The sequence below is a fragment of the Stenella coeruleoalba genome (genome assembly GCF_951394435.1).
Source record: "Stenella coeruleoalba genome assembly, chromosome: 18".
Taxonomy (NCBI): domain Eukaryota; kingdom Metazoa; phylum Chordata; class Mammalia; order Artiodactyla; family Delphinidae; genus Stenella; species Stenella coeruleoalba.
In genome coordinates, this window is record NC_137164.1 from 13,574,965 (window position 1) to 13,818,757 (window position 243,793).

The window sequence follows — 243,793 nt, forward strand, 5'->3', positions numbered from 1 at the left end:
CAGACAACTCTTAGCAACTATCACAATGTTTCCCATCTTTTCTTCTTTCTCCATAAAGGAGAAAGGAAAGCCCTTGAGAGGAGAGCACTGAAGTTACTGAGAAAGTAAGTGGGAAAAAAATGGTTTTAAATTGAAAGAGATGGATTTAATTTAAGTGACTAGATATAGTCTTTTCTGTCATTGGTACACTGGTTGAGAATGTTACATTTCTGCATACATGAGTTGCAAATGTGTAAATTTTAAGTCATCTTCTTATTTATGGCATTTCTTTATAAGGACCAACGTCAAAAAGAGTGTCTAAATATCCCTAAGTATTGCCAATGCTCAAACTAATATTTTATGATCAAATTATACATTGGGAGTATTCACTTTTTACTAGAACTTGAACATTATGTGTTTTTTTGAATGAAATTCTATTTAGTATTTCTATTTAGAAGCAAGAAAGTGTTCTTTATTTCCTTAGCTTGCTTGATCAAATTATCCAAAGTTAAAACTAGTATCTCTAAACACACTGCCATTTATAGGGGAAAAAAGTGTAATGGCTAAGAATCTAGAACCAATTTATTGTGTTCAAATCCCAGCTCCATCATTTACAAGCTATGTGATTTTTGATCAAGCTGCATAACTACTCTGTTTCAGTTTCCTCATCTGTAAAATAAGTGTGAAAACAGTACCTACCTTATAAAGTTCTTAAGAGGATTAACTAAATTAATATTGTAAAATTCTTGCAATAGTGCCTGGCATATAGTAAGCACTGCATAAGTCTTATCTATGGTTAATATATATATTTTTAATGTTCTAATCCTGAAGGTCTTTTTAAAACAGAAGCAGACTGGGGTCTTAAATGCCAGGCATAATCACCGATGATCAGTACTACCCACCTAAATCAGCTCTATAGAACAACAGTGGGCTGACAGTGATATCTAATTTATGTCTCTAAATATGATTTACTATTCTTCTGTATTTTTTATTTTGTTGTTTTTCCTATGACTAAAATTGTTTAGATGTCTTTCTTGTCTTATACTGACATTTACAAAATCCCCAATAAGGAATGTACTAGTAAGTTGACCCATCTTTAAATATATCATTTTTATGCCTAATATCTGCAGTAAAGATTTGCTTTTTGAGTTGTCACCTTACAAATCTTCTAAATAAGAATGTAATTGGATATTAAGACATCATTAAGAATAAAGATCCAGGGCTTCCCTGGTGGCGCAGTGGTTGAGAGCACCTGCCGATGCAGGGCACACGGGTTCGTGCCCCGGTCCGGGAAGATCCCACATGCCGCGGAGCGGCTGGGCCCGTGAGCCATGGCCGCTGAGCCTGCGCGTCCAGAGCCTGTGCTCCGCAACGGGAGAGGCCGCAACAGTCAAAAAAAAAAAAGTGAAAATGAAAGTACAAAAGAGTTCATAAGGATTTTAAGTACAGCAACCTCTGTGTCAATTTCTGCTAAAATAAGTGGGGAGGCTGCCCACGTATCTGCAGTAGAAAGAACATGTATTTTTCTTGACCAAGAGGTCTCCCCTGGACACCTCTACACCCAGAGAAGCCCCTCTGCTGGTCACCATAAATGACCAGTCAATTACAAGTTAAGGACTTGGAAAATTATTGGTTAATCTTATCCTCAGGTTCACACTCCCCTTCCATTTCTCAGTCACAATTAAATTTCATTATAGCCTTTTTTAACTACTCGATATTCTCAAAACCACAAACACTCTGGATATTTCCCCCCCTCTACCCACAATGCCGTCCTCTCTTCACTACCCACCAACACATACTCATCTGACTCAACCTTATGAGTCATAAACTTATCTGATTCACATCCTTAAATTTTTGCTTCAAATTTCACCTCCTCCAGGATGACTTCCTTGATTTCCTCAGGTGAAATTAAGAATTTTCTCTCTTTAATGCTATGTACATAACTCAAATCTATTTCTTCTTGAATTTTAACTTGTTCCTGCATGTATTTATTCCTCCAACAGAATATAAACTTGGGGATCAGAGATTATTGCCTATTCATTTTTGTCTTTTATATACTTATCACAGTGTTTAGAACATGGTAGACACATTAAATTTTTGCAAAATATAAGTCAAGATGAAGAGAAGATTCTAAGATGTGAGCTCAGAAAGGTCTTCTCTCATTTCTGACATGAAAATATTTCCTGTAAACAAACGGTCTTAAATTCAGCAGAAATTGTTGGGTCCATAGTTTTTTAAATTTTTATCTATTTTGAAGCAAGTGATTTACTTCATCAACATTATTAAAGTTGAATGTCTTCGGATATGCATTTCAATATTTTTAAAAGCCTAAATGGAGAAATACAAATGATATCAAATACCTGATTATTTTTCCTCCCTGTGAGGTTTCAAAGATATATAACTCCAAATTTTTTTCCTCCGTATAAAATAAATATAACAAAGCATAAAAGTATAAGTGATTCAGTGACATTTTAAGAAATGGAAGCTTTTTTTCCATTTTAAGAAGCGGAAGGTTTTCCTGGAACATCCCATGTGCAGAGGCTTGCTATCAATGACGAGTCCAACTGTAAAGTAAACCCCCTTCCCCTGCTGTTGGAAGGCAGCGTATGTAGCAACCTCACACTTTCCAGACATTATTCGTCATCTTCAAACATGGTCCTCTTAAGCGAGTCCAGCCGCAGAGACTGCGCTCTTCACAGAAGCACAGCAAGGCTTAAAGTATCACTCAACAGAAAGATAATGATGCTTTGGCAAGGTTGTGTCATTTGATCTTTAGTTCTTTCATAAATGCCACTAAGTACCTCTTTGGCCGAGCAACAGGTTTAGCAAACAATGTGAATTCAAATCTCCAATGAGATTGGGCAGGAATGTGCACTGACTGATCGGGTAGTGGTGGAATGAGAAAGCAGAGCCCTTCGGATTGGGGTTGGGTTCCACCTCTTTATTGGTACCACCGGCCTCGCGAGGCTGATGGGGGCTGCTGCTGCTGTATACGCAGCGTCCGAAAACAGGAAGTCACCCTCCTCAGGTTGCTCTACCTGATGCCATAATTATCAATGGTCTTTCCTAACAGAAAATTGATCCAGTTTAACAAAAATCAAAACATGGTTAAAAAATAGCAGCTTCCTAGTTGTCAATGAAAAGTTAGTAGACTTTCAACGAACGTAAAACGTTCCTAGAGAAGTGTATATACGTCAATCCCAGTCTCCCAATTTATCCCTCCCCCCGCTTACCCCCTGCTAACCATAAGTTTGTTTTCTACATCTATAACTCTACTCCTGTTCTGTAGATAAGTTCATTTGTACCTTTTTTTAAGATTCCGCATATAAGCGATATCATATGATGTTTGTCTTTCTCTGTCTGACTTACTTCACTCAGTATGACAATCTCTAGGTCCATCCATGTTGCTGCAAATTGACATATACACACTACTATATATAAAATAGATAACTAATAAGGACTTACTTTATAGCACAGGGAACTCTACTCAATACTCTGTAATGACATATATGGGAAAGTAATCTAAAAAATAGTGGATATATGTATATGCATAACTGATTCACTTTGTTGTACACCCAAAACTAACACAACATTGTAAATCAACTATACTCCAATAAAAATTTTTAAAAAAAACCAAAAAGCATTCCTAGACTGGAGAAAACCCCTCATGGGTACCTCCAACCTGTCAGGCTTGTGGTGGGGCCTTTACCTAAAGGCACTTGCTTTTATCTTCACCATCACCCTATTCCTTTGGCGTTATTATGCCCACTTCACAGATTGAGGAAACTGAGGCCCAGAGAAAAGTTATATAACTTTTTTAAGTTCTCATGGGTGGGAAGTATCACAGCTAAGATCTGAATTCAGGAATCTAATTTCCTTCCCACTACAGCAAATACATTTCTATTTCACTCCTGGCCTCAATATTTCTAGGTCTTATAAATCCCCCTTTCCCTACCCTAACCAGTCTTTATTCTTTTCCTCTCCTTCTCCCTTACACTTTCTATGGATAAAACCTTAAGAAAATGCACCAACTTCATCGCATGCTTCCCAAGATTTTGTTCGTAACCTTCACAAATTTCAACCAGGTATAGGTGACTTCTAGATTCTTATTGTTTGGTAAGTGCACACTTTCTCGTGGTAGGAACCACTTCCAAACATAAGGAAATCAACCATGTTTCAGAGTGGACTCAGAAACAGGTAAAAGAGAAAGCACAGGCTCTTTAAACAGTTGCTTCTTTGGAGAGACGTTCTCACCATCAGCAACGGGTGCAAATGTATCTTCATTATACTTCGCTTATATTAATGTGTGATGCCCTAAAACTTCACCTTGTCTCCAAATAAAGCCACTTCACCCTGGCTTTTTGCAGAAAACAAATATTTCACTCGACTTTCAGAGGCTGTTTTTTCCTAATTCTAATTTTTCAGATCAATGAGCAATAGCAGCTAGAGAACAAATTTGTGAAAAGGACTTAAAAGGCTAATTGTATGCCAGTTATATGTGACTATTTATTTTCTGATATGTACCAAGATTTGAATGTTTAGACTTTTGGATTTTAAAGATCAACTACAAATGTTCATAATTCGCAGGATGATTTCCATCAGCTGATCAGTCTCCCAACTGCCACCTCACCCTCTCCATATACAGCCTGCATCAAAGACTTCAGTACCTGCTGCATTGTGTGTCTTTCCACCCATGTTCTGTCGTCGTCCTGGCCAATAACATCATCACTGACAGCACATATGATATCCCAGAAAACCAGCTCCTTGATCTCCAAGGATATTCACCTCCATTCTCCATTCAGCTACAGATACCCCCAGACCATGGTTCCAAACTAGCTAATGTTACCTCCCAGAATGGCAGATGCTTGCAAAACCCCAAGCCCAAGGTTGCTGGGAGCAGCTGAAAAACAATCACACAACCTTCTCTCAGATGAGTTTGTCTGCTGACTCATGGGGGACCTATCTTAACTGGGCTTTCAGTTACCATCCTCTCCTGTCCCAGGAAATTCCCCTTTTCTCCAAAGCTGTTCTTTCATAACCTTGTGTAACTTTGCTAGAATTTACTATCCAACCATCAGCCTCTGTCCCACATTTAAGTTTTTACTTACTTATTTCTTCATAATGAAATATTTATTGAACACCTACTGTTTGCCAGACCCTAAACTCAGGGTCTCAACTCCTACTTCGCAAAGAAAATGGGATCCATTAGAGAGGTAAGACTTCAGTTTCTTTTCATGCCATCTACAAACTACCTGGCATCCCTACCCATCCTTTCCAGCTTTTCTGTATCAGAAGGGGTTCCCACCTTCATCCTGCTGAAGATGCTCCCATCCTTCTATGCTTGGTTTTTTTTTACTCCTTCCAACCTGCTCTCCTTTACCCCAGCCTCTCCTTTTCTATTGGCTTCATGCAACCAACACAAAAACATCTTCAAACTCTCTAAATTAAAAACAAACTGAGCAAACAAACAAAAAACCCCTCTCCTGACTGCACCTTCCTTTTCAGCTACTGCCTTTTTCATCCACTTTCTCACCTCCCATTCACTCCTCCACTTCTTGCAAACCAGCTTCGCTTCCCATCACTCTACACAACATCACTCGTCAAGGTTATCAGCAATCTCTCTGTTGCTAGAGCCAACGGACACTCGATAGTCTTTAATCTTACTTCGCCCTTCTCAGATGTTTGATACTCTTGGCCACTCTGTCTCTCTCTTGAATTTAGAGACACCTTGCGCTCCAAGTTTTCTTATTATCTTCTCAGGTTCTTTGTGGGTTTATCATTCTCTCTGCCCTGTGCCTTCAAGTTAAAGTCCAAATTCACTCACATGGCAAAACTCTGTCTTCTTCCCAGAAGGTCCTGCCTCTTCTTCATCGTAACACATACAACTTCGCTTTTCTTTCTCCCCGACACCTTCCATTTTCACTCTTATCTGGCAATGCCCACTCACTGACAGGTACCACCTTCTCTAAGACTGTTTATCATCCTGTCACAGCACTAATCACACTGTACTGAAATTGCCTCTCTCCCTACCAGACTGTGAACTTCTTCAAAGCTGAAGTGATGGAGAGTGCATTGTTTTATCTTTAGCATAGGACCTGGCAAATAGGTACCCAGTGATTTTAAATTTATTTAATTTATGAATTCTGGGCATTTGTATCTTTTTCATGTACTTCACTCTTCTTTCCTTGATACTACACTATCCTCCCATAAGATTTCTCAAAGTCTCACGCCCAAGGCTCTCTTAGACATAGAGCTTTGTAGGTGTACATTATTAATTCAAAATAACTTTGCTGGTTAGAACATTATGAGTCAATAGTAAGAAGTCAACCTACTACAGAGTTTATTATTATCAGAGTAAATTCCAGTTTAATTAAAATGTCCTCTCACTTTTAAAGAATTAAGTCACATTTTATAGCACACCACAAAGTCTATGATATCAAACATAAAGTGACAAACATCAAAGGAACAAGACAAAAATCAAGAAGAAAACACAAGCTCTAAAACTGAACACAAACTGAAAAAAACAAAAAATGAACCTAGATGTATACAACATTGTCAACATCAACTTATGGAAAAACGTTAGTGTAAGTAACTTTTGAATATAGTACTCTGTAAATTCCTAGTGGGATATATTCTGAGGACAAAAATAATTGTAAGGAAATCTTAAACTTGACTCTATGTTTAGTGACAGTAGTGCTGTTGGTATTGTAATTCTGAAGAGATTTCAGCTATATTATAGGATAAAGCAAATAAGTAAATACCCTAATGTTATTATGAATCCTGATTTGCAAAGTAAGAGAAAAGAAATTCAAAGACATTTAAAAATTAAACTATATTATTAAACGCAAATTGGAAATAGAAATATAAGCCCATATTTTCTGAAAAGTATATTTCCTAGCTCTAGCCACAGAAAAAGCCTGGAAGCAATGACTCGTCAGTACCAATAGACAACCTTAGCACCTAGATTTTTGTTTCTAGATCATTTACATTAAGTCAGATCCACTAAGAAGCAGACATGAAAACTGAATTATGGGCTTCCCTGGTGGCGCAGTGGTTGAGAGTCCGCCTGCCGATGCAGGGGACACGGGTTCGTGCCCCGGTCCGGGAAGATCCCACATGCCGCGGAGCGGCTGGGCCCGTGAGCCATGGCAGCTGAGCCTGTGCGTCCGGAGCCTGTGCTCCGCAACGGGAGAGGCCACAACAGTGAGAGGCCCGCGTACCGCAAAAAAAAAAAAAAAAAAACTGAATTAGATGTGCAAGAAGTTTATTAGGAGAGGCAGCAGAAGAAGGCAGGAAGAGTCTTCAGACCAAGAGACAGGCGTGACATATTCGGAAGGAGAAGGGGAGGGAAGGAAAGACATCTCGAAAAGGAGAAGTCTTGGACAGCTGCACATTTCTGAGAAAAGATCAGGCAGACCAACTGAGAGTGTTGTTGCAGAAGTCACCTGTTGGAGGAGTCCTGCATCTTGCCAGAATGAGCCTGTGTTCATAGCCTTGCCATGCTCAGTCCTTGGCTGGAAGCAGACACGGGAAGCATGGCCTCTACGTGAATTTGGTGATGCGTCCAGATAAGCAGCAGCTGCTACTGTCAGTCAGTGATGCTTCCCACAGCAGGAGACCTGAGTGGTACATTGGCATGGCCATTATACCGCTTCCCACTAAAAGGAAGCTTTGTACTCTTTGGTCAAAGAACCCATTCCAGATCTAGGCAGGAAAGGTTGAAAGTAAGCCTGAGATATTTTGTATCAAGAGATAAGGAAACAAAAACGAAGTAGGTCTTGTATAAAGGGCTCGGAGCTATCCTGAAGGGGCTACGACTAGCCAAATTTGGGGAAAATGTATATTGCATCTAAAAGAATTTTAAGCTTAGTTTATTTAAAATATGAATAAATTAAAATCCAAGATTTCAGAATATAATGATACTTCAAAAATTAAGAGAAAAAGAAGAATAAAAACGGAAAACTTTTATTTACAGAAGAATACAATCTAGAAGGAGAAATAGAATTTTTAAAAAATCATAATTTTGCACCCTCCAATGTAACAACTGACACAGATACAGATCATCAATGGATCCTAAAGCCAATAGATGAATGATTGTTTGGCAACAGGTAAGTATCATCTACAATTACTTACTAAGTGCCTACAGAAAAATGTACTTTTTTTTTTTTTTTTTTTGGCGGTACGCAGGCCTCTCACTGCTGTGGCCTCTCCCGTTGCGGAGCACAGGCTCCGGACGCGCAGGCTCAGCGGCCATGGCTCACGGGCCCAGCCGCTCCGCGGCACGTGGGATATTCCCAGACCGGGGCACAAACCCGTGTTCCCTGCATCGGCAGGCGGACTCTCAACCACTGCGTCACCAGGGAAGCCCGGAAAAATGTACTTTTATAATGAAGAGACATGGTGGTCATCACCTTAATTGATCAAAATAAGCATCACTTAAAGTGGGACAATTCAATAGTGGGAGCCTTTTTATGTGATGATAATAAAGTGACATACATAATATCACCTGTGAAATATTCTTTCCTCTGAAATTTAATCTGAATGTAATCAAGCTTCTGGACCTGACAGGATTCAGGAAGAAGTTAAATAATTAATGGGGAAATAATCAGACAAATCCAGAATGTAAGAGGTTCTAAGAAAACAGGCTTGAATCCTTCTAAAAGGTAAAATTAGAGGGAGAGACAGATGGAGACAGAGAGAGAGACAGAGAGGGAAAGAGAGGTAGAGAGAGACAGAGAGAAAGGATGGTTACTTCTAGATTAAGAGTCATAACCATCAAGTACAGTTCCTGAATCTAAGTTGGATCTTGGATGAAATAAAATACATACAAGGGGCATTCTTGGAACAATGGAAGAAATTTGAATAAAGACTACTTTTTAATGATATTATAGAGTTATTGTTGAATTTCCTAATAATGATATTGTGATTATATAGAAGAATGTCCCTGTTCTTAGAAGAGTCATGGCCAAGTATTTCAGAGTGAAGTGTTCTAATGTTTTCCTTTTCCAATTTCCTTTTATATGGTGCATCGTACATGGGATGGATAGATACATAATAGGCAGATAGGGCAAATATGTAAAATATTAAGTGTTATAGAGGGATAGAGAGAATGTGTGTGCTTATTATAAAAATCTTTCAACTTTTTGCATATTTGAACATTTTTATAATAGAAGTTGGTAGTATCAGAAAATTAAAAAATGAAAGTTGGCAGTAAAAAGACAATGAGACAAAGATAGCATAAGAAACAAAGTCCAGGCACTTTTTAACCACTGTAAGAAGAGATTAAAGTAAGAGCTTAGCAGTTTTATTTGACATTTCTGTGCAATAACCATTCTGATTTGGGGAAGACTGGGCACAGTAAAACCTAATACTTTTGGGTGCGTTTCATATTATATTGCTCTTTCTTAACTTTTATTTCTATTTTAACCGTCACACTCCTTGTTGGAGAGAACAATCATAAAATCTAAGTCCAAAAAAACCTAGATACTTGAAAAACAGAGATAATTTTTTAATTTAAATCGTTTTTAATTTCTTATACAGTTTTTAAAGGTTCCTTTCCATTTACAGTTATTACAAAATATTAGTTATATTCCCTGTGTTGTAATACATCTTTGAGCCTCTCTTACACCCAATAGCTTGTACCTACCACTCCCCGACCCCTATATGGCCCCTCCTCCCCCCATGGTAACCACTAGTTTGTTCCCTATATAAAAACAGATATAATTTTTCAATGCCAAATTAAAGCACGTTGATTTATATAATATTTTCAATATTTATATAAAAACCTTCACTTTCTCAAACATTATGATCCTGAGATAACATATACTCAAAGCACAGGAAATTGCAACTCCTAATCTTGGCACAGTTGCTAGATTTCAACTTCGGCGATTTGTTTAACCTGCATGACCCAGACTCCTCCCATTAAAATAAGGGCAGGATAAGGGACTGTCTCAGGGGGTAACTACAAAGATTACCCTAAAACATCATTCCGCGTCGTCGTACAGCCCATCAACACATCACTGTGTTTTTGCTGTGCTGATGTAATTGATGTCTACTAATTTACTGAATTTTACAGCAATCCGAATTGTGAAAGCTTCTGGTTTAAAATTATTTGAGAAATCTAAATTGTACACAGTAAGAAACAAAACTTAACTAATTTTAAACTGACATCACATCTACTCTTTGCAAATTATAATAAATTTAACCTCGAAATGAATGAGTCTCTTTGTTTTCAGAATTTAAGGATAGTAGCCACCAGTATGGGTTTTGCACTCGTGACAAAATGCCTTTTGGATTTAAGAGCTAGGCTTTTTGTCATCAGATTTCTAAACGATTTCTTTCCTCAGGCCAATTTTCAGGGCTTGAAGGGAGTCATGGCCTTTATCAAAGTCACCTTGTTTTACAGAATCCATCACTACCAGCTTCTCTTAAGTTGTCAAGATGAGGTCAGCTCCAAAGATAATAAGGTGGAATTCAAACAAAATTCATTTGGTTTTGTACTGATCTCCTTTCTGAAGTCTCCTAAATTACGAACATAGTTTTAAAGAAGACCTGCTTTCAAAAATATACTTGTTTAAGAAATGTCACAAATGACCTTCTTAGAGACTTTAGGAGGGCATAGAGGACATAACCGCATTTAGCAAATTGTCTTGTGGTATACCTAGTTCACTACACATGAACAAAAAAGTACAAGGCTGCTTGCTAAATAGGTGAGGTCAGTGTGATCCGCTCCAGACGAATCATCAACTATTATTAAAGCACTGCCGGGTTTAAGGAACATATGGAGAAATCAAAGACATGGCATATCTGTCTCTTTAAGCTTCAGACTCCACATTTCAACTACTTTCTAGACGTATATTTATGAAACACCATAGTATGCAGAGCTGTAAGTCAGATATGGACTCTGACTCCAAGTATTTATAGTCTTGTAAAAGAGATTAGACCTATTCCTAAATAGCTGTAAAGCTGGGATAGCTAAGGTAAATGCTTGAGGAAGATATTAAAAAAAAAAAAAGAAATTAGACCTATTCCTAAATAGCTGTAAAGCTGGGAGAGCTAAGGTAAATGCTTGAGGAAGATATTAAAAATATGTTATGGCAGCGTGGGGAAGTTAAGAGCAGAGATGGTTTCACATGGATGGAAGCTCAAACTCATCACGTTCCAAACTGGACACCTGTCTCCCCCTCTTTCTCATGCACTTACTCACTGCTTTCTTCAGAAGAATTGTCAAAGTACTCAATATATGCCACGCACTGGGCTGTGTTGATGAAAGAACAATGCATAAGATTCAATCCCTGCACTCAAGGAACTTTCAGTCTAGTTCCTCAAATCTTTCCCGCTACGGTGTGTCCCTTCTCAATTAATAGCACCTTCATGCCCCCCTTCCATCAAGCCAAGAACCTCAAAATCATCTTTGACTCCTTCTCCTTTGTATTCAGTTAGACCACAAACCCAGTCCATTTTACCTCTTTTCTTTCTATTCACATTGCCACGTTCCAAGTTTAGCTATTTGTTAATACTTCATTATAATAGATCCATCGCAATATGGGATCTCTCCACTGTCCTAGTCAATATCTACAGGTCACCAAAACACAGACCTGGTGCTGTCAGAGCCTTAACTCAGAAATAGCTCCTTGTCTGTTACGAAATGATGTACGATTCATTCCTGCCATTACCCTGGCTCTTGTTATCAGATACCAACCTCTCTTCCCAGCCTCATCTTTTTTTGTTTTTAGTTTTTCTTTACAGGCCCAGATGGGATTTTATTAAATTTACTTGGTTCTCTACAGGTTCTAATTTCAACCACTGAATTAAGTTACATAAGTCAAGTAGCCTGCATTCCATGTAAAAATTCCCTTTGACGTTATAGTGATCATTAGACAACATTTTGTACCTAACGCTGCACTAGGCTCCCAGGAGAATACAAAACTCATTGGAGGAGAGTGTTGCTTCTGAGAAGCTCTTAGTGGGTATAACTGCTTGGTGATAATCACCTTGTATTATTGTGAGTCTTTCATTTCTCAGCTCTGGGTCGTAGGCATCTGGATGGTACTTGCACATCACCAGCATTCCTCCATGTGTATTTTTTTTAACATCTTTATTGGAGTATAATTGCGTTACATTGTTGTGTTAGTTTCTGCTGTATAACAAAGTGAATCAGCTATACATATACTTATATCCCCACATCTCCTCCCTCTTGCGTCTCCCTCCCACCCTCCCTATCCCACCCCTCTCGGTGGTCACAAAGCACCGAGCTGATCTCCCTGTGCTATGCGGCTGCTTCCCACTAGCTATCTATTTTACATTTGGTAGTGTATATACGTCCATGCCACTCTCACTTCGTCCCAGCTTACCCTTCCCCCTTCCCATGTCCTTAAGTCCATTCTCTACATCTGCATCTTTATTCCTGTCCTGTCCCTAGCTTCTTCAGAACCTTTTTTTTTTTTTCAGATTCCATATATATATGTGTTAGCATACGGTATTTGTTTCTCTCTTTCTGACTTACTTCACTCTGTATGAAAGATTCTAGGTCCATCCACCTCACTAGAAATAACTCAATTTCATTTCTTTTTATGGCTGAGTAATATTCCATTGTATATATGTGTCACATCTTCTTTATCCATTCATCTGTCGACAGACACTTAAGTCCAGCCTCATCTTTTATACATCTACTATACAGCCAAGACACCAGTCACAGGACTATTCACTTTTCTGGAATATTCCCTGTACTTTCATGCCCTGTGTGTTTGGTCAGAGAGCTCATTCTTCATAGATTACCTTTCCTCTACCTCATTCTCCTTCAAAGTTTTACTTAATTCTTCAAGTTCAACCTCCCTTAAGCTTTTTCCAGTGTCCCTGGTCATAATTATTCATTTCTTCTCTTGAATACTTATAGGCTTTTGATTATGCCTTTTAATCATGACATTTGTACTACACATTGTATTTTATTTACATAATGATATTATACAACTTGCAAAGCACTTTCACAAACTTCTAATAATCACAACCTTGAGGTGAGTGAAGGAGACCAGATGAGGGAACAGTTTCAGAGAATTTAAATATAATGCCTAGGTCTCACAGCTCAATAGCTCTCCAACAATTTTTATTCATACATAAATGTGGAACATGTATTTCAGATTATTACTATAATCTGTTTCCCCTGGTTGACTCTGGGTCCCTGAGGGCAGGAGTCCAAACATTGCCTACTGCCTGGAACATAGTAAACATCAATGCCAACTTATTGAGTTAATAAACCCCTGCTGGAATTCCTTCTCTATGTCCATCTCTCTCCTTAGTTGAGCTCACTTCATTCCCTTGAATGAATGAAAGAGATAGAGGTTGATAATCAGCGCTGAATCAGACCTGCCTACTTCATATCTTGTATTCCAGATGAAGGAGCTGTGTACCTCAGTCCTATTTCTGAGACAAAGTCTCAGAGTAATAACCTGATTTTAGTAAGCAAGCTTTGCCTTATATCTCTGGTCCTAAATCCCTGTCCTTAAAAAATCTGCCCAATGAAAGCTATAAGCAGACAAGGCACAAAAGAGAAAATATACACAAGAAGCTAAAGTGTGGAATAGTATTGAACCTTACTTAACAATACGTCCTCATTACCCTTCAGCAAGGCTGTGTTATGTGCTTGGCACTGTGCTAAATGCTACATTTACATTGTTTAATTGTTTCAAAACCCCTGTGTCGGCTAAGCACAATAATCATTTCCATTCTCAGATGAAGAAACTGAGACTTAAAAAGGTTAAATGACTTTCCCACTGCTAATAAGAGATAGAAGTAGAACTTGCCCAAAATTTTTCTGCGGCAAGGGAACTTGTCTTTGGCTTGCAGAACATATACACACACACTTATGTGTGTACAGGAAGTCCCCTACCTATGAACGAGTTCTGTTCCGAGAACACGTTTGTAAGTCCAATTTGTTCATAAGTCCAACAAAGTTAGCCTAGGTACCCAATTAACACAATCGGCTATATAGTACTGTACTGTCATAGGTTTATAATATTTTTCACACAAATAATACATAAAACACAAACAAACAAAGAAAACATTTTTAATCTTCCAGTACAGTCCCTTGAAAAGTACAGTAGTACAACAGCTGGCATCCAGGGGCTGGCATCGAGTGAACAGGCAAGAAGAGTTACTGACTGGAGGAGGCAGAGGGGGTGGGAGATGGTAGAGCTGAAGGATCGTCAGCAATAGGGGACGGAGGGCAACCTGCAATTTCACTCACGCCTGACGTGGATGGCACAGGTTCTGGTTCCCTGCTGGATTCAATTCTATCCACCCTCTTGAAAAAATGATCCAGTGATGTCTGGGTAGTAGCTCTTTTTTTCTCATCATAGATGACACAGTAGCACTGGATGCATTCTGAACGCTGCTGCAACCTTCGAGTACTGTTCTACGTTTGGGTCCTGTGCCTCAAAAACTAACAGTGCCTCCTCAGATAAAGAAGATCCCCTTTCCATTTCCTGCGTCGTGAATCTCTTCAGTTCTTCACTTACTTCTTCCTCTTGTCTCTCTTCGTCCTTTCTCTAGGCCTCCAATTCCATCAGGTCTTCATTAGTAAGTGCCTCGTGTTGCACAGCAAGGAGTTCAATGCACGCCAGACACATGAACTAACTTACGTGATTGGACATGCAAACACATTTCGCATCTTTGAGAGTTTGCAACTTGAAAGTTCGTATGTAGGAGACTTACAGTGTGTACTGTGTGTACATATATATATGTATTTGTATGTAATTTCTAACATGAAATACTAGAAAATGTACATTGAAGTTGAAACTCATATTTTTTTGTCAATTTTCATTCTTTCAAACCTTTTTAGAAAATAATATGAACTTATTTATCATTACCAATATCTTTTGACTAAATCTTCTTGGGATAAATCTTATACGGTAGTTAAAAATGTTTCTTTCGGAATTAAACAGACTCCATTCTTTATTAGTTGTGTGATCTGGGGCAAATTCATTGAGGCTTCATAGAGAGGTCAATAAAGCTCATATATATATATATATATATATTTATTTATTTATTTATTTATATTTATATAATAACACAGACACATCTAACACACACACATGTGTTTAGATGGGAAATAAAGGTTTAGAAAGGTCAATAAATCTGCTTGCCCCCGAATGCCAGCCCTAGCCTGGGCCCAACTACTCACTCTGAGGCCTTCCTGGTGTCAGCCTCAGCTGCTGCATTTCATCTGCTCTTAGACCCCCATGATCAGCCTCTGCCCTTCCAATTGTTGAACCTGCCATGGCTTCTTCATCTCTATCCTTCCTTGAGCTAAGATGGTTTACTATGCAGTAAGGTACATACAACTAGAGATGGACTGTAATTTAGTCATCCATATAGAAGGGGAATTCTCACAACTGAAATAAAAACTGCATGGAGATTAAATTCATCATATTTTAAGAAATAGAAGGAGCTCTTGCTTATAGACCACATCCTAATCATCTCATCATCTTCATCACCATCATCACCATCATAAAATGGAGGACATTTAATTGTATGCAAAGTCTAGTGAAGTACCAATAGTGGAATATCAAGTTTTCCTATAGTGCTTTCTCCAGGTCAGATGTGATTTGTTAATCTGGAAAATGCCACTAGTAACAATAAAAATTCTCTAGAGGGACTTCCCTGGCGGTCCAGTGGTTAAGACTCTGCACTTCCAATGCAGGGGGCACAGGTTCGATCCCTGGTTGGGTAACAAAGATCCCACATGCCACGTGGCATGGCCAAAATATGAAAAAAAAAAAATTCTCTAGAGATTTCACCATCTCTTTTCCAATGACTGTATTATTGATTAGTAAGATTAGCCAAAGTGGGGCTTCCCTGGTGGCACAGTGGTTGGGGGTCCGCCTGCCGATGCAGGGGACACAGGTTCGTGCCCTGGTCCGGGAAGATCCCACATGCCGCGGAGCGGCTGGGCCCGTGAGCCATGGCCGCTGAGCCTGTGCGTCCGGAGCCTGTGCTCCGCAACGGGAGAGGCCACAGCAGTGAGAGGCCCGCGTACCGCAAAAAAAAAAAAAAATATATATATATATTAGCCAAAGTGAATCTTACCAATTGATTGTGAATAAACTAAAACAATTGGAGATATTGTTTATGGAGTACCTACTACATGCTAGCATTCTGCTGGGCTGTTTTCAATTCATTATCTAATTTAATCTTCTCAGTTACTTAGGGAAGTAGTAGTAGTACCAGGAAAACTGAAGCTCAGAAAGCTTAACTAATTGGCCCATAACTGAAAAACGGCAAGACAAGGGTAACTTGCTCTCTCTGTGTAATTACAAAGTCCATGCTCTTTCCTCTGTGCCACATCCTATTTAGTTGAGAAATTCTTGAAATAAAAGATTAGTTTAGCTTTTAAATGTAAAGATGATTCCATGCTTTGTGTTTTTATGTTCAGTGTGTCGATTATTTAAACATCTTTAATTCTCCTCTGTCTTCCAATCTTACAAAAGGCTACTACATTACTACAGTGACTATATTAGTACAAGATTTACTATATTAGGTAACATAAGACCTAGGTTCTGTTTCCAAGTTTGAGCTTGGACAAGTCATGAGATTATTGTGCCCCTACTTATTCACTATATAGTTGAGAGTTTGGACTAGGTGACTTTTAAGATTTTTATCTAGCTCTGAAATTTCTCTATTAACTCTAAGTTAATTCATATTTTGAGTTTATTCTCCCAATGGAGGGGAAACATGTGGTTCTCCCAAGAACTTTTCTTTCACCATAATAAAAGATCATTAACTCAAATAACATGGTTTTTTTGTTTTTTTTTTTATTGGAGTATAATTGCTTTACAATGTTGTGTTAGTTTCTGCTGTAAATGATGTGAATCAGCTACATGTATACATATATCCCCATATCCCCTCCCTCTTAGACCTCCCTCCTATGCATCTAGGTCATCACAGAGCGCCGAGCTGATCTCCCTGTGCTATACTGCAGGTTCCCACTAGCTATCTATTTTACACATGATGGTGTATTTATGTCAAATCTAACCTCCCAATGTATTTAACTTGGAAATTATGGTGATGAAGGATTCAAAATGTTAACTCAAAATGCCATACACGAAAAATATACCATACATGAGATTTGTTAATGTTTTTCTACTAAAATGTAATTTCTAAATCTTCAATATTAATAACAGTTTTGACAAAGTGAGTCCTGAATATTTATGTATATATTACTAAAAAGTGGAAGGAAAGACAAATGTCCACAATCCAAGTTCGACATGAATTAGTAAAGACTGATGCCTACAGTAATAAATTTCAGGTCTGAAGATATTCTATCTCTGGTCCATAATGACTTCGGCCCTGGTCGTTACAAGTGCTATTTTACTATCTTCACGTTAAAAAAAAGTGACATCTCAAGATGGATAAGAGAAAGGCATTAACACTAGAATTCTCACTTACATTATCAGAACTGTCTTCCTCTCCCCTTCTGCTATATGTTGCTAAAAGACCAGCTTTGGAGTATGAATTCTCACACTCCCACGTTACTCCTTCCAGCGAAGTTACAGAAATGACAAGCAACACATGAAAACATTTGACAGCTTAATATCTGTGCCTCACATTTCAGTGTCTCCTTTGATGCTGTAAGAAAAGCTGGTGGCCCTACATAAGACAGCAAGATTGGGAGGTATGTGTTTCGACTTTGACTATATCACAGTGTGATAACCTTACCTGAATTTTCGGTTCTTTCTAAACTAGAAAGACTCCATTGTCACAAAGTCAAGTCTGAAATAAATTATTAAAGGAGGTACCCATATTGTGTTAGTAGTAAATTTAATCCAAATCTTAAATCTCTACCATAAAATTATTCTGTAACGAATTAGGAGTTTGAAGTAAAACATACAAAATAAATTTTTGCGCTACTTGAAAGCATTTAGAAGTTATCTGTATATTATCTTCAGTTCCAAGCATTGTACTTTAAGAAGAAAATGGATCAATGGAAATATAACTCAGAGAAAATCACCAGGTTGGTGAAGGAACATGAGACCACAGGATATCAAGAACTGCTGAAGTAATTGGGGGGTTTATCTTAGGAAAAATGAATATTCAGGAGGGAGACGACGATTATATTCAAGTGTCATTTGAAAAGGATGGTATTTGCCTAATAAGACACTAAGATTTAAAATAAACCCAATGGATAATAATTCCAGGTAGGAAAAGAAAAGAAAGAAGAACTAATTTTTGGATACCTTGAAAAAGAAAGGGCTTCCTTGGAAGGTTATATAGTAATATATTCCCTATAACTAGAGACGTTCAAAGAGCCACAGTGACCTGGTGGATTCTGACCCTGAATGAGTGGGCCAGATGATCATTGGGGTCATTTGCAACCAGGGATTCTGTGATTCTCTTATTCTATGAAAACAGAGTTTTTAGAAAAGTGATAAAGAGCTTCTAAATAATGTGTTCCAAGCATAGAAACAAGTAAAAAGTTGTTATTCAATTATAAAATGTTTCTTTTTTTATTCTCTGCAAAAATATAATTCCAACTGATTTTTCACTCATTTTCAAGGATCCAAGGAACACGGTAAGTAAACACATTATTAAAAATAAAATATTCATCCCCAGTTTTGTCAACACTTTATGAAACTGAACTAAGAGAGTACCTGGAGATGAAGTTTCCATCCAATGAGATTTTACAGGGCAAGCAAAAAAGCAAGCAGCAGGACAGCAGGACTAGTATTTAAATAAGCAAAAAATTTTGGAAATACAGAGTAGTGATGTTTGTACAACATTGTAAATGTAATTAATGCCCTTGAATTGTATACCTAAAAATGGTTTTGATGGCAAATTTTACACTGTATATATTTTACCACAATAAAAATAAAGGCAGTGATGATACTGAGGAAAAAGAGAAAGAAAGAAAGAAAGAAAGAGAGAGAGAGAGAGAGAGAGAAAGAAAGGAAGGAAGAGAGAAAGAAAGAAAGGAAGGAAGGAAAGAAGAAAGGAAGGCAGAAAAAGGAAGGAAGGGAGGGAGGAAAGAAAAGAAAAGAAATAAAAGAGAAAAAATTGGAACATACACCAAATTACTAAGTAAGGAGTGGTTATTAAGAATAAATATAACTTTTTACTCATTCATAATATTTGAAATTTGTTTCAATAATCCTGTATTATTTTAAAAAGTTATATTTGAAATAATTGTTAAAATAAAGCTAACAGAGGACCAACCCTTCTTTAGTACTCAAATAAATATGAATGACTTCCATTATAGAAGTTCTCAAAATACATTTCTGCCTTAAATATAATTTATTTTGGATGGTACTCTTCATTAAATGTCTATTAGATTTAACTACATACCAAAGGAATAACACGTGAGGAAAGTAAAGCACTATTCCTTTCTTCATGAAGCTTATAATCAAAAAGAAAGGGCAAGAAATACATCCACGATATAACTAAGGGGCATATTTACCAAGCAACATATTAACAGAGTAGGGTTCAGTAGAGAATAGTGAAAAAAAACTATGTACATAAATGTTAAGGAATCCTAAATAAAGGCAGGGTTAAAATTAGGTGGGGTTACACAAAAATACCTTCTGGATGAAACAGAGATGTTATTGCAAATTTCAAAGAAGATAAGAGACGAGGAAATACATTAGATTAATTGTAATTGTATGACTCCTTCTCTATCACTCTTTTAATTATTAAATCCTTTCATAGATTCTCACCCCCACTTAGGAAAGCAGGTATTCAGTCGTTCTCTTTGCCGCCTCTGTGGAGCATGTAGTGCGTGGAAGGCTGGCCTCAGGCCCACCCACATGGACACCCTCCCTCCTAACTGTGCCTCAGTGTCTTTGTTTTTTATTTTTTATTTATTTTTTATTTTTTGGTTTTTTTTTGCGGCACGCAGGCCTCTCACTCTTGTGGCCTCTCCCGCTGCGGAGCACAGGCTCCGGACGCGCAGGCTCAACGGCCATGGCTCACGGGCCCAGCCGCTCCGCGGCATGTGGGATCCTCCCGGACCGGGGCACGAACCCGTGTCCCCTGCATCGGCAGGCGGACTCTCAGCCACTGCGCCACCAGGGAAGCCCTGTGCCTCAGTGTCTTTGGTTCCCTTGCTCAGTGTTCCAGGGAATGCCATGTAAATGGAAGGTTTGCACGCTTCCCAGGCTTCACTCACGAAAGAGTAACATTGAACTCGATGTTCTTAACTCACTTGAACCTATCCCAGTGTGCTCGCTATGTAACTGGAAGTGTGGACTAGGTGACTTATTTGATGGAAAATCCAATCCTACTCCCTGGGCTTTCAAATCTAAGAGAGATCCAAGTCCTCAACTCTACTCCCTCTCTCAACTCACCTAGTCCTAAGGGCTCTCCTCTGTTTTTTAGGAAGTCACGGTCTTATGACTCAACCTTCCTCCTCTCCAACTCTTTGTGAAAACCTATGCTCCAGAATTCCAGGTGTGGCTTTCAGGATTTCAAGGAAAAACCTTTCCTCCATTCAACAAAGTCTGACTTTTACAAATCAAAAGTACTTACTTTTAGGCTATGATTTTCCTAAGAACTCAAAAAACTCGACTTATTTTAAAACTCAAAGCAACTTCTTTGTGTCAGGGGTATTCTGAAGGAATGAATGCCTCTCTTTCAATGGGGGAAGGCCACGAGATAATTAAGGAATGAGAAAGTAGCTATAGGAAATAAAGACGTTGGTTGAATATTATTTTAAAAACTTTATGCCCAATATTCTACATTTCCCTTGCTCATTAGCAATTCTTTTCAGCATTTCTGACCGTATGCATATGTGTACGTATACACACACATACATACACACATTTATACATGTACTGAGATTCTCCTTTGAAGTTGTGCAAACATCTTATCAGTTCCCTCATTAATGAGTGAAATGACATTTTTTATACATATTCATTTTTATTTGCATGATTTTATCCTGTGAAAATTATACTTAAGAAAGGGTTTAATATTTAAAGTAGAATGGTCAGAGAAGGTCTCACTGGTAAAGTAATATTTGGGCAAAGGCTGAAGGAAATTAGAGAACAAGCAGTTTGGTTCTCTGAGGTAAGATTGTTGCAAGCAGAGAGAAAAGCAAATTCAAAGGTCCTGAGACAAGAGACGTAAATAATGAGAAAAAGAAACTGACCCACTTCCATCTTTCACAACCTATGTACAATTGTGGGCTGTAAGAGTAGACAAGAAACAACACACACACATTGCATGGACATGGGCTACAGATCTCTGGAGTCTATGTAATTCAAAAGCAGAACATACAAATTTCTGAGGGGACTTAGCAAAGGAAATAATTGATTCTGCTTGGACGAAGAGGCTTCCCTACGGAGACAACAATGAACATTTGGTAAAGTTGGCAGGCAATCAGCAATTTAATCATGCTGATATGTGGCTATCCCTTGTCTGGTCATTCTGAGTAAAAGTTACATTCAGGATAATTTTCTTTTTTAACAATTGTCCTTATTCATGAGAACATGAAATTTAAGAAATTAGTCTGAACACAGTCAGCTTTTTGAATAATGATGTCTACTAGCAAGCAGAAATTCTATACTTGTCTTTCTAATAGAGTTTTTTCCTTAATTTCATACTAAAATAATCTTGAAATATGATTGTAGAGAATATTCAGAATTAAGGTGCATTAACAGGTCCCTAAATCACTGAGATCTGAGTGGTCAGTTAAGGCAATTCACTGTATCACATTTTAGAATGTATAAGAGAGTTGTAATATATACTATATATAATATATATACATATATTGTATATATATAACTGAAAAAAATAAGAAGTCATATTCTATTAAACAAAGTTTAAAATCTGTAATAATTGAGTGATTAGTGTCTTGCTTTACATTTTGCCCCAGAGATGAATAAGGCTCAGATATAATAATAAAGTTGATTTATGGATACAAAGCAGGTAATTTGTATTTCCTATTATTAAGGGAATATTCCCAGAGTCTCTTTAGGAATGTCAAACCACATATGAAAAGAAAATAAAAATTTCATCAGCAAATAAGTCATTTTTCATATTTTTGAAAGCTGACAGAGGCAGGTTGTCTGACCAGTTTTTATTCTACTTATGCTCTCTTATGTGAGAGATACCATTGTGACATTTTAAAACATTAGGCCAGAGGATGAAGATACAAACTGTTTTGAAATATTTGTCTGCATTTCCCAGACTTTCCTTAAAATGTGTAATTGTTTTGGGCAGTAGAAATAAGCGAATAGTTGTACGGAGATGTATTTATGTCCATGGTCCCAAGCAGAGTCGGAGTGTCCCTACTATCATATTCCTACTCAACTCTTCTTGTCAACCTACAACAAAAATAGACCCTTGCTCTCCTCCCAGGAAACAGCCCAGCAAAGCATGCACAAGACAGCAAGGTGTACAAAGAATACTCTAAAATAGTGCTTAAAAACTGTCATCACAAATACAATGAGAATCTACATCCTGACCCCACCTTAGCTACAAACGTAGGTGCTGGTCTCCAGGAAGTGTCAGGGTCTAGAAAGCAAGAATGACGAAGCAAATGATCAGAACAACATCGATTTCATTCATGACTGCCTTTGATGGCTGGGGTCACGAGTGCAGAGCGGTATTCATGCCACTTAGCACAAAAGGCAGCTAGAAGAGCACCTGAAGGAAGAGGCTGCCAAAGGAAGTTCTCAGGAAGTAAGAGAAATAGCAGAGAGGAGAAAGGGGAGAAGAGGTTAGCAGCAAGAATAAAGACGCTCTGATTTCTTTAGATCTCTCAAAACCTGAGAAAAATCTACTTATAATTTGGGGGTTTGGGGTGCAAACAAGAAATCTACAAGCAAACATTGTATGGACATAGTTTTTAGATGTCTGGCTGGTGGAATGAAGTCGATTTCAGGAAACCTCCGCAGTTTTAAGAGAGCTGGAATGCAAGAATTTCCTTCACCTTCAGGGATCCACAAAAAATGGTGTCTTTGGGCAAAAGATTAGAAAAGAGGAGAAAACCTACTGAGTTAACACCGTTTCCTGATCTATGATAATTAAACTTGTCAACTAGTTCGGTTAAAGTCCAGTTTATATGTTGGAGGGCAAACCATTGTCAAGGTCAGTGTCACAGATATTCTACAGAAAGCAGTATATCCATAACACTCTTAGGTCATTTGGGGGCATCAACAAAAGGCTTTGTGTGTGTGTGTGTGTGTGTGTGTGTGTATAGTTGGATTATACATAGGCATTGATAGAAAATTATTTTTGTTAGTATTGTATCCTGAACATTTTGACATTCTAACTAAAGACTTTCTTGCTGTCATCTCCAAGAAGCTTCTGTAAAGATTAAGAATTAAGCAATTCGAGGTTATATTGGCTCTAATGACAAAATCATTTTCTAGATCCTCGAAGCTTACTGAATTAAGGTACAAAATTTCAATCTGGCATGCCAAATTTTGTACCTTTCAAACTTTATGTGATTCCATCTTATCACACCATCTGCAGCAGCAACTCAATTTCCGGTGTCTAGTACATATCACCCCAGCCATTCAAGTAATCTAGTTTGTAAAATGTTTGGTTCAATATTATGAAAAGCACAAAGTAGACAGGTGGTTTCATAAAACAGCCTGCAGTATTATGAAACCATTTCTGTATCTCCTGGTGGAAGCATTCCTTTCTTGGGAACTTAGAAGACTTTTAAATCAGGAAAGTCCAAAGTTGCAATGCAGGGAAGCAAACATTTGCTAATAGATCACTAGAAGGAATTGTGAGAGGAGCCATAGAGATGTAAATATTTCTGATGTAAATATTTACAGTGATTAATGTTTTACTGACATTATGAGATTATAACTGCTATGTTCTTATGGAACAAGTAATTATTTAATCGATAATTAATTTTTTTGGCAAAATAAGTGCATTTCTCCCATATAATAAATTAAATATTTAAATGGTATGTGATGCAATTAAAACTAAGGTATTCAACAAGCAACTTATTCAATGCCACAACCTCAAATCCTTTCAAGAATGAGGCAGTGGATAAAAAATTCATAAAACTAAACATTAGGTACTATGTACATTATGTTATACATTTTGCTATAAGATTTGAACCATAAGAAGAGTATAAAACATAGACTATAAGCTTTCCATATAATAAAAAATTGTTTCACATAAGCTTATGCTCAGAGAATATGATTTAACTGTGAAATAGATGGAGAATAAAACGCTTTCTGCAGCTTCCTAATTGCCTAAAAGTCTTTAATGCACTTTTTATGGTTTGAAAATCTGGCTTTAAATGAATAAAAACAGCAACATTTATAATTAACTCCTTTGTCAAAATGTTTTCAGGCAGCTAATTCGTCAGGAAATATAGCATGGTCCACTGCCAGGCAGAATGAATTAATGCTTTATTTTCCCTAGGTAGCATCTCACACCTGTTTCTAATATTTGTTCCTTTGAAATAATTCTACACGCTTGGTTCACTGATTTCTCCTTTCCATGTCTGCCTAGCCTAAAAGAGTTGAGCATAACTACTAAACCCAGGTGGTCTAGAAATCTTCATCACTGTAGGATTGCGGTTAGCCCTAGTGGGTGGCAGTGGATGTGATGCTGAACAAAACACACCACTTTCTTTAAAGAAATCACACAGACCACACAGTCCCACTTCTCCATTCATGGAGTTGCCTAATGAGATGGGTAAATGAATTTGGCTTCTTCAAAGAGATGATACAGCAACTTCCAACATAAACATGAATTGTTATGCTACAAGGAAAGCAGGTGGTGATAAATATCTTTTTGCGGTTTTGAAATCCGACTAAAGATAACCTGAATAAAAATGCTGGACATTTGAACTGAGTTATCCCTATAATGTGAGGGAGCTTCATTTCCATTTGTGTCGTGAACTTTTGCCATTCGATTGAAAGCCATGGATGCACAAATATATGATCTTGGATTCACTGAACATACCTGAAAACAAAATGTATTCATTGTTTATTCTGAAAGATAGAATCCCTGCCCTTATAAAGGCCACAGTCAAGTAAGAAAGGCAGATAAAACCACCAAATGGTAAGTGTTAGGGTTTACTGCCGAAGTTCAAAGGAAGGAGATCTAAATCAGAACTTTAGGAGGAGAAATGCAAATCTAACATAATGTTCCAGTGAATTTAACCTAAGGTGAGCCTTGGGACCAGTAAGAACTAATCAAGTACAGAAGTTCAGAGAGACTTTTCCCTGGTGAAATAACAGCTAGAAGGTCAAAAATAGTCATAGTGTTCAGGGAATCTCAGGCAGTTTTATGGGGCTGACACAGGGGCCATTTGTGGAAGTGACAGAAGATATTAGGTGAATAAACCCATATTTGATCATGAGGTTGCAATATCTATACGTGATTACTTGGGTTTTATCTAAAAGCCTGAGTAGCCATTGGAGGGTTTCAGGCTATACAGTAGCATGACTATATATTGATACATTTTCAAAAGAACCTTCTGGCAACCTGGCATCAATTGGCAGAGTGTCAGGTTATATATAGGAGAGATATGGAATAAGAGCCATAACTGGGGTGGTGATAGTGGGGATTCAAGGAAAGATATGAATTTATGAAATACACAAAGAGTAGTGCAAAGAATTTTAAGAGGATGATACATAGGTTTCTGAGTGATGGATGTAACAAAGCACATTGGTCTGTTAAGGCTGTCATAACAAAATGCAGTGACATACTGGGTGGCTTAAATAACAGAAATTTATTCTCACGGTTCTAGAGGTTGGAAGTCCAAGATCAAGGTGTCAGCAGGTTTGGTTTCTCCTGAGCTCTCTCTCCTTGGCTTGCACATCTTTCTGCACACATCCCTGGTGTCTCTTCCTCTTCTTATAAGGACACCAGTCCTATTGGATTAGGACCCCACCCTTATGACCTCAATTAACCTTAATTACCTCCTTATGGTCCTATGCCCAAACACAGATAACATAAATATTAAGCCCTCAACTTATGAATTTTGTAGGGGATGCAATTCAGTACATAACACAAAGTAAGGACTATTGTTCTCAAACTTTAGAGAGTATGAATCACATGATTAGATTTCTGGGAATGTAGAGATGGAGATCACCAGGCTCTAAAACCTTGGTGAAAGTTCCACATCTTTTCCCCATAGATAGGCTTTTGAGAATCTAGAGAGCAGAGTCATAGTGGGAGAGAGCCTGAGTTCCAGATAAAGGCAAGGAGGGGAGCCTTTGTCTTTCTGCTCTGCACTGTGATAGGAGCAAGAGGGGAGACTTTTTTTTTTTTTGGCTGCATTGGGTCTTCGTTGCTGCACACGGGCTTTCTCTAGTTGTGGCAAGCAGGACTACACTTTGTTGCGGTGCACAGGCTTCTTTGTTGTGGAGCATAGGCTCTAGGCATGCGAGCTTCAGTACCTGTGGTACGTGGGCTCAGTAGTTGTGGCTTGCGGGCTCTAGAACGCAGGCTCAGTAGTTGTGGAGCATGGGCTTAGTTGCTCCGCGGCATGTGGGATCTTCCTGGACCAGGGCTCGAACTCGTGTCCCCTGCATTCGCAGGTGGATTCTTAACCACAGGACCACCAGGGAAGCCCAAGACATTTTTTTAATATGTTTATTTTGTATTATATACTTTACTTTGAGTACTTCAAGAAAGAAAATCATTACAGTGCTTTCAGAATGCAATCCTTGGATTCAATGAAAATTCTTTACATTTATACCCAATCAATATCTAGAAATGTATGTAGAGACTCAGTCATCTAACAAAATAAATAAGATAACTAGGTAAACTATAAATCTCAGAGGTGAGGATCATTTCATCCATTTTGCTACTGCAAGCATTTTTTTAAAAAATACCATAATCACATTTGTTTCGATCACATATACATCCATTACAAGTTAGATAAAACCACTGATGCTAACAACTTAGAATTATGATCTTTGCTACCTTAAAAGAAAATTTAATTTAAAAGAGAAGAAAATTTCAAGATTCTTGATTAGGAATTTTCAATTCTATGAAAAGACATAGAGGAAACTTAGATGCATGTGACTAAGTGAAAGAAGCCAATTTGAAAAGGCTACACACAATATGATTGCAACCACATGACATTCTGGAAAAGACATAACTATGGAGATGGTAAAAGTATCAGTAGTTTTCAGGGGTTAGGGAGGATGGAGGGATGAATAGGTAGAGCACAGAGGATTTCAGAGCAGTGAAACTACTCCATATGAATCTCTAATGGTGGATACGTGTCATTCTACATTCGTCCAAATCCATAGAATGTACACCACCAAGAGTGAACCCTAATGTAAACTCTGGATTTGGGTGATTATGATGTGCCCATGTAGGTTCATCAGTGGCAGCAAATGCACCACTCTGGTCGGAGATAATGGTTGATAATGGTTGATAATGGGGGAGGCTATAATAGTGTGGAGAGGTAGTATATGGGAAGTCTCTGTACCTTCTGTTCAATTTTTCGTGAACCTGAAACTACTCTAAGAAATAAAGTCTATTAAAAAAAAGTAAAACGTTCCTGTTATCCTTTGTTCTAAACAGTTTATTAGACTAGGTGGTAGAGGGCAAAACAACCAACCACATTCCTTCCTAACAGAAGAAACACTGAGGAGGCCAGCTGCTCCACGCAATTTTCATCTTCATAGTGTGTACCAAGCTCTGATAGGGTGTGAGGCATACTGTACTATATGTCACAAAAATACTTGGAGATATTTCTAGATAATTTGGGATAATGGAGAAACACTTGATTCATTTCAAAAGATTCTAAGACAAACTTGTGCTCAGCAACCTTTAAAAATATAAAGTTCATTTAAAAATTATAAAAGCAATAAGGAAATACAGAAATTAGTAAAATACTACAATGTGGTACAGAGAAGTTCCCCTATAAATCCCCTTCCCTCATACGGAGATAACATCAAGCAGTTAAACATTCCAAAAATGTTAAAGTGCTTGAGGCTTTCGTCTCATAAAAGCCTAGTTAGTCAGATTTCAGAGATCAATGATGTCCTCATATCATCCCCTTTTTCCTCTTTCTAGACGAGTAAACTGACCATGGTGCATTTCCTAAAGCCACCTAAGATAATGGCAGAATTAAAACTAGAAACCCCTACTGTCTGCTTTCTGCCTAATTACGGCTTCCTTTAGTAAAATATTTTAAAATGTTTCTTTCCTGCTTTATCATTCCTACAAGTCTCATCTCAAATACTTACCTCAATAAAGTGTTATCAAAAAGCGATCAGATTTTACAGAAGCAGTGTCCAAAAAATCATTTACAGGCTATAGCCTTGTTACTTAGTACCGTGTAGCCTTTAACTTTTGAAGAATAATATTTCAACATTTCACTGGGCTTTACGCATATACTCCTGTCAGACTGAGTTTGCTATATACATTCTATAGAAGAGAGGAAGTCATCACCCCAAGATTATGTCCAGAGAATTATCAGAAAAAATAGAAAGGACAGATTTGGTAAGTTTCACTAAACACAATTTGGCTAAAAACCATATACTTATTTTCAGAATAAAAATGAGCATATATTGTAGAAATAAAGGTTAAACTGTTATTCCACAAGTCAGAGGGCTCTGACTCGTGGACTATAATGTGAAATCCCAATATGTTCAAAGGTAAAGTCCTGATAACAACTGGGATTGGAGAATGTGCTTTACTATAAGAAGTCTATGTGACATTTGGATTTAGGTTCATTGTGTCTTCTGACGGACCATACTTGCAATTATTCATGGATGAGGAAGGAACAAAAAAGAACACTGCGCGTGCTTTTGAAAGAGGTGGCCCTGTGCTTGTGAGTTTAGTGTGTGGGAACAGGAAGTAAGAGAGAAAGCCCCATGGCATAATAATCCCTCCCCCTAGTGAAGAACTGCCCAGGGAATATTAGGTTCAGAAGTAAATTGTCAACCCCTCTTACTTTGGGAAAAAGCCCAAAAGGTGTGAATAGAGAGTTAGGAGAGTCTCCCATTCTCATGGGTCAAAGGGTTGAAGTAAAGGAAACACCATCTGAATCTTTCTCACCTCTCCAACAAATTCTTTTTTTATCTCTGATGAAAGAAAGAAAGAAAGAAAGAGAGAGAGAGAGAAAGAAAGAAAGAAAGAAGGAAGGAAGGAAGGAAGGAAAGAAGGAAAGAAGGAAGGAAAGAAGGAAAGAAAGGAAAGAAGGAAAGAAAGAAGGAAAGAAGGAAGGAAGGAAAGAAAGAAGGAAAGAAGGAAGGAAGGAAAGAAAGAAAAAGAAGGAAGGAAAGAAAGGAAGAAAGAAAGATAGAAAGAAAGAAAAAAAAAGTTAGCTTTTTGACCCCTCATATTAGTTTTATATAAACATTCCAAATGAACAACTTCTTGAGATTATAATAAAGTAACTCTCAAACCATTTGAAACTTTTTTTCTGGTTTTATTTTGCAACACTTCTATAACAATGGGAACTCCCAACATTGAGACTGCCAGAAGGTATTCACATAAATTAAGATTAAGGAAGAGATGAACAATCTTCTTGTCTGACTTGATACCTTTGTTCCTCATTCAACACCAGTTGCCAAGATGCAAAGATAATATAACAACGAAATATTTCTAGAACCGAACTGTTGAAGTAAGCTAACAATACAAACGATATTTCTCATGATTCAATGTCAGTTCATGTGCAATAATTTAAATCATCCTTAACATCAATAATACGTCAACATCTTAAAACTGTATTAACCATTTCATCCAATTTTGCCTGGTCAGTGCTTACTTTTCACTTCTTTTTTTCTTTTCTTTCTTTTCTTTACTAACACAAGTTTTTTGTCAAGTTGAGGAAGTTCTCCATCTACAGTTTGCTGAGAGTTTTGATCATGAATAGATGTTGGATTTTGTCAAATGCTTTTTCCATACCTACTGATACAATCACATGGTTTTCCTTTTCTTTTTTTAAAGCTTTATTGAGGTAAAATTGATATACAAAAAATTGCACACATTTAATGTATACAACGTGATGAGTTTGGACATATGCGTACATCTGTAATATCATCACCACAACCAAAGTACTAAACATATTCATCAATCACATGGCTTTACTTATTCTATATAATGAATTACATGAATTGATTTATGAAGGTTGAACTAATCTTGCATTCCTGCATTAAACCCCACTTGTGGTGTATGATTCTCTTACACATTGTTGGATTTGATTTAACATTTGTTGAGGATTTTTGCAACTGTGTTCATAAAAGATCATTGGTCTGTAGTTTTTCTTTCACATAATGTCTTTAACTTGACTTAGAGTAATGCTGGTTTCATAGTATGAGCATTCCCTCCGCTTCTGTTTTCTGGAACTGATTGCAGAGAATTGGTATAATTTCTCCTTAAATGTTTGGTAGAATTCAACAGTGATACCATCTGAGCCTGGTTGTTTCTTACTTGGAAGATTTTTGATTAAATTTCTTTAGTACTATAGTCCTATTCAGATTATCTATTTCTCCTTCTGTGAGATTTGGTACTTTGTGTCTTTCGACGGACCTGTAAATTTCACCTAAGTTGTCAAGTTGATAGACATAGAGTTTTTCAGTAGGGTCCAGGGTCTGGCCATTCCCTAGAGTGAAAATCTGTTTCAGTCATTTTGGGGCAGAATGCTTTGCTTTGCTTTGCTTTTTTTATTTCTTTAACCCACAAGTTGATTCGGATGGATTTCTAGGTTTAAGAACCACTAATGTGCAAGAATAATCAACAGGTTTAATTAATTACCAGAGATGAATTATTTGACCATATATCTTTCCAGAAGGGTTATACTCTGCTGAAGCAGGTAATCTTCCTAGTCAGCAGAAGTGCATCATTCAGGCAAATGACTATATATAGATATTTCTCCCTATAGAGTCTCCTCATAAGCTCTTCTAAGGTACTTGGAGTATTTTAAGTTAAAACTTTGGATTTAAAAATCCATTATGTGTAGAGTATTTTATTACACAAGGGGAGAGACTAGAATAATCCACATGATAATGGACTAGTTTTGGAGACGTCAGTGTGAACTCATGTTTAGCTTAATATAAATAGATATGATTACATACAGAAATATTTATAGAAATGTAGAGGAAATTTATGGAAAATTAGAGATTTGATTTAAACTTCCTTATGCCGATGTACATTTGATGTAGCCTTGAATTCTTATGCGCTTTGTGGTAAGTATTGATGCTTGTAATTGTGCTGGTTAATATAGCTGGTTATGACCACTTCATTTTACGTAGGTACCTGTTTGGGAAGGTTGCCTTTTGATCCGTAGCCACAGAGACATTCCTGACAGGCACGTAAAGGGCTGGATACAGGAAAGGCGTATGTAATCTTGTCCTGATTAGGACCAGGGCACACTGATTCCGACTGGATGCATGCCTCAGGAGGTTTAAAAACTCTTATCACACTTTGTCTGAATTTCCTCACTCTTGCTAAGCACATGCTTGGAGCTTCTCTCTCTCTCTCTCTCCCCTTCTCTCCTTCCTCCCCCACCCCTTTCCCCTTTCCTATTTGTATTTCAGTGAGTAGCTGGGCCTCTCACACAGTGTTTGAGTCCTCGATCTGGAGTGAAATTAGCAAATTTTGGGGGGGTAATTGAGCTTTTTTTTTCAGTTTTTAACTCTCAACATATTTATTGTTTTATAAGATTCACGAAGAGTAATCTTTTCCTGCATTCGTGTGGTATTCACTTACTAAATCACTTGAAAGAATTAGCCACAATTCACTACTCTCACCGTATACAGTTATAGCTTCAATTTCATGTAAATAACTTCACTGATGTTTATTTTCATGGTTTTTCTTGTTGGATAGGACTATGAGAAAAAACTATAATTTTTAAGCTGCTATAGACAGCGTCTCTAATCCACTCACACCTTTTTCTTGCTTTGAATAGAGAAAGCAAGTATCACACCTGATACGCGACATAGGAAACAGCCTGCTCCCAAATATATGCTCAGATATTGATACTTCTGCATCTTTCACAGCATCTGTCAGCTCTCTTACCAGCTGCAGCTTACACCCACTCACGTGACAGAGAAAAATATTTGCTGTGTCTTAACATGTGCCTCTGGGGGATGACCTACCTTAACATTCATTCATTTATTAATAAGTTCAATGGACACTCATCAAACATCTAATATATACAAGGCATTATCATAAAAGCTGTTGATGTAAATGCAGAAAATAGAATGGCATTTTGATCTACTCCATCCAAACATAGAAGGCTCCTTCTATTTTATGTTCACATGTGTTAATTAAATAAGCATGGAATTAAGACTCTCTTATATGCATATTATTCTAATAGCTACAATTTGCTTTTGCTATTTTCTTTGATCTTTCTCTTGACTTGCTCGAATAATAGTTACTCTACATATTAGAAACAATGGGACTGGGATTTCTGACACTACACTTGGACATCCAGAAGGAGTTTTTATAAACCATGGCTTGTTGTCCACCAAATGTCAGGCTGACAGTGAGGGGTAGAAGAGAAGAAAACACTAACTTCTTCCAAGTACCACCACATGAGTGAGATGATTCCTCAGGCTGATTCTGTCTAAATCAATATGCAGTCTAGAGAAACTGGACAGACTGCAGCTTGCAGAGTGAGAAGTAAATTCTCTGGTTATATCAGATTGGGGTTGTATTGCAGATGGGAACACTAAGGAATGGGGTTAAAAAGTGATTCCCAATCTTGGGGCAGGAGGCTGGCAAAACAAGACAAGGGATGCAGGTCCTAGCCTGATACGTGGAGAATCAAGTGATTTCTCTGAGTGCCAGCAGAGATGCCATGAAGGGCCTGATGAGTGTTTTGCCTCAATAATCCCCATCACAATATTCTCCATGATTTCAAATAAAAAGAAAAACGTATGTACAAAACACACAAAGGTTGACCGCAGTTTTCTTTTCATAATATCCAAAAACAGAAAGCCCTGGTATATCTATCAGTGGGAGAATGGATAAACAAACCTTGGCATATCTACTCAACCAAATACAAGTTTGAGATCAAAAGCCATGGACTACTGATACAGACAATAAGGTGAGCTAGAAGGAAGGCTTGAAATGCGTTCTGACTGCGGAGTCATATTTCCAGCTAAAACTCAGGAGCCATGTCATTTAAGAGGGAAGAGTATTTGTGGACAGCAACAGACTCTCTGCCACAGTAATGATTGTGAAAAGCTGCCTTGCAGATCTGCTGTTCCATAGGGTAATATGTAATGCTTAGCACAGTAAGTACTAAACTGTTGTAGTGTGCATTTATAATCATTATTATTATCAACTGTTTGTACGTGCTTGAGTCCAAAGGAAGACGTGCTATCCAGCTAGGCTCTAGGCTCAGAAGAAACTGTGTTGTCAGCTGAAAACCAGTTCTAGCAATAACAAATATCCCTCCCCCAAAAAATTATTCAGTACAACCCCTTTCAATAATTAAATTTTTTTCAATTTATCTTGGGTGGCCTGATTTTGTTTTTTTTCTTTTTCAGTTCAAGATTCCAAGAATAGTTACTTCACATTCAGAGATGCTTAGCAGGATGAAGTTTTGTTTCTATGACCAGCCCTAATGGGTTCTTTGAATGAAATAAGTGGATTATGTATAATTTGCAACAGATCTGTTAATTGCCGACAGGAATTATTTTTGATATTTACTGCCTAAAATCGTTCCCTTAAAATCACTGAGGTAATGTTTCATTAGATTCAAGGTTTAATGCCAGTGAACTAAAAAGAAAAATACACACACCCCCAAATGAAAAGCGTATAAAAATGATTGTGAGAAAAGAATTTTAAGCCGAATTGCCATACGACCCAGCAATTTCACTTCTGGGTATACACTCAAAGGATTAAACAGAAACTCAGCAGATATTTGTACACCCCTGTTCACAGCAGCATTATCCACAATAACCAAAAGGTGGAAACAACCCAAGTGTCCATCGATGGATGGACGAATGATGGAACTGTGGTCTACACATACAATGTAATATTATTCAGGCTTAAAGAGAAAGAAATTCTAACACATGTTATAACATGGATGAACCTTGAGGACACTATGCCAAGTGAAGTAAACCAGTCACAAAAAAACAAATACTGTATGATTCCAGTTAGATGAGGTACCTAACGCAGTTAAATTCATAGAGACAGAAGGTAGAATGGTGATCGCCGGGGCTGGCGGCAGGGAGGAGTGAGGAGTTAGTGTTTAATGGGGTCAGAGTTCTAGTTTGGGAAGATAAAAACAGTTCTGAAGCTGGATGGTGGTGACGGTTGCACAATAGCGTTAATGTACGTAATGTCACTGAATTGTACACTTAAAATGGTTAAAATGGTAAATTTTACATTATGTGTATTTCATGACGATTTTTAAAAATAAAATAAATGATTGTGAGAGGAATATATGTTTTACCTCATTGAGTTCCTTCTCCCATAAAATCTGTCACCCTCCTGGTCTTGTTACTATCACTGAGGGTCAGCAGTGGACCAGAGGCAACCATAAATTTGCATAGAAATACGTGTACCAAGTAAGCATTAACTAGTGTCCTCTGTGTTGACTGAGAACCTTGTAGTCTACTCATGAATGGTTTCCTAAGAGAAAAAATAATAATATTGCTTTCTTTACGAACGAAGAGTACTTTTTTAAATTAACATAGGGATTCATTCATTCATTTGTTCATTTTTTTCACCCATCTACTGGTAAGTACCTGCTGTAGATTCAGTCATGTGCACTTTTCCTTTTCCAGATCCTCTTTGTAGTGTAAAAGTAAGATAACTGAATCTTAGAGCTGGAAAGAGAGAGAGGTTGAGGCCAAGAAATAAGCCTTGGAGTTCATCCCTGTGTCTGGAAGCTTCAGGATTATCTAGAAATGTCAGCTGTCTAACGGCTTACATGAGTCTTTGGGAATTTCTGGTTTGTAAATATTTAGCAGTTTTAAATAACAGCAGTCCTTTATTTGCAAAGGCACCCAATTCAAATCGGCTTCATAACCCAGTGGCCTTCTATTGCCCATAGGGGAGCTCTGGCTTCAGGGATGGCTGGACCTTGGCCAGCAGGACTCCCCTTTCTGTGTCCTTGTCCTTTGTCTCCCCTTCTTTGTGTTCACTGGTTTCAGGTCCCTTGCTGTCGACTACTCCATTCCTTATTTGCTCTGCTGCATAGGCATTGCTCTTCTCTTCTGTTTCTAGAACATTCGAAGTGTGATCCTTGCCTTACAACTTTACATTTACTGCTTTTTTTCCCTGAGCCCTTTCCCCGCAGGTATCCACACGGGTCACTCCATCATTTCATTCATGTCAAATGCCATCTTGTCAGAGAGGTCTGTCCTGACTACATAATTTAGTATAATACACACACACACACACACACACACACACACAGGCTCGCCATATCTCTGTCAATGCCCATTCTCCTTACTCTGCTTTATTTTTTTCACAGCACCCAAATGTGATTATTGTCTAACTAAAATGTAAGCTTCATGCACGTAGAGACATTTTTTCATTTGGTTGCATTCCCAGTGTCTAGAGCAGGGCTTGGCGAGACTACAGCTCACAGCCAGATGTGCGCTGCCTGTTTTGATGTGGCTTATGTGTTAACGACAAGTTTTTATGTTTTCAGATTTTTTTAAAAAAATCAAAAGAAGACTATCTTGTGACATATGAAAGTATAGAAAATTCAACTTTCCGTGTCCACAAATAAAGTATTATAGGAGACAATCACATTTATTTATGTATGTATTGTCTATGACCGCTTTCACCTTACCATCACAGAGTTAGGCAATTAGGACAGAGACCATATTTAGTCTGTAAAGCCTCAACTTTATAGAAAATTTGCTGACCCCTGGTCTAGAACAATACCTGGCACGTAAAGGTGGATGAAATAAATACTGGTGAGTGAGTGCATTTCTGCTCTCCCAATAATAGACTTCTTTCAGTGACCTGAAAATTATACACAGCTTTTATCTAATCACTGGTTCCTCTGATAAAAGGATTTAACTTTCCATAGTGATAAAGGAATTGGCACAGAATCCAAAAAATATTCTACAAGAAAAAAAAGAGAGTAAAATAAGAACAAATGATAAAATCACAGCATAGTCGTATATAAAACTTATGAACAACAATATATCCAGGAACTTAATAACATATTCATCTCCGTACATTATCATTAAATCCCTTCATTCATTCCCTTTTTCTCTTTCTTCTGCTATATAATCCAAGTCTGTCTGATACACCCTATCCTTCAGCTAATCATGACTCTCGGTTCCCCAAAATACCAGATTTTCCTTCCTTCAATAAACCCACACCTTCTCCACCCTCTGTCTGGGATGCTTTCCTTTTACCCACCCAGTGAATGCGTGCTTGTTATTCAAAAGATGAGAGCTCAAATACCACCACCTCCCCACCATCCCAGTACAAAAACTACCATACATGATGGCTCACATCTGCAATCATTCATTCATTCATTCATTCATCCTACACACATCCGTTGGACAACCACTCTATGACAAACATTCCTCCAGATACAGGGCTACAGCCGTTATAAAGAGAGATTTCATTCTACTCTCTTAGAGCTAATATTTTATTGGAGGAAAAGACAATAAAATTTTTAAATAAATGATATTGTCAGTGTTGGATAGACAGTGAGTGAGTGACACATGCTGTTAGTAGTTTGAGTTCACTATTAGGAAGTGGCACACAGAGATGGAAACTATGTGAGTATTTTGAAATATTAGGAAAATGTGCACCAGTTTCAGAATTATGAAACTTGTGAGAAAAATAAATGAGAAGATAAAAATTATTGCTATTTAAAGACCCGTTTTTAAAGGGAGCATAAAAGCAAAAAAACAAAAAAAAAGGGGGGGGGAGCAAAACATGAGTGTAAACTTAATATTATGTGAGTAGAGAAAATTTCCGTTGTTGGAACTGAATCAGATAATTTTTTAAATCAATTGGTTCATTGCTTTGCAATTAATCTGTGTAGCTGGAATCTGGAAGTACCAGTTTCACATCATATTAAAACGGTCCTCGTTTTTAAGTTGCACTGACCAATTTTTTTTTTTTTTTTTTTTTTTTTTTTTTTGCGGTACGCGGGCCTCTCACTGTTGTGGCCTCTCCCGTTGCGGAGCACAGGCTCCGGACACGCAGGCTCAGCGGCCATGCCTCACGGGCCCAGCCGCTCCGCGGCATGTGGGATCCTCCCGGACCGGGACACGAACCCGCGTCCCCTGCATCGGCAGGTGGACTCTCAACCACTGCACCACCAGGGAAGCCCCTGACAAATTTTTTAAGATTTGTTTTTCTCCACTGATTCCCTGCTGTGAGAATAAGCACTGTCTCAAGCTATTTATTTCTATGTCTAATAAAATATTAAAAGGCATGTGTCCAAGAATGATAATATTCTGAGCTTTCAATTTAATTTTTAAATTTAAAATATAGGTAAATTTCATACTCATTTTCCGCAATTTCATATTCAGTTCATTCAAGTGTATTCAGTAGATTCAAACAATGGTAATTAAATGAGCTATAGTAATTTTTTAAAGTTTACTTTCTCAGAAGGGCTAAACAAGGTCAAGTTTATTTGCTGATGCCATAGTTTCTCAGAACTTTTCCAAAACATCTAGAGAAGAAAGGCAGGGAGACAGCTCTTTGAAATATGGCTTCAAGAAATACTATTTCATATCAAAAACATTGCGAGTGTGTGTGGACACAAGCTATGTGTGTCAGAAAGAGAGTCTGGCTGTGTGTGTACCTTTGTGTATTTTCATGCTGAGAGCACAAGAGTAACATAAACATTTGGGAATGTTTTTGAAAAAGTCTCACTCCCACGTGATAGGAATAGAGATTACATGATATTTGCTGTTGATGTTTCAATCCTAATTATTGAGGCTCAGCGTCTTAGGGTAATTCTTTCGTGAGGCACTGGAAGACACTCCCATTGAAAAGAAAGACAGTTGCTCAAGTGTGTTATGTATTAATGATGAAGACAGAAAAAAACAAGGTGGGAAGGGCTTGGCCCTAAAATTAACTTCCTTTCTACTACAGAAGAATCCCTGTTTATTGGCATTCAGGGCAATGTACAAAAAGAATACCTTTTGCCTCAATTTCTGAGAATTAGCAGAAAAATACAACTCAGTTGCCTGGAATCACACTTTCTCCTATTTGTCTGTCTAATTAATAATTTCTTCTATCTTATATTTGTGTACACAAAGGGTAACTGCCTTCTTACAGGATGTCTCCAAATTTCAGAGTTTTCTAAATTTTCCAAGTACATAACTTTGCAAAATAAATAGAGTGATTACTGTAACTCTGTGACTGCCCAACATTAAAAGCGAGAGATGTCTGACAATCATCTGTTTGGGTTAAACCGACTTTTGATTCATAGAAATATGTAGAGGATACTTCTGAAATGATCATTAATATGGTTAATTCTGATAGATATGGCCAAATGAAAATATGATTATTGGTTAATCAAGGAGCAACTTAATGTTATTCAGTAGTAGATGGGAGTTTTAAAAAATGTGCTTGGACTATTGTCCATCTTGACATTGCAGTCAGCTGAGACATCTGCCACAGTGAGCAGTTACTACGGACAAAATCACATTGATGCTGCAGGAAGGTCATCATTGCAGTAGCAGGAGGAAGCCTAGATTAAAGACAAGGGGAAAAAGACAAGAAGGAGACAGCAATCCAGGGAATACATGATTACGGCTTGAATTCAAGCAGTGGGAATAAAAATGGAGTGAAAGGAAGGATTTAGAGATATGAAGAAGGTTGAATCTAAAAGACCTAGAAAATGAATGGATGTGGTCTAGGTGGACTGAGGGATGAGTGAGAAGAAAGAATTGAAGATGTGCTTCAAGTTTCTAGCTTGGATGGCAGACTCTGACGGCAACTGGGGGAGAAACAGATTTCAATGTAATCTTTCATGAATATACTAAAGATGGTGATTTTAAGAAACAGCTCTATTGAGGCATAATGCACATAGCATACAACTCACTCATTTAAAATGTGTAATTCAGTGACTTTCACCATGTTCCCAGAGTTGTGCAACCATCACCACAATCAAATTTAGAACATTCTCATTACCCCAAAAAGAAACACCATACCCTTTAGTCGTCACCCTCAACACCCCACGCCATCTCCCCCAAGCCTAGGCAACCATTAATCTACTTTCTGTACCTATAGATTTGTCTATTTAGGACATTTCATATCAACTGAATTACATAATTAATTACATACATGGTCCTTAGTGACTGACTTCTTTCACTTAGCATAATGTTTTCAAGGTTCATCCATGTTGTAACATGTATAGGTCCATTATTTCTTTTTATTACTGAAAATGTATTATCATATAGATATGCCACCCTTTACGTATCCATTCATCAGTTCATGGGCGTTTGGATTGTTTCCACTTTGGGGCTATTACGAATAATATCGCTATGAATATTTACATGTAAGTTTTTATGTGGATGTATGTTTTCAACTCCCTTGGGTACATACGTAGAAGGAGTATTACTGGGTCACACTGTAACTTTAGCCTTTGTAGACTGCCAAACTGGTTTTTTAAATTGTTGCATCATATTATGCTCCCTCCAGCAGTGTCTGAGGACTCCAGTATTTCCATATCCTCCCCAGTATTCTTTATTCTCTATCTTTTCTATTATAACCATCCTAATGAGTGTGAAGCGGTATCTCATTGTGATTTTAATTTTGATTTCCCTAATGACTGTTAACATTGAACATCTTTTCTTATGCTTACTGACTATTTGTATATCTTCTTTGCAGAAATGTCTATTCATAACTTATGCCCATTTTTCAGTTGGGTCATTTGTCTTTTTGTTATCCAGCTGTAAGAGTTCTTTATATATTTTAGGTACACGTCCCTTATCAGATACATGATTTGCAAATATTTTCTCTCATTCTGTAGGTTGTTTACTCACTTTCTTTCTTGTTTTTCTTTTTTTTTTTTTTTTTTTTTGGTTGTTGTTCAATATTTATTTCTTTATTTACTTGGCTGTGCCAGGTCTTAGTTGCTGCATGTGAGATCTTCGATGCCTCATGTGGGATCTTCGTTGAGGCAGGCGGGATCTAGTTCCCTGACCAGGGACTGAACCCCGGCCCCCTGCTTTGGGAGCATGGAGTCTTAACCACTGGACCAACAGGGAAATCCCAATTCGCTTTCTTGATGATGTCCTTGGAAGCACAGAAGATTTTAATGTTGATGATCTCCAGTTTACCTATTTTTCTGGCATGTACTTTGGGTGTCATGTCTAAGAAGTCATTGCCTACTCGAAGCCTACAAAGATTTATACCTATATTTTCTTCTGAGAGTTTTATAGTTTGACCTCTTACATTTAGGCCTGTCATCCACTTTGAGTCAATCTTTGTATATGGTGTGAGATAAGTGTCTATGGTATGAGGTAAGTATCTAACATCATTCTTTGAATGTGGATATCCAGTTCTCTCAGCACCTTTCGTTGAGGAGAGTATTTTTTTCCATTGACCTGTATTGGCACCCTCTCATGGTCCTAGCTGATTGCCCCAGAGTTGCAAATCTGACTTAAAGGTAGTTGATCCGTAAGTTTGCCAATGGTAATGATGTAACTTGAGGTCTAAAAACTCTGCTTCGTAAGAAAGAACTCTGTCAGTGAGATCGTTCCCTCTTGGAAATTTGAATAGACATGCAAAAAAGAATTTTGTAATTGGAAGAAAAACTAAAAGATTATAAAGAAAAATGTTGTTAGTCATATGATGATTATGAATGAGCTGAATTATTAATAAGTAGATGCTATAGACAGAGAAAATATAGACAGAGAATGATTTGATTGATCTGACAACTTAGAGAGAAGTGACAAGAGACCCAGGAGAAGCACAGCCTGAAAGTGCTGAGTCATTGTCGAGACAGAGTGGAGAGATGATACAGAAACCGTTGTTAAGGGTTTTATACAATTTTTTTTTCTTAAATTCCTAAGAACTACTAGACTCTTCCTTGTGTGAGCCAGAGAGATTTGCTGATCCTTGCAATCAAAATGACCACCCACATGTGTTCTGACAGTTAAATCTATGGGCTCCGTAGAATACTGTTAAATGAAACGAGACAGCTTATGTTAGCAAGTCTGACACATACCTGGCTCCTAATAGAAGTTGCACAAACACCAGTTTCCCTGACCTACTCTCAGACTCTCCTAGCAGGTTTCATGGGCACTGTCTGAATTCTGCAGGTATCAGAGATGCCCCAAGTCATCCTGTTGTAACCTGGATACACGGCAATCTAAATCATAACTGAAATTCCTTTGGCTCCAGGAGTAAATACTGTAATGAATGAGGTACCAAATTTAACTGATGCACAGATGGGGCCTGTCCAGTTGACGTCTCTCTTCAGATTTCCTATTCATCCACCTCAGTGATTTTTTTTAACTTGGAGTCTTTTTACGTAGAAAATATTTTGGATCAGATACAGTACTTTTTTTTCACTTAATAGGAGAAATCACATTGGAAATGAATACACACACGCCATGAATACATGAGTGATCTCAGAGATACTATATTAATGGTAATCTCAGCCACATATTCTTTCTTTTAAACTAATTGTGATCAACTTTTTGTCTTTGATTTCACGGAATGTTTAGTCTTTTCTTTTTTTTTTTTTTTTCACTTGTCAATGGATTAAGCTTGAGAAGATAAGCCTGGAGCAATGCAGCTTTGCAAGGAGGCACTAATATTCAGACAAAAATGATAGGGGTGGAAAGCAGATTTTAGGCAAAGTTCCAGGTGGGCTACAATAGCAACATTCTTGAAGACTTAGCGCTTCATTCAGATTTTTTTGAATGTTGACTTTGCTTCTAGGATTTAACGCTGTATAATTATTTTCTTTCTTTACTCCTTAGATCATTACTGACAATAGAACATAATTTACATGGAAATCTGGGTTACAACAACATAATTAGTGATTTTGCTAAAATGGCATCAACAACAAATTTCATAGAATAAATAGTCATTATAAATTATGCATGTCTTTATTTTTATTATTCATTTAAACCTCATTGGTCCATCAGCAGGACTTCCGTATTGGATGTGGGTCTCCATTTGTGCTCTGGCCCAAGCCCTGCAAATATTGGGGGAAAAATGACAAAACAGAAGATAGAAATTTAAGGCAGAAACTAACTTAATAAACTAGCAAGTGGGAATGTGGTAACTTTTGGTGACTGTTAAGTGAAAAACAAGGAAGAGCAAGACTTAGGATGGGAATTTATTTGGGAGGCACATTGTACCTGTTCTTTCTTCCTTGCTAGAATCATTTTATTTGCTTCCTAACTTGCACCCAAAAATGTTAAATCTCTGGCTCAAGCTACTGTCAGGTGGAGCGCCCTTGTCCCTGGAACCTCAGATGTTTTATTATTCCCTCACTGTTATTCATTTTTTAGGTTGTTGGGATTTTTTTCATATGGGAGAAAATGACCAGAATATTAAAATAGAAAACCCATCATGTTTTATTCTCTCACATAAAATATAAAAACTGTACATCAATGGAGTGTAATGCAAGGATATTTCTCATAGGTAAGACAAACACACGAATACTGCAAAAGCCATAAACACCATAAATAACACTGAGCTAAAATCAAGCATCATCAGTGAAATAGAAAGATGCTTTCCTTATTCCTAATGCTAACTGAACTCTGCAGTGAGATTAATGATAGCTGCAGATAGCGTTAAGTTATTTTGGTAACAAAATTCAAGTGATTACTAATCCTCCATTCATTACAACTTCAACTGAAGTCACCGCATTAAATCACTTGAAGGATTCAGAATTTTTCTCTCATGCAATTTTGAAGAAGGTCTGTATCAGAAACGATATTTTCATATTTGACTTCCTAGAATGATAATATGTTCCATGAGTACATCAAATGCAAGTCTCCGTATTACCTTGTCATGAGGGATGGTGTCTTACTATCCTTCCCATCAAAACTGAAACATCTTTTCTGCAGAAAGCCCTTGCCTGATACCCCAGTCTAAATTTGGTCACATAGTTTTGTAGAGGTATTCCTCATTTTATTGCATTTTGCTTTATTGCACTTCACGTTTTTTACAGATTGAAGGTTTGTGGCCACCCTGAACGGAGCAAGTCCATCGGTGCCTTTTTTCCAACAGCATTTGCCCACTTTCTGTCTCTGTGTCACATTTTGGTAATTCTAGCAATATTTCACACCTTCTCATTACTATCATATTTGTTTTGGTGATCTATGTTTAGTGATCTTTGATGTTACTATTGCAAAATGATTACGACTTGCTGAAGGCTCAGATGATGGTTAGCATTTTTTAGCAGTACAGTATTCTTAAAATTAACGCATGTACCCTTTTTTAGTCATAATGCTATTGCCAACTTAATAGACTACAGTATAGTGTAAACAACTTTTACATACACTAGGAAACCAAAAAATTCATATGACTTGCTTTATTGTGATATTTGCTTTATTGTGGGGGTCTGGAACCGAACCTGCAGGATCTCTTAAGTTACGCCTGTATTCGCCGTGTGTTTCCTTTATAGGGATTGTTACAATTGCCGTTTACTTGGGCCTTTATGTGTTTTAGTTCTATTCCACTAGATGAAGTTTAACGACTACAAGGACCATGTTTGTTAGGTTCACTACACATCCCTGACACCTTGCACTGTTTCTGGCAAACGTTAGTCACTCAAAAATATTTTGGGGATAAATTTTATTCACCTCATCACCATTTACACACTCTGAAGCTCATAATGCAGAAAAGGTAAAAAGTGCAAAGGGAGGTTGGGGGGAATGATGTGATGAAGACTCAGAGGTTCTTAATGTTTAAGGTTCCCAGAGGATCACACAACAAGCAAAAGGCTTGAAGAAGTTGAAAATAGTTTCATTTTGGAATGAAGTCTAGGAGGGCCAATAAGGTGGGCCTGGGTTTATCCTTTTGAAAGGATGCTGATCAATAAGGTGGGAGTTTTATGGCTTCTTGAGTTTCTCTTGTTTAAGAAAGATGACGAACAGATTCAGAAGAGGGTGAACTTGCACCTACTGTTTTCAAAAGTAGACAACGTTTACGTCAGCCCCTCAGGACATTTATTTCAGGTGAGGTCTATCATTTACTAGTCTGCTGGTTACTCTAAGGGAAAATAAGATTTTTCAGACTCCAGTTTGAAAGATTTTATCTATGTCCTCATAGATAAAATTATTGAAGTGTTGAAAAGTTCCATTGTTCCATTTCTTATCTTTTCTGTTGGGTTCTGTACCCCCTGGGAATATATTACGGACTTTACCCAACAGGAGAATGTGAAAAATTAGATAATGTCTATAATCCACCCCCTTCCCAAACTAAATGTGACCTTTGTGTCTTATTTGTCTTAATGTCCCTAGAGCCTAGGGCAGTGCCAGGCACATAGCAGATGCCCAAGAAATATATGTTGAATAGAAATGCCCACGCAAAAGTACGTCATCTATAGGTCATCCTTTCCCCCAAAACCCCCAGGCCCACCCTCAATCTCATTAGATTGAAAAATCCAAATATATAGGACTGTTTGGAGTCAAAGAGATGGCAGCATACAAGGAGGGTTTGGAAGAAAGTTGCTAAGAACTTGGAAAAGCCCCTCCACGCACATCCCCTGGATAAGAGATAAGTCTTAGACAAGGTCCAACCAGGACGAAGCAGATTTATCCATTTTCTGTGTAGACATCTATAGGCATCTTGGACATATGATGTGATTAGGAATGAGGTAAATCCAAGACACTCATGTTAAATGGTAGCAGCAAATCAACTGGGGAATAGGACAGAGCTTTACTCTCCCAAGACAGTCTGTTCTTGGAGACACAGAATAACCATGTTTACTGATCAAGACGCCAGGAAGATACTGCCTTCCCTAGAGGACAGTAGCTTCTAACCTTTTGCTATAGCGTATGACGTAGAGGATCTGATTAAGGTGTTGGACCATCTGAAGATTGATGTACGTTTCCTGTAGTGCATGGGAAAGACTACAACCATAGAACATCACAGGACAGCTTAGCATCTTTACCCTTCAACACAGAAACAGAAGAATATTGTCAAACCCCACTATGTGAGGCAAAGCTTTTAGAAATATTAAGTAGATGACACTTTACCGGTCCCCTAGAAAGAAAGAAATAGAAAGGAATAAAAAGAAAGAAAGAGGGCTTCCCTGGTGGCGCAGTGGTTGAGAGTCCGCCTGCCGATGCAGGGGACACGGGTTCGTGCCCCGGTCCGGGAAGATCCCACATGCCGCGGAGCGGCTGGGCCCGTGAGCCATGGCCGCTGAGCCTGCGCGTCCGGAGCCTGTGCTCCGCAATGGGAGAGGCCACAACAGTGAGAGGCCCGTGTACCGCAAAAAGAAAGAAAGAAAGAAAGAGAACAGCAAGCATGTGGTGGATTCTAATTATAAATAACCAAGGCGGGTGGGGCAAAGCCTGGTGCTCACAATCATTAGTGTTAGGGAAAACGCTTCCCCCCCTCCCGCCCCCCAGCTCTTTACTTTCCATGACAATTCTTAGGGAATTTTCTGGGAACATCTGGACTTGCTCTGCCCCATTACTTAGTCAGCCCCAAGTGGAAAGACTTATCAGATCGATAAGTTTAGTAAGAAAAAATCAAGCATGCCCTGCCTCTTTTCCTTGGGAGCAAACCTAAAAGCAAGCTATTCCCCAGTGATGAGGCCAGTTTTACTCTTCCTTTATGCCTACATCTTAATTTGTACAGAAACTTGATGGGGAAGAAGCCATTTGTGGTTTCCCCTTAGAGACCTCCACTACTTGGTACCAAGTGATGCTCAGTGCATGCGGTACTTTTTCATTGGTTCGGTGATGTGCACATGGTCTCTCCTTAAGCAAATCTTTTAGACATCTCAGGATTATTCTCAAAGAATCATTACAAGGAGGAAGTTTAGGCATGTTCCACAGAATCTTTTAAAATTATGTAACCTAAGTCGATTCTATTTTGAATTTAAACATAATCTTGTATGGAAATTAGTAGTGAGGAAAAAATGGTCAATGGCTCCACGCTTAGATAACCTTGATGAAAGCTACTTTAGAATTTGTTCGGAGCAAGAAACAATTAATGACGGACTAGTAGCCAATATCTTCAAGTTATTGCATGTTTGTTCTATAGTGATATGCTCTATTGTGGTTGTCATTGTCACTGCTGTTATTCTCAACATTTACTAGTCAGGATTTTTTTCTACTAATTTACAAGGCTGCTTAAATAAATATATATCAGAGAAATAAATGGTAGCTAGGCAAAACTAATTTTTTTCTTAGGTGTAATTGCTGAAATAAACCTCTAGAAATCATGTAAAATCAAAAGCCCGGGCTGTATAAGGATACATAAGTAGATAACAGTTTTTTGTAATCTTTGAAATTTGTAATAAACTTAAATTCACACATACCTACATAGACTTTGCTTAAAGGGATTCCAACAATGTTCAAAGGGATTGCCCATCTGAAGAGCGGTGGCTAGTAAATAGGAAAACACCGCTGGGAATTCCCTGGCTGTCCAGCAGTTAGGGCTCTGCGCTTCCATTGCAGGGGGCCGGGGTTCGATCCTTGGTCAGGGAACTAAGATCCCCCAAGCCACTCAGCGAGGCCAAAAAAACCGTAAAACAACAGCAACAAAAACAAGCCAGTGTTCGTCCAGCTCTCTGGGTGACTGGTGATGTCTGGCTGGACGTCTGCTCTGAATGGTTTGTCATTAAGAACAAGTTGAGCAGGTCAGGCCACTCTCCATCAATGCGTGTTATCAGCAAGACCTATTAAACTTTAACTCCACATTATGCGACTTTTGTGGCTGAGAACATTGAGGGTGTGTGTAATACAGGAAATGCATGTTCAGAATAGTTCCCAGCAGGTATTTGGTAAATAATGTTTGTGTCTACTCTAATACGGTTGAGTGATAAGACATTTGATATAAACATTGATTATCTTTATTATAGAAAGTTATAAGTGCAATTCCAAATGAAGCAAAGCCTATATACAATTAAAAAAATACAACTTATTTAAAAAAATTTTTTTTGGGAGTATAATTCTTTACAATGTTGTGTTAGTTTCTGCTGTACAGCAAAGTGAACCAGTTTTATATATATATATATATATATATATATATATATATATATATATATATATATGTATATCTCCCCTCTTTTTAGATTTTCTTCCCATTTAGGTCACCACAGAGCATTGAGTAGAGTTCCCTCTGCTATACAGTAGGTTCTCATTAGTTATCTATTTTATACATAGTAGTGTATATACGTCAATCCCAATCTCCCAATTCATCCTCCCCCTTCCCCCCTTGGTATCCATAAGTTTGTTCTCTACATCTGTGTCTCTATTTCTGCTTTGCAAATAAGTTCATGTTTACCATATGTTGTTATTCTGAATATGTGCATTTTAAAGAATGATTTGAGTGTATTGGATTGGGGGATAAGAAAGTCTTTAATCCATGTATTGTTATTAAATCGTCATCACAACTACAGATAGGTATTTTACATTGGATTTGAATTTATTGCCTTCTAAACAATATAAAATACCTTATGAGAAATGGGGTATTGCCTGCCAGGTCACTAAACAAAGGATGTCACAGTCATCAGTGATTACAGCCATCACCGAAGGTAAGCTTGTGAGCCCTGAGGGAACTCAGGAAGGAAACAAACAATACCTGCCATCTAGCAGCCATCAGACTGCAGCCACTCCCCACGGTGAGCCCTGAGGAGACTCAGGATGGGAAAACACAGGATACTGGCCCCAGAGAGCCGAAGTGCTTATCAAAGGGATAATTTCAGTGAGCCCAGACTCTTGCATCTTCCCACGCATAGAAAAGCGCTAAATGCCTTAACTTGAAATTTCTAGTTTTCTTTAATTAACAGTAATCTTTTGTTCTTACTACCTGCCCTTTTTTGCAAAACTCCTACATATCCTAGCTCTCCCTTCACCTCTTCAGAGCAGTTCTTTCAGGGTTACTTGAGATGCTGCCTCCCCGGCTTGAAGTCATAAAAACTTTCGCCAAGTAGAACATAACTCTCAAATTTTAGGTTGTGCACTTAATTTTTTAGTCGACACTTACAATGTAAAATTTTAACCAAATTTGAGGTATTTCTTTTAGACAGTCATCGATAAACCTGCTTCATTTCTATTTCAGTTATAAAAAAATAGTCAATGAAAATAATGTATTCTGTAACTCTGATTTCTAAAATGCTAAATTAATCGAATAGGTTTTGGCTCAATATTTGGTGGTAGTAAATACAAATTAAGTGACAGAATTACAAAAGTTCACTGCAGTGAAACCTAAAAACTATATGGAACATACGAGAAAAGGGAGACGTAGATTCTGAGACCACAATCCTTCCCCTTGGCTATTGCAACTAATAATCCTGTTTTCTCTCCTTCTCTCTCTCTTTTTTTAAAAAATTATTTATTTAATTTTTGGCTGCATTGGGTCTTTGTTCCTGCGTGCAGTCTTTCTTTAGTTGCGGCGAGTGTGGGCTACTCTTCGTTGCAGTGCGTGGGCTTCTCGTTTTGGTGGCTTCTCTTGCTGCAGAGCACGGACTCTAGGTGCATGGGCTTCAGTAGTTGTGCCATGTGGGCTTAGTAGCTGTGGCTCCCATGCTTTAGAGTGCAGGCTCAGTAGTTGTGGCCCACGGGCTTAGTTGCTCCATGGCATGTGGGATCTTCCGGGACCAGGGCTTGAACCCGTGTCCTCTGCCTTGGCAGGCGGATTCTTAACCACTGCACCACCAGGGAAGCCCTCTCTCTCTTTTTTTTTAATGACAATGAGCCAATGTATCCAGAAGCATGGATTATAATGTTTGAGTTCATTAAGTAGAATTTTATTTTTAAGTCAATGAGGAGCCCATTGAGACATTATATAAGGAAGAGCATAGTCCAAATTCACATGAGAAAGGGGCATGTCAATGAATCCGATCGAAGAAAAAGGTAGGGAGCTGGGAAAATGATGACAGAGGTCCAGACTCAACATGGTTAAAGCCCAGGCAGGAGTCCTTGATGAGACAATATATAGGGTTAAGTGAAAGACTATGAAAAATACAGGAGAGAAACACGGTAGATTGAATATAGGTATTTTCTTCTATTCCCTCCTGAAACTCAGGAAAATGGTGATAAAGGGATTTTCTTAAGAGCATAAATGCCCAAGAACAAATGGTAGAGAAGATGTGACAGCAGTCAAATTTTGGAAGCTGAAAAGCCAGTGAACGAACTTAACACAGTAGAGGGAGCCTGGACCTGAGTTGGCAGCAGAGAAAGGCCAGCAGCAAGGCCATCTGAGCTGCAGAAGCCTAAAAAGGCACAGAAATTGGAGGGACCATGTACCTGAAAGTAAAGATGCAGTTAAGAATAAAACTAAGATAGGCTACCTGTTCACATAGGGAGCGGTTATCCCCCAGATTCTCTTACCCTACCCAGCTGAGCAACTGCTTCTCATCCACGCAGGCAGAGGACAAGTCTGCCTTCCACAAAGGTAGAGTTGGGGGAGAATGTGAGGCCAGACACCAGGCTCCACTGGCAAGGGAGTGAGTGAGCCGCTGAAAGTGAAAACTGGGGCTGCGGTGAAAAACCTGTGTAAGAAAAGAAAAATCTCCCACCACTTAACCCAGTCGACTGGCTTAGTCTCTTTGTCCTTCTAGGCAAAATGATAAGTCTAGTTACCGTCTGTCACCATACAAAGATAGTATATTATTATTGACTACACACATTCTCCACACTGTACATACCATACCCGCGACTTATTTATTTTGTAACTAGAACTTTGTACCTCTTCACGTATTTCTCTTATCCCCTCATCACCCTCTCCCTGGCAACCACCTGTTTGTTCTCCATGTCTATGACTCTGCTTCTGTTCTATTTGTTCAATTGTTTTGTTTTTTAGATTCCACATATATGTGAAATCATATTCTTTTTGTCTTTCTCTTTCTGACTTATTTCACTTAGCATAGTACCTTCTACGTCCATCCATGCTGTTGCAAGTGGCAAGATTTCTTTCTTTTAATGGCTGAGTAATATTCCTGTGCGCGTGTGTGTGTGTGAGTGTGTGTGTGTGTATCACATCTTCTTTATCCATTCATCTGTTGATGAACACTTAGGTTGCTTCAATATCTTGGCTATTGTGAATAAGGCTGCAATGAACACAGGGGTACGTATATCACACACAGAACATTTCCATCATCACAGAAAGTTGTATTAGACAACGCTGATCTAGATTAGTGTGTTCATTATGGAACATGGGGACATGGACTTACTCACCTGAAGGGATTTTATGTTATTAATAATAAGTGATCCAAAGCCATCCCAAAGCTCTAGATTCTATCATCGTCATCCAAGATGTTCAGACTCAAGACCCGATTGCGCTTACCTTTACATAAAAGAGTTAAAATTCACTAGTTTAGATAATTTATTTAAATTTAACAGATTTCTTTACTCCAACAGATCAAAGGCTATGTGGTACAAATATTTTAAATTATCCTCAACATATTTCTCCTTTCTGATCTTACCAGATATAGCTGTATGATCCTCTCCTTTCTTCCTTAGATCAGAAAAATCAAAATGGAAACTTTCTTATTTTCCAATGAAGTTAATTAAAAGCAGTATCAACAAGAGAACAGTTTTTTTTAAGAATGCATAGGCATAATAGGTGTAGATAACATTTATCCATGACATCGTATTAGAGGAAAACTCAAAACATTCAAGCTAAAAGTAACATTTTTGATTTTGGTTTGGGGGGGGTTTCTTTGCAACTCTGAATGTAAAACTTGCCACTGAGTAAATTCCTTTCTCTAACTCAATCATAAGAATGTATAAGCACTATATTGAGCTATACAAAAACATTTTTCTGGATGAATTGAATGAACTCCCAACTTCTAAAAGTTTTAAACATTTACTTATAGATAACACATATAAATATCATGTTTTATTTTATTATATGAATATCAAGATATTTGATTAAAAATATTATTATCCTTACCTCAATATGTCAAATAAGCCATTTAATGGGATCATTAATTGGATTATTAATGAATCCAATCATTATTAAAAAGAAAATTTATATAACTGCAATAAAAGATATAAGTAGGACTTTTTTTCTTTTACGTCAAAATAATACCCTATTCTGCAAATGCTTAGGACTTCAGCCTTTAACAATATTCAAAAAATAGTTAATGAACATCTATAAGTGCTGGAGAGTCAATACTTAGCTAAGCATGGTGCCCCCTGCTGTGAAATTTTCAGGCTAGTGGTAGAACTGACAGCCACGTAGACATTACACCCATTTGCATGTCATGGGAATATGTCAAACAAGATCATGACACAAATCATCCCTAAGAATCTCAGATATAACCTGCCATACATATTTATTAATTCAATAACTATTTATTGATTTGTGCTATATATCAAGTACAGTTCTAGGTCCTGGTGATACGACAATAAATTGATAAGGTTTTATAATCCAAAGAACAATCAGCATTAGTTTATATAATCATATTCAAGTTTTATCTCTTGCCTTTTTATAGGCTCATATAGATTGAGAGGGAATTCATGTTGCTGTGAATTTTATCTCTTAGTTATTTGGTTTGCAGAACTAGAGAGTAGAAACCAGTACCCATCAACTCTTTTCTTCAAATCATAGCAGGGACTTCCCTGGAGGTCCAGTGGTTAAGACTCCGTGCTCTCAGTCCAGAGGGCACAGGTTTGATCTCTGGCTGGGGAACTAAGATCCCGCACGCCGCACGGTGTGGAAAAAAAAAAATCATAACAAATATTTGTTGAGCCTTGAGATACCATCTGAGAGTAGTAATGAATAATTAAATAAACACAAAGTGACAAGGCTGTTATAAAAATGTATCCAAGTACTCCTGGCTGTTAGAGGAAGATACAGATAAGTATTCCAGAGTAGACTAGTAAGGATTTATAAAAGAGAAGACATTTGAGTTTAGTCCTGAAGATGGGTGGATGTTTCCTACGCAGAGAAGAGCATGCCAAACATAGGAAAAATGAGAGCCTCTGAATTCAGTCTGGTGATTTAGAGCGCAGAGTTCAAGGGGGAGAATGGCGAGAGAACGAGATGACATATTTTTAGAGGGTATATTTTTACCATGAGAAATATATGTGTTTGAACTGAATTATCAATCAAGAGCTCTTTTACAATCTGACTCACGAGCCAAACATCCACTTTCTCCTTTTATGTCAAGCTTTTTCACAAGAAATGTATCGTTTTGCGGCATTCTATTTTGGTCAATGCTGGTTGATAGAAAGAATGTAAAAATCATCCTTAATATATTTTCAACTAAAATTTTCATTAACCTAACAGATATTTTAAACCATCTGCTCTGTCCCAAGCACAATATACGGAACTGTAATAACACAAGAGGTAAATAGGATACAGTCTACCTTTGAGAATTTGCTGTTTAATTGGGGAAACAAAGGTGATCCAACATAATTACATACAAACATGACATGTGCTCTCTGATAAAGATGAGGGAATTTGGAGGGGAGGAAAGATGTGGCTACCTCAGGGAAAATATAAGATATTTAACAGAAAAAGTAATATTTTCTGTGTCTTTAAGAATGATTAAGGACTTGGCAGAAAGAAAAGTGAGAAGAAAGTATTCTAGGCAGAGGGATAAAGATAAATGATGTCTTCTAGCTATAAATGTTCCTGGCAAACATTTCTCTGTCCTAGTTTTGGATGTTAATAAAAATATTTTCAAATGTAAGAAATTCATATTTTTATAAACATACTTGCTCATTATAAATGTCTATTTTACTAGATTTTATATGCAGCCAACTAGACACCATGCTTTTGAAAAATATTATTTATGAAATAAACATATTCTAAACATCAAAATCCGTGGACCCAATTTTCATTCCTCCATCATACCCTGGATGTATTTCCTCTACTTAGAAAGCCCCATTTGATATTGCTGTTGACAAGAGCAAGTAAACTTTTAGAGTAAAACAAAGCCAGCATGGGAGACTGAAAAGCCACACAACTTTAATCGAAAAATTCCTTTCCAGTGTTTCTCCAAATTTGGTCCATAGCAAAGTTGGGAACACCTCAGTAATACACTTTCAGATAAGATTTCTCTCCTTTCTGCTTTAACAATTCCAGTATCTCGCTCTTTTATATTTAAGTTTTTACTAAGGTGTAGTTTATACATAGTGAGATGCAAAAATCCAAATGTAATTTTTGATGAACTTTGACAAATATATACATCCAGGTAACCCACACTCTAACCAAATACTTCTGTCACCCCCCAAATTTCCCTCTTCTTTCCATGTATAGAAATTGGTATTAATCATTATTGGTGTCTATATTCTTATACATTCATTTATAACCTGCAATATCAAGTATACAGGAAATCCAGTCTCTGCCCAAAGGTAATGGTATTTAAATACATACACAAGCAATACATAAGCTAATCATAAGTTCTGTAATAACAGCTTCCCTGTAAATACAGGAGTACTTTTAGCATGGAATAGATACCAAAACGTCATCACTAAAAACACTTATTATTTTTATCATAGAAAGAATGCACATAACTATATTTATATGAATGAGTCACCAAACCAAAATAAAAGTAATACCAAATATAAAACGCTTATAATAGAACAATGCTATATACAGACTTTACAGTAAATACTTCATGGAAGAAATGAGATTTCAGCAGAATGCTATATAAGGAGGAAAATACAGGGACTTTCAGGAAGTCACGTGGAAAATGCAGGAAGAATCATGTGTAAATGTTACATGCGTGTGTGTGTGTGTGTGTGTGTGTGTGTGTGTGTGTGTTTGTTGGGGGCAAGTTAAAAATGGAACAGAGTGTAATTTGTGAAGCATGAGGCATTAGTAATTGCTTAATAAAAACAGTGCTTACATGAATTAAAATAGATCATAGAATCCATTGAGTCACTGCTGTATGAGAATGTCTTGAATTTCTCAGCAAATTCCTGAGACAGAGAGACCTCAAATGGACTGTGGTACGAATGCTACTGGTGTAGAAGATTTTTGTCCCAACCTTTGTAATGTGCTTAGCTGACAGTTGATGGGGGGGTAACAATTTTGACCTTCTGTCCTTGGATAATTTTCACCACTAGTAGATACGCTAATGCTTATTATAAATGTCCTCTAATGTTGCTAAGAAGATGGCATGTTTTATAGTTGAAAACAAACAAAACACCTCTGTGTGTTTGCATTACTTACTGTTATGCTATTCAGTTCTTACCACGACTGCAAACACAACCTCATGATGACATAAGAAATCTCTTCTTGGACTTGTTTGCATGTGGCTTTGAGTTCATTCTTATTTATCTTTCCAATGAATACCATCTGTCTTTCCAGTTAGTCTATAAATTCCCAAATATCTTGAGCCCACTTCTCTACATTGTAAGTAGTCAATAAAGGTTGAGGACAGAATGACTTTAGATGACCACTTATAATGTAAGCTCCAGATGCTTCCTAGAAACATACAATGGATACAAGTCTTTCTTTATTACTCTTTAAATATACACATAAAGCCTTTTATAAAAATATGAGATAAAGTTTATTTATTAAGTTTAGCTATGTATTTACATTCACTTTTTTTCTTGTTATAAACCTCAAGAAAGCAGTAACTGACTCTGTATTTATTTCTACTTGTAAAGTGACTAATGGGACACAAGGCTTCAGTAGAGACTTAAGAATGTATTCTGAGTTAATGATCATGCTATCTAGCTGGGTTATAGTATTATGAGCAGAGAGAGCAGGCTTTCAACAACTGTTCTTAATTGGGAAAAATAAGCCCTTCTGAAAAACAAAACTTACATTTTTAAATCAATACCCAATATAAAACTATAAAAAGGCAAAAGGACAATAAAACACACTAAAAGGCAATAAATAAGGGGCAGGCCATTAAAAGTAAACTGAAGTATTTCTGGGTGTAATCATCTTTTGATGGGTCTACTTGGCTGAGCTACAATGCCCAATTATTCAACCAAACATTAATCTAGTTGTTGCTGTGGAAGTATTTTGTAGGTGTGATTAAAGTTCATAATCAGTTTACATTTACATTAAGTAAATAATCTGGGTGGGCCTGATTCAATCAGTTGAAAGGCCTTAAGAGCAGAGCTGAAGATTTTACATAAAGAAGAAACTCTACCTGTTGACAGCAGCTTCCGCTCCAGAGTTCCAGACTGCCTGTCCTGACAGCCTGCCCTATCTATGTGGGCCTTGCCTACCATCCCCACAACTACATAAGCCAATTCCTTGCAATAATTGTCTTAATATATATCTCCTCTGCTTCTGCTTCTCTGACTGAACTCTTTCTGATACCAGGCATGCATTAAATGACAATGTTAGTGCTTTTATATAAAGCTTCTATCTCAGCCCCTCAGTTTTAGTGACAAAGGATTGCTATAATTGCATCCTAGAGGAGAAATGTCCTGAGATCACGGACTTTTTTTTAAAAATAAATTTGCTTAACACCATTTCAGAGAGCTTTGTATTAACAAGGATTGAAAACTATATCTTCAAATATTTTAAACAAAAACAAATATTTCAATATTTTGTAATCAGAAAGTCATAACCAAGAAAATGTTGTTTAATTCATTTGATGTTAACATGTAAACAATAACCAAGTAAGAAAATTTCAACAGAGTCTTTCAGGTCATTATTTTCATAGGTTTTAAGGCAAGTACCTAAAGTAATAGTTCAGCATTCCTAGCTTATTTGTTTATGCAATGAGAGCCATTAATCATTCCATTTGAGCTCAAGTATTTGCAATTGAACCTTGTACCAGAGCTCTGATAGAGTAGCATACTTGAAGACTGACCCTGTGGAATTTCTTTTCTTACTTCAACAAACAATTCAGTTCAGTTCAAACATTTATTGAATACTCATTAGTTACTAGGAATATAAATTCTTTATGGCTAAGTTTTGATTATTTGCCTATTAAACTCTCAAATACAAAATGGGTGTCAGGATTCAAATACTTACACTACTGAGAAATCTTAGAAAATTAGAAAGCCACCATTATTCATATTCTGAAAGAAATTTTCTTCCATTGACACTCAAATGAAACAATTTCTAATATTTTCCCAAACTTAAACCATACCCCTCTCTTTCCTAATTTGGAGGAAAACGTTTTATAGTGTTGTAATGCATTTGTAATGCAATTCTGTAGCTAAACTAACTACCACTAAATATTATACTTTCTTAATGGATTAGATTAGAAGAAAAGAAAGAAGCTTGGCCAGCACTTAGGGTATAAAAATAGATGGCAAAATCAGAAGGGGTATAAATAAATGAATATGAAGGGAGGGTAGAGAAATGGTCACAGAAAAAGAAATATACAAAAGAGGAGTAAGAAACAGATGACAGACATTAAACATCTAAACATCAGGAAATAAAAGCAAGGAATAAGGTTCAAGCAAAAGGAATTTTAAAAGTCATTCTTCTGTGGAATAATCAATTAACAATAAAAAAAATATTTTAGCATCCTTAGAAGAAAGCTTACATAATAAATCTCAGATGATTTGGTCTTATTCTTCCACCAACTAGACAGTAGGAAGACTAACTAAACTATTAAGTCTAAGGCAAGGAAACTGATCCTCTAGAATTCGGATTTATAATACCAGTGGAGATGACTATGGAATACACTCTTATTTTTCTCCTTAGAAATCTGGGAGTGGTCTAAGGCCTAAATTCACTTGAGAGAGTGAATGGATTGGGGCACAGAACTCTTTTAAAAATGTATCTGAACCCACCTTGCTTTCTAATATATTAATAGCTTAAAATAATACATGTCTGTCTACCCCTACATTTAGCCCACAATGTCTGTACGGCTGGCCTACTTTCTTAAGAGCTCTTTTTGTTTTTATGGGATTGCATAGGTATGAGTGCAACCTATCTGCGGAAGGAACTGCGGCAAATCTTCCCATGAATCTCTGAAGTCAGATCTGTTCTCCTCATAATGCACAAAATCTTGTTTTTCTCTCATTCCTGTAAAGTAGCAGAAGTTTTTCTGCATGAAAGGTTGGTTGTGGGCAAATTCCAAGAAGCAAAACAAATTGAAAGACTCATGTCAAAAGGTCAGTTTTATAAAGATTCTTCCCTTGGATTGTTTTCTCTCCTGATACACCTCCCCTGGTGTAAAGTAAGGCCAAGTGTTTATTTCTTACAGTCAAAACATTTGATTCAGCCCAGGTGAGGACACTAGGACAGTAGGAGTAAAAGGGCTAAAAAGAACAGGGGGAGTAAAGACGGAAAATGGTAAACACATAGCTAGTTTGTTTAATGTAAATCCTAACATGCAAAGCCTTCTTTACAAAATCCCTGTTTGCGATGTTAATCTTTTTATCCTTGCCATTGTTGAAGAATGTTCCTCTTCTGGTATTATAAATCCTGGATTGTTTCCAAAAACTCCCTAACCCAAGAAAAATGTCTCAAGGCCCTAACCTATTTCTAAAGATTTATGAACATTAAAAGAAATGAAGGATTTAAGTATGAAGCATGGTCTCTCTGCTTATAAAGTTGGTGTGTGTGTGCTACTTCCCTAGGCCTATTTTACATGATGTTGTTTTATTGGAATCAGCATGTTGGAAGTTTCTAGGTTTGTTTATCTGAAGCATTCGTTACTGACATCTCTTTCTTTCTTTCTTTCTTTGTGTGTTTGTGAGTCTATTCATGTGACTGCTAGTTTTTCTGGTAGCATGGTAGTGAGAGTTTTTTTGTTTTCTTTAATTTTATTTATTTATTTTTGGCTGCACTGGGTCTTTGTTGCTGCACACGGGCTTTCTCTAGCCACTGCCAGTGGGGGCCACTCTTCCTCGCAGTGCGCGGGCCTCTTGTTGCGGAGCATGGGCTCTAGGCACGCAGGCCTCAGTAGTTGTGGCACTCGGGCTTAGTTGCTCTGCGGCATGTGGGATCTTCCTGGTCCAGGGATCGAACCCATGTCCCCTGCATTGGCAGGTGGATTCCCAACCACTGCACCACCAGGGAAGCCCAGTTACTGACATCTTTAAAACATCCTGTAGTGTACTTACATGCCCATTTTGACTGCATTACAGAAGAACTATCTCAGCAATAAGAAGTAAAAGAGGGCATTATTTTTATCGATTAAGGGATCAACTAAAATATTAGAAACTGAACGCAATGAGAGGAACATAAGTGGGAGAAGGTATTGGATAGGAAGAAGCAAAATAACGGATAATATTTAATGAATGATTACTACGATGCCGTCACACTTCTAATTACTTTACATCTGTTGTTTCATCCAATCCCTAAAGCCATTCAGCTAAGCAATAACTCAAACAATATTTTTATTTCTATTTTATAAATGAAGAAACTGAGAAATGATGAAATAAAATAATTTGCCCAGTGATTACACAAGTAATCATATATACACCATATACAAGTAGTATATGGTGAAGGTAGGATTCCAATTCGAGCATTCTGACCCCGATTTCCACAACTTCACACTATGCTACATTGGCTCACTTAAATTATTTTCCTGAATTATACATTAATATCTCTATAACCCGAATTATACCTTAGCAAGATGTTGGGAACTCCCAATACAAAGGCCAGGATGACATCCTAACCCATGTTTCATTTGCTTACACAGATTTGTCATAAGAGTAGATGATGATCACTCCGAATTTTCTTCACTTTTTAAAAAAACTTTTTCCTGGTTTTTCCTGCATAACACTGTAGAAAAGAAATTCTAACCTTTTTGGCCCCATGGCCCCTTCATGCTCTGAAAACTGCTCTGAAAATTTATTGAGAATCTCAAAGACATTTTGTTTATGTAGGTTCTGTTTTATATATTAAATCTGAGAAATGTTTAGAAGCTAAATTTAGTACTTCATTTTAAAATACAATAATAAACCCATTAGATGTTAACATAAGTAAACCTATTTTTATTAAAAATAACTACATTTTCTAACACAAAAAAAGCAAGAAAATTGGCGTTATTTCACATTCTGGCAAATCAACGTCTAGCATAACAGGAGACAGCTGGATTGTATGTCTACTTCTACGTCAATAACGTCCTTAACTGCGCATGCACTGGTGGTGAAAAATACAATGACCACTAGTACCACCAGCATAGTTTGGTGCACTGTGTTGACATGCGCTAAGGCACCAGGAGTTTTGCCCCTCATTACGTTTGCTCCTTCAGTGCAAAGGCCAAGAGACCTGATATTTAAATCCCAATTATTTAAAAAAGAAACAACTAAACACAACCCTGACCAAATAAAGCTTTTGTTTCTACCAGCACACTAATAAAACAGTAGTGGAAGAAATCATCATTTATTATGGAATGGTTTTCATCATGTGATTTTAATCCAATGAGGAAAGTTATTGGGAAAAGAATGGAAACCTTGATCTGATGCAGAAAGCAAAAAGCAGCGCCAGGCTCCTCCTTTTCGGGTGGCAGCTGTTTCTCATAACCAAGACACATGTTTTTTTGGGTTTTTTTGCGGTACGCGGGCCTCTCACTGTTGTGGCCTCTCCCGTTGCGGAGCACAGGCTCCGGACGCGCAGGCTTGGCGGCCATGGCTCACGGGCCCAGCCGCTCCGCGGCATGTGGGATCTTCCCGGACCAGGGCGCGAACCCGCGTCCCCTGAATCGGCAGGCAGACTCTCAACCACTGCGCCACCAGGTAAGCCCGAGACACATGTTTTATTTTCAAAAATAATTGCGAGGACTAAGGAATAGCTACAAATGCCTTATGTAAAATTAGAATTGTTGTATTTTTATTTGGTTTGTGGAACTTTACCAGAAAAAAGAAGAGATCAAACACTGTTTAAAGGAACTGTTTGAAGTCCATTGAAAAAAAAGGTTGCAATGAGCCATGTTATGATACTTCAGTCTTCCTTTGATACATACTGGATAAAACTCTGGCAGACATATATGTCTAGCTAAAAAGATTGGTGATGGTTATGTGACCAAAAGAGTGTGACCTGGTAATGAAGACAAGGCTGTGGTGGAATTGACCCGCCTTTCTCCTGGCAGTAATTAGCACCTTGGTTGTGTACAAAACAACCAACCAAACTAACTGTGATATGACAATATTGTTAAAAGATGCTTTTTACTTAGTATGCTCACACCAAAGGACAGGAAAATCTTGCAATCATCAAGTGGGGTCCATAAAACTAAGCTCTCTATTTGTTATTCTTAGAGGGGGCATCTTTAAACACAGAACAAATAAAAGAATGAATTATTCAGAATGGCGGAACCAACACCATCAAATGGGACACATAAACAGAAGTCCAGCAGAGATGTTCTAACACCTTCCTTCGGCCATAGAGATACTTGTCAATCTCAAAACTGAAACAACGAGGTACATTAAAGTCCTGTACCATATATATTTTCTGAGCATCCAGAAAATATACTCTTAAACAAATGTCTCCCTCCAATGACTTATTATCTGAGTAATGGTTTCTCTATTTAGTATATTGTATTATTGCACTTGAGTGTTTCTAAGTCTGTCTGCCTCTGGGACTGTGATATTAAGGCTGAGAAACATCGCCCTCTGTGCCCCCAGTGCCTGGCACACAAAAGGGACAACTTTATATTTGTTTATATCTGTTATATTCCAAGAGTGCAGGGATTTTCCACTATTGCATTCTCAGTGCCTAGACCACTGGCATCGAGTAGGTACTCAGTAGATTTGTTGACTGAATGGCACAGTTATGATTAGTGGCCCACGTATTTCTGAAAAGACTGAAAGACAGAAGAAACTATGTTCCTTTTCTGTTATTTTATTTTATTTTGTGTGTGTGTTAGTTTATTTTAAATAGCATTTTTCCTAACCATGACATAGATTTCTATGGCTTTTGTTTTTACTGGTTTGCCCTGGCTAGACCCTTAGATTATAAACTCTTCAAAAACCAAAGACACTTGTTTTACCCATATCTGAACTCTATACATTTCTCTTCACAACAGCAAACTCTAATGATGTTATCCATGGCAAAATGTCATAGCCTATTCTCAAGGTTTTCATTTTATGTTAAGAAAATGTTAAACCTATCTCCTTCATATCTCACTTTCTACGTCCATCAAAAAGTTAAGAAAATCAAATAAGCGTATTTTAGAAAAATGCAATTAGTATAAGCACTTAGAATGCCCTCTGTCGCCCATCCGCTCCTGCTAGCTCTGGTCCAGGCTTGTCCTAAGACATCTCCCTGACAGACAGGATCAGGGTGTGGCTCACGAGGCAAACAGTGGAGTCTTCTAGTTCTTGTGCCTCACAATGGGTATTATGCATAAAAGAGCAAAAGTCTATAGAGTCCTATTTCTATGCAATGGCTACTAGGAGAAAATTTCTGTTAATGTCCCATCTACTATGTTTATGCAATACTAAAGTATAATTTGAGTCTAAATGAAAAGTTTAGTTTTAATACTAAAGTTACAAATGTAATCGTATCAACATTAGGAAAAAATAATTTATGAAAATGGTCTTTACATAGTAGCCCCTATTTATGTTCTGGAGCGCTCTAAGGGAAATGACTCTGCCATAGGGAAGCCCAAACACGCACAAAACTACAAAAGCTCACTGCTCATCCTTCTTTAGAGGTGGAAGTCATGGAGTGCAGTGGACTTTGCTTCTATTGGCCAGCCATACTGATAGGCTGGTACCGCCCCCTTATTCATAGAAGGCTATGACCACCTTCACCCAGGGCCTCCTTTTTCCTAAAGAGTCTGGCTTCATCTCCATTTCACAGCTAAGTTAGCTTCCCCAAAGATTAAGAATCATCTTCTAATCATCAAATCCAATGACTGGTGTTTGTGTCACATTCTGTGCCATCCCACTGAACCAGTCCATTTCCCCTTCTACTTCTTTCCCCTTCTTCACTCTTTCACCATCTGCCCCTCACTTTTTAAAAAAAAATTTTAATTAATTAATTTATTTTTGGTTGCATTGGGTCTTCGTTGCTGTGTGCAGGCTTTCTCTAGTTGCGGCAAGCTGGGGCTACTCTTTGTTGCGGTGCACAGTCTTCTCATTGCGGTGGCTTCTTTGTTGTGGAGCACGGGCTCTAGGCTTGTGGGCTTCAGTAGCTGTAGCACGCAGGCTCAGTAGTTGTGGTGCACGGACTTAGTTGCTCCAAGGCATGTGGGATCTTCCCGGACCAGGGCTCGAACCTGTGCCCCTTGCATTGGCAGCAGGATTCTTAACCACTGTGCCCCCCAGGGAAGTCACTGCCCCTCACTTTTAAAACTGGGTCTTTGATCTTATTCTTTTCTCACCCTGTCTGCCCTTCCTCAGAAACCCTATTCATTCTCCCAGCCTACATCTAGAATGTATATCACTTGGCTTTCCTTCCCTAATTTTCTTATTTCTGTTTGTGGGGTAGCATCTCTTTCCAAGCACCTACACATATTTTGTGCAAATATTAAACTTTACTGATTCTTCACCTTATTAGATTGAACCGTATGAAGTAGCTATTAATGTAGTCAAAAATGGTCAAATATCAGTAATTTCCCATGATTCACTTTATAATTACCAGCAAACAAGTTCAAGTGCTTTTAATCTCAAACTACTCCAGTGGCCTCCTGTCTCTGTACTTCCATTTCTATACGTACAACAATTTCTAAAGGCTGTAATTTATTAATCCTTCTGAAATACTCATCTTTGAGAACTTGTCTTAAGTAAATAGACTAAATTTCTTCACTTTCCGTTAATCATCTTACAATTTGCTCCAAACCTACCTTTACAGGCTTGTTGCCCTACTGACCTTAATATTCCTCCCTTCCAGTTGAACTGGTGTAAATATCATCTCTCTCCCATCTTTAGTCAGAGAACTCTCCTTTCTTATTTCAGACATTCCTCTGCCTATAGAAACACTCAAACATTAACCTTACGTATACGTGGGACATTCCCAGTATCATTCACTTCGCTTGCAATTATTTTTACTCATGATGTGTCTTTCTACACACTGTTTAAATACCTTCAAAGTACAAATGGTGTCTTTTATGTCTCTTTATTTCTACTTTAAGCAGAGTAGAGAGTCTTATGTATAGTAAGGGATCAAAAGATAGTTGCTCTCAGTGATTTTTTAAGTGGTCTGAGTCATCTCCCAGATACCATCACTTAATCTTCTCATCTGAAAATAGTTCTCCAGGCCCAGAGATGGGATGTCTTTTAAAGTGGTTTTTAGACGAAACTCTTTCCTATCAGTGCTACTGCAATTCATGGTATCACGCACTTGTGGACTGATTTATCTCCTGGGCAGACTCCTAGATTTCATCAGAATAAAAACTGATGAAAGATAGAGACTTTTCACAGGTTTTTAAAATCTTGGACTAGACTTGAATTTCTTTAAATCGCTAGCAATGAAATCTTGTAGAGATGTATAGTGATATATCTCAGAATCTACTAAATCCAAACAGCTCAATGACTAAAGTTAAATTGAGAACTTTGGTACATGAATGCTGTTTTCATGGGACCTCATAATCTGTTATCTGAATATCCAGACAAGAAAATGCCTCTTTTGTCATCAAGTCATAATTGTCTGGTTCGTCCACTGCCTGCTTGATTTATTTTTAAATACCCTGATCTTTGTCTTCTCCTAGATCTAAATAAAGTAATTCTTACAGGCCCTACTGGTCCCCTAATGTCTTCTACCCATGTTTCATCCGTGCTGCCAGACAATTGCTGAGATCAATCCAAGATGATTTAAAAATAAGCTAGTTTATGTTTTTAGATAACTCCCTAAAAAGGCAACTCTCAATCCTAAAGTTGTATTTCTTGAGAAACTTCTATTGCATTGTCCACTTTATTGCACAAAGGCAAAAAAGACTAAAAATGGGTGGTTTTGACTTTAAAACAATTGAAATAACTTCTATAAAACAGCATACTCTCTTCTGGTCCTTTGGGCCATTTTCAAAGACTACTTATCAGAAGAAGAGTCAGTAGACTTAAACAAAGGTTTATACCATTAAGCTCCAGTGAGGAAAAGATTCATTTCAGACGACCACAAAAATATATGAATAGGGAATAAAATAAATTAAATTTAATCTTCAGATGGGACATACTTAGGTAGATTTTCTAAGTATCTGATATGATAGCATTCAAAGTCATTTGGTTTAAATTCATGATTAAAGAAATAAAGATATCACATTTATTTAAATGTGCTGTATTCATTAATTATTGAACCACATGACTGACTTGCTATTTTACCTTGGTTAAAGATTAATTGTGGTTGTTCTTAAGCTTTCCTTAAATCTTTTTACTTTGTAATTGAGTGGAAAGAGTATGCTTAAAGTTAATTTCTATGTCATATTAGGAAGGAAGGAAAATTGATTACACCAGGCAGAAAAATTTCCCTTAACTCAAACACACTGATCTAAAAATGAAGGCCAAATGAAACAAAAGATCCTGGGTTTTTTTTCTTTTTTTTTTAATTGACCTCTGTTCTTCGTTTGTTTGTCTTGGAATAGGTTATGAAGCTTTCTTACTAAACATTTCATTTCTTGGCTTATAGCCAATGTAATATTATTAGAAAAACCTTTTCCCTCTCTATAGAAATTCATATGTCCGTTAGTTCTTTCTTTAATACTGGTATCTGCAACCTAATTGTAATTGAACATTGTAATTAAACATCATCATTTATTTCTCCAAAGGAAAAAATTTGCATTTTTATTTGTTATCTTCCAATTCACACCCCAAAATAAATATTAAATGTCTACTACGTGAGAGTGCTTTAATAATTCCAATAATACTTTGTAAGCAATGCAAGTAAAATGTATGGATACTTTTATTGTGTTTGTATTAGGTGCAATGGGCAGCCTTTACAATGGCTCCCAACAATCTCTGCCTTTCTGTGTTTGTGTCCTTGTGTAGCCTCGTCCCAAATTGTATCAGAGTTGGTCTGTATGAACGTTGAATACAGTAGAAGTAAGGTACTGTATAATAAAAAATGTTCCTGGCTTCCCTGATCTTGCCCTTTGCATCTCTTCATTTGACTGGTTCTGATTTGTATCCTTTATAATAAAACATTATAATTATACTATTATAAATTTATAAATATAATTATACATTATATTTATATGAAATATAAATATAATTGTAATATTTTATTACAAAATTATAAATATAGTGCTTTGCTAAGTTCTGTGACTCAGTCTAGTGAATTATTGAACTTGAGATGAAAATAGGAACCTACAGATTTGTAGCCAGTTGATCAGAAGTGCAGGTGACCTGGTGTCTGGGGTTGAGGGCAGCCTTGTAGGAGACTGTGCCCTGAACTTGTGAAATTTAACCAAACTCAGGGAAGCTGGAGTCAGAATTGCATTGCATATGGTATGTCACTTCCAAGAGTACAAGATACAAGATATCGTGGCTTCTGCCTCTCTCTCCGAGATCCCTTGCTCTGGCGAAATTAGTTACCATGTTGTGAACAGTCCTAGTAAGAGTTCCATGGTGAGAAACTGAGACCTCCAGCCTACAGCCATGTGAGGGAGCCTGTTTTGGAATTGGATTCTCCAGGCTCAGTGAAGACTTTAGATGACTAGAGTCCTGACTGACACTTTTGTTATAATCTCATTTGAGACCCTGAGCTAAAACTACCCAGCTAAACCATTCCCAGATTCCTGAACCACAGTAACTGGAGATAGTAATTATTTTGTTGTTTTTAGCCACTAAGTTTGGGATAATTTGTAATGCAGCAATAATTAACTCACTAGGGAGTATAAGGTTATTTGCGTTTGGTTTTAAGATTCAGATCTCTTGTTTTCCAGTCCATCCAAAAGAATAACATGTAACTACCCGTTCGTGTCATTGATTGATTTTTCTTTGGAATGGATCTCAGTAAATTTGCATTAGTGCCCCAAAACAAGTAAGACTATCCCTCTTGACTCTAAGATAGGCTCAACACCCCCAAATCTCACTCGCTTATCATAGTAAAAGTGTATTTCTTGATCACATTGTAGTTAGACGCGGTCCAAGCGAAAGATCGGCCATGTGAACGTCTCTCATCTTTTCACATCCCCACATGGGAAAAAGTGGGGAGAGTCTTATCACCAGGGGTCTTATTACCAGGGCTGGAAATTATGTACCTTACTTCTGCCCACATGCTGTGGCCAAACTCAGTCACACAGCACCAACCTAACTTCAAAGAAAGCTGCAAAATGGGCTTTTTATACCTGGCCAAGAAGAAAAAATAGAATTTGTGACAATCAAGTCTCTGCCGTAGAGATCTGCTTTCTTTGAGGTCCACTGGCTCCGGCCAGTAGCATCAAGAGGTATAAATAACATCTTCCACCCCAAGTAGAGGAATCTTCACGATTTAACAGAACATAGATTAATGCAGTAACACTAAACATCTCCCTGAGACGGCACGTGTGGCGTATCATGATTGTTAGTTTCTATTTTGGTGAAAATGTTATGCTGTTTATTTACACTGTCACAAAACAGTACGAAATGTCGGTTTCTCTATTTCGTGTACTAGTATGTTTTTGTTCTGTCACGCTTGAGACAGTTACAAGATCTGTACATTTATATATGACCTGATTGTGTGGACTCACTAGGATGAGTAGGGGAAGGGCATTCTCATATGCACCTAGAGACACACACACTCAGGTCCTTTGTTCTGACCTGTGTTGCTTCCGAGATGGACTAGTTAGTGCCTGATTTCTCCAGCTCCTCTCATCTGCGGACGTTAACTTTACTGAACTTTTAGGTTTTGCTCAACTAGGCCCCTGAGCCAGTACCCATGATGAAAGTCATTCCAATAGGCTGTTCACCAACATGCAGCAATAGAGTATAGCTAATCATTATAGTTCATCTTGCTGCCCTCAATACATGTACATCATATCCCTCACCTGCCTCCTTCTTCTTCAATGCACACCCCTGCCCCGCTTCGTCCTGCTCCCTGTCGTACGCACACACACCTTCCATGTGTGCCCAGTCAATATGCTTGGGCTTGTGCTTAATTGTATGTCCACTTCCCACTCAGAAATTAAAGCATTGGACTGAAATGTAACCTACTACATTTAGGCTCCACTATCCACTTTGGTTCTTGTTAAATTTGAATCTGAAATCTCCATACCCTTTCAAGATATTTAATTTGGACTAAAATACTAGAGGGAGACCTACATTATACATTTTTCTAGTGTCTCTGGACCTGCTCATTACTAAATTCCTCCCTGTACTGGCAGCCACTGCTGAAGTTTCAGCATGTATGAAGGCTAAGCCTCTATGGTGATGACATTACGTTGTTTATTGGTTTTATTCAAAGACCTTACAAAGATGAAGTGAGCTAGAGATAAAGAGAAGCTTAAAAGGACTGAATATTTATTTTTGAAAATTGAGTATTCTAAGTAATTTTTGGTATCTGTAAGATATTAAAGAAATCACCATAATGTATTTTCACATATATGGATTTGCCACAATAAAACGAAGAATACAGAAATAGATATAAATATGTAAAAATTGATCATGTTGGAAACCCAAGAGACAATATATATTAATATAAAACACCTTAAATCATTCTCTTTATATACTCATTCTTTAGTTCCTGAGAACCCAGAAGAAAAAAGTATATATTATCCAAGCTATTTGGGACTCACTCAGAACCTAGAATTTAAACTGAAACTTGAGATTAAAAGTCGGTTTTGTGGCTAATTGGCATATACCCTAAAGAAGAAAGGGATTATCCAAAGATTCAGACACTCCCTTTCCCAAAAATCTGTCAGCAAAGCTACCTTGAACTTTAATGATGGTAACAAGATTGAAGTTTGATCATGTTTTATTATCTTCTTGAAAAACAGGTGAGGATGGGGGTAGAGAAGGGGAAAAAATGCACTAACGAGCACATTAATTACTCTCTTTTAAATCTTGATTCATCAGACTTTCCAAACTGGAAACCCTTGATATCTTATCCTGAGCTCTGCTATTTATCAGTGGATAGATTAGAGAAAGAAAATTAAAAATTAAAATAGCCTCATGTGTTCTGACCTCTTCTGTAAGGGCTCTGAAAAAATGCTTTAAATAAACAGGCATGTAGCATTTTTCTTTCTCTTCTCTCTGGAAGAAGAGAGCGAGGGGCAGATGTTTCCACTGTCCTTTCTTCTAAGCACTCTCTGTTTTAGCTGCCAACCACGCTTAGCAAAGAAAGGGGGCTGATTACAAAATCAGTTCCAAACGCTCTTCTTAGGATGAGAGGCTATAATGAATCATTGAACTGGAGACCTGGGCAAGACCCCAGCTGCTTACAGGCAGTAACTCTTACAGTCGAGATAAAAAGAAAACTGACACAGAAAAACTTAGACAAAAGCAAATTTAAACTTTTCTTCTCTGGAAGTAATAACTGAGCCAATTTTGTCTTCACGTTAAAGCTGGGTGGGAAGTTTTTCTCCCAAAGAGAACAAATGGAAAATTTTTTTTCATTGCAAATATTAACTCTAGGTTTAAATTCTCACATTCATAGGCAACTTGTCTTTCTGGAAGGCTCTCAGAAAGAGTCTTCATCATTTGCTGGTGATTTTATATAAGAAACATGAAAGGGGATGCACTAACTCCACCCCCATCCTTGCTCAAGGGGGTGGGGACTACAGGATGTAGTCCTGTAGCGATGTTTTCATTCTCAAAAATTCGGAGAACTAACTATGTGTCCCACATATTTTAGGTTCTAGGGACAGAAAGATGAACAAGAGGGTCAAGAGAAACGGTTCTTCCCTTATTATCTGTAGGACTTTCAGGTCATCTCTCTCTATTTAAAAGCTTAATTCCCACGCTGTGAGCCTTAAGAGGTACTTTCCCTACTCTGAAGATGTCTTTATCCTTCCGAAGAAATCCAGAATATACATTTTCTCACAGGGCACTGAGACAAAATCAACATTGTCGACAACAGGGGTGTTCCAGCGCTAAATGTGTGTGGAAGGTCGGGCTAGGAGTCAGGAGGAGGTGGGTGAGCATCTGTTTAGCTTTGGAGAAAATGCAAAACCTTTCCAATCACCAAAATAAAATATATTTCTGAGACACTATTGCCCTTCTGCCCAGGTGAGGGCATGGTCTAAAGACGGGATAGAGGAGTAGGCCCTAATTCATCTCTTCTTCCCACACTTACCCCACACCCTTGGGTGTGACTGCCTTTCTAACATGTATTATTTCCCCTTATGTACCACACATGCATATATTTGTTTGTTCTCATCTTATATTCCTTCTCTCTCTGAAAGAAATGCTGACATTCCTTACAACCCTGTAACACCCAGAAGACATAAATAGGAATCGGTTCTATTTTGGTACTATTCTGTTAAGGACGCTGTTTAGCTTCCCCCAAATATTAGAGTGTGATGGAATTATATTGGTCTTTCTCACTAACAATACCAGTAAGGTTTTATTTTGTTTGTTAGTTTTATTAATTCGAGACATTATAAAGTCAATAAAAGAATTTGTAGATAAAACTAAACCTAGTTATTTTAATCAATACATATTTATTGAGCATCTATTATGTGCCAGCCACTTTCCTGGCACAAAGACAGACAAAAAAATCTTCTCTCAGGGAGTTTAAATCTATGAAATGTATGAAATGTATTCAGTGCACACACACACACACACACAATGACTTATAACAGGTAGTGTGTGTCTTATGTAAACTAAATAGTATCTTAGAGAAGTCTTTAGCAAGAAAGCGGGAAAGACAAGTGATGATTACCTAGTTTACCTTCCATGTCAGACGCTATACTCATTACTTATTTAATTCTCCTAATCACCTAAGAGATCAATATTATGAGGAAATTGGGAATTTAAGAGATTACACTGTTCAGTGGTAGAATAGCAAAATTCTTTTATATCCACAACTCCCTAATGCCTTCTATAAAAGAACATGGTTTGAAACGAGCAAATTAGCCTTTGACATGTTAACTCTGGAAAAAAACCAGGAACATCATAGGAAAACTAAATGAATGTTGCTCAGTAAACAGAAGGGCCTTCCCTTTCCTGCCACTCTCTGCTGTCTGTTCCTCTTTTCCTGTCAGTGAAAACAGTACTGCCATGTCCCCCCAAACCAAGCAAGAAACAGAATAATTGCTCACTTTTCTCAGTTCTTTAAATCGCACTATAATTCAGCTGCCCTATTACTCTCAAATCTTTTCACACAAATGCCTTTTCCTGAAATCTTTCTCTCCTTTTTACCCTTACTTGACTCATCTGCAATTTCTCCCCTAAAATATTGAAATCTCCTCACCGCATCCTTCTAGGTCCTGCACACCACCCTCTAGCCACCAGTGTCAGAGTGGCTGCTCTGTGTAGAGACTCCACTCCTTCTACAACGTTACATCCCAAATCAGCAGCAAATACAGCCCTATCTTTATTAATCAGATTAAAAATACATCGTGCAAAAAAATGTTTCTTCTTCGTGCTTGAATTATGAATTCTGTCGTCAAATCTCTACGTCATTGCATTTCCACAGTATAACTGGGAAAATTTTTAGTAAAGTCATAAACATCATTCACACCACTGGGGGTATCTTGCATTTCTTTCATAATACTGATAAAACTTGCAATTTGCTTGTTTACCATTTGTCTTGTGCTAAGTTGTAAGTGCACCTTACATTTGTTTAGCTTCCTTTGGTTTGGTTTGGTTTTAATTCAACAGTATAAGCTCAGAGCCTCACACACCTGAGTGAATGAATAACACAAAGTCAAGACTGGTGCCTGGAACCAAGGAGTGGCTTTGCAACCCAGCTAACTGGCTGCAAACTCACAGTTAATCAACAAGCATTTACTGCATTGCACACACTGTGCGTCTGGCGGTCTGCGTTTTGTCTGCCTCTAAAAACATGTATCTGCTTTTCAAGCTGTCATCATTGCTTTTCGTCAGCCTAACTAAGGTAGAAAGAGACATGCAGAGGTGGAGAAAAATAACTGTGCTCTACGTGTTCAAACTTGATGGTGTGTCGTTTTGGTGTTTGCATAATAAAAATATGCCTAAGACTGAATTATGTCAAATATGTACGAATGGTATTTTGCCTGCAGTAGTACCAGAAATCTTAGAGCCTTCAAACCTCTGCAAATCAAAGACAGACACACAGTGCCAGCTACCAGGTGATGTAAAGAAAAGGTTTTCCCATTTTGTGGGAAAGGCGACGGATCTCAAGTTAAGTAATTTGCCCACAGTCGTGAAGTAAATCAATGAAAACATCGAGGTTAACACAAGGTGGGCAACAAAAGGTAACACACTCCCTGTTTAAAAAAGCTCATGGTGGGGCTTCCCTGGTGGCACAGTGGTTGGGAGTCCGATGCAGGGGACACGGGTTCGTGCCCCAGCCCGGGTAGATCCCACATGCCGCGGGAGCAGCTGGGCCTGTGAGCCATGGCCACTGAGCCTGTGTGTCCGGAGCCTGTGCTCCGCAACGGGAGAGGCCACAACAGTAAGAGGCCCGCGTACCGCAGGGAAAAAAAAAAAAAAAAGCTTATTTAGTAGGAATGTTCTGACATCAGTCAACCTTAGTTTAAAATTCAGAAGCTTCTGGGAAAGAAAGGAAGGAGAGAGAATCAGAGGAAACCAAGACACTGTGGGATGAATTTTATGATTCAACAGAGGGGTTAAATCTGAAAAGATTCTATTACTGACCCCCCATCATACCTCTCTATTTCCAGGCTCTATTCCATTTTAATGCCTATGTTGAAATTTTAGTCTTTAGCCTGCTGTCTGCTTCTTCTGTTGCTTTCTATAGAGCAGATGTTTTAAATCTAATATCCAAGAACCCCTGGACTCCGCGGATGAATTGGAAGCCCGGGAAGTCCCTCTTCATGAACTCCTTGAAACTGCAGGCAAACCCTTCGTGTAAATGTGCAGACGTGCATCCCACAGGCAAGGGGTCAATAGCCTTGATAAAACTGCCATGAGTGCTAATACTATGCAAAAATGAGTCGATTGCTGCCATAAAAACTAAATAACGAGATCCACACAGCAAGTCCTATTCAGAAATCAACAAATTGTTTTGTTTAGAAATACAAGGAAAGTATTAGCTGAAAAAAGTGTTGATAAGAAACATAGAACTCTAAATTGTGCTACTGCTATGCTAGCTGATGAGGGTAAGCTGAAGTACAGTAACAGTAACTTCTCCCCCCTACAAAGGGTCACCTTCCCAGACCTGCAGGAACCCTTCACTCAGCCCTGGCTCATGACTCAGAGTGAGTCCCCTCCCAACAGTGATGGATGTTCTGATGCCCACTGACTGCTGATGTCTGTTCCTTTCCTTTTATCTCCAGATCTTTGGTTTTACTGAAGTTAAAGCTTCCCTTCCAATAATTTCTAGAGTCCTTTTCTCTGGAAAAATATTTATTTGTTTTTTTGTTTCTCTTTCTCTTGTAGTGCGTCAAACAGTACATGATGTGACTTTCTGTGTGCTGTGACATCACAGATGTAGTCAAGTTTCTAGTATACATCTCACTTTCCATCCTGACTGGCAATAGTATTCAATGATGGGTTTAATATCTTAAGAAATGCCCAATTTTAGAAAAGATTTTCATCTACAATCTACCTAAAATGTAACATTTTCAGATTGTTACATCCTTGTGCTAAAAACGGATGACTCTAGTCTAACAACTGACTTCTCAGGCTGATCACGGAAAGAGATTTTACAGTAGAGCAATCAAAAGGAAGTCCTGTTCTCAACTTTTTATGGTAATTCAACTTTATACTGTAATCAAGACACAGGAAACAGAAAAGCAAAGGATTCAGTCCTCATTGTTTTTCTAAATACTTAACTCACAAATGTACTGAAGACTGAAGCAATTTAGCAAAAATTTAAAAAAAAAAGTAAATATAAAAATAAAAGCACAGGATGTGTCCAGGCTAAGTTAGAAAATATTCTGATGAAAGAGTGCCCTTAATAATTCTAAAAGTTTTTCTGTCTCTACCTAGCACAAAACAAGTGTTTCCCAACAACTGAATTAAGAAATGTCTCTTCATTCAATGGGACTATTTAATGACAGTTAACTTTTATCCTTGATTAGTAAGACCTTTTTGCTGTAATTAATGGAAAGTGAACTCAAAATAGCCCAAGAAAAAAATGGGAGAGGGGGATTTATTGCCTTACATAATACACAAATATTCCTATTTCTCCTTCAGTTCTGAGTTCTAAGTCACCTCCTCTGGAAAGTTTTCCTGAACCCCTACAAATCCCATAGGTGATTCCATAGGATGCCTTATAGATTCCATCTTGGGGTGAGTTTCATTTGAGAATTTTTTTTTAAATTCTATATTCCTAGGAAAAGACTAATCGTTTTATAGCCATGGTAATAAGTAGCCACCAGAACTTTAAAATCGGTTTCTTCCGTGACAATTTGCCTCCGGAAACATATTTTTGTAAGCCAGCCAATCAGTAGCAACGCCTCATCAATCAGGAATCAGCCAATCAGAAATAGACTCAGACTCAGTCCTCTAAACGCTCCTTTAAGTGTCAAACAACCCACAGCAGTCCCATCGAAACATATTTCTACAGATGATGTTCAATTCATTTACATGCTTGAAATTTTGCCAAACTCTGAACTGCATTCTTTTTCTAAACCTTGTGTGAGATCCACAGCCTCCTCTGCTCAGAAAGACTGTGCCCGGCCAACGTAGCTCCCCCTCACTGCAGTCAACAATCCACTCATCTTTGTGCTTTTTGCTTTTTATATAGCGTAGTCATCTCATAATTCTTGGACCATCTATATAGTCTGTTTTCTTATCAGTATCCAGCACTGGACACTCTCATTAGGGCAAAGGCTGAATCTGTGTTTGTTGCAGTTGTACTTCCCTTGCCTGGCAAGGAAATATACACATGGCATTTGTTGATTAAATATGTGAGGATGTGAGGATGGACGGGTAGGTGGGTCAATGGATGGATGGATGGACGGATACATCGGTAGATGGATGGTGATAGAAAGGCAAAATCATATTGTCACCTGGAAGGTTCTGGGAGATGGTCCTCTGGGCAAAAAACATCAGAGGTCTCAGAGGGCACTCCAAAAGCAAAGGTAATGAAAAGATCCTTCATAAAGAGATTGTGATTATATGTGAGATACTGGCAGAAATTCTCAAAATAGGTAGGGTTAAATTTTAATGGGGTCCTTTTCCAGTTTTCTAGAGCAGAAGGGGGCCCATGAAAGAGAAAATGATTCAGAGACAATAGTGTCTCAATGAATATATAATCTGACATTTATCCATCATCAGGTGGAATCGGAAGAAACTCAGATTATTAAATTACTTACCAAGCCACTTAGAGAGTTGAAAGTTTAGAACCCATAGCTTAGCATTTGATTTGATCCAAATCACATGCCTCAGGTTGGGTTCCGTGGGGAAAGAGCCTAAGATGGAGATTCTCGTTCAAGTGATTTTTTGAGGAAGAACTCTTGTGAGATTGAGAGTGACAGAAGCAGGACCACGCAGGGGAAAAATCCAAGCAAGAATATAATCTCAACTACAACCTGGCTTTGGTGTGATTCCTCAGGAAAGCGCTGAAGTATGAATTAGTCCGCAGAATTGGTCGCACTTGAGGCAAGGGGGCTAGCCTTGTGAGCCACTGGCCTTGGTCTGATGCCGTCTGGGTAGAATAGAGTCTTAGTTTGTCCAGTGAAGTGGTTCCTGTTTGGCCAAGGGCAGTTCTCAGAGCAGGGAGAGGGCATGAGGAGTTATCAGCCGACCCCAAAGCAGCTGGCAGACAGATGCACCTTGGGGATCTGGGCAAGGTACCAACAGCGTCCTGTACACAAGGCTAAAACAGGGCTTCTCAATGGTGGTAGTATTGCCAATTGGGGCCAGAAAATTCTTTGTTGTACAAGGGATATCTTGTGCACTGTAGGATGCTTAGCAGTATCTCCAGCCTGTACCCACTAGATACCAACAGCACCACACCACTTTTTTCCCCAATTGTGAAAACCAAAAATGTCTCCCAACGTTGCCATACGTCCCCTGGGGGCAAAAATCACCTTGGTTGAGAATGCCTGAGTTAGCACAAGAAGTGAACGTGAAGGTTAATTAAATAACTTTATCTTTTTTTTTTTAACCAGGGCCTGGGACTTTATTTTTTATTTTTATTTTTTTTAACATTTTTATTGGAGTACAATTGCTTTACAATAGTGTGTTAGTTTCTGCTTTATAACAAAGTGAATCAGTTATACATATACATATATCCCCATATCTCTTCCCTCTTGCATCTCCCTCCCTCCCACCCTCCCTATCCCAACCCTCTAGCTGGTCACAAAGCACTGAGCTGATCTCCCTGTGCTATGCGGCTGCTTCCCACCAGCTATCTATTTTACATTTGGTAGTGTATATATGTCCATGCCACTCTCCCACTTTGTCCCAGCTTACCCTTCCCCCTCCCCGTGTCCTCAAGTCCACTCTCTACATCTGCGTCTTTATTCCTGTCATGCCCCAGGTTCTTCAGAACCTTTTTTTTTTTCAGGTTCCATATATGTGTTAGCATACGGTATTTGTTTTTCTCTTTCTGACTTACAACACGCTGTATGACAGACTCTAGGTCCATCCACCTCACTACAAATAACTCAATTTCATTTCTTTTTATGGCTGAGTAATATTCCATTGTATATATGTGCCACATCTTCTTTATCCATTCAACTGTTGATGGACACTTAGGTTGCTTCCATGTCCTGGCTATTGTAAATAGAGCTGCAATGAACATTGTGGTACATGACTCTTTTTGAATTATGGTTTTCTCAGGGTATATGCCCAGTAGTGGGATTGCTGGGTCGTATGGTAGCTCTATTTTTAGTCTTTTAAGGAACCTCCATACTGTTCTCCATAGTGGCTGTATCAACTTACATTCCCACCAACAGTGCAAGAGGGTTCCCTTTTCTCCACACCCTCTCCAGCATTTATTGTTTCTTAATTTTTTGATGATGGCCATTCTGATTGGTGTGAGGTGATATCTCATTGTAGTTTTAATTTTCAGTTCTCTAATGATTAGTGATCATTAGTGAGCATTCTTTCATGTGTTTGTTGGCCATCTGTATGTCTTCTTTGGAGAAATGTCTATTTAGGTCTTCTGCCCATTTTTGGATTGGGTTGTTTGTTTCTTTGATATTGAGCTGCATGAGCTGCTTGTAAATTTGGGAAATTAATCCTTTGTCAGTAGTAACTTTATCTTTTGCGGCACAACGCAGAAGAGGCTGTGACACAGAAGAGTCACGAATCAGATATTTTTGAACAATATTCCAAATTGTGAGGTAAGGAAAAGGGACTCTGAAAGAATTCACATTGACTCTCCAGCAAAAATTATCTCAACAATTTTGCTCTTTCCATGTACAGAAGTATGCACCTATTAATTGTTTTGAATGCATAGATAAATGCTTCTAACACAATGTAACATGTTGCTCCCTAAGTAATGTGTTTCCTCAAGTCATGAGGCACCTGTCACCATGGGGTTTTCTGACAGTGACAATTATCATACTCTCTCATTCTTAGAACCAGGCAAGTAAAACAAAATCCATTGTCAAAAATAGGGCTCAGAGCAGGTGATCAAGCCAGACAGGATATGAGGAGGGTTAAGCAGGAACTTCAGTACATGAGAAATGGAAAGAAGGCACCAGTCGTATAGACTCAAGTGGAAACTGAGAATGTGATCTAATGTATTTCTGCAATTGGTGGCTCAGCAGGACAGGTGTCAATAGTTCCAGCAGCAAGTACCTGAATCAGTCATGGAGGCTTCAAACTCAGTGATGAGATGCCTCCCAGCTTGTCTATTTGATGGACGTGTACAAATCCCTTCCTGAAGACTCAGTTGAGTTTTCATCTTCGCTGTGAAAACTTCCCACCCTGCTCTCCCCACAAGCAGAGGGGAGGTTTCCCTCTACTCTTTTTCTCTACCCAGGGCACAGATCTATTAAAATACATACCCATTGTTTCATCACTGTTGGACTATTTGTCATTCTCTCCAACTTTAAAAAAATTTTTATTTTATACTGGACTACAGTGGATTTACAATGTTGTGTTAGTTTCAGGTGTACAGCAGAGTGATTCAGTTATACATATACATACATCTATTCTTTTTCAAATTATTTTCCCATTTAGATTATTATAGAATATTGAGCAGAGTTCCCTGTGCTATACAGTAGGTCCTTATTGGTTATCTGAGTTTGGGATTGACCTATACCTTCTCTCCAATTAAATGGTGAGCTTCCTAGAACAGGGTTTTGTTTTTTATCTTCATGACTTAAACATCTAGAACATTTATGCAATATTCATTCAACAAGCCTTCACTGAGTACTTGCTATGAACCAGCCACAGTCTACCTCAACGCTCTTCTGTCCTACAGATTCCCTATAATAAGGGAAGAACACCTCAACACCAAAAAAAGGAAGTATTACCTCTCATTGTCTTGAGAATGACATCACCCTGCTACCCTAAGAGTCTCTGCTTCTGTGATGGGCTTTGATTGCCATTCTCCATCCCAGGGAGAGCTGCACTGTGATGGACTCAGTGTCTCACAAAGTCTATGTGCCCTGGGCACTCCCTGTAATTTAAGCTGTCCTATGAAGAGACAACCAGAGAAGGCAGAACATTTGGTGCAGCTGATTAGCGTTATAATACATGCAATATACGACTGTTGATGATGAATGCCCCCAGCAGAGGGGAATGTTTGATATACCTCTCTGGGATTGCCTGATTTTTACTGCTACTTTTTAAGAACTCATATAAATCAGAGCCACCTCTTCTCATAAAATTGTTGAGATTTTTCTAATATTATTAAAATCTAATATGTCATTCAATGATATTGGGAAAGAAAGAAATTATATTGGAGAAGTCAAGTGGATTTTGATGTTCCAATAGTTGTTTTCCTTTATTCACGTCACCAGCACTGGGGACATGCAACATATTCCAAAAAAAAGAAACCTTTTTTTTTTTTGCGGTATGCAGGCCTCTCACTGTTGTGGCCTCTCCCGTTGCAGAGCACAGGCTCCGGACGCGCAGGCTCAGCGGCCATGGCTCACGGGCCCAGCCGCTCCGCGGCATGTGGGATCTTCCCGGACCAGGGCACGAACCCAGGTCCCCTGCATCAGCAGGCGGACTCTCAACCACTGCGCCACCAGGGAAGCCCAAGAAACCATTTTTAGAAGCTACTTTCATTTGGAGACATTAATGGGTTCTTTTAATAGCCTGATTTCCCCCATCTAAGATTATCCAGAACACTTGTGAAATATTTTGATATTTATAGTTGTAAGAGGCCAGTAATTTCAATCACTTAAACTCCCAGATGACATCACAGTAGTACTATCTCAAAATTAGGAATGTTTTACAAACTTTTTCTCTTATATATGTTTTTATCATATACATGTATGTATTTCTAGTATTCCTTTAACAGCTGTTCTACAGTCGGGGCTAGCATAGCAAAATCAGCACCTAAGGTGTTATTTTTAAGCACACACAGCAGCCTATCTGGAAACATAATAGTATTATGAGTATTGTGATTTACATTCTCTGGGGAACAAAGGCAATAAACAGAGTCAGAATTTCATCACGGCCTAAAAAAGATAATCTTCTGCTGTATCATATACCCATATCAACATGCCTATAAAAGAAACATGTTTCTAGATAAAACACAGAACCCAAAGATAAACATATATATTTTTCTGAGTTAAGACTCATCTAGCTTAGCTGCATATTTTTACAAAAACCATCCTCGCAACCTGGAAAGCTGTACTTAGATACACAGTCAGACAGATATCAACATGCAGGGATCTTGAGGCATTAGGAAGAAAAAGTATGAAAATGCCCAAAAATATTATTTTGGCTACATAATTAAAAGAAGAAGATAACTTCTAGAATTTAAGTGGCAAGTTACACATTTTAAAATATTGTAATTATATTATTTCAAAGTCTAAAATAATAGTGCAACGAGCTGGAAGAAAAATCCTCACTGGAGTTTGAGACATTACAACTCTCCATAAGCAGAGCCCATTATGACTATCTTTGAGCATAACAGTTTCACACCAGGAATAGATCAAAGTAATGTAACAGCCTTGTGTATATAATTACAACCTTCCATCCTTTGAAGACAGTATAGTAGATGTGGGTGTGTACATGTACATGTATGTAAAGGCATGCTCTTTTGGAAAAAGAATTGGGCCAAAATTCTCTTGCTTAGGTTGTGTTGAGTTCCAGTTCTTTGGGTCCATTTTCTCCCCACACGTTAGCGGTCAAACACTTCCATTCCTGCTCCTTGTGAAGTCAGTTCGCCACTCTTCCAGTTAGAAACCATGAAGCTGTCTTTAATTCCTCCCTCTTCTTCATTCTCTGTACGTCTATCCATTCTTAGCATAGTCCTTTGCATGCAGTAAGCATTCGACAATTATGTCTTCAAATTACTTGCTATGGACATATTTTCACTTCCAAGTGTTCTAGCCTTTCCTTTTGTTCCTTATTTCTGCAGCGACCCTACTCATTCCACCCTAGTCAATCCACTGTAGTCCTAGGCACTCTATTCTTATTTACCATACAGGAAACTAGCTGCCACATTAATCTTCCTAAAGTATTACTCTATTGATCACCTTGAAAATCCCCAATAACTACTGTTACTTTAGTTTTCAAATCCTAATGCTATTTCCTTTTCTTAAGTGACTTTCTAACCTGAATCACCACAGAGTACTCATCAATACTTTCATTTTATACCACTAAAAAACCTATTTTCACCATCATTATCCACTACTAAGGTGCAGGGTTTTGGGGAGTTTTGGGGTTTTTTGGGGGGGTGGGGGGCGGGGGTTTGGCTGCACAGCATGGCTTGTGGGATCTTAGTTCTCCGACCAGGGACTGAACCCAGGCTGTGAGAGTACAGAGTCCTAACCACTGGACGGCCAGGGAATTTCCTAAGGTGCAGTTTTAACCACACCCTTTGATGTCCTCCCTGATTTACAGACTCTCCTCTCTTTATTCAGTTATTCAAATGCATCCTTCAATTTCCAACCCAAACCTACATCCTTCATTAAACCTTCCTAGTTTCTTCTTCAAGTACTTCATTTTTTTTCTGAACAATTACTGTCCTTAGTCTACCTTGCAACGTTCATTATTTAATTATATATTATTCTTAATTCCCTTCTAATTTTCCCTTAATTTCCTTCTGATTATTCTGGTCTGGTTTATCCAATTTGGCGGTTCAATTTTTAAAGGTAGGACAGGTTTTAACCACCATCTCTGAGCTCAGAAATCATGAATAATAGGCATAGAAGATATAGCTACTTATTTTGTCAATGCTATATACTGATTTTGATGCACTAAGTCAGAATACATCAGACAAAATAATTGAAAGAAAAGTAAAAACTACTTTTTCCTTCCAAGAAATCAGTGTCAATGATAAGCATCATATGTAAGTTATGGAAAACAGCAGGTGCATTAAGTTCAAATTCATCAATATGAATTTGAAAGCTCTTTAAGAAAATTTAGAAATTGCTTCAGTAGACTTTACCATTCTTGTTCTTCCCGTCACCAATTATTCTAGTAAGCTTTCTTAAAGGTGAGAAACCTGTATATTCTTATTAGTGGAAAATAATATGATTACATTTACAAGAAGACAAGCTAACAATTAGGAAAATTTGTTTCAATTAAGTTAGCTTTTTAAATGTATTCGATTTAGTATTAGGTTAAAATATCTCCATTCATTTAAAGTGAGATGGACACATTTTGTTTTCTGTAACTGACATTTTCATTGAGAAATAATCTCCTTCCTTTATCCATCCAAATCCCAACTGCTTAACCTTAGACATAGTAAGCACTCAAAAATTATTTCTTCAGATGACCTGCAATGAACACATTCTTACTTCCAAGTGTTTTTTCTCCTTATTCCTACAGCCACCCTAGTCATCCGGCCCTAGGACCCTTATTTAAAATATTATAAATAATAACAAGCACTTGTTACATATTGATCTACAGTGATTTTCCGGTGTTGTTTTGTTTGCTTAGGACAAGGTAATAGGTACAGACAGAGCCATAGTCTGTGACTCAATGGCAACAGCTCATATGTAAAAAGGCAGCATTTGCCAACCCTACTGTGTAATGCGACTCCTCAAGTGACTTCTCTGTTAATTTGCTAAATTTTAATTTATCTATCTATTTTCTTTTAGACAGTTTTTCTTTGTAACTTTTTTAAAGTCCATTATATTGCCGTAAACATCTTTGTTTGTATAGAACTCATTTCAACCTTGGATTAGTTCCTAGGATAAATTCTTAAAATGGCAATAACTGTTTCAAAGGAATAAAAATATCATCTCCTCACTGGGGGCTAACTAATATACTAACAATAAGCTAATTCCTTTCTGAAAGTGTGGTAACCGTGTATACATTTTCTATAACTTAGCATTCCTATTTTTTCCTTTTCCTTTTAAATTTCTGTTGCTGTTGGGTTAGGGTTAGGGCTTTGTTTCTCTGAGAATTTAAGAGGTTAAAATGGAGCTAGGGGGCTTCCCTGGTGGCGCAGTGGTTGAGAGTCCGCCTGCCGATGCAGGGGACACGGGTTCGTGCCCCAGTCCGGGAAGATCCCACATGCCGCGGACCGGCTGGGCCCGTGAGCCATGGCCGCTGAGCCTGCGCGTCCGGAGCCTGTGCTCCGCAACGGGAGAGGCCACAACGGTGAGAGGCCCGCGTACCGCAAAAAAAAAAAAAAAAAAAAAAATGAAGCTAGGGAACTTTTCAGCTAATTTATTTCTGCTGTTTCAAATTATGTTTAGCAGGATAATGTAGCTTATTTTACTTTGAAATATCCTTGAACCACAAATAATGGAGGCACTGTGTTGGCAGACGAGATTGTCTGGAATAGAAGAACCCAGTCACCGGATCTATATTACCTGGGTTCAGAGCCCAGCTCAGCCACTTATCAGTCCTGCAATCCCAAGAAAGCTATTGTGCTTAGGTCTTGGTGCTACCTTTTAAAACAGACACTGATAAACAGAGCAAACAAAATGGCAAGGGGTCTGGAAAACGTGTCGCAGAAAACAGTTGAGCAAATCAGCAATATTTAGTCTGGAGAAAAGATAACATGGTGGGGACACGATTGCTGACCTCAAATACCTGGAGAGCTGTCATGTGGAAGAAGGAGTAGATAGAATCCATTTCATGCCAGAAAAGAGAATAAATGGAAATGACAAGGAGGCAGTGTTCAGCTTTATGGAAAGATGGACTTTCTAATAATTACAGCTTTTCAGTGATAAACCCAGCTGCCACCTGGAGCAGCAAGCTTTCTGTCATTGGAGGATCTCTAGCTGCAGCCAAATGACCATCTATCCTAGATGGTGAAAGTTAAATAATGAAGTCTGGACAGGAAGGAAGGAGATGGGGAATGGAGTTTGGGGGACCTGGCAAAAGATAACAGGGCTGAGCGGGAGGGAGCAAATTGGGAACACTGCTTGAGATGCTAGGAGGTCACTGGCAGAACCAAGGCTGGCATCTTTCTAGGTCGGGGCTAGAAAATTGTTGGAAAATGGGGTCTAGAGATTGATTCATAAATAAAAAAGGAAAGAGAATATTTTTTGAAATATGTCAGTGACCTACCAATGAAATCATTCTCGAGGACTAATTCATCTTAAAAAATAATTTCCGAAAATAAATCTGTAACTGTTTCTCTGTTATAACCTTATAATTCTGTTTTGAAGCTATCAAAATAAACGTTTTTTTCCCCCTCTAGGAATGTGTGCACAATTCATTTCATATTAAAGTTAGATTTTTTAAGTTTATTTAAATGTATCCCTTAGATTCCTCTGTCTCACAGAACTTAATTCGTGTGAGTAGACGGGAGAAAGCACTCTATTTCAAAGGAGCTTTTGTAAAACTCCACATGGTATATTTCTAGGACACAGTGAGTACTTCGTTGGAAACCTACTAATAGGAGTCGAAAATAGAATTGCTATAAGAAACCTACAGAAGTCATCCCATAAGATTTTGTTTTTAGTTTAAATCCCAGGAAGAGAAGAGTTTTTCCCTTATTTGTTCTTTGTTTAGTTCTTCTGGGTTCCCCTGAGTGGTGGCCTCTTGTTTCAACTGTGCTTAAATTGCACTTCGTTCTGAGTTTTGTTTGAAAACTTATGGGTGGAAAATCCACAGCTATTCATGCCCTAGGATCATTGGCTTTAAAAAAAGATCTTAACATGACACAGCCAAATATTGGGGAAAACTGTTTTTAAGGGCGTCAAGGCTTTTATGCTGAACCTCAGGCCACACTGAGTTCTTATTGCTGGCTCAGCTCAGGTTCCTGCAAAGCACAGTGACCTGGCCTCTCCTCTCTTCTCCCTCCTCCATCAGTTACTTTTCTCAACAAGGATTTTCACAACTGTGTGGATTGAGTACGTTTCCAATATGTAATCCAGTTATCCCCATTAGGAAAGCCCGTCAAAAGATAATGCTATCATGGACCACTTTCCCCTCTCTGCGGTGCTCAGTTAGCCTTTCACTGAATAAGAAAAACATACGCAGGTTTTGCCAAATGTGCTTAAAAATGTTTTTTCATGGCATATTTCAGAATGTAAAAGAAAGAACAAACTAGCAGTAGTCAGATGACTTGAATTGTAATTCATGTAATTTATTTTTCATTTCATCAAATTTATTTAATTCTAATGTCATTAATTGCGTGAACTTGAAAAAAAAACCTCACTGAACCCAGCTATGTCTCAATTTTCTCAGTTACAAAATGGTACTATTGATACTTAACCTGCTACAATGTGCAGTGGTTGTTTCGCTCCCTGGAATTGGAGCTCCTTTCTTCTAAGTGAGAAATTCCCACAGTGCGAATCTTAGTGGTAAGGAGAGTTACTCAACACCAGGAGGCCAAAAAGCGCAGACACACACTCTCCCTGTGCCCTTGGCAGGCAGAATGTGGGCCCGAGACTTAAGCTGGAAAAATCCGTGCCTGCCTGGATGTTTGAATTTACAGTGACAGAGAGAGAGAGAGAATTCATTTGGTCCGTGGCTGCCGTGACCTCGAGTTCAAGAACGGCAGAGGTGACGTTTACCGAGCTGCTGCCTCACACCCAGTGTTGGCCGTAGTGGAGGAGTCGCCTGCAGGGTCCACTGTCCAGCGGTGGCTGCAGTGGCATCCCCACAAGACCCTTGCCAAGCAGGACTTCGCTTCTGGTTGCCTAGGCTTTTCGGTTCATGTTCACTTTTCTGAGCCTTCTGCTATTGCCTTCCCAGATATGAGAGCAATCCAATATCTTTTCATTTCTTTTTTGCTTAATTCTCTTCTGCTTGCTACTAAGAAAACTGAATAATATACCTGGCTACCTCCCAAAGGTGTTGTGAAATCTGGCTGAGTTGTTTCAATCTGGCTTGGAAAAGAATAAAATGTGATCTAATTTCATGTAATAGGTGTTCATTAATGTCTTTATGGAGGTAAAGGATGAGCAAGTATTCATCAGGCTGTGTGCTCAAGATGCTTTCAAAATAGTGATGGGCACAAGAACACAATGACAATACCACAACATACAGTAACATTGGTTTCAGGTGAGAAACGCAAGCAAAGGCCTATGATGCAGGGCGAAGAGGATGGAGAAAGAGTCAAACACATGTAGCGTGTACTAAGTTGAGTAGATGAGCAAAGATTCCATGGGAGAGGGAATATTTGACATCAGCTTTAAAGGTTGAATTGGAGCTTAAAAGAGGATACAGACACTGGCTTTGCAGTTGGAGCTAGGACTCTCTTTTCCTCTCCAGCTCTACACCCAGATCTCAACCTCCTTGGTTCAGTTTCCTCACCTACGAAAGGAGGAAGTTATGGTATTATAAATGGTCTATAAGGTTCTTGTAGTTCTTAAATTTCTGATAGACTCCCGTGGGCAGAGAAGGAGAACATTGCAGGTAGAAGGAGCATGGTGGGCTAAAAAGTGAAGGTTAAAAAGGTGAGATGAGCAAAGATCTAGAAGGAAGACAGCACGTTCAATCCCCAGACAATGTATAGTTTAGCATAAAATATAAAGATGAAGACAGTGTGTTTTACTTGACAGACAATGGGAAGCCAGAAGAGATTATAGCAAAATGCTGTGATCAAAGATGAACTTTTTTTCTGGAGAGATGCATAGAATGACAGATACAACAGTAAGGAGACTGGAATTTGAAGGAAGTTAAAACAAAAATAATGTTGAACTGAACTAGGATGATGCCAGACAGGACTGGGAAGAGAGGACAGTTGTGAATGACATTGTGGAGATAGATTCTCTCCAGCTTAATGACTCCAGAGAATGAGGGAAGTCGTGGTCAAGAAAACTTGCAGGGCGAACATCACCCGATAGAAGGTTTATAAATCTGTTTGGTAAGGAAGTTGAAATAGTAGATTCAGAAGATTCAACAGATTCAGAAAGAGCGAGATGTGTGCATAGTTTGAGGGGGTACTGCTACTGAGGGAGATTGTTTTCTACAAAATAGGAAAAATTAAGCAAGATTTTAAGCAAAGATGAAACAACTAGGAAGATTGGAAATCCAAGCAAGAGAGGACAACTGATAGAACAATTAATAGATATAATTAGGATATATTATTTGTTATAATCACAATCAAATGTTTCACTTTCACTAATAAGACACTAAGAAATAAATTCAGAAAATGAGATGAGAACCAAAGAGAAACTAAGAGTTTGCTATCTTTACTTCATAAAAATTTGGAATATATCTCTATCTATCTATACCTATATATTTTTAGATATAGAAAGGTATTTGAAAACAGTGATCATTTTTCTTTATTTCAACTTTGCATATATGCATATACATAAATACATATACATTTTGTTATTTCATCTTTCCTATAGCTTCATGAGGAAAGTCAAGGTGGTATTTTCACCTTCCTTCTCTCCCCTCCAATCACATTTTTAGAAACGGAGACAAGTGACTTGTCCACAGCTCCAAGCAAGTAAGTGGAAAAGCCAACTTCAAAGCAGGGTTTTCTGACTTCTAGTCCAGTGTTGTTTCTTTTTCCACATAGTAGACCCCCATCTGAACATAGCTTCGTCTGGAAAATCTGGGTATTTATGACACTATTTGTATCACCTTATGATAGATCCATCTTGAAAATTTACCTATCCTCATAATGAATTTTAATTTAGTTTTGTATTGCCAGATTTTAATTTTGATTTTCTTGTTGATTAAAAACTATAGCCACTTAATGATGTTGTATGTAAACTGCCCATGTCAATGAATACAAACATTGTCATACAATCGAAAAAGGAACAATCGATTCATTGGCAAAGCGCACAAGCTATGAGTTCTAAGTTTTCTAACCTAGTAGTAGTGACTTATTTTTTATTAACAGAGTCAGTCTTTCTGGCAAGAATGAAAACTATTGCTTCTGAGCACAGAACGTAAGGAAGGAAAATGGCGGGTCATCCATAAATTTGGTCTTATGGCACCAAATACCAAAACCCAAAGGGTAACCAAAGGGGAATTTGTCCACAAAGACTGAGTCCCTTGTTTTATAGTTGAGGAGACTGTGGTTGCAAAACAAAGGGAACTGCTGCAAGTCACACAGTGGGTGTCAGAGCCAAGGCTGGAACCCAGCTCTTGGTCAATCAGCGCAGGGCTGTTTACCCCTTCAGCACTGCTCTGAAATCAGTTAAGTTTGGATTTATAGGAAGCCATGGTTTTGAAGCTATCCAAGAATAAAATTCTATTGAGAACGATTACAGATTTTTGACATAAAGCTTCAATCACTCATCTGTAAGTATTTTTAAGGCGCCTATGAGGCAATCTCTGTTGGAGTCTTTTGAGCCAGTAGAGGAGCATAACGTGAAATAAACCCTGAAGTGGCACTGTAACAATCAAAATGTAACCAGGTGTATCTTTAGCTCCAGTCTTACTTTAGAGTACCAAACCCATTGTCCAGTTTCTACATGAATATCTTGCCTGCATCTTAAATTCATCACATTACCTCTTTTATTTTAGGGCACAAATCCTCTGGTGCTTAACCTTAGGTCAGAAGTCATTTGAGGTTTTTTTTTGTTGTTGTTTTTTTTTCATTTGAGTTTTAACGATCAATAAATTTAGCTTTAAGTTGATTTGAGGAGACATTCTGGTGTGTTTTTCATAGAGTAAACAAATTTAAGAATTTATTATAGAGGATATTTTCCCCAGAATATATACAGCAATTGTCTAAAAGCTTTAAAAGGTAAGAACTGAAGAATTAAGCTCAGATTTAAAAAAATTACAAGCTTGTCAACTTATTTTGTCTCTTGTAATATTGTGAATGTTGGCCATAAAATATCCTTGCTAATTTAAGTATAGAAATATTTTAACACTGAGCCATTTATCTTAATGTGAGATCATTACCACCAATAATATTTGCTTTCAGATGAGAATTTAATATTTCACTATTATATCAACGATCATCAATGCAAAATATATTTAAGCAAATGACAGTATGTGTTACCTTCGATGTAATTTTAAAAACCCAAATAACTAAGACATTTACCAAAAAATAATAATAATTCCTAAGAATCATTCCATCACTTCAGTCAAGGCAGGCTAAATTAAAAAGTCAAAAAAGATTATAATTTACTGATTTCCTTAGGCTACTTGAAAATACATGTGGACCTCTATTCTTCTTCCCATGAAACAAAATATTGAACTCTGCCCTTCGGGCATACTGCCATACCTCAGATGCTGATCTTATCATTGCTTGCAAGTCAAACAGAGTTGGACTTTAAAAGGAAGAAAGGAAATGCCTGGAGCCATTGGGAAGCATCAGGGGTCAGGATGATGGTCTCATTCTGGTCAGAACATACCCAGAGTCACAATGCCTGAATAAGGATGACTTGGCTTCCAGCTGACGTTTTTCAATCAAGACACATAACCAGAATTTGAAATACAATATATAAAGAACCATATTCTGAAATTGATGTCCTATTTCACTTGGCATCTTCCCACTTGTTTTATTTGTGAATAGGACATAATAGATGTTTTCCTTGTTACTACAATTTGAATTCTGTATGTAATAGTAAATAAGCATACTAAATTAGACAATAATAATGCCCAAAGCAGATTGGAAATTGCTGAAGAGTTGGTTGGGGATTTTCTCATACATTTAAAAGATTGGTCACATCCCTTCTGTGTTCCTGGATATTCGTTTTGTACTAAATTGTGAAATGTATGTATCAATTGTAAGCGGGAGTTCAAAGTTCCCTAAAAGTACAATATGTATAGAATAAGCTGAAACATATTCAATTAACTAAATGTTATTTGTTTGGATAAGTGGCTCACTTAAAATTAGTCTCTCTCTCCCTCTCGACTCCCAGGGTCAGACACTGCCCAGCGGGCTTCCTGGAGCCGTCTCTGATTATCACTCAGCACTACTTATGCACAGAGGTGATGCTGTGGCCTTGAAAATAGCTCTCAATGCTTCAGGCAGGGATCAAAACCCTAAACTGGGGGAGCTCAGGAGAAAGACACAAAAGGTTTCAAGGGATAACTGCTTCTTACTGCAATGTACCCGCGTATGCCTCTTATATCTTCAATTTAGACTGAAATGTAAAAGGGAATAACACTGTTTTACACTCCTTTTTTTCCCCCCAAATCTAAAATACCTTTAAGCAGGAAAAGGGCAGGATGACCATTATTTCAATTTTATATTCCAATTAATTATCTGATTTGTATTATCGGAGAGAAAAGCACATGACCCAAAATAAAACATTTTGCTCAGGATAACCAAGACTGCTAAAGAACTAATCTAAAATGGTAGAGTATTCATTTTAGTTTGGGGGTTTGGGGGTGGGGGGAAGCAGTTAGAAAACCTTTCGGAAAGGGAATCCACACACTTCTGAAACCCGACAAACACAAGGGGGCAGGCAGCGCTCGAGTCTGACTTGGAAACCTGCTGACTGAGGGTAGCTAACCTGTTTCAGTTCGCCCTCAGCATATTTATCAATTCTCCTGGCAGGCCAAGAAATGTGATTCTGACACGCGGGTCTAGTTAGTACTTGGTCTAATTACTGCGAAGAGAACAGGAACGTCTCTAGTGACCACTACCTCCACAGCGGCGGCTTTGGAAGAGCCAGGGGGCTACATACCCTGGAACGTATCCTCTGCTGCGACTCTCCCGATTCCGCTCTGAGGGCATTTCTCACGCATTCCAAGCGCCCCTTTTTCCTTTTCCTCTGAAATTTGGTCGCAAAGGAGGGGCTTGTTAAAATCTCACCAATCCGAGAACTGTAGTCATTGTAATTTACGAGGAGACAGCGAGGGGCGGGGGCGAGGGGAGGCGCAAACTGCTCTAGACGGGCTTTTAATTCCAGCTTTCCTTCTTATGCGCAAAGGCCCCAGAGTTTCTCCCTAAACTGCTCTGGGTTTTGATTCACACTCAAGCCACGTTGCGTCTAACTTTCCTCTCGGGTTTGTTTGCAAGTTACAGTGAGACATAAGCATTCCCTGCCCGGGATCCCATTGAATTGGGGGGATGGGAGCTAAAACGGGGGTATTGCTGGATCGCAGGCAGCTGGAAAAGTTGAATCTAGCTCGGCGGCGTGTTCCGGCTCTGGGGCTGGAGAGCCGCAACCCCAGCAGTGCAGTGCGGAGCTAGCGCCCTCACTTCCAGGACCACGCGTCGCGCGTTCTATCTCCTCCCCTCCGCGCGGTTTCCCGGCCTCCGCCCCTAGGAGCTGATTGGCAGAAGTCGCTACCCAACCCTCGTCTCGGGGCCTCCTCCCGGGACCGACGATTGGCCTCCTGGGAGGACTGGAGTAAGGGGGTGCGAGGGGAGGGATTTCCCTCAAAGCTCAGGGTCCCGGGCCCTGGGAGGGAGGAGTGCAGGGACTCAGTTTTCCGCTCGACTGAGCCGCGAGCCGCGGAGCTGGACCGGCCGGGACGGTTTAGCCTCCCCGGCAGCTCCGGGGACCGTGCCGAGCCTCTTCCCCATCCTTCTGGTCCAGCCTCGGCTACAGCAGGAACCCCCGGGCGCCGTGCGGAGTTCCTGGCACTTTCCGGAGGGCTCTCTTACCACCTGCCCCGGACTGGGACTGACTGCGCTCTCAGGGCGACCCGTCCGAGCCCTAACATCCGGACCATGCACGCAGCCCGGACCCCCGGGATCACTGCCCGCGCGCGCCACGCAGCTAACCCCACCACCTCTCAGCTGTTGCCTCCGCCGCCGCCCCGGCTGGTGCTGCTGTTTTTGCTTCTCCTGTCACTGGTAAGCCGCGTCCGGGCACAGCCCCCTGACCCCGGCCGGGAGTTGCTGTCCCCGGATCTCGCGGGCGTTGCAGGAGTCCCCTCCGAAGAGGCCATAGTGCCGGCGAACCGCGGGCTCCGGGTGCCCTTCGGCCGTGAGGTCTGGCTGGATCCGTTGCAGGACCTGGTGCTGCAGGTGCAGCCGGGGGATCGCTGCGTAGTGACCGTGCTAGACAACGATGCGCTGGCCCAGCGGCCCGGCCGTCTGAGTCCCAAGCGCTTCCCGTGCAACTTCGGCGCTGGCGAGGTGCGCTACTCGCACCTGGGCGCGCGCAGCCCGTCGCGGGATCGGGTCCGGCTGCAGCTCCGCTACGACGCGCCGGGAGGGGCGGCAGTGCTACCCTTGGTGCTGGAGGTGGAGGTAGTCTTCACCCAACTGGAGGTTGTAACTCGGAACTTGCCCCTGGTCGTGGAGGAGCTGCTGGGCACCAGCAATGCCCTGGACGCTCGGACCTTGGAATTCGCCTACCAGCCCGAGGCTGAAGAGTGTCGCGTGGGCATCCTTTCGGGCTTGGGCGCGCTGCCTCGCTATGGGGAACTCCTTCACTACCCGTCTGTCCCGGGACGTGCCAGCGAGGCGGGCACCCAGGAGCCGCTCCTGATGGACTGCAAAGCTTTCCAGGAGCTAGGCGTGCGCTACCGCCACACGGCCCCCAGTCGTTCTCCAAACAGGGACTGGGTGCCCATGGTGGTGGAGCTGCGCTCACGAGGGTCTCCTGTGGGCAGCCCTGCTTTGAAACGCGAGCACTTCCAAGTATTGGTGAGAATCCGAGGAGGGGCTGAGAACACTGCACCCAAGCCCAGCTTTGTGGCCATGATGATGATGGAGGTGGACCAGTTTGTACTGACCGCCCTGACGCCAGACATGTTGGCCGCCGAGGATGCTGAGTCTACCCCGGACTTGTTGATCTTCAATCTCACCTCTCCTTTCCAGCCTGGCCAGGGCTACCTGGTGAGCACTGATGATCGCAGCCTGCCCCTCTCCTCCTTCACTCAGAGGGATTTGCACCTCCTGAAGATTGCCTATCAGCCCCCCTCTGAGGACTCCGACCAGGAGCGTCTCTTTGAACTGGAGCTGGAGGTAGTGGACCCAGAAGGAGCAGCTTCAGAGCCTTTTGCCTTCATGGTGGTGGTGAAGCCCATGAACACACTGGCTCCAGTGGTCACACGGAACACTGGGCTCATTCTCTATGAGGGCCAGTCTCGGCCCCTCACCGGCCCTGCAGGCAGTGGACCACAGAACCTGGTCATCAGTGATGAGGATGACCTAGAGGCAGTACAGCTGGAGGTGGTGGCTGGCCTCCGGCATGGTCGCCTTGCCCTTCTGGGTGCCTCGAGTGGCAACCCTGCCCCTAAGACATTTACGGTAGCTGAGCTGGCAGCCGGCCAAGTGGTCTACCACCACGATGACAAAGATGGCTCCCTAAGTGACAACCTCGTGCTTCGAATGGTGGACGGAGGGCGCAGACACCAGGTGCAGTTCCTGTTCCCTGTCACCTTAGTGCCTGTGGATGACCAGCCGCCAGTCCTCAATGCCAACACGGGGCTGACACTGGCAGAGGGTGAAACCGTGCCCATCCTGCCCCAAGCTCTAAGCGCAGCTGACATGGACTCAGATGACTGTCTGCTGCTTTTTGTGCTAGAGTCGCCCTCCTCAACTACAGGGCATCTGCTTCTCCGTCAAACCCATCCTCCTCAGGAGGAAGAGATGCTGATCGGGGGCCCTTGGAGAAAACAGGGAGTGTTCTATGAGAAGACGGTGACAGAGTGGCAGCAGCGAGACATAACGGAGGGGAGGCTCTTCTACAGACACACTGGGCCTCACAGTCCTGGGCCAGTCATGGACCAGTTCACATTTCGAGTCCAGGATAACCATGACCCCCCTAACAGGTCTGGGCCACAGAGGTTTGTGATACGCGTTCATCCCGTGGATCGCCTCCCTCCAGAGCTGGGCGGCGGCTGCCCCCTTCGGATGGTGGTACAGGAATCCCAGCTCACGCCGCTGAGGAAGAAGTGGCTGCACTACACTGACCTGGACACAGACGACCGAGAACTACGCTACACGGTGACACAGCCCCCAATGGACACAGATACAAACCACTCACCAGCCCCACTGGGAACCTTGGTCCTGACGGACAACCCTTCAGCCGTGGTGGCCCATTTTACACAAGCCCAGGTCAACCACCATAAAATTGCTTACAGACCTCCAGATCAAGAACTGGGAGTGGCTGCCCGAGTGGCCCAGTTCCAATTCCAGGTGGAGGACCGAGCCGGGAATGTGGCTCCAGGCACTTTTACCCTTTACTTGCAGCCAGTGGACAACCAGCCACCTGAGATCCTCAACACTGGCTTCACTATTCAGGAAAAGGGCCACCACATCCTGAGTGAGACTGAGTTGAGTGTGAATGATATAGACACTGATGTGGCCCACATCACTTTCACTCTCACACAGGCACCCAAACATGGCCACATGAGGATGTCTGGACAGATACTGAGTGTAGATGGGATTTTCCACTTAGAGGACATAAAACAGGGTCGGATTTCCTATGCCCATAATGGGGATGAATCTCTGACTGATAGTTGCTCCTTGGAGGTCAGCGACAGACACCATGTGGTGCCCATCACTCTCAGAGTGAACATCCGGCCAGTGGATGATGAGGTGCCCATGCTGAGCCTTCCTGCAGGCATGCTGGGGTCCTATCTAGATGTTCTAGAAAATGGGGCTACTGAAATCACTGCCAGTGTTATCAAGGGGACCGATGAAGACACTGATGATTTGATGTTGACTTTCCTCTTGGAAGATCCACCCTTATGTGGAGAAATCCTGGTCAATGGAGTTCCAGCAGAGCAGTTTACCCAAAGGGACATCTTGGAGGGCTCAGTCGTTTACGCCCACACTAGCGGGGAGATAGGTCTATTGCCCAAGGAGGACTCTTTCAACCTGAGTCTGTCAGATATGTCTCAAGAATGGAGAATAGGTGGTAATACTATCCAAGGAGTTACCGTGTGGGTGACCATCCTCCCTGTTGACAGCCAGGCCCCAGAAATTTCTGTAGGTGAACGGTTCATAGTGATGGAAGGTGATAAAAGTGTTATAACCTCAATGCACATAAATGCTGAAGATACTGATTCCCTCACTGATGACATCTTGTGCACCATAGTTATTCAGCCTACCTCAGGTTACGTGGAGAACATCTCTCCAGCCCCAGGCTCTGAAAAATCAAGAGCAGGAATTGCCGTAAGTGCTTTCACTCTGAAAGATCTCAGGCAGGGTCATATAAACTACGTCCAGAGTGTCCATAAAGGAGTAGAACCGGTGGAAGACAGATTCATATTTCGTTGTTCTGATGGCATTAACTTTTCAGAGAGACATTTTTTCCCCATCATAATCATTCCCACCAATGATGAACAGCCAGAAATATTTGTGAGAGAATTTATGGTGATGGAAGGCATGAGTCTGGTGGTCGATACGCCCATCCTCAATGCTGCTGATGCGGATGTTCCCCCAGATGATTTAACTTTCACTGTTACCAAGTTTCCTACCCACGGTCACATCATGAACCAGCTGATAAATGGCACGGTTTTGGTTGAAAGCTTCACCTTGGACCAGATCATAGAGAGTTCCAGCATTATTTATGAGCACGATGACTCAGAGACTCAGGAAGACAGTTTCATGATTAAACTAACAGATGGTAAGCACTCTGTGGAAAAGATGGTCATCATTATGATTATCCCCGTTGATGATGAGACCCCCAGAATGGCCGTCAATAATGGATTGGAAATAGAAATTGGGGAAACCAAAATTATCAACAACAAAATATTAATGGCAACTGATTTAGATTCTGAAGACGAATCCTTGGTTTATATTATTCGTTATGGGCCAGGACATGGCTTATTACAGAGACAAAAACCTATAGGTGTCTTTGAAAATATCACACTGGGCATGAATTTTACCCAGGATGAAGTGGACAGGAACTTAATTCAGTACGTCCATTTTGGGCAAGAGGGCATTCGGGATCTAATTAAATTTGATGTGACTGATGGAATAAATGCCCTTATAGATCGTTACTTTTATGTGTCTGTTGGGAGCCTTGACATTGTCTTCCCTGATGTGATAAGTAAGGGAGTGTCTTTGAAAGAAGGTGGTAAGGTCACCCTCACAACAGACCTACTAAGCACTAGTGACTTGAACAGTCCTGATGAAAACTTAGTTTTTACCATCACCAGGGCTCCCATGAGAGGTCACTTAGAATGCACAGACCACCCTGGAGTAGCCATCACATCTTTCACTCAGCTCCAACTGGCTGGCAACAAAATCTACTACATCCACACAGCTGATGATGAGGTGAAGATGGACAGCTTTGAGTTTCAAGTCACTGATGGACGTAACCCCGTCTTCCGGACATTCCGTATCTCCATCAGTGATGTGGACAACAAAAAGCCAGTGGTCACCATCCATAACCTGGTTGTCAGCGAAGGAGAAAACAAGCTGATTACGCCCTTTGAACTCACTGTGGAAGATAGAGATACTCCAGACAAACTCTTGAAATTCACCATCACCCAGGTGCCTGTTCATGGTCAACTCCTATTCAACAATACCAGACCCGCCATGGTTTTTACCAAGCAAGACTTGAATGAAAACTTAATCAGCTACAGACATGATGGCAGCGAGTCAAGGGAAGACAGCTTCTCCTTCATGGTGACTGATGGTTCCCACACAGAGTTCTATGTTTTCCCTGATACAGTATTTGAAACAAGAAGACCCCAAGTGATGAAGATCCAGATCTTAGCTGTTGACAATAGTGTCCCCCAAATTGCAGTGAACAAAGGGGCTTCTACACTTCGCCCTCTGGCCACAGGCCACTTGGGGTTCATGATCACAAGAAAAGTATTGAAAGTGGAGGACAGAGACAGCTTACGTTTTTCTCTTAGGTTTATTGTGACGGAGGCCCCTCGACATGGATATCTCCTCAACCTGGGCCAAGGCAACCACAGTGTGACTCAGTTTACACAAGGTATGGTTCACTTTTCTTTCTTTAGAATCAAAGGGCACTCCAGGGCTTCCCTGGTGGCACAGTGGTTGAGAGTCTGCCTGCCGATGCAGGGGACATGGGTTCGTGCCCTGGTCTGGGAAGATCCCACATGCCGCAGAGCGGCTAGGCCCGTGAGCCATGGCCGCTGAGCCTGTGCGTCCGGAGCCTGTGCTCCGCAATGGGAGAGGCCACAACAGTGAGAGGCCCGCATAACGCAAAAAAAAAAAAAAAAAAAAAAGGCACTCCAAGTCTTATTTCTTGAGATATGGCTGTCACTGAGAACTTCGTAAATAGAGCATCAAATTAGAGTCCAAGGGAAGGGAAGGGAAGAGAAGGGAAATGAAGGGGAGGTGAAAATACAGGGACTCTCTTTCCTGGGAGAACAGCTCCCTTCTTGCCATATGTCCTACTGCAGTGACCTTTATTAGAAGGAGTATCGTATTTTGAAAATACAAGCTAAATTGTCAAAGGAGGAGCTCGACTTTGGTGAATTAAATTTAAAGCAGGCTTTCCAGTTCTGCTCTGTTAGCCACACCCGTCCTCTGAGCAGCCTGTTTTATATGCTGCACACAGTTCATGAAGCATGTTAGCATCTTAGAGAAAGATGTGCTCTCTAAATTCTATATATCCACATTATTATTATTATTATCATCACCCGCCATTCAAATAGAACCTTCAAATTTATATTATTTTGATTGCTCTTTTAGAGGATTTGTTCTAAGTCTGGTATAGTTGTTAGAAACTTTGTAACGAAAATAAAAAGATGTATTTATATTTACTTCGTAGATTTTATAATTTTTATAAGACTTTATGACTTAGGCTAACACCAGTCCAAAGATGTAAGAGGTAAACACCTATCTAGATTTAGAATAATTATATGTACAAGGCATGCTACAACAATCCACACAAGAAAAGAAAGTATACTTAATGATGTATAAGAAGACAATAAGTCCACCACCAAAATATACAACCACTTCATTGTTAAGAACCTGCAGATATGTTAACAAGATTAGTAGTAGAAGGAAGAAATTATTTTCTCATTTCAAACCTCCTCTCTGCCCTGTTTCAAACACAATAACCGACACCGTTGCCTGAAGCATCTGCATCCTTGAGACTAAAGCATTTCTGTAACCTCAGTTTTCTTTGTGTGTGGACAGAATCTGAGACAGGAAGGGCAGGTGACCTGCACAGAGTTACTCAGTGACTAAAGGGAGAAGCCCATTCAATCTGCTGGCTTGGGAGTTAGAGCTCTGTTTTCTAGAACGTGCGACTTTCATTACAAAGAGCTTTGGGTTGCTTTCATGAAAATCTCACCCTTGTCAGAATGGAAACCAGATGGAGTTAAACCCCAGGGCTTCCCAGGGGGAGTGTTCTTTTCCTGCAGCAGTGTTGTGCTCTTAGATAACAAATGCTTTAATAAACATGGATGTTGCAAAGTGTAGTGTTAAAGTAAACTGCTTCTCTGTTTTAGATGCTGGCAAATAGCCCTACACTCCAACCTCCTGATTCTTGGCTGAAAGCCTGACTATATCCTAGGGCTTGCAGGGACAGGAAAACTTCAGAGTGCCAGTGTCATGCCAGACCAGCAGGAAACTTGTGTGTGAAGGCTTTCTGAGGGTAGAAATGCATGCAATCTTAGACTGGTTTATTTTCATGGAAAGTAAAGCGGATGAAAGGAATATGGAAAGGATATTCTTTACAGGATTGAAAATGTTACTTCAAACGACTCCTCTGATGAGAAAATATAACCTGATTTTAGAGATTTTTTTTTTAAAAGAAGGAAAATCAGCAAATGATTTAATTTAAATTCTATGGACCAAGTCCAACAGCTCAAAATATTGGAATATTATTTCCTAAATATTGAGCCATAAAATTCTGCTATTTCATTACAGGCTGTTGCTCTATCTGTCACTGACTTGACGTCACCATGATTACTTTTTATAGTCATTTGTAAATATAGAGTAGCTATGAGTTTATTATAAAAAGTGAAGATAAATTTTTAAGGTTACATTTTAAAAGAAATCATCACGTTCCAATAAGAACCCAAAAGTTGACTAGGAAAATTGTTGGTATTTAATCACACAGGACTCATTACAACAAGTTGAGGCTGGAGTTTGGTTCATAGGAGTTATTTATGGAGATTAGATAAGTGAGTAAAAATGGAGAAACCTCCATTATAGAGCTACCAAGGCTGCTCTTACAGTAGAGAAACTAACAGCAGTGACTAAAGTGAGGACTGTACTGTCTTTTTCTTTGTTTTTGTTTTATCTTGAAGGGATGAGATGAACTCTATTTTGATGGATTTTCAATGCACTGAATTAAGTCCACTTAGCACATATGGCTTGGGAAGGCTATTGCCAAATAAATTGACTAAATGGTCCCTAGGAGAAAAAAAAATATTTCTAAAACTTATTAAATTTCACTATTAGGAAAAGTAAACAAGGTAGAATTAGACAAATTAAGGAAATTATATAGTTATTTCAAATTTTGCTCTTTCTCAACGTGCCCTTCCCTGCTCTCTCCACCCCACATCTAAATCACTTGTCTCAAGTACCTGGATTTTTTTCTCTACAATAAATACATAATAATATCTTGTGGGAGATAATTTAGAAATCAATTTCAGAAATTTCCCAAAGGTAGCCAGGGTGTGACTACCAGGAATGTTAATGAATTTAGAATTAAAAAAAAAATAAAACATGGAATGATTATGTAGATAAACTGAAATAAATGTGATGCATGTTTAACGATGAGAAGAAAATCTAGTTAATTGTTAGACGTTTACTGAAAGAAAATAACATTTTGGCTGAGGTTTTTATCTTCCTAATACTTCTGTGCCTTAAGAAGCAAGTGTTTATATGTATATTTGTAGTGTGTTTTGTTATTTTTAGAGGTACCTGTAGAACAACAGTGTTAGGATCAAAGTCTTTACTCACTTGAGATTATTTAAAAGCCCCCTTTCGAACAATGCATTATTAACAGAACTATGAAAAGGGTTGTAGTTTGTTTCATCTAATCGATAGCCCAGGCCTAACTTGGAGAGAAAATTTGACACCTGAATGTCTTATAATTGAATTCATGTTCTCATTACTTTAAAACAGAAAAGTTCTTAAACATCAGTCTTGAAGAGGTATTTTATTTCAATGAAACTATCTCCCAAGTACTATAGTTTCTGCTTAGAAAACATTGATACAGGGATTGAGTATTGTTGTTGTTGTTTTTCCTATAGTGGAGCCTTTAGATTTTCTTATAGAGTTAAAGAAGAAATGGGAACATTGGACAAAGGTCTTCCCCACATGACCGGAGGATGTTGTCTTTATGCTAAGGACCTATAGTCAGAGCAGAGTTCACTTCATTCCTAAACCGATAATTTAAAGGTTGTAAAAGTTAAGAGTTGTAAGAGAAAACAGGTAAAGAGCAGTGCAGGGGGCTTCATTACCCCCAGAGAGACATCATCCATTCGAAGGGAGAGATGCAGGTGTGGACCACGAGAACTCCGGGCTCTTTCATTTTAGATTAACAAATATTTGAGCCTTTACTGAATGTAAGATCCTGAGCAAAGGACTGTGGAAACAAAAAACAGATTGGAAAAAGAAATTTTTAATCTTCTACAAAAGGCAGCCATGCAGAAAGAGGCAGAATTTGGGGAGATTACAGTAGAGTTAGAAAAGAAATGCTAAGGGAGAACAACACATCTTGAACTTGCTTCACCTTTAGGTATCTCTATTAACAAGAAGGTACTATTAACTATTAAATCAGATTTTCCCCTCCTCAAATGTCTGATTGTAAGCAAGTCACCTTCCAAAACTGTGTGAGCCAAGGTAGATCATATGTTTCACATCTGTAAAGCGGAGCTATAGAAATTCATGGAGTTATTTGTTGATTCTAATACTTTGCATCACTTGATACTATTCTTTCATAAAATTATTTTCTTTTTTTTTTACATCTTTATTGGAGTATGATTGCTTTACAATGGTGTGTTAGTTTCTGCTTTATAACAAAGTGAATCAGTAATACATATACATATGTTCCCATATCTCTTCCCTCTTGCGTCTCCTCCCTCCCACCCTCCCTATCCCACCCCTCCAGGTAGTCACAAAGCACCGAGCTGATCTCCCTGTGCTATGCGGCTGCTTCCCACTAGCTATCTACCTTACGTTTGGTAGTGTATATATGTCCATGCCTCTCTCTTGCTTTGTCACAGCTTACCCTTCCCCCTCCGCATATCCTCAAGTCCATTCTCTAGTAGGTCTGTGTCTTTATTCCCGTCTTACCCCTAGGTTCTTCATGACATTTTTTTTTCTTAAATTCCATATATATATGTGTTAGCATACGGTATTTGTCTTTCTCTTTCTGACTTACTTCACTCTGTATGACAGACTCTAAGTCTAGCCACCTCATTACAAATAGCTCAATTTCGTTTCTTTTTATGGCTGAGTAATATTCCATTGTATATATGTGCCACATCTTTATCCATTCATCCGATGATGGACACTTAAATTGTTTCCATCTTCGGGTTATTGTAAATAGAGCTGCAATGAACATTTTGGTACATGACTTTTTTGAATTATGGTTTTCTCAAGGTATATGCCCAGTAGTGGGATTGCTGGGTCATATGGTAATTCTATTTGCAGTGGCTGTATCAATTTACATTCCCACCAGCACTGCAAGAGGGTTCCCTTTTTTCCACACCCTCTCCAGCATTTATTGTTTCTAGATTTTTTGATGATGTCCATTCTGACTGGTGTGAGATGATATCTCATTGTAGTTTTGATTTGCATTTCTCTAATGATTAATGATGTTGAGCATTCTTTCATGTGTTTGTTGGCAGTCTGTATATCTTCTTTGGAGAAATGTCTATTTAGGTCTTATGCCCATTTTTGGATTGGGTTGTTTGGTTTTTTGTTATTGAGCTGCATGAGCTGCTTATAAATTTTGGAGATTAATCCTTTGTCAGTTGCTTCATTTGCAAATATTTTCTCTCATTCTGAGGGTTGTCTTTTGGTCCTGTTTATGGTTTCCTTTGCTGTGCAAAAGCTTTGAAGTTTCATTAGGTCCCATTTGTTTATTTTTGTTTTTATTTCCATTTCTCTAGGAGGCGGGTCAAAAAGGATCTTGCTATGATTTATGTCATAGAGTGTTCTGCCTATGTTTTCCCCTAAGAGTTTGATAGTGTCTGGCCTTACATTTAGGTCTTTAATCCATTTTGAGCTTATTTTTGTGTATGGTGTTAGGGAGTGATCTAATCTCATACTTTTACATGTACCTGTCCAGTTTTCCCAGCACCACTTATTGAAGAGGCTGTCCTTTCTCCACTGTACATTCCTGCCTCCTTTATCAAAGATAAGGTGACCATATGTGCATGGGTTTATCTCTGGGCTTTCTATCCTGTTCCATTGGTCTATATTTCTGTTTTTGTGCCAGTACCATACTGTCTTGATTACTGTAGCTTTGTGGTATAGTCTGAAGTCAGGGAGCCTGATTCCTCCGCTCCATTTTTCGTTCTCAAGATTGCTCTGGCTATTCGGATTCCTTTGTGTTTCCATACAAATTGTGAAAGTTTTTGTTCTAGTTCTGTGAAAACTGCCAGCGGTAGTTTGATAGGGATTGCATTGAATGTGTAGATTGCTTTGGGTAGTAGAGTCATTTTCACAATGTTGATTCTTCCAATCCAGGAACATGGTATATCTCTCCATCTATTTGTATCATCTTTAATTTCTTTCATCAGTGTCTTATATTTTTCTGCATACAGGTCTTTTGTCTCCTTAGGTAGGTTTATTCCTAGATATTTTATTCTTTTTGTTGCAATGGTAAATGGGAGTGTTTTCTTGATTTCACTTTCAGATTTTTCATCATTAGTGTAGAGGAATGCCAGAGATTTCTGTGCATTAATTTTGTATCCTGCTACTTTACCAAATTCATTGATTAGCTCTAGTAGTTTTCTGGTAGCATCTTTAGGATTCTCTATGTATAGTATCATGTCATCTGCAAACAGTGACAGCTTTACTTTTTCTTTTCCGATTTGGATTCCTTTTCTTTCCTTTTCTTCTCTGATTGCTGTGGCTAGAACTTCCAAAACTATGTTGAATAAGAGTGGTGAGAGTGGGCAACCTTGTCTTTTTCCTGATCTTAGTGGAAATGCTTTTAGTTTTTCACCATTGAGGACAATGTTGGCTGTGGGTTTGTCATATATGGCCTTTATTATGTTGAGGAAAGTTCCCTCTATGCCTGCTTTCTGCAGGGTTTTTTTTTTTTTAATCATAAATCGGTGTTGAATTTTGTCAAAAGCTTTCTCTGGATCTATTGAGATGATCATATGGTTTATCTCCTTCAATTTCTTAATATGGTGTATCATGTTGATTGATTTGCGTATATTGAAGAATCCTTGCATTCCTGGAATAAACCCCACTTGATCATGGTGTATGATCCGTTTAATGTGCTGTTGTATTCTGTTTGCTAGTATTTTGTTGAGGATTTGTGCATGTATGTTCATCAGTGATATTGGCTTGTAGTTTTCTTTCTTTGTGACATCCTTGTCTGGTTTTGGTATCAGGGTGATGGTGGCCTCGTAGAATGAGTTTGGGAGTGTTCCTCCCTCTGCTATATTTTGGAAGAGTTTGAGAAGGATAGGTGTTAGCTCTTCTCTAAATGTTTGATAGAATTCGCCTGTGAAGCCATCTGGTCCTGGGCTTTTGTTTGTTGGAAGATTTTTAATCACAGTTTCAATTTCAGTGCTTGTGATTGGTCTGTTCATATTTTCTATTTCTTCCTGATTCAGTCTTGGCAGGTTGTGCATTTCTAAGAATTTGTCCATTTCTTCCACGTTGTCCATTTTATTGGCATAGAGGTGCTTGTAGTAATCTCTCATGATCTTTTGTATTTCTGCAGTGTCAGTTGTTACTTCTCCTTTTTCATTTCTAATTCTATTGATTTGAGTCTTCTCCCTTTTTTCCTTGATGAGTCTGGCTAATGGTTTATCTATTTTGTTTATCTTCTCAAAGAACCAGCTTTTAGCTTTATTGATCTTTGCTATCGTTTCCTTCATTTCTTTTTCATTTATTTCTGATCTGATTTTTATGATTTCTTTCCTTCTGCTAACTTTGGGGTTTTTTTGTTCTTCTTTCTCTAATTGCTTTAGGTGCAAGGTTAGGTTGTTTATTGAAAAATCAGCTGTTAACCTTATGGGGATTCCCTTGTGTGTTGCTTGTTGTTTTTCCCTTGCTGCTTTTAATATGTTTTCTTTGTAATTATTTTTGATAGTTTGATTAATATGTGTCTTGGCATATTTCTCCTTGGATTTATCCTCTATGGGACTGTCTGTGCTTCCTGGACTTGATTAACTATTTCCTTTCCCATATTAGGGAAGTTTTCAACTATAATCTCTTCAAATATTTTCTCAGTCCCTTTCTTTTTCTCTTCTTGTTCTGGACCCCTATAATTCGAATGTTGTCCCAGAGGTCTCTGAGACTGTCCTCAGTTATTTTCCTTATTTTTTCTTTATTCTGCTCTGCAGTAGTTATTTCCACTATTTTATCTTCCAGGTCACTTATCCATTCTTCTGCCTCAGTTATTCTGTTATTGATCCCATCCAGAGTATTTTTAATTTCATTTATTGTGTTGTTCATCATTGTTTGTTTCATCTTTAGTTCTTCTAGGTCCTTGTTAAATGTTTCTTGCATTTTGTCTATTCCATTTCCAAGATTTTGGATCGTCTTTACTATCATTATTCTGAATTCTTTTTCAGGTAGACTGCCTATTTCCTCTTCATTTGTTAGGTCTGGTGGGTTTTTATCTTGCTCCTTCATCTGCTGTGTGTTTTTCTGTCTTCTCATTTTGCTTATCTTACTGTGTTTGGGGTCTCCTTTTTGCAGGCTGCAGGTTTGTAGTTCCCGTTGTTTTTGGTGTCTGTCCCCAGTGGCTAAGGTTGGTTCAGTGGGTTGTGTAGGCTTCCTGGTGGAGGGGACTAGTGCCTGTGTTCTGGTGGATGAGGCTGGATCTTGTCTTTCTGGTGGGCAGGTCCACGTCTGGTGGTGTGTTTTGGGGTGTCTGTGGATTTATTATGATTTTAGGCAGCCTCTCTGCTAATGGGTGGGGTTGTGTTCCTGTCTTGCTAGTTTTTTGGCATAGGATGTCCAGCACTGTAGCTTGCTGGTCTTTGAGTGAAGCTGGGTGCTGGTGTTGAGATGGAGATCTCTAGGAGATTTTCGCCGTTTGATATTATGTGGAGCTGGGAGGTCTCTTGTGGACCAGTGTCCTGAAGTTGGCTCTCCCACCTCAGAGGCACAGCCCTGACTCCTGGCTGCAGCACCAAGAGCCTTTCATCCACACAGCTCAGAATAAAAGGGAGAAAAAGTAGAAAGAAAGAATTAGTAGAAGTAGAAAGAAAGAAAGAAAGAAAGGAGGGAGGGAGGAAGGAAGGAAGGAGGGACGGAAGGAAAAAAAGAAAGGAGATAAAGTAAAATAAAATAAAGATAAAATATAATAAAGTTATTAAAATAAAAAATAATTATTAAGAGAAAAAGAATTAAAAAAACAAAAAACGGACGGATAGAACCCTAGGACAAATGGTGGAAGCAAAGCTATACAGACAAAATCTCACACAGAAGCATACACATACACACTCACAAAAAGAGGAAAAGGGGAAAAATCATAAATCTTGCTCTCAAAGTCCACCTCCTTAATTTGGGATGATTCGTTGGCTATTCATGTATTCCACAGATGGAGGTACGTCAAGGTGATTGTGGAGCTTTAATCCGCTGCTTCTGAGGCTGCTGGGAGAGATTTCCCTTTCTCTTCTTTGTTCTCACAGCTCCCAGGGGCTCAGCTTTGGATCTGGCCCCGCCTCTGCGTGTAGGTTGCCGGAGGGCGTCTGTTCTTCGCTCAGACAGGACGGGGTTAAAGGAGCAGCTGATTCGGGTCTCTGGCTCACTCAGGCTGGAGGGGAGGGAGGGGCACGTAGTGCGGGGCGGGCCTGCGGCGGCAGACGCCGGCATGACGTTGCAGCAGCCTGAGGCGCACCGTGCGTTTTACCGGAGGAGTTGACCCTGGATCCCGGGACCCTGGCAGTGGCGGGCTGCACAGGCTCCCCGGAAGGGGGGTGTGGATAGTGACCTGTGCTCGCACACAGGCTTCTTGGTGGCGGCAGCAGCAGCCTTAGCGTCTCCTGCCCGTCTCTGGGGTCCGCGCTTTTAGCCGCGGCCTGTGCCCGTCTCTGGAGCTCCTTTAAGCAGCGCTCTTAATCCCCTCTCCTCGCGCACCAGGAAACAAAGAGGGAAGAAGAAGTCTCTTGCCTTTTCGGCAGGTCTAGACTTTTCCCCGGACTCCCTCCCGGCTAGCCGTGGCGCACTAGCCCCCTTCAGGCTGTGCTCACGCCGCCAACCCCAGTCCTCTCCCTGCGCTCCGACCGAAGCCCGAGCCTCAACTCCCAGGCCCGCCCGCCCCGGCGGGGGAGCAGACAAGCCTCTCGGGCTGGTGAGTGCCGGTCGGCCCTGATCCTCTGTGCGGGAATCTCGCCACTTTGCCCTCCGCACCCGTTGCTGTGCTCTCCTCCGCGGCTCCGAAGCTTCCCCCCTCCGCCACCCGCAGTCTCTGCCCGCGAAGGGGCTTCCTAGTGTGTGGACACTTTTCCTCCTTCACGGCTCCCTCCCACTGGTGCAGGTCCCGTCCCTATCCTTTTGTCTCTGTTTTTTCTTTTGCCCTACCCAGGTACATGGGGAGTTTGCCTTTTGGGAGGTCTGAGGTCTTCTGCCAGCGTTCAGTAGGTGTTCTGTAGGAGCTGTTGCACGTGTATATGTATTTCTGGTGTATCTGTGGGGAGGAAGGTGATCTCCGCGTCTTACTCTAACGCCATCTTCCCGGAAGCCCTCCATAAAATCATTTTCTTATATGTAATGCCTTTAAACTCCATAGCATGAACTTATGAGAGATCTTAGGAGATGAATAAACCATAGAACACACACGAGACAAATAAATATCACATACTATTGTTGTAGCAGTTTTTAGCTATGATCTTGGTTTTATGTAACCTTGGAAATAACGACTTGATGATTGGCCCAGATCCAATAGAGGTCTACTGTGAGTATCACTGAACAAAATGATGTTTGTTTTATTATGTTGTCTGTGTGGCATCATTAAGGAGAAAAACTGATAAAATGGATGAATACATTTTTAAGTTGTATTTCAGTCAACACTGAAAACAAACTGAATTTGATAGCTAGAATAGAAAGCATTAGAAAAAGCGTTTCCGAGGCAGAATAACTTTTCACTCTGAATAAAGGTTTCAGCTTTCACTCGATGTTTTCTAAGTTTTCTTTGGCATTGGGTCATGATAGTAATTTCAATCCGTGGGATTTTTTTAAAAAAATATTTTCTTCATTTTTCCTTTTAAAAATTTGGAGAGGTTAAAAGCAGCCTGCTATACCATGAGAGGTAAGAAAAGTTAGCCTGAGGTAGAGCCGAGGAACGTCTTTCCTCTTAGGGCCAGTCCTACAGGGAGGCAAAGGGTGTGATTTCAGTAGTGCCAGGAACTCTGCCATGCCTCAAAATATCTCCCTTTCCACCTGTCATGGAGTCTGACATTCCATATTTAGACAGTCACTCCTTTGGTGCATGAACATGCGAATACCATTGGGAAGGGCAACACCTTGCTATTATTATAACCTAGCTCTTGCATTCTATCTGTAAGGGATCAGATTTCCAAGGGACAGCTGAAATCAAGGGGCTTAGAGATATGAGAAATAGGATAGCAGTCTTTCCCTTAGGAGAAGAAGGAGATCTAAACATGGCTCAGAAAAGTAATAGCCAATAGGATTTACCATAAATGATGAGTCACCAGTTTTGCCCTAGTAATTAATCATCTTCTTATTTGGTTCTTTTCTAGCTGACATTGATGATATGAAAATATGCTACGTCTTGAGAGAAGGGGCTAATGCCACAAGTGACATATTCCATTTTACAGTTGAAGATGGTGGTAAGTATTCACTCTCCTGTTATTATAAACAAGGAGAGTGACTTTTATTCGTTGCTCTTTGACTACTTTATTACAGTGAATCGGTATCAAGTATCAGTTTATGCTCACCTGAGTTTGTACTGAGTGAAGTTGGTATTTGCTCATGAAAATCTTACATTCTCAGTCTGACACAATACTACTCTGCAATGATTGTAAATACATGTTCTAGTTATATTGTTCTTGTCTTATGATTTGTAAAGCACTAAAGAGAAAGATCTATGTAAATAGGATCCCCATGTCCAGTTGTTCAGATTATACTCTGCATAAAGCTGTCTGCTTGAGGCCACCAGAGGATGTTGGGACCAGCCCAGCCCCACTTGCAAACCATGTGTTCTACCTAGGTGTGTCTGCCCAAAGGGGGTGCCTTTTTCTAATTTTCTTGGGTGCTGTGTGGACTAATGCTGGTGGATCATACGTCGCCTTCACCAAGAAATCAGTGCTAAATAAATGTGTATTAAGCTCAGTATGTCTAATGATTTTCTTAGTTTTCTTAGTTTGGGGCATTTTGTGACTTGGTCTAGCTCAGCTTTTCCTTGATGAAGTCTGAATACTGCAGAGAATAGACTATGACCTGGGATCTCAGTCACCTCAGTAATTTATTGTCATCGCTCCCCCACAGCCCTGACTGCCTCTCACACTCTTCAGCTCCCTTCCCCCACCTGCAGCCTAGGAGGAGAGCTGGCCACTTCTAGATTGATCATAAGGATGTTTGTGTTCTCACTTGCTGTCAGGAGAAGGAAAAGAACCTCAGGAAGAATGTGTGAACAGGACACAGGAAATGAGGGGTCCTGTGTGCGAGAGAAGAGAGAGGGAGAAGTGATTCAGTCACCTGTTTCCTTACGATGCTTTATGAAAACGCACACTCTTCTGTCATCTATCTCAAAAAGATTCCATGCTTACCCTTCCTATTTTTTTGAAGCATTAAATAGCACTTATTTAAAATGTCGTTGGATGTAACAGGATCACAGCTCTGAAAAATGACATCTGCTGGGTGTGTGACAGAGAGGAAAAAGAAAAAAGTGTGTTAACTTGGGTTCAACTAAATTTAATAAGTTTAATGCCTTTACTTTTTTAGCAACCGAATCATACGTTAGTATTCTACATATTGATAAATGAATCTTAGTATGAAACCAAGTTCTGAGAAGGAAATCAACTTATCAGAAAATAATCTGCTTGTTGAATCTTGCTGCCCAAATGGGAAATACTACTGTGAGTAAACTTTAGAGTGAGACTCTGAAATAATTCAAATTTGTCTTATATATATACATATATATTTTATATATATGTGTATATATATATATATATGAGGACTAAATCTTTGTTTCCAAACACGATGTGTATCTTTCCGAGTGACTGAATAAACCTCAATAGCAAAAGTATGATTTTCTTTAAAATTCCCCAAAAATTGTTTGAAATCCAATGACTACAATTCCAAGACATTACAGCCTATACTTTTTTATACATTTTGCTTTTTCTTTTTATAGATATATATGCTCTATTATTATGCACTTTTCTTTCCTTAGCTGAATGGAATGGTAGCAATTACTTTAAAATTTTGGTCTGTATTCAAACTTTGGAAAACATTATACTGTATCATATTTCAAAATATTAAGTGAGGAGTGACTAGTTGAAGAGACTGGGTTTATTTTTGGATTTGCTGAAAAAGTGGCTGAGCCTCTAAAGATTGTGTTTATGGAAATAGGAACTAAATCATTTGGGGAGCTTTTTCAGAGCTAGAGTTTCATGTGAGAGAGAAAAATTCCGGAGATATTGTCCTTTACTCTTCTCCTCCCACTGACTTAGCATTACTTACGGAGCTCAGGCACATTCTGGCAACTATCTGTGGAACAGAATTTATCTTAATTTCCCTGATGCAAGAAAACTTCCCTTTGACAGAATAAATACAGAGACCTGCAAGATTAAAAAATAAAAAGTCATATATGTATTTCAAAATAGTTTCAATCTGATACTTATTTTTTTAGGATTTTTGCACTGTCTCTCGTAACTTATTCTAATATATCAATGAGAAGTGCAATACTATTTAAACTTACAGAGTATCTTGAATGAAATTCTCCTCTCTGGGAAGTGTGAGGTATTTTGCTAAACAGAAGTAAAAAAAAGTTTGCAATATTTGTGATAAAAGAAGAAATAAAGATATTCTTCCTCTCTACAGAAATATTATACTAAGAATTATGAATTTTTTCTGACCTAGCTATTATATCTTCTAGTAGTACAGTCAGTAATTTCATCAAAATATACTCTAGAAAAGACCTATTTTATAGACTGTAATATTAACATTTATTTTCAAAATCTTCAAATGTAGCAATGTAAATTTCATGAACTAGATGACATGTTTATGAAGACATATTTGTGATGTCGTTTGACACTTCTCCAAGATATGTATGCCTCAGGAATTATGTCAGGTAATACAGGGATTGAATCTTATGAACAAGGATTCTCCTTGTTTCTCAGTTGGAAGGATCTAGGTCTCAGAGTAGCCAGGTAACTTCCCCAAACACATCCATCCATCTATCCAGGAAGTAACAGAGCTCCCTCAAGGGTACTTACTCTTCCCATCCATTTGATGACAGACTTTTTGGACCAGAGGGTTTAGTTACTGAATTCAGCTATAGTCATTTATTATCATTTACTTTACACAATTATAGTAAGCATATCCGTACACCATTCCCATGAAATGCTTCAGTATTTCAGATCTGAGAAGTCAAGGCACCATGGCATAAAATCAGTCAACTCTCTACTGCCAATTCTCTCTCCAGCTCACTAAAAATCACTTTCTTCAAGTCAACCAGATTGATTTTAGGACAGTGACTATCTAAGGAAATTACTGGAGCAAATGTAATCCTCAAATAACATTAAAAATAAAACATAGGGCTTCCCTGGTGGCGCAGCGGTTGAGAGTCCGCCTGCCGATGCAGGGGACACGGGTTCGTGCCCTGGTCCGGGAAGATGCCACATGCCGCGGAGCGGCTGGGCCTGTGAGCCATGGCCGCTGAGCCTGCGCGTCCGGAGCCTGTGCTCTGCAACAGGAGAGGTCACAACAGTGAGAGGCCCGCGTACAGCAAAAAAAAAAAAAAAAAAAAAGAAGGCTATAATCTTCCACTTGAGACATGGCTCAACAGAAGCAAACATTTGTAGGCACATGTATGTCACCATGAGAAAAGTAGCAATCTGGAAATTACTAATGCCAATAAAAATAGAGCTTTTTAGTAATGGTATCTGCGTCAGGAAGTGTTATGCAGCCCTTAAAATTCATAATTATAAATTGTCATATTATAATTCTTCAAATGATCAGTTAGTAATGAAATACATTTATTGGAATATTAGTGAAGAACCTGAGGAAATTCCCCAGTAGTCCACTGGTTAGGCCTCTGCGCTCTCACTGCTGAGGGCCCAGGTTCAGTCCCTGGTCAGGAAACTAAAATCCCACAAGCCGCACGGCGCAGCCCCCAAAAAAAACCCCATGAAAATGTTACATCAAAATAGGTCATCCATCCAGTTTTCTGGGGCCAATCAACACATGCATCTTCATAGTTACAATCTAAAAGTTCAAACTCTGAAATTAGGAAGTGTATTCCTGTTATCTGTGGCTTCATCCAAAGAGCTTTTGGATATAAGTGCGGGTAGCAATCACCTATGGATTTAGCTAAACCGTCTTCCATCTCTTTTGCTTTTACCCTTTATGTCTTCTCAAGGGTAATTCAATGTAATAATAATAATACAGACTTGGGAAACACATCCTCCTTTGATAATTGCCTCTGTGAATTAAAATTCCAGATCTAGTACTTGGAATTTTGTGGGAAGAAAAACAGCATGTATTCTTGTTTTGTTTTGTTTTGTTTTCCTAAGCTAATAGAGGGAAGAAATTAGAAAACTAATAATAATGAAATAAATCCAAAAGATAACAAGAAATGAGAGAACACAGAACATAGAACAGAAGAAACAAAAAGAAAGCAAATATTATGATGATAGATATAAAGCAAAATGTATCAATAATTATATTAAATGTAAGTGAACTAAATATTCTAATTAGAATATAAAAGTTGTCAAACTGGATAAGAAAACAAAACCCAATTACATGTTGCTTACAAGAAGCACATCCTTGAAAACACATGTATTCTTTTATCCCCTTCATAATAGAGCATTTTACCTGATTTCTTCTCAGCGTTTAACTCTATAATTTTCCTCTTCTAACATTATAAGCATTCTAACATGAAAGAGCTCCTGTCCCTTTTTAGTTTTGTCTCCAAGGAAGTCGTCTAGCTCTTTATTATGATGTGAAATCCAGTCTCATGTAACTATTCCAGTTATGTCCCACCCTCAGCCCTGATGACCGCTAATCACTCCTCAACTTTCAACTCAGATGTCATTCCCTCTCCAAAGTTGCTCCCAATATCTTGATAACAAAATTAGCCATGCCCTTTTTTTGTGCTTCTATCCCTACCTTTCTTTAGAACGAGAATGTTGTATTCTGATTATTTGCTAATGTGAAGACCTCCGTTAGTAGAGAAGAAACTTTTTCAAGTCAAAAAAAGGTGTCATTAATCTTTATACCACAAGGCCTATCCAGGGGTGAACACACAGTAAATATTAAACAAATATTAAAATAAATGAATAGACAAATGGCCAAAAGAAGCTCTATTTTATATAAGGATCAATTAAATAGTATTCTACATAAAGCTCCTATAAACAGTTCCCAGGGGACCCTTTGCATTCCTTTAGAACATTCTCTTATCCTAGCATTGATTTAAATCCTTGTGGCAGCAAAAAAGATTTTTAGTAAAGCTTTCACATTTTTAAATACATGAAACTAACTGCTGTAAAAATGGCTTTGAAACCTTCAGTGAAATGTACTTAAGATTGAAGAGATTCACAGTAACCACCAGTTTAGAGCTCATGTTATTCTTAAAGAATTCTTTTAAGAAAAAAAAGTTGTCAGTATGTTATATAAACAATTATACAATTTTAAAATTTAAAAAGAAATCAACATTTTCTATAAATCACTGAAATTTTTAAGTCAGCACCACTGTCTTAAGTATTTTTAGTCACCCCAATTTTTTTGCCTCATGTGAGACAACTTTATGACAGGGAGAGAAGTAGAAAGCTATATTAGCATAAAGTATCCTCAGTTCTTATTAAAAAGCCATTATGTATATTTTTATGTTTCTTGTTTGTTTGCTTGTTTCAAGTCTCAAAGCCTGATCATCAGATTCAAGATACTTCTTTTTTTTCTGCAATATTTCTCTCTTTTTTAAATTTTTATTTTATGTTGGAGTATAGTTGATTAACAATGTTGTATTAGTTTCAGGTGCACAGCAAAATGATTCAGTTATACATGTACATGTATCTATTCTCATCTATACATGTACATGTATCTGTTCTTTGTCAAATTCTTTCCCCATTGAGGTTATTACAGAATATTGAGCAGAGTTCCCTGTGCTATACAGTAGGTCCTTGTTGGTTATCTGTTTTACATATAGCAGTGTGTACATGTCAATCCCAAACTCTGACATAAATCAAGGTACTTCTTGATGGGCAGAAGAAAGAATTAGGATAACGTGATCATCTGGCCCGGTATACTTAGTAGGAGGAGCCCTACGTTTTTCTCCATTATGAAAACTGGTTTGCCGCTTCCTCATTTGAGCTCTCATATGACATGGGCACACCGTCTATGAGAGCCTCTCTCTGGTTTTGGCACTGAAACTGGGCGTCAGACATGATATGCGTGTTGGCCATTATAATGTATCTGGTCCATAGCCAGACATGTGTTGCCACTGTCTTTGATTGTGCCTTGCGGTGCCCAGTTTTTCATCTGCCAAGATCCCTAATTCATATGCTATTGAAAGATATAAATAGCTTCTTGACATAGTAGAAAAAGCTGCAAAGTCATTTCTGTATATGAAATGTCAGTTAAGGACGAGGCTTTCAGAATTTTATTCCGTACCTGATGGTTGAATACTCAAGACACCAGGAGACTGGAAGCTCTTCATGCTGGTTTAGAAGAAGCACAAGTTTTTGCTGGAAGGTGACCAGTAACTTCAGGGTTTAGAGCAAAGTCATTATTGATAATTAGCTTGAATTTAAAGCAAGGGCTGGAAAAATATAAATAAGTGCAGTAAGTCGGAAAATGAGGTCTGAGTACAAGCATTAAAAGATTTTACAGACATTCAGCTGAGAGGAAAAAAAGCAAGCATTCTTGGCAATAAAGTTAATTACTAGTGACATGAGAACCGGAGGAAAGACACTAGTGCCTCAGGGGCTTATAATAAGACGGTGAAGTAATGTAAGGCACTGATACAAGTATTTTTAATCTGTAAGAGAGCACAGATCCACTAGAATACAGATCCTGGGAGGAGGTGTTGGCGACTGTGGCATAATGTTTGTAAGCCTCTCCTTTTTTATTGAACAGTTCAGAACAGTTCAAGTCGTCAGGATCTTTCAATGCCAGATGCCTGCCTTTAAAAGCATGAATCTATAAAATACCTGTACTGTACTGTCCATGAAAGAATGTGTACCTTTTAAATAGAAAAATATAAACTAAATTTTATTAGTTATTATTCTTTAGGTTCATTCCAAAATTATATGTCCTATGGCTGTACTGTTTTCATTAGCTTTTGTTCAGAGGAAACTTTTCTTAAATCATTAAATCTTCCCGTGAATATGAATCCTTATTAGACACATTTTTAGAGGTTTACCATGGTTCTATATTTACTCTCAAAACAAATGATAATCACCTTTTAAAAACTAAGCAAATCTTTCATAAGTGACTAAAATACCATAATCTCAAATCAAATATTTATTTGTGGTATATATTACATTACTCAGTAATATCCCAGTCTGTCTTTTTAAATTTGCTCTGCGTGGCCGGGAGAAATAGACCGTGGTGTTCAATGACAGTTGTCATTAGTATGATTCTATATTTGCTAGAACCTATAAGAATACAACAGAGAACCAGAATGCAATGGAAGAGAAGGTTCAGAGTTTCTATGGTGAAACTTAAAGAGTTTCCCTATTCACTTATTCATTCAATTATTCAACAAGTATTTTTGGTGCCCCAACTATGTTTCAGGTGTCTATTGGGATCTTGGAAAATAACGACGATCATGGCAGTTTTGACCTCTGACCTGAGGTTCTGATAGCTATGGATGATAAAACAGTAGACAAATACAACACGTATACATTGCTTAAAGTACTGTGGGGGTTATAATTACATCCAAGATAGAGACGCAGATGTCAGGAAAGGCCTCTGAAAGGTGTACTATTTAAGCTTAGACCTAGGATGAGAGGAAGCTACATCAGGAAGAAGGGAGGAAGAAATGTTCCAGGTGGAGGGAAAAGCACGCGCCATGGCACTGAGCTTGGTGTGTTCAAGTGACCGGAAGAACATCAACACACCTGGAGCTCAACTAACAAACCAGAGAGTGGGGCAAAGATGATGCTCGAGAGACAGACTGGGGCGAGAGCCTTATAGACCCAGGGCAGTAATTTAGACTTTATTCTGAGGGAAAGAGAATCCCCCAAATCATTTTTTTTAACTTTTTATTTTATTTTGGAGTACAGTTGATTAACAATGTTGTGTTAGTTTCAAGTGCCCAGCAAAATGATTCAGTTATACATATACATGTATCTATTCTTTTTCAAATTCTTTTCCCATTTAGGTTGTTACAGTATATTGAACAGAGTTTGGGATTGACATATACACACTGCTATATTTTAAATGGATAACCGACAAGGACCTACTGTATAGCACAGGGAACCCAAATCATTTTAAAACAAGGGAGTAACACATTCCAGTTTATGTTTTCAGATGATGACTCTTGTAGCTGTGGAGAGTCAAGGGGGACGTATCAAGGAGAAAGCAGGGGCTGTTGCAGGAAGACATCTGATACAGAGAGAAGAAGACAGGCTTGCGTAATTTCAGATCTCAATTTATAGTACTTACTGATGGACTGGATTATGGGGTAAGGAAAAAAGAGAATTAAGCATGATTCTGGGTTTCTTGGCCAGCGGAATATGGTGCTGCCATTTGTTGAGATGGAAGAGACTAGCGGGGCATGGAAAAGGTTGAAGGGAAATTAAGAGGTCCTTTCCAACATATTAATTATGAGATGTCTTACTTCTTTGAAATGTGTACACAGGAAGGTCAGCCTCTTGACCCTGCTTGTCTTCTTTTCCATCCAAGTGAGGGGCGCAGCCTCTGGAGTTAGAACTGGGACAAATACCAGTTGGTGATGTGACCCTGAGCCAAGAGACTGAACCTTTCCAAGCCTCAGTTTCACTTGTAAAGTGGGACAGTAATAGTACCTAGCTAATACGGTTCTTTTGAAGATTTAAGTAAGATTATTCGTGGAAATAGGATCATTCATGCAGCACAGTTCCTGCAGCATAGTAAGAACTGTGCAGGTAGCTACTACTATGAGGGTTTCCAGAGCTTCTCTTTCTGTTTGTCTCCCTTTTTTTTTTTTTTCCTTGCTTATTTTCCCTCTCTCACTCCTCCTTCTGTCGTTTTCTTTCTTCCTTTCTTCCTTGTGCTTGCTTTTCTCAACTGTGTATAAAGTTTGACTGTCTCTTTGTTTTTGGTGGAAAGATGGGATATACAGGGACAAAAGTGGAAGAATAATGAACACTTCTTCAATGCTGAATCTAAAGGCTAAGAATGCTTCCAAAGTTATTGGACCACTAGTAAGTAGCTAAACTAAGATTTCCGTTAATCTAATAATAATGAGTTTTCACTTTGGCCAAATCATAGAAATACAAAACACTGTACTTCTTTTCACTGTACATGTTTTATTTCTCTTTTTTACTGACTGGAAATATAAATTTTGTAGACTTGAAGGTTAAATACAGTAACATGCTTTTACCAAAATGTAGTACTCCAAAACATCTTGATTTAGCAATTGTGAGGTTTGAGGGACAGTTTTTTTTTTTTTTTTTTTTTTTTTGAGGGACAGTTTTGATCGCAAGTCTAACACGCTGGGACACAACCAGCCGGAGACAGTGATAAAATACCATGTTTGTTCAGGTCTTAGAATCTCCTAAATATATTTAGTATAGAATGCTGTACTGAACTATACTGTAGTATAGTTATGCAGCTGACAGATGTTCCATTTAATCATTATCATAAAGAAAAAAACAAATAAAAGCATCTTTGAGAAAATTAGTAAATTTAAGTAATAAGAAGAGCATATATTTTGAAATTCTCCATTTATGTCATTGGAAAATAAGTGCCGTGGATTTGTATATTAGTCTTAACATGTTCCTTAAAAGCTGAATATTGCTTATGTGAATTATTTGCAGTAGATGGATACTTCTCTTTTTTTAATTAATTAATTTATTTGGTTGCTCCGGGTCTTAGTTGCGGCATGCATGTGGGATCTAGTTCCCTGACCGGAGATCGAACCCGGGCCCCCTGCACTGGGAGCGCAGTGTTAACCACTGTGCCACCAGGCAAGTCCCCAGTAAACAGATACTTCTCGATTCCGTGTAATCAAAATGTAAAATCTTATTTTCCTGTGATTTTACAGGAAAACTGTCTGCTTTTTTAAAATCTCATCCTTCTAATGTTCTTAAAAATAATGATTGGATAATATGTAGATTTTATTTAACACCTTCATTTATCTGTTTCTACCTGATAAGTTTTGCAGCCGTGGGTCTTTCTGCAATATTCCAGTGAAGTCAAAGGGAAAAATGTCATACCTAATCCCAATTGCAAATAAGGAGAAATATGGTTTTTTCACATTGTGATGAAGTGAGGAATGTGTGAACCACACACACACACAAAATATAGATGTTTTGGTTCTTGCTTCACAAATGTAGATTGACTTCATAATGTACATTTCCTAGGAGCAATACTGTTTGTGTAAATGAGGGGGAAAAAGTTTTCCTGAACCTTTTCTTTTAGAACAGTTAGTGTAAATTTACTAAAATCGTTAATTTATTGATCTGTTTCTGCCCCTAAGGATAAAAAATCAATTGCCAAGTAGTGGTATCATTAGCGATTTTTCGTTAGGGAATAAATATAAGGTTAAGAAAACAGTGTACCTTTAGGTGGTTCACATTTAGAATTCTCGTATTGTTGTTATGGTAGAAGATTCCAGAATAAATTATTCAGTTATGGCTAAGTACCATTTCACATAAGACTCACTTTTTGCAGAGGCTATTAGTATTCTTGGTGCTAAGAAATTAAAAGAAAAGATTAAGGGGACAAAATTATCTTGCTATGTTTGGTTTTCAATTTAGAACTACGTTTTATTCTTCTTGTTGATTGTGATTTAAGCTTGGAAAATAGCACCTTCATAGTATTTTGATGAAGGAAGCCAGGACACAATTCTCCTCTTTTTGTTTCAAGAGAGCTCTGACTACTTTCCTCCAAACTGAGAGAGCGGAAGTGCCTGCTCTCTATTTCTTTGCTGGTTTCCTCTGTGCAGAAAGAGCTAATCATTTCATCTTGGTAATGCCCCACCTGTTACCTTTAACTCCACTTACATAGTTATTAGAGGCATGATTTGAGAACACTGAAAACAGTGTTTTTAAGCATAGCTCAAGAGAGCCACTTTAGAAATTGAAAATAAAGTGGTAAAACTGGTTAGTAGACTTCAGAAATCCGAGAGACAGAGAAGAACCATTTTGTGTTCCCATAATCCTTCTCTTGCTTTGCTTTATTTTTATGCAGAAATAGCCCCAAATTAAATGCATGGCATCATTGCTATAGAATTAAGAAAAGTAGGCTACACTTAACCATTTAAGAAATTGTTATTAACCACTTAAGAAAAAGTTATTCTTACTACTTAAACCTGAAGAACCATTTTGTTTCACCATGCATAGCCATCCAGTTACTAAACCAGTCAGTTTTACCTGCTTCCTGAATTTCTTTTGAATCAGATTCCTTCACTAACTCTATGGCTATTGATCCCGTTAGAACCACATCAGTGTGGTTTATCTTAAATGATTTATTAAAAGTAAACTGCTGAAAATAATGATTGGCACAGAATAAGTGCTATATAAATGTTAGCCATTTTCCCCAGCTGTAATATAGTAAGCTATCCATGAGAACTATCTGTTTTTTACCCTTGTTTTTCATTGATGTATCCTCAGTGCCTGGAGCATATAGCTGCTCAATAAATGTTTATTGAGTGAATGAAGGACTTTTTTCTCATGTAATTCTCCTAATGGATCTCCTCATCTCTTGTAACTTTCCCCTCTGACCCAGATACACACTGTTTCTATAGTTACCTAAAAAAAACAGTTGTGATTTTTAAAATTATCTTAAAAAAAAAACTCTTCTGTCCTTCCCTCTGCTGCCACAGTTCATTTTCTACAGTGCAAATCTGATACCATTATTACTTTCCAACTCACAATGGTCTTTTGTTATGCACAGGATAAAATTCAGACTCTTCTTGGGAATTCCCTGGTGGTCCAGTGGTTAGGACTCCACACTTTCACTGCTGAGGGCCCAGGTTTTTTTTGTTTTGTTTTGTTTTTTATATCTTTATTGGAGTATAATTGCTTTACAATGGTGTGTTAATTTCTGCTTTATAACAAAGTGAATCAGTTATACATATACATATGTTCCCGTATCTCTTCCCTCTTGCGTCTCCCTCCCTCCCACCCGGGTTTGATCCCTGGTTGGGGAACTAAAATCCCACAAGGTGCACAGTGCAGCCAAAAAAAAAAAATTCAGACTCTTCTTGATGTACAAACTAGCCAAATCTAATCTATCCAGCCACACAGCCTTTTCAGGATTCCTGCACATGCCACATGCCTTTCCTTTCTTCTTTGGTGTCCTTCCATTGTCTCTGCATGAGAGTCACTCCAACAGTGTATTTTCTGCCTGATTTCTTCTACCCCTGTTATTAAGGTCAGACATCACTTCCTCTGTGTCCCCATAACTACTAATATTTGTATCCAGGGACAATATTCAAAGTATTGATTTGTATATCCATATATTGATGTAAATAATAATTTAAACCATTGTCAATTATAAAATTATATATATATACATACATATGAATGTGTATATATACACATTCGTATATCTATAATTACTTAGCAAGTGATATAAGTGGCAGCACAAATAATTAATAATAGCATAATATAAGAAGGCTGTTAATATACTATGCAGTATAATACACATATATATGTTTTATAAAAGTGCTTACAAGTATAAGTTTACAGTACAAATCACTCATCAAATCACTAATAATTTTAAAATGTTGTTTTGGTGTCATCTTTTATGAAAGCAGCTTTCTCAAGCTAGAGCATACCTTCCCTGGGCCATGATTTGACGTAGGATCAAACTCTTCCCTCAAACTGGTCATGATTAAGTGACTTGTAACACTAATTGGTAGAAGATTTCTCTCAGCATCAACGATATTGTTCATGGTGTTTTTGTTGACCTAAATCAATTACATCCAAATTATTTCTAAGCCCTACAAAATATATGAGGCTCATATATTCAATGTCTATGTACAGATAAAGTCACAAAAATTATTCACTAGAATGCAGGGTTTAATTAGGTAGAACTTCAGGACCAAGGAGAGGCTGGGTATTATCTTGGTTAATAGTGTGAGCTCTTCCAGGCATTTTGGGCTTGAATTCTGACTCTTCAAGGTTTTAAATAATCTTTCCGTCTACTTGTTAATCAGTACAGATGCATTCGCCATTTTAACAGTCAGTATACAAGCTCAGAACATACCACTGTGTCCTGGAACACTTTACGTACATCTGGGTTTGTAAAGCTTCTCCTCTGCAGGAGCTGCTCTCTTCATATTCCTGTCTCCTTGTCCAGGGCTTAGTCTCCACCTGGCACTGAGCTGGAGGTCAATAAATATTTATGGAATGAAATCATGAATAAATGCTGAAGGTAAATAACTAATGGTTTCTATTTTCTCTTAAAGTTGTATGTGGAGTATCTTCAGAAGTCGAGAGGACTCTAAAGGAAAATAGAAAAGTCTTACCCATGTAAAAGAATGTGAAATAAACAGAAGCTTGTCTTGTCTTGTCCTTTAGCACAGAGGTGTATGGGAACATATATTCTCCCAATATTCTTTGCAGAGAATTTATGGTGACATCCAACTCTCTGTCTTGCTTATTTTACAATGGAGTTCCTCTTCTTATGTGTATGCCTGGATATGTTTCCAGTTTAGAGACTTAGCTTTTAGACATTTAAGCTTTTGTAAGTGCTGCAGTTTCTTTGACTTAGTTGTTATAATAAGCGTGCTGAATCTTATTGATTTATGTTCTAGACACCACTGAGAATGGAATGAGTTTATACTCTTAATAGACTCACTTCACTCCCCTTTTCCTGCATCATTTTGCCAAAGCTGAGAAAACTGCTAACCCCTTCCCCTCTGGGTTCCCACCTCCACCTCCTGTATGTATGTGGTAAAAGTCAACATCCATAAGAAAAGGTACAGAGTCAATTAAATGTGACCTGATAATCGTTTCAGTTCATTTGAGAGAACAGTAACACTGTAAGGGATAAAGTGAATTAGCAAAGCACTGGAGATTCTTCCAAATAAATGGTGTTGCTAAGTGATGTGATAAAGTAAATCTGTTTAGAAATAAATCAGTCTCTGCTTTTACCTGCCTGATTAAATATTCACTGTATGAATTTTTTAAATAGATCTTTATTGGTAAAAACACTATGGATTTATATAGTGAAGGTGGTGAAGACCATGTTTACAGAGTCTTTAGAATTATAGATACAATATAGCATCTGATTTTGAGATTTCAAAGAAAGCCTTGTCTTTTAAAAAGAAGATTCCTAAAGTTTTACCGTGTTGATCAAGTCACTAGCTTACTTTATTCATGTAGAGATGGTTTTCGGGTGTTGGTTTGTTGGTTTGTTTGGGCATGCCGTGCGGCTTGCGGGATCTTAGTTCCCTGACCAGGGACTGAACCCAGGCCACTGCAATGAAAGCACCAAGTCCTAACCACTGGACCACCAGGGAATTCCCTAGAGATGGTTTTTTAAAGTCTTATTACTTATTTAAAAGTTAAAAATAATTTTAAGATTTTAAAGCAATTTTTCCATGAAAACTACTGAAGAGAACTGAGTCCATGTAATTATAAAAACATCAATTAAAAAGAGCATTTGACACTTCGTTATTACTATCCTCAAATACCCACAGTGCACAAACAGTTTTAAATACAGTGGCTTATCTTGTAGATTCCAAGAGTTAAGGAATTAGATGCAACTAGGGCAGACCGGAAACATAGGTGTGTAGACTGGTTGTGATTAAGGGCTCTTATGCAATTCTCTAGAAAAACATGATTCTGCTTTATTAGGTAGTCGCTTAATCCATGGTGATTGAGTTACTTTACCCAGGGTTTTTTTTATTGTTAATTATAGATACAACTGATTTCATGATTAAGGGTCTTTTGAATCTACCAAGATAGCTTAATACAGCTTCTGCCATATTCTTATTTCTTCCTTAGGGATAATGTATCCATATGGACCCCTTCTCGTATTTTAATGATCATTCGGTATCTTTATTAAGTAGAATTCAGAAAGCATTTTATATACACTTTCTGTTTTTATCTCAGTTACTCTGAGTCAGGACAGTACACACACACACAGATTTCCCCTGTGGGATCCTAGTATTATCACCATTTGGCAAGCAGTTTTACACTTTAATGAGTTAATAACATTTTCCTGTTACCAGTTCCAAAACTGGCCTCTTAAGCAATAATATGAACAAAGACTGAAAAATATTTTTTTTTACGTTCTGAGTTACCCCTGGATGGTAATTTGATTTGGCATTTAATTCTCACAGTTAGGTGGCTGTTATCAGACACGAGTCTTCTATCATCCCCATTTCTTTTAATGGTATGTCTATTCTCTCAACCATCTAAACATCTTTATAAAATATTTTTGGACCCATCTATATTCTCTCTTCCATGCTAAAGGTGGAATCAAAGCTGTATTCTTGTTGCTTTTAAGAGTTGATGAGACCAAGACCCCCCCCCCCCCACCTCAGCATTCCTTTTCCCTTTTTAGTATTAATGGAAAGAAAGTATGGTTTACAATGATCTTTTGAACTTTGAATTCCTGGCATGCTTATTCAGAGCATCTACTATCTCAGAAGTCATTTTACATCCCCAGCGATAAGCTATACATAAACAGAGGTTTTTTTAGTATTTGCTAATAGCTCTTGTTCTACCAGTTTCTCTCTCTCTCTGTCCTTCACTATAGAAAGTTACACTAATATTGATACATTTAAGAGATAATTCTATTAAATCTATTAGACAATTATCTGTTAATTACATGCCCTCAGTTTTGAATGTAGCCATCATTGCAATATTTATGGTTGGTAGTGGGCCTGCAGATAGAAGAGATAGGAAACAGTGTGTACTGAATACTTTCTATGTAACCAGCCATTTACCCAAGTCAATTTACTGGATTATCAAAAGAGCAGTCAGTGATTTCTATTATTGCCATTTTACCTAGGAAGAAAGTGAGGCTTAAAGAATTAAAATAAATTTCTCAGAGTTACTGTATTAATTTCCTATTGCTGCTGTAACAAATTATCACAAGCTCAGTGACCTAAAACAACACAAATTTTCTTATCTTACAGTGTGGGGATCAGAATTTTAAAATGAGTCTGACTGGGTTAAGATCAAGGCGTCGATAAGGCTGTGTTCCTCTGGAAGCTTTGGAGGGGAATCCGGTTCCCTGCCTTTTCCAGCTCTCAGAGGTTGCCTGCATTCTTTGGCTTGTGGTCCCTCCTTCCATCTTCAGAGCTGGCAGTGTAGCATCTTCAAATATCTCTCTGATGCTGACCTTCTGCTTCACTCTTCCACTTAAAAGATTCCTTGTGATTGTATTTTGCTCATCCAGATAATCTAGGACAAACTCTCCATCTCACAGTCAGCTCATTAGCAACCTGAATTCAACAGACAATCTTAATTCCCCTTCGCCACTAGACTGACATACTCACAGATTTCCCTGGGGGTTAGGGGGAGGACGTCTTTGGGGAGCCATTATTCTGCCTCCCAAAGTAATCCTGTTTGTAGGAAAGAAACCAAGGGATAAGTCAAGTCCAGGTTTGTCCACATGTTGGTGGAATTCAAGGGGCATGAGGCAGGTCCTCCTGTGCAAAAATATCTCACCCACTGCCTGCCGTAATACCTGAAAATCCATCGTTAGAGTTACTTTCTTTGAGGTTTGTATGTAAAAGTCACCAAGAATCCCCCAAGCAAAATTCAGATGTTACAGGTCCTCAGGAGGAGATCTGTCAACAGCTTATTGAATACAAGGGACATTTCCGGAGCAGGAAGTAAGGGAAAAGGGTAGCAAAGAAAGTCACCAGAAGGGGAAGTGTAATGATGCCAGTTCTCTTCCCAGCCTATTACATCATTTGGCCCAGAGCTAGTCTTAGTGGTAGGATTTCCCCCTTACTTAGGGATATGAGGCATGTACAAACAGGGTTGTAACTTTTCTTTGATGTATTTTCTGTATTCTTAATCCTTATTTACTACTCTCTTGTTGATACTTGACAATTTAACTCTAAAGAAAATCAATTGGCCCACTCTCAACTAGAACGGAGATGCACGTTTGTCTAGAGGGATTGACACTAAATGGACAAAATTCCATTGCCTTCTTGGTATGTGCCAGCCACATTGCTTAAAGATGTAGGGATTACATGCACTCTAGCAGATACTAAGTGTGTCTCAATTCTGGGTAGATACTGACATACAAAAGCCTGGGTTTATAAATTCAGACCAGAATGATCTATGTGGATTAAAGAAAGCTACCTGAATCATACCCTATAAAATTAGGTATCTGCAGTGTCCCATGTACCCAGGCAGGGGTTCTGAGCCTGAGCTGGATGAAGGTAAGGGTAGGTTCCCAGCGCATAGCCTAAGGGGCAGAAAGCTAAAGTTCTCAGTCCAAATGCATTGAATTGAATTGAAGATGCTGCATAGTGCTTTGCAAATACTTTATGAGGCAAATGACAGACACTAAAGAAACCAGGATCAAGCAACCCAGTTCAAAAGGGAGGGAGAAAGACTGAATCTAGACAGCATGGGGCCCCTTGACCTCCCTGGGGTGAGGAGGGAGATGTTAGGATGCTCAGAGGGTTGGGATCCAAAAGAAGGAGTCCTGTTTCTAAGATGTATGTATTATTACTCTCCTCAATATGATCCTGTATCCTCAAATCCTGTATCCTCAAATGTGGAGGTAAAGCAAGATATTTCTGATCATGACTTTAATGGAAAGCAGCACAGTGACTATTACAGCAATTGTGTATTTGGTAGGTGCAGAAGGAAAAAAAAAAATCTTGTTGGCTGGCAGTGCATTGAAATGAACTCCAGATGTCTCTAAAACTTGAGGAAAATGAGATTAACTGACAAGACATCAGAGGGAAGAGCCTAACGGAGAGCATAGGTAGGGACCAGGGAAGGTGAGCCAGAGCAACCCCAAAGAAAGGAGCAGCCTTGGATGAAGACAGCAGACCGGAAGGAGAGCAGGGATGGCAGAGGTAGCCATCTGGGGTAGGGAAGTAAAGCCAGCCGCATAGCTTTATAGTCAGTGGGTACATTTCCTGTGGCACAGTGGCAAACTGATCCTTAAAAACAGTCCTGTCACCTGCACCAGAGCAAGGATGGAGGTGTCAAAGATGACATCTACTGATGCTGATCCAAAACGCAACTTAATACCACGTTTTATGAGAATAAGTAGTCGGCCAGGCTATGCATATTCAAGCAACAAGATTTCAACACACTGTGAAGCTGCAGGGGGAAAAAGTATTAAAATTTCATAACTCTTATTCCTGAGACTGGCTCTTGATAACATTTTAGCACCGATGAATCCATGTCGATGAAATTTGCCAAACTTTATTCCAAGGAACAGTAAATTAAGTAATAGTTACCCTTGCATTTTAGTGGAATAAATACAGGCTTGTTGTCTCCTTATGGTACCCAAAGCTACTAGTGCCAGAAAATAAAACCCTGAAAATACAAAGTTTAAAGATGATGATAGTTTCCATCCTTCCTGAATACTACCTATAGCTTAGAGAGAATGATTTCTCAACCACGGTCAGGCATCAAAATCACCTGGGGCGTTTTTTAAAATGCTGAAGCTCAAGCCAGCCCCAGAAATTTGAATCTCTGGAGCTGGGACACAAGCATTTGGTTTTTTTTTTTTTAACTCCTCAAGTAATCTTAATATGCAGCCAAGATTGAGAAACACTGACTTAGAATAAGTTCTAAATCCTGCCTGGAATTCTGACCTCTTTTTTTCATTTAACACTGATTTAACTGACTAAGCTAAGTCTACATTGCTTGAGAAATGGTTCTCAAATTTTAGCATGTAGGACTTGTTAAAACACAGATGAAAAGGCCCCGCCCCTTGAGTCTCTGATTCAGTAGGTCTGGGGTGGGGCTCCGGCACACTGGAAGCACATTTTGAGAACCTCTGTTCTAGCAAGATGATGTAAAGATAATCAGACAGAGTTTATATCTGGTAATATTTTTTCCATCCTACTGCCTATCCACTTGACCTCAGATTCAATCTATGACCCAGAGTTAATATCAAACATGAGATTTCAGATACTTTCTATTACTCATTTCTGCCAGTTGAAGAGGTTCGCAAAAGGTTTTGCTGAATGTTGAAAATTTAAGCTTGGAGGTATTTAAAACCCAGCTGGAGGTGATCATGAGGGTGTGCTGCGCTCAATGTGTTTATTCATCTTAAATCTGTTAATATCTGTGTCTGGCACATAGTAAGCAAGTAGAGCTTGTTAACACATGCATGCATTTTTCATTTTGTCAAATATAAGAAGAAATTTTTGACAATATACTACTTATTTAGAGAAAATTTCCTTTGTATTTACCTATCCACTGTTTGTTTTTCCCGTGCTTATCAATGTTGCTGGGAGAAAAGGAAATATGTCCTGAAATAGACACATTTTAAAAGTAAATTATACATTTTTTGAAATACACTTTGTAGGGAAGAAAAGAAAGAGATGAAGTTATAACTAGGACTTACGGGGAATCATACATAACCCCCAGCGTATTTTATATAAGCCAACCAGTAATCTGGGTGTGTAAACGCAAGTGCAGACACACACATTCATTTATTATTCATTTATCCATTCGTTAACTCTTCCTTATCTAACAATTTTGTGTCAAGTACAATACTAGGTGCAGGATTTAGAACAATGAAGAAAACATAAGGAATCCTTGCCTTTATAGTTCCTACAAGGAGGGGACAAAGAAACAGTGGACAGGTAAACAGATAAAATTTTAAAATGGTTCTAGATCATGATGAGTGGTCTACAAATAAAAGGAAACAAACAGTGGGTGAGATGGAGAATAATGGAAAGACGGGGAAATGTAGGAGGTATTTAAACTTTCCTAGGTAAAGCCAGAGAAGGCCCTCAGTAAGCTGTATTCAAGCTGAGCCTAATAGGTGAGAAGGATTTAGCCCAGGGAAGACTTGGGAGAAAGCGAGGCCCTCAGTAGGAACAACGCAGGCCATTTCTGCAAAGGTCTGAGGTAGAAAAGAGCCTCGCTTCTTCAGAACTGAAAGAAGACCAGGGTAGCTGAAAGCACAGTGAAGTAGAGGGAAAGTGAGCAGAAGACGAGTCATTCAGAGCTGTTTAAGCTCCATGGATTCCATCTAAAATACGGTGGGTGTCATGGAAGATTTCTAAGTAACTGATAGAATCAATCTATTCGTTAGAATTAATATAGATCTAATTTTTGCGGATCTATAGAGAACTGATTTGGGGGGTTTTCAAGCTCAAGTAATTGGATAAATAGCGAGGCTTTTGGCTGGTGTGGGGGGCTGTGATGTGGGGAAAATGAAAAGTTCTGCTTTAAACACGTCAAGATTGAGGAGTCTTTGAATGAGGCAGCAAGTGTGCAATTTCATGTGGGACCTACAACTCACTGAAGTCTGGGCCTGTTTTGAAATGCAGGTTTCGTTATTATTCGGATATGGTGAGGCCAACAGATTAGGATTCAATGCTATTGAAAAGATAGTTTGTTACTCACAGTTCCCAAGAGGAGGGGGTAGGTACATCATGTCACACGGGGCCACACAGGGAAGCACCAGGGTTGGTCAGGCGTCACAAGGCGCAGGGGGAAAGCATGGGTAGCAGCCTTTGCTGTGGCTCCCGTCACGAGGCAAGGAAGGTAAGCAGGCTTTAGGACTGGCTGGTTTGAAAAATTTCGGCAGTCTCTGGGGTATAGGTGCTGTCTCCAGCTGTCTGGTACCTGACCCGGGGTGGTTAGGACAGAAGAGTGTTGCCTCCTGAAGGGTAAGAACCTGACACAGGAGTTGGTTCAGAGTACGTGCTCTGGATTGGTTGGTTTGCATATGAGAAGCATGTTACTGGGAACAAGACCCCAGACTCCAGAACATCAAGAATACAGAAAATAGGGCTTCCCTGGTGGCGCAGTGGTTGAGAGTCCGCCTGCCGATGCAGGGGACACGGGTTCGTGCCCCGGTCCGGGAGGATCCCACATGCCGCAGAGCGGCTGGGCCCGTGAGCCATGGCCGCTGAGCCTTCGCTCCACAACGGGAGAGGCCACAACAGTGAGAGGCCCGCGTACCGCAAAAAAAAAAAAAAAAAGAATACAGAGAATAATAAATTGAGAGATCGGGATTGACATATACCTACTACTATATATAAAATAGATAACTAATAAGGACCTACTCTACAGCACAGGGAACTCTTCTCAATGCTCTGTAATGACCTATATGGGAAAAGAATCTAAAAAAGAGTGACTATATGTACATGTATAACTGATTCACTTTGCTGTACAGCAGAAACTTAACACTGTAAATCAGCTATACTCCAATAATAATTTTTTTTCTAAAAGGGCTACAGAGCAGCATCAAAAAAAAAAATACAGACAATAAGAAAATATAGTTAATACGGGATTGGAGGTATGAATTTGTAAATGGCATCTGTTGCGTGTATATGGAGGACAGGGTGGTAAATAAAATCTGAGAACTACCCACCATTCCAGATACCTTTGGTAAATGCTGAAAAGTGTATCCAAAAGAGAGGTGCAAAAATATTCTTAAAAAACATTTTTTTTCCCTCCAGTAGTAAAGATTATGGCCATAGGGAGCCTAGACAAAGAAATTGCAGCTGCTTCCCCTACCCCAACCTGTTGCCCAAGCTATTCTTATGTGGTGTTTTAGCATAGACGTGTGATTGTGGGTGGAGGAAATAAAAATATTTACCCAGCACGCATATAATGAACTTACAGCTGTTGCTGCACCTTAATTTGGAATCTGATAGCTGCTTCTAAAAGAGTTAAGTGGTGGTTCAGTTAATCGGTAAAACTTCTGCCAAGTTTCTAGGTATTTTAATTAAAACAGTTGAAATGAAAGGTGGTGATTGTCAGGCCTGACAAAGTAAGATTCTTTCCTGACTTTAATTAAGGTGCAAAGGAAGTATTGTTTTAATTCCCCAAAGCTTACTGGAGGTTGTTTTTATGCTTTGGGTCCAATTTCAGCCATACTGAACCAGCAGTTTTCCTCTGTTGCACCAAAACCCCTCTAAATCGTGGGTATTTAAGTTTTAGATTCAAGTCTAAAGGATAGAAATCTTTACCATATCATTGATATAAGTAATGTTAAAAGAAGCCCTCTGGGTAGTGTACTATTTTATTCCTTTATGTAAAATGCTGTAAAAAGTGCAGATCAAACTTCTGCTCTTCAAATGCATTTGAAAACTTCTCTTTTATGGATAAAATATTGCAGGCTGCCTGAAGGCAGGGACCACGTTTGTTCACCATCTTATCTATCACCTGACAGCCCTTGGCACAGGGTAATTCATCAATAAAATCTAGGGAATAAATGAATGCACGGACACCAAGTAAATTACAACGGCAGCAATTACCATCTGGGTAATAAATGTTGCCATGTCCCTCATGCTTCTTCCACTGCATAGCCTCTCAATTTCTTCCTTTCTTCAGCCCTGTTTTGCTTCTGCCATAATATTTCATAATTTTATTATATAATTTTAGTGATGGGAAAAGTGGAACAATTCAGAACTATAAAATTAACTATCTTTCTCTTTAATTATAATAACAAGTTAATCCAAGCTTGTTACGTGAGCATGGCTTATGTGCAGATGGTTATACAACAGCAACATTGCCAAAAGGGTCAGCCGACTCAAGATTAACCTTATAAATGCTTATTGGACCTGGGGTTGGCCCATTTCTCAGATGAAGAAAATTAGGCAAGTAGAGGTTTAGGATATACTTAGATTCACACGGAGAGTTAATGGTACATTCAAGACTAGAATCCTCAGATAAACTTTGCTCTGGTGAGCACATGATATCATAAATAATGCAGAACATGGTATATTCTTTTCCTTTCATTTTTTTTCTACTTGGTGGTGTTCTGAGTCTCTGATAAGGACCAGGTTACCTGTTATCATTGGCAGGGCTGCCAGTGTTAGCATTCTTCACCAAGCAGGATTAATACTATGGGAGTAAATCTACAATAAGCGTGAGCTTTGGTTTTCTCCATTTGGGTTATTGAGAAGGTCAAATATCAAAGGCTTTGTGTTTGAGATGGAACGTTCTCTAAGACTCCCCACCCTGTCATTTCCATGAATATGTTTTATAAGACACTAAGCTCATGAGATATCCCGTGAAAAGAGTTTCGTAGTAAACTCCGTTGGGGAACTACTGCCTACTTCATCCTCCTCCTAGAGAGTCGTAATAGTTTAAGAGCTCTGAAGAAAAGAAACATTTAACTCAGCATTTCCCATACTCATTTGAGCACAGACATTTTCTTTTTCAAGTAACACCAATGAGTATACTATAGGATTTGCCTTCCAAAAAACACAGTTTATTATGCACACTGTGAAAGAGAATGATGAATTTTTGTGCATATGATACTTTCTTTCTGAATTATTTTATTTATGAGATAACAGCAAGATAGGAACTTGTGTGTCATTCTTGAAATGTATTGCTACATAGCTGTCCAAAAAGATAATGTAATTTTGTCATAGCCTCAGGAACATCTTAGCAGATAATTTCCATTATTGCGACATCACCAAGATTGTGAGTTTTTTAAATGTTATTTTAATAATTATCACTAAATTCTAGACCAAAGAGGAATTTGAGCTAATTTTATTTCTGGCATGTGCAATGTTTCTAAAGGACTTGGATTTGATTCTCACTCAACTTCCTTTACCCATGAATACTTCTTTCAAGACCCTATACCCATTTGTGAGTGATGCATTAGGACAAGTACAGTATTGTGACATACGGACTGAGGCTTTCTTTAGACCTTTGCACAAGTGTTAAATGTGGGCTCTGTCATACCTAGCAGTTTAATGTTTGTGGTCAAACTGTGGTCAATATGTTTCTTTCAAAGGTACATAATTATAGAGGTTTTTTTTTTTTTTTTTTTTTTTTTTTTGCGGTACGCGGGCCTCTCACTGTTGTGGCCTCTCCCGTTGCGGAGCACAGGCTCCAGACGCGCAGGCTCAGCGGCCATGGCTCACGGGCCCAGCCGCTCCGGGGCACGAACCCACGTGCCCTGCATCGGCAGGCGGACTCTCAACCACTGCGTCACCAGGGAAGCCCCAATTATAGAGTATTTAAACTGTAGTTTCCTATGCTGAATTAGTAACACCGGGAGAAATGATAGTCTTATCTGTGGTCTGGCAGTAAACATAAAGTATCTTATGTTGGCTAACTATGTTTTATCCAGATTTGTTAAATGATAAGACAGAGACAGCTGTCAGAATAAAGCTGAAAGTGTATGAAGTAGGTAAATGAAGAGATCAAAAACATGAGGGGCAATTTCTCTTTTTTTCTTTTTTTTGGTACAATTACAGCACAGTTGTTTAGGAGTCATGAGGGGAGTGAACCCTGATGGCCGAGAATTTAGAAACAGTGTTAGAACACTGCCTTTGGCTAATGTTAAATAAACCAAGAGTCCATTGTCCTGCACCTCTCATGGCAGTCCTGGGTCTAGTTGCAGTGTGAAGAGGTCTTTGTTGTAACTGGAATTTTCTTATTTTCTGTTGGACTGTCCCAGTATGCTTACGGTGCATCTGTTTAAAAGCAAAAGTATGGAGGGAGTGGATTTTTATACATTTAACCTCTTTATAAATGATTTTTCTTTTTGTTTACAAAGTGATTCTCTCAACCATTATTCAGTGGTAAAAACGCAAATGGAATCTAAGAACTTCATATATGGAATATGCACAGGGGAGGTGAACTTGGCACCTCGGCAATTAGTAAAGGCACTTAGGTGCTTGCTAGAGGGATTTCTGTGAGCTTTTGCATTTCTATCAGTGTGAATCAGTATCCCATTCTGGGAGAAAGGAATGCTGCATTGCTGGAGATTCTCATTAAGACTTGGCACTTTCTTGGAAAGAGTTGCGAGAAGAAAGTAAAAGAATTATATTTGACCTATTCCTCAGGCAGCTCACCCTCACTCCCCATCCGCCCCAGACCTATTATTTGCACCTATGTGATTTGACATGTGTTCATGGCTTATTCTTCCAAGTTTAAAACACTTTTATTCAACCATGATTTGTCATCTAGATAAGGCTCCTTGCCTTCGCTTTATAGGTGCAGATAAGATGAGAAAAATAGCCAGAAATATTATTGTTTGTATATTTAAGGAGGGAAAGATCAAAGACACTATTTTTCTTCAAGTTTCGAAAGTGTAAAACCTAGCCAAGTAACACCGAAATGACTATAAAACTATTTTTATGCAACTTAATTTTAAATAAGCTTTTCTGCTTCAAAGTCCTTATCTATGCCTTTGCTGAGAAATACTAGTGCCGCTATGAACATTGTTTAAACTAAAGGATCCATAATTTTCTTTTTAGACTTAAATTCAAATGCAAACCTTAATGTTTACTGTTCCATTTCTGCCTACCATTTTTTAAATAACAGTGCTCCATTCAAAATTTTATATTGGAGAACTCTCCATAAACGTGGCAAGAAACAATAACTAAAAAAGACGGAGAAATCTACGTTAACTTCCAGAAAATGTAGCCACTGAGGAAATAATTTCTGCTTCACTGACTTTATTTTACTTAGTAACTAATTTAGATATTAAATCAAGAAAATTGTAATGACTGAAACATAAATATTAAATGATTAAAATTAGTCTCACATAAATGTCCTGAAAAACAGCATATGGATGTTACTGGGGGATGGGGGACGGGGGTGGACAGAAATTATAAGATGTCAGTGAGAAATAGCCAAGCAGCAAGTCCTCTGTTAGACAGATTAGCTTATCAAATGGGTCTTTGTTTGTTTGTTTGTTTTTGTTTTTTGCGATATGCGGGCCTCTCACGGTTGTGGCCTCTCCCGTTGCGGAGCACAGGCTCCGGACGCGCAGGCGCAGCGGCTATGGCTCACGGGCCCAGCCGCTCCGCGGCATGTGGGATCTTCCCGGACCGGGGCACGAACCCGCGTCCCCTGCATCGGCAGACGGACTCTCAACCACTGCGCCACCAGGGAAGCCCTCGAATGGGTCTTTTATGTCATCCTCTGAGGGAATCAGGTGGATGATATAACTTATTATCTAGCCAGAATACTTTTGAGAGGGAAAGGGGGCACTAACCTTACTGGACACCAAGACAACTGATATAAACAGGAATCGTCCTGGACAGATAGAAAAGAATGCTCAGCCTACAGATTATGGATTCTCACGAGGGGAATAGAAAACCCCTCAATAATCATGCTTCACCATTATTTACTATGTTCAAGGCTCTGGAAACAACTCTGAAATGAACAGAGAGGCCCATCTTCCTGGAGCTTACTACTTATGTGATCAGCTGAAAAAATAAAATATTTGCCCAGGATAGAGTGATTTACAAATAGATGGCCTTAGTCTATATATAACTTCAAGTGTACTGTAGAAATGAAGCAAACAATGACAGTGGACTTAAAAAGAGATCCCATGAATTAACAGTATTTGATACCTGGTATAAAGCAGGGGATTCTGAATTTCATTTTTAGATGTGTCATGTAGAGCCTTAAAATGTTACACTAGTTCATAACACCAGTGACTTCATATTCAAGTTAAACTGGTGACTGCAAAAGACACGTGAAATATGTACGTATCCCTTTTCTTTTTTTTCTTTTTTCTTTTTTTTTTTGGCGATACGTGGACCTCTCACTGTTGTGGCCTCTCTCCCGTTGTGGAGCACAGGCTCCGGATGCGCAGGCTCAGCGCCCATGGCTCACGGGCCCAGCCGCTCCGCGGCATGTGGGATCTTCCCGGACCGGAGCATGAACCCGTGTCCCCTGCATCGGCAGGTGGACTCTCAACCACTGCGCACCAGGGAAGCCCCCTTTTCATTTTAAAGCATGTAATAGTAAAGGTGCTTAAACTCTAAGCTTGACTAAAATCCTCTTAAAGGAATTTAAGTTGGAAAAAATGTCATGTCTTCGTAGTCCTTTAGAGTGGAAAAGTTAAATATCATTTGCTCTAAGATTTTTAAAATTAAGACCACATATATGTCAGAAGTTATAGATTCATGCTCTCTGTCAGATCTTGCCAAGTTCCTTACTGGGCTTTGCTAATCCATGGACATTGCCAATTGAACAGAAATGACTACTACTAATAAAACATATCTTCATTAAAATGTATGCTTTATTTTCACTTAATAAACTAGTGAAAACCATTATTTTCCATAATAAACTAGTGAAAACCATTATTTTCAAAGTGAGCTGTCTGTAAATTCAGTAAGTGTCTATTGAATTTGTGTTGTGTGTAAAGCTTTGTGCTAGGCTTTATATGGTGATTCAGAGATCACCAAGACACAGCCCCTGGCAGGAGGAGGTGTAGCAAGGAGGAAAGAACTGACATTGGTGTCAGACAGCCTGGGTTCAAAGTCCATAATTTAAGTGCAGTGTCTCTACGGTGCAGTCCTTCTAAAATAGCACGAAAGCTCGCTGGAACTGAAAGAACTGATGGACGTTCTGAAAGGAAGAAATCATCCTAGCATGTGTAATAATGGAAGTTAAGAAGAAATTAATACAATAATTGCCAAATACTGAAGATTCAGTATGGATGTAATGATGAATCTGTAGAGAATGCAGTCAGACACGGTTTGGGGAACTGTCAGAAGAGCTTAGAATGCTGATTGGGAGGGGTCCCACCGGCTTGGGAAACGGTGAGAAATGTTATTGTATTATTGGGATATTGTTTCAGTAATTGACAATGGTTAAAGAACTATGAAGGGTGAAAGTGATGCCAGAAGAGGATCTTTGACAAGGACAAGTATGAAAGAGACTTCGTTATGGAGTGTTTGAGTTACCTACACAGAGGATGGCAACGGATGATGGAGAGAGGAAAACTGTCAGGCACCTGCTAGAGTCATCAAGTAAAGAGGAAGGGTGTCTCAAAGGTCTAGGCTGAAATATGGGATCCAAAGAGGGAACTGGTTTTCAAGAAATGGCAGTAGAACCGCCAGTTTCTAAGAAACACTGAGGAGTAAGGAGCAGACCAGTACCTCCTTCCTCAGTAATGAGGAGTGGATAGTAGGGAACAAGCAGCTTCTGTTGGAGAGAACTTTGGAGGCAGTGGTTTTTCCTGAGGATGGGCAGGTTCAATGAAGGCAAAACAGTGGCACACGATAGATAACCTCAAATGTGTACAAATGTTTGCCTCTAATAGAACAGGGATACAAAGGGCACAGCAGTTGTCCAGAAACCATACTTACCCTTGCTATCTACAGGAAATGGACATATTCTAGTCTACTCCTTTTATTAAAACATTGGTTGCAACCCACCCACTAAAATGATTCCAGTAACCCCTGATGAAATGTATTACAGTAGGAGATTTTTCATGTAATTAAAAAAAAGTTTTTAGGGAATTCCCTGGTGGTCCAGTGGTTAAGACTCTGCGCTTCCACTGCCAAGGGCCCGGGTTCGATACCTGGCTGGGGAACTAAGATCCCACAAGCCATGAGGCGCGGCAAAAAAAAAAAAAAAAAAAAAAGTTTTTAAGAATCTTTAATCCATATGTATCTACAGCAAGTGGTATAATGATTAAAACAGAGGTATAATGTCATTCTTCAGTTCAAATCCCTTTCCTTTGTTTTATTGTTTTTAAAAATTATTGGACAAAATACCTCTGATATTTATCTTATGGAAACATGAGCTGCCTGCATTTGACAAATAGCTTACATAGAACTGTATTTACTACCTATTAATGATGAAAATAAATCTTCTAGTCTCAAGCCAGAAAAAACTAGCTCACCCAAACAAATGTTTAGGAAGCCTAGTGAACAGGTGTATAAAGCAATGCAAGGAAAGCAACGTTTACACTAAAAACTAGACTTGATGCCTACCTGTTTATGTTCTTATAAAAAGCCATTGTCCAGTGAACAAACCAGGTAAAATGAACCCATTCTTAAGAAGTGTCAATTTGTAAAAAAAATAGCATGTATTGCCCTATTTTTTTTCTTTAATCATGTTTTCTGAACTTTACATGTTCAACATACATTTCGGAGCCTGGCAAGAGGCATAGGACAATATGAGAAAAGAGAAGCTCAGGTGGATTTGTGGGGCAAAAATGTGTTTCTTTCTTTTGCACCTATGAAGTATTCTATCTATATAAACAGTTAAAAGATTTTCCTTGACCCTAGAGCCTTTGTGATTAAATAATTGTTTATGCATATGATATAACATCAGTGCTCATAATTTTTTGGACTGAGAACTTCCTTTTACTCTTAAATAATTCTTGAGGACCTCAAAGAGACTTTAGGGGGAGATATATCTATTGATATATGCCGTAATTTAAACTGAGAAAATTTTTAAGTATTCATTGTTAATTCATCTAAATATCATAATAATAAACCCATAATATATTTTTAAAATATTTTTATTAATAATAACTATATGTTCCTAAATAAAAATCTTAGTGAGCAGAGTGGCATTGCTGTACAGTTTTAGAAATCTCTTTAATGTTTGGCTTAAAAAAAAAGACAGTCTGCTTTTCATATCTGATTCTGCATTCAATCTGCAGTGATATGTCATTCTGGCCAAAGTATATTAAGAAAACTCAGCCTCACTACTTTCCCTTTTATGGAGAATTCTAATATCTTCATACTATATATAATTATTAGAAATTGAGACTCACACTTATGTATAAGATGTTAAAATCATCTCAATTTATAAGTATTATAATCCAAAATATAAATATGCCCCTTAGTTTAGAAATTATGTGGTCAAATTTTGATAAGCAGAGACCTCTGACTGTAACATATATATCCAATAATGGCTATGTTTGAAAGTGAAATTCGCTAAGGGCAGGAATTATCTGCTCTCTTTGATGGTTCTCTCTTGATTATATCTGTGAAGAAGATAACTGCTCCTTTGTCATTCTATTTTCAGTTTTTATTCTTGGTAAAAAAAAAAAAAATGTCCATTGATCAAAATAGTAATTACTTGTCACCACAGCAGGAAATCATAGCACGAACTTTTGACAATGCTTACTCAGAAACTACTTAGGACCATTTAACTAGTTGTCGCTGGACAGCTTAACACACAGTAGTGCAGAGTCCAAAAATGCTCTGGTTGGTCAGAGGATGAATGGAGTGGCTTTTAGGGTAGCCCCAGAAACTGAGTTTTCTGTTGTCAGAAGCCTTGCTCCAGGCAGGTGAGCGTTTGTGGGAGCTGTGAGTACCGGCACGGTCAGGTAACACTGACCGCTTCTCTCTACCTCCCCATTCCCCCCGCCCCGCCGCATCTCTCTACCTCACCCATCTTTCCAGGTGATGAAGCTAGGAGAAAGAGATTTAGTTCTCCTGACCCCCTCCAAGTCTCAGAGACGCTGTTGGTGTGAAAGTTGGAGTCCCCATTTCGCCAGGGAGCAGAGGGGAGCAGTCAGTGGCAGAATGGAGGGTGCAGAACACGTTCCCTTTGGCTGCATGAAGCCTCTTCAATGTATTCTAACTGCCCCCTCCCAACAAGCGCTGAGAACTAGACTAGCTTGCACTGTTTACTCAATCAAGCTTTTCTTTGCCTCAGAGGTTCACTTAATGATACAAGATATCTCAAACCTTGAAAGATAATTTTTAACTAGAAAGTAACCTATTTGTAAGAATGATTTTGAGCAAGTGGTTCTAACTGGCTTGTGTTTTCTGGCCTTAGGGTGCTACAAAATTGTTTCAAAAGGAAACAAATAGGGCTAAAAGCAGACGCTGGAAATAGGGATGGAGAGACTGATTTGTGAAGGGAACTGGTTTAGACGTATTATGATTTTATTAACGGATACATCATCAAAACTGCTCTCTGTAACCAGGGAGCGGGCATTGTTTTTGAAAAGCAAAAGAAAAGGTACTCATAATTGATTGTAATATTTTATGTCATTTCAACATGTGAAACCTTTTTGATGGTTTACATTGAAATGGCTGCATTTTTCCACTGTCCTCCCAAATGTTTATTTATGTATTACAACATGTTCTGTCTGTCCATTATTTGGTGTGCAACATAATATATAGCAAGACAGTTTTGAGCATGTGGCTTGTAGGAGAAGCAGGTCCATAGATTCACGGTTAAACCTCAGCCATGAGGAAGACAAAGCAAATAATAACTGGTTATTCCTAATTTAAATAAACAATGGAAAACCATCATGGAAAGAAATTTATACTGATGCTAAAAACCAACACATTAACCTTTGATGAAAATTCCATTAACCAATAGATAGTGTTAACTTTTAGCAAAAGATACACAATCAGGTGACTCACACATAAAATTTACTTTTGTTCCTGCTTCCATAATTCTTTTTATTCATTTTCTCTCTTACAGCTTACTTTTAGTGGCCTCTGCGTTTGGTAGTCTCTCTGGCCCCAATGCCCTTATTCCCTTCTTTATTTAAGCAAAGTGCTCTTCGTCTGTGAAGATTAAGCTTCAGCACGGTCTCCTCTTGGAAACCGTTAGTGACTAAGGTGAAGTAGCTCTGTGCACCTCACCCACAAGGGTCCTGTGCATGTGTGCATCGTGTGTGGGCGTTTCAGTAGTTGGTACTCTTGTCCATCTCCCCTTGGGGGCTATCTCTCCTTCATCTTGGGATCATCTACCCCTAAAACAGCCCCTTGCACATCACACATGTTCAAGGCTTGTTGAATAAATAAATAAAATAATGAATTAGATTTAACTTTTGAACAATTAGGAATCCCAGGAGGTCCCGTAAAAATTATTATTTTAATGCTAGGTGTGTGGAATGTACATGTTTTTGCTATTTAGATGTTTAAAATTAAAAACAGTATCCAAGACGAATCTGAAGGGAAAAAAAATACAGCAGTGCTCACATTTTTTTTCAGTATCTATGGCAAAATGCAAGCTTAGAAGCTGCCCAATGGATTTGACCACTAAGATTTGGTTGGTGATCTTACTAAACACGGTTTTCCTGGGACCAGAAGACCTACTGCAATGTAGATCAAGTGTTAATGGAAGGTGGAGAAACCGGTATTCATTATGTTGAGTCCTCTTTAGGCTTTTATGGGAAGGAGAAAAATAGGGCAGCTTTCAGGTGTAGCCCTCTCAGCATGGCACTCCTGACCTGTTCAACCTGGCCCTTCATAAAATCAAATGGTTCCACCTACAGTTGCCTTCCTTTTCTCATACTGTTTCCTTCCTCGAAACAAGAGCCTGCTCTAATCATCCTCTCTAGGACTCAGCCAAGCCCCCAACTTCTCTGTGAAGTCTCCTCTCATCTCCCCTTTCACTGGCTCTCCTGTGTTCCCTCCTTTAGAACGTATCCCCTGCCCCAACCCCACAGCACCATTCAGATCGCCTTAATGCTATTGTCTATTTCCCAAAGAGATTCTACTGAGTGCCTCTAAGAACAGGGATTTGGAGTCTTATTTGGTTATGCAGTGCCTAGCTGGAACTTGTTTTATTGATAATGATAACGTAACGAATATATTGAGATGTAATTTAAAGTGGCTTTTTAAAAATTAGCTGTGATATTGGTATCAGAACCTCAGAATCACATACACAGTTAAAGTCTGAGGGCATTCAGAGAAAGATATTATCGCCTGCTGATACCAGCATAATTTTATCCCTCAGTTCAGAGTGGCTACATTTAAGCCTGTTTGAAATAACAAGATGGATCACAGTGTTTCAACTGTTCCTTCCACTCATAATTTATTTGATTCTTTATGGCAGTTCAAAGCCAAATAATATACATACTTTTACCAAAACTTGTAATTGTGTTCTTATAAACTCTAAGAAAACTTTTGGTTGTGAGTTATAATCTATTTTAATATGTCTTCAATATGTTTTTTTTGGTTTATTTATTTATTTATTTATTTTTCATTTTGCGGTACGCGGGCCTCTCACTGTTGTGGGCTCTCCCGTTGCTGAGCACAGGCTCCAGACACGCAGGCTCAGCGGCCATGGCTCACGGGCCCAGCCGCTCTGCAGCATGTGGGATCTTCCCGGACCAGGGCACGAACCCGTGTCCCCTGCATCGGCAGGCGGACTCTCACGGGCCCGTGAGCCATGGCTGCTGAGCCTGCGCGTCCAGAGCCTGTGCTCCGCAACAGGAGAGGCCATAACAGTGAGAGGCCTGCGTACCAAAAAAAAAAAAAAAATGCACGTGCATATCTAATAATGAGTATTTCCACTATGTTCCATGAGGCAGGATTCCCTAATTTGTATAGCACAGAGATCATGAAAGTGAGAAATGGGATCAGATTCCTCATATAGAGAAATGATATGGACTAGGAAGGGTATCAGAACGTGAATCTGGCACAGGGAACAAAACAGAGGCTAGCCGTGAGGCGCTGCCTGGGACCATCAATTTCTGAACCTACTTTTTAGGGTCCTTAGATACAAATTGAGTCTCTGGGCTTTTCCCAATGCTGACTTCATTTTTCACTTTCTCTGATCTTGTACGTCTGTTACACTTGTCCATCTGCTTTCCAGATTTCAAATGTTATTGCTTCTACATTCTTTCCTGTTCTCTTTGTTCTTGGGAAATTATGCCATTTTATTGTTTACTGGATTATAATTTTTGTGAAGCTTCCAACGACGGTAGAAATACATCTGTGTGGAATCTTCTAACCGTGAGCCTCCACCCTTGTTCTTTACTGCATGACAGTAGTTCTTCCAATGAGTTTTGAGTTTAGGACTTAAATGAGCATTTAGCTTGGTCTCCATCTACTATATTGGCAAGAACCAACACTTGTAAATTATTGCAACTGTTAAATGATCGTCAGGGCAATGGCAACCATATCGTTGGTGGAAATGGCCCAGTTGTAAGGTCTGAACTGGGTTTTGTAGGATGACTTAGACATCGAACTAGGACCACAAATACTGGAATATTTCACATGTGTAACCCTCAACGTACTTGGCCAACTTATCTATATGGAGCACTGATCAAGAGGAGCAAGTAGGGGCTTCCCTGGTGGCGCAGTGGTTGAGAGTCTGCCTGCCAATGCAGGGGACACGGGTTCGAGCCCTGATCTGGGAAGATCCCACATGCCGCGGAGCAGCTGGGCCCATGAGCCACAACTACTGAGCCTGCGCGTCTGGAGCCTGTGCTCCGCAACGAGAGAGGCCGCGATAGTGAGAGGCCCGCGCACCGCGATGCAGAGTGGCCCCCACTCGCTGCAGCTAGAGAAAGCCCACGCACGGAAGCGAAGACCCAACACAGCCAAAAATAAATTAATTAATAAAAAAAAAAAAGAAGTGCTGCCCGAACCACTGGGGCTCTTCTTCCTGTTATCCAAAAAAAAAAAAAAAAAGAGGAGCAAGTAAAGCAAAACAAGCTTCTGATGAACAAAATAGATGGCACTAAGTACACGCCCCATCTCATTCACCTTCCTCCCAGATATGCCCCGGTGCTGGGGCGTGGGGGGGTTTCCTCTTGTCCAAATCTACACTTAAGATATACGATCCAGGGAGGTTGCAGCTAACTTTATACCTGGCATACTGGAGTCAGTTTTCCACCTAAGTTTTTGTCACTCTGGATAGTATGTTCTTTACCATTATGCTGTTCCTCCCCCACTAAAACTTCGTGTGCCAAGGTTTCTCCTCTTTGGTTCACTCAGAGTCCGTGGAGCTCAGTTTGTCTCATTATTCCAGGCCCCCGGCAGATTTCAAGGATAATATTAGGATGGCTGCAGAGAATCTACTTAAAAGAGGGGAGCGTTAATAACATAAGTGATGGTGAACAATTTACAATAATGGAAGAAAGGGAAAATATTTTAAAACAAGCCCGGAAACTCAAAGGGCACAATGGGGGCTATTTAGTGTAAGTACAGAAAGTCTTGTGGTTCTCAATAAGCCATGAGGCATCACTTTATTACAGAATAGTGTAATAACAGCTGTTCCCAACTGTGTTCCGGAGTCTCTAAGCCAACCACCATAGCACCTTTTGCTTTCTGATATCTCAATACTTAACAAACAGAACAATAAAGATATCTTTCTATGTCTTTTCCCTTCTTACATCACGAGCTGGCTTTTTACATCCATGGCCCTGGCACCTAGCACAGTGCCTAGTTCATGGTAGCCACTTGTAATTACTTGTACAGTAAATGGCTTAACAAAATGGCTAGCAATGTGGATAGATAGATAGATAGGTAGAAACAAAGATAACTATTGCTGAAGACCAGTGAAATACTTTTGTAACAAAACATATGAAGACAAATTTTAATTCTTACAGAAATGGAAGGGGAGAGGTGGAAAAAAGATAAAGTGAAGAGAGTAAACATAAAGATTTTTTGGATTTAAAGAGTGTCAGCTAATACTATAAACTACTAACATCTGTGAAGTCAGAAGAAAAGCATCTAAAACATTTTGTTGTTATAGCTCTAGTTTACAGGTTAGTAGCAAACCTTAGTTTTTCTTTGAATGACTCTAACTTGTTTCCGAACTTAAAATAATACCAAAAAATTCTATAGAAAAGAAGCCAACTCTTCAATTAAAAGGGATGCCACCTTCCTTATCCAGATAATTAAGCAGATTTTCTTTCTTTTTTTAAAAAATTTATTTTATTGATTTATCTTTGGCTGCTTTGGGTCTTCATTGCTGCAAGCTGGCTTTTCTCTAGTTGCCGCAAGTGGGAGCTACTCTTCGTTTCGGTGCGCAGGCTTCTCATTGTGGTGGCTTCTCTTGTTACAGAGCACGGGCTCTAGGCTCGCGGGCTCAGTAGTTGTGGCTCGTGGACTCTAGAGCGCAGGCTCAGTAGCTGTGGCGCACGGGCTTAGCTGCTCCGTGACATGTGGGATCTTCCTGGACCAGGGATCAAACCCATGTCCCCTGAGTTGGCAGGCGGACACTCAACCACTGCGCCACCAAGGAAGCCCCCCAGATTTTTAACAGTACTTTTACTCATAGAGACCATGTGATAATAAATAATCACAGTCATTATTTATTTAATTTTATATAAACTAACATGACATGGGAGTTCACTGAGTCATGTGTTTCTCACTAGAAGTCAAACTGTCTACATTCGGATTATAACTTGTTTTTTTCTAAGGCAAACAACATCATGGCCATTAAAATATTAGTTAGGATGAATGGCCCAGTAATCCTCAAATATGAAGGTAATGCCTGCATGGAAAATAGAACTATCTTAGAAAATACACAAAATAGAAATTGAGGAGCACATAAGTAGTGTATAGAATCCAAATGATCGGGGCTAAATATTCATAAATGAAGCAGGCTTTAATCTGATTCAGTTATTTTAAATTCTGTTGAAGTATGTTTTTAATAGTATAATAAGAAAAAGAAAAACTCTGCTGAGTGTGCTATTCGTCTTTTGTGATACATGTTAATAAGAAAAAGTTCCAATCTGGGTGACAAAACCAAACCTGAAACACACCTCATTTAACTAAAGTTATTTGAACTTCCATCCCACACTTGGTAAAAACTATGAGTATAGTCCCTGACATTTCATAATAGCATTCTTTATATTTCATTCTGGGTACGATTGCTTATAAAAGTCAACAGGTAGTGAGTGCTTAATCACCTCCCTGGAAACACCAGGCTGGCTGTCTTTCCTGTGTGGTTTTCACATATTTTGTCCCATCTTAAAAATATTTATGAAGAAACAAAATGTAAATTTTAAAAATACTTCTCATATTTTGCTCCCTTCTCCTCTGTTGACCTAAGAAGTCTAGGTTGTCATGCTAACCCAGTCACTTTTTTTTTCTCCAACATATTATGGGCGTAGATCAAAACCAGGAAGCTGACGAGGTCACTGCTAGGGGATTATCCATATTCTTAGAAGAGATTTGGGGGCAAAAATGGGGATTTTCTGCCTGCGTGTGTTTGCCTACCTCATTTCTCCATCTTTCTTTGCTGACTCCTCACAAGCTGGCCTCTGTGTCAAATTCACCTTCTGGGGTAATGTACCCTTTCTAGTCCTCATAGTTCCTCTATATGAAGAATCTGATCCCATTTCTCACGCTCATGATTCCTGTACCACACAAACTAGGGAAGCTTGCCTCACAGTACAGTTCAAATACTCATTATTAGATGGACAAGTGTATTTTTTGTAGAACCCTTATAATTGCATCCATCTCTACTCGTCTGTCCTAACTTGGTCTTTAAACAACTTATGTTAACTAGAAGCTCTAACATAGGCTCAATAACTATGTACTCTTTTTTTCTTCACATCAGCCTCTCAAGCCTATTTAATTTTTGGTAAGGCTTATAAACAAGTTCATAAGTAGAGAAACGTATGCCCTTAGAAGCTACCATATGTCTTCAGACTGTTCCCATTGGAAGATGTATAATGCTGTCTGAGTGTGTTGAGCATGAAGGGTGATAAAGTTCTGATCCTGACTTTGCCATCGCACATAAAAATGTCCACATTCATATTCCCAATACCCAGATTACTTTTCTAATCAAAACTCTCTCCCTAGCAATGGTAGGGGGGAGGGATGCGGGCTGGCCAGTGGGTGGTGTAAGGAAAATGAAGTGAACCAACCACGTAATCTTATGAATTTACTCCCTGGCAGATTAGCTAAAAATAATGGTCTAGAGTAGGCAACAGTTATTAGAATATATGCTTTCAAATATCTCCACTATAAGAAAAATATTTGCTGTCAAGAAGGCCCTCATTTATAAAAAAAAAAAAATCTTGAAAAGATAAAGTTATGCATAATTTAGGCTGAATTAATTAAGAGAAGTTTTTTTTAACCCCTGACAGTTTTTAGGTAAAGAGGATTAAAACTGAGGTTAGGAAGAAAGAAGGGAAATCGCAGAGCTGGAGGGCTGGCATGAAAGGAGTAAGAGCTTTAAATGACCAAAGGTGATTGATTCCTCCAGAGAACAAAGGTGCAGAAGAGATACACAGAGACAAACTTTGCCTGCCTGGCAACATTGCCTGGGTCCTTGATGGAGCCAGAGCGGAGTTCCAAACACTGGCTAGGTGTAGCCTACCAAACTAGTCCAGACATCTTACTTCAGGCCTTGATCACAAAGTAGGGCAGTTTGGTCCAGTTCCCTTTGTTCAAATTCACTTAGTCCAGCATCTATAATTTCTATCACGTATTTCCTGGTTTGAGCCCTATCCCTCACCTCTCCTGAGCCTCTCATTTTGAGAAAAGAGAAATAAGATAACCAAAAAGAAAAGAAATGTAAGTGTTCCTCACCACTTTACTCACTTTGTTATCAGTAAGGTACTAAAAGATACTTACAGGATTTTCAACTCTTAAGAAAGCATCCTGGGCTTCCCTGGTGGCGCAGTGGTTGGGAGTTCGCCTGCCGATGCAGGGAACACGGGTTCGTGCCCTGGTCCGGGAGGATCCCACGTGCCGTGGAGCGGCTGGGCCCGTGAGCCATGGTCGCTGAGCTTGCGCGTCCGGAGCCTGTGGTCCACAACAGTGAGTGGCCCGCGTACCGCAAAAAAATAAAAAAAAAAAAAAAGAAAGCATCCTGAGAGTCTTCTATATTCCTAAAAGCTAGTTTTCCCATTATTATTCTTTCATGTTTTTTTTTGTTTTTTTTTTGTTTTGTTTTTTTTTGCGGTGCGCGGTCATCTCACTGTTGTGGCCTCTCCTGTTGCGGAGCACAGGCTCCGCACGCGCAGGCTCAGCTGCCATGGCTCACGGGCCCAGCCGCTCCGCAGCACGTGGGATCTTTCCGGACCGGGGCACGGACCCGTGTGCCCTGCATCGGCAGGCGGACTCCCAACCACTGCGCCACCAGGGAAGCCCTACGATTATTATTCTTTAAAAGGTACTCATGATCTGGTTTTCTGTTTGTGTGCATTTTCTCTTGTAAAGATTTTCAGTTTCAGTTTCTTGAATATATGTATGTATACGTTGGTGTATATACTCTTCTATACATATATACCCCAATAGTGGAGTTAATTAACAATTTGCATTTGTTTCTTCAGTGGATAAAAGATATTTTCCAGTAGAGCTGGCTGATATCATTGACAGCAGTCAGTTGAGATGTGAATCAGTGACTCAAAGATGTTCTTCTGCTTCCTTCTAAAATTGATGAGTACAGAGCTGCTGTATTTATTCATATTCTCATGGGAAGTAGTTACTGATCAGGGTGAGGAAGAAGTACAGACTAGAGAACAATGTGCTTTCAGATTTTTAAACATCTGTTTATCAGCCTTACAGTCTTTGTTGCAGCATTATCCTCTTTCCAAAACCCAGCTAAGTCTGTCCTTCCCGTGCCTGTTGTTTTAATAGCTTCAGAAGCATTCTTCTCAGTAAGCCTTTAAACCCCTTATCAGAGTTGGGCAGAGCATAGGGTTCAAATATCCACAGGGGGTAAGATCCAACTGCAAATGGGAGGCTGACATGGCTCTTTGTAGGCTGTTGGTGATTTTAGCTGTATGTTTTTGGAACTGGCCAAAATCCTAATCTTTGTCTCTTCTGACATCTGAGCCCGCATTTGACTAATTAAAAAACAGAGCTGAGGCACTATAGTGTTAAGCCACAAAAATGGCAAAGCATGTGTCTCGAACAATAAAGGTGGCCTCTAGGGAACAAGTATACCAGTAATCAGTCGTATTTATTTGAACTTAGTTTATTTTTCTTGGCATTCTACAAGGTAACGCATTTACTTTTCCATTCGGATTAGGAAATGGAAGTGCCTTGAACCAGAATTTATATAGCTGATAGAAGGAAATCCCTTAATTTTGTTGGTTTTTGCTCCTCAAGATTATGAAGTACAATTCCAACTTTGGAAGATTATGAAGTACAATTCCAACTTTTGGTGTCAAATGTGAACAATTGAAAATTATGTTACTTGGATGTGATTGACACTACACAAGGCTCTCTGCTCATATCTGGATTTTAAATGCTTTATACTTGAAGCCAACTTATCCCAAAGTACATTCTATAGAACAGAGTCTCACAGGCTAGCTTCAGGAATGGGTTCCCTGGTGAAATGAGATTGAGAAATGCAACACACTCTGTCCCTTCCTTGTACATGCTCAGTGACATTCGTATATCAAAGGCCCTAAGAATTGCAGCAGTGAAGAATTCTGTTTATATAGCTTAATCCCGGGATATTTCTCTCCTAGTTGACTCAGAGTGATTTTTTTAAACACAATACCTATTAACAGACAGGAAAAATAAGGTTTGAATAAACGTATTCAGGGAAATGCTTCTCTAATTTGTTCAGTGGAAGACCATTAAAGGACTGTGTATTCTATACTTTTGGAAAATGTTTTGGACAGTGTTCTCATTCTTTGTAAAAGCAAAAGAAAGGGGGGTGTGTATGTGCGCACGTGTACGTGCCAGCACACGTGCATTTGAATAGGTAGTATTTCTCCTTTCAACTACAGAAAAGCATGGAAAGCTGGATGGCCCGTGTCCAGTTTTGTCCTAAAATGACCAGCTCACACTCCTAAAATGACCTTAGGAAGTGAAGCCCTTCTACTTCGTACTCTCAACTCTCAGGTGTTCTGGTGAAGCCTAATCTCCTGAAAACCTCTAGAAGGGAAATCATTGCCCACATATTTGATTTCATACTAAAATCCAAGTCATGCATACACTGTCCCTTTGGCATAGTTTGTGCATTTCTCAATATCCTCACTCCTAACTTCCCTGAGGATTAGCCATAAATTTTGATTGTGTAGGAAAACTACTGGCTCAACTACTTCCTGCAACAAGAGAATAAACTCTTTGTACTGGAAACATTCCACATCAATGATGGTTTTGAAAATCTCTGCATATTTATGTGAAAAGAGAAGGCGGGTTTATCATTTGACCACATGTATTATCAGTTCATAAAAAAACATGGAATTTATGGAGAAAAGGCAAATGATATGTTTATGTTAGGTTCTATATGTTGATATGTCAGAATATAGTAAGTTTTAGATGATTGACATTTGGGGTCAGATAATTCTAATTCTTTATGCACAGTCAAATCTTGACTGTCCTGTACATTATAGGGTCCCTAGCCTCCCTGGCCTCTACCCACTAGACACCAGTAACATTCCCCTCTCTCTCCCCCATTGTGACAACCAACAATGTCTCCCAACGTTGACAAATGTCTCCACAAAGGCAAAATCATTAACCCTCTGCCCACCGCTGGGAACTACCCATTTAGACTAGGTTATGAGCTGCAAAGTCAATGTATGGCTTTGCAAGTGTGCCTCTGAAGAGTTTTCTGCGACCCGTGAATTCTTTGCAGTAATCATTGTCTCAAATCTTCAGAATATTCAAATCATGCCACCAGCATTGCGTATTAACCAAGTGAAGAAAAATGTGGTTGATCTTGGCCTGAAAGCGAATTTTGTCATACTGAGTCACATTTTATTTTAAGCTGAGAGAGATAGGAGTCAGAGAAACTTACCTGTGGCAGTTTCGGCAAAAGTTTGTTTTCAGTCTGCCAGTTCAAGTATTCATGATATTGACTGTTTATGGTGGGCATTTTGGTTAGCCATTTTATTTATTCTTGGGTAAATTTGAATATCCTAACTATTCCTATTTTATTGTGGACAAAACTTTAATTTTCTTATAGCAGTATTCATAGACTCATTTGTCTATGAATATTGCTATATTCACAGCAGTATTCCATAGCCAGTGGAAGACTCATTTATCTTCCACTGGCAAAAACCTAATTTGGGGAATTCCCTGGCAGACCAGTGGTTAGGGCTCCTGGTCTCATTGCGAGGGCCCCCCGGTTCCATCCCTCGTCGGGGAACTAATGTTCCACGAGCTGGCAGTGGCCAAAAATAAATGATAAATAAATAACATTATTTTTAAAGAAAGAAAACTAATCTGGGGGGGTACTTGTGAATGATACCTTTGATTCCTAATCCAACTTTATTCTAACGAGTCCTTGAATAATTCTACCAAACTAATATTTCTTAAAGTAGAATTCAGATTCTTTCTCTACCCCAAATTTCCTCCATCCTCCCCCTGACTACGCCCCAGCCTATCTCCTCCTTCTCCGATGTGCTTCCGCAAGCCCTGCAAAGCTTGACTGTTCTACTGATGAGCGCACCAAGCCGTCCTCCTGCACCTGTTTTCCTGTGATTTCTTCCCCTCCGAGTGGCACCGTCCTTCCTCCCCCACCCCGTGGCACCTCATGTGTCAAGACTTCTGTGGTCCCAGTTGAATGCCCTCCCGTCCCTCCCAGGTACTGTAGGTTCACCCTTTCACCTTACATGTTGCGTTATCATTGACATATGATTTTTGGTTTACCCTCCTTACTAGAGTCTGTCTTACAGAAGGGACTATATGTGAACCCTCCTTATTCTTTACAACACGTGTGTTTGCACAGAGCTCTGTTTAAGCAAACACGTTGCTGTATGTTGTCTAAATTATTTCCATGCAGGGTCTGGTGCTCTAAGACCATACCAACTTGTCTTTATACTTATTGTGCCTTTTTTCTTTCTCTTTCGGCAGCTATATACGACAGTAAAATCACCAAGAGCGGATGTATTTGTAGCTCTGGCATAATTTTAAGGGGATCAGAGCAGTCACCAAGGAGTCTGACTAATTAAATAATGCACAAGTTGAGCACAAAAGCTAGCTTTGAGAAACTAATCTGAAATAAATGAAAAGAAAATGTGAGAACAAACATGACACTGATGGTTTTCTACTCCTTCTCTCTCCCCTCCCCCTCTCCCTTTCTCTTTCCTTCCCTCCTCCTTCCGTCCTTCCTTGCTTCCCTCTCTCCTACCTTTCTTGACAGACATCAATGACGTGGCTTTTTTAGTTTGTCACAGGAGCGATAGCCAGGTAACCAGACGTGATATGTTTCCATAAATTTCTTTTTAATTTTAAGTCTAAAATTTCCAAATCTTGATTTTACTTCTGAGAACAAATACACCTAAGAACATGTTACTGGCTCAGATTTGAAAACAGTGACAACAGATCAACCTAAAAGTTGAATTTAGCGCTAGCATCCTAGGACTCTAAGTCAAAATTCACTCACAGTCTCTTAATTATAGAACGGTTTCTGTGCTGCCGTTCTACACTGATCCCTCCATCCTAGCCATCAAATTTAAATTGTGGTAAAAACGTATACAAGTTAGGTTAAAGAAGGTTTCTTTGTTTAGCAGCCAGATTAAGGCACTTCTGGATGTCCCCCCCCCCTTTTATACATTTGTCTCAAGGTGGATATAACACGTTTTCAAAAGACAATCCAGAATAGAGCTCAAACCATAATCCTTGTTACTTGTAATGGTTGTGTCTTCTAGTAATGTGCACGGTGCTCTTATACAAATAGGAAGCAACCTCCCTTCACAGGGAATTAACTAAATGGTGCTAAACTGGTTACTCAGAGAGGTACCGGAGAAAGAACCATTGCTTTCATTTCCCTGCAGAGTCTCCTTGGGGTGAGGGGAGATGTCTGGCGCCACAAAAGGAATTAGGCTCTGGTTTGAACAGAAACCTGAAGGCTATTAAGTTTATTTTAAGAATGTGTTGCCAGGGATCTAATAAATTTATACGTTGCCTCAGGCAGTGCATACATGAAATCTTGCTGCACCAGGTGTTTTGGTTCGCATTTTTTCCTTTCCCCAGAGGCAGGAGAGGGTGTGGTTCTTCTTGACAGACTTAACTCACTTTTGATAAAGTAGTTATCGTTTCTATGAAACTATGGCAGTTTTTAAATTTTACTGCTATGTGTAAATGGGGGCAAACGATAGAAAATTATCTGGGGGCTGCTTTACAAAGAAATGTAAGTCCTCCCACATTTATTTATTATATTATATATATGTGTATTATAATTTCGTATCATCTTAAACACAATGTTTATGATCTTATGCTTAAACACAGTATTTGAGATCACAGTCTGTTAAATGGAAAGACCAGTAGCTTAGGAGTGAAAACCCCTGGGGAATTATTTCTCTTCTGCAAATAGCTGCTTTGTAATCTTATTCAAATCACAGCCTTTCTGGATCTTGGGGAAATGGAGCTGGGAGAAAAGATGCAATCTGGAGTTCATTCTTGCCCTAAAATGCTTGGAGTTTATACTTGTCTTGTTCAGCAGATAATTATTTCTTGAATTAGTTGGTGTTCTTGTTTAGCATACAGAATCCCACTTTCATTTTCAGAAAATAGTTTCCTTAGTTACTCATATTACTGCATTAAACTGACGGCGCTAGCTTTTAATTTAGACCTCACGTGATCCTCTCGGAGCACGCATGTTGTAAATGAGAGTTCCCCTTGAAATTATATGTTTGCGTTGTCCTTTGTCCTCTGTAGAGGTACATCTGAATTCCTTATCCTAGGCGTGCATCCCAACAGTGAACACATTCATTTCACCGGGTTTAAATTCCTAATTAAGAAAGCAAAGTATTGCGCAATTAAATCAGGTTTGTTTAAGGAAATATTTTTAAGCCCTAAGTTAGGAGATATAAACTCATGGTTCTCCCCTTATTTTTTTTTTTTTCATTTTTTACAGGGGCTGCAAGTAAGCACATTCCTTTTTTTTGCTAGGGATGGAGTTGGGGGGAGGGACCATGCTTAGAGAATTGTGGAGGATCCCTGCAGGCTGGGGCTTGCCGCCTCTGCCCCAGCTGTGGCCCTGATGGAGCACATCATTCAGCCTGGAAGAAGCGTTTTCCTCCCGGTGCCCCTTGCTTTTGTCTATGGCCTCAAATTCATTCAAAAAATAAGAGGGTCGTACCCTTAACTTAGGTTAATTTTTCTGATTCAGTCTCAACTATTTCAAAACTGACCTGCATATCCGTTTTTTTCCCACTTGATTCTTACCATTTGTCAGCCTTGCTATGAATTAACACAAGAGGGCTTGCTGATGGTAGAGGGAAACACACTCAGATCATCCGTTTTGCTTCTATCCAATGGCGCTCATTTAGAAATTAAGTTAAAGCAAATAAAAATTAAGTTAGCGTCACCTGTAAATAGAATATTGACCTAAAGGAAGTAATCTGATTACTCAGAAGAAGTGTAAAAACAATATTAGCAGGTTGAATTTGAACCTTAAGTCAATCACATACTATATCTATAGAATTTAAAGTGAGTAATTTAACCTGACACTTAATGTCATCCGTAGAATGTGGAGATGCCTAACCTGCAGGGCTATTGTGAGATGCATTGAGATAACATACAAAACATCAAAATCACCCTGACCATGGCCCCCACTGTGCCCAGCCCTCCTCTCCAAGCATATTCAGGGTCCCCAAGGCTGAACTGACATTCAGCCAGTTTACACCTGCCCTCAGCTGAGTTTTAGTTCTTTTGAGCCATTGCCTTTTACGACTGGCCGGTGCCTGTGTTGTGCCAATCTTGCTGGTCAAAGGCCATGCTTCTGCCCACGACTAGGTGTTCTCTGCACTCAGCCCAGGGCCACCACCACTCTGCCGGGAATACCAGTTGCCATGTTCAGCCCCCCAATAACAGGGACCTGCCTGTGGCCCCAAGGCCCCAAAGAGTGGGTGCCAGAGCTGTGGGGTGATCTTTTCTGTTCTATTGAAGGGAAAGGATGTTTCAAAGAGTGCTGCTTGGAACCTGGTATAAAAAAATAGATTAATTAAGCATCTCTTTAAATTTCCAGTTATGGTTTTCTCTCTTCTGGGACCCATTCATCCAGGAACCTGGGCTCTAGCTAGAGATGAGTAATACCTTCTTACTGTACTCTGAGTCCCTACTTTGAGCTGACGTTTAAGACTTTGTACAGAGGCTACAATATTGTGCCTGGCACATCCATTTTTATAACCGTGAGTTCTCTGTTTAGAGGTTCCTTGGAGTCCAAGAAAATCAGTTTCCGTAGGGTCCGTTCCTCCAGTTTTCCAAACAAGCAGAAAAAGGCATGAATCCCCATTCTTAGCTGTTGCTTAAATTGAGCTTCTAGAACAGAGTATCCTAAGATTCTCTAGGATTAGGAGTTATTCTGCATCAGAATTCTTTCCATGTATATTATTTTCTAAGAGGTTAAAGATAACCGTGTGAGTTACCTAAATTCTCATAATATGTCCAAATTATAACAGGTAGCCGTGCAGGGGAACCCGTCCACCCTTTACCCTTGAGTCATGACTGTGTCTGAAGCCTAGTGCTATTCTGACTAGGGACAGATCTTGGAGGGAGGCCAGGGCTGCCGATCGGAGAATGCGGTAAGGATTCATTTCAGCTCACACTCCTGGGCATGAGCCAGGGGAAGGATTGATTAAAGGAGGGCCAAATGCGTGTGGAGGAAGAACACTTCCACTCCCCGCGCCCCATTGTGCCCTGTCCCAAAAGACTAACCTCTTGTGATTTGTACTGAGTAAACACAGTTGATTCTTGTTCTTCGCGGTAATGTTCTATAAAATCACTGTGAATACTAAATGATAGCTCCCAGGGGAAGTACAGAGTTAGATTCCCTGCAAGCCTCTGGTCATACATTTCATCAGCCGATCAATACACAACCTTGTTTTCCGTGTGTTTCTGTTTAAAGACACCTTATTTGATCTATATGTTGTTGATCCATTAACAGTGAACTCGTGGTCATCAGACTGTAACTCGTGCCTGAATGAAACTTCTGGAACATGTGTATTTTCTCCATAAGGGCACATCGCAGCCTTCTTGTGCTCAGGAACACTGCACAGCACTTCAGCACTATGATTGGGGGCTATTTAAATAGAGAAATCACCAACGAAAAGCACAAAAATGTGGAAAATGTGGCACTAAATGGACGGTGAAAAGGACACTTGTTTACAGTACGAGAGCTGAAACAAGAACACTGAGTCAGATGATGCAAATTTTTCAAAACTGCTCTGCAAGTGTCCGGCAAGCCCACAAAATAAATATTATCGAGTGGATGAATTCTTAAATATGGAATCCCAGAATAATTAGAATTGTCTGTGTATTAACCTCTTGTAGAGTAGACGAATGGGAATTCAAGTCTGTGGAACCTCGTGTATGAATACCCATTATTTACGCATTACGGGTATATGTGTGATCAAATCATGTCCCTGAGGAATGAACCCACTCGTATTAAAGCAGACTGTGATGCTCTTACTTCTAGGTGAACATTGGTATATTTGTCAGCCCCATATCCACCTCCGTATCACTGGGTAACTTCTTATCTTTAGAGCCTACCAAAGGATAGAGGGTAGAGTGTAAACTTATCCAGGCTTGAGCTCAATTTTATGTAACTTGTATGACAACGACCAAGTCATCACAGCTCCATGTCTGCTTCTTTATTAGGAAGAGCGTGCTTATAAGTGCCTTGCCTGAGAATAGCCTAGAAGACCTCTACATGAGTGTGTATATCCATAGAGATCAACGTGTGCCGTGCCTGTTTCTCTCCACCTCTGGGTCTTTGTCATGCTACCTGTCTTTCTGTACATTTCTCTGTATATTCTTTATGTGTCTTTGTGGATCTGACCCCCTGTACTATGCTGCCGCTTTTTCAGAATGTGTATAGCAGTGGGAATGGCATGGGTAGGTGCGTACAAAATGGAGGAAGAAAATAATATCCCAATTATCGAAAGTTGTATTGCAGCAATTTTGGAAAAGATTATTGGACTAAATCCTTGGAGTTATTAAATAGTCAGCAAAATTATAAAATCTCTTGACAATTTTTCTGGGTCTGTCTGCCAGTTCTTCTGGAGTTCCGTCGGTCATACTAAGGCACAGCTGCCCTCAGATCGAGGCTCTTCATCTCTGGGGGTCTGGGTCAGGATTAGCACCACCACCACCCCTTCCCAGGGCAGATTTTGAATGCATCTTGACCACTCTCTCTTTGTCTTTAATATCCAATTACTTAAATAGGAAAAGGAGAAGGAAATAAATATTGAGTAAATGTCCTGAGCTCCCATCAAATTCTTTGAACTTCCCTTTCTACTGGATTTCTTATCTCTGTTCTTATACTTAATCTTCCAGGAACACTTCCTCTCCCCCCGCCCCCATCCAGCTTTTTAAAATAGCTGTATATTTGATTTCCAAGTCAGCTTCCAGGCTGAACTTCAGGCAAATGGAATTGTAGCAAGCTAGAAAGTCTTAGCAGTTTGGAAAAATATTACCCATGGATCATTTTCTATTGGTAGCTGACTTTTCTTCAAGAAAAAAAAAAATTGTCAAAGCTAAATGGACACCCAGAAATGATCCTTATTTAAGCACAAGTCAAAGTCCTGACACTAGTTTCGTATTGAAAAAACTATGCTCTGTCTTTACAGAAATCAGTCAGCCCTAAGTTCCTAGGGAGGGCTAATTGAAGCTTGTGACTCTTTGTTATTCTAAAAAAACTTGTGTTCCCGTTGAAAAAGAAGATGAAGATGACTAAAGACCAGCTGGAAAAGTTCAAAAGAGGTCTTTTCATCAAAACCTTAATGGCTGTGGTGTCAGGGTTTGGGGACAAAGCATTTGGGAGTGTAGTTGTCAGCTGTCAAGCACCTGTTGTATGGATTTATGACACAAGTTACAGACTTTAATTTGTTTCCAATGAGACGGTGAGACTAGCTCCTTGAGCATCATAGATGACAGGATCTATTTTAGAAAAGCGAAGAATCACATTGAAGTGAAACTTTGCTGGTTTTTTAAGTTGTTTAACTTCATCAGAAATTTCACATTCAGTAAGCGGTGGCTATTATTAAAAGTGTCAACAGTGATTATTCCCACTTTGAGGTTTTAGAGGAATTTGCTTGGTAGGTAATTAACGAATAAATAACATGTCTTTCCATTCTTTAGATAAAATATGGAGTTCCATTATGCAAGGCAATTTTAATAATGAGAGTTACAATAAACTTCAGCTTAGTTCCTCAGATCCTTATATCACTCCTGCATAATAAGTAGTGCCTGAGATTTTCCAGATTCTGAAATGCAATATGATTTGCGTATGTAGAACTCAAAAGAGTTAGGTAGTAGCTAATCCCATTCAGAGTTAAGCTTTAGACATTTAACTTTGTAGTCTCTAGCAAAATATCTACTTAAAAATCCCCGATGTAGAGTGAATGCTGAACCTTTAAAACAATTGCCTGAAGCATGTCACTGTCTTGCAAAGCAAAGTTTCTCAGTATTGTTTTTGAATTTTATTTCAAATAAAATCTGAAAGTGGTCGACATATAAAATGCTTGGCAAACTTGTTCAGCAGTGTGTCACTTGAAACCCCTGATTAACCAGTAACCGGGCACCCTCTTCCTTCCAGTACATAAGCACCAACCAGAAAATAAGTTTTATAATTTATAATCTGTAAGTAGAGATGAAATTAGCTATCCCTAAGACCATCCTCATGATGGAATGGAAGGGTTAAACAGACCTTTTGTCATCAATAACCCCTGGAGGTATGATCTAGACAAACACAAATTCCAATAATTCACATTCACAGGTAATCATTTAAAATCTTTACATAGTGTTCATAGAATAGAAGTATGCAAGACATTTTAGAAAGAGTGTCATTAAAAATAATTTTCGGGCTTCCCTGGTGGCGCAGTGGTTAAGAATCCACCTGCCAATGCAGGGGACACGGGTTCGAACCCTGGTCCAGGAAGATTCCACATGCCACAGAGCAACTAAGCCCATGTGCCACAACTACTGAGCCTGCGCTCTAGAGCCCGTGCGCCACAACTCCTGGAGCCCGTGCGCCACACCTACTGAAGCCCATGCGCCTAGATCCCATGCTCCGCAACAAGAGAAGCCACCGCAATGAGAAGACTGTGCACCGCAATGAAGGGTAGCCCCGGCTCACAGCAACTAGAGAAAGCTCACGCAGCAACGAAGACCCAGTGCAGCCAAAAATAAATAAATTAAATAAATTAATTTTAAAAAATAATTTTATTTAGGGAATTCCCTGGCGGTCCAGTGGTTAAGACTTAGTGCTCTCACTGCCAGGGCCCAGATTCGATCCCTGGTTGGGGAGCTAAGATCCCACAAGCCATGCAGCATGGCCAAAAATTTTTTTTAATTTAAAAATAAAAGAAATTAAAAATAAAAGTAAAAATTAAAAAAAAAAATTTATTAAGAGAAAATGACTCAGTGCTAAAAGGGATATGTTACATTTATATAGGATATTTATATTGCCCATTAAATGAAGCACTACTGAACTTCTTTCAACCAAGACATTAGAGTGTCTAATTCATTAAATTGGCATTTTTCTAACAGTAAGCAAAATGAACTCCCTGCCCTCCTGGATCATGGGTGACAATGGGAGGAGACAGAGTGAACAAACAAAAAAGAAAGCATAAATAGGATATGAGGTTATGGAAAGCACTGGAGGGAAAAATTGCCCAGGATAAAGGAGCTAGAGAATTCTGGGGTTTCCACTGGTGTTTGTTGTGTCATATTAAGTGTCAAGGAAAGGCCTCATTGACTCAAGATTCTTAACACATGCAATATTTAGAGAAAGGGTAATATCAAATCTTAAAATTAGCTAAAAATTGTTAAAGAAATAGAGAAATGGTATGCTTAGTGATCTCATTCTTAGACATAGGGGAAAGAAACAGGAAGAAATTACAAGAATTATAATAAAATTCATTTGTTAAGCACAAGAGTTACCAAGTAAGTCAGAGGTTATTCATCACAAGTCAAGTAAAACTGTAGCATGTGCTTTGTTTTTGTAAGCTGAGAGCTGTTATGAAATAAGGAATGAAATAGGAGTCACAAAGTAGCCATTTTATTACCCAAAATCATACTTATCCATAGGCTTTTTAGTCAAGGGAGACGTCTTTAGACCTCATTGTGTTCCAGGCACTATGTTCGATTTGGCTGCTAGAAGGATGAATTTGGCCAGTACTTGTCCTGGGGACGTGCACTCAGGCAGTTAGTGGCAGAATACACATGAAGATGAAAGAATTACAATGACTCTGATTGGAGATACAGAAGAAGTATACACTGCATGGTAAGCCAGGCTCCCTGAGCTTTAGGTGAGCTGGACCTAAACAAATTGCAAGGAGGAGTAGGAAGCTAAAGATATTCTGGGCAGAAGACTTCCCACATGCTTTTGCATGTGGGAAGAAAACAGTGAGAAGCTAGATATGACCAGCTGTTTCTCTCCGTGGAGAAGTGATAGGATGTGAAGCTGTAGGTATTTGGACGGACAGGAGTGGCTTGGTAGAGCATGACAGGAAGTTTGGAATAAAATCTAGGACTTGGTGGAGCCGCAGTCTAACTGAGAGAGAAGTGTGGCATAAGGTTGTCTTCAAGTAATGATTAGTTGAGAAATCAGAAAGGTTTCATGTATTAACTTAATTGATTAAATGTTATTCTGTTCTTGTTGTTTGTCTATGACTTTCTAGAGGAAATGTTCCCAGTAATAGAACATAAACACAATAATGTAAAAAAGTATTTTTAAAGACAATAAGGCCAAGTGTCGGCATGGTAAAAAGAATGCATGCCGGTCAATCTCTGACAAAAATGAGTACAATTAGTGAATGTGTACAAGTAAACAATATGAGAGGATATCTGCTAAAGCACAAAACGGCACAAAATAATCAATAGGCGAAAACCTGCAGAATCACAGAGATGAGAGGGCTGGGGTCGCTGCAGGAGACTTCACGAAGGGGATGGTAAAGGGAGCCTTTGAGGAGTAGAAAGTGCAAGCAGAAGAATGATGGGGGTTATCGCTGTAGGCAGAAGCACAGAAGTAACAGAAAGGGTGAGGGTGGGAAATCCATGGAGCAGCAGGACTCTTGGATGAACCTCAGAGCGAGCAGATTAGAGACAGTGGGAAGAAGACAGGGCAGGACAGGTGAAACCAGAAATCTGCACGGATAGCCTGATGGCTTGATGTGTGCAGCAGCTGTACGGAGACGGGGCAAAGGAGGACTGAGTGTAGATGGATTTGAGGCAGGTTAATAGTCTGGCGGTGGGTGTGCAGGGTGGACTTGAGCATGCGTGGGGTGAGCGGGAAGGAGTAAGGTAACTTTTGTTGAAGGATGCTACGTATGTACTGCACTGTACTGCATGGGTATATGGGTTATCTCACTTGATCCTCACAGCAGACACAGGCATTAATTAATATGACCCTCATTTGATTCTCCAGATGAGGAAACAGAGGTCTAGGGAAGAAACTTGCTCAAAGTCAGACAGCAGATCAGAATGAAGTGGGCTATGAACTCCAGTTCTGGGTAGCCCCCAGCCCGTGGCCCCTCCTCTCCAGAACAGTACCCGGTGTCTAAGACATGGCAGGCATAGTAAGTTCTTAAGGACAAAATGTGGAATGAATTTCCTGTTCTCCAATCTATTTATATCTTAGATTTTTAAAATGAACGAAAATGACAGGTCCGTAATCCCATCAGTTTAAAACACCAAACAGCTCCATATTTGAAATGTTTCCTGTTACTACGTCACTGCATGCACAGTATCAATACCATTCGTTTCTATATTTTGTGTTTTAAGTATTTCAACAAAAAATTCTTTTTTTTTTTGTTTAATGACTGAATCGCATTTCATTGATTTGATGGACCATAAACAGAGTAAACTCTGAGATTTTTGGTTTGAGGGCTATTATAGAAAATATTGCAATGAATAGTCCCTTACAAATAGATTTTTGCTTCTCGCACAGAAGGACTTACAAGATCAAATGGTATGAACGTCTTTTTGTCTCTTGCACACATTGCCATGTAGCTGTCTAAATGGCTCGGTGCTAATTTACAATTTAAACAGCAATAAATAAGAAAACCAATTTCCCTAAATAATCTCGGCTGTGCTGGGTGTTCATTTTAATCTTTAGTATGTGTCAATTCATAACTCAAAGACGCTGCAATTTTTTTTTAAATTTCTAGCAGAGATGAACAGTTTTTTCCTGTGTTTGTTAATTATGTTTTCTTTCCCACGTGTGGATTTTTTTGCTCTCAGTCTGTTAAAGCCTTGATGTTTTCCTGTCTCATTTCTTTTTCTCTAGTGTAGCCCTGTGTGAACTCAGAAGAGAAGAAACTGGAGTTAAAATTGTGTCTTTAGCTGTGTTTATTATTTGGGCTTTTTTCTCCCTTTTACAGAAAGACTTACAGGAAATTATTGATGCCTTTGTGTATAAACCTCACCTTACTCTGAAATAATTGGTGTAGATCAAAGGAAGTAGAGGGATACATGCATAGTGATCAGCTGATAACCATTTCTCTTTTCTTTCACCTAGCAGAGCAGCTTTCACATTAGAGAGATCACACACATTTTCTCCTGATAGACCGCCAGCTCCATTTTGGTGGGAAGGTGGGAGGAGAAAGCCTTATCTTCAGAGTAGAATGGAATCAATGAAAAGACCTGTCTGTTTGCTTTAAGGAATGGAGTGGAATCTAGTGGGGAAGGGAGGTGGAGAAGGGATATTTGTTTTTCCTTAAGTGGTTATAATTAAAGCCTTCCACCCAATTGCTCAGTGAACCAGAAAAAGGTATTTGTGAAGTTGTGTGTGTGTGTTTAACATCACAGAAGAGCCCTGCAGCTTTCTTTATAGAAAAACTTGCTCTCCAGCGGCACCTTGTGGGAAATGAGTCATCCTGCAACTTGGATACTTGACTTGATGATTTAACAAAATTGCTTTTGGTAGTTCTGTGTTCCTTCCCTCTGACCCACTTCCCCTGCTAAAGATCAAGGGATTTTGCAAAGAATTATGTCAGTTGTATTTCTGCATAACAGTCAGTGAACAGTAAGATGTATCTTCATGTATGTATCCTAGATTGTGAATCAAACCAAGTAGCTAGAGTGATTCGTCATGTTGCATCATTAAAGTCGTCTTTGGAATGTCTAAGGTTATTCATTCAAGAAACCACTAATTCGAGGCTTTAAATTTTTGTTTTCCAGGTGGAAACAAGTTAATCAAGCAGCAGTTTAGTCTGAATTGGGCATGGATCTCCTTTGAAAAGGAATATTACATGATCAACGAGGACTCCAAATTTCTAGATGTCGTGCTTAAACGTAGAGGTTATTTGGGAGAGACTTCCTTTATAAGTAAGTTTAATTTGCACTTCTGTCTCAAAATCCCATTTTTCTAGCAAAAGTTCATAATTTTACTATGATTAAAAATGTTGGGCTTCCCTGGTGGCGCAGTGGTTGAGAGTCCGCCTGCTGATGCAGGGGACACGGGTTCGTGCCCCGGTCCGGGAAGATCCCACATGCCGCGGAGCGGCTGCGCCTGTGAGCCATGGCCGCTGAGCCTGCGCGCCCGGAGCCTGTGCTCCGCAACAGGAGAGGCCACAGCAGTGAGAGGCCTGCGTACCGCAAAAAAAAAAAAAAAAAAAATTTAGTTTTCTGCTCTAGTTTTAAAGCTTAGGGAGATACTGACAATTAAAGGTTCTTTACTAAAGAAACATGCCAAAAGTTTAGTGCTGAGGCTAAATCAAAGAGACAAAGGCTGAAAAAATAGGAAGTATGTAATCAAAATATATACCTCTTCAAATCTTCTACCTACATATGATATTTCTCCGATATAAAATAACTTTACAAAATGACAGTAATAGCTCATAAATTAAAATAACTTAAGTGTCACTAGATCTTGGAATAGGCTTAGGCAAATCTGTAATTTATAAGATAAAATCCTGCTGAAATATAAATTTATGAAGGCTACTTTAATACTAAGTAAGCAAAAAACTGTTCAGTGATCTATTAGACATTGAAGTGTAAGTTACTATCTGTTTGTTGCGTTTGAATGCTCTGGTAGGTCACTAAAAGTTTCAAAAACCCTAACACTACATAAGAGCGCTACATAAAAGATAAATGTTGTAACTTTTCTTCCCAACAGTAAGGTGTTAAATACTAATCCTTTTCTGCTGCCTTACCCTTTTAAATAAAATCAACAAGGACCTACTGAATAGCATAGGGAACTCTATATGGGAAAAGAATCTGAAAAAGTTTGGATATATGTATATGTATAACTGAATCACTTTGCTGTACACCTGAAACTAACACAACATTATAAATCAACCATACTCCAATATAAAATAAAATTTTTTTAAAAAAGAGTCAAAAGCAAATGAGTAAACCTTTTTTCATCTCCAAGCTCACATTCAATTTCATGTAAACATAAAATAGAGAAAAGTAGGTATATTAGTCATTTGAAACAGTAATATAATCAGCACAAAATATTTGGCATGGTGATGAAAAATAATAGCACCCCAGGTGATTGTATTATTTTTGGTACCGTGTGTTATATAGACATCTAGGCTGATAGAATTTTCATGCGGTGAAAGAGATTTCTTTGTATCAACTAAGGTAGGAATCTAGGAAAATGTTGGCAAAATAAAAAGCTGATAACCCGGTGTTTGTTTCCAAAATGATTATTTGAAATTTTACTGGTCCATGAAATTCAAAAGCCTTAAACAGTAGATCCCTATCAACACACACACACACACACACACACACACACACACACACACACACACACACGCATATTCTACACACCATACTTTTGCCATGAACTCTATTCCCACCCACCTGCCATGATTTCCACTGATGCTGGGATGCTGGATATTAATTATCCCTTATTTCCAAAATGCTTTTTTGTTTTCTAACTTTAGATGAGGGTTTTTCACATTATGCTTTACTGACCCCTCAAGGCTCCTCTGGCTTCAGGGGTGCGGGTCCACCTGCACACCCATCTGGCAGCTCTGCTTTTATCATCTTTATTTGCCTGTGCCTCTTTGTAGGCGGTCATTTACAATCTGTGTTTAACCTTCTAAAGCACGGTGAATGCTCTTATTGCCCTCAAAGAGGCGTGTTCTTTCTGCGCACACACGTGTGCCCTTCAGATCAGGAATTTGATTCTGCCTTACGTATTGTCAGTCAGAGATGCACCTTAACTGTGCTTTGTGCTTGAAAATGTAGCAGATAATTCACAGGGAAAGTAATAACTAAAAGACAGAGCACCTTAGCAATTCTTAAGGATGTTTTCATCTATTTGCGTTTTACCTAAATTCCCACTCCTAGTGAGTATATTTAGTTATTCACTCACATACGGCCCCTTGATAGCAATGGGAAAGTTAATGGTTGAAAAATATTTTTAAAACTATCTTTTCAGATTTTTCTCTCTGTTGCCATTTTTTAAGCTGAATGCTAAAATATTGAACGAGCCTCTTTTTCTCTCCCGAAGTTATTTTTTCCATGAACTATTATTTCCTTCAGGCGTGGAGATCATTCATAATTCTAAAAAGGCTCTATAGTGCTACTTGGTTAAGCTCACAAGGTTACTTAGTAACCCAGGGTGATAGAAAGTTGGAAAGACTTCTGTGTGTGGCCCATACCCATCAATCATTGAAGATGGTAGTAGAATTCATGCTAGGACTGGGAATGGAAAAGTCAGGTTAAAGCCAAGGGTAGCCCTGGAGAAGTTCTGCAAGGGCTATGTTTCGTATTACTGTTCCCCTACAACCTCCAATTTCATGTATGGAGGTTTGAAATTAGATAGCTCGTATTATAGCTAAAGACAGAATATCATTTACCTTCAGGCACACAGTTAATAAATCATGTATTTTGTATATGTATTTTCTCAGAGATAATTGTTGATTTTATAACCATTTTAACCCCTTAATAAATTAAATATGTATTTGCATCTCACAAAAAAATTTCAGTTTCAAAGATCTTATTGCTCCCGGTTACTGAACACACATTAAACACAAGATATTCCACTAAGCACATTAAGTACTTTACCCATCTCTTTTACTCTTTACAATCTTTTTTATTTTTTTTTAATTTTTAAAATAAATTTATTTATTTATTTTTGGCTGAGTTGGATCTTTTTTGCTGCACACGGGCTTTCTCTAGTTGCGGCGAGCAGGGGCTACTCTTCATTGCGGTGCTCAGGTTTCTCATTGCGGTGGCTTCTCTTGTTGCGGAGCACAGGCTCTAGGTGTGCGGGTTTCAGTAGTTGTGGCTTGCGGGCTCAGTAGTTGTGGCTCACGGGCTCTAGAGCACAGGCTCAGTAGTTGTGGTGTGCGGGCTTAGTTGCTCCGCGGCATGTGAGATCTTCCCGGACCAGGGCTCGAACCTGTGTCCCCTGCACTGTCAGGTGGATTCTTAACCACTGCACCAACAGGGAAGCCCTCTTTACAATCTTTTATTCACTGACTCAACTAGTATTTTCTTGAGTGCTTGTTACGTGCCAGACACTGTGCTAGGTAATGGACTGTGAGGTGATAATAATGATAGCTAATTTATTGAGTTATTATTACAGGCCAGCCCTGGTTCTCAACACCTTACATAGTCAACCCCAAGAAAAGTGGGTCATTATATCCCCCGTTATACAGGTAAGGAAACAGAAAGATTGTCATATCCCCAAAGTTACATAGCTACTAAGGCCAGAAGTGAGATTTGGCTCCAGGGCAGATTCTCTTAACTACCACCCCACAGCACTTCTTAAATCCTCTGCAACTGAGGAAGTTAACTTGCCTATGATTTCATAGCCGCTATGTGGCAGAGGTAGGACTGAAGTCTAACCTCTCATTCCAAAGTACCTTGCTTAACCCCCATACCATTCTTCCATGCCACAGGAAGAGATGCAATTGTAGTTTCATTTAGTAAATCAAAGTAATATGTTTTGTTTAATAATTATCTTTGAAAAAAGAAGCATAAATTTAAGCCCAGTTTATAAGCCTTTTAATTTCCAGAATTCTTTTTCCCCAATATAATAATATTTTTGTAATATGTATGCTTTACTAGCTGAATATTTGTATCTCCAAGTAGGAGCAAAATTTTCGAACATTGAGTGTGTGACTGTCTTGTCTACCAAGTAGACAAGTATGAACTAATCTGTCTCCTTCACAGTCTATACACCATTTCTTCATCCTTTATTAAAATTGGGCACCTATGTAAGAGTGCCTTGTGGAGGTATGATGTATTTAGTATGTATCTACCCACCCTCAGATCTTAATGCACATAAGACTTACATGGGGATCTTGCTAAAATGTTGGTTCTGATTGAATAGGTCTGGGATAGGGTTTGAAATTCTGCATTTCTAACAAGCATCCAGATCCGGTCCATGCTGCTGGCCCATGGACCACACTTTTAGTAACAAGGTAGACTAGCCCTGCACTTAGAATAGGTACTATGTGTTAATTATGAAAAGGGAATCTTTATTTTTGACCCCAAGTAAATTTAATATTCCATCATGGTCTTATTGTACCTTTTAAAAAAGATGGCATGCCCTTCATTGTTTTCTCATGTTTGAGAAACATACCAAACAGTTTAAGACAATCTTTTTCATAAAATAGAGCTGCATTCCTCTTCACCTGACGAATCAATGATATTGTCTATTTATACTTCACATTCAGTTGGGAATCTCTTTCAAAATCCACCACAAAATTACAGAAACAACTGAGATTTGGCTTTGCAACTTATTTTTTATTTAGGTTGGATGATTTGATTATCAGTTAGAAGTATGACTAGTTGGAACTAGTGGACACTCCTTGTATTATACGGAGTCCTTTTGGTTTTTCACTGCCTTTTGAATCTCCAGGAAAATAATGCATTGTTGATGAAACAAAACAAATCGGAAAAGTGGGCAGTAGCTATCAGAGTCCAAATAATAGATTCTTTTGCTGGTCGTACCACTGGGGATAAATGGGTCAATGAGCCGCGTGTGTGCTGGAACCTCAGAGAGAATGATTCCTTTCATCATCACCTTGGCAGTGAATTGTGGTGGATCCAAGAGGTGTTGACAGCCACTCTGTGTGCATTAGGAACCAGAGAGCTAACAGGAAGTCTGCAATGCTCAACAAGATACGTAGTGCTGAAATTCCTGGTTCTGTGCCCTTTTTTCTCTTGCCATTCAGTAAATTATGCTTCACCTCCTATTGAAAAAAAGGAATATTTCTGAGATCTATAAGACAGAAATAGTTTAGTGAAATATTTATCTTCATCTTCATTTTAAGATGAAATAGTCAGTGATATATTCAGATGAAGAAATTAAATATTCAAATTAATCTTGCAGGGTGGATGAATTGGGAGATTGGAATTGACATATATACACTGTTGATTCTAGGTATAAAATAGATAACTAATGAGAACCTGAAAAAAAACCCAAATAAATCTTGCATAAGCACCACAGGACAGAGGTTTTATCTGTTCTGTCTGGCTCACAGTAGGCACCCAATGAACATTTGTGATTGAATGGATCTTGGTCCAGTTTCATTTCTAGTTTGAAGAACAAAAGGGCATTTTCTGAAAATAAGATAATTTTTTTCAGTTAAGTGAGAAATGGTACAAAGAATTTATTTTCAGACTTTTTAATTCTAATAGGCACAAGATTTTATTTTTCTCTTTTTAAATCTTTCTACCAAATTCTCTGAAAATGCCAATATTTTTGCTTTTTGTTTTTTTACATCTTTATTGGAGTATAGTTGCTTTACAATGGTGTGTTAGTTTCTGCTTTATAACAAAGTGAATCACTTATACATATACATATGTTCCCATATCTCTTCCCTCTTGCGTCTCCCTCCCCCCCACCCTCCTATCCCACCCCTCTAGGTGGTCACAAAGCACCAAGCTGATCTCCCTGTGCTATGCGGCTGCTTCCCACTAGCTATCTGTTTTACATTTGGTAGTGTATATATGTCCATGCCACTTCTCACTTTGTCACAGCTTACCCTTCCCCCTCCCCATATCCTCAAGTCCATTCTCTAGTAGGTCTGTGTCTTTATTCCTGTCTTACCCCTAGGTTCTTCATGACATTTTTTTTTTTGAAAATGCCAATGTTTAAAGGAATATATTTGAAAATTATTCCATTAACTTGTATCATTAAGAGGTTCTGATCAGTACTTGAAAATATACTAGAACAAATACTAACTGCAATTTTGTAATTTTTCTATGATGTTGAATTTGTTGACTCTTACTCATTGCTTTATAGATCATATATCTTATGATTTGAGTATGTGGCATAGTAATGGCAAATAAAGATGCTCTTGTAATGTACTTAGAGACTCAGGGATCCTTTAACCTTCCCAGCTAACTGAAATGGACCTTGAGTGAACCAACAGAGTACTGCTCATAATAACCATATATATTTAGCTCTCCAATTCTCTTCGCGTGGCTTCGTGGAATTCTGGAATGCTCCACAAAGAAAAACCTGACAATAGTCATGTTGACAAACACTGAATTAGATTTTTTAAGGGTCCTAATTCCATTAAATGTTTAGAGAATATTATAATTTTTTATTATCGTGCTTGGCCATTTACAGCTCAGATTATCAAAGAATTCTTTGACTCACAGAGTCTCTTGCTGGCTTATATTTTCTAGTTAGAGAATTTTTCTTAAGTTTTTAAAATATAACACATGCAATACAACCCATGCAAAAAAGTAAATGTGAAGGGTTTTTAGATCGTACGAATTTGTGGGTGTGAGACTATTTCAGAATGTGAGCATCGATTTCCTCGGTCCTGTTTTACAAGTGGTTCTAACACAAACTTAGCTCAAAGAATATATAGCAAAACCATAATGGGGCAAGAGTAGAACACAATCATGGACTGCTTAACACCTACAGTAGAACACTTTTACTGTAAGACCCATACCCAATTATCCATCTCATGGAATCAAGGCAGGATTTACTTTGCACTGCAGGATACAGTGACACACAAAAAGTTAACAACAAGGAAAGCCTTAATAACCTAGTTGAAAATGAAACAAAGGAAATGATATTGTGTTTCTGTGAAGGTATTGGCTCAAGAGATGGGACTGCAAAAAAAGACAAAGACTTCAAGGGCAAAGCACAGAAACAAGTGCAGTTCAACCCAGGCCAGACCCGGGCCACGTGGAGAGTGCGGATCCTGAGTGATGGGGAACATGAACGGGCCGAGACCTTCCAGGTGGTTCTCTCAGAGCCCGTGCTGGCTGCCCTGGAATTCCCTGCAGTGACCACAGTGGAGATCGTGGACCCAGGAGACGGTAAGAGCTACCATCAACTCAGTGGTGTTGTCACTGTTGGGTTTTTATGACAAAACACCTTATAAAGGAGGTTTTAAATTCAATGTTTGGATTTTCCATAGAGAGAACTTTCTAGATGAATGGTTCAGTATTCTCAGATATGCTGATGGGAGAGAGAACCCAAAAATTAATGAAAGGAAGGGATATTTTTTCAAGTCAATGAACTACAGATACACCTAGGATTATCAATATGTTCTTTCTCTTATTATAATTTTATCCTTCAGAACCGACGTCACTCACCTCATTTTTCTAGAATTATTTCATGACTTTTTAAAGTCTTTTAAATGTGTTTTAAAATGTCCTTTAAACAAATGCTTTAAGAATTAGACCATTTGGGGATTAATTTGTTCTCCATATAACACTTTATTCAAATTTCTTCATATATTCACCAGCCAAAACTTTTCATTCTGCCATATGTTTCCACATTTGTTACATAATACCCACCAACCCACCCCCTCTCCTTGGTGAAAAATACCTTGCATCATTGCTCTTAATTTCTATTAGATCATGTTTTCTTGTCAATGCACACCCTTAGCTGATGTTGGTTAAAGTGAACCTCACTGATTTGAGTGTAAATTGACCTTTCCCTCCCCTGCCACACTCCTCCAGTCCTGACTTGTCTCGGTGCAGCCAGGAAAAAAAAAAGGTTGAATTGGCCTTTTGAGGGCTGGCATTTATACAAAGCTTGGTGAGCCTCTCTAAAGCTGAAATCCTGTCAGAAGACAGACGTGACTTTCTTTTAAACCGCCAGCCTATTTATTTCGTTAGTCAGAAAACTCTTAAATGTTCTGTGAAGATACAATCTACCGAGTACGTGAAACGGAGACATATGTGGAAATCTCTGGGTTTAACAACTGAGCATAATTAAGGAGAGAGGATAAGAGAACCGGAGCTCCGGCTCTGTTTGTTTAACTAACATCTCTGCCTTTAGTTGCCTATGAACTTCAGTTATGTTTATCATTTCCGTTAAAGAACAGGACGGAAATGTTAATTAGCATTTAATTACATTTAATTTTATCTGCATTATCTAGGAATAAACAATTAAATTTTCTTCTAGTCCTGAGTTTGGGGTAAGTGCTAGCGTAATAAAGCTTTTCTCTCTTTTGAACAAGCCCATGACGGCTTTAATACATATAAACTGGCCCATTAGTTACAGTTTGTTTGAAGCCATTTCTTGATGTTTTATTTGCCCATTGGTATAATTGCCATGCTTGACCTCAGGAATAGGACACTTAAACTCATTTGTGCCTTCCTGTTTATAAGCCCAGAGTGACACACAATACTCCCTACCCGTAATAAGTCTGAGAAGTGGGATTTTAAAAACAAATACACACAATACACACACACACACACACACACACACACACACACACACACTCCTTATATAATGTATACTGTTGAAGGCTGCCTAATTAAAATTTGCCACAATTTTATTTTATGTAATGGTCACCTGAGTTGTCTTGGCATTTTCTAGATGAAGTTCAGCCCTATTCATCCCAGGCCATGATCGTCCCTATGATGGCTGACAAGTGTTCTGGTACAGCAGATGCCTAATATAGTCCATGTCTTGTTGAACATCAGCGGTCTTGAAATGACAAGACATGGGTTTGTTTCACAACTCTACAATTTATAGTTGTATGAGATCTAACATCGAATCAAATGGCTCTTATGAAGATTTAGTTTCCTAATGCACACAACAAGGAAAATTAATTATTCTCATGTTGCAGCATTCTTAGGAAAGAGTTCCATACAACATAAAGCAAAATACAAATATTGTTGTTATTTCTAATAGCATAAATACAATGTTAGATTTTTTGTTGTTGTTTATTTTTTGCCATTTATATATATTGTCTATTATTTTCAATGTTAGATTTCATATTAAGAGATTAAATAACCTTTTTTCTTTCCACAAAGGATCACTTTCCCAACCATTTCAAAATTTTGATTATTTCTTTCTACACTTGCTTGTAACTCTTCACGTGTGAATTCACTAGCTCTAGGAACCATTGTGCCTGTAAGCTCTCCCTCTGCTGCATATTAACTCTAGGACATGTTATGAGATTTTTTTTTTGCATGTATTAAAAATATATCCAGCTCACACTTCTGCTGGGGACAGCACTGTGTATTGGGGATGCAAAGATAATAGGATACAGTCCCTTCTATCAAAGAGCATATGGTCTAACAGGAAACAGAGCCCTGTAGATAAGTTATGGCGGCAGAATGTGATGTAGTATCAACACAACAGAGAATGAACAGAGTGTTACGGGAACGAGAGGGGGAATAATCAACTCTGCTTTATCTTAGGCTGGGAACTGCTTTTACTTATTAGCCAGTTTATATAAACACATGCAAGTACACACTTGTGCCAGTACTTACCAGTAACTGGTACTGATAAGGATAATAACTGAAATTCATCGAGCACCTGCCGTGTGCCAGACAGTGTACTTAACACATTATATACATTCTTTCATTCACTCCTTTACCTCACTGCCTTTCAGTCATACGTACCGTTTAACTTGATGTTTATAGGATGCTCTCAATTTCACATGAGACAAATTTTAGAACATTTGTTCCCAAATTTTATGACAAAAAAACTTACGAACATAACCTTTCTACACACACACACACGTATACATCCATCCATCATGGATCCTCACATGTTCATAATTACACTCTTATAATACTCTCCCTCGATTTATGTTTTTAAATTACACAGTCATGGCTCAGGTAAAGCTTTTTAATGACTATGACTTTATTCAATAAATGAGTATCTACGTCTACCGCAAAAATAACAAACACCCTTAGGTGCTTATTTACTTAACTCGACTCAACACTCAGTGCCCATATGGGTGCTCTGTAATGCTTCTCCTGCCTCCAGATGTCTGTGACTCTCTGATTGGGCACCATGGCTCTGTCTATAATCAATAAAGTTGACTCCTCTCTAAAGATTGGTGCAGTCGTTGTGTTTTCCTGCATCATCTGTGCAAGAGTGCAGCCTGACTCGAGGAGCAGACACCAGTGAGAGCCTGGTGCAAGTGCACCCCATCCCCCTCCCTCACAGCCCTGGACTGGCCATGGGTAGAATGGAACCAAAGCTCCCAAATGGCCACACACAGATCTCACAGCTATGCTGGGACCTGCCCCTGCCCATCCGGGAGGGGCCACCCGAGCGCAGTTCAGCTATCAGATGGGGCTTCGGAAGCCCACATTTTTGTCCAGAACAGACTTATTTTGTTGCATAAAAGTGGAGACTGAAAAGGAGCTTTTGGTACTGTTCAGCAGAATGCTGTTGGAGCACAGAGAGGGAATACAGCGTTCTGCCACGATTATGGAAATCAGTAACTTCCTAGGCAGATGGGTTTAGTCCTTGATTAAGTAAATCAGTCAATTCAATTTCCTCATCAATTGAAGCCTGGGGTACAAAGAGAAAAACTAAAATAAGCAGAGAACAGACTGCGGAGCAGAGAGGTAAGCCTCTCTGTGTCGCACCCCCTACGCCTCCAGGTGTTTCTGCAGCCTCAGGGTGCGCACCCGTGGAAAATCTGCTACTGTTATGAGTTTTACCTCTCTCCTTCATCCTCCTCTGTCACTTTGCTGTCCTCCTCGTTTCACTTTGATTCCACAATCTCCATCTTTTGCATATGCCCATAGAAAGTTCCAGCTGGGAGGGGTTTTTAAGTGCATGAAATGTTTAACTCCTTTTCTGGATGAGGAACCCAAGAAATTGGGCCACCTTTTAGCCTCTGCCTAAGTCAACCACTTGAAAGCTGTTTTATTTGGTTTTCTTTTAGAATCGGCAGAGATGGGTGACATTACATTTCATTTCAGGGGATGGGCACTCCTCTGCGAAATTCCATTGAATGGTTAACAGTTGTCTTCTGTTAAAAGATCCGCTGCCACTAGGCTGGATTGTGATCAAAAGCAGACAGCAGATTTCCATAAGACAAGAAGGGCTTTGAGGAGATTTCAGATCACTGTTATTCCTCCTGCCCTGTTTTCTAACCCAACTCAGAGAAGTCCGACAGGATTATTCCTTAGGCAAAGGGTTTCATAATAATCATCATACCAATCTACCACACTGGAGTGCCCACTGTGAGCCAGACACTGCATTAGGACCTTTACAGCCTTATCTCATTCCAACCTTATGTTTACAGCTCTGCAGTTTATATATCAATTTCCAAATGAAATCTCTGAGGCTCAAAGAATTTATTTTCCTAAAGTCCCCCAGCTAGTAAGTGCCAGAGCCAGTGTTTGAACAGACAAATATATACACACATATGTGTATATATATACACACACACACGTATGTGTATACACACACACGTATATATACACATACATGCGTATACACACGTATATGTGCACATATGTATACACGTGTGTGCACATATATGCACATACATGTATATGCGCGCACGCGTGTGTATGCGCATATGTATATGTATGTACACCCGTGTATATACACACGTGTGTGTGCATACACACATATATGTATATATATATACACACACACACATTTCCTCCAAAGCTCTTCTCTTTCCTGAGTTATACTGTTGCCTGTCATTTCACATGAAGAAATAATGAAATCATATCCAAAATCATAATTAAACAGTATATTCTGCCATAACAGCATTGTTTCACCTATTCTTCTATATAAAAAAGTAATTCCTTTTATTCTTATTCTATTATCTTTTGTCTTTATACATCAAGCCTCAAATATATGAGTATAGGTGAATAAAAGCAAGTGTTCTAGGAAAATAATCAAGACCACTTTAGCCCTTGCATGATGTATCTGTGTTTATTGAGCATCTGCTATATGCCAGGAATTCTGCTAAGAGCTAGGGATATATGCCCGAGTGAAGAACGCACACTGACCCTGAAGCATCATATCACTCAGTGATTACATTCCACTAAATAGTTACCTTTAACAATACGGATGCTATGTGTTACGATAAGGGGAGCAATCACGGTGTCCACAGAAGTATCTAACCTGGGATGAAGATTCTTAACTTTCTTCATACTAGGTTCCCTAACCGTGAGAAATTACACCATCTTTCCTCACTCTTAGAAGCATATAGGGATTAATTAATATAAAACACTTTAATTTCTGGGAAGAGGAAAATATGAAGAACTAAAACTTTTGATTTCATATAAAGATCCCTTTCCTTTTTTACTGTGTGTCATTTCTAACCAGTAAAATGACTTTTATGTACTTTATTAGGAGAACACAACCTTAAATATAGGTATTTGAGTACAGATACCTAACACAGATATCTGAAGCCTATAAGTATTTTATGCAATTGTTTAGTTTGTACACTTGAAGTATCTGCAAACTTCTGATTGAAGTGGGCTCATTCTGATATTTTAATGATGTCAAAACATAGCCACGAACTAGTGGATTAAAATATATGATCTCTAATCGTTTTTGGCGGGACCAGTTTAGGTTAATACTATATAATGTATAGTAGAGAATAAACATACTATTCTAGAGGAAAATAGAGCTTATATCTCAAGAACCCTAATCTTATCGGAGACAAAGAAAAGGCAAACTTTCGTGTGCTGAGTGAGCCAAACCCATTTCATGAGGTAGAATTCAGATGACATAGGCTGACTAATATATGAAATTCAAATATTATTACTTTTAAAATTTTGTACCATCGGAAATGTTGACATAAAGAGATCACTGGCTAGGTGATATTTTGACATGAGTGTGCTAAAACGGAAGGTCCAGAATTAATGAAATGATAGTCAGTTGCAGCTGATGATACCAAAATGATAAAGCACGCAAGAGCTTCAACTTCAGTCAGTGTCAAAGCTTTCTTCTTTTTGAACGCTATTGCTGTGCAGCATGGGTCATTGTCTTAAGAGAAAGAAAAAGATATTAAACACTTGTTCAAAGGACAAGCACACATTTGTACATTTTTGGCCCCAAAAAGGTAGATAAGGAAAAAGGTGGTACAAAGTAAAACTATTTCAGTGATGGAAAACTTTCCAAAATTTTCTACATTCACAAAATAAAAACATTCAATGATATGAACAAAGATTACTCAGAGTTTCACTCTAACCAAAGTATTAGCATAGTGCTTCAGAATAATTTTTGGACCTCATGGTATCCTGATGTGAACTTGTAACACTTATTGTCATTGTGACTTAGATATGTTTTCATTATTCTGTTCTTTTAAGTCCCTGTTAAATTAGCCTATATTACCATATCCGTTTCAGAGTTAAAACAAAACAAAACAAAACAAACGATTGAAATGTTAGAAAGCTTCCCACTGATGTTCAAACATCAGTGGCAGACTCCACACTAAGTACCATTTGTTGGCTAGTCTGAGGGCACTGGAGCAGCCTGAAGATGTACCAGAATATCTTCTGAGTTGTTTTTGAATGTGCCAAACTGTTTAAAGATGATGAACACTCAGTGCCTTCATCTAGGCCCTGCATTTTCTTTCCCTTCTTTGTTCTATTATAGGAAAGATTTTTAGGAGATATTTTTCTCTCATGTTTTTAGCAGAGGCTGGTGTTTTTGTAATCCACTCAGTATAATTGAGAAAAGGACATCTTTCAAATGTAGCTACAACTATTTTATTTCTGAGAACAGAAGTCATTTTTTTGCCTAAGTTACAGCACAGTCAAAACCTAAAAATAAAAATTGCCATTAGATAAATCAAAGTACTCCTTTCAGTACAGTCACATTGACTAATAAAGCACGCGTTCACTTTATTCCGCTTTATCTTTCAAAACAAAGAATAATGAAACCAATCTGAAAATATAAAAGTAACACATGTTCATTGTCAAAAATGGACAGATTTAAAGAAATAAAAGTCACTTGCCCTGCCACGTGAAGATAACCACTGTTTACACCGAGAGGATGTCCCTGCAGTCATTTTTTTCTGTGTCTCTATTGACTTATTAGAGAGTTTACTATTTCCATAATATCACCCTTGTTTTGTCTCTCGGTGTATATAGGAGCGTGTATCTGTTAATCCCAAACTCCAAACTCCCCACCTTTCCTCTTTGGTAACCATAAGTTTTATTCCACTGTAAAACTTTCCCACTTCTCTGTCTGCCTTTGGGTCTCAGCCAAATACAAGTGATGGTGGCTGGATAAATAGCCTTTGCTTGTTTCATCCCACTGCGTGGTCCTTGTATATTTCCACAGGATCCTGCCCTGAGTAAAAACCAAAGTCCTGCCAGTGGTCCTGAAAGCTCCGTGCGATCCACTCACCCCCACTCATCATCACTTCACCGGCCCATGTTCTGTCCTCTCCTCCTTGCCCAGTTTACTCAGACCATCAAACCACACTGGTGTCCTGGCCATTCCTTGCATATACCTGGCCTGAACACTTGTTCATTCCCTTTGCCAGGAATTCTCTTCCCTAAATTACGCACATAGGATATCTCATTACCACCTTGCCATCTCAGCTCAAATGTAACTCTATCACAGACACTTTCCTGTATAATACAGACCTGCCGTGGCGCATACCATGCCCCAGCCCTCCCTCCACCCTCCACCCCCCGCGCCCCCCTGCATCCCCGCCGGCACACTCCATCTTCTTCATATCATTTGTCACCTCCTGGCATACTATATATTTTCTTGAATATGTGTTTATTTTCTTCCTCCTCTCCACCCCCAACTAGAAAGAAAACTCCATAAGACCAGGGATTTTGCTTACCTCCATGGCTCCTGTGCCTGGTTCAGTGTCTGGCAAGAAGGAGTCAACCAATCCATGTTTGATAAATGAATAATTAGTTATTAAATCTTACATCCACAGATTTTTTTTAATGATGCCATTTTTTCAATTGCTGTATCAGTCAGAGTCCCAGGAGAAAAGAAATGGCACATTCAAAATTAGCAAATTTAAAATAATTTAATAACATGACTTTTGCAAAGATGAGACCGAGAATTGGGAAACCACCAGGTTTAGTTAAGTGCCCCAAGGCTGGTAAGAGCGGATACCATCACCACCTCTAGGCCTCGGGGGAAAGGGAAGGAGAAGTTAGCTGGACCAGTGAGCGAGCTAGGGCGGCCAGTGGGCACGATGACCGTTACTTGGTGGGGTACAGCCAGCTCTGGAACCTTGAGGGGAGCCAGGGGGACGAATGCTGACCCCACGTTGCTCTCACCCTCCAAGTCCTGCCTGTGCTGTCAGCCAGAGACAGAGCACAAGGGAAACCTTTGATGTGGTTCTCATTAGTCAGCCCCTGGAGCACAGGGCAGGGTGGAGAGGGGTGGAACGTGGACCTTGACGGCCAGCGTCCACTATTCCAGCGTCTTTTATAATCATCCAAAGCAGTGTGGCTTACTGTTTTAAAAATAATCATGAAGCATTTTCCGTGTGTGTGTGGGACTTTCAGTGAAACAGACTCCCAGGCAACTTCCAAAGTATCTATTTGAGGGTTATCATGTCAAACTGTTGAACTAAACGTTCTATTGAACTAAATGTAGTTTTACATTGAACCACGATTTCCAACAATTTAATTATGCCATTTTTATTATTTAGTGTACCTTTGCGCTACCTTAAAAATGAATCCGTGAGACTCATAGTATTATATAAGTATAATGTATACTCTGTGCTATTGTTATCCCTGTAGAGGAGGAGGGAAACCACAGATGTGTCCCTTACAGTGATGCATAGATTTCTAAATTCTAAAGGGACTGCTGTTTAAACACAATAAACAAACAAAAACACCAAGTGTCAAACAATGCATTATTATACTTTTATTTTTTTTAATTTATTTTTTAACATCTTTATTGGAGTATAATTGCTTTACAAAGGTGTGGTAGTTCCTGCTGTATAACAAAGTGAATCAGTTATACATATGTTCCCATATCTCCTCCCTCTTGCGTCTCCCTCCCACCCTCCCTATCCCACCCCTCTAGGTGGTCACAAAGCACCGAGCTGATCTCCCTGTGCTATGCGGCTGCTTCCCACTAGCTATCTACCTTACATTTGGTGGTGTATGTATGTCCATGCCACTCTCTCACTTTGTCCCAGCTTACCCTTCCCCTTCCCTGTGTCCTCAAGTCCATTCTCTACGTCTGTGTCTTTATTCCTGTCCTGCCCTTAGGTTCATCAGAACCATTTTTTTTTTAGATTCCATATGTATGCGTTAGCATACAGTATTTGTTTTTCTCTTTCTGACTTACTTCACTCTGTATGACAGTCTCTAGGTCCATCCACCTCACTACAGATAACTCAATTTCGTTTCTTTTTATGGCTGAGTAATAATCCATTGTATGTACTTTTAATCATTAATCATTCAAAAGGAACACGTTTGGGGTAAGAAAAAATAATAATAGAGTGGACATTACAAGATCTGAGTTGTAATCCTGACTCGACCAGTAAGAGTCCTTGACAAATAATTTCAACTCTGTGGGTCCATGTTTCCTCATCAAAGTAAGAGGTGAGACAGGATGACTTCTGAGGCCTCTTCTAAGTCTAAAAGTCAACTACTCCAACAGAAGGTGGAGATCTTTCCCGAGAGAACAAAGTTGGACTTAAAGGAAGTGTGTCAGCAGCACTTATTAATTGAGAAAAAAAAAGCAATTACTGGAGATAAAAGCAATGTTGGGTCTTATTTCTAGGTTAAGAATTCACTAGCCCAGAGCCTACACACTCTATACCTGCTTCTTCTCCCCTGTCTTCCCTCCTTCCCCTCACACTGCGCTATTCTAAAAGAATATGCCGGGGAAATGATCAATCATGAGAGCAATTAATTTGCACAGGATTATGTCATATGTAAGACGCTCAGACAAAAACAATTGTGTTTTCTCCTTAGAATCAACTGTATTCATCCCTCAGTCTGAATACTCCATCGAGGAGGACATTGGTGAACTTCTCATTCCCATCAGGAGAAGTGGAGATGTGAGCCGGGAGTTGATGGTGATCTGTTATACGCAGCAAGGTAGCTCAATTTGCGAGTGAACTAAAATGTCCCCTTGAAGATATAAATGAGCCTCTTTAACATGTTGGAGGCATAACATTATGCCATGAAGGTTATACTTTACTAGTCCAGTTTTCAAATAGGAAAAAGGCATGCAGGCGGATGTCTTCCTTCACTGTGGCACCTTTGAGGATCTGGAAGGACTCTGCTGCTTATTGGAAACATTTCTGATTCATTTGGTTACTTTAATACTCAAGGCCTTTGGGGTTGTAAGAAGTTGAAGCTCCCCTCTCCTGCTCAAGCCTGCTCAAGTAGAATGGGGTTATTGTTAAAAACAACAACAAAAAAAGAGGCAAAGAAATGCATACCCAAGGAAAATAAACTAATTTCAAACTGGTCTGAAACTCGTAGCAACCAAATTTCAAAACATTTGTTTTGCTCATTGAGTAAGCTCCCTCCAAAAGGTGATTTTAATGCAATACAAAATTAAAATTAATACATAATACTCATTAATATACTAAATACCTTTCTAGGAAACAGGTAGACTTTTCTAAGAATGTAAAAGAAAAGGTCATAAATGCAGTTGACACTGCAGACTTTCATTAAAATTTTCATTAACATATGTGAGTTGAAAGGCAGTAAAGAATCGTGGTCAAAATGCAAATTTTAGGATCAGCCTTGAGCTCTGGGTCCCAGAACAAGTGGTTGGACTTCTGTAAACCTCAGTTACCAAACGTGTAAAGCCCAGTAGGGTGGTTAAGAGGATTACAGAAGCAATGCACGTAGAGCGCTTGGCACTTTGCCTGCACACAGTAAGCATTTGAATACTAAGCTATTATTCTGTATTATTGTGTTGTTTTAAAAGACCACTGGCAGGAAGCAGAGGAGAAAACCCTTGAAATGTACTATTTGTCAGATGTTGGAGACCATTATAAAGATGACTGATGATGCTAGCACAGTATGGAGGAGTTATTGCAGTTTCCAGGGGTGTTCATAGATATGATGGACCATGAAAATGCTGCATATGAAAATAATCGTTTCTGGAGGTCCCCTTGTAGTATGTTCTACATAAACCCCTTTTGGATTCTCTCTGTTTCCAGGAACGGCACGAGGAACTGTGCCAACATCAGTGCTGTCCTATTCTGATTACATATCCCGGCCCGAGGACCACACCAGTGTTATCCGCTTTGACAAAGACGAGCGGGAGAAAATGTGCCGGGTCGTTATAATTGACGACTCCTTGTATGAGGAGAAGGAAACATTCCACGTTCTCCTGAGCATGCCGATGGGTGGGAGAATTGGATCAGAGTTCCCAGGGGCTCAGGTTACAATCATCCCTGACAAAGACGATGGTAAGTACTAACTTACCTGAAAATTATTCCTCCTACCAGGCGCACCAACGTCAGGCACAACCTTCTAAACAGAAGGATGAGAGTGCAAAAGAATTTTCACATGCACGTTTATCTTATGCTTGATTTTATAGTGCGATTAAGATTCTAAGTTGGCTGCATCAATCAATTTGTCTTTCATGATTTAGTGTTTTCAGAGAGCAAAGTCACACCTATGTGTTTTCACCTATGTACAGTTTCTTTTACAACACCATTTATCATTAGATGATTAAACTTTAAAAATTTCCTGGTGAAGAATTGAAGCAATTTTAATAGACAATTTATCTTTTTGTTTGTTTGTTTTGCTTTGATTGCAAAAGCTTCTATTTTGTAACTTTAATCTCCATGTTTGAACTCGTTTAGCAAAGAAACCCATCAGACGAGACTATTAAACGAATGAGGAAGGTAATATATGGAAAATTGAGTCTAACAGGCTTCCCCAAAGGGGGAGGGTTTATCCTAGACTACTCTTCCTGAGGGAAACCTAATTCCCATAAAAGAATCCCTCTTTCTGAGCAGAAAAAGGAGCAAAAGGGTCTTCATCATCACAGCTCAAAAAAACAGTTTGTGCTTTCTTGTGAGAAAAGAGAACAAGAGGAAAGACCGTGAGTCATGTTGTCATGAAAGTGAGAGCGGTAAACTGAGAGGTAGGACCCCAGGACTTGAATATTTTTCTGTCCGTCTTGAATTTTCCTCATGGTAGATAAAAAGAGGAACAAACTCGGTGGATGAATCTTTTGGTTCCCAAACTGGAGGAGAGTCAGAAGACTGTCATTCGAAAGAATCTGAAAACTCAGGAAGTTAAAAATGACCTACCCGGGGAGTGCTTTGATGATTGTGGTAGTTCAGTTAAAAAGGCTTTAACGTGTCTTGTGAGCTTATACTCTGTTCCAAGCCCAGCGCTGGGTCCTTTGTACATTATGCTCCGAACAATCCTGTGAAATATATAATAACGTCTGTTTTTTACTGAGAAGTAATGAGAATTAGAAATGATTTTATCAAGAAGGATTTGAAGAAAGTCTTACTTCTACCTTAAACTTAGATAATGTCCGGTAGCTTTAGTTGACTAGTTTCATAGGAAATTCTATTTTGTATTTAAATATACAGAAATTTTATTTTAAATTCAGTTGATCTCAGAGAAGAAGCCAGTATTTTGAATGTCAGCCAGAACATAATTAAGAGCCCACCCTAAACACCTATCTGCTATCTAGATAGCTCTGTTTTTATTAATATAGATAGAAAGATATAGAGCTTTAATTTTAAAATAGAAAATACATTTAGTGATCACTTTGGCTCCGTTGCTTTGTTGGCAAAAAATTGTTTCCATGTGGATTGTTACAGATGCACATGGGAAAAAAATAAAGGTTCAGAAAGAAACTATTATTTATTAAGCGCCAGGCATTTTCACTTGTATGTTGCTAGATCTTTTCAAGAGTAAAGGGTGATGTCAATTTTTTACATATGACAAGGCTGAGAGAGGCCAAGTGATCGACTCGAATTTACAAAGCCAGTATGTGGCAAAGTTAGTATTATCGGAGCCCCATATATGACCTTTCCATACTGCCACTCTGCCTCTAGAACAAGTGCCTAGTGGTGACAAGTTTGTGGAACCATAGGTACAGTATCTACTACGACATAATATTTGTTAAACGCTTTATTAGCATCAGTGTTTCACTTGAGCATTACAGTTCCCTGGTGTAGACAGCTAAAGGGGTATTAGGAGTGGGGTAGCCGAAGCCCTCAGAAGCTTTTCACCCCAGAAGAGGACTGGGGAATTTGGATGCCACAGGCTTTGATTTTAAGGCATTAGAGTACCATGCAAACACTGGACCAGGAGTTTGTCAGGAATGTTACCAGCAATCACCCAGCCCCCGTTTAATAGAGCAGAAGTCCTGTGTCTACCTCTCTGTTTTCTCCCATTTGTCCTTTCCCTTCCACTTCTAACTTTTTATTTTATTTTTTAATCACTCAGGTCTCACTAACGTCTTACCTTGTGGGAAGCACCACAAGTTTTCTAAGGATAAAATAAAACAAAGCAAATAAATAATCCCTACCCTCAGAGAGCTTTCACTGTAATGAAGGGAACAAGGCAAAGGTACACTGAACAGACTCACAAACATAAAACCTCACCAGAAAGTACACGATTAACTATAAGCACATACAGTGCTTTAAATAAATTCACAACGTAAAATTTTAACTTAATAAAGTACAGCACAAATTTAGCGTTGGAAGAAGGAACTTGCCACTTTAAAGATCCCCTCGTGGAGTAAATCAAGAGATGGAATCTCTGGATAGTGTCACGTTGCAGTTTAGTAAATATTTGTTCCTTTCTTCAGCACATAGGTTTTAAGAATCAAAAATTCACTCATTCACACATCTATTCATTAAAGATATGAGTTAAGCACCTCTGTACTCACATATTTCTCAGTGCAATAGCAACAAGGGGACACGAGCTCTGAACTCATGGACTTTTCAGACTCTGGGGGTACACAGATAAGTGAACAGGCAAGCATAAAATAAATGTAATAAGTGCTCTGCTGAGGAAGGAACATCTTTCTCTTTCAGGAAGAGCTTCTTTGAAAACATGATTTCTTAGCTGAAATTTGAGGACAGTATCAGAGTAACCCGGCAGAGAGAGAAGGGAAGTGTGTTCACAAGTGCAAAGGCTGAACGCATGTGATGCTTTCAGGGAACTGAAAGCTCGGATATAGCACAAATCTACAGCTCAAAGGAGTGAATAACGAAGAATTTGGCTGGGCAAGGAGTTAATCTGGTAGGATTGGGTAGCCATGTAAAGAAGTTGTGTTTTATTATTGAAATAGAAATCAGAAACTCTGACAGGTTATAAGGAGAGTGACAAAATCAGATTTGCATTTTTGAGATATTACTCTGCCGTGGCTAAAATGCAGAGACTAGATTGAACTGCTCTGAAGGCTCTTGGAGAAATATGGGTGCTAGGTGATGGCGGCTTGAACAGGGTGGTTGTATGAGGATGAAGAGACCAGGGAGCATGGACATGACATGGGAATTGACTGGACGTGAAAGGCTGGAGGACAGGAAAGTCCAAAGAATGATATCTTCGTTTCCAACAGGGCAGTTGGGTTAAGCGTGGTGCAGTTCACTGAGACAGACAAAACAGGAGTAGAACTGGTATAGGGACAAAACAATGAGTTCATTTAGGACGTGTTAGTTTGAAAAGGCTGCATGACTTCAAGGTGCTGGATGTGGAGTAGGCAAATGGAGATATAGGTCTGGAGATTAGGACAGAGTTATGCACTAGGACATTAAATTACATGTTATCGCTATTGATAATAATAAAAGTCATACAAGATGGCTTATACAAGAGGATAAGATGGCTTCAGAGGACATGCAAAAATGGCCCTCATATGACTTATGATGTGGACAGATTTTACTTGATTTTCATATTTTTTTAAAAGGAGCACATTTCACGAATGTTAAGCAGAGATGGGAAAGAGTGAAGAGAAAGGTAGTTAATGTAAGGGTATGACAATCCAGCAAAGAAAGTGCTAAAAAGAATCTAAGGATCAGACATGTTTCAGTGTCTAAGTGCTGTCAAACATTTTTAATCTGTAATGTCTAACATGCAGCAAGCTAGGACATTATCTTAATTCCTCTTGCTAGTCCAAGCTTTGGGGGATTTTTTTCCAACATGCAACGATTTCACTTGTTTTTTAAATAATAGGAAAGATAAACCTAAAACTTATTTTAGAGAAATTTGCTTTGTGATCATCTTTGTTGGAATACTTCATATCTTATGAGCTTTGGGGTCAACTTTTATTAATGTCTCTGAACCTCATTTTCCAGGAGTAAAATGAAGAGTTTACCTGTATTTCCTATATTTTACTAATTTTTCCTATATTTTTTCATTTTAGAAGTTGAAATCTTACGATGTACATAGTTTATAAGCGAAAACAATACTGCTACACATAAAGTACTGTCTGTGCAGACTTTCACCAGTTCATCATGGAAAGAAAGAATGCCCAGGTTAATGGGGAGAAAGTCAAATTTCACTCAGGTGCAATAATACAGTTACTAACAGTTGTCACATTTGAACACTTACTACGTACAAAGGACTTTACGTGAATTATCCAGTTAAATCTCAAAATAAGGTATCTTCTCCGTTTGATTGATGGAAAAATTAGACTTACAGAGGCTAAGAAAATTGCTTAATGTCACACAGATGCAAAGTGTTGGATATATGTCCTAAATTTAGGTCTATTTAAGATTTGATTTGCTTCTCCACTAGGCTATAATGAATCCTGAAATTCATCAAAGGGATTAAAATACGTCATACCTAATGACATAACTGAAGGGATACGATTGTCATAGAATCTAGAAAAGGATAATCCAAATATAGGTCAACATTGGTCAAGGGAGGGGTGTTGTTTCTGAAGGTGGCCAATTGCTCAATCACTAAAATTTTATGTGATTGGAGTAGGGAAAATATTTAAGCCTGCTACACAATCTGAGTGAAACACCCTGCATGACTTTCCAACACTTTTTGCTCTGATTGCTGTCTCCGTTTCTGTGGTAATGGGCATACCAGATGACGAGTCCACCGACCAAATGTTCCCGGACTAAAAAGAAACACATCCTTTATAACTTTGTAACTCAAAGCAATCTGAATTTTTAAAAAAGGAATTGATTCTCCAAAGCTAGATTATTCCTCAGTGAAATTATAGGATACCATTTCTGTGGCTGCCGAGTGAAGGACCAACACCTGGATGGAAAGTCACTTTTCTTAGGCGCAAATGTTTGAAAATCTCAGCTGGGACCAAAGGTTTTCTCTGTACTCTTAATTATATGAGAGTAGAGCAGGGGCTCAAAGGACGGAAATATGTCCTGATTAAATCTGTATTACATCTTTAAGAAACCGCTAAACTCTTCACTGTGTTTGGAAGAGACTTACACGTGAACAACATGCTGACACAAGAACAGTGCTCTCATTTTGTGCAGATATCCTGAACATCAATGCCTTCAGTCCTCAGTACTTCAGTAAAGGTTACAGTTTAATACTACAGCATTTGTTCCTTAGGAAGAGTATCAAGTCAGTGCTAACAGCATTTCACTAATCTTTGCTGTCGGTCTTTGGTAGTTAATTAAGGAACACTTAAGCTGAACCCATTTTCAGCTTTTGTGTGCCCACCCGCAGGGGTTTTCACTAAAGTGGCTGCCTTCCTCGACCCCCCTAGAAAAATTACCATGCTAGTGGGTATAAACCAGAGACACGTAAAAGGCAGCACAGCATGGTGAGCCCTGTAGTAGATGTAACTCAATTCAGTGCCATTCAAAAGCTTCCAGACATCAGAATAGCTTTCTCAACAGCAGGAGTACCATAGAGAAGAAAGCATTTCTAGTGCTAGAAAAATACATCATGGTATGGTGTGTGGGTGAAATAGGTTTCATGCATTTGTACTGAGCTGAAAGGCTTGGTCACCGTCTTGGTGACCAAGAAGAATAGTATTCTTCTTGAATACTATTATTTGCATTTGTGTAAACTCCAATTAAATAACGCCAGGCCAGTCTTTGTAAGGAATGGCCAAACTCAGTTAAACTAACAACTTGACAAAACAAAGTTACATTCTGCATTTGGTATGCTTGGGTTAGAAAAATATTAAAAAATCAAGAAATGGAAAAATGAGTTTCTGACTGCTCAGAATATGAATGCATTGAAGCCCTTAACAGACTATTTAATGTAGTTGATAATGCTAAGGATTCAGGGAGAGCTAATGGATGTTTAATGAGCGTCTGGTCTGTGGGGAGGCATTGCAAGAATTGGCTGAATAATAAAGATTATGTCCATTTTTCCACATTGGAAGAATACTAGTTGAATGATGTAGATATTACACCGTTTGAAAACGAACATAAGATAAAGGAAAACATATGAAATGTCTTGCATTTTAAAAAATATTTAATCACATACCACACACAGAGCAAATATTTATTGTGCACTTACTAAGTGTAACAGGTGGGGACTATAAAGGCACTTAAGACATAGGCCGGGATCTCAGAAAGCTTAAAATCTATTTGGGAAAAAAAAACACCTAAGTACGTTAAAGGTTAAAGGAGAATAATTTAGTTCGGTAATAATTTGAAACACCACAAAGCAGACAGAAGAAGGCAGTGTGATTAAAAGCAATGGTATGATCACTCTGTGAGTCAAGAGGAGGAACAGATAAAGGCTTTAACAGATGGAAAGGATTCAGGTGAATGGAGAATAAGGCAAAGTATTCCAAGATAGCATGCGTGAAAGCAGGAGGGAGAGAAAGACGTGGGAGCAGAGGGCAATCCAACTTGGCCACATTGCCTTTTCTGAGAGAGGCTCATTGCCCAGCTTCCAGGATTAGGTGTTAGGAGATCTGGGCTGTGGATGCATTTTTGCTGCTTTCTAGTCAAGGAATCTTCACCAATCCAGTTGTCTACTTGTACCTGTTTTCCTCATTTGAGTACATTATCACCTGAATTTCTTATTTTACAGAATCTTCATGAGGACCAAGTAGCATCTGTATGAGAGCACTTTAAAAACTAGCTCAACTAAAGAAAGGGTGGGAGGCATTGGCAGTTGACTCTGGAAAAATTGGTTGGAAGCACACTGTGGATGCAATTGAATGAGATAAGAAGTTCTGACTTTACTTCGTAGGGAGCACCCAAAAGTTTCTGGACAAAAGAGTGCAATAGGGCTTCCCTGGTGGCGCAGTGGTTGAGAGTCCGCCTGCCGATGCAGGGGACGCGGGTTCGTGCCCCGGTCCGGGAAGATCCCACATGCCGCGGAGCGGCTGGGCCCGTGAGCCATGGCCGCTGCGCCTGCGCGTCCGGAGCCTGTGCTCCACAACAGGAGAGGCCACAACAGTGAGAGGCCCGCGTACCGCAAAAAAAAAAAAAAAAAGTGCAATAATCAGAGCGATGTTTGGAGGTTATTAATTCGATAGCAGTGTAAGTGAACAGAATAGGAGCCAAAAAGGGAAGTGGACCTGTAGGGGGAGGACGTTGGGACTGGAAAGGAAACAACCTACCGCTGAGAATAAAACCCGCTAAGACTTGGACCTCATGTAAGGAGGGAAATTTAAAAATATGTATCTAAAAACGTGTGTGCTTGACAGGTTCAAGGAATGGAGGAACCATTCGTTAACAGGAAGTTAAGAGAGAGAACCAGTCTAGGGAAAGGAAGCTGAGAGAAGATGAGCAATTCTGTTCAAATATGCCGAGTTCAATAATGGAAGGTTATTAGAATGTATTTCTACTAAATGTTAATGTGCGGGTTGTTTTGGCTGTTAGCTGCAAATAGTAATTAAGTGTCACTTGTTATGTTACAAGAAAATTGTGGAAATGTACAAAATGAAGTATATTATTGGAGTTGTCACGTAACAAGTGCACCTTTAGGCCTTTAAAACAAATGGGTTTTTAAAATAACTTTAAAATAGTGTGGTTTAGTTCCCTCGTTCTGTACCCCCATTGGGTTAAACATAAACCATTTTATGATATAGAGTCACTTCACATCATTTTTTTTTAATTGTAATGGTTTCAGGAGAGGGCTTTCGAAATTACAGGATTAATTCATTTTTAACAAACTCGTGAAGGGGAGAGGGCAGGAAGAAAAAGAGCATTGGTGAATGTGAATGAGTGAGTCATTGGCCGAATAGGAATTGGAGGGGAGAGAGAAGGGAGACTTCCCAGGCTTGGCCTTGGGAGGACCCACAGGGTCCCAACCCCCAGTCCTCTCTTCTTAATTCTGGACCTGGCTGAACTCAGAGCCCAGCAGGCCAGCTGTTAATAGGAAACAGCTCCACGTGGGGCTTGGGTACAGGGACACAAATTAAAATAAAGGCAAGTAAGCAGGGGTCCGAGGCTGCTGGAGTGGGTTCATTAGCAACGGGGTACGTGTTATGGTCACCGGCTCTGAAGGAACTTGCTGCTATGCCGTTGGGAACTGATCTTTTTGAAACTGTTGATGCATTATACTGCTCACAGCAGGAAAGGCATTCAGAGCTTTGTTCCTCTGCACACACACGAGCTTGGCAAGCAGCCACTTGAATCTCTGCTGCCAGTTGCATGAATACATTCACCGCTATTACCAGAAAAGGCAAAGGCTCCAGAGTTCTTTGTGAGAACAGCTCACCGTTCTGTATAACTTACATTGAAGAATGACCTTATGGCTCACCAGAAAGTGAGCACAGGGAACTGTGCCAGGACATAGGGACAGTTCACCCAGAAATAAGCTCTCAGATTCATGGACTGTAAACTTGCAGATACGTTGTCTGCTAGGGTAGTTCTAAGATATTAAGGTTACACTACTGAATAGGATCATACTGTTTGCAGTATTAAACTAACTCATGTCTCTATGTTTCAGGGCTCCATAGATATCATATATGTCATGTAATGATAAGTGTAATATATAGCTATTGTAACTATAACTATTATAACTATTATATATGATAACAATAACAGGTGTGCTAAGCCTCTTACTTGAATGATTTCATTTAACACACAGACACACAGACTATGAGCCTGGTTGTGTTATGCCTCAGTTTTATTGTCTTTGAGCGGTTAGGTAACCTGCTCAAGGTCAAACAGTTGAGAAGCATTTAGCCAGGCTGACCACAGAGTCCATGGCGCCAACCGCTCTGCGGCCCACTTCATACTGTACTGGCAGCATGTATATTTAATAGATATTCTACACTGTATATTCTACCCTGTAATACTCAAAAATAGCATGAGGCATGCTAATAGAAATGAAACAAACTGTGTCCTTTTCTGTGCATGCAGACTTGCGGACCCTAGAATACTTTACATGTTAGCAGTTACAGACGTAAGGCTAACTGATACATGAATTATTTTGGTTCACCTTTTACCAAGTATAACTCCTCCAGGATCATTAAGAGAACATGTGATGGAGTCTGGTAGTTCACTTGCACAAGGAAAAGCATTGCTTTTCCACATCATTTAGCAAGTTGTCCAGTGGAAGGGTTTCCCTTCTGAAGGACTGGGTTTGGGCTGTCTTGTCAAGTCCTCATGGATAAATGCTGTCTTGTGTTTGTTTTGTCTTTTTCATGGTAACACTATCTGCCTGATTCCCAGCTTTTCCACACAGGAGAGTGAACGCTGGCCGTATAATACCATCTTGTAGACATCAAAGGATACATATTGCTGATGTATTATCACTCAAACCCTGGAAGCAGATCACTACACATGTTATAGGAACCGCAAGGTCTCAGTCACAGCTGAATTCCATGTTAGTGCTAAAATTCACATAAATCTGGGAAGCAACTTCTCAGATACTAGACTTCAGAGTTTGTAAGCTTAAAATTATTAAAAGAGATATTATAATCAAAAACAGTAAAATTCATGAGACTGAATAATTAGAAAAGATCTCTTAGTACATGTTAGCAGTAGCATCGGAAATTCCAAATTATTCACCAGCAGCAGAGGTCTAGTGTATTCTTTTGTTGAAAGTATAAAGCACAGAGTAAAGGCCGATAAACCAACACTACAACTTGGCTGAAAGCAGAACACTTACAGGCTTGACCTGCGTGCTCCATGATGTAAAGAGAGGCCAAAGTCTGTGAAATACTACAGTGAAGTCACAGAGGTCTGTGTATTTATTTAGTAAGTCCAGGCAATGCACTATGTACTTATGGTCTGTTGTTGAGAACATACACTTCATAAAAATCCATTACTAAATAGACAACAGCATCTCCTTTGATTGTATTAGAATGAAAAATTAAGAAAAACATTTTGGAATGTAGGTACTATTTTCTGACACTGTTGGTATGTCCGTTGGTCACTGTAGAAATGTGGAACGTGTTAGTTTGCTTCCCTGAGAAACTTTCACCAACCGGAAATAGTTCTGCTCGAATTAGAGATCTTGAATGGGCGTCCCTGTTCTCTGTATATCTTACGTGCTCTGCACGGGTAGATGTTACCTTTCACGGGAGGCTGATAGCCTTTATGAGCTCCCTAAGAAGCAGGTCTTCGTTCTGCCTTACTGAAACGGACATTTGAATCCCTTTTTCTCTCCCTTTATTCCTAGTTTAGAAGTCATATACATACCTTTTTTTTTTTGTCATTGGCCTTAAATCTTCTTTTAATAGACGTCAAGAAACTTGCTACAGACCTCAAAAGATACAAGATTACCCTGTAAAGTATACGGGGAATGTCATTTGATAAAACCAGTGGACTACATCATGCTACGGATAATCACAATAATAATCTATGTTAGGATTATAAGATGTAGCTAAAACTGAAACCACCTCTTTTCTTTAGGCCATTTGTAACAATTTGAAACACTTAAAATTAGGGATAAAACTTTCCCTTCACACTTCTAGAGACATAAAGCATCGCTGCATCCTTTCTCTAAGACACAGGTTGGGCTGCTCTGGTGGCACAGTGGTTGAGAGTCCACCTGCCGATGCAGGGGACACGGGTTCGTGCCCCGGTCCGGGAAGATCCCACATGCCGCGGAGCGGCTGGGCCCGTGAGCCATGGCCGCTGAGCCTGCGCGTCCGGAGCCTGTGCTCCGCGACGGGAGAGGCCACAACAGTGAGAGGCCCGCGTACCGCAAAAAAAAAAAAAAAAACACAGGTCTTCATTCTGCTGTAGTGAAACACACAACTGAAATAATGTATATTCAGACATTTATTTATTTAAAATGTCTGCTGAGCATCTCTAATGCACCAGATGCTGTGCCAGGGGAAAAGAGATGAAGGATTTGTCCTGCCCTCACTCCTTATGTATATACGTCAGCACCGTATAGCACCTAGTAGCCCCCCTTCTGAGTAGTGGGCATCCCCCAAGGCACCAAGGACACTGTGATGAACAAGACAGGCCCAATCCATAGAGGGTTCCAACAAGGAAACAGGCAAACAGATACAAAAGTGGCAGCTGATCAAACCAGGCTCCATGTGCAACGGGTGCTTTCAAAGGGGCATCCAGTGGGACCAGAGGTTCTGGGAAAGCCACACACAGAATCAGAAAGACTGAGTCATGGCATTTGGCAGCCCAGAAATTGATGTGCATTGTCACATGTCCCCTCGGGCTGTGACAGCAGTCACCGAGTTAAACACAGTCCTGGGAAAAGAAATTAAATGGTTGGTAGAACTTTATTAGCCAGTACTTAATAATAAAAGAGTCAGGAGAGTCAGAATATTGACATTGTAAGAGAGAAATAGCTTTCTCTTTACACTTCATGGGGCTGAAATGTATCTCAGCTTCAATTTCCCTGAGGGTGTTTCACAAACAATCTGTTTCACTGTCTCCGGAAGGATGCCACAAAGCTGAAATTCTGGTCCAAATGCCAGCAAGAAGCTCATTCTTCTTTCTGTTGTTGTTCAAGAATCGCACTTCTTCAAAGGGATAATTTTCAGGACCACACTCACTGCCAGGGACAGCTTTAAAACGCCAAACCCGTGGAGTCCTTCACGATCGCAGCGCTGCAAGGTGATCCTCCAAGTACAAAATAAAATTATAGATAGTACAGATGCTGCCTTTACATTTGTGACTCTGCGGTGCGTGGTCTCCAGCTCAGTAAACTGGTAAAGTACTGTCTACACTGCACAACAGGGTTGAAAGAAGTACAGAGATTTATACCCACTTGCCAGGGGATTGTTATCCTCCCAGTGGATCAAGCTTGCATGTCTTAACTGACATTGGTCCAGAATACATATTTTGAAGTTTTTTAAAATGTCAGTACATCTTTTTTTTTTTTTTTTTTTGCGGTACGCGGGCCTCTCACTGTTGTGGCCTCTCCCGTTGCGGAGCACAGGCTCCGGATGCGCAGGCTCAGCGGCCATGGCTCACGGGCCCAGCCGCTCTGCGGCATGTGGGATCTTCCCGGACTGGGGCACGGACCCGCGTCCCCTGCATCGGCAGGTGGACTCTCAACCACTGGTCAGTACATCTTAATAGCACTATGTCCTAACCTACTTCAGGATACTGAGAGGACAAATAAACTGTTAGCAGGAGATGTTTGATTAATTCTCTGAGGACAACTTCATTACCTCGTTCAAAACATGATATCCCGTGACATTTCTGTGAATAGGGAAACTCCATTAAACCCTCGTGTTGTAATTATGGGAGACCCAATAATTAAGTTATGTATGGAATTCATTTCTTCTTTTTCTTTTGAAACAGTGAAAGTAATATAGGCATACAAGTAACCATGGCCCTAGTGCCTTAGCTTCTGAAAGAAATCAAAGCAAATCAAAGAAAAAATAAAGAGCAGCAGTAGTCCTTGCTCTAACCTGGTTTTCCTCCTGCATTCTTTTTTTTCTTCTTCTTCTTCTTATTTTTGGCTGTGTTGGGTCTTGGTTGCTGTGCGCGGGCTTTCTCCAGTTGCGATGAGCGGGGGCTACTCTTTGTTGTGGTGCGCGGGATTCTCATCGTGGTGGCTTCTCTTGTTGCAGAGCACAGGCTCTAGGTACGCGGGCTTCAGTAGTTGTGGCACGTGGGCTCAGCAGTTTTGACTCGCGGACTCTAGAGCACAGACTCAGTAGCTGTGGTGCATGGGCTTAGTTGCTCCGCGGCATGTGGGATCTTCCCAGACAGGGCTTGAACCCGTGTCCCCTGCATTGGCAGGCAGATTCTTAACCACTGGGCCACGGGGGAAGTCCCTGAGCTACCTTTTAACCACTTAGTTCACACAACTCAGCCCTAACTCAGGGCTGCTCCTTTTATCCCAGGAGGTTATATGGCTCTATTGTTTTTAATTTCACTTTTTAAAAATATTAGACAGATTTCATCCTCTATAAATGAAAACAAAACACAAATCTAAAGGATTAAACACGATGTTTTCTTAGGACCCATGTATATTACTGAGTACATTTTATCTGAATATGAGAAGTCACATGAAAATCATAATGCCTACACTTCTATCATCTGGGTTTATGGTTTCTCTTTAGTGCGCAAACCATTTATGAGAAAGAATGGTTTTTTAACTCTTATTTTTCCTTGAGAGGAAGCAACTGTTTTCTTTTCCATAAAAAATAAAGACAGCATAGATAAAATGTTGAATGAGAGAAATAGCTGCAAGCTAGTATCATTATCCACGAGAAAACGAATCCGAGAAGACCAGGAAGAAGGTGCACAGACCCGAAAGCTTCGTGATCTGACTTCGCACAGCTGAACTGGGTTTCGTCCATTTGCAGACCAGGAATCCAAGAACCATTCCTCTGTCGATGGACATTTAGGTTGCTTCCGTGTCCTGACTATTGTAAATAGTGCTGCTATGAACATCGGGGTGCCTGAATAGGAGGGAAGTCCCAAAGGGTGGGGATATTCATTTTGTGGTGCAGCGGAGGCTGACACAACATGGTAAAGCAACCATACTCCAATAAAAATTTAAAAAAAAAGAAATCCAAGAACCAAAGAGGTTGACTTCCCCAATGTCAGGCATTTCAGAAGTGACTGAAAGGGGACTTGCACTCATGGCTTGTAGGACAGTTTCCTGTGTTTTTTCCCCATCACACTGCAAGAGGATGGAAGACTCCTGGGACCACTTTTCAGGTTCTAGCTAAGAAGCAATGGAGCAGAGTCGGCCACTGCTACTGAGTAATACTCACAAGGAAGAACAGGGAAGGAGGATTCTTACAAAAAAGGAGCACATCCCCTCAGCTTGAAGTGGCGCAGCTTTGGCTATTCATTCTGGAGTCCCTTCCTTTGCCGCCTGCAGGCATGTTTCAAGTGTCGCTTATTGAACAGTCTGTGGTCAGGGTTATTTATTTTTTGAGTGTCAACCACATGCTTTTATCCCTGAGACCTCACACAGGTTGTGTTTGACACCATGTTGGCCGTAATCTTTCTTCGTTCAGCTGCTGGGATTCCCACATAAATCACCCTGATGTCAAAGTCTCTGCAGACTCTGAAATTTTATGAAATTCACTTTAGTCTGCAGGAATGAAAATATACATGCATGCCTTCTGATGGGTGATTTGGGGAGCAGTAACAATTTTAAATGAATGGAGAATTTAAGAATAAGGTGGTATCTTAATTTTCTTTCCCTGTTCCTGTAATGATGGTGTGCTCTTGTTTTTTGTTTTTTTTTGTTTTTGTTTTTTATGGTACGCGGGCCTCTCACCCCTGCGGCCTCTCGCGCAGGCTCAGCAGCCATGGCTCACGGGCCCAGCCGCTCCGCGGCACGTGGGATCCTCCCGGACCGGGGCACGAACCCGTGTCCCCTGCATTGGCAGGCGGACTCTCAACCACTGCGCCACCAGGGAAGCCCTGCTCTTGTTTTTTTAATGAAGAAATTTACCTTCACAACTGAGGAATACTGGTCTGTAACATATTCTAATTTTTCTCTTACATGGAATATTGTGTCTCTGTCTTTACAGACTCTCATTACACTTCTTTAAAGAAAAATATTCTAAAAATGCTCACTTTTCCATTTTTTAATCATTTTCAGAGAAAGTACTACATAATAAAAAAAGCACAGATTTTGCAGTCTTAGAAACTTACATTTGAATCCTGCTTCCACTATATATGAGCTGTGTGACCTTGAGATAATTATTTAATCTCTCTAAGTTTCAATTTCATTTTTGTAAACAGCAGATAAAAATGATGATGTTATAAGTCTGTGTTGGGAGCACGATAGGTAATATAACAAAGATTCTAGGGATTCTGATGTGACCTGCAGAGGCAGACACTCAGTAAAAGTAGCTATTACGTCATAATATTACTCTTGCACTAGCTTTAATAGTAACTGGTGTGTTTTCACAAGATGAGCTTTAGAGCCATAGTGATGATTACTTTGGATTAGAGACTGGAAGCGGTATCAGTCTTAGCTTATGTCTCCACACACTATTTTATGACCTCGTATGTCAGGCTCCACACTTCTCACTGGAGTTTATGGATGAACAGGAGTACTTGATTTCCGCCTTTGGGGAGGTCTCTGTCTAATGAGGGAGATGAGTGAGTGGATGAGTCATGTGAATACAGCGTGAAAAGCGCCACGTGAAGTATGAGCTGCAGGACTTGCTTGACGGCTGTCAACTGGGAGGAGGTTAGATGTGAAAATCGAAAGGCACAAACCTTGCAGGACCTTGCAGAGTCTTAGATAATGATTTTTTGGAAAGTGCAATAACTTCTCGGTTCCCTAGAGAGGATACTCATCCACACCACTGAGAAATACTGCAGCAAGCTGGTAAAGATGCCAGAATCTGTTAAGGGTAAAAAAAAAAGTTTTAAAGATTTTAACAAGAGAGAAGAGACTTTCCACTCTGTAATAAATGTTTTTCTTAAATCTACTGTTTTGAGGTTATGTTTAATGGAGGTGTGTTATGCAGATTAATTCTTGCTTAGTATTAATACTTTCATTACAAAAGTATTACATGAGAACCATAGAGAAGTACATAAACTAAATGGCAGTAGTCTTGTCTTATCTCCCTCTTCAGACCCACACCTCTCCCTTGAGGTCACTTAAGTACAACGTGTGGCTTTTCTGTACACACAATTACATGCACACATTTTCTTTTACTTTGATTAGAAGTAATTATTGTTATCGTGAAGAGGCAACGAGCACATATTCTAGAGGGAGGCAGTCTGACTTCCTTTCCACTTACTGGCTATTGATCCGGAACTCCTGGACTTCAGTTTCCTTATCTGTATAGTGGAGATGATAATAATACCTACCTCAAAAGGTTATGAGCACTTAGAACAATCCAGGCATACTGAAAATACTCAATTAATGTTTGTTATTCTACTTGATCTTTTTCTGCATAGTATTTTATGTTATAGTTATTTCACATAACAGTGTATGACACAAAAAGCTTTTTGTGTCATAAACCTACTGATTCTTTTTAATGGCTACATAGTATTCCACAGGGTGGCTGTAACGTATTTTAAAAAGTCCATATTGATGAGCTTTTAAGTTGTTTTCAGATCTTTTTCTATCCCACTCATGAGATAGTAAATATCTTTTTCACATATGCAAGATATCTCTTATTTGCTTAGTACTTATCATTACATTCAGTTTTAGATGCTACAAAGAATACTGTTTAGGAAATTGTAAATTGAATCCATTGAGTTGAGAAATCAGTTAGAGAGTTATAACCAGTTTTCCTTCCTCTCCCTTGTTTATATGATGTGATATCATATAGGATAGAAATAAAAAAGAGTTTTAAAAACACTCTCCTAGAGATGGGTTCTCAGAAATATTTGTTGAATAAAGAATATTCAGGAAGCCTTCTTCAAATGCTACTGGATGGTGGAAAACTCTGATGACCTTCACATTTAAATTTTATTTTAAACTTGTATCGACCCTGAAAAAGACAAAATCAGAGTTTTGGAGTGAAACTAGATCGACAGTAGAATCTCTAATTACAGTATCTTTTTTGGAGAAAGGCTCACCACGTATTCTCAGCTGAAATCTTGGGAAGATTCAGTCCTTAAGTTATAAGCATTTTAGACATGTCCTGACTTTTCTTTATTCTTTCTGAGAAAATTATAGTTGGCAAGGAAAAGCAATGTCAAAACATGCCTTTAAACTGATATATACTCAAACATATATTTGACCTTTTTTTTTCCAACAAGAATTTTGAAAGTGCTTTTTAGAGACTAAATATTAGGTCTTTCTTAAGAATGTGTGTTTACATATTTTTTGAAAGAAAAGTAGGGAAAGGCCCAGTCAAAATTATTTAAAACTAATTTTTTACAAGATGTTATTTATAGAAGGAAGTTAATCTAATTTTTTTCTTCCTATTTACAAACGTAATAGATGCTACTTGGGGAAAAAATGTAAAGTATATAGCAAATTAGTGTGTGGAAGAAATGTGCAGCAAGGGAGGTAAACTTTCCTCATGATCCCATCTCTAAGAAATAACCAGTTAGCAACTTGATATATATTCTTTCTTATTTTTCTGTGCATCAATAATATGTGTATGAACAACACGGATTATTTTATACATACCATTCTATAACTATCATGTAAAAATGTTTTTTCTTTACAGAAATGTACAAAAATTATACAGCGTAATGTGTGCTCTATCTAAAATTAACCAGTGTTCCATTTTTCTTAGTTGCCTCAGGTCCTTTAAAGGAATCAAACACTAGACATAAAACATAAATTTCCTTCTAGTACCATTCAACTACCATGGTCCTCCAAAGTAGCAATGATCGCAAACTGGATAAGTATCTATTTCAACTTGCTTTTTTTTTTTTTTTAAATCAGCATCGTGTTTTCAAGATCTGGTTGTTTTGATGAATTTAGATGAGTGTTATTATCCATTCCCCTACTGCCCTACTGACATTGGGTTTTGTATGTATACATAGAGTTGCACTAAACATATTTGTAAATATTCCTGAATATACATGTAGGGAACTTTTCTAGGGTGTATACCTAAAGATAGAATTGATGGGTCATGCTGGACGTGCAAGTGCAATTCTACCAGATATTGCCAAATCTCTCCAAAGTGATTGAATCAATTGCCTTTCTACCAGCAGCATCTGAGGATGTCTGTTTCCACACATTGTTGAACTGTTTGGGTTTTGCTAATCTTATGAATATTAAATAATATCTCATTTTAAGATTATTTCCATACAACAGTGAAAGTTTTCTCTCCTGAGATTTGAGTGTTTATATAATTTTTCAATTTTTCCATTTGCTGTTAAAATTTTTCTTGTAGATTTATAAAAGTTTTCATTTATTTTGGATACCAATCTTTTGTTTTGGGGGTCAGGGATACATACATGCTGTAGACAAAGGTTATGTTGCGATATCTTCTAATATTCCTACTAAATTATTTTGCCTCATCTATCATTTTCTGAGCATTGTAAGATTTTAAAAAACCCACTATAATCGTAGATTAATCAGTATTTTCCTATAATCGTCAATTTTTGCTCTATATATTTCAATACAAATTCAAGCATGTCAGATAATCTTGGTTGGCCGTTGTTTTGTATTATGTGGAATTCCTCTGTATTAATGAATTTGCTTTAAATTGTATTTGGACTTCTGTTAATGTTACTACGCTGCCTTGCTTTTTTCCTGTTGTCTTAACATAGCCTTCTTACATCCTTATAGTTTTCATATTTTCCTCAAATTTTGTTTACAGCTACTTTTTTACGTCTGTTTGTTTTTTAATCCAGCCCATCTGTTTTAAATAAGGAAAGTTAAGCCGTTTGCCTTATTCTAGTTATGGCAATATACTTGGGCTTTTAATTTGGGGTTTCTGCATATGGATTTTTCCTTTATTTTTTCCCCTCCTTCACAGCTTCTTGTTATGCCAAGGAAGTTTTCCGTATCCTTTGTGATCTTTATTTTCTACTGGTTTCTGTCCTTTTGGTGGCAACTCATATAATTTTCATGAAGGTACTTTACTATCTGCCTAACAAAGTTTACTCTCTTGAAAAAGACAAGGACATGGAATAGTCTAGACACCCACTGAATGCATCTGTTTATAACTTCCTCTCTGTTGTCTCAAGTTTCAGCGTTAAGTTGAGAATATCAGTTACGAGATTGTTTACGCTTGCCATCAATAGTCGGATTTACCAGCATATTTTATTGATTGCTCAGCAAAGTGTCTTGCATCCAGTTCCTCCATTTGATTTTACTTTTCTTCTGTGCTTTAGCACTTTCTCAGTGTGCATCTGTAGGTGAGAAAACCTCTTCGTCTCTAATGGCCGAAAATATGTTTATTTTGCCCTCACTCTTGAGTTCCGTTTCCCTTTGGTTTCTATGGCTCCAGTGTTCATTCACAGCCTCTGTGCAGACTTAAGAGGCCAGCAGAACCATTCGCTTTGCGCTCCACTCACCACTATGATGTCCTGTTGTTCTGTTACGTTCTTAGTTCACAGGGATGCTTATCTTGTTTTGAGCATAGCTCTCCCTTTCCTTATCAAGCATAATAATGATAAAGGGAAAGTCTTCAAAGCTACCAAGAAGAAATGGCATGCTGTCTTTAATTTTTAATCTATCATTGCTGCTGAGGAAGCCAAGTAGAGGGTGTGAAATCACAAAACTGTCTTTAACCAGATGTCAATGTCTTCACTAGATTTTCTACCTTAAGAAAAGGAAAGAAAAAAAATCAACTTCGTAGCCTGGTCTTTCATTTTCTGAATGAACTGTAATTCAGCCAGTCCCCTTCTGAGGGATTTTGGGCTTGTTTTCAGTTGTGCCTGAGTACAAATGAAGTACAACATACTTGTGTATGTATCTTTGTACACTTACGTTAGCGTTTCTATATGATAAACCTGCATACATTGAATTCAGGGTAGAAATTATGTTCATTAAAATCTTGTGACAACCTTTTGTATTATGGTTGCCTTAGTTAAGGTTAGTTAGCTTCGTTAAGGGTACACACTATCTAGGCATGGATCCTAACCCACCATTTCCCTGATGTGTGACTTTGGGCAAATCTCTCAATCTCCCTAATCCTTAGTTTCCTTATCTGTGAAAAGAAGACTAATATAGTACGTACCTCATAGGGTGGCTGTAAGGATGAAGTAAGATACTGAAATCAAAACAATTAGTGTGGTATCTAACCATTACTTATTATTTGCTAAGGACACTGACATGAGCTAAAACAGCCTGAAGGCTGCTGAGACCTGTAGAGGTTTTCAAAAGCACTGGTGAGATACATGGGTGGGGCTGGGAGTATATGGTAGATCTCTGTACCTTCTGCTCAGTTTTGCTCTGAAAACAATTCTGAACTGAAAACTACTCTAAAAAATATAGTCAGCTTAGAAAAAGAAGGGAAGGAAGAAAGGAGGGAAGGAAGGAAGGAAGAAAGAAAGAAAGAAAGGAAGGAAGGAAGAAATGAAGAAAGAAAAAGAAAGGAAGAAAGAAAGGAAGGAAGGAAAGAAAGAAAGAAAGAAAAGAAAGAAAGAAAGAAGAAAGAAAGGAAGAGAGAAAGGAAGAAAGAAATGAAGAAAGAAAGAAAAAGAAAGGAAGAAAGAAAGAGAGAGAAAGAAAGGAAGGAAGGAAAGAAAGAAAGAAAAGAAAGAAAGAAGAAAGAAAGAAAGAAAGAAAGAAAAGAAAGAAAAGAAAGAAAGAAAGAAAAAGAGAAAACACTGGTTCCTGGGGGAACCCATTGGAAATTATGATTCGATAAATTGGAAGTGAGAACGAGCATCTGTATCTTTAAATCTCCTTGGCGGATTCTAATGCACATCCAACTTGGAAATGCCTGGAGGCAAAGTATTTAAAAAGTGAAAGTAAAAAAAAACCCTTCTCTTGGAGTTCATTGTGGTGGGCTTCCCTTGCCCCTGTGGACCTGCTCCAGATTCAAAGGTCAGCCCTCCACAGTCATTTTACCGGAAAGACAAGCACTTCATCCTCCTGAGGCTTTGTAACTCCCACTGCCTGATGCTAAGGACGGTTGTCTTCTAACTCAGCCACCACAAAGACGTATTTATTCATTTGCTCTGGCAAATCAGTGATCCTATTTTACAGGGTGTTCATTACCTCCGCAAATGTTAATTGAGCACCTACGGCCAGACATTGATTACACTAAGTGTTAGGAAAACATCAGTGAGTAAAGGAGGCTTAATTCCTCCCCTTAGAGAGCTCAGAGATAGTGAGGGATACAAGCCTGAGGTGACTGGGGAGGGGGCGGGGTTGACAAGGGAAGACAGGGTGCTCCCCAGCACAAGTGACTTCTCCTGAAACCCGAATTCCCTGGTGTCCAGTGGTTTAGGACTCCGTGCTTCCATTGCAGGGAGTCTGGGTTCCATCCCTGGTCAGGGAACTAAGATCCCGCAAGCCGCGTGGTGCGTCTAAAAAATAAAAATAAAAAAAATCTGAAACCGGAGTTATCCTGTGAGGAGGGAAGAGTGTTCAAAGCAATGGCCGTGGCATAGCAAAGACTGGGAGTGCCACACCTAAGACATTCAAGACACTGGATTTGGGGTAGAAGAGAGGCCAAAATGAGATTTAAAAGGCAAACTGAGACCAAATGTTTAGTGTTTTACAAACCAGTGTTTTTAACCAACGTTAAAACGTCTGTTAGCAGCCCTAAGAGCGTTGAAACTTTGAAAGGCTTTCAGCAAAGGGATTGCCATGATGAGATTTGCTTTGGGGGATGGCCTCTGGTTAAGAGCCTAGCTAAGTTGCTGTTGGGAGAGTTCAATGTCAGGTGACGCTGGCTGCATCTAAGGTAGTGGCAGTGACAGAGAGAGAAACCAGGGGGTGGGCAGTGGGGGTGACTCTGCTGCCTCTGAGAGTTTACCTTGAGGTGCCGACGGCATGGCGTTGTGTAGGCAGCCAGTTATCAAGGTCCAAAACTCAGAAGAGAGATCTGAATTGGAAATCATTTAGGGAGGTTCTTTGTATTATTTTCAGCCCTGAACCAAAAGATGGCGTAGAAGTTTTTTTTTTTTTTTTTTTTTTTTTCAATTCTAAGCAAACATCTTAGAGCTGCAAAGCCTACTTGACCAATGTTCCAGGTACACGTGAGTAAATAAGATTTGGCTCCAGATAGCAATTACTACTGACACCTCTTCCTTTCATCTCATGAGACACAAAGTAATTGTAAACATCAATCTAGACACCACAGACTGAGCAAAGGAAAAAAGTTCACTTTTTCCCTGTGGGGAAAAACTTAAATGATTTTCCCTTTGTCTTCATTGCAGGTGTGTGTGTTGTACGCCAAGCCTCCTCGTCAACTATGTTTGCAAGAAATAGACATGATCCTATCTGTGTTGTTTGTATTGAAAGTATTCCCAACCTTGAAAAGCATATTAATGTTTAATGAACTAAAACAGACTCTTCTGTAGGCAATGCCTTGATCTGTGCCCTTTCTTTAAAAGTGTTAACACCACAAAGGATACAGAGAGTAGAGTTTGGCTTCCCTTGAGAATTTCACACTATATCACGTGGCCAATTTAAAAACCTCCCTTGTGCTTCCCTCACACTGTTTGTATATAACTTATCTTTTCTCCGCTGGGGGAATAAACGTGCATTCTGCCGTGTCACCTGTGGTTGGTGGAGTGGTGACGAATGACTGTTTTATGGTGTTTTGTGGGTGTGGGCTACATGACTTTATTTGATATTTTCTCATTCCAGGTAGTAATACCAGCCACTGACTGTTTTCTCTATTAAGATTGTGAACTTACAAGGCACGGTGTGTATTTAAGATCTGATTACACAATTAAATAGTTTTTTTTCTTTCTGATCTACTTGAAGTTGTAATATGGATATTTACAAAACTAATAGACAAAGGTCTACAGTTTACTTAACTTTTAAGAGAAACCAAGCTTCTAGATAAAAACCAAAGCGAGGTGAGTTAAAATCTTATTCATAAATAATGATAATTTGCAAGAACAAGCAATTCTTCTGAATTTCGCATAGGTATCCTTTAACTGTTGACAGTTTCATCCATTTCTCTCTCTCTTCCTTTCACTAGTTTATTACTTCCACATTAAAATGGTCAAGGAAATTCTTGCCAGTTATCTTGAGCAATTATCTATAACTCAACTCACTGCTTGAAGGATTTTTAAGTCGTTCACATTCCATAAGATTCTGTACAAATGGTAATAATTATAAATAATATCTAAGTTTTAGAGACTTATGACAAGGTATTGAGAAGTTGAAATAACAATAATGATGATTCTTTGCAGTTCTCATTCAACCGCACTGAAAAGATACAGAGGCGCTAATGCCACCATTTCTTTTTATTCATGATGTAAGAAACCAGGCAGTTAACGAGAATGAATAAAAACTATTAAAACGTGTTTTAATTTCATCAGAGTCACTTTATACTTTAATTGCAGTGACTGCAATTGATTAGTAGACTAATTTTCCAGTGATCGTGAATAGAGCACAGAGAGGGAGAGAAAGTACATAACTAACTTAAATCTACAGATAGGCAAAAAAAATCAATCTTAAGGAGAAAAATATCTTTCCTAATGCGTTCTCTTAGCTGCAGTGGTGAAATTGAGAGGTTTAGGATTAAAAGCCTTTTTCCACTCCTCCTCTTTCTTTCTGCTGGAGGTAACCACACACTATACAATGGCGATACGATACATTGTTTGCATCATTCACATAAATCTTATTATTTATTGCATTGTCACATGTGCTGTGACCTCCCACCTCTGTCTCTCTCCCTTCCTCTCTCTCTCTCTCTCACACACACGCATAAAGCACATATGTCAGACACATAATAAATGTTCTACACGTGCTAACTATTATCATTACTCTTCACTCTTAATGACAACTTGGATAAAAAAATTTCAGAGTACTATTGAATACATAGAACTCTTTTTTTCCTTATATGAACTGCACATTATGCTATAACATCAAAACACTTGATCTGCAGTTGACGGAGTGAGTCTGAACACACACTTGCAGAACAAAATTTGGTCTCTGCGTAGCCCATTTGGTGATCCATGGTCGTATTCACTCACGTGATTTTAGTCTGTTCCACCTCTAGTATGTATCTGGGAGGAGCAGAGAGACGGGAATACGGGAGGGGGCTCCCTCACTGCATTTCACAGATATCTTCCATAACTCAAATCTAATCTGTACAATGATGCGGTTTGCCAGGAATGTGAAGAGGCTTAGATCACTCACTAGATGCAGATGATCAGGCCTCTGCAATAATCGCAAAAGCCTTTTAAAAGACACACAGATGTGCTTGGTGTGGTCGTCTGGTCACAATAAGCATTTTCAGGGTTCGTCTTCACCGTTGCCCCCTGCTCAGCGTGAGAAATGTAAGGAATTTATTGGCTTGTATTTGAGGTCCACCTTGGCTGGGGTGAATAAGATAATCCCTTCATCTGTGTACATCCACTCACAGGCCCTAGCACTGTCCAGGCTGAAGGGATGAGGAGGTGAAAGTATGCTGTAGGCAGATTTATCACCCCGTGACCCAAAATATGCAGCAAACTCTCCAAGGTTGCTTTTGTTTTATTCAAGAGTTCAGGGAGCTCTGTGCTTTCTATCATGCTCGCATATGAAGGGACAAAGAAAACACAACTTTCCAGTTTCAATAAAGATCATTTATTGGGGGGAAGGAAAATAAAGAATCCTTACTCGAGCAGTGCACAGAATGGGTTTCCTGTGGTTGTGAGCCATAATTGTAGGGTTTTGTTTCATTTTTGTGTTTGGTAATTCAGTTAAATGCTCTGACACGTGAGAGTTGTCTCTTGAATGACCTTGTGTTTTAGGGAACATTGATGTGAGTTGCATGACCTTCTAGACTTGGATCTCTGGAGTCCTTAAAACCACACACAGATGACTAAACTGTCTCAAGTCAAGGACTATTTGCCTTATCACATGAATATACTCAATTAATTTATCTTTGTTGATAAGCTCACAATAGGGAAAGTATACACTCCATTTACTATTTCTGCAATTTCCCACAAGCCTATAAATATTTCAAAATAAGTTTTGGGAATTTTTTTTAAAAGCTCACAGATTGTCTCCCAGGTTTCTTCATTATTAGTCAGCTGACTGCTATCTCTCAGACTCTGGCAGCTGTCTCGCGAGGTAAACTGCTGGTCACGGGTAGAATCAGGGAATGATGGTTAGATCAATTCATCGCCAATACTGGAGAAAAATACAAAGTCTCCAAAGTGTGTGTCCTGTTTTAATGGCCTAAGTCACATGATTTTCATACACGTTTAAAACAAATGTAAGGGCTTCCCTGGTGGCGCAGCGGTTGAGAGTCCGCCTGCCGATGCAGGGGACACGGGTTCGTGCCCCGGTCCGGGAAGATCCCACATGCTGCGGAGCGTCTGGGCCCGTGAGCCATGACCGCTGAGCCTGCGCGTCCGGAGCCTGTGCTCCGCGGCGGGAGAGGCCACAACAGTGAGAGGCCTGCGTACCGCAAAAAAAAAAAAAAATGTAAGCCCCTTGGTATGAGATTATTTCTCTAGTGGAACCTCAGTATAGAGTACCCCCAAAACCCTATAGGTAACCTACTATCATGTCCTAAAGTCTTCAGGACTCATAATCATATATATTCTAGTTATGCCAATCGTATGTAGTCTAGTTATGCCAATAGGGGCTAACTCTCTAGGGGTTATAAGAGGCCCAAAGACAGTGGACTGATGGACTAGAAGATGTCGTTATGCAAATAGTCTCCAGAGTGATGACGCGGTAGGAGACAGGAAAATGAGCCGTCCGGCAAAATACATAAAATTTCAGCTTTATGTGTTTTGTTTCGTTTTGCAGCTACTTTACCAGCTAAACTTTTAGGAAGTACATTTAGAAGCCATTTATAACCCCACATACAGGGGACAAAGTAACTCATGTGCCTCAAGATAAGGATGCTCCATCAGAGGGAATTCCCTGGTGGTCCCCTCGGTGCTTCCACTGCCGTGGCGGGGGTTCAGTCCCTGTTCAGGGAACTAAGATACCACAAGCCGTGCAGCGCCGCCAAAACAAAACGCAGCAAAACAACAACAACAAAAATAAGCAATAAAAAAAGTTCCATTAGACACTTTACCATATATATTTTTGTTTTTCAACAGAGGCATTTTGATCTGAAAACTGTGTAAGTCTAGAGATTAAAGAGATGTTATCTTGCTAAAAGGAAAAAAAAATGATGGTATAAGGAAGTCGATAAGATGAAGCGAACTGTTCTTTGGAATTTCATCGTACAGTTTGATGTGGAAAAGTAAACGTAACAGAAATGGTTTCTGTTTCCTTCTTAACAGAACCCATCCTCTACTTTGGTGACGTCGAGTACCCTGTGGACGAGAGCATAGGCTCTGTGGACGTGCGGGTGTGGAGAGCCGGCACTGACCTGTCCCAGGCTTCTAGCGTCACCGTGAGGTCTCAGAAGACAGACCCTCCCTCTGCTGATGGTGAGCAGTTTCCTACAGCAACTCTTTTGAGTATTCTACAATTTTCCACTTGCCATGATGAAGTACCTTAAAGCCCAAATACTTCACTTCTGTTTAAGCAGTCTGGTTGAATGTAATTTTTTCTGAAATTATTACTGTATAGTTGGCAAATCTAGGCTCTATTTACTATTGTGAGAAAATACATCTAGAGGGCCACAAATCAAAAGCTGTGTTATAAACATATAAGTCAAAGACTCTACATTTGAATGCCTTTATTTGCATGAATTGCTTCTCTATACTTGGGAAATCTACCATCGTTGAATATTATGACATCATATGCACAACTAGAATAATCGTGAAGGCCACCCTCAGAGAAATCTAGTGGCATTTAAGTATCATGCAGGTATGTATCTCTAGCTTGGCTCCTTCCTCATTTTAAACAAACGTCCCCATAAATACTTGGGACCCAAAGACTTTTCCTACACTTCATTGTACAATCTGTCCTAGCTGACACATGCTTGCCTTTTATTCTGCAATCTACATCTGCTAAAAGTTTATCTTAAAGCTAGGACAAGCATAAGATAAGAAATTTCCTTTTTTGTCCCATCTAAATGACCAGCAGTACAAACGATCTCTTACACATGCCCACACACGTACATCGTGCACACATCACACATTCATCATGCATACCATTCATCCCATTTTATGTCACCCTTAAGTTTTCACTTTTTAAATGTTGTAGAACCAGCATAGTGTTTTGCATGTAGCCGGTGTCCAATAAACATTTGTTTAGCCAAATCAGTCATTTCTTTAGAGAAAATTCAAATCAAAGAAAGAGATGAGAATAAAGGTAAAGAAGAAGAGGAAAAGAAAAACACGGAAAGAACCACAGTGAGATTCAGATACAGAGACTTTTAAAAATGAATTAAAGACATATACTCAAATATAGTTGCATATTCAGAGGTAAACAGATACAAAAGGAGAGTTAGAAGAGCAGAAGGTATGAAAACAAGGAAGAAATAATACTGAACACTCTCCCCTCTTCTCAGTCTTTATGGATGTAGTACCTAAAGATTAAGAGAAAGTTTTGTTTTTTTAACTACTTTAGAACATAAATGGAGATGTCAACACTAGTATGCGCCCCACAGTCTGAAAAATAATAAGCCAAAAACCAAATATGTCTCTGGGGCAGGTGTGGGTGAAGCATGTCAGACGAAAGCTTGTATCTGAAATGTGTTGTTTTAACCAGCAGGCAGTCACACACCTAAAGTTCTGTAGTAGCTTCTGAAAATAGATTTGGATATTTAACTAATGATAACAAAATTTCAATATTTATATTTCATATATAATTTATGATAATCAAATGATTGATATGCTGGTTATTTTTAGACCTGATTTTTACTAGTTCTATTTGAGAATTCCAAAATAGATGGAAAAAACTATAAGAAAGCTAAAATAACTAAAGGTAAATAACTTGTTAGACGTAGATAAGACAATGTTCAGAACCTGATCTTTGATCTACCATCTCAATAACCAAAAGGTTAGATACTAATCTTTTGCATTTCATTAAATGTATTTTCTGTAACGGTATGCTAGTGTATATATTTTAAAAAGGATTATAAATATATCTTCACAGTTTGCTTCTCATAATTTTGTTTAAATTGAGTTAGTCCCCAACTGAAAAATTCTTCTGTTACTGTCATAGCTGGAACAGACTATGTGGGAATCAGTCGTAATTTAGATTTTGCACCTGGAGTCAACATGCAGACTGTTCGTGTTATCATTCTGGATGATCTTGGACAACCGGTGCTGGAGGGAATTGAGAAATTTGAACTTGTGCTTCGAATGCCTATGAATGCTGCCCTTGGTGATCCCAGCAAAGCCACGGTGGCCATAAATGATTCTGTCTCAGATTGTGAGTGTTTATTAATTAATGATGATAAGTAAAGCGATATGGTAGACTTTATATAAATGTTAAGTAAAATGATAAACTAGGGTTTATATACCCGTATTAGTTTGCTAGGGCTGCCATAACAAAGTACTACAGACTCAGAAATTTCTTGTCTGACAGTTCTGGAGGCTAGGAGTCCAAGATCAAGGTATCAGCAAGGTTACTTCCTTCTAAGGGATGCAACAGAAGAATCTGTTCCAGCCCTCCCTCTTGTCTTGTAGATGGCAATCTTTTCCCCTGTGTGTCATTACATCAGCTTCTATGTGTGTCTCTGTGTCCAAATTTCCCTTTTGTATAAGGACACCAGTCATATTGAATTAGGGCCCACCCTAATGACCTCATTTTTACTTGATTAGTTCTGTAAAGACCCTGTCTCCACATAAGGTCACATTCCGAGGTACTGGGTGTTAGGACTTCAACCTGGGAATTAGGGGACACAGCTCAACCCATAATAATACCTTAGCTGACCAAGTCTTACTTTCTCATCCTGATTATTTTGATAGAATTAAACAGCTTCAGAAGAAAACTTTCAGTCTTCCTCGCAAATTTAAAAAAATGAGATTGCTATCAATATCTTGATTGTGTGTCAAGAACTCCCCCCCACAGATGGGTGGGACCGCATGGGGTTGCACAAACCCTTGAGTATTAACGGTCTTTTTTGATTTCTCAACACAAGACATTTTCTGTTATCTCCTTACTCCCAGACTCCTGAAATTCCCCTAATGATGTGCCAAAGACACTGTTCTGAAGCAGTAAGCTTCTGGACACATGGCAGGGCTCTCTGACACGTCATCACAAGAAAATTCTGAATAATCTTCTACCACGATGATCCTGACATTGCTTGGAGGAGTCTAACCTATTGTCAATGAGGCCTGTAGTTAATTGACCTAGTATAGGTGTCACTTTCTATTATGTAATAGATATAATATTATAGTCATTGTCAACTTTTCCAACACGGTCCAGGTAAACTGTGCATGTGATTATGTGCACAATATTTAATATTATTCATATCAAGAAATTCTGAAAAGCTCATGGTAAAGCAACATATATAGATACAGACATCTTAAAATCTCTGGTTTTATCTACTTTCTCACATTTCATTGCATCTTCCTACTCCACAAAATAGGCAGAGCAAAATTACAAGGATAAGGAAATCAAAATACTGAGTTAAGTGATTTGCTCAAGGCCAAAACACTGGCAAGTGACTGAGTGGAGAGTTGGTTCCAGTTCTTCTCATTTCTGTTCCATTATTCTTCCCACGAAACCATGTTTTCTGAAATGCCGTTTTCCTTACATTTCTATCCACTTTGATTCATATGTTTATTTTCTTGTATTTTTTTTCAGTGCCTAAGATGCAATTCAAAGAGCGAGTATATACTGGCAATGAAAATGATGGGCAGATAGTTGCCGTGATCCACAGGAGTGGAGATATCCAGTACAGGTCTTCCGTGAGATGCTATACGCGCCAGGGGTCTGCACAGGTGATGATGGACTTTGAAGAACGCCCAAACACTGATCTCTCCACCATCACCTTCCTCCCTGGTAAGTTTTGGCTTGCAATTTTTATTTGGAATTTGCAGAAGCCACGTTTTGGGTGTGAAATATCTATCAAGGAAATACAGGTTCTGGATTTCAGCAAGCTTATGACATGGTTTAATGTGCACTAAATGATAACAAAGGGAGGTAGATTAACAGGGTGAATGAATGTTCTTTTGGTTTCCATATCAACTTATTGATTAGTTTCTAGTGCTGTGCTATATTGTTTATTCAAACTGTATGCAGCAGATAATGTCATATCAAATGTGTAGGTTTCACAGTACTGGGAAAGACTTAATGTTCAAATGACAGAAATGAAAGGAAATAGATGTCACATTTTTTTTTTTTTTTTTTTTAATACGGTACGCGGGCCTCTCACTGTTGTGGCCTCTGCCGTTGCGGAGCACAGGCTCTGGACGCGCAGGCTCAGCGGCCATGGCTCACGGGCCCAGCCGCTCCGCGGCATGTGGGATCCTCCCGGACCGGGGCACGAACCCGTGTCCCCTGCATCGGCAGGCGGACTCTCAACCACTGCACCACCGGGGAAGCCCAGATGTCACATTTTTAATATGTATCCAATGTCATAAAATATTTGACCACTTTGATCCAATAATTGTACAAGATACATGTGCTGTGGTCAAATTAACAATGACCAACCAGTACAAAGTTGCTAAATTTGCCTCCTGATCATAATGTTAGAAATTTGTAAATAAAATTGGCATTTCCTCTTTTCCCCTTGTTTTCAGACATAAGTGACAGAACTTAAGACAGGCATTAAAGAACTCCCTGTACAAATAGGGCCTGTCATTGCATATGTTCAAACCTCATCATTCATTCAGCAAATATTAATCAAAGGCTTATTACATGCCAGACACTGTTCCTTGCACTGTCGATACAGCAGGGAAAAAAGCAACATCCCTGCCCTCGTGGGGCTTACCTCCTGGTTGCAGATGCTTCCCTTATGGCCTACGGGATGTGACTGCCCTCCTGTCGTTATTATTGTTCCAGGTGAGACTGAAAAGCCTTGTATCCTTGAGCTGATGGATGACGTACTATACGAAGAGGTAGAGGAGCTCCGTCTGGTTCTTGGCACTCCACAAAGCAACTCCCCTTTTGGAGCTGTGGTTGGTGAACAAAATGAAACTCTGATAAGGATCAGAGATGATGCTGATAGTAAGAAGCTGTTTCTTGTGTTCAACTGTAAATTAGGAACTGAAATCCATCTGTATTAAAGTTTTAGGTGGCTCAGAAAATAACCCCCTCTTTCTGACTTGGCTTTTAAAGTAATTGAGAAATAGGAAAAAGACTAAGATAAGTGGAGAACGAAATAAACCATTTAAACTGAAAATTATGTTGAAGAATATGGTTGATACCTAAATGCTAAATCCCAGGCATTCAGACCTCCCTACTCCTCACATACCCTTGGGTGCAGGTCGTCCTGGGTCAACAATTTCCTCCTTCCCTTCCCTTAGTCAGTGGCCCACTCGTGTAAAATTTTTGGCGCATAGACACAGCCCACAGCACGTGATTTCTGGGGGCTGGTTAATTGCTAAGGAAGGAGCTGGGCCATGCATGCTCAGTTTCTCATGACACACCAGTGATACTGAGTGAGGGGACAGAGGGAAGGCAAGAGAATAATATAATTAAGCTCCTCCCACATGGGAAACAGAAAAACCATTAGAAGTGGAGAAAAAAAGCATTCCCTTTACAATTTAATTTGTCTGTGTCTCCCACTGTTTTAGAGACAATTATTAAATTTGGAGAAACCAAATTTAGCGTCAGTGAACCCAAAGAACCAGGGCAGCCGGTGGTTATAAAAATTCCAGTGATTCGCCAAGGAGACACTTCAAAGGTTTCCGTTGTGAGGGTTCACACCAAGGACGGTTCAGCCACGTCTGGAAAGGACTATCACCCTGTGTCGGAAGGTATGGGGGCTCCTAGGGCCCGTGTCCAGATGGGTTGTGCTCACACTGTGTTAGTGCTGGTACCCTTGAGAAAATGGAAGAGAGATATCCATCCAACTGAAATACAAATACATGTACTCCTTTAAATTAATCTCCTTCAGGAAAACAAAGTCAATGGAATTTATTTCCAGAGTTTCCCTTTTTGACTGCTGGGTACCTGTGTTAGGGAAATTTTGAGTTAGTGTGCTAGATGATCTTCTGTTTTGAGTCTACAGTCCTTTCATTTTCAGTGGGTTTTCCCTGCGTTATGGCAATCCGATATTAAATAACAATTTTCCTGAATATCCTATTGCATTGAAAATGTGCATGATAGCCAAGAAGATAGTCATAGAACAACAACAATGCAAAACTTCAAGCTAGAAAGTTTAATGTTAATGGAGGACAGTAAAAGGGGGACAGATGACCAACCACAGGGCCCATGAATTCTCTGGGCCTTAGGAGCTCATAATGAATACATTTCATCCATCCCTCTCCTTCTTCAAACTTTCGGATCATTTCACCCATTACTTTTATGAGTATAAAACAAGTCAGTTCTTCTCTCTCCCTGTGGGTTGTTTACTGGCAAAATAGAGACTGCCAACAGTTTTTGATGATCATAGACTACAGGCGTTCATCTTGGTCTGCTCAGTTGAGAACAAAGTTTAGGAAGTGACAGAATCAGTAATAGAATTAATGAAACAGTTGGAAAAACTAGCATCTTCTACAAAGGAACACTTATTTTCTTTGCACATATGGTAAAAGTTTGATGAACTGTAGAGCTTCAAAGTTATCCTCATATTATTTTCTATGTAAAGAATGATAATATATTGGAAATATATGCATAAAACCCAAAAAGAGAGGAAAAAACTGATCAGCTGCTAAATTATAAAATCTAAAATAACTATTTCTAAAATGAGCATGTTTTACATGAAGGAAACACCTTCTAAATGTGGATGACAAGATCTTTAACAGAAGATGCTTTTCTTATAAAGAAAACAATTCTTTTTGCTAAGACAGAAACAAAATTACATGTATATAGTAAATTGACAAATGAAATCAGAGAAAACTTAAATAACAGTAAATCAACCTGTGTCTCTTTTATCCTATAAATGTCAACATGTGTTTATAAAAAAATTTTAATAATCTTTCCTGAAATATATTTTAATTTCTCCTTTTATGGTCCAAATTGAGGTAAACAAAAAATTAAATATAGAATAAACGTTGAAATATTTTTGGTTAATATTTAACCCAAATATTTTGGGGTTAAAAATGTCTAGGGGCTCCCCTGGTGGTGCAGGAGTTAAGAATCCGCCTGCCAATGCAAGGGACATGGGTTCGAACCCTGGTCCAGGAAGTTCCCATATGCTGCCGAGCAACTAAGCCCGTGCGCCACAACTACTGAGTCTGCGCTCTAGAGCCTGCAAGCCACAACTACTGAGCCCGCGCACCTAGAGCCCATGCTCTGCAACAAGAGAAGCCACCACTCGCCACAACTAGAGAAAGCCCGCCCGCAGCAACGAAGACCCAACACAGCCAAAAAATAAATAAATAAATTTATTTAAAAAAAAAAAGTCTAAAGTGGCTGAGGAAACAACTATCACCTAGCATGTATACTGTAAGAAAACAATTAATTTAAGCATTTAAAATAAACACTTAAGTTTTCAACTTCTCAGAAACTAGGTTTATATAATTCAGAGGGTTACAAAACTCAAATGTGTACAAGGCCAAGACAAGCAATGAAAATGAGGGAAGCAAGGAAAGTGTGAGGGAAAGATGGAGTGATGGAAATGTTCTTCAACCAGAAAGTCCATTCCGTGCTGAGAAAGACCTGTACTGTCATAGCCAGATGACTGTTGCCAGGCAGAAAAGTACAAAAGATCTAAAACATCTGTATTTTTCTATGAAATCCCCAGATGTTGAAGGGTTAGAAAATAAATTTTCATTGCACCTTCACACAGGTCAAATCAAACAAATTGGTGACCCAGAAGTGATCAGCTATTTTCATCCTCTGGAACGAGGACTGTACGCCCTCTTGGGGCATGAGAAATCTAAGGCTAATGGTATCAAAGAACTGGCTAAGGCCAGTGTGGAAAATGGCTGTACCCAGAAACAGAACTAATTTTAAAGATGAGTCTGGCTTACAAACACAATTTTAAAGAAGAAGGTCCTTTTCATAATTGATGGAAGTAGGAAAAGAAAAATACATTGGAGACACATTTTCTTCTGCCACATTTTAAAGGATTTCTTAATTTAGAATTATAATGATTGAATACCGCCGTTACATGAGAAAGCAGCGTCTGTTATCGTCTCTGATTGGAATGATTATGCATTATATTCTTTATTTTCTCCTCTGAACCAGTTTTTCACAAGGCATTGTAAAACCAACAAAATTGTTTATTCAAGTTTGGTCAGCTGCTTATTCTTGAGTTCAATAAAATCAATTAATTTTTTAACATTTTAAGAATCTCAGAATGAATGGTTAAAAAAGGATTACCATTATTGGGTTTAATTTTCATGACAATGAAGGAATTATTTTTAGTGAGGAGCGACAGGGTGAGAGAAAAAACACCATTAACATTTTTCTTTAAAAACATTGCTGAATTTCCAAGATTAACGTCAACAACCGAAAGAAGTCTTTTAAAAATATAATTTGACATGATATTAAAAATTTCAACAATTTTATGTCCAGCTTTTCTAGATATATACATAATGAAAATACTATTCACCCTCAGTAATGCCTGTGATCATATATTTCACTTATGTCCTGTTGGTTTAGAAATTCTGGGAAATGAGAGGTGCGTTTGTCTGATTGTGCCAATATCAAAATTGTTGATTGTCTATTCCATAACTCTGCATGTTTTCAAACTGTGGGTCAAAAAATCAATTTAGTAGCTTATGATCAGAATTTTCTTCTGGATAAAATGGAATAGAATAGAAAATATTAGAATGCAATGCATATTGTAAGAATAGGTGATGTTTTTAAAACTTTTTATTCCATTTTATCCACACTCACGTGTGCACACAAACATATACACGTAAGTATACTGGGCCACAATATGAAATATATTTCTCATTGTGGATCACTGTCAGAGAAGCTTAAGAAAAACTTCACATATTCCTATGTAAAAGATTTAAACCTGTGATTTTGCATTTGTAGAAATTGAGTTTAAGGAGGGAGAAATCCAGCACATTGTTGAAATTGAAGTAATATTCGATGGGGTAAGAGAGATGAGAGAGGCCTTCACTGTCCACCTAAAACCCGATGAAAATATGATAGCAGAGACGCAGGTAAGTAATTTATGGATATAAATTTGTGGCCAGTATTTTATCATGGAAAATGCATGTAAGCATCACATAGTGTACAGTTAAGTAATCAACTTTATACAACCCTTGTATAAAGACAATGCCCATAATCTCTTTTCACCTCCTAAATAAATTTTGTTTCCATTCGAAAACAAGAATCAAGAAAGTCCTGGGGCTTCCCTGGTGGCACATGGTTGAGAGTCCGCCTGCCGATGCAGGGGACGCGGGTTCGTGCCCCGGTCCGGGAAGATCCCACATGCCGCAGAGCAGCTGGGCCCGTGAGCCATGGCCGCTGCGCCTGCGCGTCCGGAGTCTGTGCTCTGCAACGGGAGAGGCCACGGCAGTGAGAGGCCCGCGTACCGCAAAAAAAAAAAAAAAAGTCCTAAATTCCCTGGCGGTCCAATGGTCAGGACTCCATGCTTTCACTGCCGAGGGCATGCGTTCGATCCCTGGTCAAGGAACTAAGATCCTGCAAGACCCATGGTGCAGCCAAAATAAAAAATTCCTGTCTCTTTCTTGAAAAATCATGTTTGTAGAAACTCAAGGACTAGAGCCTCCGAGTCCCACGTCAGCCCAGTTACCCTTCCTATTTTAGTCAGTAACGACTGAATCTGGGGTTAACCTCCAGAGAGAAGGCATAGTCTCAGCACAAAGATGAGGCTATTAATTTAGTGCCACAACTCATTAAAACACACATTTCAACCCACAAAACAGTTTGCTAACCCTCAAAATTCCCACCTGCTCATTGTAACTTTATTAAATTGATGTCCAGAGCCTCAATGACCCAAATGTTACTGTCCTAGCACTTCTTTCCTCTGTTTATTTAATTTATATTATTTCATCAACCAGATATTCTTCAAGATAAATGTAATTTCCGTAGAATTTTGACCTTTAAGCCTAATTTTTAAAGCTAAATGATTTAACGAACAGGCCAATGTTTACAGTATCTGTGCTTACATTTACTCGATTTCTTTTATTATTTGTTTCACTATTAGCATGAGATCAAATTGGGGAGACTTTTTTTCCCTTAAGTACAGGTATTTTTAATATTTTATAATTTTTACTACTTGATGGTATTTACAGTGCCTTGGGTTTTTTTTTTTTTAAGTCATATTTAAAATGCAAGAAGTAGGGGCAGAAAATCTTTTTCAAATATATTTTTGTAAGTCTTGATCACATAAGAAGTGAGTCTTTAGTTTTTATGGAGCATCATATTAAACTCTTTTGAGTAAGAGGAACAGAGATTCACTCAAATCACTTCAAGTGATCAAAGCCCCTTTTAAGAAGACACACGTAAATATAGGCTTGGAAACTGCAGTGTATCGTTGGATATTAGAAGATGATTCGGGAGCAAAAGGCAAATGTGTCAGTGGGGTTTCCTTGTCATTCTACCCCCAGTAGATGTTCACAGGTTCCTCTTCGGTCTGTGACTCAGCTTCTCCCTCTGCCTGTGCTTCTGTCCTCTGCTCCTCTGAAGCTTCACTTTTCACCTGATTTCCACTTCAGCAGGGTCCATGCTGTCACATGACCTCTAGCATCTGCCTTCACCCTGGTCTCTTTCAGCTTTCCTCCCACTATTAACTAATTGACTTTTTCATGGATCTTCCACTTTACCACCCCGAGACAGACTTAACTACTATCATCACAATTTGGAGAAAAAAATTCAAGCCCAAATACTTTGCGGGCCACTGGCCAACCCAGGACTCAGGTACCCTCCCCTGCACCATAAGATATGGCCCAGGTGCCAGGGTCATGAGGAACAAAGCACATAGAGCCTGTCACACTGCAGAGGCTCTGGGTGTGACAATTTTTACTATAATGAAGCCATGGACTTGCCAAGCATTGTGAGTATTGTTCTGCACAATAGAAGCAGCATGAGTCTAATATGTCAGTAATCATGGAGAATTATCTTTTCCTTCTAGGCCACCAAAGCCATTGTGTACATAGAAGAATTGAACAGCATGGCAGATGTCACTTTTCCTTCTGTCCCTCAAATTGTGTCCTTACTGATGTATGATGACACTTACAGAGCCAGAGAGAGTGCTGGACCTGTGTCTGGTTATCCTGTTGTCTGTATCACGGTGAGTAGGAAGTTGAGGAAAATTGTAAAATAGTTAAAATAATCATGAACATTAACCAATATAGTATGGGCTTTGTCATGATGAAATAAAAGTGGGGGAAAACTGCAGGATTTAATCTATGAACTTTTGAAAGGAAACTGTTGATCAAGTAAAGGTCCTATTTTTCTTCCTTCATCCAACAAAGGTTTACTAACTGATGTACACATAGTGTGTTATCTCATATTATCTCAGGGTTTGCCACTGAGAGAAAAATAAATAAGATATGAACTCTACACTCAAGGAATTTAAACATAAGGGAGAGAAAAATATATAAGAATCAGTCACTCTACTATAAGGCATGATGTGATCATTATACAAACTAGGAGATAGAACAGCAGCTCCACCTGTGAGGGAAGGTTTGGGATCGTCCAATGAAAATGTCAATAGTTTAAGAGTCACATAAGGGGGAATCCCCATAAGGTTAACAGCTGATCTTTCAGCAGAAACTCTGCAAGCCAGAAGGGACTGGCAGGACATATTTAAAGTGATGAAGGAGAAAAACCTGCAACCAAGATTACTCTAACCAGCAAGGATCTCATTCAGATTTGATGGAGAAATTAAAACCTTTACAGACAAGCAAAAGCTGAGAGAGTTCAGCACCACCAAACCAGCTTTACAACAATTGCTAAAGGGACTTCTCTAGGCAAGAAACACAAGAGGAGGAAAAGACCTACAATAACGAACCCAAAAGTTAAGAAAATGGGAATAGGAACATACATATCGATAATTACCTTAAATGTAACTGGACTCAATGTTCCAACCAAAAGACACAGATTGGCTGAATGGATACAAAAACAAGACCCATATATTTGCTGTATACAAGAGACCCACTTCAGACCTAGAGACACATACAGACTGAAAGTGAGGGGATGGAAAAAGATATTCCATGCAAATGGAAATCAAAAGAAAGCTGGAGTAGCAATTCTCACATCAGACAAAATAGACTTTAAAATAAAGACTATTACAAGAGACAAAGAAGGACACTACATAATGATCAAGGGATCGATCCAAGAAGAAGATATAACAATTGTAAATATTTATGCACCCAACATAGGAGCACCTCAGTACATAAGGCAAATGCTAGCAGCCATAAAAGGGGAAATGGACAGTAACACAATCATAGTAGGGGACTTTAACACCCCACTTTCACCAATGGACAGATCATCCAAAATGAAAATAAATAAGGAAACACAAGCTTTAAATGATACATTAAACAAGATGGACTTAATTGATATTTATAGGACATTCCATCCAAAAATAACAGAATACACATTTTTCTCAAGTGCTCATGGAACATTTTCCAGGATAGATCATATCTTGGGTCACAAATCAAGCCTTGGTAAATTTAAGAAAATTGAAATCGTATCAAGTATCTTTTCCGACCACAACGCTATGAGACTAGATATCAATTACAGGAAAAGATCTGTAAAAAATGCAAACACATGGAGGCTAAACCATACACTACTTAATAATGAAGTGATCACTGAAGAAATCAAAGAGGAAATCAAAAAATACCTAGAAACAAATGACAGTGGAGACACAACGACCCAAAACCTATGGGATGCAGCAAAAGTAGTTCTAAGAGGGAAGTTTATAACAATACAATCCTACCTTAAGAAACAGGAAACATCTCAAATAAACAACCTAACCTTGTACCTAAAGCAATTAGAGAAAGAAGAACAAAAAGCCCCAAAGTTAGCAGAAGGAAAGAAATCATAAAGATCAGATCCGAAATAAATGAAAGAGAAATGAAGGAAACGATAGCAAAGATCAATAAAGCTAAAAGCTGGTTCTTTGAGAAGATAAACAAAATTGATAAACCATTAGCCAGACTCATCAAGAAAAAAAGGGAGAAGACTCAAATCAATAGAATTAGAAATTGAAAAGTAGAAGTAACAACTGACACTGCAGAAATACATAGGATCATGAGAAATTACTACAAGCAGCTATATGCCAATAAAATGGACAACCTGGAAGAAATGGAAAATTCTCAGAAAAGCACAACCTTCTGAGACTGAACCAGGAAGAAATAGAAAATATAAACAGACCAATATCAAGCACTGAAATTAAGACTGAGACTGTGATTAAAAATCTTGCAACAAACCAAAGCCCAGGACCAGATGGCTTCACAGGTAAATTCTATCAAACATTTAGAGAAGAGCTAACACCTATCCTTCTCAAACTCTTCCAAAATATAACAGAGGGATGAACACTCCCAAACTCATTCTACGAGGTCACCATCACCCTGATATCAAAACCAGACAAAGATGTCACAAAGAAAGAAAACTATGGGCCAATATCACTGATGAACATAGATGCAAAAATCCTCAACAAAATACTAGCAAACAGAATCCAACAGCACATTAAAGGGATCACACACCATGATCAAGTGGGGTTTATTCCAGGAATGCGGGGATTCTTCAATACATGCAAATCAATCAATGTGATACACTATATTAACAAATTGAAGGAGAAAAATCATATGATCATCTCAATAGATGCAGAGAAAGCTTTCAGCAAAATTCAACACCATTTATGATAAAAACTCTGCAGAAAGTAGGCATAGAGGGAACTTTCCTCAACATAATAAAGGCCATATATGACAAACCCACAGCCAACATCATCCTCAATGGTGAGAAACTGAAACCATTTCCACTACAATCAGGAACAAGACGAGGTTGCCCACTCTCACCACTAAACATAGTTTTGGAAGTTTTAGCCACCGCAATCAGAGAAGAAAAGGAAATAAAAGGAATCCAAATTGGAAAAGAAGAAGTAAAGCTGTCACTGTTTGCAGATGACATGATCCTATACATAGAGAATCCTAAAGATGCTACCAGAAAACTACTAGAGCTAATCAATGAATTTGATAAAGTAGCAAGATACAAAATTAATGCACAGAATCTCTGGCATTCCTATACCTATAAAAAAATAAAGAATCACATAAGGAAACGTCATTCCTGTATGAAGTGGTTGCCTTACAAATGGCATAGTTACTTTTTCAATTGCCTTCTCTTACCTTTGAATTATAAGCTCCTTGTGAGCAAAAACTGGGACGCATTTATGCTTACTTTGCAATACCCCTGGTGTAATGACCTACATATAATAGGTATACAATAAATGTTTATTGGATTAGCAAGGCAGAAATAATAATGCGGTGCAAGTTACAGAGGTCTTGAAATGTTATATTAAGGAACGTGCACTTTATTTGTTGGGTAGCAGGGAGCTCTTGCACAGAAGAATGGCATGAGGAGAGGGGTTGTATTGGAGTGTTACCATGGCAACTGTGGTCACCTGACGAGAAAGGCCCTGAATTAGATAGAAAGGTGATGCTTGGAATGGGAAGGAAAAGACCAACTTAAGAGACATCCTACAAAAAGAATCAACCAAGTTCACTGACCCACTGGATGTTGGGGGCAAAATGAGAGAGAGAAGAGAGGGAGAGAGAAAAGAACGATTCGGCAACTTTGAGGATTCGAGAGATGATGAAATGAGTATCACTTTTACTCGTATCAGGTTAAAGGTGGAAACGGCCAATAAGCTGTTTGAAATGCAAGATTAGAGTTCATAAAAGCTAGCATTGCGAGGACTAGGAATTTGAAAGTTGCATGAATAACATGTAGAAATGGAAAAAAAGTAGCAGTGAAAACACTAAGGGAGAGAGAACTTAAGAGGAATAATTTCCACCTTGTTCTAAACTGCGGCCCTAACATAGTTATTTGTTTCCCATAGGCTTGCAACCCTAAATATCCGGACTATGACAAAACAGGATCCATTTGTGCAAGTGAGAACATCAATGACACTTTGACCCGGTACCGATGGCTGATCAGCGCACCCGCGGGCCCCGACGGAGTCACCAGCCCCATGAGAGAAGTGGACTTTGACACCTTTTTCACTTCATCCAAGAGGATCAGTTTAGACTCCATATACTTCCAGCCTGGCTCCAGGGTGCAGTGTGCGGCTCGGGCTGTGAATGCCGATGGCAATGAAGGCTTGGAGCTGATGAGCCCTACCGTAACCATCGGCAGAGAAGAAGGTAGTGCATGGCCGTTTTCACATGAAGGTCGCTGGAATACCATGGAATGTTATATATGTCTAATTTCCAGTTATTCATTCCTCCAAATGCCCCATGTATTCCGTAATACTCTATACGGTTTTTTTTTTTTGTTTTTGTTTTTTGTTTTTTTTGCGGTACGCGGGCCTCTTACTGTTGTGGCCTCTCCCGTTGCGGAGCACAGGCTCCGGACGCGCAGGCTCAGCGGCCATGGTTCACGGGCCAGCCGCTCTGCGGCATGTGGGATCTTCCCGGACCGGGGCGCAAACCCGTGTCCCCTGCATCGGCAGGCAGACTCTCAACCCCTGCACCACCAGGGAAGCCCTCTATAAGTATTTTTAAATGATAATCTATTTTCGCAAAAATATTCATTAGAAAACAAATATTTATTCATTTTGCATTTTTCGATCACTGAGCATATGTCAGGCTTTTGGCTGTCATATGAAAAATAAGGCAGGATTCCTGCCTTCCAGGAGTCCATACTCAAACTGAAGACACAGACAAATTTTAGTCTGGACAGGACACAGAAATGCAAAAGTAGTAGTGATGGGTTCTAGCCTGAGTGGATCTGGAAAGGTTTCATCAAAGAGGAGATGCTTAAGCTGAGTCTTGAAAACAGTAGGGGAAAACAAGCATGAGCAATGACTCGTAGAAGCATGAAAAAACGTGGAGTATTCTGGGAACTACAAGCAGAGAAATGGGGCAGGATGAAAGGGAGAGGAAGGGAGATCAGGAGACGAAGCAGTTGGTACGCAAGGGTCGGATCTGGACAGGGCAGCTCATATGTGATGCCGTATCACTCCCAGCTGGTGGCTGGCTGAACAGGAGTTTGCTGGGGCAGGAGGGGAAGGACAGTCCAGGTAGAGAGGTGTGTACTAGTGTCCATACTTGGTTATTAGAGGGGAGGTTGAGGTCAGGGCTAGGGCCCGGACACAGTGGAGGCGGAAGATACATGTGGCCGGAGACAACACTGACGAGACAGGAAATCCACTTTATAAACTAATCCTTTACTCTGCAGAAGAATGTTTAAATCAGAGTTTTCAAATAACAGTCTTTTAATAAGATTCTATTTCTAAAAATTCCATTTGTGTACAACACTTCGGATGTACATATGTTGCAGCAAGAAAAGTTATATGTACCACCTCCCACCATTATATACTCAGGATCAATATTTATTGATAACACGTAGAGTAACCATGTTCTTTTATTAGGATTAGAATGTCTGGTTTTTAGATTTCTCTTAAAACCAAACTGTTGTGTTGGTACCAAAACTAAATTAAACAATGCCTTGAAGTGAGTCACCCCCAATTAACAGAGCAGACCTCCCAGATGCTAGGGCCTGATTCTGATCTGTTTTCTACAGACAGAAAAGAAGTTATTTATTGCCTAGTTCTCTGGAAACTGTGATCCAGCATCGGGCGGTCTCTTCCATGGTATTAAAATGAAGACACTACAGTGCTTTCAAAGCAAACATACGAGGAAGTTTTTCATGTTAAAATTCTAGATAGATAGATAGATTAGACAATGAGTTATAATTTATAATACACATACTGTAAGAAATTACATATATAGAGAAAACTATATATTTTGCTCTCTGATTCTAAGAAGGCTAGTTTTTGTTTTTTAGAATGAGTGCATTTTTAGTTTTATTATAAATAATGTAAATTTTATGACTAGTCTTAAGGATTTAATTCTAAGGTAACAATCTCATTCATTTAATTAAGCTACACTTACTTTTTCCTGTTGTTTTTCAATCATTTTTACTATGCCTGTTTATACTTCATGTTAAGACGATTTTGTGAATATGACCATAACAGACGGTGTCCAGCACAAATTAAATCACATTGAACAATATTTATTTTTTCTTAAACTTTATAAAACACCCCAAATGTTAAGAAGAAGCCATTGAACTGTCTGCTGGGATTACTTTTCCCATGATGGTCTTTTGCTTCGTCATAATATCAACTCTCAGCAGTGCCTTAGTTCACAGAGAATTTTAAAGTACACAGAAAATTCATAGTGCCTATTTAAAAATATATACTTCCAGTGTTGTCTATTATCTTCTTTTAGCATAAATGTCTTCATTTTGCCTCGAGGTCTTTGTCAGCCCCGGGTGCCAGGGATAGTGGGAGCAGAGCCCTTCTCAGCTAAATTGCGCTACACGGGTCCCGAGGACCCAGAGTATACCAACCTCATCAGGCTCGCCGTCACCATGCCCCACATAGACGGTAGGTGACTTGGGAAAGCAAATCCATGGAGGTGGTTTGGGCTTCTCTTTACCTGCTTTATTTGACTGAACACAGGCAGACCTCATTTTATTGCACTTCCCAGATACTGCGTTTTTTTAAAAATGGAAGGTTGGTGGCAACCCCGCTTCCAGCAAGTCTGTCAGCGCCATTTTTCCAACACCACCTGCTCACTTCATGTCTCTGTCTCACATTTTGGTAATTCTCTCAATATTTCAAACCCTCCACCAGCAAAAAGATTAAGACTCCCTTGGGATAGTTAGCATTTTTTAGTAACAGAGTATTTTTTAATGAAGGTGTGTACCTTGCTTTTTAGACATACGCTATTGCACACTTTATAGCCTACAGTATGGTTTGTTTTTAATTTTTTTGTTGCAGTATAGTTGACTCACAATGTTGTGTTAGTTTCAGGTGTACAGGAAAGTGAATCAGTTATACATATGTATATATTTTCCATTCTTTTTCAGATTCTTCCCCATATAGGTTATTACAGAAAACTGAGTAGAGTCCCCTGTGCTATACAGTGGGTCCTTGTTAGTTATCTATTTTATACACAGTAGTGTGTATATGTCAATCCCAAGCCAGTCTCCTAATTGGTCACTTCCTCCCACGTTTCCCCTTTGGTAACCATAAATTTGATTTCGAGCTCTGTGAGTCTGATTCTGTTTTGTAAATATTCATTCATATCACTTTTTTTATCAGATTCCACATATAAGTGATATTTGTCTTTGTCTGACTTACTTCACTTAGTATGGTAATCTCTAGGTCCATCCAAAGTTTCTGCAAATGGCATTATTTCATTCTTTTCATGGTTGAGTAATATTCCGTTGTGTATATGTACCACATCTTCTATATCCTAGTAAATTTTAACATAACTTTTATACGCACTGGGAAACAAAAAATTCATGTGACTCACTTGATTTCAATACTTGCCTCATTGCGTTGGTCTGGAACCAAACCTGCAATATCTCTGAGGTCTGCCTGTTTTCTGAATGACCAAGCATACAATAAATGCTCAGTTTGCAACTTAAGCTTCAAGTCCTGCTTCTTTTGAGTGTTTCTGTTTTCTTTCTGCCCGGTTTTCTTCTCAAGTCTGACAATTTTGACGTTCTTTAAAATTAGATAAATTTCACACATGTCACAACACAATGAAACAAAGCTTTGGTTAACGTGCTTGCTGTCTTTTATGACACGGCACAGTGTGCCTTCAAAACTCTTGAGCTTGGACTTACAGGAAAGCAATTTGGAATCTCAGTCCCTGCCTTCAACACCTGTTTGCTTTTCCATATCTGGAGTCTCGTAGATCTTTCCCAGTATTTATTGCAACAACTAAGACATTTCCTAGGCATTAAAATAAGGTAAAAAAAAAAAGCAATTAACAATGTTAAATTCTGTGTCCATTTTCTCTGGATAGGGAAGTGTGGGCAGAATTTCTGAGTCAGTAACTTTACCCACATTTTATGAACATTTCCTCAGGTACAGAAGACATTTTCAAGTTCTATTCCTCTTAATTCGCTTTATTCCTGAAGTATATTAATATTATTACTTAGTATGTTAGTTATATTTTAAGTACCTAAAGGACAGGAAGCATTAGGCAATATTAGGAACTACAAGGTAGAATTTACCTGCCTTATGGAAAGGACATAATTCTGCTTTGTCTGCTTATTACAAACCCAAATTTCTGCTGGTGGGCACAGGTGCACAGAAATCTGCACCTCCTTACTTTACAGTGTAATGTTGGGTCCATGTTTGACCACCCTGCCTTTAGACCCATATGGGAGGTGTGATTCAGATGTGCAGAGGGCAGAAGGGACCATCAGGGAAGGGCAGACCTATAATAGTTCTTCCTAATAGAAAGATTGGTCCCTCGTGCTTCTCCTAGAGCTTGACTTAGCATTTTCTGAAACATTCGATAGCCGTAGCTCCGCAGAAGCTGACCAGTTCTTTTGCGGGGCCAGAGGATCTAAGAGGGAGAGGTGGAAAAGGTGTCAAGAGAAGACCCCTTTCACAGTCCTTTTTGCTGCATTGCTTATGCCAGGGCTCAACCAACTGTGTCCCATGGACTGGATCTAGCCTTCTACCTTTTTTTTTTATGGTCTGCAAGCTAAAAATGGTTTTCACATTTTTTAATGTTTGGAAGAAACCAAACCTTCTTCTTCTTTGAAAGTAGAATATTTCATGACACATGAAAATTATATAAAATTCTAATCCATTGGCCGTGATTAAGTCTTCTTGCACACAGTTATGTGAATTCCTTTACAAATCATCTGTGGCAGCTCTGGCTCTGCAATGGCAGCTTTGAGCAGTTGCAACAGAGACCTTGTGGCCCACAAATCCTTACAATATTTACAGTTTGGCTCTTTACAGAAGAGGTTTGCCAACTCTTAGCCTATACCGTATAGTGGTAGTTTTCAAACTTTTTGGTCTGAGGACACCCTCAACATTATTTATGGCTACAAAGACCTTTTGTTTTGTGGGTTATAGCTATAAATATTTACTGGATTTAAAATTGAGGTATTGTTAAATATGTATTTATTCATTAATTTTTAAATAAGAATAAATCTATTACGTGTTAACACGAAAAACATACTTTTAAGAAAAAGAACTACAATTTATAAAGCAAAACAAAAAAGTGGCATAGTTCCACATTTTTGAAAATATCTTTAGTGTCTGGCTTAATAAAAGACAGCTGGATTCTTATGTCTGCTTCTGCATTCAATCCATTGCAATATATGATTTATTTTAGCCTCTGAGAAACTCCACTGTACACTACTGAGAAAATAAGCGTGGAAAAGTCCAATAATACCTTACAGTCGTGAAAATAGCTTTAATGTTATAGATCTCCTGAAATATTCTCGGGATCCTCCGGGGTCCTAAGATACCACTTTTATAATCACTGCTCTGCAGTATTTTATAACACTTGTCTTCTCAAGAGATAAAGAGATTATAAAGTGTTCAAAGGCCTTTGCTGTTGGTAAAAATGGTAACAGTGATTTACAAAAATCCCTTGTAGGCATGCTCCCCGTGATCTCCACCAAGGAGCTCTCCAACTTTGAGCTCACCCTCAGCCCTGATGGCACACGAGTTGGAAACCACAAATGCTCCAACCTCCTGGATTATACTGAAGTAAAGACCCACCACGGGTTCTTGACTGAGGCTACCAAAAATCCAGAAATAATTGGAGAGACGTATCCTTACCAGTACAGCTCATCTATCAGGGGTTCCAATACCTTGCGCTTCTACCGAAATCTGAACCTGGAAGCCTGCTTATGGGAGTTCGTTAGCTACTATGACATGTCAGAGCTGCTCACGGACTGTGGAGGCACCATTGGAACCGATGGACAGGTACGGATGTTTAGCATCTGCGCTTTGGTCACTGGACAGACCGCTTGCTTTTGTTCAGTTACGTAGACTTGGAATAAATCTCAGCTCCAGTCTTCCATCCTGGTGATGTAGGTTATTAGGCAGAAGAAAGAGCAGGTAATTGGCATGAGTGGTATGGAAATCCATGTCTATTTCCAGAACAATGTGTCAAAATCCATGTATTTTTTAGCAATGGGTCAGTAACATTATCTTTGTATTGAAAGGACACCGTATAGATATGCTGTAAGCTCCAAATCTACTCTGATGTTAGAAAACTCCAAACACGAATTTCTCTTCGAAGTACACATTCTCATTTCTTGTGTTATGTACAGATGGCTGTGATGCATCATGAGCGATCTCAAATGAGGGTCCTCAGGGTCAGTCTAGTTTTTCTCCCTTCTTACTCTCTTTCTTCTTTCCCTGCCTTCTATCTTTCTCTCCTTCTACTCCCGTTTCCCCCCCTTTTTCTTTCTAGTCTTCTCCCCATTTCCTCCCTATCTGGTCCATTTCTCCATCGCTAACATAGTCAAAAGTATTTTCATTTAAAGCTTACTGTTATTTCTACTCTGCAATTACTGATTCTTCTTCATACTACACAGGCAGACATTTACACATAAAATACACACATACACACACACACACACACACACACACACACACACACACACACACAATCCCCCCCTATCACCACCATCATCATTGTTGTTAAAATGATGGTGAAGCAAGGTCTCCATTAGCAGTTACAGTAGAGAATCTAAAATATGTAGGGTGTAGCTTAGATTTGTGATGAGTATTTGAATTAAAAGCCACGCTTTGTCCAACTGGACTAAAACAAAGGGCTTATTTACGTAACTTATACATTAAGACGTTGAATGGTACCCAGAAGATGTCTTATCTTTCAAGATTTAGCTGAGGTGAGGCTGGATTTTTTTTCCGTGCTATATTCCTGTGATGTTAAACTATAAAACAAGTAGTAACAAGAGAAATGTAGACAGTAACTATCAGTTTAATTCCAGAGCAAAGCTGTAAATCTTGACCGGTTCTGCTGGCGTTGATGTCTAATGGCCACATGTTATGTCTGGGAACTGTTGGGCTCCAAGGTAGTGAGACTTTTATCTCTGTCTCCTCTAAAAGCAACAAAATATCCAGAAACTTGCATGAATTACTAAAAATCTCAAGCAAAAACACCAACAGGAAGACAGTGTAGAACAGTGGAAAGAGCCTGCATGTTGGAATCAAGGAAATGTGGACTTATGTCTGGCTCTGACATTCTCTAGCTACGTCTTCTTGGGCAGGTTACTTAAACCCTCATAAGTGTTACCTCTTCAAGTCCCTCTTTCCCACCCTGTCTTTGCTACCTGGAAGAAACGTGAAAGAAAAAAGGTCCTATTCTCAGAATAAAGACTCATATTAACACATCTACTTCAGCCTCTTCCTTTATAGGTCAAATATCTCCATTCCTTTGGCCGTTCCTCCCAGAGCCTGTTTTCAATCCATTATTAAATCATTCCTGTTTTCTTTCTGGATGCTCTTCTCTCAGGATCTTGCTGAAATCACAGGCTCTGTTGGCATAAGCGAAATGGGACATAGTAATAGGATTATATTGTAGTTCTGGGTCTTCTTTGTTAAAAAGCACTTCATCCCATGAAGCGTCTCTGTGGGTCTCGTCTAGTCTGTGGTCACTTTTTAGCCTCAAGAATGTTTTCTATCTTCTCTGCAAATGGCGGTAATTTTCTGTCTTTCATACGTGCAACCCAGACAGGCTTCCCTAGTGAAAACCCTGCACTTATCCTACTTAAGCTTTATCCTACTTAAGCCTATCTCTGCCCACTTTTCTGGTGTATCAAGGGCATTTTGAATGGAAATCCATCTCTCCAGCCAATCCTCACTATAAAATGCTCAGCTAAATTGATTTTACTTCGCTGGAGTTTTAAAATCACTGTTCCTCTCTTTAGTTAAGTTCAGGTTTTTTTTCCCATTACAACTGCTAACTAGAAAAGTCATTACCCTGCTTCCGTAGCTGAGCTATCGACTGTTCTACTCCACTAGGTGAAAACTGGCAACTGCTGGGTTCAGTGAAGTTTTGCCTGCCTGAACACTTTATGTTACTTTCTACTTAGGGAGAAGAGACAGTGCAGTATAAGAATTATTGAACCATCCAGTTCCCAACTGGCTTGTGTTACCTTGAGGCGTAAGATGGCCAGCTGGTTATATGAGTTTCTTCTGAAAGGACTTTTCTGCTTTCGCATTGTTGAAAATAAACGTAGTAACATAAGCATGATGATCAACATAATAGAGGTGACCAGATTCAGTGTAAATCATTGAAATTTCAGGTTCTTGTGACAAAATTCTTAAAGCCTCAGTGTAAATGGAATTGCAATAGCATCTAATAAAGTGAAGCTCAGAGATGGCTCTCTCGTTTTCCCCAACTTTCTTGGGTTTGAACTTCTACTTCTCTAGTTATTGAGATCTTCTCCTATATCCTCACCTTCCCTGACACATAACATTATTTAAATGTAGGTGAGGGAGAAGAAAATACATATTAAAGTAAAGGAAATAGAACTCTTTGAGATATTTTCTTAATTTTCCTCACAAGTTTTAGGTTCTAGAGAAGAGAAAATATCTAATAATATTACTACTACTACTAATAGTAATAGCTAACATTTATTTAATATTTACTATATGCCTGTCATCGTGTGTAAGTACTTTACATAGTTTCACTAATTCTGTCCTCAAAACAACACTGTGAGACAAATATGAATTTTGTCTCCATTTTTGGAGATGCTGAAGCAAAGAGACTTCAAATAACGTGTCCCAGTTCAATTCGTTTGTATGCCTGTGCTCTTAACCACATCATGATACTTATCTGGACATTTAATTGAGTGAATTAAATGTCATTTAATTGGGCGAATGTGAGGAATGGTTATGGTCACAGATGAAATTGCAAGAAAGGCAAAGAAACTTTATCCTCTGTTCTTTGTACAAGAACAGAAATAACCCCAGGTCTATTTGTCCTCTGCCAATTCCATACTGCCCTGGCCAAGCAGCTAATAGATGTGTCTTTCCCTCTTCTGGTCCTTTTCTAGACTTGCCACCTTAGATCAAGGTAATCACCATGCAAACAGATTTTACTAACTGGTAACTGCTTCTGCCGGGAACAACATGATACAAACCGATTTTTATCTTTAGTGTTCTTAGTAGCTAAAGCTGCTGCCTGGAAATATTGCCAGGGCCCTGCATTTTATTTTGTGATTAAAAAGAGGTTTCTAACACACTCTTAAAGATTTCTGCCTTCTCTAACCTCCCATATTCAAATTATTTCACTTGTAACAGAGAGTTACCAAACTGAGGGATCACCGGAAATATCCAAGATAGTTATCTGTTCACAGCAGATAAGTGAAGTTAATAAATGAAGTTTTATTAACTTTTATGCAGTTTGACTACAACTAGCTTTAGCTGATATTAAGACCAGTTCTGCTTTTTCCATCTCGTTTGTTGCCCATTCATTCATTAAAGAAATAATCGGTGAACACCTACTCTGTGCCAGGGATCAAATGGGTACCCGGTGAGGACACCAGACACAGACCTTAAACTCCTTCAAGTCGAGTTATAGGAGTCGAATACTTGCTTTTATAAAAGTTAACAATTTTACTTGCCAAGAAGAAGAAACTTGGAATTTCTCTAATGATATTCACCACTAAAATCCCTCCTAATAGTTACTTTCTAAAATGTAGAAACAGATATAGCAGGAAAAGAAAAACAGAGATAAATAAAATAAATTATTCCGCTCCACCTTTTTGGGTGACCTGTATTTTATAAATAAAATTTTAACTTGTTTGGGTACACAATGAAAAACACTTGTGATGCAAAGTAGTCAGTAATGTTAAACTAAGTTTTTAAACTATTGGATATTTTTGATTAGTTTTTCTCTTGAAAACAACTTCTCTTAAAACGAAAGAACTTCAGTTCATTTCACCTTTCATCAGCCTGACTATTCATGTTAAAAAGTCAGAATCTTAACTCTCACCTTGTTAGGTAAACAGCAACTGATAACATCATACAAGGAGCATGACTAAGTTACAAAAATTCAACTCCAATCATATGACATTGTAATTTACTCATGAGAAGACATAGCCTGATTTTGGGAAAGTATACGTATTTTTTCTGAGTTCCTTGGTTAATGGAATAATTTTCCTTTTTTAAAAAAACTATGTGTTTGATTTAGAAACATAGACCTTTGGGGCTAGAGTACACTTTAGAAGTCATGTCTTTCCATTCCGTTATTTTCTACTTAGTACACTGGTTTAATCTTTTTTTTTTTTTAAAGATGTAAGCCACTCTAAATCATTCTGCAAGAAATGGCAAGAAGAATCCAAAATGTATAACTTTCATGAAGTATGTTGCTTCCTATTGTGTCAAATTTGTCAATTAGTATTTTTAGTGGTGTAGGTTTTTTGGTTAATGGAAAGTAAAGATATTACCATGGAAAGCTGGGAAACTAAAAAGTATAAAAAGGAATTCACTCATTATCCCGCTATCACTGTACACAGACATATTTTCTAGTCTCTTTTCAATATACATACACATTTTTAATAGTAGCAGCATAATATTATCCATACCATTTTGTATACTGCTTTTTAACCTAACATATTGTGATTCTTTTCCCATGACAAGGAAAATTCTTCACATAAATGATTTTTGATTACGACATATTTCACCTTGTTGCTGTACCATCGTAATTATTTAAATATTCTTCTATTACTGGTCATTTAGATTATTTATAATCCTATACTGTAAATATCCCATAGAGTTGTCCTTAATCCTAAAGAATTTGTGGACCAGTATTGACCCTCCCTCATTCCAAGGTCCCTTGTGCATCTCTGATATCACAGCCCTTCAGAAAGGCTTGTAACTGGAAAGAAGCCAAAGTTTCCTTCCAGCCGTTCCTGGATGTGTAGACTGCTATTACGCAGAGACCTTGGCTAAGAATTCTAACTTGTTAAAACAATGTCTTCCACTGAGTCGCTAAGTACACACTTTACTGAGACTTCAAGCTATTGAGATCTATGAGCCTTCTTTACACATTCACAGACACCACCGTCTTGATGATATAGACATGCATCTGGCAACAAAAGCAGCAACAGAAAGAAATTCCAGCCAATGGGAAATCCCCACCAGTGGTTGTCCTCAGATAAGGTTCTAATGGCTCTGGCTCAGTTTTCAGTCTTTGAAGTAAGCACAAATCACTTGTCCTGCGTAAAGTAGGGTAGCCGCATGACTATCAAAGATTTTGAAATGATTGTTGTTTTCAATATATGTGGTCTAATTGAAAGACCTTGAGTAGAAGAGTCTAATCTGTGCTGTCCAATATGGTAGCCGTTAGCCATGTGTAGCCACTGAGCATTTAAAATGGGGCTGGTCCGAATTGGGATATGCTGTGCATGTTAAATACATACCAGATTTCAAAGACTTAGTACAGGGGCTTCCCTGGTGGTGCAGTGGTTGGGAGGCCGCCTGCCTATGCAGGCAACGTGGGTTCGTGCCCCGGTCCGGGAAGATCCCACATGCCATGGAGCGGCTGGGCCCGCCATGGCCGCTGAGCCTGTGCGTCCGGAGCCTGTGCTCCGCAACGGGAGAGGCCGCAACAGTGAGAGGCCCGCGTACCGCAAAAAAAAAAAACAAAAAACAATACTTAGTACAAAAAAAAAAAAGAATGTAAAATATTACATTCTAGTTATTTTATATTGATGGCATATTAAAATGCAATATGTTTGACATATTAGGTTAAGTAAACTATTGTTAAAATTGGTTTCACATGCTTCTCTTTACTTTTTGAAATATGGCTACTGGAAGATTTAAAATTACATGTGTGGCTCACGTTACGATCCCATTGAACAGTGCTGGTCTAGATACTTGAGTATTAGTCCTGAATGTACTGAATAATCTTGGGCAAGCCAATTACCTTCTCTGTGGCTTAAGTTCAACACGTGTAAAATAGTGCCTTGCTCAAGTGAAAGCTGCAAAGGGGCAAAGTAAATCTGGATTACTTTTTATTAGTTACATACCTCTATTGCTTACTTCTATAAGAATTTTTAAATATCTATAAGATAATATGTAAATTGAATAGCTTCAGCTACAAGTCCAAAATAAGTGAGGAATTAAAACTACTTGCAGTTTGGGCTTCCCTGGTGGTGCAGTGGTTAAGAACCTGCCTGCCAATGCAAGGGACACGGGTTTGAGCCCTGGCCCGGGAGGATCCCACATGCCGCGGAGCAACGAAGCCCGTGCGCCACAACTAGTGCGCCTGCGCTCTAGAGCCCGCAAGCCACAGCTACTGAAGCCCGCGCCCCTAGACCCCGTGCTCCGCAACAAGAGAAGCCACCGCAATGAGAAGGCCGCACACCGCAACGAAGAGTAGCCCCAGCTCACCGCAACTAGAGAAAGCCCGGGCGCAGCAACGAAGACCCAAAAGCAGCCAAAAATAAAATTAAAACAAAAAACTACTGCAATTTTCCTCAACAATACTTTCCACCTTGGGCAGCACTGTGAATGTAATTTTTCTCTTGGGGTACTCTTCTTTCTTCCTATTCTTCCCCTTTTCTACCATCTAACACAGATCAGCAGACTTTCTCTTGTCCCTTCAACAGGCAATATCTCCCCAAATATAAACCTGCTACCCATCATCAGTCACTTACTAGTAGTGATAGAAATTTATATCAGTATGGTACCTTTCACAAGTCATTTGCACTTTGCACTTTCCCTTTAAATATGGAATTTAAACTATTGTTTGCCTTTGTTGAAGAAACAAATCAGTAAGGATGTGTAAACTCACTCATCATGTCAGTTTCTTTAAGAGCAGTATACCAGATTTAACATACATTTCTTTCAGTATAAACAAATACTTTTAAAAGTCCTGTGGAATAGGCTGAAAGAAAATGAAGGGTTCATTAAGATGGCATCTAAAGCAGGGGTCCCCCACCGGTACCGTTAGGAACCCGGCCACACAGCAGGAGGTGATCGGCCGGGCAGGCGAGCGAGGCTTCATCTCCTCCCCACCGCTCGCATTACCGCCAGAGCCATCCCCCCGCGCCCCCACTTCCCAGGAAAAATTGTCTTCCATGCAACCGGTCCCTGGTGCCAAAAAGGTTGGGGACCGCTGTAGAGGTTACATTGATTGCACTGTGTTCTTCAATTTTACAGGAACGAACAGGTAAGTGACCTGGGTGATCTGCCTAGTCCCATTTAGGCTCCAATTCCTTTAGACAGAGATTCTAAGCAGACAAAAAGACCTGGCTGTGGTGAACAAGAAAATGCAATAAGATGCCGATTCCATGTCCAGAAATGATCAAACTCTAGGTTACCAGGAGGATCAAATGGAATCACGTAAGAATTCGTCAGGGAGCCAAGTAACTTGTTCCTAGGATGTGCATGTTAATAGTTCTCTCCAAAATAGCACACTCAGTAACATCTGATGGATAGAATGTAATGTTGGCAAAATTATTTTTAGCACCTAGAAAGTTTAATTGGAAATCCATGTCTACAGCCTATTCTTTAATGAGTGTTTATTAAAATCACAGGATGAAATAGTCATCTTAATTACCAGTGGCATATGGATTGACAATTACTCTCCATTACACTGTCAGGGTGTCAAAACTGCACTTCAAGATCCGTTCCTCAATGACTGCAGGAATAGCTACCCTTAGAAACTGCTATCTCAGAGGACTTCAGTGCAAAGGCGCCTCTCCTGCCGACCACGTTAGGAGATGATGAGTGTTAGCTACTACACAGCTGAGAATCATAATTTGCTTGGTGGATGGTTTTCTTTCGATACATTTTTGTTGGTGATTCAGGTTGTCATTTTGGTGATTTGAGGAGTTTACTTTTAACCCCATGACAAAATGATAACTAAGAGCTATCATGTTTTAGATTATTCAGTAACTCACATGTATGATTCCTGTTGCCACCTCAGGGTGGAAGGAGAAATAGACCTATCAGAAAACCTGACTCAAACTTGTAAGCAGTATGATGTGACCTCAGCCCATTTCCTCTTGTGTAAAAGAAGATAGTTGTATTTTCCCTGCTATTCTGCCGCGCTATTCTGAGAATTAAGGATGATAACCTTTGTTAGGTGACCTTAAGACCACCCTCAGCTTGGTTTGGAATACGATAAAGTGTGAAAGGGTAGTAAAAGCATGGGCCAAAGGCCGGGGTCTATTATTGGCAGGGCTACAACAGAAGGAAGTGGGAAATTTGCTTTATTTCTTTGAGTCTTAACTTTCCTCTCTCTCTCTTTCTATCCTTCATCTCTCTATCCATTCATTCAATCATCCACACATACATATAAATATAACTATGGGGAAGAATGAAAACATTGAGTAGCTTTATTTGTGAACTTAACACGATGTCTGAAAAGTGGTAGATGCTCAATAAATATTAGCTTATCCTCCATGACCCCAGTCCACCTGCAAAATACAAAAGAAGAAAGTATAAATTGTAAGAAGACACTTCAACTAATTATTTTTGAGCCATCTTAAATATTACATGGAATCTTAAATGTTACATGTCACTACTAAATATGTTTGCTTTCAGGTCTTTGCTGCTTTATTTCCTCTTCCTCTATATAATAACTTAAAAGTAACTTAGAGCACTGTTATTCATAATAGGCAAAAGGTGGATATAACCCAAATGTTCATCAACTGATGAATGGATAAATAAAATGTGGTATATGCGTACAGTGGGATGCTATTCAGTAATAGAAGTATTGAAACATGCTACACTACGGATGAACCTTGAAAACATTATGCTAAGTGAAGGAAGCCTGTCACAAAAGACCATATGTTGTGTGATTCCATTTATGTAAAATGTTCTGAATAGGCAAATGCCTAGAGACAGAAAGTAGGCTAGTGATTGCCAGGGACTGGGGAGGGAGGATGGAATAAGGGGATGACTGCTAATGGAGATGGAATTTCTCTTGGAAGTGATGAAAATGTCCTAAAACATTGCGGTGAAATGTTTGCGGTGATTGCGGTGAAAGTTGCACAACTCCCTGAATATATTAAATAACATTGATTTGTCCACTTGAAATAGGTGAGTTACATGGTATATGAACTATATCTTAATAAAGCTGCTACAAAAAAAAAAAAGCACTGTTTTAGTATGCTCAAAATAACGTACTTTAGCTTAAAGATTTCTGCTGCCTATCCTTTGCTGCAAAGGAAAGTAGTAGAGTAATAACTATTTAATTACTCCCAAATTAAGTGAGCGGGACAGTAGTGTTATAAATGCTGTCATGTCCTTTCCTCAATGATTAACTCAAAACCTTCAGATAAGTGAAAGGAGAAAAATGGCTTGCACAAAATTAAGCTGGTTTCATTAGCAACACTGACTCGTGTTGATAGATACAATTTTATTGTTTTAGGTCCTAAACCTAGTGCAGTCCTATGTGACTCTTCGAGTCCCTCTGTATGTTTCCTACGTGTTCCATTCCCCCGTTGGGGTAGGAGGCTGGCAGCATTTTGACTTGAAGTCAGAGCTTCGTCTGACTTTCGTGTATGACACTGCCATCTTGTGGACTGATGGAATTGTCAGCCCCCCAGAAGCTGAACTCCAAGGTGAGCTAACAGAGACTTGGAAAGCTAGTTTTCTTACCTATTTGAATGACTTAAGAGAAATTTTTACTGCAGCTAAAAATAATAGAAGCATCTTTCAATGTATTTTATTTTTATAGTCAATATTTTCAAATCATTTCTGTCATGGAAAAACTTCTTTAAATTATATCAATGCATCAAATTTTGCATGATACGTGACTGTTAAATATAATGTCCATTTTAGGCGATTAATCATTCATGTGTTACTCCACACAATCTCTCTCTCTCTAGATTTTAGAAAGTGGACAGGGGAAAGTTCCAACTGAAAGTAAGGAATGAACCCCAAAGAAAAAGTTACACATTTTTGTTTATGAAAATGGGAGATGCATTTTAAAGCCCAGTATAAACTGTGTCCTGGATTCTAGTTCTGGGTCTATAGCTAACTAACTGTGTGATCTCAAACATATTGCTTGACCTTTGGCAGTCAATTTCTGATGAAAGATAGACTAGACTTCTAATTTTCTTTCAGTTAAAAAATTCTATTATTCTATAATACTTTAGCTGAATGTCTTGGAACAGTGGTGGTGCGTGCCACTGCAATTTGGGCCCCCAAATCATCTGCATAACTTTGTTTCAGTCTTGATGTCAGAATCATAATTCAAAGTCCACAGGCATGAAGCTAATGAATCCATTAGTAGAATTAGTGCTGTTTCTTTTCAGGCACATACTGCTGTTCAGGCTCCACGCATGTCTAACCATCATTGCTTCTTACGAGCCAGAGGGAAAATTCGGTTGATAGGACATCTCAAAGTGTGTTGTCTTAAACAGATTAAAATTACCTTAAAGCTATGTGAAAGGTAATATGATCACCCTAAGTAATCAGTCTAGACCGTTTCAAATGTTTTAATTCCATATCTTGCCTTAGGAAATGTATATTAAGTGAATCTTAATGCAGATCCATCCCTTGGTTCTCAACTTCTACATCAGGATCTCATGTTTCCTTATTCTATCTGTAGCCAACTTTGGTCACCTTGCTAAATTTCTTGGGGAAGTTTTGGAGTTTTCATTAAGCCATTAATGAAATTAATTTGGAATTTGGAATCAATTAATTTGGAATAATGAAATTACATTTGGAATTACTCTGGAGAGCACAAACCTGTTTCCACCTACATGTCCAAATCTTCAAAATTTGACCAGTTCCTCCTGTCTCTCAATTTGCAGCTTAATTTCTATAGACTAAAGCTTTAAGAAATATCTTGGCCTATTGTAATCACTCTGTATATTTCATATGGACCTCATTCATGTGACCTTATTCTGTTCTGCCTGCCTTCTAGACAGCTTTTCCTGTTAGAAAACAAAACAAAACAAAATAAGAATATTTCTGCCTCTCTGATCACTCCGAATTTTTCTGGTAATACCTTTTGGCTAGAATGCTTAAAGATGAGAGGAACCTGAATTTGGTTTTGGAAGAAACCCCAGACATTAGGAGTCCTTGGTCACCAATATTCCCACTCTTGTGTCCCATCCCATCATAGGTTCTCTCTACCCAACCAGCATGCGCATCGGTGAAGAGGGGCGTTTGGTCGTGAACTTCAAGACAGAGGCTCAGTTCCATGGCTTGTTTGTGCTGTCACATCCCGGTAAGCCCCATTACCCTTAAATAGCCGCTCCCCACACAACAAGGATATACTTGTTCCATATTTGCACACGTTCCAGCATGCTTCCTTATGAGCTTTGAAGCCCTTAATTTCAAACGAACCACGTATGTACAAATATCTACATGAGGGCTTGATCATTGCTCAGCTACGTCTTATAAGCTACAAAATCATCACTGTAGAATTTTAGAGAAAATACCAAATGGTTGAAGTAAATTTAAAAGAAAACTCTACTTGGAGTTCCCTGGTGGCCTAAGTGGTTAGGATTCCACGCTTTCACTGCCGTGACCTGGGATCAGTCCCTGGTCGGACAACTCAGATCCTGCAAGCCGCGCAGCATGGCCAAAAAAATAAAGAAAGAAAAGAAAACTCTACTGAGTTAATTTTAAGAGTTTTCCTTTAGATTGAGAACATAGCCACAACATTCCCATTCTCTACTTCAAATGTGTTGTCCAAAAATTTGAATTTTAGGTCATTTGTTCAGTGAGCACAGCTCTTTTCTAGGTACTGTAAGAAAACTTTTTGATGGAGACAGAAGTACCACTTCACTATTACACTTGTTTCAGACACGTTAGCTAATTATGTTAAGTGTTAGCCATGTAATTTTACTAATCTGATGAATTGTGCTGTGAATGTCAATAATGTGGCAGTCACTCCGTCTAAGCTTTTATAAAAAGTTTCATTTCATTAGAAATAATTTTTTATTTGACTCCACATTACTAAACGGGTTTGCACATCTTCCTGGTGTGCCAACTCATGTCAGATTGGAAGAGGGAAGTAATTCACGCGCTGTCTTCTGTGTCCTTCTTTTTTCTGGGTCGGACGGAGAGAATAAGGCTGAAAATTCAGGAAGAGAAAGACAGTTTGCTGTATTTTTGTGAGTCTGAGCTCTGAAATACAGAACCAAAAAGAATCATTTTGCTTTATTGTAATTGACTGTTCCGGAAAATGAGGATTTCCTGGTCTTTACAGTTCTCTTCCACGTGTCTACCTTTCTGTGAGACTGAATCTTTGTTTAGATATGATTGAGGCAATCTAATTAAAATTAGCCTCCATGTATAAATTGGGTGTGCCTGGCTCTGTGGGAGCAAGTAGCCCGAGGTTCTGTTCATAGCTTCAGTGCATAGTGAGCCTTTATCGAACGGCTGTGCCTCCCTGGAAAGTAGCCCTGAACTATGTGAGCATTTCTGTACAATTAGTTTTTGGCAGCATTATATAGAGTGGAAAAAGCACTGCATTAGGAATCAAAGGCACACAGCCCAGCTGTGTGATCCCGGGAGAGTCACACAATCGCTCGCAGCCCAGTTTCTTTAACTGCAAAATGAGGATTATTATACCAACCCTGCTACTTTGCAGGCTTATGATAAGAATACATGCAAATAAGGGATCATAAGGCACTTTGAAAACTCCAAACCGTCATGCACTCTTCTAACCACTAGACCATTATTGTTCTTGGCATTTTTCTAGCGGCCTTCACCAGCTCCATGATCATGTCAGTTGATCACCCAGGTCTGATGTTTTCCCTGCGTCTCATAAGGAGTGAACCAACCTATAACCAGCCAGTCCAGCAATGGAGCTTTGTATCTGACTTTGCAGTAAGTGACTAAGGCTCTTAATTTTCCCTTGCTGCTGCCTTTGACTACGTCTCAGCTTTTTAAATGAAAAACACGAATGTCGTCTCTGCTCCTTAAAGGTACGTGACTACTCGGGGACGTATACTGTAAAACTGCTGCCGTGCACCACTCCATCACACCAGGAGTACCGCCTGCCAGTCCACTGCAACCCCAGAGAGCCTATCACTTTTGACCTTGACATCCGATTCCAACAGGTGTGTCTCATAGAATCTTCTCCCACGTAGAAGCCCACTTGGTTAAAGTCATAGTTTACTTTTATCAGTAAAAAAGAAATTTTTTTCTCACCCAATGACTTCAATTCTTACATGCTGAGAAAAAAAAGGAAGTCAGGCAGGAAGGGAACAAGGGAGGAGGAAAGAAGAAAGAATTGCCCTTTATCCGTTGCGGGTTCGGTATATAAAATCCACAGGTTAAGAGTATGCAAGGGTTATTTTTTTTCATATGGGATCTGATCTCCTCCTGGAGTTTGCTGCCTTGGAGATTTGAGAATTTTCCCCAGAGTTCTGTACTTCTTCATCTTGTCCTTGATCATCAAGGAGAATAAATATCCTGTAGCTCATGCCACCTCAGAGTGCCTAATCGCCAGTATGTATTAAAAGAAATGTGATGGCATCTTCTGCCCAAGAACTCTGACTAAATGTGGGCCTTCCGCTGTTTACAAGTTCCTTATACATTCCAGTAAACCAGTGGAAATGAGCTCAAGCCATGCTAGTTAGTCCCATTCGAAAAATGATGTAACCTTGACAGTTTTGTCTTCTTAAGAAGAACAAAGTCAGTGTTACAATTCCCTAAGAAGGTGGTTTGGCTGGACATGAACATTTCCGTGCAGTGTTTACCATTCTTTATGTCAGCGTACAATGCATGTGTGTATCTGCAAAGAATGTGCTTGTGCACCACCAGAACCATCAACAACACATAAACGGGCCTTTACGCTTGGTTTTAGGTCAGTGATCCAGTGGCAGCTGAGTTTAGCTTGAACACGCAAATGTACCTACTCTCCAAGAAGAGTCTCTGGTTGTCTGATGGATCCATGGGATTTGGACAGGAGAGTGATGTTGCCTTTGCAGAAGGTATCACTTTACACGTGAGACGCCTGCTCATCTGTTTGCCATTGTATCTGTCGTCCTTTATTGGGATCGTGTTTGAGGGGAACAATTATAACCTCCTTTATGGTCTTGAGATTGTAACTGGGTCTTTATCATTTTGGCAGGGAGGGGTCACTGAAATTGGATATATGTTACAGGATGGTTTTTATTCTGGGGAAGTTAACCTCTATTTCCCTTATCTAAATGACTTTTGAAACAAGTCTGGATTTTTTTCCTTGAATGTTTTTTTTTCAATTTGCATACACACCAATACTGCGGCTCCATGAGAATATATAGCTCATGGGCAAGGGTTGTGCCTGTCTTGTTTAGTGGTATATTCCCAGAACGTAGCAAAATACCTAGTACACATGGTAGGTGTTCAGTAGTAGCTGTGAAAGAGATGATGAAATACCAGGGAGTTTCCTTAAACCCTCTTTCAAAATCAAATAAAGCTGGGTTTGGGGAGGGAAGGATTAAGAGTTTGGGATTAGCAGATGCAAACTAGTATATACAGAATGGATAAACAACAAGGCCCTACTGTAGAGCACAGGGAACTATATTCAATATCCTGTGATAAACCATAATGGAACAGAATATGAAAAAGAATATATATATATATATATATATATATATATATGTATAACTGAGTCACTTTGCTGTACAGCAGAAATTAACACAACATTGTAAATCAACTATACTTCAGTAAAAATTTTTTTAATTTAAAAATCAAAGCTAATTCAGCTTTTTATTGATGTTTTCTCTTTAGTGTTATTCTATAATGATTTGCCTATTTCTTGGCAACTACTATACTTATGTAAACTGGACTTTAACCACAATGGGATGTTATGAACGTTGAATTATAGGCCAATGGGAGGGAGACGCAAGAGGGAGGAGATATGGGGATATATGTATATGTATAGCTGACTCACTTTGTTATAAAGCAGAAAAAAGTTATGTCTGGAAAAAAAAAAAATGATAGGCCAAGCCTTGAGGTTATTCCCACTACAGGCTGCGCACGTGGAGGGTCAGTAAATCTCCAGTACCTGTGCTCGTCTGCAAAGTGGCCTCCTCTGAGGCCTGGGAGCGGACCAGATCCAGAAGCTAACGCAAAAAGAGAAGGAAATGCTTTCTAGTGTCATTATGGTCACAAACTGTTTGCAGTGTCACATAGACATACCTTATCACTTAACAGAAATAACATTTCCACGTCTCTGTTTCAGGCGATACGATTTATGGCCGGGTCATGGTGGATCCTGTCCAGAATCTGGGCGATTCCTTCTACTGCAGCATCGAGAAGGTGTTCCTGTGCACCGGGGCTGACGGCTACGTTCCCAAGTACAATCCACAGAACGCAGAATACGGCTGCTTGGCTGACTCTCCTTCACTCCTATATAGATTTAAAATTGTGGTAAGCGCTTTGGCCCAAACAGTGAACTGGCTAGATACTCAAAGCTAATGGTCTTTGTCTTCTGTTTTAAAACAACAGCATCTTTTTAAAGGAAGCCAAACGGTGGCATTTTATGGTACAGTAAGTCCCCTACATATGAATGAGTTCTGTTCCAAAAGCGCATTCGTGAGTCCAATTTGTTCATAAGTCCAACAAAGTTAGCCTAGATGCCCAACTTACACAATCAGCTATACCGTAGCCGCTATGTCACTGCTGTTTTTACGCTTATTTCTGGACATCCTGGGCTTGAAATAAAGATACTGTACTACCGCACTCTATACAGTACTGTACGGTAAAGTACACAAAAGCACAACCACTTGTAGAGGATGCAAGCGCATGACAATGTACCCCAGAGACGTGAACTAATTTATGTGATTGGACACGCGAATGCAGGTTTGCATCTTTGAAAGTTCGCAACTTGAAGGTTCATGTGTAGGGGACTTACTGTAATTGGTACTTGCACAAAACTAATAGGAAAACCTTCTGCATTTGCAAAAGTTGGCATTATCTGCAGCAGTCCTCATTTTCCTTATTGCCTAAAGGACAAAGCTCAGCCGGAGACACAAGCCACCAGTTTCGGAAATGTCCTGTTTAACGCCAAACTGGCAGTGGATGACCCTGAAGCTATCTTGTTAGTGAATCAGCCTGGATCCGATGGATTTAAAGTCGACTCAACACCACTCTTTCAGGTGGGCCAATAACAAGGTCACTTACAAGAGGTGTGTAACCACATGCAAGTTACTTAACATCTGAGCACCTCAGATGTCTCCCATGTAGAAGGCAGTAATTGTCATACTGCGTAGAGTTAATGTGAACTTTGAGTAAAATAACGCATGTAAACCACACCAGACCCTCCTGGGCTCCTAGTGAACATTCCATAAATGTTAGCTATTATTATGTTTATTAATGTATTCATGTTATTTTAAGTCTACGTGTAATGAAGACCCTTATTCAGTCCAGAATATAAATCTAAATTTGATGGTTGGGAACTCTGCTCTTATTGTTCGAAACCTCCTCTCGGTTGACTTTTTATGGCCACCTTTATAAGGGTGATCTTGTGTGAACTGCTGGACTCAGAGAAACAACTGTGCACAGCCCAGGAATCTCTCTTCTTTTTTTTTTTTTTTAATATAAAGAAATTTATTTTGAAATAGAATAAAGTTTCAGGGGTACAACATAGTGTCACAATTTTAAAGGTTCTACTCCATTTATAGTTATTATAAAATATTGGCTGTATTCCCTGTGCTGTACAATATAGCCTTGTAGCTTAATTATTTTATACGTGGTAGTTTGTACCTCTTAATCCCCTACTCCTATCTTGTCCCTCCCCTACTTTCCTCTCCTCACTGGTAACCACTACTTTGTTCTCTGTATCTGTGAGTCTGTTTCTGTTTTCTTATATTCACCAGTTTGTTTTATTTTTTAGATTCCACATATAAGTGGTATTATACAGTAGTTGTCTTTCTCTGTCTGACTTATTTTACTGAGCATAATACCCTCCAAGTCCATCTGTGTTGTTACAAATGGCAAAATTTCAATCTTTTTCTGGACGAGTAGTATTCCATTGTACATATATATACCACATCTTCTTTATCCATTCATCTGTTGATGGACACTTAGGTTGTTTCCATATCTTGGCTATTGTAAATAGTGCTGCTATGAACATTGGGGTGCATATATCTTCTAGAATAAATATGTTTGTTTTCTTTAGGTATATACCCAAGAGTGGAATTGCTGGATCATATGGTAGTTCTATTTTTAGTTTTTTGAGGAACCTCCATACTGTTTTCCACAGTGGCTTCACCAAATTACATTCCCATCAAAAGTATACAATGGTTCCCTTTTCTTCACATCCTCACCAACACTTGTTATTTGTGTTCTTTTTCATGATAGCTATTCTGACCAGTGAGAGGTGACAGCTTATCGTGGTTTTGACTTGCATTTCTCTGATGATTAATGATGTTGAGCATCTTTTCGTGTGCCTTTTGGCCATCTGTATGTCTTCTTTGGGAAAATGTCTACTCAGGTCTTCTGCCTATTTTTTAAATCAGGTTGTATTTTTTTAACATCTTTATTGGAGTACGATTCCTTTACAATGGTGTGTTAGTTTCTGCTTTATAACAAAGTGAATCAGCTATACACATACATATATCCCTATATCCCTTCCCTCTTGCGTCTCCCTCCCACCCTCCGTCCCACCCCTCTAGGTGGTCACAAAGCACTGAGCTGATCTCCCTGTGCTATGCGGCTGCTTCCCACGAGCTATCTATTTTACATTTGGTCGTGTATATATGTCCATGCCACTCTCGCACTTCGTCCCAGCTTACCCGTCCCCCTCCCCGTGTCCTCAAGTCCATTCTCTATGTCTGTGTCTTTATTCCTGTCCTGCCCCTAGGTTCTTCAGAACTTTTCTTTTTTTTTTTAGATTCCACATATATGTGTTAGCATACGGTATTTATTTTTCTCTTTCTGACTTACTTAACTCTGTATGACAGACTGTAGGTCCATCCACCTCACTACAGATAACTCAACTTCATTTCTCTTTATGGCTGAGTAATGGAATCTCTATTCTTAAATACTTTATAAACGAAGATAGAAAGTTCTAACCTAGAGATAGAAGGTAAAAAGAGACCCAGGAGACCATAACACTGAGCAGACAAATGAGACAAATTAGAGATGTGTCCGCATTGTGAATCCTTGGGGGAGCAAGTGCATCTTTTAGGATGTTTACTGAAAATTGTCCAGACAGGATGGGCTGGAGAAATATGTTATCTTTATTCCTCGTAAAGAAGGATGCTTGAGAAAGCATGCCTGTTCTTCTGAATCTTTTCAAATAGGAAGTTAAGTTAAAGTATGATTTGTTTTGTTTTGTTTTTGTTTTTAATGTTAACTCTGAAGGCACTTGACCTCTTCTAAATCCTGAAGGCTTCAAAGAGCCATCAGAAAATGCCTTCTTTTCACAAACCCTGAAAAGCAGAAAAACTGACCTTTTCTATGGCCTTATGTGTAAAATACACAGCAAGACATACTGGGAAAGAGTCTTGAGGTTCAGAAGGTCTGACTCTAGTCCTGCCTCTGATACTAACTAGTTCAGTGACCTTAGGCAAGTCACTTAACTGCTACATATTCTCATTTACTCATTTTTTACTATTTAATTTTTGTACAATTTTTAAAGGGTTACACTCCATTTACAGTTATTACAAAATATTGGCTGTATTCCCCATGTTGTACAATACATCCCTGGAACCTGCCTTACACCCAATAGTTTGTACTCCCACTCCTGTACCCTTATATTGCCCCCCCTCCCTTCCCACTGGTAACCACTGGTTTACGCTCTATATCTGTGTCATTCGCTCATGTTTTAAATGAGTAAGTTAGACTGTGTGATCCGGAGTTCTCTGCAGCTCTGACAAGTCATAGCTTACCAAATATTTACCACCACGTGCTCCCTTAAGAGCGGCACGGCATATTTTATAGAGCGCTTTACACAAAGCCTTGTGCATACTACACGTGTAAAAATATTACGGATGTGAGTTCTGCAGACTAAGTTAAATGATTATTATCTGTGCCATGAGTTTCTCTTGCAGAGTCGTGAATTTTTAGGTTGGCATAGGCTTTAATTTTCTGATGAATAGAGTCGTGTTTCCTAGGTCTCTCTGGGTCGAGAATGGTACATACACACCATCTACACAGTAAGATCCAAAGACAACGCCAATCGAGGCCTTGGCAAACGAAGCGTGGAGTACCAGTACCACTCTCTGGTGAGTAAAGGGAAGCCCCAGGCAACTTCCAAGAGCCGGAAGAAGAGGGAAATCAGGAGCACACCCCCGCTGGTGTGGGAAATCGGGGCTGAAAACAACCGAGGAACAAACATCCAGCACATCGCCCTGGACCGCAGCAGCAGGAAGCAGATCCCCCAGGGGAGGGTTCCTCCTGACGGCGTCCTCCCCCGGGAGCTCAACCGTCCCACCTCTGAGGTCAGCCTGGTCACGGTGGTGGGAGGTGTCGCGGTGGGACTCCTCGCACTCTGCCTCACTGCCATGGCGGTGATGATGCGCCAGGGCAAGAACGGCAGGAGAAAGGACACCCCCAAGGGCTCCGGCAGCACCGAGCCCATGATGCCCCCGCGGGGCCACCGCAGCGACAGCTCAGAGGTTTGACGGCCACAGGTGGAATTCAGCCTTTTCCTCAAGTGCGCAGGAAAAGACAATGGAAACCCAGTGCTTCTGTCAACAGCAGAGAATTGGGGACTTCTGTGACAAAGCTGCTCAGAGGACCTGACTGTACTAGTGAACTTTGATTTGCATGCTGTCCACTCGTTCAGGCATCAAAGGACAAATTCAGACCACAGACCACATCTTTCCTCTTGCCCAGAAGGCATCAAGTATGTATCCAGATGTACACAGAGCCATAGACGGACGGTGAGGAATGTACTTCTCACCTTAGGCATTTTCTCTACACAGTAGAGATGAACCTATTCAACGGTGCTAACAGACCCCTTCAGAAGTTTAAGAGGAGTCTATTGTTGCTATATTAGTATGTCTTGAAGGTGCAATTATCACATTGTTTATTCA

The 243,793-nt window shown here is 39.2% G+C and overlaps 1 protein-coding gene across 1 annotated transcript; it reads left to right on the plus strand.

Moving 5' to 3' along the window:
* The first annotated feature begins 89,755 nt into the window (after positions 1–89,755).
* On the plus strand, positions 89,756–243,384 carry FREM2 (FRAS1 related extracellular matrix 2). The gene is made up of 24 exons (XM_079902635.1): positions 89,756–95,062; positions 105,957–106,046; positions 159,176–159,322; positions 166,013–166,243; positions 176,066–176,191; positions 177,271–177,522; positions 203,167–203,316; positions 205,001–205,210; positions 206,591–206,788; positions 207,791–207,955; positions 208,525–208,707; positions 211,883–212,013; positions 213,951–214,109; positions 217,881–218,184; positions 220,299–220,430; positions 223,462–223,793; positions 233,230–233,422; positions 234,934–235,038; positions 236,521–236,648; positions 236,747–236,881; positions 237,631–237,757; positions 238,993–239,180; positions 239,762–239,908; positions 242,870–243,384. The coding sequence occupies exons 1-24, from the start codon at positions 89,884–89,886 to the stop codon at positions 243,377–243,379; spliced, it is 9,522 nt and encodes a 3,173-aa protein (XP_079758761.1). The 5' UTR covers positions 89,756–89,883; the 3' UTR covers positions 243,380–243,384.
* Positions 243,385–243,793: the final 409 nt, after the last annotated feature.

What these genes read in the sequence shown, in the direction of transcription:
- FREM2 (XM_079902635.1), top strand. Translation starts at nt 89,884, where the DNA reads ATGCACGCAGCCCGGACCCCCGGGATCACTGCCCGCGCGCGCCACGCA. An exon ending in CTATCACCCTGTGTCGGAAG is followed by an intron (nt 208,708 to 211,882) that starts GTATGGGGGCTC and finishes TTGCATTTGTAG; the next exon opens with AAATTGAGTTTAAGGAGGGA. An exon ending in ATCCTGTTGTCTGTATCACG is followed by an intron (nt 214,110 to 217,880) that starts GTGAGTAGGAAG and finishes TGTTTCCCATAG; the next exon opens with GCTTGCAACCCTAAATATCC.